At 40.7% G+C, this 288,358-nt stretch overlaps 5 protein-coding genes and 2 long non-coding RNA genes across 13 annotated transcripts; 4 read left to right on the top strand and 3 right to left on the bottom strand.

Moving 5' to 3' along the window:
• Nucleotides 1-84,496: 84,496 nt before the first annotated feature.
• Nucleotides 84,497-226,941, bottom strand: fbxw7 (F-box and WD repeat domain containing 7). Of its 6 annotated transcripts, XM_085409588.1 has the most exons (16): nt 226,494-226,941; nt 205,762-205,878; nt 199,566-199,648; nt 194,320-194,397; nt 168,224-168,478; nt 167,481-167,993; nt 107,634-107,716; nt 105,970-106,111; nt 102,911-103,045; nt 100,473-100,596; nt 100,158-100,294; nt 99,427-99,540; nt 94,479-94,660; nt 91,541-91,766; nt 89,262-89,472; nt 84,497-87,098 (listed from the first exon to the last, which is right to left on the bottom strand). In XM_085409588.1, exons 5-16 carry the CDS (start codon nt 168,407-168,409, stop codon nt 86,830-86,832), a joined length of 2,322 nt encoding a protein of 773 aa, XP_085265714.1. In that variant the 5' UTR covers nt 168,410-168,478; nt 194,320-194,397; nt 199,566-199,648; nt 205,762-205,878; nt 226,494-226,941; the 3' UTR covers nt 84,497-86,829. The 6 variants fall into 6 exon arrangements, with proteins under 6 accessions (XP_085265714.1, XP_085265713.1, XP_085265715.1 ...); XM_085409587.1 differs by lacking the exon at nt 199,566-199,648; XM_085409589.1 differs by lacking the exon at nt 205,762-205,878.
• A 9,907-nt stretch (nt 226,942-236,848) lies between these two features.
• tmem154 (transmembrane protein 154) lies at nt 236,849-245,378 on the bottom strand. 2 transcript variants are annotated; one of them, XM_085409586.1, is made up of 9 exons: nt 245,129-245,378; nt 244,352-244,408; nt 242,453-242,509; nt 242,262-242,279; nt 241,869-242,030; nt 240,693-240,747; nt 240,284-240,360; nt 239,592-239,634; nt 236,849-237,843 (listed from the first exon to the last, which is right to left on the bottom strand). In XM_085409586.1, the coding sequence occupies exons 1-8, from the start codon at nt 245,220-245,222 to the stop codon at nt 239,603-239,605; spliced, it is 552 nt and encodes a 183-aa protein (XP_085265712.1). In that variant the 5' UTR covers nt 245,223-245,378; the 3' UTR covers nt 236,849-237,843; nt 239,592-239,602. The 2 variants fall into 2 exon arrangements, with proteins under 2 accessions (XP_085265712.1, XP_085265711.1); XM_085409585.1 differs by having other exon boundaries at nt 242,262-242,282; nt 245,129-245,370.
• Nucleotides 245,379-249,362: 3,984 nt separating this feature from the next.
• On the top strand, nt 249,363-254,451 carry LOC146667860 (transcription factor Sox-18A-like). The gene is made up of 6 exons (XM_085408811.1): nt 249,363-249,605; nt 249,930-250,081; nt 250,170-250,326; nt 250,486-250,593; nt 250,708-250,922; nt 251,045-254,451. Exons 1-5 carry the CDS (start codon nt 249,363-249,365, stop codon nt 250,822-250,824), a joined length of 777 nt encoding a protein of 258 aa, XP_085264937.1. The 3' UTR covers nt 250,825-250,922; nt 251,045-254,451.
• An 88-nt stretch (nt 254,452-254,539) lies between these two features.
• Nucleotides 254,540-258,669, top strand: tma16 (translation machinery associated 16 homolog). The gene is made up of 7 exons (XM_085409584.1): nt 254,540-254,686; nt 254,772-254,875; nt 255,162-255,199; nt 255,299-255,383; nt 257,459-257,607; nt 257,708-257,750; nt 257,954-258,669. Exons 1-7 carry the CDS (start codon nt 254,684-254,686, stop codon nt 258,141-258,143), a joined length of 612 nt encoding a protein of 203 aa, XP_085265710.1. The 5' UTR covers nt 254,540-254,683; the 3' UTR covers nt 258,144-258,669.
• A 1,150-nt stretch (nt 258,670-259,819) lies between these two features.
• marchf1 (membrane-associated ring finger (C3HC4) 1) lies at nt 259,820-273,639 on the bottom strand. Its single transcript, XM_085409583.1, has 7 exons — nt 272,739-273,639; nt 266,191-266,241; nt 265,028-265,101; nt 263,176-263,994; nt 262,842-263,022; nt 262,585-262,729; nt 259,820-260,136 (listed from the first exon to the last, which is right to left on the bottom strand). Exons 1-7 carry the CDS (start codon nt 272,823-272,825, stop codon nt 259,820-259,822), a joined length of 1,674 nt encoding a protein of 557 aa, XP_085265709.1. The 5' UTR covers nt 272,826-273,639.
• A 1,500-nt stretch (nt 273,640-275,139) lies between these two features.
• On the top strand, nt 275,140-277,873 carry LOC146667857 (uncharacterized). Its single transcript, XR_014911970.1, has 3 exons — nt 275,140-275,911; nt 277,227-277,244; nt 277,507-277,873. It is a non-coding gene; the product is annotated as an uncharacterized LOC146667857 (long non-coding RNA).
• Nucleotides 277,874-279,472: 1,599 nt separating this feature from the next.
• LOC146667856 (uncharacterized) lies at nt 279,473-281,670 on the top strand. Its single transcript, XR_014911969.1, has 3 exons — nt 279,473-279,626; nt 279,706-279,839; nt 280,857-281,670. It is a non-coding gene; the product is annotated as an uncharacterized LOC146667856 (long non-coding RNA).
• The last annotated feature ends 6,688 nt before the right edge of the window (nt 281,671-288,358 follow it).

Here is a 288,358-nt window from a genome sequence, read left to right as displayed (position 1 = left end):
AGTTAGACTGACTGGAAAACCACAGCTATACTTTAAGTCAGTGGTTGCTAGGCCCCCCTTTGTTTTACAAGAAAAATGTTCGCGCCCACTCCCGCGAGCACACGCGCACGCACACACACACAAACACATCCTCCAACCACACACGCCCATATTTTGCTCCATCGCAGTTTATTTCACTCCTCAAACATTTGGTAAACAATTAAGCAAATAGAAGTAATCTGCAATAAATTACAGGTAGTAATAAAATAAACTACTAACTCTGTTACGCTACGTGCACACCTACACGGGTATTTTTGAAAACGCAGCTGTTTCATCCACACGTAAACGACGTTTCGAATCACCGAAAACTGAGATTTTTTGTGTTTACGTGTGGACGAGGAATACAGAGTTCGTCACGCAACATCAAAGGTATGTGCCTTTTTCCACGTCATGCTGTGCGCCACGTTATTGTTTACATGAGATGAATTGCAGAATGGCAGATAGAGACAAAATACTGTTAATCTGACTATCTTCAGTTTTTACACGCTTACATACACACGCAGTTGTCCTTCCATTTAGAAAGGCTGAGGCGTCACGATGTGATTATTTTACGTGTAGTTGTTTTTTTCCTGTGTAATAATATTCAAAATTGCTATCGCTGTAACTTTACTGTATAAAGAGCTAACATCTCCAAAATGTCAGGAGTAGTTAGTCATTACAAGAAGTGCTTGTGAACTAAAAATCAAGAATGTGGGATGCTGTTCGTCCGTGATTTGAAGAGTCCAGCGCTGCTCCCAACGAAGGGAAAACCTTGGCACTGGTGCAGGTGAAGCCAAAGGGAAGATATGCTTCACCATATTTTCTAGTCTTTGGCTTAGAATGAAGTTGGTTTGGAAACATATTCAGCGATGCTTCATCTCCTGCTTTGCGTTTTTGTGGGCGCCCCGTGCTAGCAGTGTCCAAGCGTTTGGTTTTTTTCCCCTTCTCATACCCCCCTCCCCCATAGGGGGCGGGCCCCACACTTTGGGAAGCTCTGCTTTAACTTAATATCAAAGGAGTTCTAACTTTTTTTGTCCGTGATTACAGACAAATTCACTTTTGCTGTCTTCATTTTCAAAGTGATCTCTACCTTTAATTTGCTCATAGGAGGAAATAACATACATGTCAACTTGCAGTATTGAATTGTATGACTTTTGCAACATGCCTTGAATGTATTCAGTTCTGTTGTATACCCTACACACAAAAAGACACAAGATGATCTTGACCTGATTTGCTGAAATTAAGTATTGTTTACTTTTTTCTATATTTCATACTGTAAGTAACAACACTTTCACCAATTTGTATGAAGCTTACTTTTACCAATTGTTAAGCCTTCAGTGAGCGTGAAAGTGTCACAGTTAAGGTTCAAAAGTTTATTATTAATTAGCTTCATCATTTTCTATTAATTAATAAATGACCTGATAAGTCAGTAGAAAGTCAGACATTAATTAAACAGACCTATCAGCATTTCCTAAAGTGTGTTTAATTAAAAAAAAAAAAAAATTAGTTGTTTCTTGATTAATTAATCAACTAAACTTGCAGCTCTAACCTGTTTCCATCCCTGCTGCAGGGGTGGAGAGTCTTTTAATCCACGTTTATAATCCAACATCAGACAGTTTAAACACTCAGAGCAACCCCACAGCTATTAATTAAAGGACACACCTTGGAGACAGTAAATAAGCTCTGTACTGACAGTACAATTGAAGTGCATTACGACTGTAGGAAGCAGCTGACAGCATCTGTGGCTGCAGGTGCTTCTCTTCTTGTATCTTTCAGCAGGTTTCATCTTGTAAAGAAGTAATGAAACCGAGTGAAGTCATTTGGAGAAAAGCTGTTGATAGTAACACTGAGAGCAGCGACTGCAACATGATTCCTCTGAGGCTCCTGGTGACACAAGCTGGGGACACTTGTACAGGATGCTCATGAGAAAAAAATGCACTGAGAAATCGAAACTGTTTTTCTCTTCTTTTTTTCTTGCTATCCAGACTTGTTTGCGTCTTCCTCTCCTAAACCTTAAGAGTTTTGGAAAGACAACCAACTATGAGCTTTTCATTGTAACCCCATGGGATGATAATACCTCTATTTTGTCTGAACACTTCAGAAAATCTAAAAATCTCCCTCCCTTTCACCCCTCTTGGTTCTCCCCACCTCTCTCTCTCCTCTCTTATCTGTCTTATTGCCCTCATGGTTGACCAAAAGAAAATCTCCCACTGCCAGAGGAACCATCCTAGCTTGTCCCAAAGCAATTACAAGCCTGGCTATTTCTTACCCTCAGCTAAACATATTGCAGACTGATATTGCATGACTTCCTTCTCCTACCACTTCTACCCAAAGATAACAGAGGAAAGTACACTCATACTGCAGTGAAATTGTCTGGGGAACTTCTCAAAGACATCGCCTCTGAAGTTAAGCCTGTGGAAAAACCACCCTTTGATTGCAGTCTGAAATTAAGTTCCCTAACTGGCAGTCTTTGTGGAAAATGTGGGGAAAAAGCTGGTATTTCCATTTTGCTTTCACATCTATAGTAACTGAGTCACTTTTGCATATGAGCTGGTAATTAGACCAGATTAGATTAATAAGTTTATGTCACTACTAGATCTCACAACAGTTTTCCTAATAACCTCATCAGAATTATCACGTCACTATGCACCATCAGCTGCAGGAACCATGTTCATTGTCCAGAAGTCAAAGTAGGCCAGGAAATACACATCTGCCTGGATTTAAAGAAGCGCTCAGCATCTTGGGTTATCGCCATTTCTTTTTTTCGCCCTGATTTTCTCCAAAAACTGTTATCTTTTTCAAGACCTGCACCTCCAGATCCCAGAATATTTGTTGAGAGAGCCAGAAACATGACTCTAACCCAAAAGCCTGCTCAATAGCAATTAGTGCCATGCTGGTGAGCACAGTGGACGTAGCTTTTAGCAGATTTAGCAGCTAAAGAGCCAGATATTTTTCAGGAGGAAGAAAAAAGAATTTTTACAACAAGGATCTTGTGCTTACATTGATCAGCTGGTCAGAAATATAGCTAACTACTATAGACCTACTATAGACCTCATTAGCTTGACAATACAACATAATTTAGGTTATATGCTAGTTTAAAATGTTGGCCACAGCAGTAAAATGACATTTTGACTAAATTGCAAAACGTCATTCATGTCATTTTATTAACTTGCACACAAAAGATTTAATAAACAACAAAATTCAGAAATTATTTTTTTCTAATGTAGTTTGTATTTTTCTTTTTTGTGTGTGCAGAGGACCATACTAGTGACACTCCTGTAAACTAAGAACAAGATAGCAAGATTCACCAAAACTAGATAGATGATTGGAAGATCATAATTGCCCCCCCCAGGATTGTCCAAATTCAGTGGGCCGGGTTCTCCGAAAGCCAGGTAGGCCGTACATGAGCGACTATGACGGTCTAGCCTTCAGAATTACGACACAAGCTCTCTCGGTGGAGTGAAACTCTGCCATCTGCTCCTTGCTATCTAAATATAACCAGACGCTGGCGTAAATTCTCGACCATCTCACACTTCTGTTTAATCAGTTTTCTGTTTGACGTTTATTCAGATGTGTGAAAACTATAACTTTAATCTCAGCCAAACCAATTTTTGAACAAATAAAACACTGAAAAAAGTCAAACAATAACATTTTTAGGTTATCTAAGTGACTTATATATCATGTTTAACCTGAGTAGTTAAAGACCGTGGGGGATTGAAAACGATGTGCCGGGAGTTTGCTGTTCTCGCCGCCACAGCTACTTCCTCGCCTGAAAATATGTTAAAAGTTTATTTTGCGACTCAGAGTAATAAGAGTAATATTAAAACCAAGTAGCTGCCGCCATTGTTGGAAACTGGAATTGGCTGGGCCGCGCTATGAATTCTGGGATATGGTTTTTCATTTTTGTTGTCCGGGTGAAAAATCAGGAGAAATTCGGGAAGATGGTGGCTCCGGAAAAATCGGGAGGGTTGGCATGTATGCGGTCTCTTTAGCACCAATAGAGGATTATTTAAATTCCACAGTCTACCTGAGTATTGTTGCTGATCATGTCCATTCCTTTATGACGACACTGCACTGATCTTCTGATGGCTGCATCCAACAGGATAATGTGCCATGTCACAAAGCTCAAATCATCCTAAACATTCTTGAACATAACTGTGAACTTACTCTACTCAAATAGTCTCTGTAGTCACCAGATCTCAGTCTAATAGAGCAACATTCGAGAAGTGGTGGAGCGTGAGATTTGCTTCATCATCACCTGTGTGATGCTATCATGTCAACATGAAAGAAATCCTCTGAGGAATGTCTCCAGCACCTTGTTGAATCAATGCTATGAAGAAATCAGGTACTTCAAAAGGAAAACCCTGTACTAGTATCTATTAAACTGTCTGCTGTGTGTGTTTTCCTGCAGTGCTTTAATCTGTCCACACAGATTGAAGAAATGCTCCCAAGTAAATCACAGCAGTCATCATCTCCCTCTCAGCTTTAATTCATGCCAACTGCTTAAAGCATGAAGATCCAGCACAATCTTTGACATGTGAGCGTATGATACGAGTTACACCTGACAGCTTGTCATTTTTAACTATCCCTGCATGCAGAATGCACGAAATAGCAGCAGAAGTGTATGTGTGTGCTAATAAATTATTATATTGATAATGAGTTGGCGAGTTAGGGTGAAACAGGCACCCCTTTTAATGATAAAGTTAAGATCTGGAGGTAAGCAGTTATTCTGATTTTCAAAACCAAAATGGTCTACTTTTTTACTGCTACGTTTGTGCTGATTTGAACAGCCAGCAGACCCAGCCAGGCTCCACCATCAGCCAGCAGGCCACAGCCAGGCTCCACCATCAGCCAGCAGGCCACAGCCAGGCTCCACCATCAGCCAGCAGGCCACATCCAGCAGACCCAGCCAGGCTCCACCATCAGCCAGCAGGCCACAGCCAGGCTCCACCATCAGCCAGCAGGCCACAGCCAGGCTCCACCATCAGCCAGCAGGCCACAGCTAGGCTCCACCATCAGCCAGCAGGCCTAGCCAGGCGCCATCATCAGAAATTCCGCTTCCGGGTCCCTCGTGGTGGCCGCCTCGTGCTCTCGCTTCAGTATGCCACCCAAGAAAGGCCCAACACCAGAGGAGGTTGAGGACATTAAAACCTCCCTCGGAGCGCTGTGCGGAGACGTGGCCGCAGTCAGGGCACAGCAGGAGCTGCTTCTGGGGCTTCTGGAGGAGGTAAAACAGCTACGCCTCCAAAATGCCGAGAAGGACAGACGGATCATGGATCTCGAGCGGCGGGTGGATGAGCTGGAGCAGTACACCCGTACGAACGACGTGGTCATCAGCGGTATTAAAATCAAGCCGCGCGCGCGTACGAGCGCGCGGTGGCCGGGAACGTCGGGGAGCCCAGCGACGAGGAGACCCGCTCGGTAGAGCAACAGGTGGCGTCCTTCCTCCAAAGCAAGGGGATAGAGATGGACCTGGAGCACATAGAAGCATGTCACTCACTGCCCAGGAGGAGTGACAGACTGCCGGCCATCATTATGAGATTTGTCAATCGGAAGAACAAGGTCGCACTGCTGAAACAAGGACGCAAACTGAAAGGCACGGACGTTTTCATTAATGAGCATCTGACACGAAAAAACGCAGACATCGCGAGGAAGGCAAGGCAACTGAAGAAGAACGGTAAAATACAACATACATGGGTAACAAACTGTAAGATTTTCATTAAGCTAAACGGGACACCAGAAGAGGCAAAAGTACTGATAGTGAGGAACATGGAGGATCTGGACAAGTATAACTGACACCAATGTATCAATTACACCAGGAAATGACATGGACACGTTGAAATTAGTTCTTCAACAGAAAGTAATTGATCTAGATTGTGAATATAAGGAGCATAATATAATAGATCCAGAAATAGATTCTGAAAGTAACTTTCTCTCTTCTTTTGTTAAAAATTGTAATTATTTCACTCAGGAACAATATGAAAAAGAAATTAACCTAGACGGGAAGCTCTCATTAATTCACTTTAACAGCAGAAGTATGTACTCTAATTTTGATTTCATTAAGGACTATTTGCAACAATTTTCTCGCCCCTTTAGTGTTATAGCCATCACTGAAACTTGGTTCAATGTCGATAAAGGAATAGATTTTTGTTTGAATGGATATGATTTAAAATACATGAATAGATTAAATAAGGCGGGCGGCGGGGTTGCTATATATGTTCATAACTCTATAAAATATAATGTTGTAACAACTATGTCTATGGCTATTGATGGAATTTTGGAATGTTTGACTATTGAGATTATGAATGAAAAAAAGAGAAATGTTATAATAAGTTGTATATATCGGACACCCAGTGTCACAGGCTGGGTCTCCGACCCAGCACTTTGAGTTTTCTTTGTATTGTTCTTATTTTTTGAGATGTTGTTAGTTTTGTGTTATTTCCTATTTTGCCTTTAGTTTAGGCAGTTATTGCTCCTGGGTTTTCTGTTTGAGTTCTTGCATTATTCATCACGTATTTGGTATGTTAAGTTTGTATTGTCATGTCTAGTTTTAGTGTTTCCTGTTTTATTCTGACAGTGTCATGTGTTCTTTGGTCATTGTATTTAGATTCACTCCTCCTGGTCCTGTCATTAGATTCATGTCAGTCAGCTGTTTCCTCATGTGTCGCCACTTCCCCTGATCACCTCATATCTGTATTTAAGCCTTTTGTTTTCTTCATGCCATTGTCAGTTCGTCTGTTTATTCTCACCAGAGTCATGGTCATAGTCATAGCCTGTTTATTTTCCACCTCGGTCATAGTTATAGTTTTTGGTCTTAGTACCTTTAGTGTTTTGTTTCTTAGTGTTTTGTCAGTTCAGTGTTTTGTTTCTTAGTGTTTTGCCTGTTTGCTTTGGTCTCTTGGTTCATTTCCTGCCGTCATCGCAATAAAGGTTCACTTTTCTGTTAATCATTACTATTCCTCGTCATCATCTGCTTTTGGGTCCTGTTCCCGCACACATCGGCGCACCCCGCCGTGACACCCAGTTCAAGTATTGACACTTTTAATGAATGGATAGAAAAAAACGTTTGCTTCGGTGAACCAAAAATTACTATTTATCTGTGGTGATTTTAACATTGATTTGCTAAATCCAACAAGGTTAAAAGCCATTGATGACTTTACTGACACAATGTACAGCTTATCACTATATCCAACAATAACAAAGCCAAGCAGAATAACATCACATAGCGCCACTATTATTGACAACATTTTTACTAATGTCATGGATTTCCAAATTAATAGTGGTCTGCTTGTCTGTGATATAACTGACCACTTACCAGTTTTTACTTTGTGTGACTGTGATTTAAAAAAAATAGATACCAAGATCATGATAGCAAAGCGAACAATAAATGAAGAAGCAATTCATGCCTTCAATTTCGATTTAGCACAACAAGATTGGAGTTCGGTGTATGAAGAGTCAGATGTGGACAAGGCTTATGATAATTTTCTAGATATTTTTACTATGTGGTACAATAAACATTGTCCTGTAAACGAACACATGACAAAGAAAAAAAAGATAAAAAGTCCTTGGCTCACAAAAGGAATTATTAATGCTTGCAAAAAGAAAAACAATCTGTATAAACAGTTTATCAAAGTAAAAACAAAAGAAGTGGAACAAAGATATAAAGCATATAGAAATAAATTGACTGATATTATAAGAACGAGCAAACAACTTTATTATAGAAGAAGATTATATGAAAATAAAAACAATATAAAAGGAACTTGGGATGTGTTAAACAACTTAATTAAACAAGGATCTTCTGGAACATCATATCCTGAATATTTTACTGATGCAAATGGTGAAAATCACAACATGAGTAATATTGTCGATGGGTTCAATAAATTCTTCATAAATGTTGGCCCTGAACTAGCAGCGGACATCCCGTGTCATAAAAATGAAAATATCAGTAATATAAAATCAAATCCCTTTTCACTGTTCCTCTCAGCTACAAATGAGCAAGAAGTAATAAATATCACATTAAAATGTAAAAGTAAGTCTTCAATGGATTATCATGACATAAATATGTCTGTAGTTAAACAGGTTATTCTGAATATTGCTAGTCCCTTAACATATATCTGTAATTTATCATTTCAGTCCGGTTGTTTTCCAAAAAAAATGAAAATTGCGAAAGTAATACCACTATATAAAAGTAATGACAAACACAGTTTTACCAATTATAGGCCTATTTCTCTACTGCCTCAATTCTCAAAAATTCTAGAAAAACTTTTTAATTCAAGATTAGAAAAATTCCTTGAAAAACATCAAATAATAAATGATGGTCAGTATGGTTTCAGAACGCAAAGAACCACTTCAATGGCAATAATTGAGGCAGTAGAAGAAATTACTGATACACTGGATAAAAATAAATATGCAGTTGGTATTTTTGTTGACCTCAAAAAGGCCTTTGACACAATCAATCACTCAATTTTACTGGATAAATTGGAAAGATATGGTATTCGAGGGAAAGCTGGTAACTGGTTAAAAAGTTACCTAACAGGTCGGGAACAATATGTTAGCATAGGGCATTACCATTCAGAGAAACTTGGTATTACATGTGGTGTTCCCCAAGGGTCAGTGTTGGGACCAAAACTTTTCAATGTATACATAAATGATATTTTTGATGTTTCTCAAGTACTTAAACTCATACTGTTCGCAGATGACACCAACATATTTTTCAGTAGCGATGATTATACTGATCTTGTAATGACTGTAAACAGGGAGCTAAAATTAATAAAAAAATGGATGGACATAAATAAATTATCATTAAATATAAATAAAACTAAAGCAATGTTTTTTGGTAATTTAAAATATAATATAGAATTACCAATTATCATTGAAGGTGTACCAATTGATAATGTGAGTGAAAACAAATTTTTGGGAGTTATAATTGATAACAAAATTTCATGGAAACCCCACGTCAGACACATAAAAACCAAAATTTCTAGAAGCCTCGCAGTTTTGAACAAAGTGAAACAATTCCTTGATAAAGATGCACTTCGTACTCTGTACTGTACCCTGGTTCTTCCATATCTTACATATTGTGTGGAAGTGTGGGGAAATACATATAAAAATACAACTAATCCATTAGTCACAGTACAGAAACGAGCACTGCGTATTATTCACAAGGCTGGTTATCTAGATCATACTCACAAATTCTTTCTTCAGGCAAAGTTACTTAAATTCCAGGATCTGGTTAATTACAATACATCCATAATTTTGTATAAAGCTTTTACTAAACTTTTACCGGCAAATTTACAAACTAGATTTGAAATTCGAGAAAAGGTTTATAATGTGAGAGGCTTTGGAGAATTCAAATTACCCAGAACTCGAACAACCCGTAAAGGCTTTTGTGTGTCTGTATGTGGTGTGAAAATCTGGAACAGTCTGAGTTTACAATTGAAACAATGCAAAAATATTCATAGATTTAAATTTCTCTACAAACAGTTGGTCTGGTCACAGTATACTCAATGATGGGTTTTAGTGTGCTCTGTAATGTCTGTCCTCTTACCATTGCTGGTATGGATTCCAAAATAAAATAAAAAAAATAAAGTGTGCGTATGTATGTACATATATGTACTTGTGTGTGTAGATATATATGTATGTATATGTATGTGTGTTTGTTACTTGTAGTTATTACTGCCTGTTACCTGTGGTAATGCAATTTATAATTTATATATTCTGTATTCAGTTATGAAGGCTCTAATTGTTGGTTGCGAGCTGCCGCTTAGATGCTTGTATCTGCCCGGGGCTGTTGATGGGTCTGTATGCAATGATGGGCGTAGCTGCGGGAAGTTTATTGGTTTTTTTTGTTGATGAGTGAGTATAGGGGTGGGATTTAATAAGTTTTCTTCGTCCCACTCCTTTTTCAGGCAAGTTTTGTTTTTTGTTTTGTGTATTTTATGTTCAATATAGGTATTTGTTGTGCCTGAAAATGAATAAATAAATGAAATGAATGAAATGAAAAATTTGAGGACAGTGGTGCAACTCGAGGGGACACAGAAAACTGTTCTTCATGTCATATTCCCCTGAAGGCCAGATACTGTGCCAAATTTGCAGCTCCTTACTTGATGATCTTGTCATGTTTAAATATTGCTATTAGGCAACCTTATATCAAAGCCTTGGCAGATGTGCCATGCCAGAGAAGTTCAATATCCCAAGTTTAAAATGGTTTATTTCACAGTAACAGAGAAGTTGAGATATATTGGAAAGTGGAAAAACATGTTTCTGTCTCTTTCCCGCTGTATATTGCAAACTGCATATCAAATTCACATAAGGTCAGATGATGCCACCCTTTTTCATCCTCTCAGCGACTAAACAAAACCGTTGTTTTTCTCCTGTTTCTCGCTACTAGGTGCCGACTTATTGTTCAGGATGACAGTTTTTTCCCTGGAGGCGAGCAGGTCAGCCGCTGTGCCAAGCCCGAGAGGAAGAAAATGAAGGTGACAGGATGGTGATGAGGAGGCCCGAAGCGTTACCTGCAAACGCTGTGCCCCGGAGTGCTCCACTCTGCCGGTAATGAACCTGTGAGGCTCAGCTCCTCTCACCTGTCACCCAGTCATTCTTTACCCACTGCATTTTCACCCCAGAGAAAGACAGAAACAGGTGAAAAACACATACGCACACTGTTCAGTATTCAGCATTAACATCAGATGGGCTGTTTGTTTGCAGACAACATATTGTATATGCTCCCCGAGTCAGGCCGGCTGATTACGTGAAGCACACGGATTTAAGACATAAGCAGGAGAAATATGGAAAGAGTCAAAAGTACAAAACAGCCGGGTGGAAGAGAAGTGAAGTGAGAAAGCAGTGGAGGGAACAACAGAAATGGGAAAATATATATATTTTTTTAAGTGCATGTGTGAGTAGACAGAGGTAGAGGAGATGTGTGTGTGCATACGAGGGAGAGTGTGTCCTCTACAATGCCGCGCAGAAGACCGGGTCTCTCTTTGTATTCTTCCTCAATCCCTCAAACCCACTGATGGAGAACACAACCTCAATATGTAAGCTGAGAGAGGATTTTCGTTGCCACTCTATCACTCCAGCTCAATATTCTCTCTCTCGCTCTCTCAGGTCACTTTTTGGGCAGCCATAAAAAAAAAAAAAAACTTTGAATAATTCCTCAGAGCAGCAAAGAAATGGGAGTTATTTCTGGTGTGCAGGCTTTTGGTAGAAAAGAAAAATATTCTCTTCATTTTCTTGCATAAATAATCTGAAGCGACTTACAGTTGGAGCTTTTCCAGGGCCTGTAAGGACATGAGGTCTCCCTGTTGAGTCATCAGTACTGAAAATGAGCATCTGTGCTAGAAAATATCTGTTTCTTTCATAAAAAGCCAAAGATACAAGCCTGTGCATACAGATATAAAGAGCTATGACTGCCAACCAGCATCTCTCTCTCCCCCAGTCTAATAGCTGAATGAAATAGGTTGGTAGTTGTTGCCTTCAAATCTGACCCCTCTGAACTTTTTCTGATCCTGTGCACCTATTAGTGGTAGTGCAAAGTTTTAAATCGCTTTTATAAAATAATTAATATGACCTTGCACCATTTTATTAGCAATAGCAAGTAGCAGAGGCTGGCTGCAACAGCACCATAGACTCCTGTCACAGAATGGAGAAATATAGAGTTAAAATAAAGCAGATACGGCACAAAAATAATTACGATATGGATGAATGAATTATGATTGGGCTGCTGTTTTGTCGATATATCCACTTCATCTCAGCTAAATGATTAAAATTCCCATGCCCACGATGAGTGTTTGCAAAGCTCTGATCACAGCTGTATACGGGTCTTGACAAAATCTTGACACTAATGCAATCATGACACTGATGGCATTTTAACATAATTTCACTTATTTGTAAAATAATCCCATGTGGCCAGTTATAACTCTGCACTATAGCTAATCATTACATAGAGGTCCTGATCTAAAAAGTTTCAAACCGAACTCTCAGTAAATTGTACTCTCTTTGCCAAAAAAAAGTTAAGGAGCAGCACAGAAAATGCCAAAAACGGTAAACAGGTGGCTAATAGAGATTGTGTCGGTGCTTCCCATAGCTAGAGTCGCTCCAATGGGCAGTGTGCCAGCAGCAGGTCTAAGCACCTGCCAGAAAGTTTAACACACAACCAAATATAAGAATAGAAGAGCCACAAATCCTGGTTTGATGATGATAGCTAGGCTGATTTGGCTGAAGGGAAACTAAAAGTTAGTTATTACGATTATCCAGTATTAACAACTTTACAGTGTTATTTTTATGACTTTCAGATTGAACCAAATAAGAGCAGCAGGTGACTGTCCAGCACCTGCAGCAGTGTGATGATGTTGAAATACTTTTGAAAAGTGTCTTTAATTAATCATTCCTACACTCATGACATTACATTTATGAATCTCGATGACAAAACACATACATATCCATAACATACTAAAATTCAAAACTCACTTTACTTTTTTTTTTTTCACATTCTTCTGGCAAATCTTGCAAAAAAGTGATCTGTTCATTTAATCACAAATCCAGACATACTAAACAGATTTGATGACATATGATTGTATAAATATGCTTTATAGATTTATATGTTTTATCTATGTTTTCAGACTATGTCACTTTGTATTATGGGGCTTAACAGGTTAACTGCCTTAAATTCATTAAGTAAATCTCTTAAAAAATCTGGTAAACTTTTTAAAAAATTAAAGTAAGAGCATGTCAAGAGGTTTCTGCCTATTTGCATTTCTTTCCTTTTTTTGTTCAGTGCTGTCCTGTTCCCTTCACCACAGCTTGCTGTGCTGCATGGGGTACTACAATCAGTCAAAGAAGCAGTATAAATGTATGATTTTTTTATGTGTTTCAGGGAGGAGAAAAATGGCTGGCTCAAGTGAGCAATCTTACACTGATTTTCTTTTTTAAAAATAGGTGAAGTAATCATATCAAAACACTACATTTGTGCTTTTCACAAAGATCATAGGAGTGGTAAGATTAATGTTTGATATACTGAAAAAAAAATGCACACGTAGGCTTGGATGAGAAATTGAGGTGCGGTCCTTCTTTCCCAAGTTGCACTGTGGAAGCTTCTACTGCTGTAAATGTTTATTGAATAGGCTCTAACGGTGGCTCGTACTCTGAATGGATAGCTTCATTTCACCACCGACTCTACAGTCACACTGTCCAGTGTTACATTTAATGCCCACCATGGAGCAAAAATTGCCATTTAAAGCTTCTCTTCTCTCTGCAACACTGGATACGAGTGCTTTAGGAGAACTAAATGTAAAATCAATAGGCTATTTATGGTTATTGTTGTGTGCTGCTAATAATATCCCAGCCTAATCTGTTAAGCAATATCAGCTTTTAAATGTACTAAAGTCTTAACTTTTAAAGCCATATATTCGGCTGAAACTGTAGCACACTCTAGCACAGCAGTAGCCTAAACGACTAAATGCAGTCAATCCACAAATCGATGGATGATGTCGTTGGCTGCCACCGTCTTTTATATATACGTTTTGGTTTATTGTCAGCGTCTGCACCAAAAGGACTTCACACACTTAGGATTTCAGCCTAAATTTCTCTTGTGTACTGCAAAACCAAATCTTAATAACTTTAAGATTTTGAGCCAACTGTGTTTACATTGTAACTTTTTTATAACATCTTATATATTATATTAATAATGCAGCTAACGCTCAAGAGACAGCAGCATATTGAGGAACACTGACTGTATTAAAAGAAAGCTATACTGTTTGCAGCTTGTTACTTCTTTTTCTTTTCTGTCCTTTTAACCTCGTCTTGTAAATGAGATCTCACCACCTATGAAATAAGTATGTAATAGAATAGAAACTACAGCGTCTGGACCAGATAATCTATTTTTCCACATTTTCCTTCCTTTCATCCTCTTGTATTTTAACACCAGACTCTCATATTTGTTGTTTTAGTATCAATGTCTGCTTGAAGCCACATTATTTTATCAGCATGGTTGCTCCCGGCAGCACTTTCACCCGCAGTGAAGCAATTGATGAAGAAGGACCGTGCACAGAAAGCAACTTTTGGCTCGGCTAGAAATACCCGCCTTTCCATAAAACATTTTGCTCAGACAAAGTAAAATGTAAAATAAATTAGCAAACGCTCTGAGATGCAAAATATGACTGGGGGGTGATTTAGTTTTGTCTGCAGAACAGTCCAGTTCACTGTTGGTGTGATTTAGCACAGCACTATATCTGATATTCCATCAACTCACGTAATTGAAACGTATTCTAATTAAAACATTAGTCATCAATCAAAGGTAATCCACCCAACTGTAAGATTGATGAAATACTATGGTGGTATATTAGTGTCTTTCACTGAGGTTGGGTTTTGTAAATAACGCTACACTGTTATAATAATTTGGATAAAAATTTTATTTAAAGCGGTCCGTCTCTCCCTCGTCGACACTTATGCGTGCTCGTCTCCGCAATGCAAAGGTGCTGTTTATCTGTTGTGACCACTTTATTAACAGCAAACGCAGCATCCATAGCAGTGACATGAACCCCAGCTCAGGGCCTCCGTGTCTTCTCTTGGCATTATGTGGCACTAAAATGGAAAACAATACATGCATTGGGAGCTGGGCCAGGCAGCAGGCTCACTGGAACCAAAGGTCTTTGTCTTTCAATAAATCAGTGGAGGCAATAGCAGGGATGATTGTGTAGGCTGGCAGCCATAGAGGAGCTATTACTTATCCCCCTGTCAGGGTACTGGTTCCAGTCATTGTGCTCAGGCCAGCAGCGGGTCACACAGGACAAGCTTAGATATATATATAAAATATAAGATCCTCCAGCAAATGTGCAAGAGGATGTTATACATGCATCCTTCTACAGAATAAAACTGGCCAGTAACACTATGAACTGGTGTGTGTTTTCTTGAGTGTCACCAGTTTGCTGCAGTTCCTCCTGACCTTATAAGGCCACAGCTAATCTGCAGTCAGGCTTCAGTGTCATTAGTCCTTTCATTTGCCACTCTTCTTGCCGCTCATACGCTCGCTTATCCATCAGCGACTGTCGAACAAATCCGTAGTTGATTTGCAATCATGATGCCATTATGGGACTGTATTGGTGTGATTAAAATTTAATATTCCTCTGCTGCACAAGGCTGCAAGTAGTTTGTTCATTCCCTTGTGCGCTGACAGCAGAAAAGCCTGGAGGCTGCGTAGTTGCACCCTTGGCTGAAAAGAAGTAAAGAAATCACAAGAGAGAGGAAATTAATGATGGGGCAGACTTGGGAAGAATATGGTGTATTAACCTATATGTAGGGCAATTACTTTGCAGTATCGTTGCCTCTTGTGCTCCCTCCATTTGGACTGCACTCAGTGAGAAGCTGCACTGTGAGACTTGGAAGTCAAGGTCATTTCTTCTGTATCACAGTGATTCAAGGCCAATAAATCCAAACACCCAGAGAGTATCAGCTCTGAACAAAGAAGCAGAACAGGATTTGTTTTTCTTCTTACTGATTTTCAAGACATACTCCACTAACATTAACAACTATACTTAAAGTATAGCACTCAGTGGTATTTTTTAAGTATAAGTGGTGTAATATCAGTGTCTGAGTCACCAGTTAAGTATTATTTTATTCTGTACAAGCACAGCACTTGAATTTATAATTATTTCTGTAACGATGTGTGTAACAGTTATTTGCTAAACAAAATTCAAAGTACTTGTGAATGACTATTTGATTTTTTTAAATCAGTAGTCATCCATTTATTCAAGGTTTTGACATGCATCATGTGTTTATTATATTATTAGATAAGTGAATGGACAGAAGTGACTCAGTAGCACTAGAGTAAGAACAAGACAGACACCTTAAACTCTGAGCAACCACTTTGATGTTAAGTTGACTGCACAAGTCAACTGGTGGCAGGCAACTTGTTTCTAAACAATCACAATCCAACTCAGAGTGATTATGATCGTTCTCAGACAGCTTCACAAATAATAACTAACAGACAGATTGACTCAAACTCATCTTCAACGTGTCACTCTGCAAGTGGGGACTCAACTCAACTGGTTATATTCTGGCTATATTCTAATATATTAGTGAGGTTGTTGAGTGCTTATCATGTCATGTTGCAGGTAAATCACTGCCATGCAGCAACTCTGTCACAAACTCTGAAGGAATTTCTCTTTCAAATCTAGATTCATTGTAGTGAATGTGAGTAGTTAATGTGAATTTCCATTGCACGTGAATGTCTGTGCAAGTACATTTGCAGCAAATGCTAACAGTTAGCAATCAAGTTTTGCTAATTTATCATAGTTAATCGTCAAATTGCAGAAACATTGCACCTGCATCTGCCAACTTGACAGCAACCAACTGCAAGTGCTTGCAGACCTGGTTGCAAAGGTAAGACAATCACAATCATAATTCTGTATCCATAACTATGGCATAAGAGAGACAGTCTGGGATCTTGTTATGATAAATTGAAAATAGAACAAATCAACAAGCAGACTGACTGAATTTATTCCCAATACATGGTAAAAAAAAAAGGAAAAAAAAAAGAGCGATTTCAAGAACCCACAAGCATAACTGAACTTGTGGATTAGTGGATTTAAAGTAGAGCTGCAGGGTGCTGCAGAGTTATAAATATGCCAAACACATATCCAGTAACTCATTTGAAAACTGGGAGTAACTATCCATCATCCAGCAGAGTTACGGTCTTTCAGTTCTAATACTGAGACAACAAAATAAAGTGCAATAAAAAGTTCTTGCAAAGAGTCATCAGTTGCATTGAAGCACCACAATATTACTAAGTAAGAGAACTAAGAATAGGTTCTGTTATCAACTCTTATCATATCCATCAAAACAAAAACAACACTACTCTGGAGGATCTATAACACAATATATTACAAAATTGCTGATCCAGATCAAAATTCACCCTGAGGAGACAAAGTGGGATTTCCTGCAATTCCTCTTCATTACTTCTGGAGCTCAGTTTGTTTTTGTCTGTACTTCAAAAATCCCTGTGTCCCTATAAAAGGTATTAAAAAAAGAAAAAAAAGGAACTAATTTCTTAATATTTTTAGATTTGTTTCTAAGGAGCCAAACCTATTTTTTTTATGTTTAATAAAAAGTTGTTTTGTCTTTCTGTGGTTTTCTTTGGACAGTGGCACCTAAAAAGGCACCTAAATCAAAGGATGAATCAGTGTTGTGACTATACATAACAGACAACTTGGAAAACGAACTCATTTAAAATTGTATCTTTAGCCACCTGTTACAAAAACACATTGTTCGTTATCTTTCAGCTAAAGAAATGGGAACAGAGTTTGACAGGCATAAAATAGTGTTTTTGCACCAAGGAGCTAGTAGCCAAAAACGTGGCATATCTCGCCACAGTGTGCAGGATTTCCTGAAATTTCTTTTTGGGAAATTGGACAAGTGGAGGATAAAAGAAGAAGTGGCAGGTGAACAGTATCTGAAAGTCATGAAGAAATAAAAAAAAAATCACCAAAGACCTGACACAAAACCCGAGAGATGCACCTGGGACTTCAGTTGATCCATCTACTGTTCACTGAAGCCTCATCAGAAACGGTTCCAGTGTAAGGGTGGGTCTCAAGAAGCTATAAGGAAGAGGACAAAAGGCTGAGGTATACCAAATTACACGCTGAAAATCCGGGGCAACAGATCTGATGGAGTGATGGATCGAAAAATGTGAAATTGTTTGTATGGAGGAGGTCAAGAAAAAGGTAGAATAATGAATGTCTACAGACATCTGTAAAACACCGTGGAGGCTCTCTCGTGATTTAGGGCTGCATTTTAGCCAAGATGTGTTGGGAATCTTGTCATGGATTGATGGAATTATAAAAACAGAAAAGAAGCATCAAGTTTTGATCCACCATGTAATAATATCTAGTTTTTCAGTATGACAGTGATCCTTAACATACTGCCAGTGCAGTAAAAGCATATCTGAATAGAAAACCACATAGTGAAACACTATCAGTCATGGATTGGCCTCCCCAGAGCCCGGACCTCAACATTATTAGAACAGTGTGAGATCATCTTGACCGAGAATGAAACAAAAAGCAGAAACATCCAAAGGAGAGTTTTGATTGTATTTCAGGAAGCCTGGAGAACTATTCCTGAAGACTGCTTAAAGAAATGAGAAGAAGCATACTGTGTTGAAGAATAAAGGTGGTCCCACCAATTATTGATATTAAGAAATGATTTGAGTTGATAAGCCTGATAACAACTGGTAATGGCCTGTATTGTATTGCGCTTTACTTAGTCCCTATGGACCCCAAAGCGCTTTACGCTACATTCAGTCATCCACCCATTCACACACTGGTGATGGCAAGCTACACTGTAGCCACAGCTGCCCTGGGGCGCACTGACAGAGACATGGCTGCCGGACACTGGCGCCACCGGGCCCTGGTCAGTGGTGGTAACAATACCAAAAATTGTGAAAATGCTGGTGTGATGCAAAAGATGTTGGGGACTGCAGTTTGTGCATTTCCTCCATTTTGACCCCCCCCCCCAAAAAAAACAAAAAAAAAACGAAACTGGGATCCAGTCACTGAAATATTATTCCCTGTTGTGCACTACTGATTAAAATACCACAGGGTGGCATTAATAATGTAGAAGAGAAATTATGCTTTTATTTTTGTAGCAAACAATCTTTTTACCCTCCGAATAAGCTCCAAAATGTATAAAAACACTCTTATGTGCAGAAAATTTTTAAATTCTATTTGTTATTAATTCCAATTCAAACTGTTTTCCTGCATCGAGTCTCCGGATATGTGATCAGCACAAAGTTATAAAAGCTTAGCAAGTGTGTCCTGGACACCTACAGTACATGATACCAAAATAAATCAATCAATTACAAACTCATAGAGCCTTGACAGGTCTAATGACTACAAATTAGTCTGATCAGAGCAAATATATCCACATGATATGGATGAACTGAACAAGATTTTATCAGGAAGTTGGATAATATTTTAATTTACTAAATGACAATCACTTTGATCTATTAAGGGGAAAAAACATGTAAGAGATGATACAGTATTGCTGGAAAATCTGGAACACGGTCCTGTTTATCCCATAAACTACAGGCTGACTGTTTCACTTCTGAAATTAAGATTTCAGTAGTGGAGGAAATTTAAAAACGGGGACAGTGCGACTTACTAACTGTGCTCAATGACACGCTCAGATCGCTTCTTTTCTTCTTCAGGTGTTGCATGAATCTTTCACTGCCTCCTCATACTTTCTCAGGGGAACCAGGATTGAAGTGTAAGCCGGCTTTGCTTTACCTCTGCCGTCTGTGGCAGTTTCGAGACGCAGCCTTCGTAATTTGTGGCGTGTTCTCCTCCCACACAACACGCCGAGACTTCACCTTGACTTTTAAAAGGGACGATCAGCTCGGCGAACTGACAGCAGACAGTCGGTCCTTCGCTGCAGTGAGGATGGAGATCAATGGTGAGACTAATGATGCTGTGCGTTAACAAACTTTGGGAATCCAAGAAGGACTGAAGAAATAGATGATAAAAATAAAAGTGTCACAAAAAAGACACACAAAAAGTAAATAGAAAACATGTTACGTAATATAATATATGCACAGGCAGCCTAAATATGTAGACAAACTTACTGCAAGTACTGCTCTCTGTATTGAGGATGTTTTTAATGGTTGTTAAAGCCCAAATTAAGATACATTTTACTGCTGCAGCATACAGTATTTTTTGCTTTGTTTTGGCCGACAGTGTGCTTACAGCTTTGTTATGGCAGTTTAGGGATAGCAGTAATGGAGGGCCATTTCAATGGGAACATGCTTGAAACAAGCCTCATGGTGTCCGCAGTCATTTTCTATCACGCTCCTGTGGCTGATTTGTACCTTATTTGTTCCAAAACCTTATGCAAATGCTTCCCAGAAGAGTGAAGGTTGTTACAGAAACAGTACCACAGTTAGCTGTTGGAACAAAGCAAACAAAAATAAGCTTTAATGCTGAAGTCAATTTTTTTTAAAAAATGACAAAGTGCCCCCAAAAATAAAACAAACACAACGTCCAAAAACATAAGGAGGAGAAATACACAGGAACGCAGCAGGAGTTTACACTAAACTTAGCTGACAATAAGCAGACAATGCAACAATGGAGAAATGGAAGACAGGACTATATGCACACACTGAGCACTTTTTGGGAATTGGAAACAGAAGAAGAACAAGTCACAAGTGACAACAATCAAAACAATCACAAAGTAGAAATTAAACACTAAAGCAAGGCACAAGAGACCAATAACTACCAAAGTAACACAGTAAAAAGCAAAAGACGCTGAATGTACATAACATAACAAAAGGAATGAACAGGAGAGTCCAGCATAGAGATGGCTGCCAGTGATAGTGGGAGACGCTCTGAAGGCAGACCAAGTGGTCAGCAGTGGAGGCCAGACTCCACAGGAGAGGGTGCTGGAGGTGACCCTGACAGAACAGGCTATGGCAGAGGTTCCCAAAGTGGGGAGGGCCCCCTGGGGGGGCAGAGAGCCATTGCAGGGGGGCGTGGTATGAATTTAAAAAAAGAATGCTTGGACACTGCTAGCATAATGGACAGGTTTTTGATGGGGCTCCCACACAAAGAAGAAGTGAAGCATCGCCCAATATGTTTCCAAACCAGTTTCCTTCCAAGCCAAGAAAATATAATGAAGCCTATTTTGCCTTTGGCTTCACCTACACAAGTGCCAAGCTAGGTCTCCCCGACAGGATTTGTTTCCCCTGCCTCGGGAGCATGCGCTGGGCTCTCCAAATCACGGACAAACAGCATCCCAAAGTTGAAAAATGTATTGATAGCAATGTTGAATATTATTACAGAGGTAAAAAACAACTACACTTAAAATAATCACACCATGATGCCTCTGCCTTTCTAAATGGAAGGACAGTAACTGCGTGTGTATATGTAAGCGTGTAAAAACTACAGATAGTCAGGTTAACAGTAAGAGTATTTTGAATCTTTCTGCCATTGTAGAAATTCATCTCATGTAAACAATAACGTGGCGCACAGCGTGACGGGAAAAAGGCACACATCTTTAACGTTGCGTGATGAACACCGTATTCCTCGTCCACACGTAAACGCAAAAACTGAGTTTTTGAAAATCTCCAACCTGACAGATTTACATAAATACCCATTTAGGTGTGGACGTAGCGTAAAAGAGTTAGTAGTTTATTTATATTTGACTATTATTAACTGTTATTTACTGATTTATTTGTATTTGTTTAATTGTTTACTAAAGCTTTAAGGTGTGGAATAACTGCAATGAAGTTTGAAAACAAAATATGGGTGCGTGTGGTTGGAGGATGTGTTTGTGTGGGGGCGTAGATTGGGGGGGGGGGGGGGGGGGCACAAAGATATGCTTGTAAAACTACAGGAGGCCTAGCAACAAAAGTTTGGTAACGACTGGGTTATGGTGAGACGTCTGGTGATCCTAGGTCAGAAACTGAGGGGGTGGTCAGGAGCAGCACCAGTTGGGATGTCAAGTGGCTGTGGCCTCTGTGGCAGAGACTGCGCTGACCAGAGCTTTTAAGTGGTTTCAATTACTGGGCTAATTAGGAACAGTCTTGTACACTCTTACCTCATTTTTGAAGGTTTGAATGGCAGCGTCTGCTGGGTCTGCTGGTTGGTGTGAATTATTATTGGCACAAGAAACTCCCTAACATATAGGTGTGTCGTTAAACTGTAATGAATATATTAAGATAAAGTTCTTGTCAAATTAGAGCTTTTGGCTTTAATTTGCTTTATTTATTAATTATTCATACGTAATTGAACAAGCACTTTAACCTACAATAGGCCTATAAAATGTATGATTAAAACAAGTTCAGTGAAAATATAACAAAACTGGTGTACTGATAAAACTAAAAATGAAAGACTGGTGAAACCCCTGTTATTGAATTGTCTACTGATGTCACTCGATTCAAGGAGCACGGATGAGGAGGTGAGGAATGACAAGCTTACTTGCTCATACTCACACACTCATAGACATTCGTAGACGGCCCGACACGTGACGGGTGAGATCAAAGCCTGAGCAGCTGGTGGTCTCCTTCCTCTGGAGACGGACAGATGGCGTGCCATTAATTAAACAGAAACCACTGTGGGCTCAGCCCACCTGAGATTAAGTGTCTCCCTGCTGAACTTAAATAGAGATTTCTGTGGAGAAACTGAGGATCTCTCCCTCTCTTCTCTCTCTTTCTGTCACTTACACACACGTCATGTCTCCATCACTTCATATGAAATTGCATTTTCCAAAGTCTAGTACTTCACCCTAATCTTAACTCAATTTGACCCTAACTTTGAATCAATTATTCATTCCAAAATGTGATTATTTACTTTACAAGAACTTGCTTTTTGCCCTCAAAATGGACTGGGTTCCTTATAGCATAAATATGTAACCATATACCTTCACAACATGAGTAAATAAAACTAATAAAAGGGCATTAAAGAGCACCAAAGATGTTAAGTGTTTTATCCAGTTGTGAAGCATATTAACCTCTTGCCATTCAGGCAGCATGAGTGAAAAGCTAGAAAATTTAAACAGCTATGCCAAGAATGACTTAACTGATAGCCAAATAAATTAAATGATTTTGTTAATGCTGTATCGCAGTGTTAGTGTGAAATACTAAATACGCTTGAACGCAATCCAAGCCCCAAAGTAATGATTATTTTGGATTCCCAAGAGACATTTTAATATCTATCTTTGAAATTATGTGCTCTTAAAATTTTATAGTCAGCCCCCACAGTGTGTTTGATCATCTGTCTCAGCCAATGAGGTGTGCGTGTGTGCGTGTGGCTTTCAGCTACAAGTAGTAGAACCAATTTTGGGAATACAGGTAATATATTAAAGGGCACAATAAAAACATGCATACAGATGGCTTAGAGTAACATAATGTATGAGCATTCTGCTTTGTAAAGGCCAGGTTGTACTTCACTTTGCTTCTCCTTCATTTTTATTTGCAACAACATTAAAATAATTGGACAGGTAAGTGTCTGACTTGACTTCAACGTTCATTAACTTATGAAGCAAAACTGTGCAGATATCCCCAGCACACTGTGCTCATACGTGACACACACACAGTGCATATGCAGGGGGGAGTAAAAGTAACATGCTCTACACCCGTTACATAAACCACTATAACTGTAATTTCACAGAAATAATCACATTATAGGAAATTCAAACCCAAAATTCAAGTAATGATATTTAATATGAGTGTACCGGGATTCACTAAAAGAAGAGACAAAAAATAGATCCAACTGTGCTGCCCTTTATTACAGATTCAAGCATGAACACTGATCACTTGTTGTTTCTGTTTTCTGTTTCTCCCTGTATCCCAGTAGAAGCACTTAGTGTGCTCAGGATGAAATATTTATCTCTTTAACCAGCACTGCTGGTAAACTCTCCATGCTGCATATCATGAGTCTCACATCTCCCCATAATCCACCTGTAGACTATATTATAAAGGGTAATGCTTTACAGAAGAACACATCAAGTAGGAATTTAAGGTTAGGCATGCAACAGTGTGCCTTGTTCTGGCCACAGCATTTTCTGTGAAGTGCACTGTGCTGTAACACTTTGTGAAAGGAGTCTGATATGGGTCAGTGAGTCAGGATATGCTGGATTTTACCGCCAGTGAGACTGGTGTTTTTGCCACTGTTACTCTCTGTTAGCCGCTGTTACAGCGGTGAATGAATAAGCATGTTTTTGCCAATTTTCCTAGCGGGAGGAAGGGGGCATTGTCTCTTTCCTTTGCATTTTCATTTCTTTGGTCAAGGGGAGTCTTTCTCCTACGATAAAATTAACCTTCATAACTTGAGTCTGAAGGTCCAAGCACAAATTAAAATTTGCCCCCACAGCACACCTCCACAGGACTTCTTTTCTGCTCCATCTTGGGTGGTGTGGCCTTTCTGGGGGTTTTTGTTAAAGAAATCCACACTGCAACTTAAAACAAAATGAAAAAACACAACAGAGGTCTTTCTGGGGAGACAATAACGTGACAGACCAGCTGCGAAAACAACAAGCTAATGGCAAACATGCATCTATATTGTTATATGAATCATATGAATCATGCATATACAAACTTTACATGAATTTCGCACTGTGATCCTTTGTGTGTTTTGGTTTCTGTCACTTCCAAAGCGTTGCAGCGTTTTTCTGGTTGCTGGTATTTTCTTGAGCTGCAGTGCGTTTGACCTCTTGGGGACGTCGTATTATCCTGCAATTCCCTGACAATTAAGAATTAAGACAAATAAGGTTTTCATGCTGATAGATGGAAATAGTGTGGGTAAATAGAAAAAGGACGTATCAGGTTTAGTTACTTTCATTCATTAAATTAATGCTTTGCCACAAGAACCACAATTCTAGCATCTTCTGATATCCATAGGGCATTTTTAACAGGCTGTATATTTTATGTAATATTATAATGAGTTACTACGTTATGTAAATAATTCACCGCCAGCATAGGAAGTTCTTTTAGTTTTATGTAATGGTATCTGAAAGTACCTTTTTAAACCTGGGTCATATTTGTTGAGTCACTGCTATAGTTAGCATCCTGTGACTACCACTTGCCACGCTGTTCTGTCGTGTCAGTAGATGCTACAAACTATCAGCAGCTGCCTTGCTGGAAGAGAAAGCTGCAGTAAGCCCCCACCACCACCACCACCACCTGCCCGGGAGCTCCTGCGGTGGATTCCCCACAGGCTGAGCCGGCTGACGTCGCCCTCGGTTACCTCACGGAGCCTGTCTCCTCGTGTCAGCTCAGAGCTGTGCATCCCGGCTTGAATACTTCACCCCTGGATTTCCAATAAGAGGAAGGCTGTGTGTGTCTGTGTGTGTGTCTGTGTGTCAGGTGTCTAGTCTCCTTTCAGGTAGTAAACAGTATTTCAAGTGGTTTTCTCAGTGTGATGTTTTTGTCATTACAAAGAATGTGCCAGGTATATTAATATTTGAAGACATTTATTATATAGCAAGGTAAGTCACTGCTTATATTGTAGCTCAGAGTGAGAAATACCTTTGGTATAATGTTTGAATGTCTGGGAAAGAATCATTTGTTATTTGCCCTAAAATCCCCTGTTGAATCCCATCAAGTCAGTCAGTCAGTGTTTTGAACTGCCTGGATCACGCTGAAAACACTTCAAAATAAAATCATCTCTTTCAGCTGAGCAAAGAGGGAAAGAAAGACAGGCAGAGAACGCACACCAGCAGCGAACCAGCAAGAAATTAACTTTTAAAATGCACAGTAATTAGTTCTGCTGATCTAGACTCCCCGTGGCCTGGGCTTGGCCAGCCGCACACGTCGATTTCTGTCAAAAGATGTGGCCAGAGCTCCCACAGGCCGCGTGGCTGAACGCTTCTGTTCTTGTCATTGCCATCACATCACAAGTGTCCCCTCAGTCCCTGTCCAATTAGAAGCCGCTGTGGACTCAAACTTTGCACAGTCATGTTGCAGAACCTGTGGCAGGACGTGGTGGGGAAGAAGAATGCAACTTAATTTGTTACTGAATTAAAGTTTTCTGACAGATTTGACAGAAAATCCTCCAATGTTTGAGGATGATTATGAATTCTGCCAGCAGAATATTTTCTCTTTTAAAAAGTCACAAATTACCTAGCATAACAGGTATGTTTGAGCAAGCAGTGCACACCTCCTAAAGCTTTTCCAATTAAAATAAAATTTTACATGAATTATTTAAAATGTTTGTCCTGCAGTCTGACCAAATATTAACAAAGAAATCAAACCTAATTGGAGTTAACAGCATATGCTGCATTTACAATTAGTTGTCAGATAAAATAACAAGGTGCTTTTCTTTACTTTAAGCTTCAGTCACACAGCGACGTCCTGGCCTCCCTGCCACAAGGGAAAAATAACCTCTTTGTAATTGCTGTGGTCTCTCACAGATTGCTGCAGTCACCTGTAGTTTACAGTCACCTGCAAGCTACAGGTGACTGCGGCAAATACCCCTAGTGGTAGTGAAACTTGTAATAGTTGCACCTTTTGAAACACCTTATCACTGAAATCAGTGAAACCAACATGATTCAAAAGGTGCAACTTTTGTTTTCATCTCTCTCCACAGTTTCACGGCCACTTAGCGTGTAGTTAGAAAGGGTTTGCAAACAAATCAGCATCTAGCAATTAAAGGAATGGCAAGAAGGCTTTTGGTGCAGCGCTTTATAACCCTTTTCAACCATTTTTACCTATCAACAGCCAGCAACTACTCACGACTGGTCCAGAAATACTCATGTCATGCCACAAAGGTCTGACAATGAGAGCAGTTATTGCTTCCAGCTACAGCTCTGTCCTCTCTCATGGTTATTTTATAGGGTTTTTCACGTGATCTCAGGATGTTGGTCCAGTCAGTGCTTTGTTGTGTTGACAACGTGGCGTTGCCAGTTTTTGGGTTTTTTCAGTCTAATTTTCCAGGACTGGTTTTGGATTCCGGGAGAAACTTGAATCCGACAGCCCATTCATGGTTGGTTCATAGTCTTCTTCTTCTTTTGTTTGTTTTAGCCGAGGCTCTCATCTCTTTCTGCTTCCTTTCTATATTTCCATTATTAAAAGCTTCTTGAATGGCAGGAGCAGTGTGGCATCTTATATGTTGGGTTTTTCTGAGTCATAAATTTAGGAACTGTAACATATGGTATTAAGTTTTACATTTAACGCTAAATTTTAGAAGAATTTCAGAAGACTTTCCCGGTCCTACTTACAGTCATTTAGAGGTACCTTTTTTGTATTAAAACTGTGAATTAAAAATGTATTTAAGAGAAATGATAAATGTGTATCTGGACAGATATTCTTCAGCTAAAAATGTGTATTTGTATAGTAATTGTATGCTTACTTAAATTTAGAACTATACAGACAAACTATGTGCTGACTTAAAATTGCCAGTTTATTAGATATATCAGCAGACACTAAGGAATAATCGGTTTTATCAGTTCCTTTCAAGATATGTTTTTGAAAACTTGTGCTACTGTAGCCGTTGAAAATAGTGCAGCCACATAGCTACTAAAAGGGCAAAAATCAATCAGACAAGGCAGGAAAGATCTAAAATAATCCTACATTTTGTACATTTTGTGAATAAACACAGAACTGTAGACATAAGTCAGACCTAGAGGGCAAACTCCCTCCAATGGCATGACCTTTCGTGTTATGACTCAGTCATTCACATTCCAGTGCTAAATGTCACCAAATGCCACATCAAGTATTCCAGCTCGTCAAGTCACAGGCTGAGATGTGAAATATGATTAAAGAGCAATAAAGGCCTGATGTGTTATTGCACAATCTTTTTTGGAGTCAGCCTACCTGCTGCAGTCAACGGCATTAAGAGCAAAATTGTCACGTTGCTTGAAACTAAAACTGTGGTTTAGCCAATTAGGGCCCCCGTGATGCTGAGAGCTGTGGGGAGATGTTTAAAGAATCAATAGCTAGTTAATTTCATGCAGGGCACAGAGCGTGGAGCCAAGCCTGGCGATTATGTTTGAGAACACTGAAGTAAATAAGAGTGTTTACCCGTGTATTTATACATCTCAAAAAACCAGATTCCTGGCTGGGAACACAGTGGCATTATACACGCTTAATTGAAAGACTTGACAAATAGGCTGTCCGCATTCACCGGCTTAGCATTGATTCAGAGCGAACGGGAACAGGACCGAAGCTTTACTGCAAAACAGACCATTTTCAAGAGAAAAGTCTTAAGTTGAGAGTGAGAGTCTTGCAGCCTATTCGCAGTCTCCTCAGGCTTGCTGTTGCAGTCTCTTGATGAGACCTTGGCTCAGATGAGCCTCAGATGTTTTCACACTCCGTGATCAGCCAAGAATCTCAAGTGGTCATGAAACACGTTTTGATTGACGTTGTTTTGTCACTCAATCACTTTGCATTTAAACCTCAAAACAAGGAGGAGAGGCTTGTTGGGTAAGCTGAAAAGAACCTGGGTGTTAAAAAGTAGGACGAGAGCATTTAAAGACTACAAATGCTAACCTAGAGTGATAGTGAGGTGGGGGAGTCCGTTTCTTTGTTCTTTGCCCACTTTGTGGCAACTTGTAAGTTTCTTATCAGTATTATTTGATTAGCACAGCTTCCTTTTGTTAATTTGGCTGGTTAGTCAAGGACACGAGCTTCGCTTAATCGTCTAGTAGGAGTCGAATGAAGAAGAGAAAAAGAACTAAATCCCTCTCTAAATCCAGCTAACCAGCCAAATCATCAGCAAAGTTTTCCCCACAGCATTAAAAGTGTCTGCAAATCAAGTTTCAAATGTGAGTTTCTCAGAGAAACTAACACAGCTCCACAGAGACCAAATATGTGGAGTCTGAGCTGCCAGAACATAGATTTCCACATCCTTCATCCATCAAGGAACAAAAAGTTTCAAACTTGAAAAATGTTTCCCCGCTGGAAATAGCTCAGGGGTTTCAAAGCATTATAAGCAGGCGTGTGAAGGTAAAATGTGGCCTTGGTCCTTAATGGGAAATTAAAACATTAAATTGTGTGTTACCTTGAGAGGTCACCCTGAGAGGTCATTTCGCCAGATTTTTAGATGGCAAATGATAAAATGTCACAATGATAAAATGTGGCCAAATAAATAACTTTTAGTTCGATATTTTTTTTATTATTGCAATTAGGTTCAAGAAACAAACCAGCGTTACTCTTTGTGTCTGTCTGAAAATGTGAAACTTTCCTGAATTTAAGAAAAAGATTTATTTCCAAAAGCAGCAGGATGCTAAAGTTTTAACAAATATTAGTGAAGGTGACTAAATGGGACTTTAAACATGAGGAAGAAGAAAAGCAGAAGAGCTTTAAAGCTGCACGGTGGCTAATGCCAGCATGGGGGTGAATCTAAAGTGCTAGAGTCTGAGGCGCCTGGACTTCTTTAAGGTCCGACTCCAACTATCAGCCACATATAATGGGGAATTTCAGTTCAGCTGTAGTAGTGCATAGGCAGTCTGTGGGAGACTTCAGACTGCTCACAGTCAGTGTCAGAACTATGTGGTACAGCTGGTCTGTGGGCCACTCTTGCTTGTGCTGTTGCTGGCCTGACAGCCAGCCGTGGAGAAGGTCAAAGTTCCAACATACAAAGAGCTAAAATGAAACTGAGAGACAAAAATAATGAAAACTGTCCACTGCAGTCTGTGCTTTTTATACTGCTGTCTGTTTTTTGATTGGATTTTTTGTGCTTCTCCCATTCTAGGTGAACTCCATTGTCGCTCCCTTCCCTGTTTCAGTCAAATATCAACCAAACAGTGATCCACATGAAGCACCATACATTTGAGATTTATGGTGGTTGTAAACCCCTCTCCATAGGCAAATAGCTTCACAAATGGACACAACTGCACTATCATAAATTAAGCATAACATAGCCCTAGGTTGCAGTTTAACCACCATTCACACCTCAGCCCATGTGACCTGGACAACTTTGAAGATGGTAGGGTGGCGAAACAACTCACGAACATGTCTAGACATGTCCTGGTGTGTTGGGATTAATGCAAAGATAGCAGCCCCTACAGCTAAACAGCTGGGAATCTTCATTAGCTTTTCAAACTAAAGAAACCTTTAGGAAGTGAGGTGAAAAGTTTTTTTTTCTGAATGCCTGAGAACCTACACAGACTACTTTATACATGTGGAGGATGTATTTAAAAGTGAATCGATCAGTTAAGCTGTAATGAAGTAACATGCCAAGTGTCTGGGCAAACTGAATCTGTAACATTCGGCCCATGGTCATAGTTCAACCTGGTTTCCAAACAGTTTGTGATTTAGTCCACAAATTTTCAAACATGTTTTTGTGTTCGTCAATAACTTTTCATCAGTCCACTCTCATGCACTAATAAAAAGGAAAAGGTAAACATTTAAAGGCTGGAGGGGCGGCTTTGCACATGTTAATGCATATTTGGTGGCTTCACTGGTAGAGCCATCCACTGAATTGTTAACAAGGAAACAGTGTTTGTTCATACAGGACTGCTCACAGCTAGCAGTCGTAAAGTACTTTGGAGAAAATAACATTTCAAAATCAGATACAAGAATATAAACACACATTCTCTGGTTGACTGGTCCTCACTGGTGGTGTCATGCAGGATGGTTCGTTGGTATCATTTTATCTTTAAATCTATTTGTGGTTGACTCCTCTCTTATTTATCAGAGTACATGTTACACTAACAGTTTAGTCGTTGTCTACGGTCTCAGGATGTCATTACATTCACTGATCTATCGGTTCATACGGAAGCTCGGAAAGAAGGCGTTCTCCTTTTCTGCCCCATCTTTAAGCCCCTCAATTGATTTCACTTGCAGACTTTAAAAGAATTATTTTGTGAAATCATCACTGGGAACAATCCTAGATATTTAGGGATCATTTATAGTTGTAATTTTAATATATTTATCTGAAACAGGCAGCACGGTGGCACGGTGGTTAGCACTGTTGCCGCACAGCAAGAAGGTCCTGAGTTCAATTCCAACATCAGGCCGGGGTCTTTCTGTGTGGAGTTTGCATGTTCTCCCCGTGTTTGCGTGGGTTCCCTCCGGGTACTCCGGCTTCCTCCCACCGTCCAAAGACATGCAGCTTGTGGGGATAGGTTAATTGGAAAATCCAAATTGCCACTAGGTGTGAATGTGCGAGTGAATGTGAGTGCAAATGGTTGTCTGTCCCTGTGTGTTGGCCCTGCGACAGACTGGCGACCTGTCCAGGGTGTACCCCGCCTCTCGCCCTATGACAGCTGGGATAGGCTCCAGCGCCCCCCGCAACCCTGAAAAGGATAAGCGGAAGCGAATGGATGGATGGATGGATTATCTGAAACAGGGTGTTCTTGTGAATGAGCCAGTGTATTTCAAGAGGAGTACCTGCATAGATAAAGGTTCTCCGAACTCTGTAACTCTGCTTCTTGCACCAACCGCCCTCACAGAGCCTGTTGGTGTGCTCTGGGTCACTAACCAATTGAAAAACTAATAATAGTCTCTTTAAGTCAGAAAGGAGACGGTGCATCACAGATTTAGGAATAACATTGTTGCACATCCTCCTCCATCCTTCTCCACACATGACTTTTCAGCTTTTGGAACCGAAAAAGTCAAGTTTAGACTTGTCAGGCTAAAGAACAGATTCTTGGTGGTGGGAAATGCCCCGAATGAGAAAGGATGGCGGCTGTGTTTGGCTCTGCCTCTGCTGGTATTGCTGTCTCTTTTGAGTTGCCCTCCTCCCTTTGTTTTATTGATTCAGAGGCGGCTTTTAAAAAACAGCTAAAGACCTCCTATTTAAACAGCCATTAAAGTAATTCTGTGTCTGACCTTGCGTTGTTCATGTTTTGTTGCATTTGTTTTTTTCTCTTGGTATCAGGCGCTTTGTGACCTTGTCTGTGAAAGCTGCTTTATAGATAATCTTTACCTGCCTACTTTTGTATTTCGTGCCACAAGCGTTTCACTTCTTCTCACTGGGAGCATTTTCTTTGCAGCAATTCCCAAGTGTTGACGATGAGAGGGAAGCACTGATTTGGAATGAACAGTTGATAACTCTAATGTATTCATCCCCTGCAGTAGAGGCAACTCTTGGTCTCTTCTTCCTTGAAAGAGTTTTATGGTTTTTACGACTGCTCTTGAAGAAACTTTCAAAGTTCAAAGGACTGACTCATCTCCAAGTCCTGAAGTAATGATGTTTCTCTACATTTATCCAAGCGATCTTTTGTATAAATGACTGCAGTAGTCAAGTAGAGGTCTTTGCTGTGTTTCCACTACCTCGACACAACAGATGATTGCTCCAACAAGTGAAAAGTATTCCAGGTTTCGAACTTTTTGATGTATAGAGAATAACTACTCATTCTACTAATTTCACTTTATTTTTTCCTATGTTCAAACTTTTGATTATAATGAAATATTTTCACCATTCAGAGAAGAAAAGGTCAGTCCACTAACATAGTTAAGTTATTAGCAACAATTCTGGTAACTGGTTAATACTTTTAACTCATAATTTTCCAAATAAAAGTAGAAGAAGACAATAATCGCTGGGTTACGCTCGTCAAATATGAAAGTTTGCTGCTGTTCTTTGCCTCATATGACTTTATTAATGGTGCTCATTTTCTCTCAGGTTCTGTCCTCGGGTCCCTAATGGCTGTGTGTGCATGTGTGCATGCATGTGTGTTCAGAAATGTCAACCAGGAGGCTGTATGAAAATCATATCCGGCTGTAATTATGAAAAATGGCAGCGTGCTCATCCTGAAGTGAGGCATCATTACAGGCTCGAATCTGTGAGACAGAGCGAGATGAGAGACTAAGCAGAAAAGGGACAGACAGGAGGGGGTTGGGGCGGAGGGGGCGGGGGGACCGAGGTAAATGTGCATCCATTATGTGAAGAGCATGGTGTATTAGTCGCTGCGGCTTAGGTGCCGGTCATTATGTTTCCATCCACTCAGAAAATATAGGGCATTAGACGTTGCAATACTCACAATACAAACTGGTGCAGAAAACAAAGAAACTGAATGAAAACATGTTACATTACTCGATGTGTTGATGTCGGGTCTGCTAACAGTGATGACAGGCGTGTGGGTTGGATAATGAAGGGCCGGTACCGTTGCCATTTAAGCCTGTCTTAAAAACAGCCGTGTGCCTGTGTGATCTTTAAAAATAGGTCTTATTAGCTGTAATCGTTCATCCTGTTCATGTTGGCCTTTAAGAGGTCACCTTTGAAAAGTGTTGGGAGACAAGATCTACTATCCTCCATCTTTTTGAGGACAAAATAAAAGAGAATTTCAGTTTTTTGGGAAAAAATATAAAGCCTCATATTATCTCCAGCTTTTCAGATTAGTCAGTCAAATGGACATCTCCCAAAGTTGCAGCCATTCTGCTCTAAAATTCCCTCTTTGTGTTAAAGATCCTCCACAGCAGCTCAGCAGGGACGTGCTATCCGTGGAAAAACAAAGAGGGCCTTTTTTTTTGTTATGTACAAGCGATGTTCTAAAAGTTTTCATAATGTTGAAATTTGCTTTGGGGATCTGTTGGGCGCAAAAGGCAGGCAGGTAGGTGGTTTATTCAGCCGAAGCAGCACAAAGCTTCTTTTTTTTTCTGGGGTTTTTTTTCTGAAGGTTGAAGATGTGTCTCAGATTTTCAGCTGAGATTTATGTCTGCTTCCTTAAACCAAAGCAAACCACATACTCAGAGCAAATGTGCAGAAATGACATGGCAGTGCTTAAAATTTTAATTGAGCATTTTATATAATCACTCCTTCAGCTTCTTTATAATGTAAGAAAATATCATTTAGTTAAAGTTAAAACAGGACATGCTGATCTGAGTGCAGTGTCATTTTTGCAGGCTGATAAAACATCAAGTATCAAACACGGCGGCGGAGGAGTGATGATTTTGGCTTGTTTTGCAGTTACAGGACGTGGTCCAGTCCAAGTCCAGACCTAAACCTCAGTGAAATCCTGGGACCTTAAATGAGCTGTGCAGAAAAGAGTTGACCAAAAAGTCCTCCACAATGATCTGAGCTACTGATAAAGTCATCCCAAAAGTATTAGTTCTCTTATTGCTGCTAAAAGACAAGCTATTGAAACCGGGGGACTTACTTTCTCTTTCCACATAACTGTAGATAGAAAAAGAAAGAAATCCATCCCCGTCCATCAGAAACATCATTATCTCAAGGTCATTTTCCACTGTTGAAATAAATTGCTTTCATATTATTAGAACATCATCACTTTCTCTATTTGGAAAATTCTTCATAACATATTAATGATCATTTTTCAAATCGCCCATTATTTTCTTAATACCAAATTAGGTTTTATAACTCGCTATTAACTGCAGTGAATGAATTATCCTGGAGAGAACTGTCACATACAGCAAAATTTGTCAGCCAAGGAAAAGCTCCAGAAAAAAACGAGATATTTTCCACCCAAAGTTTGAGATCTTATATGCACGAAAAGCTTGCTTGTACTCGGTGCCCTGGTAGATCTATTTGAATCACAAATAACATCATAAATTTACAGAGCACAAGGAGCCAGGGACACACAATGAACCATTGACTGGGAGCTAAAATCCCTGAGACGACATTTGCATCTCAATAAAAAGCCCTTGCATAGCAGGTTAAGGCCTCCATCTATCTCAGCATGCAAAACATCAAATCATAGGAAATTGTTAACAAATAATGTGTTGACTGGGACAGTAATTATAGAGACATATGCTCATAAACAATACACAGCATGTAGCATATGTGCATTGATATGTGTTTATTTCCTTTCTATGAAATTTCTCACATCTCCGGTTTAAAAAGAAAAGTTTTACTTGCCTAATTGACACTGAATAAATCTAAGAATGCTGAAATAGAAAACAATAAATGCAGTGATGTGAGAGCATGGATTGCTCTCTGCACACTGATAAAACTCTGGTGGAGGCATAAACATTAACAGGAGGTGTTATTCCTGTGTGTCTTCTGGTGTTATGAACACAGTTATATCATCATTGCAAGTTTTTTGGTTTGTGGCCAGTAAGGAGGACATACACGAACAGCATTTAGTCCAAAACAGAGCTGCTAGATGTGTCTGCATCACATTAATACTGACAAAACGTAGCCACAAACCATCCTTGTTCCCTATCTAGACGAAAGCTCGTCCTTGATGGGGAACAAACATCCTCTCTGGTATCGCGGTATTATTTTTTGCCGAGCTTAGATGCAGCAGCCAGATAAAACAGAACTGTACTTGAAATGCTTCCATCACATTATTTGTAGACGTTTACATTTACATGTCTTGTCATCCGTGTTGTGACTGGAGGTTTTTCATCAGCTCGGGTGCTTAAAAGCGGCAGAGCAGCTGCTAACGGACTTTTCCATTCAAGGTTAGGGATGGAGATTAATTCAAAGTCCTCTTTCACTCACAAGGTTGTTGTTTCTCACTGAGTGGAATCGGTTACAAAGACATTGCTGCACTAAGAACTTCCTGATTGCTTTGCTTGAAAGCAGATTGCCACACTTGTCTTTTTCATGTAGTTCTGCAAATACTTGCCAACTATTAGCGGAGCGTAAGTAAAGCTTGAAAAGTGCGACCTTTTGAAAGATGCTGGCCACAGCGCCGAGGCACAACACTGAAAACGGGATTTCTATATTTCTGGTTTGTCGAATAACCAAAACAGCAGACAACTTAACACCACATGGTAAGAGAGGTCCTGTGTCTGCAAAACCTCAGTAATGTCAAATGCTGTTGTCTGTTAATTTTTTTGTTCAATGGAAAATTTCCCGACAAAAAGGAAGGATTTTCATGTTATTCTTTAGAAGTAAAATGATGGTAATTAATTACAATATTGCAGAACACAGGAGAAACATTTTAATTGACATTATTGTCTATTTCATTGGTTGTATCAAACACAATCAACCACATCTGTTGCATTATAAATTCTATCATCGACTTGTGGGATTTTAACATGCCTGCGCATGTCTCAGCTTTGTTTTTCTGTGTTATAATTTGTTTGTTATTAGAGACATCTGCCAGACTAAGAACTTATGCAAACTACCGCTTTTTACGACTTACGCTCAGAGACGGCCAGCTTTAGTCGATTGAGCTGGTTTCTGTTTAAGAGCACAAGAAGTTAAAAAGCGATGGCCAACTTTAATCTAGGCATTCACAAAAGGATGGGATCAAACAGTTCAATTAGTGGCTGACAATGAAATCCACAAGTAAAAGAAAATATTGTGTTCTTGTCAATCTTATTTGCTGGGTGTCTTTTTCTTCTTGTTTAGGCCATTTTGACCGCCTTTTCAAAGACAAAACTTTTAACTGCATTTTCTCTCACAGCTTGTTTTTGGGCCACAAACATCTCTTTTTCCTCCTGACAGGGTGTTTTCTTCTCAGACAGCAGCCAGCGTTTAGTTTCCCTTCATACAAAAACAGCCTAGCTTTGACATCAAACCAGGTGTTGCACCTCTTGTGTTCTTACGCTTGGTTTTGTGTTCAGCTTTCTGGCAAGTCACTAGTGCTTACACCTGCTGCTGGCACACTGCCCATTGGAGCTACTCTCTCGCTATGGCAAGCACCAACACAATCACTATTAACCTGTTTACTGTTGTTGGCGCTTTCTATTCTGCTTCTTAACTTCTTTTTGGCAGAGAGAAGTAAAATTTGCTAAGAGTTTGGTTTGAGATTGTTTTAGCAGTATTTCTAGTGAGCTTTTAGCTATAGTGCTATAGCATGCATCTTTAATGACTTTAAAAAAACATGTGTTGGTTGCACAAGTTTGGATTTATTTTGGATTTTCTGTAAACCACAGGGTCAAATATATAGATTCACTCACATAAAGCAAGGCCTATTAACTTCTTGCTGCTGATCATTATGGACTACTGCTGTGACTTTCTCTTTGCCAACATTAAAAGGATTTATTTGACAGCACTCACTTGACCAATACTCAGAACAATGGGAAAGTCCAAGGAAGATGGAAGAATACAAGCCGGAAAGGTCTCTTGGACTCATTTCTAAACAACTGCAAGATCAGTTTAAACAATTGTATGCAAGTACAAATTATTTGGACGTGTCACCACTTTGCCACCAGGGCTCAAGCCTTGAAACTGGAAACAGCTGGAGCGCCAATGTTGCTGTTCACAGTGAACCAAGTTTAACATTGCCATGCACTGAGAGGGTGCTGACCAAGAAATAAGACCCTGCACCAAAATCAAAACATTCAAGCTCAACTGAAATGTTCTGCTGCCCACGCAGACAAGCTAAATGCCTTCTGGAGAAAGTTTTATAGTCGGATGAGACAAAGATTGAGCTATTTGGCAACAATGACAAGAGGTGTGTTTAGAGGAGGTTTCCAAACCTGAGAACATTGTACCAGCTGTCAAGCATGGTGGTGGTAGCCTCATGCTGCGAGGCTGGTTTGCTGCTACATTTCACAAAGTCGATAATGAAGAACGAGGACTACCTCCAAATTCTTCGGCTTTACCTCAAATCGATAAGTCGACGGCTGAAACGTGAACATAGTTGGTTGTTTCAACAGGATGACAATCTGAAAGTCATATTAAAACTGAAAGCAGGCTAACATTAAACTTCTGGAAGGGCCTTCCCACAGCTCCGACCTCCTGCTTTAAAGACGTTTCTCTGTCAGGAAACCAACCAGTTTAAATCTACCAGTTCTGCCCGAATGGTCAAATACGGCTACCAATAGTGTCTGCTCGAGGTGCAACTTGAGAAGGTATACTGAAACAAAAATTAGTGGAGGTGTGTGTATATATTTGAGCCTGTATGTACAATTTTGATCCTTTGTGAATTAGTGAAATCAAAATAAAATCAAACCTGTGCACACAAGTCTTATTTTTTAAAGTGATTGAAGATGTATGCTGTTCAATCCTTTCACCCTAGAAACAAACAAATTCAAAGAAATCATTAAGAGCACAAATTCACCATACCAGTCATTCTTGACTAGTATAACACAGTGTATATTATCTTGTGATTCCAACTGTATTTAACATTATAAGGTTGTAAACAAAAGGAAAATAATGCTCGGTGCATATCAACCCAGGCACAGTAAGTCAGAGTCAGACAGGATAATCACAAAGTACCAGAGCAGCATCTCATCATATTCTCCTGAGTGGATGGCTGTGCAGCAATAAGATAATATGTGTGAAGACGTGTAGCCAGCTCCCTCTCTCAAAGGAAACAGTGAGCACATGCTGCAGGGGTTTCATTTCAATGCCTGCCACCAGCATTGATTTAAGGCCCGGCATCAGCAGAAGCCTCATTTAGGAAAGTCATCTGTCTCGCCTGCCTGGGCCTGCTAAAAGGTTATTTAGCTGCCCAGTGCTTAGAAGCAATGGGTAGAGGCTAAAGAAGAGCGCAGTTGTTGTGCGCTCGTTTTGGCTATTGATTGTTATGACCTGTTTGTGCTGACCTGTTTTACGGTGCGTCCACAGCTGGTGTCAGAAGAGAAGCAGGATTGACCCAGGGTGCGAAGGCTTACAGGGCTTAATTTGGACGGTCGCCGTTAAATGGTAAACAAGTTTACCAGCACAGCTAAAGCTCCCAAATGAACACATTATGTGTCATTGTTACAGCTGCTCTGTCCTGTACTTGTGTACATTACCTCTGGCCTCAGACCTGGTTGCAAAATACTGTTAGTGGGCACAGTTTGTGGGTCGGTGACAATGAAATCAAACCTGCCAAGCTCAATGAGATGGCATGTCTTTGGGGAGTGATGCACTGTGTATTATTCATCACAAATTTTTCCAGCTTGTATATCCCCAAAATCAAAAAAGTGATGTTTTTACATATTAGAAATGTTAGTGAGCTTTGGAGGTTGTGGGATAATATTTTTCACTTTTTAGTGAGAGCACAGACAGGAAACTTGTCATTATTGTCTTGAACGGTTTAAAACAAAGCAAGTCAGCATATTTCTGTAGCACAAATCCAAGTCCAAAATGTTGATTTAAGCAGTTACTGCAAGAACAAATTTAATAGAAGCTGATGACTTCATGTGATTACACTGTGAGTGGTATTCTCTTCTATTAGTGGAATAAAAATAATTTTGGTTAGTCACAATATAAAAATGAAGCTGCTTTTTACAGAATTGTCTGGCAGCACGTGTCATAAAGTGAATAATGATGATTGTAGATATGCAAAATAACTGAGGGAAGGCACAACTTTATCTTCAAAGGATACCTTTGCTGGGAGTGCTGGAAGTGTAGACACTTTAAGCTACAGTTTTTTGGAATAATTGGATAGTTTCAGGGGTTCTGATTTATGTTATGTTAAATGACTTGGTGTAGGAAATTCATTACACATAAATAAAGTTAAAAAGCTTCCCACCTGACCAGCACAGAAGCCTGAAAAGAAACATCAGGGAGAAAGATTCACCTTTATGTGAATTATGCAAAATTGACTCTGTCACAAGTTTTCTCAAAAACAGTATTTAGGGGTATTTATAGACACTTTAAAACTGCTCGAGTTAGGCTCTTCAAATATTTTAGGGTAAAAATGTGTGGCTGTGACTCAGGTGATCTAGGTTGCTCCTGATGTAGCCATTACGGGGTAAGTGTGCGTGAAATGTTAGAAAACACTCAGGCATAGATTCAGTTCAGTTGATTAAAGGGGCGATTTATACTGTGAGGTGAAGACCCTACAATAATATAGAGAGAGAATTAGACGACACCCTATAAGCAAGCACTTGGCGACAGCGGGAAGGAAAAACTCCCTTTTAACAGGAAGAAATCTCTGACAAAACCAGGCTGAGGGATGGAGACAGAACATAAGACATACTTTGGAAGAGAGCATAAATAAATGTACAATCCAGGTCTAAAATACATGAGAAGCTGAAAGGTTTGTTTTATTTTGTCAAATCATTATTGTGCAAAGATAAAATTACAGTCGTCTTAAAAATATGTACAGAATTTGCAAATTAATGATGTTTCATCTCATAAATCATGACACAGTCCTCTCACATTCATAAGCTGCCTTTATAGGTTAAAAGTATCAGTATTGGCAATATTGGTCCTGTATTTACTTGGTATCAGATCAATACCAAAAATCACACAGCACTATCTGGTACTATGGCTGTATGAATATGAACTCTCAGGAGTGTTGCTCAAGTTCACATAAAATGATGGATAATTGAAAACATTTGGATGACATAATTTGTCACGTAGGGACTCATACTTTGTTTACATTGTCTCATGTAAAAAGCACATAAAATCATCTTCTCATCTTGATCAGAAAACCCTTCTTGCTGCATCATGCGGTAGCATGAATCTAATTAAAATGTCTTCCGACTCGTACGTAAATGTGAGTTTCCGAAAGTTATATTGGCAAAATGAGAGTGAACGCCATCTAAATTTCAGATTTATTATTAACAGAAACTTCCTCTTTCCACAAAAGCTCATTTGGATTTGGTATATGGTGTCATATCTGGGGAATATCACTCTGAAGATAGATGAAAATGTGTTTTTTTTTCCCCCTTCATATCCATGCTTTAATATCTGTGAATCCAGGTGTCTGTGGTCAGGTGGCAAGCATTTGATGAACTGATATGGGATGGCCCTTTCTAAATGAATCCTTAAATCAATATTTGAAAGAACGGTACAAAAATGAACCAGGTTATGTACACGGGTTTAACTCGGCATATCTTGGCACACAACATTACATAATTGTGCATAACAAATTTCCCATTAATCAATGAAACTTTGATCTACACATAGAAAACGCCTCACCAACACTAAACATTGACATTACATATCAATGAATATAAAAGAAATGCCAATAATTTGTCTATCTAATCTCTGAGAGGCCACTCACAGAGTACATCCCCCATGACGACTGCCCTGCTGTGCGAATTCAGAGAGGGTGATATGGCTCTGCACCAAGAATTAATGGGTTCTTCTTTCGCCTGCGCTCCTCCTTTCCAAGTTTTATGAAATCCAGCTCGGTAGTTTTTTGTTATCAGGCTGACAGACAAACAGAGAATCCCAGCTATCGTCTTGAAGGAGGAACAATTAGCATGCAGCTGAGTTACAGCTGCTCTCCTGGGATCGCTTGCCACCTCTTTGTGGAACTGAATGATGAGCTTCTGCATAGTTACAGTATTAAAATATTAGTCTGATTGCATTACAGTCAGAATTTGGAACAGGGCATTGTTTTTGGCATAGAAGCTGGCCTTGAAAGCTCCACCTGTTATTTAAGCTACCACAGAGTATTAAGAAGTAAAATGCAAGGCCCCTGTAGAGCTGGTGTGGTTTGTAATTCAAGCAGTTTGTGGTAACGACCCGCTACGCCTTGCCCGAACAGCGATAGATTCTAATCAAAATCTAATCCGTCCCCCAGCATCCTGAAGGAGCAGGTGTACATTAATCTGTTAGTAAAAATTAAGCCTCTTTTTAAAGCTGTGCTGTGTTTATCTTTTAATTAAAACCTGATAAATACTTTACTACATAAATATCACGCATGCAGGGCATATGTGCTTCAATTACTGAACCTGTGTGCCGTTGTTTATCGGGGATAAGAGGTGTCCTGTTATAGTAAGATTCCTGCGAAGAATAGATTGAAGAGGCTTTTCTGATTTAAGAGGCTCTGTGTCTGCATGGGCACTGAATGTGTTTGCACATGCTCGGTGTTTTGATACAGTGGTTTCTTTGTGCTTCTTCTAGGCCAGCAAGTCCATCAATGATGCATGTATACAATGTCAATAGCTTGATGAATACAGTGCCTGTCTGACGATGGGAGGCTTCTTTCGAGCAGCTAATCACTTACTCTTCTGAATATAAAAAGGATAATATGATAGAATACCAAAATGCATGAAGCGTACTAAAAGCACAGCAATGTGCTAGTTTACTTTATTGAGTCTCCTGTTTAATCGTAGCATAGTATATTGATGAACCTGATGTACACATTACTTCATGTGCTTTATTTATTAAAACATTGTTAAAGATAAAAATCTACTTTAAGTTAAATAAAGTACTATATAAGAGGAGAATGAGGTAAATGACATCGTTCAGTTTCTAGTTTTTGTGTAATAAAACACACCTCAGCCTTTTGTCTCTGTTTCCCCTCCTAAAAAATGGCTTTAAGGCAGCCACCCATCCACTGAGACCATTTCTGAGGAGGCTTTATTGAACAGTAGATGGATCAATTGAAGCGCCAGGTGCATCTCTCAGGTCCTGCGTCAGGTCTTTGCTGGATTTCTTTCCCTATTTCTTAAGGACATGACTTTCAGATAATGTCCATCTGTTGCAGATAATTTTTTCAGGTCTGCTGTTACTTCTTTTGTCTACCAACTGTCAAATTTCCTCACATTTTTGAAGGACACACTGCACACCATGTTGTGATATGCCAAGGTATTTGCTAATAGCTCTTTGGGAGCTTAAAGGAGCAAAAATACTATTGTATGCCTGTTAAACTGGGTAATCTTTTGCATTTTTGGTTGTTTCAGTTGCAGAAATGGGAATAAATGAGATGTGCTTTGTTTGATGGGTTGCTAGTAATAAAGTATCTAAAGATACTTTAAAAACCTTGATTTCTGAAGGTCTTTCAATCATTCATTCAAAATGAGCAATAGATTAGTCACGATTTGCAAAGGCAGATTGTGTGGAGATGAGAGAATGAGGACCCAAATGCAGACACAGATGCCAGGGAAGGTTTTAACTGAAAATGAGCCTTTATTTGGTGGCTGTATAGAAACACTTTAAAGCAACAAACGAAAGGAAGTGAAAACACCAACAAAATCTAAACTGGGGAAAAGCTAAACAAATAACACGAGGAACATAGAAAACAACGCAAAACCTGACACTGGGAACGAGGAACCTGAGACATAGAAACACAGAGGAAACGCAGGGGATGATGAGGAGAGAAAATGCAGATAAACCGATGAGGAACAGAGGAAAACACACACTTTGTACACATACAAACAAACAGGCAGGCAACACAGCTGAACATAATCAGACCTGACAAGACAAAGGGGAAGCAAAACTCAAAACACTGAACATGGGACGCGAGACTCTCCAAAGTAAAGCAGGGAACAACACGAACATCAAAACCAGGAACACTAGACACAACACAAGGAACACAAGGGAGGCACAGAGACAAAACGTAGGGGCTGGAAAATCACAAATACTAAAGAACAACTAAGGAAAGTAGAAATACAAAAGATAAAACCATGAAAAACCACTAAATCACAGAACAATAAGTAAACAAAACATAAACACGCAGTCAAAAGCCTCCGGACCGTGACAAGATTTTTTTTTTAAATTAAACTTTAAAAAAGTGGGTAAAAAAGTAAATAACTAATAACTACTAATCATACTTCTAGTTCTCTGAATTATTACCCTTCTTAAATCTCCACTGCAAATTCATCTTCATCTTCCAGAGTAGTTTCCTCACATTATCATCAAACACACATATACATGTAGCATTCATGGTTAAATCAGTGACTGTGCCGTGGCCAGTCCCCGAGGCAGTCAAACAACATCAAACCAAAACAGTCCCATCACCAAGCTCCACAGGTAGCATGACTTTCTTCTCACATGCAGAATATGTTTACTGTTACTGTGGCCAAACAACTCCATCTTTGATTTTTCTGTCCAGAGAACATTATTTCAAAAGGCCTCATCTTTACCTTTGTTTTCATGGCAAACTGCAGTTTGGCTGAAACGCTCTTCATCAGACAGCAAAGCCTTTTTCCTGGCATGCCATCAGATCATATTTGCGTAACCTGTGTTTTTACCCCTTGATGGAAATTTGGAAAGTATAACTTCATATCTGTTGCCACACTCAGAGGCATCCAAAACATTTTTTTTGTCTTTGATTTTTCCTGGAGGGCTTTAAAGCCTCTTTAGTTGAAGCATGCATTTCAATACTGGGAACAACGAGCACACATGTGAGAGGTTCCACCTGTCCCTCCCTAAAGAGACTGGGTGCCTGATATCAGACAGGACTGTCAACTCATTAAACTGTGTTTCCATCTTCTGTCTCACATTGATTTCTTTCTGGGAAGGGACTCGATTTCCTCCTAACCAGTCCCCGGAGACCGAAAATCTGGCATTATTTTTAGTTGACGCTGATAAAAATCCATGCAAGGAGGCTGGTTTTGTAGAGACAGTAAAGAAGGACAGACTAAAAATGTTTGCCTGTACATGCCTGTCCTCTACTTTCTTCGGCTTGACAGCACCGTTAGTCCGGCCCATTGCTGACTGGCTATTCATTAGCCCTCCAGCAGCACTCATCGGACTGAGAGCCTTTTCACTTTAGAAGCCATTGTTTCATGTCAGGGTGAATGCAGTTTGTAAAGTGGGGAAATTCAAAGGTCTGTCTGTTGACAAAATCATCTGCATCTAATCTGGAAGCCGTTATTTCATGGATCTGACAGATGTGATAATTAAGGAGTTTCCATGTGACTGGTCTTTTTTCCTATTAACTTCACCGAAATGTAAAAAAAAAAAAAAACCCTTCAAAATCTTAATTATGCTCTATAAATACACATTCTTTGCAAGCTGTTAACCGGTCAGCAATTTCAAAGTGTCAGACAGAAATGCTTCGCGTGTCGTTTACATACCATTAACTGTAACCCTGTTTCATCCTGAAGCCAGCACTGCCGGTAGGGGCTGACTTTTTATTCTATCACAGCCCTGTTTTGGAGGCAGATGTGGCTTGTGGTGACTAAGCCGTAACCTGTGGCTGCCACTGATCGATCTTGGTTTAATGAGTTTAGCGTGGCAGTTGTGGGAGTCAGATGAGAAAAAAGAGGTTGTAACCAAAGCTGTCCGTCTTTATTTGCAAAACTCTTGTTCCAGAAGAAAACTACCGGTAAAAGCAAAAGAGAAGGTCACTGAAAACAAGAGATAGATTTGTGCATGAAAACCAACAGGAACACTTTGAGTTTGGCTCATTAGCTCTTGTGAGACCAGTGTTTTCCAAACCAACGAACGTTTTATAGTTCCAGCACTTGCTCAGTAAGATAAAGTGTAAGTTGAACAGCCATCATTAAGAATATGTGAGAAAATACTTAGACGGCATGAAGTTTCGAACATTAAACTGTAAAAAGAATTGGAAGCACTCTAACGATATTAGATGGGAAATTTACAGTGGATCTGGAAGTAGTTCACAATTAAAGTACCGGGGGAATAAATGAATTGGGCATGAAATTGTTCTGCAGTATATTAAAAGAATTGCTTTCAACTTGGACGGCGCCTTGGGTTGTTTTTTTTTTTTGATACACTCTAAGATATGAAGTAATGGTGTGTTACACTTTTGCTGCAGCAGAGAGGAAGTGGAAATGAGCGAGGGAAGAGTAACCGGAAACAAAGAAGGGAAAAATACATCATCTGCTGTGAGAAGGAAACTCATTAAGAAAGGAGGGACGTGTGTCAGGATTAGATGTCAATGGCTCTTATGATTTGTAGTGCTGATTTTCTGTTGCACCAGCTCTGATGGAAAACGTTTAGCTTTTTTCTCACCTCAGTTTGGAGCCTTTGAAAAGACTAAGAATTATGTTTAGCACAATGCTTAGTTTTATTTACTTTATTATTTATTCTAAATCCAAATCATTCTTATCCTGTAAACATATAAAAACTAAAAACACCAATTATAATGATATTCTGTGTAATAATAAGTGACTGCCATGAGAAGGAATAGGTCCAGGTGTGACCTAATAAACAAAGTACATCTATATAATGATACAAGACATAAATGCTAACACTTCTGAGAACACATGAGGGCAGGTTAACAGACACTGAGACAAAGGTATTAGGGAAACTGGTGTTTAAAAAAGAAATGTATGAGGTAATCAATGAAAATGAAAACACCAGGGTAACAAGGCACAGCTGAAACTAAGGCTACGTTCACACTGCAGGTCTTAATGCTCAATTTTTTTGATCAAATCCGATTTTTTTTGTCTGCTTGTTCACACTACAAATAAAATGTAACAGCGAACGCGCTCTAGTGTGAACCCTCAAAGTGGCCCGCATGGTACCTAGACCCGGTTTGTAGAGTACGCTTGGGGAGTGTGATCGTGTGTACAGCGTCTCTTTATGTCTGTCTCCACGTTGGTTGAGTGTGGAGTAAGTGCATATGAGAGCATGAGGGTGGGAATGGATGTTTGTATATGTGTGTGCCTGTATGTCTGTGTCTATATGTCAGGTTGGGTATCAGATGCCACCTCTCTGGGGACATCTCAGGCCCTCCAAGGTTTGGAGGCCTATCTCCCCCTACCACCACTTCCCCTACCGGTGGTGGACTCCCTCAGACATCGGTGCGTTGGTGGTTCTTTGTGTCTGGGGGTGGGCGTCCGGGTACACACCGGCTCACTCCTTGGCGGCCGCTTGTCGGGGCCTGGGCTCGGGCCACTTAGGAGGTGGGGTGCCCCCGGCCTCTCGGCCTGGGGCTCGGTCACTCAGGCACAGCTGGAACTCCCCCCGTCACTGCAACTCCCCCTGGCTTCTGCTCCGCGGCTGCTGAGTGAGCCCTCATCTGGGACTCTCCTCAGCTCTTTCTGGGACAGTGGCGCAGCTGCCCCTCTGTTGGTCTTCCTTGGTCTCTTGTGTTCTGGGGGCCTCTGGATGTCTGGAGTTTTGATCTCCTCCATACCTGCTTCATGCCCTGGAGGACGGGGCTGTGGCCCCCCCACACCCTCTAGCAGATCATTACATGAAGGAACCTTTTAAAAAAACAAGCGCGTCCATGCTCACAGGTGTACACACGGGTGATCACACCCACAAACTACACCCTTTTTGGCTCCTACCTCAAAGCACACTGTGTTCTGTTGATCTTATGTGCTGCACAATAATGTTTAATATTTAGTATTTACTGTCATATTCCCATATATCATTGTGATGTTGTTTATTCTATTACTCTTGTTCTCTTCTGCTTGCTTTCTTTTTTCTTTCTCAGCAGGTGATCCAGGTGATTGATATATGCTTTTTTTTCTGCCCGTTCTGTTGGTTTTTGTCTTTTGCCCTTCTCCCCCGTCCCTCTTCTCAGCTGTTTCTCTTTCCCTCTTTCTTTCTCCCCTTCTTTCCCCCAGTCAAGTCTGTCCCGTATTCAGCAAGTGAAAATAAAATAAACAATAAAAGGTGAATCAAATGGACCATTATGGCAAGGCTGGGATGGTCAATTTGGTAAAGTAAATCCGTTGGGCATCTTTCTTTGTCTTTAGACAATAATTCTGATGGCAAAAGAGCCAAACGGGACAGGCAAAAAAAAAGAAAAAGACAAAAAAAAACCCAAAGTGGCCCGCATGCGCAAAAGAAGACGTCACACACAAACGCGCTCTGTTTAAACCCAGAGCAAACAGTATTGTTTGACTGATGGCCCTTAATATAAAGACTTCGGACTTTATGTTTCCCAATTTTTGCTTTAACCTATAAAGTTATTTTGTTATTTACATGTGGCCTAATAATTATCCTTATTGCTGTCAGAATCTGCAGATTATGCAGTATAAATAAAATGTTAACGTTTCTCCAACGTTGTCTTCCCAACAGTTTCACTAACATCTACACTGGATGTCCAGGAAGCGTTCACGATGTCTTCACGGGCGCTTCTTCGGCGCTGATAATTGGCGTTTGTCTTGTGTCGGTGACGTAAAAGATGGATTTAATGCGACATGACCGTTCAAACAGCAGTCGCTTTCTAAAACATCAGATACGTATCGGATTCAGTACCACATATGAAAGTGACCGACAGATCGGATTTGAAAATATCAGATTTATGCTGTTCACACTGTCATACCATGATCGGATATGGGTCGCATAGGGTCAAAAAAGTCAGATTTGATGCGTTTTCGCCTGCAGTGTGAACGTAGCCTAGGATTGGCATCTGTCATTTGTTTACTATTAACTTTATTTTGTGATGTGATGACATAACTCTGTTTTTCTTGTTTTCTTCATTCTTTGTCTTTGTTTATTCCTTCTTGTGCATCTGTCTTTATGTCGCTCTCTTTCTTTTCCACCTATTCAGCCTTTTCTACAGAAGTCAGGGGAGGTGGAGCGTAATGAGGGGTCTGTGGAGTTGCTCTTCCTCTAATCTGTGGAGGGAGGGTCTGCAGAGGAGTCTGCTCCACTGATGAGCGTTATTGACATGTACTGTGAAACTCAAAACCCTCTGCTGACAGGGGTTTTGTCTTCCTGCTAGATATAAAACAAAGAGCATTTTGTTATAAAAATTGTTAATGTCAAGAACATCCTAAAAATATTCTTTGTTGTTATTGCAGATGTTATAGTGACAAACTGAAATGTTGAGATTTCAATTAAACAAAGATATTGCAAGACTGTGCAAACGTCTTGAGGCACTCCTATTTTTTTTCTAAGGATGGAGACTATTTTATTTTTTTAAATGGTCTTGAGTTCTCCAGACTTTCTTAAGGTCTTTGAGCATTTTTCTTTCGACACTGGCTGCTTTTTCACTCATTTTCAGTCTAGTCCTTGTAGGTGACTATTTTCAGAGGAATTCTTCCCCTTTTTCTTTGAGCCACTTAACACTGACGCAAGCATTTAAAAAAAAAAATGCACCTAACAATGAACGAAAGTGGTGTGTGGACTGCAAATTACAAAAACACCAGCAATAAGAAAAACGGTGCAAAAACACACAAAACACAACAGAAATAGGAAAAACGGAAACATGAAAAAAGAAAACAGAAATAGAACAAACAAAAATGGAAATAGGAAAAAACAGATTTCCAAAAGCACAAGGGAAGTGTGTTTCTGAGTAGACAAAAACCCGATGGACCAGTTGCAGGAATCAAAATATGCTAAGAATTATACTGGGAGACACTTAAAAGAAGTGGAGGATCTATTGATTTTGTGGGGAAAGAGAAGATGAGAGGTAAGTGTGTTAGCCTGACTATTAGCCTAAAAATCCATCACCAGTATTAAATGAACCATGAGATTAAAACACACTTACCTAGCATGTTTTGGTTCCTGCAACTGGTCCGTCGGGTTATAGTCTCCCCAGAAACACTTCCCTTGTGCTTTTGGAAATCAGTTTTTTTCCTATTTCCTTTCTCTTTTCATAGAGTCGGCTTCTTTTTTATTATTCGTTTTTTAGCATGGCAATGCAACTGCTAACACACAGCAGAGCACCTACAGTCTGGGAGTGGACTCCTCAGAGTCTGAACTTCTACATTACTGAAAGGATTATCTTTGCAGAGAAGAGAACAAAAAGCAGCCAACATCCAGAGAAGAGCTTTGAATGTCTTTCAAGAAGCCTGGAGAACTATTCCTGAATGCTAACAAAAGAAATGACAAGCTTAGTATTGAATATTAAAGCTGGTCATACCAAATATTGACTTTCAAGCTTGTTAGAACTGCACAAACTCTGTTTTTCCCTTATAAACTATTTCCCATGTATGTTTGTTTCAATAAAATGCTGCATCTATTTCCTATTTTCTTAGAATAGAATATAAAGGGATGAGACTACCTCACAGTACTGTTTAATTAAAAGGAATAGGAAGAGTGTTAAAAAACAAAAACAATAATGTGCCATGTTTCTGGGGGCTAGTGTCCTTATCCTCGCTTTTCTGTTTTTGCTCCTCTAACTCTCTCGCTCTCTACCTCTAGTGCTCTGCTTTTCTCACCACCTACTCTTTCACAGGTCCAGTGGCTGGTTGGAGGTCTTGAGAGGCGTGCCTCCCAGCAGTTGCAGCGGGGGTGTTTGCCCACCTGTTTCCCAGCCTCTCATCACCACCACAGTATTCAGAGCAGGCTTTCCTTCTCCAATGTAGCTGGATTTTTTTTCAGTATGGCACCATGGTGGTAAGCACTGTTGCCTCACAGCGATAAGATCCTGGGTTCAAATCCACTGTCTGTGTCTTTCTGTGTGGATTCTGCATGTTATCCCCTAGTTAGGTTCTCTCCAGGTACTCCAGCTTCCTTCCACAGGTTAATTGGTCAACCTGTCCAGGGTGTATACAGCTTCTCACCTTTTGGTACCTGGAGCAGTCTCCAGTACCCCTTATTGAATTTGATAAGTAAATGTTTTGGAAAGCAAAACCTAATACCAATTCAATTCAGTTTTATTTATATAGCTCACAACAACAGTCGCCTCAAGGCACTTTATATTGTAAAGTAGACTCTTCAATAATACATACAGAGAAAAAACCCAACAATCATATGACCCCCTATGAGCAAGCACTTTGGCGACAGTGGGAAAGAAAAACTCCCTTCTAACAGGAAGAAACCTCTGGCAGAACAATTATCTGCTTAGTGATTCGTGGAAATAATAAGTTCAATAGACTGATCCAAATAGTCAGAGATCAGGGAAGTACTTTTTAAAAAGTAATTTAAAAAACATTTTGTGATGCAGCGGGGAGAATATTTTTCCACCCAAAGAGTTTGGGGCATTTTTTCCATTTCTTCCTTTTCTAAACATATTTGTAAGTTTTTCTTTTTCTTCTTAGTTACATTTTTATCAGATAGTTCATCCTGCATATTGACCACTGATGACGCTCACTTCAAAGTCTTTACTGAGGACAGAAGGTTCAGAAAGAAGCAGAGGGATCGGGCTCAGGCAAAGCCTAAAAACGAAGCAATCAAAACACTAAGAAACTGAGACAGAATTATCAACAATGTGGTTGAGAACTAACACTAAACACACGGCTTAATTACACAGGGGAGTCAAGTAGACGCACACTTTGGGTGGAGCAGGTAATCACACAGGAGAGAGACACAAGATGGTGGTTTTAAAACAGAGGAGAAGAGTAAGTAAAAAAATGTCTGACGGACCAGAGATTGCTAGGATGGGCTTGGTGGAAGACTCGGATGACGGCTGGCTTCAGAATGTCTCTGTCCTCCCAGTATACAACCCTTCAACGTCAAACAGCCGGGAAACTCTTCGGGCCGCCATCAATAACCCAACCAGGCAGTAGGGGTTTGGAACCACTGGACTTTGAGTGGTTTTACCTCTCCACCTTTCCACATGGAAAGTAGGATGGAGGTGCGTGGAACTGAAGAGCTCAAGCACCACAGGAACAGGATGGATGACTTTGGAGATGGGAACGAGACCCACAAATCGAATCCACCTGAAAAGGCAGATCCTTTGTGTGAGCCAGATCCCGTGGCCACTTTTGTAGGCAGGTGCTTGAATGTACTGAAGGTTCCTTGTGTAGAGTTTCATAAGAAAGATCCCACCAGCATGCAGCCAAGTGCAGTGGCAATGACAAACCAATGCCTGCGTTGAAGGGACACTGACTTTTTCCTCTAGATCTAGGGAGACGGGAGCTTATCTGCTTCCCTGGAAACGTCAGGGGTCTCAATAATACCCTTTTTTTACTCTTCCTAGTTATTGTGAAGTAGAGATAACTTTGTAATACAGCGTGTTTTTCAAAGCTTTCCCTTTCCTGGAAATACAGGTGTTTGGCTTAGTGGCAGGGATGCAATCATAACAATAAGCAGCACAATTGTGGGCCAAGATTTAATCATCATCTGCTACAACAAATGCTTCCTTCTGCAAAACAACACACAGGTGTGTGTTCGGCGTGCAGACACTTGTGCTTTCTTAAACACACAATGAAATTAATGATGCCGGCCCTCTTACCGGGGCCTCATGTGTTTAAATTGACCATCAATGTGGAAGCGGGTTTCCCTCAACAGATGGCTCATGCAGAGGTTCAGACAGATTCATTTGTTCCCCTAAACAAAGTTGTCGCCATCAACCGCCAGACTGCTGACACCAGACCCCTATTAGTGTAGTTTAGTGGTCTGGGCGGGAGACTGAACGTGAACTGACGCAGCAAAACGAGGCGAAAGTACATCCATCTGTTCTGCCCCCCTTGCGCTACAGTGAGCGGCTCCATCTATCCTTTCATCCATCCACCATGCTTTCAATTACTTATGAGACATTAGCTCTGTATGTAATTAATTGGTGCTGTTAATAGTGGATGCATCAAGTTAATGATTGTTAATTAAGGAGATGTTTTGGTGTTGTTGATTAGGCCTACGGGGCACATATCTGTTGTGGTTTATGTAAACCGTCAAGGCCCCTTTTGTCTGCGTTTAATGAGCTAAGTCATGGTTCGGGCTGCCATACTGCAGGTAATACAGCACGAGGGGCTGTTTAATCTGGCAGCAACAGCTCCGATTGGTGTGTATGCTGGAAGTGTTCGATGACGACCAGGACAAAGGAGATAATTCCCTGTCATGCGGCTTCAAAACAAGTGGAACAGACGATTAATTTCATAAACATCTGACAAACCCTGTGATGTCTGCTCGCTGCGGTGAACGTCTCCATTTCTTTTTTTTTTCACCCCAGTCAGCGTGATAGCTCTGAACTTTAGTAATGGACGGCCAAACAAAATATTCCACAAACACACAATGATCACTGTATTTCTCTTTCTTGTGTCTCCGGGGACAAATTGTCATTCTCTTGCCACAGATCAAAGACTCCTGTCAAGTACAGTCACTTCCACAGAGGATCTCTTTAACCTTTCTAATCTCGTAGCACAGGGAAGCATAAATCAAGGACCGACTCGTATCCGAGAAGAGGCGAGGCATCAATTAAGCTGGTTTACATGAGATTAATGATTTCACATCCTCAGGTCTGTTTAGCTTAGAGTGTTCTGTTTTCCTTGGGCTCATCGGAGAAGCTGGATCATAGAGTAAGCTGTGGGCTTTTCATCTGTGTCTCTGTGCTGTAGCTCGGTGCTCGCCTGCCTTTTTTTTCTTATTTTTTTTTCCATCCCAGTGCAGCAGCAGCAGTAGAAGTAGCAGCCTGTATGAGGACAGTTGGTGCATATCAATCAGGACGCAGGGCGCTTTCTGATGAAGACTCCATCCTTCTGTGTCTTGCTATTGTTACATGCAGATGCACCACGGGGCTAAATGAGAGAATTGAGAGGCTGGTGTTGCTTTTACAAATAGACCGTAGGGAAGGAAGTGTACTGTAATTTTAGATGATAATAGCACTGTCAGCATGTGTGGGAGTAAAGTATTAGGGTTAGCTGGTGCAAAAGGCACCATCTTGTTGGTAAATGATGGTTTTGGATGGCGGCGTGGTTGTGGCCGGGAACAGTCAGCAGTTTCCAAAATGTTCTGTGGTGTTGGTCTGTGGAAGTGGATGCCTCAACTTCCACCACACCCTCGCGTGTGTGTGTCTGTGTCTGCTGGTCTGTGTGCCTTTTTAGCATCTGAGGAGCATCAATGTTTAACTCAAAGAGTGATGTTTTAAAAGCAAAAGCACATTTCTGTGAGCTCCGCTTTCATACTTGAATATCTGCTTCTTGAATTATGCACCTGAGCCTCTAAAATGAGAGCTTATTTTGATCTACTTGCTGCGAGGGGACTCGAGGTGCCGTCTGTGCCAGCATGGCGGCGACTGTTTGTGCCCTAAGTGGTGGCCGTGGTGGGAAACCTTTCCACTGCTTTTGTGTCTGCGTGCGTCATTCAGAGCTCTGCATCATTCATGCTGCACCTCAAATGAGAGCCTTCTCTGGCTAAATAAAGGCTACTGAGTCTTATGCAACCAAAGTCCAAGTGTGCAATAACAGTACACTGAGTAGAAAGAAGAGACACAACTTGCTGCCGTCGCTCTGAAAATATCACAAGGGCGTCTCGCTGACAAGTTTCACGTAGTTACAGGGTGATTTAACTCTTGCTTGTTCACAGGCACAGCTGTTTCTAAGTATATATTCATAATGTTCAGAAACTAAAATTAAAATTTCCACACAAGGCCTTTGCTAAACAAGTCCTGAAGCTCTGCTCGTCTTTATCTACAGACGAAAGAGCAGTTTTGTTAGTTGGAATCATCGTCACCAAGCTGGTGCCAGTGTTACTGCTGAGAAGCTAATGCTAAATTAGCGGCTAATGGGTCGTTGAACAACAAATGTAGCTGCAGGATCCTGGTTTAATGTGTTAATTTAGTGAAAGAGATAAATGAGGGGTAGCGGGCAGCAAAACCTGACCAGATCACACAGACAACAATTATAGCGCTTAACAAGATAAAAAGGCCAAGAAACAGAAATTGAGTATAAACAGGCTGCCTGGTAAATCCATGACATTTTGTGTACACGCTGGGAAAATGGGCTTGAGGAAAGAAATGTTATGAGAGAATACTGCCTTGCATATTTTCCTTTTCACGTCAAACTCCATTTAGTTTTGATTCTTAACATTATTTTTGTGGTAAATGTATGATGTTCTTTATGTGTGTTACATGACAGCTCTACTTAGCAAGGTTTTTATGTTAAATATTAAGCTCTCCAATTATTATTTTTTATTTCACAATAAACACCTCTTTTTTTTCTTTTTTGCTAATAACCATAGAGCAGATGGATAAACTTAGCTACAAGCCGGAGAACACTGCGCAGGAGTTTCCATCAGAGCTAAAAAGAGGTTTAACAGGAGTTACATTTATCAATTGCCCAGACAAGTCCACATCTAAGCTCTTTGTCTGCTGAATTTAATGATTTATACTTCTGCAGTGAATCTGCATAGAGCATGTAACGTGGTCAGCATTTGTATTTATGTGGGAAAAGTTTTTAAAGAACCTTTAGTTACATTTCTGGAGAGGGGATTACCGTATACGTTACAATGTAGATTACAGTTTAGGTTGTGGTGTAGATTAGGGTGTTGGTTGCGAAGTAGGTGACAGCGTAGATTACAGTGTATGTTACAAAAATCACTGATGCAAAACCCCTGTTTAACGTGGCTGCGTTTGAATAGTGGATCGCCGTTAACGCGGGTCTCCCCATGCGAGGGGCTGCACGACGTGAACCGCGTTAACTCGCTAATGGAGATTTGCCAAGCTAATGCGGTTATGGCGTTAACGTCATTTTAACGAGTTTAACGCTGACAGCTCTAAATTAATCATATTCCTGTAGCCATGTTTATCCCTGCTGTAAACGGAGACTAAGACTGACTTGCTTTTAGAACCAGTCTCAAGTGGCTAATCAGGAACCTGCAGGTTTGAGCACAATTCATTTTTTAGCCCCTGGAGTTTTTACGTGAACGTGAACAAATGTATATGTAAATGTTATATTTACAGCTTGCTCAGCTGCCCCGAACAGGTTAAACTAGTAAAATAAATGCCCCTTGAATATAGTTTAGAGTCAAGATTTTGAACAATAAAGTCAGCACAGATCTCACAGAATCGGCTTAGCTACATCACCAGTTAAGTTTTGTGTACTACTTCCAAGCTTTTTCAGTGTTTTTTTACAGTCCAACTACTTTTTGAGCTCCCTCCCTACAAGAAAGATCCCTTCAAAATACCAATTTACTGTGACTTTAAACTGTCACTTTAATCCACTATCTCATTGTTGACAGACTTTTTCTCCAGGCTTTGTTTTCCTCCTGCTTTGCTTTTCCCTTTCCCTCATCCACTTACAGTATTTTTCGACATAACCTCACATGCACTTGAATCAGAGCAATTGCCCGCCTCCTCTGCTGTAATAACAATGGTTAAGACAGAAAACAAGCCCTTTCCCTCTTGCTGTCTTTCAGTTACGGGATCAAAGATAGCTTGAGAAGATGTGGATGGGAGCATATCTGACAACGCCATGCACATAAAGGCTGAACTAACAGCTCTGCATGGTTACCGCTCGCTGTTATCTCATGAGGGGAGAGCAGCTCTAAGAACTTTAGTAGGTCCAGGAAAACTCTGTGCACCAAAAAACAGCCTGATGACCTCTCAACTCTTGGAATGGGTTGCTGTCACCTGGGTGGTAATTACCTGCCAATCAGGGCAGTAGATGGACCTGCAAAGAAGATCGGGTCCAGTCACCGGGATAGAAAGAGGAAGAAAAAAATAGGAGAAAGACAGAGAGGCTCATAATGAGGCCTGTGAAACAGACACAGCTGTCAGAAACAGAGACAGTCGGGCTAGAAACACATACCGTTGTTCCTCATCCATGGATGCCAATTTGGGGGCTTTTATCTGGGGACACCATTGTGTTCCATTTTAGGGCTCTGATACTGTACGTTTGCTATTGTATAAGGCAAACTGCAAAAGGGATACAGCAGTCCTGCCTGCCATCGAGCAGATGATTAGAAAGAAAAGGGGAATACAGGAACAAAGACCGAAAAACTAGGCTATTTCTTGAAATAATGTTTTGCCACCAGAAGACTATTTTGGAAATATTGGAGGATATAATGAACAGCTATAGATAATTCATTGATTTCACAGTTTTATTTTTGCTGTATTTTCAGAAACATTTGCCGCTGCACATTTTGTTCTTCTTTTGAATTCATTATTTAGACCTGACCATCAATATTGCATCGGCCACAGTTCCTGGAGCGCTGATCTCGACTGCACATCAACTTTGACTTTCAGGCACTGTCGCTGAGGTTGTGTGGGCTCATGTAGAGCTTGGAAGCTCTCTCTAGTATATTTTAAAACCAAGTTTGGTGGTACAAATGGTGCATGTAAGTCAGAAAACAAAGGGTCTCAAACCACTTATCAGTGTTGCAAAGTAGTATAATTCATGCTATGTGTTACTTGTAACAAACAATAATTGGAGACTGATTTTTATGCCAGTAGTTATTGTTAACTTGTGCAGGGAACATGGGATCTTGTTGGCTTTGGAACAGAGGGGGGATCTGGACTGTTGGCGTCTTCAAAGCTACATCCAGGGGATAAAAAAACGCAATAAGGTGGAGTCAGTCTGCAGGGTCAAGTTGTTAATTACATAGAATCTACTTGTGATAATACAACAATGAACTATGAAAATCTGTTTCTCATACATAGAAATTCCCGTTAAGCATAAATTCTTACATTCAGACTCCAGCCAGAACTCCATAGATCTGAAAAAGAACTTCACAAATATTGATGTAGCCACTGCAGGAAGGTGATTTCACTGCAAAATGATGTAGGTCTTCAGCAACTTTGGTTTTACATAGGAATATAACCACAATAAAACCAGTTGTATTGACTCAACCAGCTGAGTCCAGTGGAGTTAACAATCCAGGATGCTCAGGATTTGAGAAACAGATCCATGACTGAACAGGATTAAGCAGGACTTTGAAAATGTCCCATTGACGGTTTCCTTAATCTTCTGTGTGTAATATTTTAAGGTAAACTGTGGAAAAAGCCATGCCGCACAACATCCATCAGCAAAAAGGTGCAATGCTGGGGCTGATCTGCCAGACGTTGGCTCTTGAACAAGTTCGATTGGTGATTTTTGTTGATAATGGATTGCACAGAGGCAAAAGTTAAGCCAGGTTTAGCTGCTTTTTGCCAGAGTTTGCTGTATTTAGGCACATCACTCACTTTTGTTCTTCTTTTTTCTTTCCGCTTCTTCTTTTCTAATGGGCTTGTTTTCTTCTCCTTTATTTTTCTGATTTTTGCAAATGTCACCGTGAACTCAGATTCGGTCTACAAGGACTCAAAGCTGTGCCTCTGTGAATTCCCCTCGTGCTCCAGGGCCTGCTGGTTGACTTTTTGGGCCCTTTCACGACACATTCTGTAAGTCAGCGATTCTGCGGGCTTTCCTGTGGGAAGTACTCAAAATTAACAGCGCTCTAAAACAGTGACATTTCACTCGGGCACTGATCATGAATGTCACATCAGATTCAGTCAGCGCTTAGGGCTTTGACTGGACACTGGAACGCCTTCACTGAGAATGGAATAAGGGGCGCCATTTTTTCCCCCCCATGACCTCTTATTGTGGTGGAAAGAACTGCCTCATCTCTGCAGCCTTGAAGGAGGGCTTGCAGGTAGCAGGTGGAAGCGTGAGGATCAGTGGCCTGTGACGGACTGTGGCAGAAGTTGCAAGCAAAAGAGACCGAAAGGTTTTGGAGGCACCACACACATCAGACCGAATCCAAAAGAGGAGTAATGACACAAGGGGAACAGGAAGGCTGGAAGCATAAGCACTGATTAAATTTATTTCTGTGCTGCAAATGAATAATTTCTCACCAGTGTTACAATAGCTGAAGGCAATAACACTGGAGAAAATCAGCAACAGCGAGGCTCGTTTCACCTCCCAGTTAATCACTCATCATTGTAAAATCCCCGAGACCGGTGGCCACTAGTTTAAGCAAATATCACATAACAACACGTCAGCAATGTTTTTGATCCTCATCAAATATCCACCAGGGTGGTAAGAGGCCATGTTTAATTCATAGTTTTTGTGAAGTGAAGTGTTAGAACAGTGCTCCAAATTGCTCCGAACATGGGCAGGCAACATGAGACGATGAAAACCTCACTAATTGTCATTTCCTTTGTTTAAAGTTTATGATTTTCTTGCAGAAGGAAGCCCGGCCTTGTGAGGGATGACAGCACTTCATTTCAGGCTGTTGGGGCTGTTTTGATCTTCTCACTCTGTCACTGCCATTTCTGTCCTCCGCTTTGTTATCGTCTATCTCATTATGACCGCTGTTCCTCCTTCCTTGTTCTGCTTGGCTTGCTGGCTGACAAGCTCAGCGTAATGGAGATGGGTAGGAAAGGCTCCAAACGTCGCCCCCGAGCACAGAGATATGAAAGAAAAAACTGAATGGCTGTTAGAGTTATGGTAATAGATTCATTTGGACTTATGATAGTTTGAGCTGGCTGCTTCCCTCTACTCTCTTTTTCTTGTAGTTTTTTTTTTCCTTATTTCTCATCCTCTCTGGCAGGATGCCAACAGGATATTGGGGATGGAGATGAGCAATGACTCACCGTGATTTGGAAGATGTACAAGAAAACACTGTGAATCCATGTTGCCTCACTTTGGGATCTGTGTCGCTGCTTTTATAAGAAAGAAAAGGTCCAGCGAGCTGATGTGCACTGAAGCAGGAAATAATACTGTAACTATACGACTAAGCTGTGTTCACAGCAATGAGCCATTGAGTTTTTGAAGAACTCGTACACACAGGAGAGGATCCCGTGCATACAGCAGAATGACTGGTGTGTCTCGTTAGGGCTTTAACATGTGAGTCTGCACCACCCTTGTCCGAGAAAGGTTGTTCTCAGTCAAAAAAAAAAAGCCCACAGTAATCTCCTGCACTTCTTCCCCTTCTTTTCTTGCTTCCCTTCGCTTAACACACAGGGGTGAGGATTTTTTGATGAGCTTTCGCTTGCTGCAGTCCGTCTCATACACACATGTGCAGCTGCTGCAAAGTGTTTACATTATAGATCGGCAGAGGGGGGAAAACAGCAGCGGTAGATACCTGGAGGTGATCATTGGGAAATTAATTTGAGGCAACACAGGCGAGTGGCAATTGATTGTTTACCTCCTGTGTTGCTGTGATGCCCGAAGGAAGGCAGCTCGCCTTCATCTGGAGCACCTCTACAATAAAAAGAAACACAGACACACATATACATACATATATGTATGCACACACACACACCTCAAAGCTACAGCACCAGCATGAGACATGTGAGGAATACCAACAGAGCCTTGCTGGAGCTCGAGGGGAAAATAAAAGAATCCAGGCTGACATACTACTTTCATTACACTGAGGATTGTAGAACTCATGTTTCTGTGCAGGAAGACTAAGTTGACAGCAAAAGAAAAAAGAAAAAAAGAAGTGAACTCTGCCGTTTGTAGTGATTGGTAATTTAACAGGTATCTGGCCTCGGATCTTTCACCATTTTTCTAGGAGGACTGCATAAAATAGACTGCTCATTACATGTGTCCGCGGCTTTGAAAATAAGTGCTGAATTAACATTACGAGCCGTGTTTATGGATCTTTGATTAATGATGCTCCTCCCCGGCCGTCTGCTCCCTAATGCAATATGTATGCATTGTTTTTCCTGCGGTTTCCTCTGTGACTCTGAATGGACTCCAACTAATTACATGTGCAGCAAAATGAAAAACACAAACTGCTTTTGCGCTTTCAATTTGCATCAATTCAGGCTTTAATGTCACTTCATTTGAAGCCTGATAAAAATTTAAAAACCTCCTCATGAAGATCTGTTTCCACGGGGGGAGGTGTGCACGCGTGTGAAGATTCAAATGCCTGCGTCTTCGCTTTGTTCCGGGAGACATGCTCGATGTGGAACCGGAGTCAAGCCGGAGTGCTGCAGCGGAGCTCGGCTGAACCTCATTATAACTTTTCAATTAGAGGTTGATTGAAGTCTGGGGCAACTACAGACTCAGAAACTCTCCAACCAATGGGAGCCTTTTTAATCATTCCCTTTGGTTCAAGGGGAAGCTATAAATGAGAGACAGTAATGAATGGTACTGCATTGCAACAGAAAAGGGGAGTGCTAAATTTGTGTTTTTGTTGAGGAAGTTAATGTTTTTGATCAATAGAAGCTGCCTCGGTTTGAAGCAACCGAAAATGTGAACAATGTCATTCATACGCACGTTAAAAAAAAGAATCTCTTACTGTACAAATGCGAAGATGTGATGAAACATCCTGCTTTTTATTCATTTGGGAGACACGAGCTGCAGCGGCAGCATCATCGTCTATCTATTCCCCTGATGCCATCTGCTCTGCGCCTGCCTCATAACTGTCAGAATAATTCGATAGAGCCTTTCAGAGACGAGGCAAAAAAAAAAAGGGTGGCCGTGGGTATCACAGGCTCCTGTCCTAATCTGATTGGCCACCCCCTGGTGCTCCACCACCCATCCTCCTCCACCCAGTCAGCATTCCTTCCATCTGTCAAAATACCTTTGAAGAGCTGGAGTTCAGTCTGACTGAACTCTCTGCAGAGTGCCCAATTTAAACGAAATGGGGAGACTGTGGTCTATAGTCTGCAGGGTTGGCTGGTTGGTTTGTTAATATGTGCTCCTTCAGCCAATAGGATGGGGCACTCTCACTGATGGGACAATTGCCAGTTTGCTTTTGTACGAAATTTGGACTTAGTGGAGATTTCAGCTGTAGGGCTGTGCGATACTGCACACATTGACACCAAGTATCGACACAGGGCCAGTAATGCCAATACTGATATTTTTAACCGATAAAAGCAGCTCGTGTATGGGAGAGCAGTGTGTCATGAGATGAGTCATTTGCAAATTCAGATTTTAAGTTATTTTTAATATAACTTGTTTTTTTTGGAAACCTGGAGTGTAAATGTGCCAGCTTCTGTTGTTTAAATGTGCTACAGGCTATAAATAAAAAAAGATGTGACAGTCAACACAAAAAGATTCAGATATTTTTCACAGTGCATGTTTGGGGTATGTTTTTTTAATTAAACAAAGTATTTCATACAGTTCTGTGAGCTACATACTGAACTTAGAAGACAGAAACAAAGTATTGCTCCTATGGCACCAATATCATAATAAGTTATCAATATTTAAATTGATAACTTATTAACTGTCTACCATGGTTTCTCGATTAAAGAAGTTGCCTTTTATCTAATAAAAAAGCAGCAGCTGCAGTTATTTCTTCTTCTCTCATCGAAATGCAAAAATTATATCACTTTTTGTTTATCATTGCTCAGTTCCTGTGCTGAGTCACCATTTGATATGTTTCTGTCTTCCCATGAATATTGGCAAGTGCCCAGCCTGTGGAGCAGTTATGTTATTCCTTTATTTTTGTCTTTATTTGTTTTCACAAAAAAAAAAAAAAAATCATAAGAAGCCAATTCTGGGTCGTGTGCTAGACAGGAGCGAAGATTGTGTTTGTGCGACCAAAAGTGTTGGATGTTCTCCCTCAGATGCTTTGGGACATTAGAGAGGAGCTATGCAGTGAAAGTCTCAAGTTTTTTTTTTTTTAAAAAAGGCGGAGCACGCTCCTGGTCTCGCTTCCCACTTGAGGCGCTGCCTGCAGGCTCGGAGTCGGTGTACTCTTCACCTGGAAGCTACTCTGCTGTTGCTCAAAGCTAAAACTCAGCTCTCACTTTCAACAGTGATCCTTGACACCAAATTTGGGTCAACCTCGAACAGAAGTTCATGTTCGCTCCCTGCATAGGTTCAAGGTCCGTGACGAAATAACTGAATTCACCCAGTGCAAGTGGTCATAATGGGAGCAATCTAAATGTTAGGGGCTGCACTGGAATCTGTCATGGACATACCAGAGATGATGCTGAATGGTTTTCATAGGCTGATTCATCTTTAAAATGCCGAGGGCTCACATTAACCAAAGTAATGAGAGTATGAGCAACAAAAACTCAGGTTTCATGCTGGTTTAAGTCTTGGTTTGACTAGTAGGAGTAGTAGGAGTAACCCTTGAAGCTCTTTTCTGAACCTAGTGGTTTCTGTCATATTTTAGGCCTTTTTGAGTCTTCATTGAGTACAGAGGAGGTCATCAGATGTCATCTTAATGAGGGAAAGAGTTAAACACTTAACTTTTTTTTCTACGTTTGGCTCTGCGTGATGTCAGTGAGAGGGGATATGCTTAATATGGTCATCTCAGGCACACAGAACCCCACCCACCTGCCGTTGTGTTTGTAGGGGGCAGCCAATCAGAAGTAAGCAAGCCTAAAAGGAGACGTGGAGATGAGCTACAACAGTGGACTGAAAATCTGAGAAAATTAATTAAATAAGAATATTATAAACAATGACTCATGCGAGGCCACTGCAGTGGAGCGTCAGATGAGCATAATAGTTCCCTTTTAACATTTCAGTGTCAAATAACTAGGTTAAAAGATTTCATACGCTAGAAAGCATTTTACTTATAATTAATGTAAGGTATGTGACAGACTCAGGTGACCATGGCTGGTTTAGGTCATCTAGAGATAACACTGACAGGTTTTTCCCTGCTATCATTGGGTACAGTTTCAATCAACTAGAATTTTCTTTTACTCACTACAGCCCTAGTGTCAAAGTTTGCAGTGAAGCGAGGGAACTCTTTTTTCGTTGTTGGAGGTAAAGAGACACAAAATTACCAAAAACCAGATTAACAAAACAACAAATTGTTAGCCACCAGATGTGAAATTGTTCCAGAGTGATGCACAACACTACAGTCCTGCACCGAAAAGCTTGTCTGCTTTTTGACAAAAAAACTAAACAAAATTCAAGTAAAACTTATGCGAAACAGCAAAACAGCCGAAATCAGGACACCGTTCTGCTGCTCCTCTGATTCTGACAAGATACAGTATGTTTGGTGATGTCAACTCATCTCGTGTGCTGGCAGATCGTCTCATCCCACTCACCGCCTGACTGACATCCCTCTGTACTGCTTCCTGTCTCTTAGGTAAGTGGCAGGCGACGCTGAGAAATCTAACACGTTTTAAGGACGAATGTTTTGCCATTAGTGTGGGTGTTTTTGTCTTTCCTGTTCCTTTCACACTAATGGGCCTCCTCTGCCTTCCTCCCCGCCCTCCCCTCGTGTGAACGAGTCGTCCTCCGGTGCAGTTGGTGTAAGAGCCGGGCTCAGACAGCACAAGCCTGCCAACAGTCTGCTGCAGATTCCACCAATCCCTCTTCACAGTCGTCTTATCCCGGGCGTCATTATCCCAAGGTTCTGGCAGTCACCAGCTGCACAGAAAACATCCACAGAATCTGCTCTGAACAGGCCCGCAGCATCTATATTGTGTGTTGAGCAAACCAGTCACATACATCTCAGTCCACTGGGGGGAGTCCCTTATGGACTCCTTCGTTCAGTGGGATTTGGAGGAGTCCTCCCTGAGAAAGAAGAGAGCCTATTTCTGTAAAACACCAGCATCGCACTCATGCGCTCATTTGCTGTTTCTATGGTGAAGCCACTTTCTTTATTTCTCTCACCCTCATTTCAAACATTAATCTTCACATTTCATATTTAGGAGCTTTGATCAGTTTTGTGTGCTGCACATCATCATGCAAGTTGTTTCACACAGCCGGGGGCTACCATCATTATTATCAATCAAAGTACAGTGCATTGCATTACAAAGCGCCAGCAACCAGCCGCACTTTTCTTAATTATACATCACATGCAGAGTCCTGCAGGCTTCAAAAGGTGAGAACGAGAGTTTGGACAGTGTACCGTGCGCTCTTTGTAAGTGGACTCGAGCACCAAGGTGTTTCCTTGAAAGTGTTTGAGGGCATCCGGCTTCCGATGAAGTCTTTATATTCTGCTCCCTCAGACGCCCTCGCCCTGCTCTCTGTTCTCACGCTTTACACCCGCCTGTGTGTTTGCCGTCTCTCTCTTTTCTCATTCGCCCCTTTGAAGTCGGGCTTTCTCGACAGTCTGAGCTTTCCAGCACTTGTCATTAGGAGCAATGCTCCCCCTTCCTCCCCTTCGTGCACGTCTCATTTCACCCAGCGGTGGATGGGTGGGGGGGGGGTTATAGTCTCACCTAGCGACAAGCTGGGGGTGGGGTGGTGGGGAAAAAAGTGAAAACAGCACAGTCGTCTTCTTCATTAGTGCCTAATTACATTTCCTGCTTATAGACAGAGACTGCTCCTTTGATGTAAAACTAATTAATTGAGATTTCTAAAAAAAAAGAAAAGAAAGAAAATACAGTAGAGGGATTAGCAGAAGCACCGTAGTTATTAAGGTTCAGAGGTGTGGACTCGAGTCACATGACTTGGACTCGAGTCAGAGAGTCATTAATTTTATGACTTTAGACTTGACTTGAAAAAATGTTCTAAGACTTGTGACTTGACTTGGACTTTTACACCAATGACCTGGGACTTGAATTGGACTTGAACCGGTTTACTTGAAAAGACTTGATATTTCACCCCAAATATAAAACTTAACATGCATATTATATAGAGATTGAAAATGTGATGTCATTCAGGGGTAAAACCGCAAAGGATTCTGGGAACTCGTGGCAAGAGGTACTAGCGCACGCAGGCTTTCAATTGAAATCAGTCACACAGCGATAAAAAGAAACACAAAAATGTCAAGAAGCTGTTGTATTATTAACTGCAATAGCCGGTCGCATGACAGCCACGGGAAGCCGACGGGTAAAGAGATCGGTTGTTATCGGATTACGACGTTGAAGAGAAATTGTTCGAGCCATGTTTCCGAAGTAACAAAGACGCGACGGATGGCCTGGATTTCAGCCATTCAAAGATCAAATATAACGTCCCAGAACACTCCAGCTCACAGGTTAGTCTGCTCCAAGCATTTACACGAAGGTCAGTGTTTTTTAGTAGTTAATACGTCATTTTCATAACATAATTGGTGATATAGGTTACAAGCAAGTCTGGCGCTGAACAGAAATTGTCGCGCTATGCTCCTTTATTTATTGTGCATAAATAGTGAATTGTCCTGACACAATATTGTGTTTCGCTTCTGTTATTATGGTACATTGACAAAAACATATACTTTTATTCACAGGATAAAACAGGTTTTTGTATCACTAATTGCCCAGTACGATTACAGCATACAGTATTATTGTCACTGCTACATTTCTGTGATGGGTACCAGAAATTATTTCCACTACTGATTAATTACTGTTGAGCTCAAAGTCTATATTAATAAACGGTTAACGAATGTGTATTTATGACGACGATTTGTGAGACTGGTAAACTTATGATACGTACGATGGTCTTTCGTTCTACACGGTGCATTTCAAGGTCCTGCACCCATCCGTCGGTAAACTGTACCTGGGCTTGTTGCAGTGACCTGAAGTTACTAAACTTCATGAGTGTATGCACTCACTCCAAGAAGCGTATAATTATAAATATGCATATAAATATGCTACGATGAGATAGCTGACTTCATCTAACTAGCAAATGTTGTCCAGGCTACGTTGGTGATGCAGTTTTTTTTTAATGTGTATGATATTTTTGTCATGCGATTTTAAAGCTGGTCCTACAACCGCATCCAAGAATAACATGCAGCTTATCTCAGAACTGTCGGTGAAAATTATTCTTGGAGCTAGGTTTAATTGAGCTGCATTTTAAAGAGGTGCAATTTCACAATTTGTGTATATTTTCTAAGTTCACTATTTTGTCATGTGTTGAGAAAAACACAGATTTTAAAATTACATGGTCTAATATTTACATTTAGCATAACTGCAACATTTTTTTTTTCATTTTTTTTTTTTTTAAAGACTCGAAAGGACTTGAAATTCAAAGTTTCAGACTTGTGACTTGACTCGGACTTTTACACCAGTGACTTGAGACTCGACTCTGACTTGCCTGACATTACTTGAGACTTGACTTGAGACTTGAGGATAAAGACTTGAGACTTACTTGAGACTTGCAAAACAATGACTTGGTCCCACCTCTGTTAAGGTTGTGATTATCTGGTCTCTAAAATAGTATTTTAACAATTTAGGTGATTAGACAAAACCAGAACAATGAGAATCAATGGTGATTACAGAGCGTTTCGGGCGATGTCAGCCTCTGAACCTATATAACACTGCTTGAGAGATCCATCACATGCAACAGACTGACAGAAAACCATTTGGTAGCAGAACTAATGTAGCAGATCCCACAAGTACAATGACTGCAGGTCACAGCGAGGTCAGAGAGGGATGAGATAATTTACTGCCCTACCGGTGATCATAAAGTCATCATAACAAACTGTTAAGCTGAGCATTAAGGTTTGACCTTGACCAAATAATTTTTATTCCACATACTACTGAAGTGTATTCTGGCTCTTTTCACCACATCTCGCCCACTTCAACAGCAGTTTCGAGTTTGACCTGAAGTTGGATTTATACAAGGGGGTTCTATAAGGGTTAACAGCAGAGCTTCAAAGCTTGACATCCAAATCACACCCTGTGGTGGCGCCAGTCCATCTTCTTCAGTATTACAGCGTTTCCTCCAATCACACTTTTTACTTTAAAAAATGCACTTTCAGGCTCCCTTTTTCAACTTCAATAAACTGCTGTAGCTGACACCCCGCAGCAGTAATCATACATGTATATTCAGCCTGAAAGAGGGTTGTGCAAGGTTTATGCATTTGGCATGGTGGTGGAAAATAATTTAAATATTTGAACATCCTGACGTATCGTTGTGATCTAATGGTTTTCTTGTTAATTTAAATGCTTTTCTCCTGCAAACGAGCATCTGCTGCACATAATTTTTTTTTTTATGTAGTGAAATCATTGGGAGCAAAACAGCTGCACTTGGGAGTCCAGCATCACTGAAAATGTTGCTAAAATAATATTTTTCTCTGTAGCTTAGATTCTTGGAAATAATCAGAAAGCAGGAATTTCAAAAATTCTGGCTATCTGATGATTTGCAGGAAAGACCACTATTATTTCCTGGCGTCCAGCGTACCGATTAGATGGGGTGTTTCATCCACTGGCCATTGTTTGTGGATACATTGTTTTAAAACAAATGGAAAGAGAGAGCCAATGCTTTCAAGACTGCATTTCATCAATTCCTCTTTTGCTCTTCTCAGGGACTGTTTTGCTACATGTTATCTGCCTGCTCAGGACTGACTGGTCAATACTACACTGCAGCATTCACTTCTGTTCAGTTTTATTTATGTAGCACCAGTTCACAACAACAGTCACAAGGTGTCACAAGGTACAGACCTTAAAAACTTTACCTTATTAGAGAGAAAACATCAACACAAACTTGGCTACAGTGGGGAAAGAAGAACTCCTTTTTAACAGGAAGAAACCTTCAGCAGAAACATGATCAAGGAGGTGCAGCCATCTGTTTGAACTAGTTGGGGGTAGAGAGCAAAAAGAAAGACAGAGAAAGAGAAAATAGAGCGACAAAGACAAAAAAAAAAAAGTACGGAAGAGAGAAGACAAAAAGTTAATGATAGGCAATAGTGGCAGTGAAAAGATGTGGGTGGAGAAGAAACACTTGGAAGTTCCTCAGCTGCCTGAACCTAGGAGCACAAGTAAGGCTACATCCACACTAGCCTGGATAGATTTGAAAACTGCGTTTTCGTCAAAAAAAGCTCCGCGTCCACACTAGCGTTTTCAGTCGTTTTCACAGAGTTGAGCGTCCACATTGAAACGGCCGAAAACGCTTACGTTCCAGTACTGCACATGCATGAAACGCAAAAATATTCGACCGACCTCATTTAGTCTGCCGCTTATTTACTTTCTGGCTCTTTGAAACATCGCGGCAAAATGAAAAGCACCGAGTTTTTTAAATGGACTAACAATGAGGTGGAGTTGTTGCTGCGAGTAACACAAAAGTACAAAGTTTCAAAAGAGAGTGAGAATTAAAAAATTTGAAGAAAAGTTATCTGGAACATGTACAGACTGATATTAATCTTTAATAGGGCCATCAAAATTCAGAGCAAACAAAACAAATGCTGTATAATGCCCTCGCTATTGTAGTTTAATTGGTCAAATGACTGCATCACATGACTAACATGCGCCATCGTTTTAGAAAGTCTGCATTTTTGCTGTCCACACTGCGACACTAAAGCACCGTTTCCAAATGTATGCATTTTCAAGAGCATTTTCAAAACGCTGCGTTTTCCATCAGCGAAAACACCGTCTAAGGCTACGTCCACACGTGCACGGGTATTTTTGAAAAAAGAGATTTTCCGTTTTTGCTTTTTTTAAAATCCCGTCCACACTTAAACGGAAAAACGAAGGAAAACGCTGCTAAGAACATGCCAAAGCAAAAGTTGGCGATATATTCCTAACTGTGTAGAAATGTTGGCCAATCAGAAGTCTAGAAGCCTGGGCGGGAAAGAGTAAACAAAGATGGCGCATAGAAGCAGAACTGAGTCCTATGTGTGGCGGGACAGAAACTGTTGTATATGTAAGCAAGTGAACTGCAGAGAGTAAAATTAACAGTAACAGTATTTTGTCTAGGTCCGCCATTGTAGAAATCCATTTCACCGAAACAATAACGTGGCGCACAGTGTGACATCAAAAATGGCGCACACCTTTGACGCTGCGTTTTCTCCGTTTTCCTGGTCCTTGTCGAAAATCTCCACCCTGGCAGGAGTTTTTAAAAATCTCAGTTTTCAGTGACCGAAAACGCCGAAAGGTGCAAACACATAGAGAAATCTGTGTTTTCAAAAATACCCGTGTACGTGTGGACGTAGCCTCAGTGTGGACGGGAGGCCAAAAGGGAGAGAAAACGATGCGTTTTCAAACAAAAACGCATTAGTGTGGACATAGCCGATGGTTCCAGGTAATGTGATCCAGCACTACCTATCCGGTTGTTAAGTCTGACGTCACTAGCCGTGTCTGGGCCTAAACTCCGCTGCAGGTCCATATATCAAACGATCACTATGGCATTACTGAGAGTTGAAAAACTGTCTAAAGTCTTTCATCTTTAATAAAATGATCAGCGTTCTGCTCTACTAGGTGTAACAATTGAGTTTAACATCCAGGCATCCATGAAAATGGAATTTGTGACATTTAACGGAGTTAGAAGTTAGCAGGAAGTTAGCTCGCTAGCTTCTATCTAAATACAATATAGCATGTCCTGACTGCGGGGTTTTGGAAACAAATTAAAACGTACAGCTCTGTTATCACTTCCAGCATAAATGAAGACAGAAAACTAAACAGCAGTGATGTTTGTAGGGTTACTGAAGTTTGGCTAGCTGGTATATAATGATGTGCTACGTGACCGCTAGCAACACAGCTATGTTAGCATAATATAAACAAGCTCAATTTTTTTCCACTCGATAAAAGTTAATGTGAGTGGTCAGGAACAAATGTAATCGCATGCCAGGATGCTGTTAAAAGACCAAACTTCAGCCAGGAGAACAACTGAGATAATCCATCCACAATACGAGGTTAGTCATTCATATACTGCTGCATGGGCTGGGCTGTAGTTACATCCTAAGGTTTTAAAAACTGAGCTTAAATAAATGATTAGCGGTAATAAAAGCCGAGGGAGGTCAACAGTGATCACTGACTGTTTTAGGAGCTTTTTGAGATCAAATAGAAGAAAATACATAACATTAAACATGTTAACAACACAAAAGCCATATTAAACGCAGACTACTTAAGGCCCGGAAGTAGGATTCGTCACGTCATCACTTAACGACTGGATAAGCTTTATTAAAAGGAGCACTTGAAGCCCTATCTTAAAGGAAAAGAGAGTTTCTTCCTCCTGAATTCAAACAAAGACCTTCTACCATGGTAGAGGGACCTGGAAACTGAAAGCTCTGCCTCACTTTCTTCTTTTAGAAAGTCTAAGAGCAAAGAGCTCTGTTGGGATAATATGGTACAATGAGTGCTTTAGGATGTGACAGGGCCTGATTGTTTAAGACTTTGTATGTGAGGAGAAGGATTTTCAATTCAATTCTGGTATTTAACAGGGAGCCAGTGAAGAGAAACTAATACAGGGGAAATATGATCTGTACTTCTATTCACTGGAGGCTTTTTAGGGAACATTCAGAACAACCTGATAATAATGAATTACTTTAGGTATCCTAGAAGACAGGATGTTTCTAATTTTAACAATATTGTGCAGTTGAGAGAAGGGATGTTAAGGACATATCAGTGGCAACCCGCCAGGACAAGCAAGGCAAGCAGTGCTTACTTCTCATAGTCCTCGCTGTCTCTGAAGGCATGTCTATCCACCGTCTCCCCTCAACACTGACTGAAGCTGAGGGGCCAGTAGCTTGTTTTATGTGTCTTCTGGATAAGCCAGTGGTCTGAGACTGTAAACTCATGGGAGAACAATGTGTGAGATAAGCTGCCGCTGGTCTGCTTTCACTGTCTGACAAGCAAGTGAACAAGCTTCAGTGCTTTAGCATCATAAGAGAGGAGTTTTGTGTTGTAGCCACCATGGGTCAACATGTGTGACGTGTAGGAGATGGAGTGAAAAAATAGTGGATAACTTACATTAGCAAGGAAACTGTAACCATGATGGCGAGGGGATAGCAGCTCTGATTATGTCCATAAAACAAGACAACAAATTAATATTGTAATTTTCTCCATAGATATTGACAGTAAATGTCACATGCTGATCAATCTTTTAAACTCAGCAAATTTTTTGGTATTAATATTTTAATACACTGCAAAAATTCAAGATGTAGCCCTGCATTTCTGACCTTAAGAAGAACTGATTTTTTTATTTTTCAAATATCCTAACAGGACAGCTGCTGCAAACATATACTTTACAGAATATGATGCTGGACATTAAGCAGTATATAAAGTTTTTAAAATGAGCTCAGTCTTAAGCATATGCAGCTATCTATTGCATCTATTTAACACTGATAGAGGGTTTTTTTCAGCAGATGAATTATTTTTACTTTTGATACTTAATGCACAATTTTCCATTAATATATTTTTTGGAAACAATGATGATGTTTTCATGGTATTTTATTGGTTCTTACCCTAAAGGTATAGTTTAAAAGTTCCTCCATCGCTAGTCATTTTCAATTAATTGTAAATAATTTTTGGTAATATTTTAATTTTTGAAAGATATTTATTTAACTATAGTAGTAGCAGTAAAATTTTACATAAGAAGATCACTGGTAACCTTCACTGGTGCTCTTTCTGTGCTATGATGAACTCTAAATCCCGATTGGTTTTCTGAATCCTGATTTATAACAACTTGTCCTTTCCATTTGCTACCAGTAGAAGTGACTCAAAGATGCTGCTTCTAGTCCATGAATCTCTTAATTGCCTGGAGCCAGATTACATGTCTGACATGCTTTCAATTTATCAACCCAACAGCTTTCTCAGGTCACTAGACAGATGTCTCCTTCAAATTCCCAGACCTCATTCTAAATCTGGCGATAGAGATCAGTGTTTATGCACCCAAAGCACAGAACAGCCTGCGCGCTTGTTTGAACCTTGCAAAAACACTATCTTTACCTAATTACCGTTTTACATATCTTTTTACTGGGAGTTGTCCATGTCTGTCTATTTATTTGGACACTTTTCATTGTTTTTCTGACACCTCTGAAAGCCCTTTGCACTACTTCTGTATATGATTGCATTTGTCAAATTAACACCAACGTGTGCACAGACTTACTCAAAGCTGCTGTGACCTCTAACGGGATAATTCTCATGTTATTACACTGCAACACCTAACAGCAGCCAAATGCAGGGTTGTATTGGTCCCAAGTTGGATGAAAGCATTTTCTCCTGAGGAAAAGTGTGATCACGATGAAAGCCTAACAACATGGCAGTCTCGGGAATCACTGCTGTGCGATATTTTGCAGATGGTGAGTATAATTAGTGTCCTGGTATTAAAGGCACTTCCAGTAATGGTTCCTTCCTGCTCTCACTTGCTCAGGGTAGCATTTAACCCAGATAAAAGTTTAATTTCTTTCAATTATTTCACTCATAGTTGCAAGATTTGTACATCTTGCTTGGGTACCGGGTGGCACTGTCCACTGAATAATCATGCTGATTTATTGAGACTGGATTTAAATAACTAATGGGCATGCCAGCTGTATCTAAAGTGTGCAGATGTGTGCACTTGTGACAAAAACTTGATCGATCCCCTAGACACACAACAAGCAGCAGGGAAATAAAAATGCCTTGCCGAAGCTGCTTGTGGTTTGCTACTCAGAAGTCATCCAGCAGTAAAGAGCTGAGAAAGGTTCAGCTTAATGGCAGTTTCCTCTAACAATCTGGTGACACCCATTTGCACCTGTGCTTTAACTTTTCTGGAAAAGAGGCACAGATGTTTTCTGCTGCAGCTCAGCTTAGTTAGTTAAAAAGAAAACTAAAAAAAGACTTTAGGGAACGAAGTACGATCCAGTCTTCAGTCAGTGGTTTCATAATTCACCGATATGACTGTAGCATTAAGCACATGGACATTTGGAGACACTGATGTGGGCTGAAAGTTTGTCCTTTTGCAGTCTGCATGCCAGTGTGTATCTACCAAAAGTAACTTTTCATTAGTGTTTGTGTTTTTAGGTCCTTTTTTTAGGCCTCCATGTACCAGCTTCTCCTGGACCTATTATCCACTGGGAACAGAGGTGCTTCTGCCTTGGTGACTCTTCAGATCCAGATCAAACTTCAACATGTTTGAAAGCCAAACAGTAGTTTGAATAACAGTCGGGGTTATTTCCTTGGGAAAATGAGCACATGGCCCTATCATCTGTAAATGTGTTGTGGTAATCAGCTTTGGTCCAGATGTTTATCACACTGGTGAAAGAGAAATACTACAAATATTACAAAGCTGACAGGAGGTTGAGGATCACATGTGGTGCCAGAGCCCGACTGGTCAGTAGCAGGATCCTTCAATCACGAGTCACATGATTTCACATGTCAGGCTTGTTTGGAAACTAATAATTATGACCCAAAGTGTCTGTCAACATGTCACAGTTTGCATGCTTCAAACAGTACTTCCTGTTCCTGACCTGAATTCTCACTGCAGATGTTCATGCATGTGTTCTGTACAATGAGCGAATTTTACCATAATTTCATGAGCTCATTTATTCCACCTACAAATATTTAGATACCCCGACATAGTAACAGCTGTGATGGACTGCAGTCCCACTTGATTAGCCTGAATGACTTCATACTCAGCACCGGCTCATGGACTGTTAAAAGGAACAGACTTATCTCTGTGGTCCAACTATCCTGCCACTCTGTTATACCTGGCAGCAACCTGTGTTCACTCCCAACTCTGCTGTTGCTCATTCACAAACTGCTCGCCTCACATTGTGATGCACTCCGTACCCTTTAGGTATTCTCCAACATGCCAGTCCGACAGAGGTCAACATGACATATACACAATGTGATTACAGTTAAAAGTGCTCCAGTGGTGGCCACTCTTGTGGAATGTGTAACTGAAGTAACCAAGGACACATTGGTCCAGTTTGACCAAGTCCACATTTGCTTAGGTTCCCTCAGAGACTGGGAACTGTTGGTCTTTGAAGGATCATGGGGGAAATCTCCAAACAGTGTAATAGTAAAATAGCATGGGAGTGATTGTACATGGTATATAAGTAACAGAGGTCATACAGATGCCAGAGCATGCCTTGACATCTCTTTGTGGGCTGTGTATGTTCTTCCTGGGCCTGCGTGGGTCCTCCAGCTTCCTCTCACAATCCAAAGATGTGCTTTTTAGTTGATTGGTGAACCTAAATCGGCCATTTATGTGAGGTAGATAACTTATTTGAAGTATATAGTTAAAGTGCAACTTGTAGTTGAAAGTGCTTTGGGCACCTGAGATGCAATTTCAGTGAGCGTGGGAAAAAGCATGCACACCATTGCTTTGAATGCACAGACTAATATGCAATAAGTATTTGTAAGTGTTAAATACTGTTGAATTAATGTTGATAATTATAGTGGTAGAGTTTTTTATGATATGGTGATATCATGATTTGATATGATTGGTCTGGGTCACCATACCGTAAAATATGAACAGTGTCTAAGGGTTAATACATGATGAGAATGGGTGGGAGGGCAGGTGGGACAGTGGCCTCAGTTTTCTGATAAACGAGTGTGAATCCACCCACCCATTATTAACAATTTCTTCAATTACTGGAAATAAAGACTCAGTTCGTGGTAAACTGCACAGGTCCTTAAAACGGTTAAAAATGTTTTCAGCCCGGGACACACGCATTTTCAGAATTGTGCAGGAGGTCAGGGCATCGGGGATTCGAGCTCTGTTGAGTCATAAGCGTGCTCCAGAAGGGTTTGTCATGCCTGAGCTCTGCCTGCGGCACTCTCCTGCTCCGGAGCTGTCAGCAGCAGCGTCTCCCTGCCAAGCCACAGCGGGCAGAGGCAGGCGCATGAAAGCACCCACTCCAACCTCCACGCACACAAACAGACGCACATAAGTGCTTAAACCGGGAGGGGGAAAAAAAAGAGTGTAAATAAAACTCTATTCGTCTGACATCAAAATCCGCTAAATCCTTGAAACTTCTGTTCCATATTCATGCAAACATAATAAATCTATCTCACCGATGCTCACGCGCTCTGTCCTCTGTTGCAGAAAATTGACCATATAATTAGCACTTGGGGTGAATTTGCTTACTCATCTCCTCTGCAGATAAATGAGAGCACACACCGTTGCACACCTTGTGCTCATCAGTTACCCGAGTGAGACAGGTGGTGCTGGATAGTCAGCGTGTGTGCCCTCTCCATAGCAGTATGTGCTGGCATCCTCCCCTGCCACACTTTCGCCGCCTACGCACACGAGCGTTGCAGATGGGCCCTGGTGTAGCGTGAATGCTCCTTCGCAGTCCTCCGTGCAAGGAAAACACACAGTCACTTGCTCACCTTTAAATCTTACGAAGTCAAGGTCAGTAGCACAGAGGTCATTTGCAGAATCTACTGGTCAGTTAACCCATTAGTGAAATGACGCAAATGTGATTCATGTTTGCTGACCGTTAAGTAATTAAAGTCATTCATCAAATCAACATTTACAGCTTCCTAGATGAGAGGAGTGGCAGGTTTTCCTTTGTATTATTTTGGTATTTTGGGTCCTAACCATTTTAAATATTTTATGAAAGATGCAAAAAATAAAATTTAATTGATTTTGACAGTAATCAGTGACAGCTCTTCATTGTTTAAAAGCATCATTTTAACATGTGTAATTGAGCGATGGCTTGTACTCAAACTAGAGCTACCTGTTATTATAAGAGTGTAACACAAGCGTGTTAAATGTTGGTGACATGCCTCTCAAATTTCCCCTTTTAATAGTTTGGATAGGTTTAACTGCTTTTTTGCCGCAGTACATTTTTTTCAGCGTATTACCACAAATTGTGTTAAATGTTAATTTTTTAAACAAATGTGATTCTCATTTACCTGTAAAGTACAAATGCAGATAGTGTGGATAAACCTTGTCAGGAATGGCCAAGGTATCTTCACGACTAGTGTCGCAAAACGAGCCGTACGGCCATGACAGCTAGGGTCGTGGATGTTGAGGCACATAGTGGGTCTGGAGTCCTGATCTCAACCTGACAAAACACCTTTGGGATAAATTAGAGTGCAATCTGTGAGCCACGCCTTCTCGTCCAAAATCAGTGTCTGACCTCACAATTGCTGGTCATAAATTCTCAGAGCAGCACGGTGGTTAGCACTGTTGCCGCACAGCAAGAAGGTCCTGAGTTCAATTTCACCATCAGGCCTCTCTGTGTGGAGTTTGCATGTTCTCTCCGTGTTTGCGTGGGTTCCCTCCGGGTACTCCGGCTTCCTCCCACCGTCCAAAGACATGCACTTTGTGGTGATTAGTCTAAATTGGTGTGAATGTGAGTGGGAATGATTGTCTGTCTCTGTGTGTTAGCGACAGACTGGGCTCCAGCACCCCTCGTGACCCTGAAAACGATAAGCGGAAGCCAGTGGATGGAATATAGTGTAAGATCTGATGGACCAGAATTGGCCGGGCGAAAACTACAGTCCAGTCCACTGGACAGCTCTGAAAAATGTGAACTGTGAGTATCTTTGTCATTCTCTGAATGATAAAGTCCTCCTCCATGGCCTCTCATACTACACCAAAGTAACTAACTATTAGATAAGCAATTAAATAACAGGAAGATCCCAGTTTTTTCATTCTTGATTACAGAAAACCTTATTTTATAATTGCAGAATATTCTGGCCAGAACTGTTTCTGTAATTTCAGAGTGGTGCTGAGAGATTTCTTCCATCTGCAACAGCATAATTTCTTTATGTAGAAAAGCTGAGATGTACTGTTGAAATTGCACCTTCCTTCTCTTATATGAAGAATAATGAATAGTGAGAATAATGAAAACAGAGGTAAACTAATGAGGACAAGGCAGACAAACAAAGGGAAAGATCAGAGGCCTGCACTACAAAACAGGCAACTTCACTAGACTTCTTCCAGTTTTTGATTGGTCAGAGGCCGCTAACGTTACCGCTGCACGGTAGCTTGATTGATGCACCCCAGGTTAACTTATTGACTTGATAACAACCTTTGCGTGACGGCTTATCCTGCCGTTGTGAGGGCAAATGAAGTCAGATAACTGAAATGTATCCTGGTGCTGAACCTGCTTCGAGCAAGACACACGAGAAAGTAACCTTCAAAGTAAAACTAATAACTAACACTGAGGAAGGAAAACTAAGACAAAACAAGATGACAGAGACAGCAGGACAAAGTAGAAAAGAGAAACTTGGAACAAACCTTAAAAAAAAAAAAATCTAACAGGCAAAACAGAACAAATACATTACAAAATGCCAGGCCAGTGACACACCAAGGTGCCCCGAGGGGATGGCCCTGAACTGCTCTGTGTAGGGGGCTAGAAAAGAAACACTGAATCACTGATAGTGTAATGACATCCTGACATCTCCTTCCTCGGGCAGTTTGCTACCAATTGACACAGTAACTCATGCGGCCTTGAACACTGATGACTGCCATGCCCCCTCATGATTAACACATGACTAACACATGACCTCAGTGACCCTCAGGCAGTGATGGAAGGGGTGGTCGGATCCTTAAGTTAAGCATCAAAAGGAAAAAACAAGAAAACAAAAGTTTAAAGCAGAATTAGGACTACAAATCAGACCACCGTCTATCCACCTGAGAAGGTCATTTTTATCTTCTATCAGAAGCCACAGATATTAGAAAACACCACTGTATAGAGCTTTTGACCTGTAATAATGGATTATAAAGTGGAAGTTGATCATTTGAGTGTGTAAAGACAAAGAAAATACTGACAAAGACCTTTAACAATATACTGTTAACTGGCCAAGAACAAAGTTATGTAACAAGAAGTGTAATGCATTACTTTCTGCAGGGAATAAATAACGCCATGTTTTTTAAGCTAACAGTTATATGTTTGAGAGTAACAAGCCCAAAACTGGTGTGAAATAAGTGTTGCATGTGGTTTTGACTTTGTCATCGGATAAAACAGAAGTTTTTCCATAATTTGAAATAACAATGTGTCGATACGAATGACGCCTGTAGTTTTGCCTCAGACTGACAGGGTCTTGATACTGAATTAGCGGCAGCCAGGCATCAGGGCAATCAAAGAGCCGCAGCAGATCTGATCTGCCTCGTATTCACCTGGGTCTTATTAACCGTGCCGGATTTTAAAGAGAGAGGAGAAAGCCAAAAAAAAGGTGAGTGAATATTTCTGCTTCCGTCTCTCTCAAACAGGATTTTTGTGCTCAAGAATGCCTCTGACACATCTCATTAAGAAACACAAGATGTGATTTGGTGCACTGCTGAGCTGTGATTAAACACAGGAATCCATTCAAATTGCCAATTTTGCCAATGACAAACCTGGCATTTCAATAGGGCTTTCAAGAACTTACCGCTTCCCCTTCAAAACCGCTAAGTTTTGAAGAAGGTCAGAGGTGTCGAGCTCATACAAAAACCCGCGCTTGGAGCCAGAGTAACAGGGAACGGGTGTACCTGCTGACCTCCCTGCCTTAAACGTACGTGCTTATCCAGAGGGCAAGCATCAAGATTGATGGCAGACATCAGCATCAGCTCCCTTAAGGAGACAAGGGTGTTGCAGATCTACCTATAGGTTTATGGATCATTGGTGAGCTCAAGTACTGTAACTCCATTCAGCATCATCCGCTGACAACAGGTTATGGTGATTAAGTACTCCTTTATCAGTTCTCAGCCTACAACAAAGTTCAAAATAGGATTAAGCACAGAAGTGGAACGCTACCACTGCTCATGCTACGGCCCTTTGAGAATCTGCTGGCAATGAGGAGAGCCACGACGCTGCAGGGCAGGATTACCGAACAAAGAGATGGAGGGATATGGAATGAGGTGCGAGAGCCCCTCTCCACCTCTTCTATCGCAACATCCCGACCCTTAAACGCTCAGCAGGGGAGAATCCTTCGCTCGTTTCCATCTCTCATGTCGGCGGCGTGTTGTTTGTCGTTGGATGAGTTAGTGCTGAGGGCAACGGCAGACGTGCTTCTTTTGAGTGGTGAGAGCACAGAGAGGGGTGTTCATTCATCAAGAGGAAGTGCAGTGCAATCGAGGCAGTAAGTGTAAAGCAGATAAATGGCTAATAACCTCAAGGAACGAGATGATTCATCACTTCCTAAAATTAAGTTCATTAAAGGACTGCCTGTGGAGATACATCAGCGTCTGCTCTTAAAGACAATCTTGTTTGTTACAGTATGTGAACCGTGAAACATTTTCTCCAAGAAAAATACGTTTTTGAAAAGACAGAAAAATCTGCATTGCAACACAGCTGCGACTAATGTTTTCTTATTAAAATGTTAATTACTTTGGCAGTGATGTTCTTGACATTTTAGAAATAGATATATTAAATTATTGCCTTTAAAATGCAGCATGGAAATAAGAATCTTAAATAAAAGATGTCGCTGTGCTTTCTGCCAAAATACAAGCTGGATCAGGCTGAGATCAGGTGACTTGAGTCGACCATCGCAGAACATTTCCCCAAAGCTCCCGAGTTCTTTCACAGTGCGTCTCTGGTTCACCTGCCAGAGTCTGAGCAGAAAGTAAGGATCTGTGCACTTCAGAGTTAACCTGACTTTCTCATCAGGATGCCCCAGTAACCTGCTGGCAACCAGACATGCCCATTACATCACGCTGCCTCCTCTGGCTGTTTCAACTGATGATCTGTGCTTTGGATCACGAACCATTACAAGCGTCCTTCATACAGTCTCTTTTAGTCTTCTCGCCTTTCCATTAATGAGATCATCATTTTCCATCTTGTGGTGAAACCTCTCTTTAGGCTAAAATGATGAGTAAGTGTCCTTCCTGGAGATTGTTCTTCACATAGCTGTTTGCTGGGAAGGGTTTTTCAGTAGCACTTTATAATAATGTCACACTACTAAGGTATTAGTAGTCAGTCATTTACAAATACAGTTGTGCTCATCTGTTGCGTTTATACCATGTGCAACTGTCATCTCTACTGTATCACTGATAGTAATAATCATAATCATAATATATCCGTTTTTTAAATGGCATAATAAGGTGGAGTAATGGTATAAATGATGAATTAAGGACTTACTAATACTTTAATAATGCTTAATAGTGTAACATAAAGTGCAGCTTTTCCTTACCATGGAAAGGATCCTGTGATCATGCACCAGTTTTTGTTTGATGTTTATGTTGCTGAGCTCATAAGCTACACTTGAAACCAGCTCTGGACTTTTACCTTCCTAAACTTTGAAGAAATAATTAAAGGGGAAAAAAATCATCTCTGTTCAATTTCCTTTTGAAAAGTATGGTGCCAAATCTTCCTCAAGATTTCCTCAGATTTGATTTGGTCTTGTTCTTTCCAACAAATTCAATATGTTTTGGTAAGTGACCAAAATAAAAATTTGAAATAGGATCATCTGTCTATAGAAACAGGATGATGTCTCTATTCAAGCAAACCCAGCAAGCCGTTCTTTGAGCCCCCCTCCTATTTCCTTTGCTATGTATTTCTTGATTGTCTCCCAGAAGGCAAACACAAGTATGATAGGCATACAGAAAGGGGCAGGTGCATCTCAGAGCCTCATATCTTCATACCGAGAGTTTTTAATATCATCTTGAAATTTGTGGATGTCAGGAAATAAAATGAATCTTACTGTTCCAGCCTTCATAAAATAATCATTTTAAGGAGTCTGATAATCTCGTTTCCTCATTTATCTGGAGCAGAACTGTAGCTCGGAGAGACGGAGACAGAAAGAGACACAGCGAGGGAGACGGAAGGTTTTGCTTTAGATTATTTATGTACTTCTATTGGGCTGCTAATATTCAGAAAATAACTTACTGGGTGTTACATTTAGGGGGTGGGAGGAGCTCTAATGCCAGGACTCCAGTCCTTTTACCTGACCAATTTCAGAGGAACATCTTAATGTTTGTTAAACCACTTAACACAGACTGATGAAGTATTCTAGCATTGAAAAAAAGGCTCCTCAAGAGATTATCTAACGTATCATCAGAAATTGTCTCAGTGGAAGGGTTGTTGTCAAGAAGTAAACAGGAACTGGATTGAAAATCTGTGTCAATTTTGTGAATTTGTGAATTATGAACACAGAAAAGTATTCTCAGATTTTGATCCACCTTCTGAAGAGTGTCTGATTGGCAACGACTTCATTTTCAGCAATGATCCCAAATACACTGCCAACAGTCTAGTATATTGTTGGAAAATTATAAGAAAATCCATTAAAATAAAATGTGGATAATGTGAAGTTTTTAACAATTTGTTTGCATTTGGTGCAACCTTGACGAGGTTTTCACCAAAACTAAATGAGCTCGAGCTTTTATTGGCATCTACTGTTACATAAAATTTCAAAAATGATATCCTGAAAACTCTGGACATTAGACTGCTAACAGACACACACAGAACAGGTTCCTCCCTTTGGAGGGGGAGAATATTTTTTCTAGCAAAACTAAATAAATGAGGGGTGGCTCAAGACTTCTTCACAGTGCAATACCGTTTGAGATATAACAAAATGTAACTAAAGTCTAAAGTTCTCTTTGCTCTACCTAAAATGCCTGGATATAGACTCAATAGAAATTTCTACAGTTGGTTTGACTTGTTAAGGGAAGGAATTAAAGGGGGGTGGGGGGGGGGGGGGGGGTGCATGATTGGCATTCTGCCATTCATCAATACACTCCTACTTTTTGCATCTCACACCTTTGTAGGCGTGGACTCACTCCAGACTCCATCACTGGCCCAGAACCATTCCTGAAAGTGTATCGTTTCCTAACTCAATACCAGCTGTAGCCTGTAGTGCAATAACAATCCTTAAATGGAAATCAACAGCATCCTCATCTCACACACAATGGATCACGGATGTCAGTTCTACCTCAAGCTGAGAAACTTACGCTCGAGTGAACATTGATCTGCCTTTGCTTTACACTGAAAATTTCTAAGCTGCATCAACAAATTCTCCATTATTTTGAGAACTAATTTTCTTCAGATTAAATTTAGAAAGCAATCAAAGAGAACTTTAAGGTCATGATTAGCGTATCGACTCTTACAAATGTAATACAATATCTAGTTGGGGCATCTTGTCCTGTTTATTTGATTGTAAGTACACTCTGAACTCCTTAATAAAAGGCTCAACTCAAAGTTGTAGCAGGACCGTTTTGTTTGTAATCCTTTCTTCAACCTTCAGATTCACAACATGCAATATTAAAGTCAGTTGGCTCTGCTGCGATGACCCTGATATTTCAAACACTTTTTGGTCAAAATGACCTGACTTTCATATCCAGGGTGATCACTGGTAGAGAGATCTGGATCTAAGCCCGGGTCCCAGGAACCAAACAGGAGGTTTCAGTGGAAGTTCAGGGTTTCAAAGCCTGAAAGCGGTGTATCTGGTCAGCTGGTTGAAGCAGAGTTCTCCCATGATTGCCATTTTCCACAAACACGGCACTGCATTGGTGTTTTCGGTCATCGCAACACAATAGTTACTCGCCACATCCCACCTCTGAAACTTTCTCTTCCACAAAATCAAATTAGAATTGAAATGTTGCAAATTTAGCAAAGTGGAAGAGATCCAGCATGCCTTGCAAATGCACAAGCACACGGGACTCTAATGGGACAGACGAGAACTGCACAACCAGACGTCCCTAAAGGCGATCAAATTAAATGTACCCCACCCCGATCCCACTTCTCATATTTGGTGCCCTTCTGCAGGCTTGAAACCCAGCAGGAAGCTACTGGATTTCCTAACCATGTGCCGATTCTGTTGTTTGAAAATGCGTTTTCAGCAGCCGTTTAAAACATAGGTTACCTTCTCCTTTCAATCGTTATTCAGGCTGTGGTTCACCTTGCTGACTATATATTCGACTGTGTGTTTGTATGTACACTTATCTACTGGATGTTTAACCCACACTGTGCATCACTTTGCAGCTGTGTGTTTCAGTTTCAGTTAAAACAAACCTGACAGACTGTTCTCAGTGTAAAGTGCACTCGCTCACTGATACATGAATAACAATAGGCAACAATGTGTCACTCAGGTTGTTTACTGTTCTCCAGAGCAGAGGGGCTGCTTGCACGCCACACAAGTGGATCCTGGAAACAAACTGCGCATAACGTGACCTTTTCAGTCGAAGTGGAAACGCCCCTCATGTCCATTCATGTGAGGATGAACAGCCCTCACTGCTTCCTCACAATGCTGTTTATACTCCGAGTGGACACCGAGCTCTGAGGCCGGGCCAGACACGAACTATTGCTAGGCAACAGGCGGGAGGGAATCTGGAGCACAGCTAGACTGCAACTGCTGCCACACGAGCTGTACGGACTCATGACAGATAACGTTTTTTTTGGGGGGGGTGGGCATCAAGTGGGTCACGTTTAAATCGCTCCCCAGCCGCCATTCACGGTCTCTTATATAGAGGAGAGAGCAGAGCAGAATGAACGCAACATGCGAAGCTAAACTGCATGAATTATCTTCACAGGCTGAAAAATAATTAAAGACTAAACAGAAAACAAATAGCTCATTAGTATTTTTGAGCTGCAACACAACACTTTGATAAAATTACACTTAGTGGAAGTGTGAATAAGTGTTTTGTCTAACACTTCAGGTTATCTGGATTCAGTTCCTTTTGAATATGTTACATAAAAAGGCTCCTAAAAAAAGGCGACATAACAAAAAGAAATCTGAGTAATCCTGCTGTTTAGAAATGCTCAACGTAAAACTGGATTTACAAGAAATTTAAGGCAGATAATCATGGGACACTTGGGCCACATTTCTACATTTGGGCCCATTGGGTGTTCGGTTGCAGGCTGACTGCAAGCAAACTGCTGCCGATTCATTTTCTGTCAGCTGCTCACCACTGGGAACTGTAACCAGTGCATATAATACTGATGTACCAAAAGAACAGAACTGGCATTAGTCTTTATAACGCCTGTCAACAAATCCCCAGAGAAAAAAAATGATTGTACTACCACTGAGGCCAAAGCCATACAGCTTCCTCTGAGGAGGAGATCCTTCACTGTCCAAAAACTATTTAAAAACACAACAAGAGTTGTCATGTTGTTAAGCTGGCAGGCACGTTGCTTCATCACAGTGAACTGGTTTTTTTTTCACCCTCCATATAGTCAAACCCTCTGAGATTTCGCTTCTGCTTGAGTGCTTCTGTCTGAGGAGAATTTCTGTTTTTAAAAATCAAACCATTTTCATTTTCTGTAGGAAAGAGTAGTGATGAGGTCAAGTAGCTCATGGTGCAGAGCTAAAAGGGTGAATGGTAGCACCAAGGGAGGGGGCAGCAGCCACCTCTCAAAATTTGCTGCACCAGGCAACTTGGCATAGTTTTTTCTGTGTTGTGCCACCCCAGTATTTTTAGTGGCCCCCGTTTGAAAAAAAATTCTGCAGGCACTCCTGGGTGAATGGCAAATAAAACATGACAGACAAAAAGTGGAAACGTGTTGGAAATGCAGAATTAAAAGTTTGACTAGTGAATTAAATTAAGGGGCTGTTAGTGCGTTCAGTCATTTCGTGGGATTTCTTGATAATGTGACTTCAACAATAAACAGGACAAATGGGAACTGCTGCTGAGCTGGAGATGCAATCGGATGAGCACCATGCACAATCAGGAAGTTTAGTGACTAAGGTCTAACTTTATATTACTTATTGATACTGCTAAAAATCCTTGAAGGTCATTTCGTTGTCCAGTTCTTCTGGATGGCATGAAGATATCCTGATCGCCCTCTAGAAGTCCTTTTATGAACCTTGAGTGTTTATGATTTTAATACATACCTGAAAATCTTGCTTCACACTGAGAATTATTACTGTTTGGTATAATAGCCAAACACAAAGTTGGGTGCCGAGGAGCATGCTTGTTACACTGACATAACCTTATGGCTTAAACATGACTGTGCACTGGTCCTCTGGAGTGCCTGTGGATGATTTTGAGGACTGTCATCTACATGTCTGTAGCTTCTTGCGATCAAACAACCAGTCAGTGGCCGCCTCCTTCCTCCGTTATTGAAAGAAAAGTACTGGCAGTGTCCTCAGCCTCCTATAGGAGCTGCACCCGTGGTAAAAATGTAAAAACCCTAAGTGATTTTTCATTAAAGCCGAACACTGACCTTGACTTTGAATTCAAAGTCAGAGATTTAAACTCATCTGAGGTTTAGTAGATTCCCCTATTGTTATCAATTTGAAAATAATGTTACGCTAACTTTTCGTGTTCACAAACATGGATCCACACCCCGCGCTCACCTGCCGGAGCGACAAATTATAATGGCGGAATGAAAAATGCCCTTAGCTGCTCTTTTCATCAGCAACTGGACATAAAGTCACTACTGAAAATCTCGCATTAGTCCACAGATTTGTCTCTCTGATACTTTGATTTTATTTTCTGGGAAATGGGACAAATTGAAAAGTTATTGTTTGAAAACTGCGCAGGACGTCACATGAAAGCGTGCGCATTTTAAGTGGTCAGAATGGGACTTCCAGGGAGTACACAGGAAGTAGCAGGAGTGCTGGAAATGGTGCAGAGCGACATAAGAAGCCCATCTTGAAGGGGAGACTAAACTGAAGTCAGATATCTGTTTTTGTGAAGGTGCTCTGATCACACCGTCGACAAAACTAGAAGACTAAGACTGCGCTGTGATTAATGTTTAAAATTATTCCCTTGTGGATGTAATTACCAAATAATTTGCTTTATTGAACACATAAGATGCCTTCATACAGGTAACAAAAACAGACAACTGTCAGCTTGAAATGAAAAAAGAAAAACCCACATTTTATTGCACTTAAGTTATAAGAAAATAAAATTCTAAGTGAATCAAACAAATACACAATCCCTTTAAGGTTTTTTCTGTCCGTTTTCTTTTTTGCCAGGCAGTTTACATGAACTGGAAAAAAACAAAGAAAAAAAGAAATGAAAACACCTGCAACAAATCTGATTTCTCAAACCAGATCATAAATTAAAATCAGAGGGAGAAAACAACAAGAGGAGATAGAGCAAGATTGTTTTCTTTTTTTTTTTTAATATACAGTGTTATACCACTTTCACAGTTCAGCTTGAGTTGTGACTCTTGGAGATTGGGACGGTTTTTGTTTGGCTACAATGTTTCTGTTCATGTTTTGTTGCCTTTGTGGGATTTTTTTGTTTTGTTAAAATTTCTCCCCCCATGATGACCCGCGAGGCCGTCTGGGTGATTTCGACTGTGACACATGTAACACTAAGACTCCCGGCAGCTCCGCCTGTCAGTTGATGCTTGTGATGGTCTCCTCTGTTGCTTCAGACATCTTTGAACGGAACAACAATCACACGCACGGATATGGACAGTTCTTTCATTCACCTGTTAAAAATCGATACATCTGCTAGGATTTTTTTTTTTTTTTTTATATTTTCGCTTTTTTTGTCTTTGCCAGTCTGAACAGCATTTGTACATTTCCCCAAAGAACAGGCCGAAAGAGCTTTGTCCCAAGGAATGTGTTTACAAGTTGCCCATTAACACGCTAAACACACGCACTCATGCACACGCACGCACGCACGCCAACAGTGTACATCCCCTTGTTTCCTCTCTGCGGGCGCTCCCCGCCGGTATCTGTCGGACACGCTCCCTCCTCTCGGCCTCGTAGAGGCACGTTTGGCTCAAGTTTCAGTGGCAAAAACAAAACAGAAAATAAAAAGCTGGATGTTACCTTTTTTTCTCATATTTTGTTTCTGTAAGTCCAAACATAGAGTTCAATTTGGAATTTTGCCTGGGACTAAAACGTCACAGCAAGTAAAAGTTCCATCTCTCTCTTTCTTTTTCCCCATTCATCTAGCAGCATAAATACAGTTTGGCCACTGGGGGGGAAAACGGTAGAGGGGAAGGGAGGGGGACGAGTGGGGTTCAGGGGGGCATTAATCCACAGCGCCTAGAGCAAAGGACCTTTTCTTCTTCTCGTCACAGCACTGGCATTGAGGAAACCACCCCAGCTAGACTCTGGAAAAATCTGGACAGCATTGATGTTCATGTGGAGACGGCGCTCCGAACCCAGGTATGTAGAAAACAGAAAGGAAGAACCAGGAAGAAAGGAAGAAAACAAATCAAAACAAAATAAACCCTTGTGACAAAGATGGCAAACCTAAACAGGGCAGGTTTCTAATACTGGGATTTGTTGCTGTTGGCAACAGTGAGAAAAGGCGGAAAAAACAAAACCTTTCATATGATAAACCAAAGAGGTGTTGAAATTCACAGTTGTGTTTGTGTGCGGTATTTTAAAGAAATCAGACTACAGAAGGGGAGAAACAAACAGGAACAGAAATGGAGTGACGAGAAACTAGCCTGAACAGGCTACACCGAGCAGCTCTTTAGGTGTGGAAAATCCACCTTTCTCAGCCTTAACCTACGGTCAACGTTTCCCACTTTCCGGTCAGCCTTTTGAGTGTATGTGTGTGTTTGTCTTTTTTTTTTTTTTTTTTTTTGGGGGGGGGGGGGGGGGGGGGGCCGCACACTGATGGGAGGGGGTTACAGAGGGTGGGAGGGGCTTTTAAAAAATAATATATCTCTGTACATGTCAAAATCTGTCAGGCTTGAGCGAAACTAAGTCTCTGAGTGAAGCTGCCCCCAAACTGAAAGGATTGAGAGTCACTTCAAAAGAGTTCAGTCATTTTCGGCCGTTCCTCTTTTTTTCCCCTCTTCCTCTTCTTTCTCACAGCCAATCAAGGGACAGACCAGTCGTGCTCCGCCCTCCTCGCCTCGTTTCCAACCCGATCCCCCTTTAGGCTCCACCTTGTGCTGGTGGAAGGGGCTCAAAAGCAGGGGCTGAACAGGTGAGGGTGTGTCTCTTTGTCAGTAACATTTGCCCAAAAAAGCAGGGGGGGGGACGTGGGAAGATGATGGTAGAGGACAGGACAGCCCACTGTTGGTGGTTGTGGTTCTAGCATTTGGATGTTGGCTCTCCAGTTTCCAGGTCTCCCATTCCCTCTCTACTCCTTCCTGTGCGGTTCGCTCTCTTCGACCTTCCCCACCGTGCTCCCTCTCACTTCATATCTACGTCAAAGTCCAGGACCAGCAGCTTGGTCTCCTCTGTGCCGTTGCGGCTACCAACCGCGCACACCAGCTTGGTGTTGGAGGCCCGGATGCGCCACACCACACCGCCGCTTCCGCCACTTTCCAGAGTCACCAGGTTACGGATGAACTCACCGGTCTTCAGGTCCCACAGTTTGACCGTGCCATCGTCCGAGCTGGTGATGACAAAGTTCTTGTTGAACTGGAGGCACGTCACGGCGCTCTGGTGCTTGTGAGGACCTGAAGACACAAAGATACTTATATTTAGTGGGACGAGGTAAAGAAAAGTCTTTTTTTTCATGGCTTAAAACATTTACATTCAGGTTAAAGTTTCCAGTAAATGTGTGTGGATCAGTCAGGTCCTAAAACCTGTAACATAGGGGAATCCCTTTCTACCAAAGCTCGTGGAAAATGTTGGTCAAACGTGCTAGTCTACTGGCACATAAAGAATGGGTGAATTTAAAAATAATGAAGAACCCAGATACAGGGAAAGATCTGAAAGCAAGATCTCTGTCAGCCTGTGAGGTGAAAGAAGAGCTCCTACTCCTGACGGTGCTGTGACAATGAGATCTTCGTACAGCTGGCAGGCTTTAGGACGAGCTGCCAGGGCTCATTCCTGTCTGTCACAGACGCTAAGCAGCTTCAGCTACACCTTTGTCTGGTCTGTTTGGTGCCAGTACATACCGGTTAAAGCGTGTAGTGGCTGAAGTGAGTTTATTTGTGACTGTATGCGTGACTCCTTCAGGCTTGAAAATCATACCTTAATTAAATCAATTAAAGCGAAAACAAAAACGAGTGCAGAGTCGAGTGCAGGCAAATGAACTGATTTTGACTGAATTGTGAGCTCAGATGCATTTAACTTGTTTCAGGATACACAACCTTTCACCGACGAAACCTGCTGAAATCTCTGAACAAGAGTTCACATCTTTTCTGTTTCCGTCTCTGATTAGTTCAAAGGCTGAGTTATTTACCCGGCTACACAATACTGCTCTGCACCAACCCCCAGCTTGTCTCTCTCCTCCCTCTGCTCTTCCCATTACCACAACAAAGCACTCTGCTCCGTGATTACCTATGCGCTCTCGAGCTGACAGTGACAGCCTTGTTGTTGGCCTATTGTCTTATCAAAACACACTAATGAATGGCAGAAATTGTCTGCTGACCTAATTATATGACCTACAAAGTTCCCGGGCCCTCAGTCTTTTACTGTAGTCACCTCTCTTCACCAAACAGACCCACAGTCTCCCTCCCTGCACGCCGTCCCTCCTGCTCTCTTAAGGCTCTTATACGACCATCCTTTGTTGGGCTGCTGTGTGCGCTGTGGACGCAGCACCCGCATGCGGGTTTGGAGTTTGCTAATGAGGGCGGTTAGGAGTGGGGCACTGCTGGTTGCCACTGCTATTCAGCCAAAGGATTTCCAACATCCTGTGAGGCACCAGTGCTGCTAATGGAGTTAGAACTATTCAGACACAAAGGAAATGAGACTGTAATCAGGACCAGCAGGCTTGCAAGGTGTTGGCTCAGTTCTGCTCCACTTACACACACAAACAGGTAATTTAGATGGATTTTTAATTGGACTGTCAGTATCAAACAGAGTCCCATCTAACGTGTTTTTTGTTGTTGTTATCCTCCAAGGCTAGCATTGCCACTTTTCTACACTTTAAGTCATTTATTCATGGATCTATAAGTCTACATTTCAGTCAAGTTGTTTTGCAGCCACCTTAGGTGTAGCTGCTTTGAGTACAACATAACCAAGTCTAGTGGTATGAAAACAGTAGCACATCAAGACAGGACAGAAAGTTAAGAGAGAAAGAAAATATAAGAGTTACATCCCCAAAATCTCTGATGTAGCCTGGCTGTCCTGCCACATGAGACCTTTGTACTGATTTTTTACTGTAAGGTCTGCGCATAAGACCACATCTGAAATTATTTTATCAGAATAAAACAGCTAAGAGTCTGATCTCATGACTCCCAGCAAATAAACACAGAAATTTGGAAGTGATAAGCAAACATCCTCCAACAACACCCAAAAACGTTGGAGCCACTAAGGTCAAGCTCTTCTGAGTGGGAGACAATGCACCAGCTGCTGTGTGAGTACTCAGCTGAATGCAGTACAAAGAACACTTTTATTCTTTTAGGGTTTATCCAAACAGCAGTAAATGTGCAGCAGTTTCGTATGTATCCTACAACGTGTTTTGCCCGTGTGTGGTCCTGGAGACTTCCATTGCAGCAACAACTACCCGCAGCTTTGCCAACATGATGGACTCAGAAAAGTGTGAGATGTAGTCATGAAAAGTTAAACCTGTCATTAAAATGTAATTAGATTTCAATAACAGCTGAGACAGCCTCTGGTTTTCCAGAAGTTTTACAGTAACTCTCACACTGTTCATACTTCACTTTCCTCACCTTGCAGTGTTTGGAGGCACTGGCCAGTCTTGATATCCCAGATCTTGACGGTGGAGTCTGCATTGCCTGAGACCAGGATGTTGTCTTTGAGCTCCATGCCACTGGTGAGGGACTGGTGGCCCGTTAGCGTGTGGATGCAGTTGCCCGTCTCCACGTCCCAGACCCTTATAGACGTATCCAATGAGCCGCTCACGACGTGGATCCCATCGAACTACAGAAACAATGAATACGTTTAAATTGTCTGAAAATCAAACGGCCGCCTCTAGATAACCAAAACTGTCACTTGAAGTTGGAGTTGACGGCAAAAGCACCTCACATTTCAACACTGCGTACTTTGTTTCTATTAACCTTAGACTAAACCCATTTAAAATGGATGCACAGTATTGATCTGTTAAAGCTTTTCTGCTGCTTCCCAAATCTAGTTGGAGAGAACCAACACTTTAAAAGTCTATCAAAGCAGCATGGCACAAAAACCAATCTATCAGTGCAGTAATCAGCCTCCTCTGTGAGGGTTATGGCACCAGCTAAAGTGCTCTGTCATCACACAGAGTGGATGAGAAGAGAGGACATATTAGAGGACAAACGGGTATAAACTTTTTCCCCCCTTCCTCCAAACGAACAAACAGCACACATATATGCTGGGACATAATAAATTAAGAATATAGAATTGCACATGAATATAAGATAAAGGACTAAAAAATTCATGCAAAAAGAGAGATCTGTTGTTTTTGTGCACCACAGGTTTAAAGCAATTGCCTGAGCCTAACAAGCAATATTTCACTCCACAGAAGTCCTTGGAGGACACGCGGCAGTGAACTTCCTACAGTTTAGGACAGTTAAGAGGAAAAGTGTACAGTAAAAAGGCCCGTTTAGAAGCTCTTCATTTAAAATTAACCTGTGTACTCTTAATAGCACAAACCACTCTGGTGACACAAACATATGACAACTGCCATGAGCGTGAAAGCATCTTTATGACTGTTTTCCCTTAAGTGTTACTTGAGTCACCTGTTGTTGCGTCACCAAAGTTTGGGGATCAAAAAAGGAAAAGTTCGAGGTAATCAGTTTGCTGCTAATTGCACTGTTATTTCAACATTTAAAGAACAGAAGGTCAAACCTAGATTTGCATTTGACATAACTAGTTTCAGGATTTTCTCCACTTGTTTTTAACACAAAAAGGTGTTAAAACATCCACTGTCAAGGCACACGGTTCTTAATTTGCTGGTGTAAATCAAAGACAGCCTGCAACTATCAACTTAAGGAAATTATGCATGCCCACTGTGCCAAAATGTCTTTCAGCCCTTCAGTCTTTTGGCTTGTAGTTCTTTTCAAGAAGTTAAGCAGAGCTTTGATAAACTTTTCCTTTAAAACAGCGGTCTCCAACCTTTTTTGCGCCACGGACCAGTTTATGCCCGACAATATTTTCACGGACCGGCCTTTAAGGTGTCGCGGATAAATACAATAAAATAAAACTAGTACCGGTACCGAAAAAAAGAAAATTTATTCATAACACACGTGAAAAGACCCAGGAAAGACGAGTAAACGATAAAAACGATAACAAAATAACGCTGAAAACTGATAAACCCCTGAAAACTATACATTTCACACCTGAGCCACCCACAGAACTTCCACCAATAGTGTAGGAGAGGTGTCACATTTGCAGAAAAGATTGGATATTGTAATTTTGAAATGTTTATTTAAATTTTCTCCCATTCCTCCAGTACATCATTGTTTCTACCACAGAAAACTTCCACCGTCTCTGGCCTATGCTGCCGTGCTGAGAGAGAAATGCATGCATAAAACTAACGACTGTATTATGTTTGACAAATTGTAAGCAACAAGCTGTGTTTTTAGTAGATCACTCAAACCCACATGTGTTTGCTTGCCACCTTAATCTGTCCTACTCTCGTTAAGGCTGAGATGAACTGGTTGCTCATAAATTCTGGTAGAAAGTCACGCACACAACCGGCTTGCTTTATGCTTATTGAAGCCTTGTGCTATTTCTTTTAGATTAGCAAATCCGGCCCTTTGACAATAGTCAAACATGGTTAAAGCCTCTTTTATGCTCACATCAGTCTTACAGACAGCCCTTACAATAATGTAGTTAGACGAGTTCTTACATATATGGACCTAAAAACTACCAACTGCATCTGATTCATAAACGAGAATGTTTTTATAAGAGTTCTCAAAGACTCTAAAACAAAGTAACTCGTACATTTTATTTGGCTCCAAGGTTGATTGGTATACACCAGTCTTTTCTTTAATGCTGTGGGAGGCCTCACCTGTAATGAGTACACTCTGTTTGTGTGGCCTTGCAGCGTGTGGAGGCAGGTCTCCATCTCGGGGTCCCAAACTTTCACCATGAAGTCGTAGGCACCGCTGACCACCCGTCGCCCGTCATACTGGACGCAGCGCACTGCCGCCACGTGGCCCATGAGGACGTGTAAACACTGACCTGAATCAATGTCCCAGACGCGCAGCGTGGCATCACGAGATCCACTGACCACCCTGCATGACACAAACGCAGACAGTGACAAAGGTAACCGTAGCACAACACAGATATTCAGGAGAGATTCAGGAATGAATGAGAGAGATGATGAGTACGGGTGCAGTAATCAGTTCAAACCACCGTGAATTCAATAGCTGCCTTTATGCTGAGCTGCTTTCCCACAGATGTAACGTGCATTTAAAGTCATCCATTCTCCAAGATTAAATTCAATACTCCACACAACTGCTCATTCATAATATGGTAAATGCACTGACAGAATAATGAGGCACATATGCACGGATCCTCACTACTCTGACAATGAGTAACCCACAGCATCACATTCATGTTCATACATGAATGTAGAAATAAACCCCCACACCTGTCTTTAACAGCCGCCCTGATCTGTGAATTCACCCTGAATGGAAATATATATTACCGGTTACAGGAAGAGAAACTCCTTTTAGAGTGACAGTTACTCAAGTTGAACATTTTTCAGATTATCACACTTAAGGTCAATACTTTCATCAACTTCCATCAGCTTCAAGACACTTCAGTAAGGACTAAGACGGGCATCTCTCCGCATTTGACCTTAAATTTTCTACGGGCTATTTCAATTTAGCCAAAAATAAATAAATACATAAAAAAAAATAAAACAAAACAAAACATGCTGTAGATACACACAGCCCATACTCTATTTATTAAATGCCTCACGGTGCTACACAGATAGAAATCACCAACATGTTATTCACCATCTACCAGCAGCTCACAGCATTTCCACTGAGTGAGTAATCAAATGCTACACAAAAACCTTGGTGGGCCCTAAGGCGAAAAGAGCACTTCGAGTCTCCAGAGTGTGATACTGAGTGAATAAGTGAGCAGCAGTTCACTTAAGTCGCCTCACAGGGTCCATTTAATCACTATGAAACCACATGCTCTCTTTCAAAAATGACCCCAAATAAAATCAATGCCTTTTGCTATAAACTCTGTTGTTATTCTTCAAAATCTTTAAAACGAAGAGTTATATTTTCATATTTGAGGTATTCCTCATAAAACATGTTTGTGACATGAGGCCCTTTGCATTTTTATTTATTTTTTCATTAATTTTAAGATATTGGAGTTTTTGTATCACTCTTGTATGCTTGCTCGGCATATACTGCAGAAGCTGGGCCTTCCCTCTGAAAGGCACAAGTTGTTCATCCACTGTAACTCAATCACTGAGGATGAATTTCTGCCTGCAGTTGACCAGGAACAGGCCCCATATGTAGCGGAAAGCTACCATGTGGTTTGTTTTCAGTCGGTAGGCTCTGGTCCTCTTGGCATCAAAGTGCAAGAAATGGCGAATATCTTTAAATCTTTGAATTGACATAGTGGCCTTGTACAATGGGTTATGCAGAGGACTCCCAAAAAGCACACCACCTGGTACATCCCAGTTCTTCTCACTTCCTGCAAGAATGGTCAATCAAATGAAGGCTAGGAGCTTAAGTTTGATTACATTTTTTCAAACCTTTCCCCTGTCTGTGGCTACTCTTCACGGCTCCATGTTTGTGCATGTCAGCACCTCTTCTATTATATTATCAGACATGAGCATCTTCCATGCATCTATTGGGGAGACAGTACTAAACCCAGGTGCAAGCCCTGGCCGTCTAATTCATCCTGTTAGACTCAATATCCATTTCCTCCAATGAGCCTGGATCATTTGTAGGGCCACAGGGATTCTAGCTGGCCTCATGGCAGCCATGTTACTTTAGATATTTAACAAACAAAAAAAATACATCATAAATGGTCCGCAGGTGCGCATTCGCTGTCAAAATAAAAGACACGCACCAGATAACAAGTTGCAACGCGCGTTTGCGTACATAAGATAATCTGGAGGAGGACAGACATTTGTTCAGAACTCTTAAAGATGTCGAAGAAGCAAGCTCCGTAAGCAATTACTTTGGTGTTCCTCCACCGCAAAAGAAGCGCATATTCTCGGAATTTCTTGGAATACTTTTATTTTGACACCGAATGCACACCTGCGGACCACTTATGTGCAGCCCTGACTATAAATCATGTCTGTTACTGTGTAAAAATGAATTCTTGATCCATCAGAAGTGTAAGTGGGACAGTCAGAGTTGCTAAGAATGAAAGTTTCATAGAAGATTCCAGAGGAACTGCTTGGGGTCATTTTTGACCCCACTTATGGAAGAGCGGGGTAGTGATACAAAAACTGCATTTTTTTTTAATTAATGAAAAAATAAATAAAAATAGAAATGGCCTCATGTTACAAACATTTTATGAGGAATACCTGGAATATGAATATATTACAACTTTTAAAGATTTTGAAGAAAAACAACATCTAAGGGTTAAATAAAACATGACAATTTCTTAAACAGGAAGGCGCACAGTTTCACACAGCAGTACACAATTGGCAAAGCTCACTACAATACTAAAATTGACCCATTTAAGGATGACACTAACAAAACTATTATTTTCAGAGATTGCTATATCAATAGCACAAAACGCTTTTCTGTTTATCTAAAACGCAAAGAAAATCAGTTTAATATCACACACGAGCGATGAAAGCAACAATTAGTGGAACCTGGTAGTATTTGATAAGTTTAGCCTGAAAAAAGGCTAAACATTTTCTACTCATTTCAGCTCAAGACTGATCGGGCAAATCTTCATCTCATCGAAAGCATCATAGAGCCTTCAAGCTTGGGCTTAAAGCACAGCAGTGAGCTGCTCCGTACCTTTTCTCATGTAGGTGCATGCAGCGCACTGTTGAGGTATGCCCATAGAGGGTGTGGATACATTCTCCCGTCTCTGCGTTCCAGACCTTGAGTGTGCGATCAGTCGAGCCGCTGATGATAATGTTGTCTCGCATCTGGGATGACCACACGCCCCCTGTGTGGCCCACCAATGTCCGCAGACACTAAAGAGGAGAAGAAGGAGAGTCTTGATCAGGATTCCTGATGGACAGTACAGACTTCTGATGTTAGAAAAGTTCATTTGAAAGGCATTTGGGGTGATGGCATTCATACATATCAAAGCTCAGCTTAAGAATTCATAAAATCTCATTTGGGATTTTCTCTTCCTGCATGCCCTCTCGCTGCCTTCAGGGGGGAAAAATTTTAATTTGACATTTTACAGTAAGGAAAAACTGAGTCCACACTTGCTGCTGTCGTGCTGGGACAAAACCTCCCAGAGCTCTGCACAAGATTTAACGTAAGTTTCAGAAAGTGGCCAAATCATTTGCAGGAAGGGTTGATGACAGTCTTCACTAAAATGTCTCCATTCATCCTCATTAGGGACAGGAGATTAGTTATTGATTACAGCACTTATGGAAATCTTTCTGATCAACTCAATCTATGTCCAAGCAGTTTGTCCCATTCGAGCCTCCCAAACTCATTCAATTTAAATTCTTTTAGGGAGGAAAAAACTGTAGAAGTTGCAGTTGCTGTGCTCATGTCAGGTTTAGAGTGGAGTCTGCCACTGAAATGTAACCCCCCAGAAAACTGCGTTGTATCCTGAGGATTACTTTCAGTGTTTGTGCACACATTTTAATTTCCATTAGTGATGAATGAGCGATACTGCTGCGTAACACTCAACTACAGGCCTGCAGTTTATTGCATCACGCTGGGGATACAATAATGCAGGATTTTTCCCATAAATCAAAGCCTCCAAGAACGAGAGTGTGATTAAAGCCTACTCAAACACTACGTGGGAAGAGAGAATATCTGAAATGAAGGGCTTAGGCATCTTTATCTGTCTGTGAAACAAACATAAAATAAGCCGGTTCCAAAGAATGAAAGAAGATTAGCGCTCGTTTAATGAATGTGTGAAGGCCTGCCTTTTTCCCCCCGTTTTAAACACATGAGGGTTTTCATACAATGCTTTACATTTGCTTCAGATCTCGTCTTGGTTTAAAAACTGTGGCGGGGGAGTATCCGCTTTAGCAACCTGAGAGCTGGCCTCATTGAAAGACAAATGCAGGAGATTTCCCTTTGTATTGAACAGCCCACCTTTCAAGACCTCAAATATGAGAAAATGTGGGCCACATGTAGGGCTCAATGTGGGTTCAACTAATGCTTAGCAAAGGTTAAAATAAACTGGCTCAGGTGAAGCCATCAGATAATTATAGCCTGATACCAGATGATTAAGAGATTACTGCGGCTATAGTTTCATTTCCATACTTGACTGTTTGACAGTAGAGGAACGAGAGGTTACAAATGTCTCAAGATAGACTATGAAACGCATAACCAAAGCGGCAGGCGAACAGAGTCTTACTAATGTGTTCTTCCCCTCTCTTACTTGCCTTTTCCTTGTGTTGATGATTTGATGACATGGTTTTGATCTACTGTTTGTCTCCAAGTACTAAGTGGATAATACAGACGTGTCACATAAGTATGGGTAATCACACGGTGCTTCCTCCACAGAAAGAGCGAGAGAGAAAAAAAAAAAGAGGCTTCATTATGAATGCACAATATTCAATCAGCTGAGGATAAGAATCTTGATACAGGTTGATCTACATGGAGAAATAATCCATACTTTCATTTAATGAATGATTTCAGATGCTCGCTAATCAGTCTGTTAACAGTTCCCAAAGCCACCTCTAATCTGTGGATCTCCCCTTGTTTTCAGTTAAAAACAGGGGACGCGTGTCAATGCGGCTAAAGCGTCTCGCAGAGGACACCTCTCCCTGAATACGACGGTAGTCCGCAGCTCTGCCATCTTAAATCTGCCTGACAGCTGAGGCTGCCTCTGACAGGCACCACCAAGGACACACTCTGCTCTGTTAAGCACAAGGTAGCCACCTTTGAAGCAGCAAGATGTGTTTGTTTGTGTGCTTGGATGGAAGATTGACGTCCCCGGCTGAAGCTGGAGACAAGCAAAGACAAAGGTCCATCCAGCCAAAGACGAAGCCTTCAAGAACCGTCTACGCAACAGTTTCTTCAGCAGGAAAAAGAAGCTTTGAAGATCTGCCAGACCACACGTCTCCAAGATCCAGCAGATAATGTTATATTGTTTAAAATTTAAGCACTGCTTGCTTCTTGCAGTACTTCCACCATAAATAAAACCCACTGTCTAACCTGATTACTAGCTAGCAACCCAGTTTTGTTCCAGGTGTGGAAGTCTTTATATAAAATATTCTCATATAATAATTCCCTGATTACCTCACAGAACGGGTTCAAGTCGCCGTGTTTTACATAACAAGATGAATCGAGGGGCAGGACAAAACTAGCTGCAAAGATGAAAAGGCAAATGCTGGTTGTGGTGTTTGTTAAAGCTCTATTTTTGCTGGAGTAACTGCATCTGATGAATATTTGTTGAGCAATTAAAAATTTAGGCCATGCTCATGCAAATGAGGCTTATTAATCTAATGCACACTTTCTATGCTAAAAAATACCTAATGAGTTTGAAAAATACACAATTCACAAACAAATCTGGGAGAGAAGAGGGTATTGTCAACAGATTCATTAAACAGCCGATGGAAACATCTGATCGGATGCAGTATTTGGTGTAAAGACAACACTGAGAACATTTTGAATGCAGCAGCCTTTGAGTCACCCCACAGTATCTCATCACAGGGGAACTGTACCGATGCCTCTAAAGTGGAGGCAATGTTTCTGAGGCAGAGGAGCACAAACGGAAGGGAAGCGTTAATAGTGGTCTCTCTTTGGCACAAATTGTCTACGCAGTGACCAATTTCTTTTCCCATCCCGACTTTTTAAATCACCCACCTGCAAAGCATGCTGCTGCAGGTGGATCTCTGCACTCTCCTGGAGAAAAGGTAACCACACTGATCTCTGAGCCAATTTACCTTTGTAATCTATAATCAGTCACCAAAGTCATTACTGATTTGAGGGACTACTTCTGACCCCGAATCAAACATACCGTCCTTTCAGAGCATGATTTATATATATAAAAAAAAAGTATAACACAATCACAGTTTCTCATCTCAGCTGATCACCATGCTGCAGTCTCTTATTGATCCAGGTCTCAGTAAGAGTTAAGTGGCAGGGCTGTAGAAGTAGAGACTGGGTGACTGTGCTTTGCTGAAGTTGAAAGATTTGTTTACAAAAAGGTGCAGGAAATTAAAATAAATTACTACAAAAAAAATTACAGAGAAAAGATAATGGCTACAATCTTGGGAGACGTGCAATATGACAACCCCCCCACCCCACCCCACCAAAAAAAAAAAAAAAAAAAAAAAAAAAAGTACAAGAGAAATGATATTGATATGAACACTGGTAGTTACAGCAGCCATTGTAAGCTGTGTAACACTTCAAGATCACTGACAGCCACTTTACAGACCTGCATCTCAGAGACGGACTAAGAAAAAGTAGCAATCAAGTCTTCAAATAAGCTGGCAAAGACTATAAAGAATTCTGACAGCAGGGAGAAAAAACAAATCCAGGGGCCGGTAATCTCATTGTATTTTTACTTTACAGTTTTACTGGCATCGACAGCCACTTCACCGAAATGGTAGATTCGGCTTAACTGTCCATTCCTCTCCAGTGAGGGATTCACTCTCTGTGGTGCTGAGAGCTAAGGAGGCAAAGAGATGAAATCCACAGAGGGAATGTGTGCTCTGAATACAGCAACCAAACACGGATTTAGGCTCATCTCGCCTTCATGACTAATGTAAACAAACAATCCTGAGGCAGATTAGCATTGTAGAAAGCGCATACAATAACCTCTGTCTGTGATGTCATTCTGAATGCAGGGTGGGTTTGGGGGGGGGGGGGCTTTAGAGCCTGCTGGTGATGTGACTCATCACAGGCTTCCACCACCAATATGGAGCTACTGCAGCTATAATTCAGCAACCTGTCATCCAGATATTAGTCTTTGGGTGTAGGAGAGCCAAACTGTGCTCCATGCCTATCGGATGACCTTGGCGAGATCTGTTCAGATCAGCAAATGTGACTGTGACTGATATGCATGTAATCACCAGTTGGGAGAGAGCCAACTTTACTTTATGTGTTCAGCCGAATCTCCGCAGCAATGAAAAGCAAACTCAACTCTTTTACATGTGAAAGTGAGGCCGAAACGCCCCACTGTGATCATGCAGAACATCTTTTTTTTTCCCCCTTTGAGAGGTTTTTCTTTGAAAGTTTTCATTTTTAAAGACCAAGTTCAAGCCCAGCCTTATGTCATTTATCTGAGTAAAAAAAGCAAAAGGGATAGACTGGGAAGAGAAATAATGAAGGACTTTTTGTGAAAACTTCTTTTGAGAAAGGAGTCCAGCATTGAGGCATGAAAGTGTTGTGATTTACCACGATCTGTAAAGCGCTCTCCAATATCACAGAGCAACCACTGCCTTTCTTTTTAATACACAGCGTAAAGCTGCAGCACAACGCCTGTGTGTCTGCACCAGCTTCAGCTATGAATACTAACACCGCGTGTGGACATGGGCTGTGTTACAAGTCTGCAAAATAGATAAATATAAGAGAGGAGAGACTGGGACAGAAAGCAGTCTTCCCAGGAAGATTTTTATGTGGTAGTGTAACGCAAAATTATATCAGTGGGAGCACTAAAGATACAGTATTTAAATCAATTCAACACAGTTGTTACCTTCACTTCTAATCAATGAGTGTAAAAAGTAGTATGATTAAGCAAACAGCCCATTATTCATATTAGTGCCTGCCTCCCTTCTCTTCTGCGTACATCCAAAATGTAACAGTATTCAACTCTTACCTTTCCTGTGATAGCTGACCAGACTTTCAGCGTGTTGTCGTCAGAGCCGCTGACGATGCGATTGCCACAGAACTGGAGGCAGGTGATCACATGGTCATCGTGGCCTTTGAGCACCTTTAAATGGGACACATGAAAAGAGATGAAGCGGGAAGGGCACGGAGGAAGATTTGATGTGGAATGACAACGCAAATAATGATGCTGACAGTAACACTTCTTATGCATCAAAGTGAAAATGTCATCAAGTGCTGCAGGTGTACACAGCGCTTTAAGCAGTGCTGCATACATTCAGTCTCAGCTAGTGGGTCACAGGACTGCGAGCTCAGCAACTGACAGGGCACACTGCATATGCAAAGGACTATAACGAGCGTGGGGAACTAATTTATGCCAGTCGCGGCCTAAAATGACCTGCAGCCGTTTCACAAACAGCTACAGTGTACAAGGTCCATTAAGGATGAGCTTCAGCATGCTGGTCATGCTCTATGAGAAGCTTCTGAACAGGTAAAAGAGACGGCGAGTCTTTAATGTGAAGGAGAATAAGATTTTCCTGTGCTCCAGCTCAATTAATATTCCAAACAAATACCTGGGAGCACAAACCTGACTGTTCACTAACTTTCCATCAGTTTAACACTTCAGACTCTTATTGAACCATCTTTCTGTGCCTCAAGGCCATTTGATCAGATCTGTAAAACTCCTCTAACCTGTGGGGAATTTAAGTTTGAAAGAAAAGCTACCTTAGGTGATTTGAGGTCCCCTCTCCTCCAGTTAGTGTCTATTCTGTGCTGCCTGATGTAGGCACTCTTCCAGGGGCTGTGAGTGAAGCCAGGCTTGACAATTTTTCTCTTCTTCAGGGTAAGGGGCTCATCGATACCTGTGAGAAGGTAGAAAAGAAGCCAGTTGGACTAAAATGTCCTTGTTTTTCAATAAAAGTGCATTTTTCCAAACAGGAATAACCACAATTCTAAGCACAGCAGTCGCTTCAGACTGCTCCCGCTGGGCGACCGCATAGTGTCTGTCTGCCTGCATCTGTTGCAAACAGTTAGGCTCACCCTCTTCCCTGCATTTCTCCCTCCACAGCAGGTTGTCTTCTGCAAGGATGCGCCAGTAGCGACACGTCTGTGCTGCTTGGAGGAGGTCCTTCGGTTCCAGGAATGACAGCACGTATAAAGCCAGCTGTTGAAAGACAAGGACGAGCAATGTGAAAGGTGTAAAGCAGTAATGGGGGGAGGAAAAAGAAGCTATAACTTTCTACAGTTGATGTAAACAACAGTTTAAGGTGACATACATAACATATTTTCAATAACCTAATGGTCAATATATGATGTACATTAAATGTACATCATATATTGACCAAGAAGAATAGACTAAGAGTTTACAGCTTGACCAGGAGAGACAGGATTAGAAATGAGTACATTAGAGAGACAGCTCAGGTTCAGCTGTTTGGAGACAAAGAGAGAGGCAAAGCTGAGACGGTTTGGACATGTGCAGAGGAGGGATAGTGAACATACTGGACAAAGGAAGACTGCCAGGTAGGAAGATAAGAGAAAGATCGCAAAAAAGGTTCATGGATGTAGTGAAGAACATGCAGGAGGTGGTGTGAGAGAAGAGGATGCTAGGGATAGGGTGAGATTGAAGCTAATGGGATTAGCCAAAAGCAGAAGATGACAGGTTTACTTTTTTAGTCTTGTGAGATGAAAACCTGGATGATTGTTTCCAGAAGTCCCGTTTCTGTCCATCCAAACTCACATTAATGACTTTTCAAACTAAAACTATCCCCCAAAAGTCCATTTCAGGGTTTAAAGTTGTGACATGGTGTGGGTTCTAGGCATAAACGCAGCACACATGATAAAATTAAAGTGTTCTAGTGTGGATGTGCTGAACAAATATAGGAGAATAAAAAGGAATAAGGGGGAGAAAAAAATCTAAGAAAACAAATGCAGGATAATTAGTGTAGCTTGTACAACAGTCGTTGAGATGAGTCGACATGTCTGTAAAAATTTTTACATTGAGCTTCTCAGCGCAGGTACAATGCTACAGCTCATTGAACCAAATGAGCATAAACCAGAAAGATAGTCACCTGCTTTCTTGTTCCACTAACAATCAAATTCAAATACATATATATTTGCACAAAAGCAATGAGCTGGATCACCTGTTAGGTCAAGAGATTGTTGTGCATCTGCATAAAAAAGGATTACGGGTTCATTTGACAGTATGAGGCGTAAGCTGCTGTGTAAATATTGTTCTTTCATTATCCGACAACAATATGAGATGACAGCGACCCCACGACAGAGTAACAAATTCAGGTGTGTTGCCACGAACATCAGCATGGAGTCAAATTACTTAGGATGGTCTCCAGCTGTCAATTATTATTGATCTGAAAAGTTTAGGGAAAAATGTAAAGTCGTCATCATATATAATTTCTGACAGCTCAAAGTAATGTGCTCGTATTGCTTTTCCATCACAGCCAATTAATCAGTTGTCTTCTCCATTTTAATTAATGATGGATCCATAATAGTGACTGAGAATCTGTCTATACTCTATTCAGCTATAGTGAATTAATATGCTAGATTCATCCACACAAAATTAATCAGTCAAAAGTAAGTCTTAATTTGTTCAATCATCTCTTCTCCTTGGTTTAAAATGTGTTACACTACACAGTTAGGTCTACTTCAAGTCACCGTTATACCTGAATCACCCCAAAGCCCATCTAAGCCGGCCATCATTACAGGCCAGAGGATATTTTAATAGTTTTACAAATCAATCTCAAATTGCTTTTAAAGTCTGACACTCAGCCTTCTGCAGAATCTGTTCATAGTTTCAATTTCGACTGTATCTCAAGTGTAACCCACAGGGACCGTCCTGCTAAAATTACTTGACAGCCACACCTAATATTTTTCCTGGAGCTGGATCTAAGAGGAGAGGTGGGATTATCAAAAGAAGTCAAAGCCGCTTGTTGTTGTTGTTGTTTGGTTTCTTTGCTCATTTTTCTTTTAAGGAGAAACAGAATGAAAGGAGAGGTCTCATGTACCGGTGCAAACACACATAAAGCTGTTTGTATATTTGGCTTTAGAGCAAGTGACACCAACACCTTGAAATGTTGCATCCTATTGCCTCACTCTCCACGCTACCCCCACCCACCCTCAATCCTGACACCTGCCAGACAAGGTGTGAAGTCTCTGATCTGCTACACAAGCTTCAGCAAATTGAGGCCGATTTGTTAAGAATCCCCTATGTCACATTATCAGCGTGCCACTTTACATTGTTTGTTTTGTCAGTTATGATGTAGAGCAAAAAGCAAGACACCCACTATGGATGCCCTAAAATGATGCGAGGGAAGACCGACGGACGATCAAGGCTGAGACGACTGCCTTGTGTCTTTTTGAGGTGTGTTCATTCGAGAACAAATATAAAAGCTTCTTGTGGGAGTTCAGGTCAGAATACACAGGAAGCCGAGGCAGAGGGGGCGAGGCGCTTGAGGGGAACTCACTTCTTTGGGCAGCAGGGAGATGAAGTCTCGCTGAAACTGCGGCTCGATCACCTGCATCATATGCTTCACTTGTGTGGGCTCACAGCTGTCAATCAACTCATCCAGCGCCAGCAGCTTCTCTGGGCCAGTCCAGCTCTGGAAGACAGACAGAGACACACACACACACACACAAACACAAAGAGAGAGAAAATTGAAATTATTCAAATGACTTTACTTTGAAGACGGGAACCATTAAATGTGGCTGTTTCAAAGTCGAAGCCTGGGTCAATGGGGAAAAAAAGGCCAATTTAGTAGAAAACACCAGAGGTGCAATGGTGTCAGTCATGTACAGAACATCACAGCAAAATGTAATGTTATTTTAGATCAAAACTTTCTCCCTCGCCGCTACATTATGTATTATGCTTGGGAAAAAAATGTATGACAAGAAGTTAATTTTAAATCTAGGGTTTACAGAGCTTCTAGCAGGATTTGATGACTTTGCAGCAACATAAAAAAAGAGGAGCTTTATGGAGTTTTCTTGTAATTTACCTTGAAGCCTAATGAATGTGTTGAATGCATTTGGTTTCCCATAAAACAGATGCAAAGCTTTTTCTTCCTTCAATTTAAATACAGGATTGTGTGCATGAGGAAAGAAAACAGTGACCCACTTGTAAAAACATTTCTTTGCAGCCAAAGCTATGAGGCAAGTTAAGAGATTACCCAGAGGAACCGAAGGTTTATGTTAAAATAATATGACTTTAAAGTGATTTTATGAACTTTGCTTTTATTTATCCAACCACAATAACTGTCCCTGCTACTTTTACAAAGATTACAGGTACCTTCCCTGCTTTTATTTCGGTCTGTTCCTCTGAATTGTGTGCCTTTTTCTTTGTCTGGTTGCTCTAAACCACCTGGCAGTGGACTAATTTAACACCATCAGCAGCATATTTCGTATACATCCACAAGTAGCACAAATTGAAAACAGCATTGGGGCATTGTGGGAACAGAATGACGCCTACGTGTTCTTGTGTACGTTTTTCTTCCAAGTCTGAACTTGGATTGGAGCGCCTTGGAAGCATCCTTCCTTGTGCAGGATGCCTGACACCTTAATGTTCCCTACGTGCCCTCCACTGCAGCACCGGATTGCTCGAGGCACCTGCATATTTCCAGCAGTGGAAAATGTGAATACGAGGAACTAGACTCCATCAAGACCATTATTAGTAGTCAGCATGCTTATTTCTTCTGCTTGAACATTCAGTTACTGCTGAGCAGCTCTCTAACCGTATGTTGGACCCCACAGTCATAGTTGTTTTCCCCTCTGTGGAGCACTGAAATCCAGACAATGATTACAGGCTACGAGGCAGGGTGGAAAATCTGGCATACGCAAACCACCTGTAATTTGGCAGCTAAAAGCTTTAGCCAGAGGTGTTGGTTCTAAAGCTAATCAGGCAGTTAAGAGACCCCCTCCCTGACAGAGGGAGGGAGGGGGCTGTGCAACAGCTACTTATGTGTTTTCACAACTGATAATTTGCACTCCCACAGAAACCTGAACACCAGAGCTCCACAGTTCCCAACCAGTGCTGAGAACCTTTTTGTCCAGTAAACTTTCAAACTACAGCCTGCAGTGTTTTTCAAAGATGCTTTTTTCTAATTTAAGCTTGACAAAGTGTCCGTAGACCAGACCTGGGCAACACAAACCCCCGGACGACTCAAAAAACAGTCCAAGCTTCTCATACAGCCCCTCAAACTAAACTTTCTTTAAAAAAACAACAACTGTGAACAAAACAGATTACAACAAGGAGGATGTCTACAAGCTATAAAGACTAAAGAGGCAATCATGTGATCTTTTACACCAGTTCTAATGACAATGACAATTAAGACTGAGGCCCATTGTTTTTACACTTCTGCTCGAGTACAAATTAAACAACGGAGATATGCTAATGAATAAGCTTTAGACATTAGGTGGATTTTGTTACCTTTAACACAGTCATCTTAAGAGTTTCCCTTTGTTGCCACTCTTTCTGCAAAGCTAATGTAAGTAGCCACTTGTTGTATCTTTACATTTCATCTAAAGACACGAGTGGCAGCAGATTCCTCATTTAACTCGACAAAAAAAAAATCTCCAACTAATCCTGGGATGTGATATGCGAGGTGTCGGTGATGGTGCACGTATGTAAGAGGTGTTTCTCACTAACGGGAGCTACATGCAGGCTTGGACTGGACTGGGGAATGTACAGAATGTGAACTTGAGGTTTATCCCCCTGTAGCTTCAGCTGTACGATTAAAGAGAGCAGACTGATGTTCTGGCCTGAGGACTAATATATGTAAAACAAACACCAAGGTGTCACGGGTTCACCCTGCTGTTCAAAGATAATAGGTTTAAACTCTCTTAGGTAATGAAATCCATGGCAACCCATTATATAGAAAATCAGAGAGGCCCAATCCAGGCTAATATGTTTAAATGACATCCTATTTCCTTGAAGTCATTAGCGCTTCAGTTTAACATGAAAGAAATGACTCTATTAGGTTGTATCCATCAGAGAATGATAACATAGGAAATTTACCATAAATAGGGGGTAAACTATAATATTACATCATGTCTTTGCTAGTCTCTAGAGTAAATGACAGTTAATTACTTAAGTGGCTAAAAAGAGGACAAAAGTTTTTATGCCAACTTTGCTCATGGAAGACATTCACACTGAAGTAACGTCTCCATTTCAGAGGATCGCAGAGGGAAAAAAAAGAAGAAGAAAAGCACAGGCCATGACTTCCTTTAAAAGGATTTTAATCCCAGCGGGAGTTCCTGGTTAAATAAAGGTTAAATAAAAAGTGTAGAGTAGACTAATGTGATCTTATAACTCTGCTTTTCAGTCTGAACAGGTACGGCTAATCCCAATTCCACGCTACAGTGCCTATGGTAATGTGCTGGGCCACAACAACAAGGCAGCAATTATCTCGGAGACTAAGTGAACATTGATTGGACGCAACATCTGCTTTGTGATGAGCTTTTCCTCGAGGGTTCAGAATCGCCCAAGAGTGGGGAAAAAGAAAGAAAAAGAAAAAGACTCCAGAGCGCTCACCTGAAATGTTCGGAGCCATTCCTGGAGACCCGTGGGTGGCTGGATTGAGGTGATACGTCGTCTCTGTTGCCCCTGACCATTGGCTGTTCTGATGTGGCCAAATGTGGTGGGTGTGGCCGGACATGGGACAATTCCCGTCGGGCTGTAATTTTAAAAGGGAGGAAACAAAGCATCTTGAAGACCAATGCTGATATGAGACCTTTAAAGACAAATAGCGTAACTAAATTGCAGTCTAAGTAGGGGTGTGGAGGCTGTAAAAGCACTGCTGTCACTGCAATTAAGAAAAACACATGTAAATATTACACATCCCAGCATATTCTTAATGAGAATAACAGGAAGCCCATTATGAAGGGGCTTTTTAAATAAGCTTTGCTGCAAACTCTGCTAAATCAAATCAGGCATGGACAAAAAAAACAAACAAAACGAAACCTTTTTACATTCAACTTTCATCTTTTGTGTTATCTCTGACAATTATGACAGCAATCAAGCCCAAGCTTTTATTTTGCAGGCAAATTTTAATTTTTTATTTTTTTTTACTTTAGTGCAATTTTCTTAATTAAATCCGTTCTTAGTTATTATTGGGAAGTCATAGGTTAAATCAATTAAACTGACATTTACTTGTGATTATTGATGATTATTATTTTCAAGCTAATCAACAACTCTACAAGTACATCTTTATCACATCGTAATTACTTCCAGAAAAAAATAATTATTTGCAGTAAGAAAAAGTTACTCTTCACAAAAGCATTGCAATTTAAAAAATAAAATAAAATAAATATCCACCTTGTCTGACTGAATTAGTGCCGACTGAATTAGTGCCTCTCTGTATAATGCAATGCAATTCATCACCATTCAGCAGCACAAGCTACAACCTCCAGAATGTGCATTACAATGAATCAACACCTCTTTAAAACCATTTCAACAAAAACTGATCAATACAACCTTCACGGAGACGGGATTTATTGCAGAGGAGCATTTGTTCTCGCTATGTATACTTAATAAAATGGCAAGTGTTATTTCTAACTCAGACTTCAAAGTGTGCACAGTCCCACATATTTCTATTCAGGCCCAGAGTCTCCTGCTGTATCTGGATGCGGAAGGCAGCACAGGACTTCAAAGTGTACCCATGTAGCCTTGTAATGTAAGGGCAGCAGCAGAAGCCATCCACTGGGCACCCTCGATGCCTCACATTCTGCTTGCTGACAGCAAAATGGGAAGCTGGGGGTCGATTTCATTATTGATTCATTTTTAATGGGAGAGGAAGCTGAGACGGAGCGAGTTACATAGCAACATTTACAGTTAAGTGGCTGTGTTCAGTTTGAATTTTAATGGAGCTACATGTGAACACGGGCATTAAATATTCAGGGTAAGAGAAACATCTGGGACCACTGGCTGGCTGGATGGTGCAGACAGAATGGAAGAGGGAGCATCCCTCTGTTTACACATATACAATGCAAACCTTTGTTTATGCCTCCTGGCATTTTTTACTGCTTGCCTTGGTAGTCCCAATTATAACATGTTCAGCATGAAAACAATGGAGGAAGAATTTTTACTTTATTATTTTCTACCATAATCTTTTTGATCCTAAGATGATAAACAAAAATACAAGGGAAAATGAGTCTGTGGATAGCTGGGGTGCCTTATGAGAGAAAAAGCTCTCTTACCTCGGATACTCTGGACCTTTGCAGGGCTTTTTTCCTGAAGGGAAAGATCGGACCTCGGGACCATGGTCCAACTTTCTCTTCATCTGAGGAAGAACAAGGGGAGAAACAAAAACCTTAGTAACAGTGAAAGCACAAAAGTGGGAAATTTTGTATTTAAAAGCTAGAGGCAACCTTTTGGACATAAATTCAACTCCATTCTGGTAACTTTCTTTTAGAAACAAAATCTAAACCAATTTAGTTCTAAGACATTAGCGCTTGAAAAGAAAATCAAGAAGGGACACGGGTCAGGGAGCTATTTTTTTTTTAAACTGTGCTGGAAGCAGAAAATTATTCCTGCAAGTTACAGACTTTGTTAGCATAACGTCTGAATTTTTGCATATTAAAATACAGACAGCACAGTCTTGCAAAAGTTTAATGCAAATGGAAAAATTAAACTTTTATGCATGGGCTGGAGATTCAATAATTAACATGTGCCATAACAAAGCACAGAGACATGACCAATCTGTCCGTGACACAGCTCAGCATACACTCTGAGATGGCACATCACAGAAAAGGTGTTTTTCTGTGCTGTGTTTAATTTTGATTGAGAGAACTGAGCAACCAGAAATCCAATAATATGCAATAATAGGTAACCGCACTCACACCCAAACTCAAAGGATAAAGCATGCCTGTACGCACAAAATAACCACAAAGTATAACAAGTTCCTCAAGCAGGTATTAGGGTTTATTCTTTGAAATGCGCCAATAATTCAGAAGGAAAAGGAAAAAAAACAAGCAAGTCAGTTCTTTATTATTCTCCATCTCCTCCACGTACGCAACACCACCCAGTCCCTGTTACCACCTACCCTACCGTGCAAACAAAGGAGCCTGTGTAGAGGCCCGGGCAAGCCAATTTTCCTCATCCCATGCCTGCCACTTTCTTTGGCAAGGCTTCTCAACACACATGCAAGTGATCACCATCTCATCTCCAGTCCCTCATGAATAAACAATCTAGCTGAATAAATGAACACTGATTTTTAGTGTCTGGCCAAAACAATATACAATCTAACAGCCTGGCCTTGTTCTTTTTAATATTTAAATATATTTCATATTTCAGTGAAGGCTTTTGGAGATTTAAAAGTAAACCCATGGATTCAAAACCAAATCCTTTTCCGATCCTTATCCTTGTAGCCCAGCTCCTTTGTAATATCAGCAAAAGTATGACGTAAAAAATATATATATATATATATCAAAATGCACTTTAATTATGCATCAAATCTGCAAGAAACAAGTATTTTCATTATCAGTTTATAAGCTTATTATTTTCTCGCCCCGTTGTCATCAGTACGGCTTTCAAATATATTATTGGTGCAAAAGTTATGTTATAAATTTTACCTGACCAGTTGCATTACTGACTAAGACTTGATGCAGTCATACTAGCTCCCATGCAGAAGAGGGTTCTCTGTATCTTCCTGAGAGCCTGCACGCAAAGAGTGGGTGCAGCTCCGTCTCACCCATCCATACACAGACCCTGATCTTTGTGTGGAAGGTGGGGAGAATCAAACACTCAAAAGTGTGGCCGCACTTCGCTGATGGTGCTTGTTGCCACAAATGCAGCAGAACTTTTTCTTGTAAAGGCAGAAACACAAACAGCCTGTCGAAACATTTAGTGAAAATCCATCACATTCAGGCGAGGGGATTCAGTTGGAGGTTAGTGATGTGATCTCTGCCTATACAGCCTACTAGAGCTACCCTTGGAAAACATGTAACACATTGTAATGGTCGTCAAACTACATCTATATTGATATTAACTGGGGCGTCAACTCATCGTCGTTATGGGGGGAAATAGTTATATTATATACTAATGCACAATATCTTGTTCTTAATTTGAGTCATCTCCAATAAAGTATTGACAATTGAAGCACCAGAAAGATAAGCGGAGCAGCTAAGAGTTATAGTACTGTTAAAATCTCAAGGTACAGCTCAGGGTTAGGGGGTCATGTTAGGTCAACACTGGCGAATGGTAATGCTTAAAAAAGGAAGAAAAAAAAAACTAAACAAAAAACTGCAAGGCCAAGCACAAGAGACTTCATTTAAAAGGTCATAAATTCTAACTTCTGAAAAGGTATTTGTTCAGCATGTGGCTGAAACACATCCAAAACCCATCCCTGAATATTTGTCAGGGATCTGATGGGTGTAAAGATGTCGGAGCCAAATGCTAATGTGTGTTTTGTTCACTCAGCCATCCAAAAGTATTAAAAAAACAAAACAAAACAAACCCTGAAATTGAAACAAATGACAGGTGTGGGGTGATTGTTTTCTTATGAAGTAAAAACGGCAATCCATCTCCTAACCCTACTATTGAACTCATCACTGCAGTTCTAACATCAATGATTTTCTCACAAGATTATAGTACTCGTGGCGCAGCAGTTTATGCGTAGAAGCCAGAAACCAAATGTAAATTTAACTTTTCCCCCCTTTGACACAAACAATGCATTTTTTTTGGTGTATTATTGTAGTTCATATGCGACACAGGAAAACACCACTGGACATTTGACTCCATACTGTCTGGCGCTACAGTGGAATGATTACATGCTTCTCTTCAAAGATGTGTGTTTTTTTGTTTATCACTATAATTTAGTGTGTGTGTGTGTGTGTGTGTGTGTGTGTGTGTGTGTGTGTGTGTGTGTGTGTGTGTGTGTGTGTGTGTGTGTGTGTTCACTGTGAGGGTTGCTCATGTGAATGTTGAGAACAGTGACACACACAAAAAAAAAAGAAAAAAGAAGAAAAAAAAAAAAAGAATGTGGAAGCAACATTTGCCCACGACTAGAGAAATGCTGAATAACGAGCAGCACATCTGCACCGGCAGCACATCTGCACTGGCAGCCATGGACTTCTGATCGATACGGATTCCTACCTTAGTTTTGAATCTTTACAGACTCTGTGCCTTGAAACTTCCGACAGGCAACCAAAGTCTGAGCTTATACAACACATGCGCATGATTAGCACATCAATGTGCACTGCAGGTAAGGTGCCTGCTGGAGACCACACTGTGATCTGACCAATGATTTGTGATTCTTTCCTCACAACTCAGCTCATGCGTGAAGCCGCTGAAAGCTCATAGGGAGGAACCATAAAAACCTGAAGTAATTCATGAGGGGGAGGTACAGAAAAGAAACTCGAAAATTTGGCAACAAGAATGCAAATGTAGTCCAAGCTAGGCAGGTACATAGCTTGTGTTTCCTTTGTCTACATTTTTTGCTTGTGTGATTGCTGAATAATATAAAAAGGGGTTTATAAGATATTCAGGATTGTTAAGACTGGGCTCTTAAACCTGGCTGCCTTGTTCCTAAAGTGGTGATCTCACTGCAATGGCAGTTCAGTAGCCAAGGAGAGCCTGGGTGTGTGAATGCATGCAGAGGGTGTGTATGTGTGTGCGCGCGCGTATGTTTTTTGTGTGTGTGATTCAGAGTGTGAGAGAAGAGAGGGGAGTGCTGGCTGGCTTTGAGTGTGTGCACACACATGTAAGAAAACCTCAAACTAAATGCGGGCATGAAAAAATAATGTGTAACCAGCCTGTTCTGCAGCTTCAGCCTGGGAAAAGGTAACCAGAGAACACAGTGTTTGTAAATCACCACCAATCAGCCGTCCCCCTCCTTCCTCTGGCTTCCCCCCCACCCCCACGTCCCTATCTGGCCAAAAGCACGACAGATGGATATGCAGAGAGTTAATGATATTTTAAAGACAGCGATCATTCTTACATAATGTGTTGATTCATTTTAACGGCGACTACATCCTGCAGCATCAGTCACGAGAAAAGGCTTTTCTCATTTTTCAAATTGTGTTTTCAAGCACTCGTCAAAGAGTTTCTCCTCATTTCAATCAGCATTATTTGAGGCACAGAAACGCTTGGGATCTGAGAGCTAGTTGAAGGAGTTTTTCCAGGACCAAAACTGCAATCAAATCAGAAACACGGGTTTGAATTCATCCTCAAAAATGAGAGTCTGCTACTACGAGCCCCGCAAGCAGCACTAATATATTTGCGCTCTGCAGGATGACTTGAAAATCCTGATACATCTGAGAATGAGTACATCCTTAAAATGGATGGAGAATACAAATGAGCATGAACATTCAAATCAATGAAGCGCTATTCATCTATTAACAAGACTCTCGTGCAATTATTAGGATTAACTGGATAAAAATCCCCCACCCCAAGGGATATTTTGAACCGCGTTTTAAAATTATACACGATTAACGAATTTGTTTACATTGTCTGAATTATAAATTCTCTTTCATGCTTTTTTTTGTTGTTTTCCCGCGTTTGTTTGTACTCTGCATTTTCCAGCTAAGAGAGGACAGTTTTTATGGCTGCAATCCAGCATAATACACCCAACATCCTTGAGGATATTCTACCTCATGCTGTCTGACACAGTGACCCATTATCTGTAGTTGGAGCCTGAGGCAAGTGCAGTGTCAGGGAATTGGCTACTCCAACAGGCAAATGCAGGCAGACTGATGCATGCATGCATCTCAAGCAGTTACTTTGGTCAGTGGGAGATAGCCACTGCTGCATAATGTACAATCATAACAACCCTGCAAACTGGGCAGGACTGCAGGGGAACCTGGGCGTCTGAGCTTGAAGCCCTTATTTCTGAATGTACCTAAGCATACATGGTGCTCCATCAGCGCTGTATTACGTAAAATGTGTAATTGCTTAAGCACCTACTAGGGTCTGTGAAAGGGAGGACCCACAGTTGATGTACAGGTGCAGAGCATCTTACCAACACTGATGGGAGGTAAGGGGGGAAATACATTTAAAAAAATAAAATAAAATGGGGGCTTCGTTCCATTCAGGAGTGTATAACGCCTAATTATAAGCACATTTTTATCGGGGATTGCAGAATTAAGCACCCCCAAAGCAACAACAAATTCACCAACGCGATGAATGTCACCCGGAACCGCGGCGGTGGCGGCGTTTATTTACACAGCCGAAGTTACTATGACTGAAAGGACGTCAAACGGCTTAGTAGCGTATTAAAAGATTTTAACGCAACGCTAACACAACATTACGGCCTGGGCAATTAAAGAGGCATCTCTGGGGGTCTGCTACAATGCTGTCCATCCTCCGCAGTGGCCGTACGATCTGCCGCGAGAGGCGCGTCAAAGATAATGTGGGCGACAGAGCGAGCCAAACACACGGAGAGAAGATGAGGATGTGCCGGAGGTGACACGGCGGATAATACGAGAAGAAATCCTACTCACTTTGTAGAAAATCATCTTTAAAGTGCCGTAGAACCCCATCCTTGTAATCCGGTGTGTTTCCCCCCCTTTTTCCTTTGCTTCTCAGTGACAATCGGTGAAGTCCAAATCTGCGTGCGCGGCGGCGAGATCGCTCTGACAGTGTGAGGGCAGTGTACTCTCAGGTAAATCCGACGCTGGCTCTGATGTGAACATGCTCGGGCACGTCACCGGACTGGCGTGCATGCAGTAGATTCCACCGGTAAAGACATTAGCAGGGGAAAAGAAAAAAAAGAAGTAGTAGAAGAAAGAAAGAGGGGGGAAAGCTCCGTCGTATCACGTCGACTTGAAGGGGCTAGGTCGATGGGTGAACAATGCACTGCGACGATTCCGGAGGCTTGTGCGCCGCCGAGCAGGGAGTGAACAGATGAGGGGGAGAAAGAGGGTGATACTCGGCAGAAAGGGGGAGGAGTGCAGGAAGAGAAGCGTCAGAGCACAGAGCAGTGCCCTCTTCCTCTTCGCAGGCTGCACGACGGCTCCTACGAACGGGATCGGATTACAGCCTCCCCGCTGGAGACGACAGGAATGGTGCAGTCCAGCATTCAACACTGTGCGCAGCGCATCCGTCCGCGAGCGGAGCACCCGGGGACATATGCGTAGCAGGCGACATGCAGCACACACACAGAGACCAGGTGGGATACGGACTTGTCTTCACTCGTCGCATCAAAGGCGGAACCCCCCGCCAAACGCACACACACTTGTTGCAAGCTCCAAAAACACACAGGAGCCATCCTCTGCGTCAAATTATACTGAAGATTACATTTATTACGCACTGATGGAAAGTCAAAGTCCTCTCACTACACCGCTCACTTCTCATCACTAAAAATGGGGATTTTTATTTTATTTTTCATTTTAAATTAAACGTAACAAAATATCTGTTTATTAAATATTAGCGCTGTGAATGATCTGGCTATTTTTAGGTTATTCTAATATTTTAAAATATCAGAAAGTGCAAAAGCTGGCCCGTGACAATTTGCCTTGCTTCCTTTAATCTATCGTTTTATTCCACTCCCAGCACAAATCCAACATGTATTTCACTGTCATGTGAGAAAACCTAAACGTTGAGAGCTTAATTGGCTATTTCTGCCTAGAAAAAGTGACCCAAGTGATTGATATATTAGTAATACCCAAAGGTATACATTATAAAAGACAAACAAATTAGCTAAATATTGGCCAGCAACAGTTCAATTCTCACTAGGCACTCAGACCGCACACCTCTGCCAAAGCCGATGTCCAGTATTGCCATTGAGTAATTTGGATTTTTACAGGAATTTAACATATTCTTTCCACATGCTTTGGCTCTATATAGGCTTCTGCACCGGACTGCTGCATTAAAATGACTGTCAACAGATCACATGACAGAAAACAGTCAGCCATTAAAACCAATCAGGCAATATGTGAATGGATCTATATCTGCTGCACCTGCTTCCTGCAGGACAGTATTTGCATTTCAGGATGGCAGATAATAGCCAACTGCACCTGTCCAGTTACAAACACTATGTACTGCTGATAGCTTTACAACTATGATTAGAGATGGGAAAATCCACAACCTTAAAATGGGAGCTTTAGTTTGAGCAGGTAAAGATAATCTGTCAAAACACATTCAATGTTCCAGTGAGATTTCTGCTCACTGGAACACCGAACCAAGTAAACAAACCAATGATGCTCCTCTGCTTAGCCGTTCACAATAAACACATTCAAATGCATTTGTTTGAGTAATTTGGACAACATGACTGGTCATACACGACAATCCTTTCTGATTTCTCAACATTTTCTCCTACAAAAAGGTTTTTGACACTCGGTGCAGAGTTTGTACTACACCATTCGTTTCAAGTGGTATCCAACATTTGCAACACTTGACCTCATACGACATCAGCTTCAGATCATCGAAACTGCGGAGACAATGAAGGGTCATGAGATGGGCTCTATTCACAGGTGACTGTGCACTGAGATCTGGCAGCCTTTCAGACTCTCCTGGCTTACACCTGTAATTACAGAGTGACCTAGCACAGGTGGGAATTTTAAAGCTGGCAAAGAAGAGATGCCTGGTAAAAATCTAGCACAATCCGAGTTACATCTTGAGGCTTATTTTGCATTGTAATGTGCCTAAAGGGTACTGTATGACACATGATTTATTGTTTTATACAAGGTATACTGGGACTTGGCTAATCTAAGCATTACAGACACTAGGACACCACAGCAATACCAACACAAAAGATTTCAAATCAGTGGACGTCAGGGTGCATGAGACAAAGCGGTTAGGAGGTGTGTGTGTGTGTGTGTGTGTGTGTGTGTGTGTGTGTGTGTGTGTGTGTGTGTGTGTGTGTGTGTGTGTGTGTGTGTGTGTGTGTGTGTGTGTGTGTGTGTGTGTGTTTAAGGTGGCTCTCATGAGAAAGGCTCTCTCGATGCTATCGGCCGGCCCAACCTTTACACTGCACATTGGAGTGCTTGGTATGCGAGCAGGGTTGCACGGTGGCCTTTGAATGGTCCGTGGCCTCCTTTGTCACTCTCCTTCTGCCAGTTGGTAAAGCATTAACAGGCCCCCTCCCTGCTGATACCAGTCTCCTGCTTATCAAAACCAAAATCCTGCACAAAGCAGGTGTCGTCTTCTCAAAGCAAACTGCATTTTAAAAATCTTGTTCATTATAATCAACAAATGACAAACAGGTTACAGGCCTCCCATCAGCCAGTTGCTGATGGGAGGTCTGGAATATTTAAACAGAGGAAGATGTACAAAAATAGTAATTTCATTTTAGCACAGCATGCTTGTGGATAAATGCAAATGCTGTGTTATTCGACTGTGCATAAACAGACAACTTCGGTGCCAAGCTTTTAGCACATTGCCTCAGATATTGTACAAGTCTGCAGGTAAGATAAGCATCCTCGGATTGGCTACCTAGTCTGATCTTCCCATCAATCTAGTTTTTGATAATCTTTGGATTAGTATATACTTAATATATGCATTAAAATATACAGATTTTAGAAGCAAGGCCATAATACTGACATTTAAAATGATGTCAGACATTGCCTTAAGTCTGAAACAATTACTAGATTAATCATAAATTACAGAATTAAGGAACAGCCATGAAAGCCCTCTAGCTGTGGCCTCTCAAATGCAAATACAAAGTTTAGTACATATGTAAATATCTCTGGCTGTTAGGCTGCTGGTGACTCAAACTAAACTTTTCAAACTATCTGCACAACTTGGGCTTAAAAAGGAAATTGAAAATGTACACCAGAAACCAAACAATTAAGCAGAAAATTTGAGAAAAATAATCCTTAATTAGGAAGCTGTCACAATAATTTAATTGCTGCACTTTGTGATAAGTGAAACACTGACTAATTAGAGGAGTAATAAGTAAAGCCTCACAGCTGTTTTGCAGGATTGGTGACTGGAACGATTTCCAATCAACAGATGTTGGTGGGAAAAAAGCTGAACTACAGGAGAAAGGGGCTTTCTTGAGAAAATGTTTAATGTGAGGTGGTGAACTTGAAGGAGGAAAATACTTCTTGGGCAGCGATGCATCACTAAATGGGGTCATGTCATTGTGCGATTGTCTTCTCTGGACAAAAAAAAAAAAAAAAAAAAAAAAGAAGCAGGGGGTCTGCATTCAGTAGATTTTCCTCAAATGGGTTAAGTGTGATCCCCATGCCAGACTGGACAGATGCAATCTGTGTGGGGGAGGTTTAATGAATAAGGAAATCATGGATCATGGCATTCTGTGGTGGATAATAATGGCATCATCTGCATGGAGTTGAATTAACATATCCTACAGCCACCCACGCGACTGAGACATTCAAGTTTGAAGGGTTCAGGTCAAAAAGAAAAAAACAAAGAAATTAAAGCAAGAGGCTAAGGCATCTCCCCTGTGACATCAATAGGCTTAAATAAAAATAAATGGAGAACAGAGGTCAGTATTTGCAGTTATCGGCAATTATTTAAGAAGTGGAAGTGGATGCAGCATTTTATAATGTATAGAAGTAGAGGAGCCCTGAGAAAATAACAGGCAAAGGTCATCACAATGAACATGAAGACAAATATATATTACAGCTCCAACACTAAAGTGAGAATAATTACAGTCAAAGAGACAGTATCCAGTGTTTGTCCCTCAGAGGCACATGTGTATGCACTATAAAGGCTGAAGACATAAGAGCAAATACTGGCCATAAATAACACTGCATTTTATTTGGGATTCACAAATGAACAGAACCAAAAGAGGAATTTCTCCCTTGTTGATGAAGTTAGCATAACCTGGTCAGCAGAAGACATGTAAAAGTTTCATATTTTTGTACAAAAAGGAAAATAGTTTTCTATGGTGTTTGCAGTAAAAAGTAGATAGAGATAAAGCATGCACCACAAAGGAAGGCTTCCTGAATACAGCGGCCATTCTTTTATTCAATAGAAGTTCAGACTTCCTGTGCACTTCTGCTCTCATTAGGTAACTACAAAGATAAACCTGTAATGGTGCTACATCTCATGCAGAACTGGGATGTCCAGATCTCTGTTCAGCCTCCCTGTTTTGTCATAAAACAATATTACTGGAAACAACAGCCATAATGTCTCCTCCCTTTGTGTACAACTGACACTGACCACAGAAACAATTGCAGGGAAATAGCAGACGCAGCTAATTTCCCCATAGAAAACATTGTGGTCTAGTGTGGGTGCTTAGGTAAAATGACAATGTGGCCTCAACACATACCCAGAATAGATGGAAATCTGCAGACTGAAAGCCAAAATGGGTAACAATTGTTCACACTTTATAAATGAGTTGACCAGTAGCCTTTCTTAATTCACAGCTCCGCAAATCTCTGAAAGAATGGCAACATAACCCAAAATCTGGGGCATAATGACATCTGATAAGAAATAATAAATCTACACATACTGCTTTTCTATTTTCCTCTAAATCCCCCATTCAAACTTCTAAAATTGAGACTTGGCACATTTTAACTATGTGTAAACTGTGGTAATTTTAGTGCCAGAAAAAGCATTATCAGCTAATCTCTTTCATGTATAAAATAAAGCAAAAGTACAGTTCTGAAGTTTGAAAATGACAGACGCAGAAAAATGCACGCCCTGGCAAACTACAGCTTCTATAACTTTAGATGGACTCAGTTTCATTGGTTCTCCCAAAGGGTTCATTTTATAGGAGCACAGGCAATGAAGACAAAGTAATCAATGACTGAAATTGTGTCGCTTTGCCACTTAATGATGCTCTCAGTCATTATGTTGTCCAATCAAAGGCATCATAGCTAAACCCTGAGGCCATCATCAGAGTGCCCAAAGCACGTCAGTACCAATCAGTGAATATCCCAAGCTTCAGCCAGCGGGTGGAGGAATTGGTGATTGCTGACATGGTTTGAGTAGGACGCGAGTCTTTCAGCTTAATTAGAGGCATTTATTTTTAATGATCCTGATTTTTATTACCTCTTTTTGTTGTCTGAAAAATATTATACTCATACTCCATGTTACAGACTATGGCAGAGACTATGGAAAATCCCTGCAAGAGAATAGGGTGACAGAGTCTTTCTTACACGGCACAGTCTCCTCCAACAACCACCAAAACACTGCACATGTGCCGACAGCTCATTCACAGGTGATACTGCCCGTTTCTCTGCCACTCCCTGTACAGAGTGCTGCAGAGAGAAAATGTCTGAGGCAGGAGAGCAAAATCTTGTGGAGTTGTTGCTAGGCAGGTTTTGTTAAATAAAGTTATTAAAGGGATATGAACAGTCAGTACATCTAGCTACAAAGTTAACAAGGCAACAGTGAGATGAACTGAAGTATATTGAGCAAGATGTCCAGCACCAAAGGTGAGATTGTATACATTTAGAGTTTAAAAAACACAAAAACAAAAACCAGAATCCCAAAATTAAAAACTAAATGTTAAACCAAAACACCTGAAAATATGGGTATATCTCTAGATGATAATGGTAGCTGGTAAGTGTCAACATTTATTTAGGGACGCTTTAAAAGCTTTAAAGTAGCTTTTGGCTCCATTCATTTGAAGTAATTAAACTTATCCGTCCAATAACTTAATAAATGTGCCCTTAAGTGTGTGTGTGTGCATACCTGTGAAGGCAAACTGTACAGGAAAAAGGTCAGTGTTACTGTTGCCCTCTCTTTGTAATCCTCTTCCCATGATAGGCCTATGTGGGTTTTGCATGTGGATACAGCCTGGACTGTCCTATCTCATTGAGAAATGAAAGAATGTTATGGAAATGTGAGAGATGAGCCAGGTGAAACTTGGCCAGGGCTGGCATCAACATTTACACAGAGTGAATAAACCTCTTTAATCGTCCAGAATGATCACTCTCCTATCCTAGATGAATCAGAGAGTGCCAATTTGTGCCGCCTGTCATCTGAGGATCCCCAAATATGCTTGAGAAGGTGGCGGCAAACTGTGTGGGGGACATTCTCACAGTGGCTCGGTTGCTTGCCTTGACCTGAACTTGCTACACAAACTCGCTCGTCAAGCTGGCTTTGGTACTTCCCCTCTTCTGATACTGATCTCATCTGGAACACAGTCTACACATACTACTCTTTATCTCTTCAACAAAGCAGTAATTTGCTTCTTTGCTGTTCTAAATAAAAGGTTTCAAAAGGAAATGTGCATGAGAAACATCTGAAGTGAGATTTAACCTTTATCTAAGCGGATCAGAGATCAGAGATTAGAGGATGCTATTGAACCGTCTGGTATAACCAGTGAATTAAGCACAAATAATGAACATTTACCCTTCTTTTAAGCTTTAGCATCAAGATTTAGTAGGCAAGGTAGCAGCGTGGCTCTCTGGATGGCAATGCTGATTTTAACAAAATATGGATGGTTACGAGAAGATGAACTTTTCTTCTAGCACATCTAGAATGTAACATGTTACTTAAAAGGTCAAAAGTATCAAATGGATTGAAATTACATTTAGTACATCACATGCACACCAACTCACTGTGGCTCCATAAACATGCCTTTTATTCAGCCACACTGTGTATATTACAGGTGGGCAATATGGCCTTGGAGTTATATGATTTATGATGACATTAAAAGAAAACGACTGAACAATGTTTCATCAGTGGTTACAGTAATAAATACTGCTGCCTGCCAGATGCAAACAAAATGAAGGGCACTTTCCATCCTCCTTTTACAAGGAGCTACTGTCATTGATGACAAGCTACCTATTCGAGTGTGAATGTACTGCTACCAGGTACCAGCAGCATTACAATGCAATAGCAGTGACACAGCATAAGTAAAATATAAGCAAAACAGTAGCCTAGGCTGCACTCTCTTGGGAAATTCTAAGGAAAAAAATAATACAACTGTTTAACACTTTAGCAAAAACTACTGTAACTTCAGTAACTGCAGGAGCTGCACATTAGTGAGACAAACAAATACATTTTCTACCTGGCATGTCAAGTCGCTTAACCAGCTTTTAAATCACTCCTTTACCACCATGTTAATGACATCAACTGCTGTAGAACTCGCAAATCATCATCAAAAGCACCTGTTCTCGCCCTTTATTTTGTATTTTTTTATATATAATATATTTATATTATTTGCATTCATATTTAAAAATATAAAAATAAAAGCTTTTTTACAATCCATTTAAAAAAAAAAAAAAAAAAAAAGATTGGCCAGCAAAATGCTAAGCCACTGACCTGAAGGTTGTTAGGTTGGACACAGAGTTATCACTATTAATTAACGTCTGCACCATCATAACGTCTTGTTTTCAGCAGCACAAAGACTTTGCATCAAAGCACAGGGCAGTCTTCAGAATGCTGATATGCTCACTTCTCTTCACTGCCGCCACCACATTCTCCAATGCCTTCGAGGAAGACCGTAAACCTACTTTTTTTTTTTTTTTTGGCTTTAGTTTAGACTGCATATGTTATTTGACTTTGACCTTTGACCTTTACTTCAGTGTATTTAGATAGTTTTGCACTTAAGGAAATACTTTGTGTAAAAAATACATACATTAAAAGTACACTTTTATCATGGCAGGTAAATACAATACGTTTGGTTGACAGATGAACACACTGCAGTTTCTAAAATGGAAACCTATGAACAGTTTATTTTGAAAGACATGTTTTCACTTTTGAATATTAATTATTGCTGATTCATGAGACAGTTATTTCTTATCCAATTAATTGATGGAATAATTGATAGATTGCACGATTACTAAAATAATTAAAAGCTGCAGCTCTATTACAGACTGTAACATCTTCATTGTAACAATCAGATAAAAGAACAAAGATTGCATGGCAGCTTTCTCGCACTGCCGAGACACTGTGTGAGTGTCTAAACTTGCTGAATAATGAAGCGCAACAAAGAGTAAACAAATCATCAGCGCAAGCAATTTCGTCTTGAGGACAAGGTGTAGCTCCAGTCTCTGCCTTTTCTGAGAGTCAAACTAAGGCGAGTCCTTCTGGCAGGTGAGCCTGACTGACCAGCTAATCTGGAAAAAATGCGGGCCGAACATCTTTCAAGTTTGCTCAGCTGAAAGTTTCAAACACAGCCTTTGTTTGGTCAGTCTTATTCAACTAGCCGAGGTTAGTGGAGAGGTGAACAAAATAAACACTTGATAGCAGTGAAATACGTGACTCGCATTTTGATGCGCAATACAGTTCGTGATAAGTACATTTGATCTTCTTTAGACATGTCCACCGGCCATGTTGCGAAAGCCAAGGCTCTTGTCTAAAGTGTTCGGGATTACCGTTATCTGTGGTGGCCCACTAGCAGAGTGGGTGATAGCAACCTTTTTAGTGCTAGACTTGACTGCTATCAACTCTCATGTCTGATGCCACAAAGTGAGATTCAAACGACTTTATTTGGAAAGAGAGAGATCAAACAGGCAGCACATGAACATTTAGACATTCATGGGCCTCTGTTGGTTAATAAGAATGACGCAACATGAAAGCAATGCAGCTGCATGCAGAGTGTGGAGTGGACATGGCCTCAAATATCAATGACTAAAGTAAGCATGTTTTTGTGATTGCTATATTGCTGTAAAAGCAGGTTTTTACAGCACTAGCATGCTAAATGACAAGCATATTACTTTAATTCATGCACAATTTTTAATAAATCTGTTTAAATGTACCCTACCTACCTACCTTATCTAGAGTAGTTCCACAGAAATGTATTCCCTCTCCTATTCTATGTCCTACAAATTATAAACAGGAAAATCGATGAATGATCGAGATCAATTCCTTTAAGGGAATTATTTTCCTCTGTATTAACCTGCTATTGTTTCTGTCAAATTCTACCAAGGGTGTACCGCAACTCAGAAATGATAGTGAAATGTTTCTTGTAATGCTTCACATTAACAAAAACCCACACAAGAATAGTGATCGCAAAGGACATGGGACTATTACTTAACAAAACAGTCTGAGGCAAACTAAAAAAGTGCTTGAGGATAAAGAATGCACGAGTAGACAATCACAAGGAAAGCAATGGTTCAGGAAGCATACGAGCTATGGGATCATATTCACCATTTAATTTGCCGTACTGGTAGGACTGAGGACTGAGTGACCTTTTTGGCTCAGGCAATGCAAGTTAAGAAAAGAAATGTTGGCTAGATATTTTATACACTAGGGAAACACTGGACCTTACTGTTTTCAAAAAGATCTGGTCATGCTATAATGCATTAAAAAAGGAAACTGATGAATTTTTTTGAGCAAGATGGATAGATGGATGGATGGATGATAGCAAAACAGAGATGTCTCCCAAGATTTGAAAGGCTATACAGAATGACAAGGATCAAGGATCATAAAGGTTTCATTTCAGGAAAGGAAGAGGAGCTGTGAACCATGAAGGGCTTTGCAAGCCTATTTGTATCCCCTTCCCCTATCATGCAAAAGCAGACATATATCAAACTATTGTAGTACCTTTAAACAAGAGATGCAATGATTACTGACATATGCATTCAGTCAATCCAACAAATAAAGATCACAGGTAGAAAATTATGGTATCTAAACTACTGCAACAAAAAAGACAGAAAACAAACAATTAACACAAACTTGAAGCTTACTGTAAGAGACAAATGTGACAGTTAAAACCTTCTGGGTGAACAGGCACGCAAATTTTTTAGTTTGTTATTAGAAATACTGAATACAATTTTAAGGCCAGTGCTAGAGGTTTTACCATATACCCAGTAAATGCTGGGATGGAAAAGACTTTTTATACAAGACTGGGGCTCTGAGGAGTTGGAGCTCGTGCTGAACAACACAGAGACAGAGGTGATGAAGAACCGAGCAGCGGATCTTGAGTTGATGGATACGTGTTTCAATTTTTCTATTGGTTAGGGATTTGTGCTAAAAGATTACATTTTGCCACGTCAGTCGGCAAAACATTAGCCAAACTAATTACTGATATTAATGTAAAGCACCTGCTGTAAACACATTACACAACACCAGCTGTACAGTAATAACATGTACAGCAGCACCCCTGTCTCTGCGTAACAGGATGTTGTGAACAAGAAAAGTGGCACAACAAAAGAGGGAGAGAGCGGACAGCCCTGTGAGCCAGCGTGATTCTGCAGTATTTTGATCTAGAGAATGAACAGCACCGTCAGAGTAATCTAGCATATAACCAGCTGATCAATATGAAACCACATTTCCCAAAGGCATGCAGACATTAAACGGCAAGAGAACAAGGGTGACGCTAGCCACACTTGGCAGAGTAATCTGAGATTATGTCTGAGAATTCCTTTAATCGTCATTGACATTTGAAACCGCTGAAGAATCTGAGAAACTATTTGCTATATTGCAATATTTGTATGGACACTCACTAGAATGTGCATAATCTTGAGTGTTTTTTCACTTCTAGAAATTCAGTTGTTCCCTTTAATTTAGTCTCTTTCAGGTAGCTAGGAAATTGAATGTATGGAACATCCTTAGTATATTTATGGTATTTGAAAATGCTGAAGCTTGGTATACTTAGTGCTTATCAAATGTGTTTACGTTAAATCCACTATTAAAATGTCCATTTTAATGATGATGTCCTGAGTTACTGGATCTGTAGCCACATGAGCTGCTATCCAGAAAACACATTTAGCACATTTTCATATGCATATTAGGGATGCGTTAATCGCGTTAAAGTGACGTTAACGCAGCATTTCTCCGTTAACGAGTTAACGCGGATCACCCTTTGCGTGGGGCTGGACGCCGTCAACACGATAGCACGGTTAGCTCGATTAACGTGTTGACGCCGTCCAGCCCCACGCAAAGGGTGATCCGCGTTAACTCGTTAACGGAGAAATGCTGCGTTAACGTCACTTTAACGCGATTAACGCTGACAGCCCTATATATATTATATATACAGTGGGGCAAAAAAGTATTTAGTCAGCCACCGATTGTGCAAGTTCCCCCACTTAAAATGATGACAGAGGTCAGTAATTTGCACCAGAGGTACACTTCAACTGTGAGAGACAGAATGTGAAAAAAAAAAATCCATGAATCCACATGGTAGGATTTGTAAAGAATTTATTCGTAAATTAGGGTGGAAAATAAGTATTTGGTCACCTCAAACATGGAAAATCTCTGGCTCTCACAGACCTGTAACGTCTTCTGTAAGACGCTTTTCTGTCCCCCACTCGTTACCTGTATGAATGGCACCTGTTTGAACTCATCATCTGTATAAAAGACACCTGTCCACAGCCTCAAACAGTCAGACTCCAAACTCTGCCATGGCCAAGACCAAAGAGCTTTTGAAGGACACCAGGAAAAGTATTGTAGACCTGCACCAGACTGGGAAGAGTGAATCTACAATAGGCAAGCAGCTTGGTGTGAAAAAATCAACTGTGGGAGCAATCAGCAGAAAATGGAAGACATACAAGACCACTGATAATCTCCTCCCTCGATCTGGGGCTCCACGCAAGATCTCATCCCGTGGGGTCAAAATGATCATGAGAACGGTGAGCAAAGATCCCAGAACCACACGGGGGGACCTGGTGAATGACCTGCAGAGAGCTGGGACCAAAGTAACAAAGGTCACCATCAGTAACACACTACAACGGCAGGGAATCAAATCCCGCAGTGCCAGACGTGTTCCGCTGCTGAAGCCAGTGCATGTCCAGGCCCGTCTGAAGTTTGCCAGAGAGCACATGGATGATACAGCAGAGGATTGGGAGAATGTCATGTGGTCAGATGAAACCAAAGTAGAACTTTTTGGTATAAACTCAACTCGTCGTGTTTGGAGGACGAAGAATACTGAGTTGCATCCCAAGAACACCATACCTACTGTGAAGCATGGGGGTGGAAACATCATGCTATGGGGCTGTTTTTCTGCCAAGGAGACAGGACGACTGATCCATGTTAAGGACAGAATGAATGGGGCCATGTATCGTGAGATTTTGAGCCAAAACCTCCTTCCATCAGTGAGAACTTTGAAGATGAAACGAGGCTGGGTCTTCCAACATGATAATGATCCAAAACACACCGCCCGGGCAACAAAGGAGTGGCTCCGTAAGAAGCATTTGAAAGTCCTGGAGTGGCCTAGCCAGTCTCCAGACCTCAACCCCATAGAAAATCTGTGGCGGGAGTTGAAAGTCTGTTGCTCGGCGACAGCCCCAAAACATCACTGCTCTCGAGAAGATCTGCATGGAGGAATGGGCCAAAATACCAGCTACTGTGTGTGCAAACCTGGTAAAGACCTATAGTAAACGTTTGACCTCTGTTATTGCCAACAAAGGTTATTTTACAAAGTATTGAGTTGTATTTTTGTTATTGACCAAATACTTATTTTCCACCCTGATTTACGAATAAATTCTTTACAAATCCTACCATGTGAATTCATGGATTTTTTTTTCACATTCTGTCTCTCACAGTTGAAGTGTACCTCTGGTGCAAATTACTGACCTCCGTCATCATTTTAGGTGGGGGAACTTGCACAATCGGTGGCTGACTAAATACTTTTTTGCCCCACTGTATATTTTTTTTTTTCACATTTCATCTGCACAAATTTCAACAATATAGCTCCAAAGTAAGAGTCCAGATGTTTAACTGTCCTTCCTTTGGCACTTTATGACACAAAATAAAACTAAGGTGACCCCTAGACTGAAATCCATTACCAAGTAAATATTTTGCTTTCAAAATTACAAAAAGGTTGGACACTGGACGTGGTTAAAGCTCACTGATTCGGTTCAGCCTTTGTTGCAGTCTTTTCCCACTGCCGCCTCCAACTCAAACAGCTTCTGACATTTCTTCTAATACTTGTAGATCCCGCCTACACACCAAAACTACACAAGCAACACCACTTTTCTACTTCCTAGTTTGCACAGAATAAATAGGAAAAATGCTGTACAGGTCATCTGGAAAGGCACCTCAAGCAGCTGTAGTACGTGTGGGTTTTTTTTTTTGCTGATTTATGTGCTCATGTGTGATGTTCATGCCATACATAATCTTTGAATATCATCAAAGTCCCCAAGAACACCTACAACAGGAAAATATAATGCATACACGCATACGTCAGGCAGCGCAGTGCAAGTTCCAGGTTTGGGTTGATTTAGAAGAGGAAAAAAAAAAAAAAAAGATGCACAGTGACTAAACTACAACACATTTATTATTTATATAGCATTCATTCAGGATTAAACATGTTTCACTTTTTGACTTCACCAGCCATGTACTTTGTAGGCACTTCTTAATATTAACACAGTACATGTTATTAGCATTTTGATAGTATTATATTTGCTGTTCTGAAATATTTGGGCCTAGATTATATGCCTAAACCTTTTGTTGATGAATTCTGTGTAGAGATGCAGATGGCCTGGATTATCAATAGACAACCATCCTGTTAGTAACTGCACTGTAAACACAAGTTGTTAGATTAACTTGAATACTTGAGGTCAAACTACAAACATGCAAAATTTAACCTGCCATGATGGATGTGTATCGTTCATTCAACCTGTCCCACACACTCAAATGTATATGAGATGATATTAAATCATCATCTCACCTGAGAGAAGCAAGTGAAAGCAAAGCAGAATCTGCAGAGCTACTGCAGACACAGAGGCAACAGATGGCATGACAAAAGTAAATATGGCTTCCTGTTTTAATAGTGCAAGCACTCCCGAAGCCAAGAAGCAAGCACAAACAGTTTACATTTTAAAATATTGTTTTTAATTTTGCTATTCATGTCAGGATTGTTAAAACACAGCTAAAAAGCTTGTTTATATCGAAATGGCATAGCAGCAGGCGACCATAATGTGCTTTAGAGACACAATCAGGGGACTTTGGTCTCTGTTGAAGGGGCTTACTCATTACAGATTTCCAGCTGCCATCATTACCACACAATCTTCTACCTCTTATGTTGGGTAGACAGTTGTCACTTCTTTATTTTAGAGGTTAACTTGACATGTCACGCTGTCACTTCTTTTCCTCTACTTTTCCCCACAAAGAGCCGACACTGCCAACGGCCCAGTCAATGAAATGAGCACGAAAGTGGAAACTGGAAGTGAGGTTGGAACAATTTCCCAAAAATAGACTTCTCTGCGCGCACAGCATCATACTCGCACACCGCAAATAGCATGGGTGGCTTTTTTTTCTTTTTTCTCCTCTGCTAAGAAACCACGCCATCTTCTTTAAGGGATGTTGCCCTGCATTTCAAAAATAGAGGCACACAACTGGGGGTTGGGGGGGTCAGTACCACACAGAGAAAAAGTAGAGTAAACTGAACTAGCACAACTAACAGAGTTGGTTATCCAAGCCTCTCAGTCTACATGGTGCCTGAATGTTTCCCAGGACTTAAAAATGAATACAAGATTGCGATCTGAAGTTCATGAACCCTCAGCTAAACTGAGCATCCTAAGCAAAGGATGTTCCAGTCAAAGGGCATTACTATTCCAGTCAATTTCTATTCTGTCTTCCATGTTTCATGACCTTTAAGTAAAATTCAACCTGAAACTCATGACTTCAAATGTCAAGGTAAGGGAGCAGCTGCTTAGAAAATGGTTCCTAAGAAGTGACGGTTGAGCATTTGTTGTGATCCGTGTTACGGCAGTATTTTGTTTGAAACCAAGCAGTCGGGATATATGAGGCTGAAATGAATGTCTTATTCAGAATGTAGACGACAATTTATTTTACATTTTCACTGATGACAACACATTATGCAAAGAGTGCCTTCAAGGTAAACTGACATTTTAGTTCTGAAATAATGTATACTGAAAAGTGCTTTGACCACATTCTTTTTGCATCTCCTTTATCAGTCATTTAATATTACGTTGCCTGCACATTTGTTCTTACCAAACTTCCACTTCAAGGCTTCCCATCAACTATAAAACAAACCTTAGAGGGTTTTAATGATTTTTCCCTTAATGTCAAAACCTCAACTCTCTGTACTTTCCGTCACGTCCAACCTTTCTAATCCTACAGTCAGGCTGGGAAAACAGTGGTTGGAGACCAACATTACTGCGACTGTGTGCAATGAACGTGCAACGCACTTTGGCTCCGTCAAAGATGGGGGGACTAGCTCTGCAACCACTCTCATCTTCAACTTTGATGCATCAAGATGTTAATAAAAGAGCAATAAGATGGAGTCTGTCTGCTACGACACAAGTTGGCAGTGACATGCAATTCATTTGTGATGATACTGATAAATTGGCGAAAATCACGAATCTGTTGCCATCTGCATATACACAAATTCACATCAACTACTTTCAGATAGCAGAAAGAACCTGAGACATTAAACAGAAAGCCAGAAATTCCTCCACAAATAGTGATAAAGCACCATCCTACGGAAACTGTAACTGCAAAGTGATATAAGCACTTGGAAACCTTGCTTTCATATAACCACAATACAACAAAAATTGGTCCCCTACTGCAAAAAGACAACGCGGGTGAGTTGTACTCGTTGGCGTAGATCACAACCTGTTGACTGCAGTTATTTGCGAGCCTTTGACATACACGTTGCCTCCCAAAAGATGGCCTGTACAATCGCCTTGCAAATGAAAGTGTTTGCTGCAACTATTATAATTGAAAAAATAAATTCAATGCAACCACCGCACAGCCATCTATTTTTCTGAGTCGCGTGAAGGTTGTTGTCCTACGGTTTACTTAAGTGTGACTGTGCCACAAATACTCCTGTTCATACTTTTCTTTTTAAGGCTGAAATCCTTACAGATCACAAAAATACAGCTTCATTAAATAACACCTCACTAATGTTTTTAAAATACACACCCAGGTAGAATATAGAACTCAGGATAAATCCACAGCTGTTTTAGTAAACTTCAGCGCGAGTTTTTCAAAGAAACATTCAAGCCACTGCAGATGTCTACAGACGAATTAGAAAAATGTCACACACGGTAAGGATAACAAGTATATATTTATTTTTAAATTATTAATTTTTTAAATGTATTTTTATCACGTTAGTTATTATAGTATTAAGTAGTTGTACAATGTAGCTGATGGAGAAAACTAAACTCACTCCTCCTGTGTGTCACCGGCACTCTTGCATCCCATCAGCAAGCAGCACTGATCAATGTTCCTGACAAGCCAAAAAGCGATCATTAGCAAAACCTTCATCAATACAGTTCATTTATAACAGCCATTCAGCCTTGACCCTATAGATGACCTTTAACTTTCACAATAGGCAGCTCACAATAGCTGCCATGTGCCGATTGGTTTAATCTCCCCAGCCCATCTGCTACTGCTGCTGGCTGTGACTTGAATCGGGGGAGAGGAGAGGGAGTGCCCAACTTCCCTCTGAAGCTCCTGGGTGTCTCTCACTACATCCTGTGGGACAGCTGTATGTTAATGTGCACAAGAGGCCGGGGACAGCAGCAGTCACTGGGATTGCCAGGCAGACACAGAACAAGGAACCCCTTCTCAGTGGGCAGCCAAAGGCATGAACTTGGCAGATTAGACATTCAGGAAACAAATAAGGCTCCATCACAGAAGGACACCTCAAACAGCCACCACCAAACACACAAGACTACAGACAGCCACCCACTCCTCCCCCCTCCCAAAAAAAAAAAAAAAAAAAATCTAAAGTGAGTGATGAGACTGAATACGTCTTCCTGCTGCTTTGTTGTGTTTTCCTTTTGAAAACTAAATACATGCAGTAATTGGCACACAACAGAAATCCCAGTCCCCTTATCCCTTCACGGTATAAGAATACTAAAGTAAGTGAAAATAAGAATCTGTTTTTTTTAAGCCAATAAAACTATGGTAAAGTATTTTCCTCTCTAGTGGACTGTGTTTCTGAAAAAGAAGCAGACAGTGACAGGAGACAGGAGTGTTCAGGTTGGACCAGCACAGTAAAACGTTGATGCCTGGGCGGAATCGAATCAATAATTCAAGGCCAGGCAAGTTGCAGACCCAATCCTGACGTGACGATGACGCAGGGGTTTGAGCAGCCATGGAGGACCCCGGTAATAGCTCCCCCCCTTTGCCTGTAAACTGTTGCCTGGCAACAGGATTCGCTCTGGCTGGCCTTCAGGCTGCAGTGTGCTGCCTCTGGCCTTGTCCAGGAATAAGGCTCTTGTTTGCTATTACAGTCAACCAATTCTGGCAAAGGGCGCAGGGCTCGCTACTCATTTTTGCATTCAGCAGAGGTTCATAATGAGGTTGACAATAAAAGCTTCAATTTCTAAAGAATAAGGTCAGCTTTACAACTTTTATGACAGAAATTTATGAAAGAGCTCAGTAAGCAAGTTTCTTGCATAGATGTGATGACTGTCAGCTAACAATGCCATGACGCACAAGACGTCGCAAACAATCTTTAAAAAGGAAATGGCCCAACTTCCAGAGTTTCATTTCTTTTATCGGCCATGCCATACGTCTGATGTAATTACCGACAGCATTGCTTCCAGCAAAATGGATTGATACTAAGCAGCCAGTCTCTCAAACAGCCATCAGTCATTGTTTTCCCCCCTGTACTATGCTTTAAGGCTTAAAATGTGCATCATGATTAAGATAATGTCACAAAATGGTAAAATGCTTTCAAAAAATTGATGCAAAGATAAAAGTTACTGGAAGATGAGGCAGAAAGAAGGTGGTGTTTAGCAGTATCAGGGAAGACGGCGTGCTCACTGGGGCAGAAAAAGGGAAAAAGAGTTTGAACTTTGGGCCTCGCAGCCTCACGTAAGATGCACCTGAAATAAACCATGTGCGCTTCACCTGCTGGCAAAATACTTTCCGTAAGTAAAAGTAAGTGAACAAGTAAAAGTCATACAGTTTTCCCAAAGCAAAAGCATTCTTGAAGGGTCTGTGAAAATTAGGTGGGCCTGTAAATCTCACATAAATCCCTGTCAGTTAATGGATTCATGCACCAAATTGCACTCTAGAGCCCCATATACAGTCTTTAATATAGTGCAAGTCAACTTATGAGCTTGATTCACCTCATCTTTGAGAGCGAAATCCTTTTTTTTTTTTTTTTTTTGGGGGGGGGGGAATCTGTACAATTATAAAAAATTTGAAGATATCTACTTAAAATCTGTCACAATTACTGGGTTTCCTCCTGTCTCTGGTTTTCCTCCTGTCTCCATAAACAAGGACTGGATTCATTTTACAGTTCACATGGGTACTTGACTAATGCAAAATTACTAAAGACAGATTCTGAACCTTTGACCCTGTAGTGATGGGACCCAGGCCCTTCTGTTGTCATGGTTTTAGTCATCTTGTCCCCATTGAGGTAATGGTCACTGCGAGTGAACACCTTTATCCTAATGAAACATTCTCATTCGGAGTGTGGTGAGCTCTTCCAAGAAACAGATGCCCCCATACATAACACAAGGATTCACTCAGTGGTTCTATGACTATAAAAAGGATGTGAATTATGGACTTCAGCTTCAGAGACTTTGGACCACAGTGTTTAGGCTCCCTCATTACCAAATATAAGAATATGTTTTAGAATAAGAGTGATCGATTACTTTGTAGAATCAATACCAAAGTGCACTGAAGCAGTTCTGGCAGCATGACACATCGTGCTTACCCACTTTATTGCATCCTAAATGACTTTAATTCTTGTTTTCACATCATCTACATAAGAAAACACAACATTTTGGGGCTTTTAGTATTTTTTAAAATGCTAAAACAACTCCAGGGACAAGAAGAAAGACAATTTCCTCGTAATTATAAAGAGTAAAACAAACAGATGCACGCATACTAAAATCTGAAAGATATTACGGCAGTATGTGTGTGCATATGCCTCTTGTGTTTAAAACTTTATCTGAGTATTTATGTTTTTTGGAAGAATTGAATTTTGTATGTGTTCAATAACCTCTTTGATTTTCAGTTATTAGAATATCACTGACTTTTTTGTGATCTTGCCCTCAACTTTCTGCAATCTCTGCAAACTTTTGTAACTCTTTAAAATTTAGGATGAAACTTAAAGGTAAGACCATCTGGACTCTTCTGCCTTCAGTCTGCCATCTTCACGTAATCTTCAGTGATACAAGACAATTCTTCACATTACTGGATGTTAGCTTTAATGTTTGCTTATGAAAGAAAAATGAGAATTTAAGAAGTACTGAAGACAAACATTGTACTATCTGCCACTGCACAAAAACAAATACTGTGAAATTAAATGTCTTTTGTGATTACCTTGAACAAACCCCAAGGTTTTACAACATAGTTTCCTATTTCACGGTTTGTTAAAGGTCCATAAATGACAAAATGCTATAAAAGCCTGGCAGCTCTAAAGGTTGTAAAAGCTTGAACTGTAAAACTTAAATTTGTACACTGGCACAAGTTGGGAGCTCAGCTTAAAAGATGAAAAGACAAAGTAATATAGCCTAATAGTAAATAAAGGTCAGCTGATATGTATTCCCTTCACATTAAAGGCTGATTTTACCGGCAGCGCCCAATGAAAACGTCAAATTCATGTCTCTATCACACATAAAAAGGCAAATTCTATTCAAACTGTGCTTCTCTTAGTGGTGGTGAGAACTTTGTAGCTGGCGCTGACTTGGCAGATGCACCTACAGCTGGCTAGGGGGATGGAGTCGCAGCACAACCTGGCCACAAGGAGCTCTGGGCTCCCGGTGGGGTCCTACTCTCCCACACTCATCACAAATTAAAGAGGCCAGTCTGACCAAATCAGCACTTTCTGAGATCCACTGTAGCATGCTGATCTGAGGAGGTGTGGAGAGAGGCCCTGGGAAGATCAGGGGAGATGAAGCGTGAAGCACACAATGTGGGTAGCGAGAGCCTTAAGCGACTCCACTATATCAAACTTCATCTCCACTGACTTTTATATGCATGAAAACTTTGTGGATTTAATATTGTGCATTTTCTGGCTGAAGAATTCAACCTGACATTTTGCATCCTGAATGTTCAGAAAAATGCTCCAGTAGGATTATAATGTAGATGGCCTAATTTCTCAGCTCTGAATACACTTTTCCCCACATTTTGATTGACTACATGTGCCAATGGCAACAGAAATGATCAGCATGTCATGCAAATGATGGTTCCTATATCCATCAGCCTGAGGCGCAGTTCTCGTTCTTGTCTTACGGTTTTAAGAGAGTAATCGGGTTTAATTGTTTTTTTAATTGTGTTCAGGCTGATCAGTTCATGAGAGGGATAATTCCAACCAAGGAATATTTCAGTTTGGGCCTATTTATTCTGATTAAGGTGTAGGTGAATTTAATATTACTCAATCAAGCTTATTAGGTATAAATTTAAAAGGACCCTGGGGGGATTAAAAGTAGCCCAATCAACAATAAGAAATTTTAGCTATTAAAAACATGATTCAGGTTTTTATTATGGCCTTTGCAAATGTCTTATGAGGGACAGAAAAGAATTCAGTGCGTTTGCAGGATCAAAAGAATCACATTTAAAAATACAGCGTTGTACTCATTTTTATGTCTTGATGCAGTCTCAATCATCCAGGAAAGTAAATCTCCAAAAGTTGATTCTGTTCATCTGGACGTAGCGTTTTGTGGGAGAAACCAAAGCAGCTAAAACAGCACAATGGAATACAATTTTGCGTCTTTCTTGTATGATTCTGTAATAGAATGAAACAATAATGCCAGGAATAAATAAAGACAATAAATTGAATGAATTACGAAACACTCATTTTATTTCTATTAGATCTGAAAATGTTGTGTAATACTACAACCTGAAAAGACAAATAGATTGCGTTGGCCTGTACAGGAGATAAAGAAATAAATTAACAACAGCTGTTAAATGGAATAGCCCAAATCACCAAAGTAAACTGGACCTGGGCTTGTTGCAGGGATCTGAAGTTACTAAACATTTTGTGAGCGTATGCACTAAAACTTAGGACCATAATAATAAATATGTGCGTGATGAAAGTTGGGCAGCACGCTAACGTCCTTACTCCACTCTGTATGCTCGTATGGGTCTGACCCTTTCACTCCTTTGATTTTTTTTCCTCGTACTTTTTTTCCCCCTTCTCGTCACGTCTGTCTTTGTACGGACCTGCCGTGTTCTCCGTCGTTTTGGACATAACTGTTTTTGAGGCAAATAAAATGCAAGTAGGGATTAAAACCGCAGAATTAATGATTACCGCTGCTGGAAATGCTAGCGCTTGATGCAGTGTTTTGATTTTGTTGCCACGGGTACCCACAAAGCAATGCGCGAAAGTCACGTGGTCTGTCAATCTCTATTCCTGCGCCCCTGAACCAAGTGTAGATGTGCAGAAAGCACTTTGGTGTACAATGAGGCATGTTATACAAAATACTTTCAGTGCTCAAGTAGACTACAAAAGCGCTACATAAGAACCAGTCCATCTACCATTTACCATAATATAATGCTATAAATTCCCAATTCTTTTTTGTTTAACTTCAGAGTAACAAATTTGGATAACCTGGGAGACGGCCGTGTTTTTCCATTTTGTTAATGGTAAACAAAGTGGGAGGGGTAAGAAACAGTAATGACGCAGCACTAATTACATCAGATCTGTTTAAATGAAAGGCCCCGGATGTTGCTGCCCAGTTAGGAAACACAGTTGGAAAATCTAATGTAACCATAGAATCCCCTTCACTGCCATCCATCACAATAATATAGCAGACCGCTAACACAGTTCCAGAGGGTCAGCGCTGTGTGCATTTCTGCATGCGTGGAACCCATCATTGATTTTCCATTTTGTATTAGTAAATTAATCTCTATAACGTGCTCCCTCTATTCTCATCAGAGGAGAGAATATTGATTGGTTTGTTATACTGCCTTAAGGAGGTCTTTAATTGCTAATCAAAATTCACATTCAGCAGGGAACTGCATCAGGATAAATATTCAGTTCCTGGCCATGCAAACAAAGAAACAAACTAACAAACTGAGCTAAACTGTTGGGGGACCGAGAAACACAGTACAGTCACAAGTTGTGACCTTGTGTAATTAGTTTTCATTCATTTGAAAAGCCTGTCATGGCAAAGTGTTCTTTTGCAGTTGTAATGTAAACTTTCAAACAAAAGAAAACGTGAACAAACATGATCACTTAAGATCAAAATAGGCTGTATGTGGACCACGATGTAAAATGCATTTGACATCTCTGTCCTAGGGGAACAACCACTGATTACTAGCATGAATTTATAATTTTCAGGATAACACTCCTTTAATTGCTGTTTGTCTAATAAACACTCCAAACCTTTAATCTACTCACTCACTGGCCCACTTGTTTGGCCTTTACAGGTCATATTGACCTAAATACATTTAGTTGCTGCCATGTGATTGGCTCAGACACTTGAGAAGCATTTGAACAGGTAAATGTAGCAAAGCAGCTGTTGCGTTTATATTTTGTTGTCCATTATACAAGACCAAATCAAGAAAACAGCAACTCCTCGTAACAGACGAAGAAAGGGGAAATATTAAATCAGTTTAAAAGTTTAACTAACCTGCAAAAACTAAGTAAATTTAATACCGTCACAAGTTCAAAGGTTTGGTAATACTGCAGTTCATATCAAGAAAGAGGTTTTGCAGTGTTGGTTCAAACAACATGTGCAATAGTTTAGGTTTTCAGTGGCTGAGAATTCTCAATTAAAACTAAACTTTAAAAAAAACAAACACTTCGCAGAACTGTTACGGTCACTGGAAATCTAAACTGTGCTGTAAAATGGGCGAGAAATTCTAATTATAAAAAGAAACTGAACACCATCTTGGTGGAAGAATACATAAAATAATTAATTGTGACATGCTTTTTGGGTCTATGGTCTAATGTCTGAGCAATATGAGAGGGTGATAACATCCGAGAGAATAGTGGAGGGTTTCAAGTAGTGCTTTTACACACCATCATTGTGCCACAGCAGCAAAATAATTTTCTTTCATGCCAAGATAAAGTGTGTATACTCTGGCATATGCCCTCAGGCAGCAGAATATAAGACTCGATATGAGAAGCTGAAATGAGATTCTTACTCTTTTCTACATGGACAATGCTTTTATTAAACGTGTGGTGAAAGCAGTCCTGAGCAGTAAGAATATGTATGGGGGGGGATTGGATTAAGTTTGTGTTTCTCACCTTGTTTAATCAGAAATCACGCGCGCACGCACACACAATCAAACAGGGCATTCATGATTTGAGTATTTTTGGTGGTTATGAATATAGAGCTGCATCAAGTGTCAGATGAGGCTATACGGTGCTGTGCAAAAGTCTTGAGCCCTCATATATTGCTAGTAAAATTCGAAAGTAAAATTTCAACAACAACCCCAGTTGTTGTAGTTGTTGGTTACAGTATGCAAGGGAAAACGTTTGTACAACTAAGTCACCTTTCTTTTTCAACACAGCCTGAACTTTGTCAGGAAAATTTTCTTCTAATTTCTTTAAGTCGTCTTCAGGAATAATTCTCCAGGTTTCTTCAAGGACACTCAAAGCTTTTCTTTGGATGTTGGCTGCCTTTCTTCTGTTCTCGGTCAAGGTGATCCCACACAGCTTCAATAATGTTGAAGTCTGGCCTCTGGGGAGTCAAATCCATGACCAATGGTGTTCTGTTGTGTGTTTTTCTATCCAGGTATGCTTTTACTGTAGTGGCAATGTGTCTGAGGTCATTCCTATACTTTGGTACTTCATGGTGGCTCAACATGTGACCTTTTTGCATTTATTTATTGAGTCTGGTCTGGGAGAGAGTCCTGTAACTCTGTCTTCAAAATACAGTATATAATGACCAATGCTGGGCAATTAATTATATAGTTACTTCTTCAAAAAAGTAACTGAGTTTTGCAAACATTAACGTTTTTTGCAGCTGTTTCCCTAAAAATGCAGCCAAGGCGTTTTTTTAAATAAACATTTCATTTTATTTATAGAACAATCAGCTGTTCTGCATCAAATTTGATGCCGCACAAATTGTTTGTGCCACTCCAAAAAATTATTTCTGTCCATTATGAGATAAAGGAGAACAACAGCCTGATAACCTGCAGGCCTGACAACAGCAGATGTATCACTCCTGTAACACCTGTAACATTCAGCGGTCGCCTCATTGTTCTGACACACACAACAAAACTAGTGACTACACGACACCCTAACTACACAAGATTTGCGCCAAACATGGCAAATCTCTCACATCTCAAAACACCGCCGTCACTCCTAAAACTTCCCCCCTTCCGAAACAAATGCCATGTTGTCATATCATTTTTTGATTGGTCGACATGGTGGTGGAGGGGGGGTGTTATTGCTCACAGGCTGAGAGTGCTTTCAAGCATTTTCCTTATAAAACGCCGTTTTTACCGTTTCTTCGCGCAGTAAATATAAACAACAATAGCATTCAGGAAGAAAACCAAACAATGCAGATATTTTTATCATAACTGTGGTTTTTGTGGCCTATCAACACAATTTAAAAACTGGTATAAAGTCCACACTTTTTCCCTCAATTGTTCCGTCTGTGGTTGTACACGTTGTCATTAACGTGGCTTCACTCCACATCAGCCACGCCGCTTTGCTAGCTAAAACACCGGTGTCGGCACATAAGGACGCTGTCATAGCCCGTCGACGTTGATTAGCTGCGTATATACGAATGTGAATCACATCAGTGGCTGGACTATGGGATAAGGTGGCATCGTTCTAATCCCATACTGGAGCAGCCAGTCACTTACTGACTAACACTGCAAAACAGAATTGTTAAAGTATTAATTTTAATTTCAATTAGAGCTGGGCGATATGAGATTTTTTCATATCACGATATGTTTTTTTCCATTTCAGGCGATAACGATATCACGATATAAGCCAAATAACTATATTTGTAAGATTTAAATGTGCCGTTGCTCACAAGTAAAATGTGAAATAATCAGCAGCTTGTTTTGATTTAAATATTTATTTCCCATAATAAGTTCAACAGGGTAGATGTGCTTAAGGAACATGAGACTTTTTCAGATAAATAAAGGCAAATATTGCAAAACTACACAAAAGGCAGCCGCTAAAGCGTTTAAGTTTCAAAATAGAACAAACGAAACAGACTAAATTGTCAATTCCACTTAGAAACAAAATATTAATTCTAAAAATAAATCTTAGTTTGTTTTACAGAAGAACAGACAAAACTAACTTTTGTCAGTATCAAATAAACTGAGAACTAAAAGGAAATTCTCAATCTCTCCTTGTTGTATAGCTTAGCTTTTCAAACAGTTTTAACAGTTACTTTAGTCTGACAAAAGCCGAATGACGAATTAGCGCTTCCAGTCAGAGACTGAGGCTACGTCCACACGTACACGGGTATTTTTGAAAACGGAGATTTTCCGTTTTCGTTTTAAAAAAATAATCCCGTCTACACATAAAGGCAGAAATGAAGGAAAACGCTGCTATGAACATGCCAAAGCTGCAGGTGGCGCTAGATTCCTAACCGTGCAGAAATGTTGGCCAATCAGAAGTCTAGAAGCCTCGGTGGGAAAAAGTAAACAAAGCTGGGGCATAGAAGCAGAACCGAGTCGTATGTGTGGACGGACAGTAACTGTGTGTATATGTAAGCATTTAAACACTGCAGAGTAGAATTAACAGTAACAGTATTGTAGAAATTTATTTCACCAAAACAATAACGTGGCGCACAGTGTGACGCATGCACCAGTTTATTGTATTTCCAGACTTGCTTTCGTGCCGAGTAGCGTGCAATTTACAGTGCACGCTACTCTGTTTTTTGTCAGACTTGAAATAGCCGAAATACCGTCACACTACGGAACTTCTATGGCTCTTCTGTTCGACAATCTCTCCGGCATTGGAACCATCATCTGTTTTCTCTTCGGTCACGCTCGGTTGATTTTTCTAGTCGGCACACTCATTTCCTCCATTACGCGCTGGCTCCATTACCCACTGCCTGCTTCCCAAACAAACACACGTGCGGCGTGGCACTTGTGCTGTACGTAACAAGTCACGCGACGTGACGCTGCGGCTGTGATTGGTTCGGCTCTGCGCTACTTAGTTTGGATTGGCTGACCTTTTTTTAAAAAAAAATTTTATTTTAAGAGGACAAGAGCGGCGAAGTCTATCGCGATAGCTTAATTTCTCTATCGAGTAAAAGTTATATCGCGATACATATCGTTATCGTTCTATCGCCCAGCTCTAATTTTTTTTTGTGTGTGCAACGCAGATTTTCTGTGAGCAGAGACCGTGCCAGCAGCGCGCAATTACACACGCACGCGCGCAGCTTAGAGCAAACATTGGTCAGCAGTGCCCATGAGCTTAAATGAACCAGTCATTGCCAACAAGATCTAAAATTTAGACAAGCTGTAGTCATGAAAGTGTAGGAATCCTGCATTTTTCCCAGATTAGTCTGAACTATTAACAGAACTATTTGAATAGATTGTTGGCATTTTACTTTTTATTTTGCTGTCAAATGTAAGTCGTTTCTCAAACCAAAACTCTAATGAACACAAATCAACCTTTTAGTACCGACCTTGCTGGGAAACATTTCCCAAGAAATGTTCTGAGGTTTTTTTTTGGCCGAATAACCACTGAATTACAGCTACAGCGATGTGCAACACTCAGAACAAGAGCTTCTTTAATGCAGTATTGAGTGTTGCACTCATAGTCATCATAAAAACCTGAACATTTATTGAAGCCCTTAGCCGGTAATGTCTGCCTGTGGAAAATGAGTGAAGAAGAGAGAGAGAATTGGTGCTTGAAAGACAGCGGACGCTACCTTGTGAGGCACATGCACTGCTTCTGCATATTAATTCTCATAAAAGATATGGGTGTAGAAACCAGTCATACAATATTAATGCACAACAGAGGTGACTGACAGTGCCCATGATTTCACAACTAAACCATAACCACAGAGAGCCACTAAGATACAAAACCAACTACAGAAACACCACAGAGGACTCAGAGTTTGCTGCACTCTTTCCACAAAGCACAACCAATACACTCACCAAAGCAAGACAAGGTTAATCCAACAGATGCTAATTAAGCTGCAGCTTTAATGCACAAATTGTCTTAGCGATGTCTGGACATGGGACAGAACTCCTAAAGCTGCCACAGCAACCATTTAACATTTAGTTGATGCTGCCCCCTAGAGGCAGCAGAGCAGCATTCTGAGTTGCTTCAGAACAAAAGCACATTGGGATACTATTACTTAATTTCAGTTGCATGAGATGGAAATAGCAGCACTAATAACCAGACAGAATAAAGAATTTTATTTTATTTTTAAAAGAAAAGGACTTTTGTCTTACCTGCAAGTTAACAGCAAATAGTGAGGAGGAAGGCAGACATGGAAGAAAAGAAAAAACACAAAACTGTATAGTGAAAGTGCTTTTTTTTTCTGCTTTTTTTTTTTTTTTACAAACAGGCACACAAAATACACATTTTTAGTTTTTAGAGTGTAAAGCCACTGCAGATAAACCAAAATAGGGGGTGAGACACCATATTTCTCAAACTCCTTCTCCAACTCCTGCTCCTACTCCTCTTCTATCTAATAAATGAAAATCAACCCGGCAGCTGTTTGGGCAGGATGTTTGATGTTAACCCAAAAGAGTCCGCTGAGGGGCAGGCAACCTGTCCTGTAACCAACAGGACAGATGAAAATCCACAGCAGTGACCAAATTACGTTTCTAGGGACTCATTAGTGAAATAAATTGCTATGAGGAGTTTTTGGTTAAACTACTTTGTACCGATGCTTTAAAACAAGATAAAATTTGCATCAAAACTTGTGTATCTGCAGCACAGAATCTTAGTTCAACCAGTTCTTAGCACAAGCAGGGCCTTTAAGAAAGTATCTTGGTATTGGTCCAGAAATAAGTCTATTCTGATTTGAGCTGATGAATGCACCAGCAGCCACAATTAAAGTGAAAAAAGCACATAAAATGTTAGGCTTGTGAACAACATTAATAAAATATATAGAAACACAGATTAATGAAGTCCAGGCCTTATTTAGCCCATAGACAATAAAGAAAATGCCAAAATCTTTACTTTTACACCAACCACTGGTTGGAAATAACATCACATCGGAGTTCTTGTTAGCGTTGTGGATACTGAAGAAGGCAGTTACCCTCAGGTCAGATTTATACTAGTTTGCCGATGCAAATCTTTTTGGAGTCATTCTGAAGGATGCAGGGTTAGTTCGAGCATTGCATTTTAGTGTCACAACATATGCTCAGAGCCTCGTGCTCGTCCTTTGATGACAACATTAAACCACATCGACCTTGCCACACTCCTGGATGCAGAAAGTACCAACACCCACGTCAGACAGTCCCCAGAGCTGTTCAATCTGAAAGCCCCATCAACTCAGAGCCAAGAGCAAGTGAGGCCACAAACAATTGCATTTCTAGATAAGACCGCATGTAATTCAGAATAATTTTTTGTGGGTGGACTGAGACTTATATAGAGTAGGGTTGTTACTAAGATAATTACTACATTACGACATAATTACACAAGTTTTGAGTACAAAAGCTTCTGATCACAGCCATCTAACTCTGTTTATGGTTTGATCTCAACCACACTAAGGTTTTTGGATTGTATGATGTCCACAAATACCCACACAAACGCCTCCCAATGCAATCAAAGACTCCTTTATTATAATAATATGTTACAGACCTAAGGAAATGTTTGTGTGGGTATAAAAAATAAAATAAAAAAGGCCTGCCTGGTCTTTGTGAGGCTGTATTGCAAATACTACAAAATAGTGGGTTTCACACCTCGATTATAAAGGTGTGTGTAGTGGGTGCTGATGCAACATTGTGAAGGTGATGAAGCAATCCTCTTTTGGCTCATCGCAATCGATTTTAGTTTCTTAGTTTCTTCACCAATTGTTCAGAACAGCATCGACAGAAATGGACTCGGCACTGAGCCTTTACTGCACCGACCGCTGAAAGGTAAAAGCAATTTCTGTGTTTGGCTTAAAAGCAACAAACCAGAGCTGAAACAATCAAGAACAGTGCTACTGTGGAGTAGTCTGAAAGCAAGCCGTGCAAACTACAACTCCCACGCAGAAGTCATAGAGGTCTGCATGCTGTGAGAAGACCAAGGCATCTAGTCACAGAAATGAAATTGCAATTATTTTTCACTTTCTCCCCCCACACCCAGTTTACGTTTAAATCATTATTTATCTTTTACTTTTGTCACCCCACTGATTCTGTTTAAAGCTCAACTTCTATACTTCGGAAACATTCAAGCTGAAAGATAATATCATAATTACCAAAATACTTTCAATCCAAACACTTTCTCAAAAGCAAATCAAGACTTTTTAATTAACAGAATTCAGACCAAATACTTCACCAACAACTCAGTTTCACTATGACTCAGCCACTCCCTGCTTTGTTAGCGAGTTGCTAATGCTTAATATTTTGTTCAGTGGCTTTACAGTTTTAGCAACTGAGGTCTTATCTGTATTGTAGGCGCATGCTGCATGGCATGTCAGCATTGAAACAACTCCATTTTTAATGCAGTGTAGGTATCCCTCCATCAGAAGCAGAATGAAGTTTTGCTCATGTGTTCTATTAAACAAACACATTTTTTTTAATAATAAGCAGATGCTGAACAATCAACCTTTTTGAAACCAAGATTTGCAATAACAATTTTATTCAAAATGACGCAAAACAACTACAAGCTCATCAGTAAGCTCATGTTTACAGGGACGAGAAGCCAACCACAACTATCACCATCTGGTGGCCTTCAGACAAAATGCAGCTTCGCTTTTCCGACCTGGAAGCAACATCCATATTTAAAACCATCTATGGAATGAGAAATCAAGGATACTGCACAGTCATAGGGTAGCAGCTTGTCAGACACAAAACATACCCTGTTTTCATGTCTTGTAGTCTAATGGGTGTGTAATTTACAAAACAGCCATTAAGGTTAAAATTAAAAAATTAAAGGAGGGGGAATAACAAATGTAACAACAACAAAAAAAAAAATAAAAAATTTAAAAAGTGATTTTTTGGGGGGGTTCACATCACTGTGTGTTTACTACATGCGGGACTATAGAACAACTCCAACAGATTTAGTCCCTAATGTAATGGCAAGCTGAGAATTTCAATCTTAACTGATAAAAATAAACAAAAGTAGTGATTCTGGCCGGTTGCACAGCTGTGTTTCTAATCTACTATTTATCTATAATAGGTAGGTCACCAAACTTTAATATCAGTTATCAATAGCCAAACGTATAGAAGTTAAAATTAAATATCCCCCCCCCCCCCAAAAAAAAAAAAAGGTATGAAGCTACATAGAATAGAATAGAATTCAACTTTATTGTCATTGCACATGCACAGGGCAACGAAATGCAGTTTGCATCCATCCAGAAGTGCTTTAGTGATATAGATCTATTACAATATATATTAGCAATAATATAGATATGTGAGTATATTACAGAAATGGGTCTATTATGGTATGTTATAATGTACACGGTATGAAGTATGTTGTGAATATTCTATAACTATAAGTATGTACAGGCTGTAGTGAGTACAAGCTATGTACAGGATATGAACAGGATATAAATATGAAAAACTATACAGAATATGAAATAAATAACTTTACAGAATCTGAGATATACAGCTATACAGAATGGGAACTATGCAAGTTGTAAACAGTTGTAGGATTAAAGATTATCGAATGTACAGAATGATTATTTACACAGAGCTATACAGTAGTGCAGTTAAGATAAGTGAGGGTGTAGATAGTTTCTACAGCGGCTATATAAAGTGCTAGTGGTTGTGAGTGGTGGTTCAGTCCATGTTATTATTGTGTTTGAGGGTACAGTTGTCCATTGTGGGTGTGTGTATGTTCAGTCCATGAGTTTAACGTGGGTCAGATGTCAGGAGGCAGAGTTCAGGAGTCTGACAGCTGTGGGGAAGAAGCTGTTCCGGTACCTGGTGGTCTTAGTCCGGAAGCTCCTGTAGCGCCTCCCAGAGGGCAGGAGGGTGAAGAGTCCATGCGATGGGTGACTGGGGTCTTTGATGATTTTCCCAGCCCTTTTCAGACACCGCTTCCTGTAGATGTCTTTTATGGCAGGAAGTGGTGCTCCGGCGATGCGCTGGGCAGTTTTCACGACCCTCTGCAACGCCTTCAGAGCAGTTCCCGTACCAGACTGTTATACAGTTGGTCAGGATGCTCTCGATGGTGCAGCGATAGAAGTTCACCAGGATGTCTGAGGACAGGTGGTTCTTCCTCAGAGTCCTCAAGAAGAAGAGGCGCTGGTGAGCCTTCTTGACCAGCTTGGAGCAGTTGGTCGTCCAGGTGAGATCCTCGGAGATGTGGACTCCCAGGAACTTGAAGCTGCTCACACGCTCCACAGCCGTCCCCTTAATGTGGATGGGTGGATGTGGGTCAGCATTCCTCCTGTAGTCCACGATGAGCTCCTTGGTCTTCTCGGTGTTAAGCAGCAGGTTGTTTCTGTCGCACCACTCAGCCAGACGATCCACCTCCTCCCTGTAGGCGGCCTCATCGTTGTCACTGATGAGGCCAATCACCGTGGTGTCATCTGCAAACTTAATGATGGTGTTGGAACCATCAGCAGGTCTGCAGTCGTGGGTGAAGAGGGAGTAGAGGAAAGGGCTCATCACACAGCCTTGTGGTACACCGGTGTTCATTGTGATGGTAGATGAGCAGCGGTTATCCAGCCGGACATGTTGGGGGCGGTTGGTCAGGAAGTCCAGTAACCATTTGCAGATGAGGGAACTGATGCCCAGATCTGTCAGTTTCCTGATGAGTTGTGAGGGGTGGATTGTATTGAATGCTGAACTGAAGTCTATAAACAGCATTCTGGCGTAGGTGTTGTTGTTGTCCAGGTGTGAGAGGACAGAGTGCATTGCGATGGAGACTGCATCCTCTGTGCTCCTGTTCTGGCGGTATGCGAATTGGTGGGGGTCCAGGGTGGGGGGGAGACAGGATTTGAAGTGTGCTAGGACCAGTCGCTCTAAGCACTTAGTGATGATGGGGGTGAGTGCTACTGGGCGGTAATCATTGAGGCAAGATGGGTTGGAGTTTTTGGGTATCGGGACGATGGAGGTGGATTTGAAGCAGGCCTCCCAGGAATCTGTCTCCTTCCCCATCTTAAACAGAGGATCTTTGGCGTGTTAAGCAAATGTGTCAACCACTACCTCAAAATGTTCAATATTTATACGCCCGTCTGTGCAAGGCTTACACTTGTTGCAATGACACTCTTTGGAGAAATTCTCACTTATAAGAAACTACTTGTAGTGAAATGCCATGACTTCATTTATTTAGAACAATAAGAAGCCCATCCAGTGTAAAGAGTGACGGTCTAGGCTCTGCTGCTCAGAGATAAGGCCAGGCTTCACCTTTCCTGATGGAAGAATAACTGAATGAATGAGAGGAGGGGGAAGACTGCAGCAAGAGAATTATGAAAGTGATATAAGGTAGGCAGAGCGTGAGTAGATGTTTTATGAAGAGCGAAATCAGTACTCTGCCAGGCATGCACTCATCCTCCTTCTGTTCTGTGCCCACAGAGGGCAAACTGAAAAAGGTGCAGTAATTTCCACTTTGCTATAGTGTTAATGACATAAAGGAGAGCATATTATCCTCAGTCATGAACATGAAAGTCAAATTAAAGTATGAATGCCACAGTAAGAAGGCCATAAAAATCAAACAAGCCTGATTATGACTGACAGCAACATGTCATAAACAAACTAAGGTCCTCTGCTACAACAGGCTATATTTGTCAGGCCAATACAGACAAGTGCGCTCCTGTAAACTTACTTTGTAACGTCAACTGTGTTAATTCTATTGTTTACCTCGTGAACATTGTGACTGAAGATCAAACGACGACCATCGTGATCACACCGGAGATAGACAATCCTTCCCTGGTGCGGCATTTAGGGATGTGATAAGCCTTCAAACTCACTGATGTTCTCCTGAAACTAAACCTCTTAGATCATATTTCATTTTCTCACTGGTACCTGTAGCAATGTGGCCCCTTGTGGTTTTTACAGAATGCTATTTTTGGCCTGAACTTGGCCTTACATGTCAGACCTGAAGGTACAATACATCACAGCGAAGGTCATTTATAAACTGAGCAAATTATAAACATGGATGTCATGGCCGAAACCTGGCAGTCATCCATCATCCCTCACGCTGTACATACTGCTAATCAATGTCAGATGAGGAATCAAGTCACATGGGCTTAATATGGACACTGCCACAAGCAGCTATTGTATGTCTCAGAGGGTATTGTGTTCATTTCAATTCTGGTGTTATACCTGAACATCACAAAGCATTGTACAGAGATTAGTGCTGCACGGTGGATTAGAGAAAGATTAGGCGTTCTTTTAGGCTCGGAGAAAATTCTACTTCTTTAAGAGGGCTACAAAAAAGAACATCTTCACTATAGTATAAAATGCAAGATCTTTTATGGATTTATAGTTTGGGTAAAATAAAAGGTTGTTTCTTTATTGTTGTTTTTAACAAGATGTTCACCAGTGTTAGTTTCTGAATTATCTGAAAAAGTCAAAAAAACCAGGGTGTTGTGAAAAATGACTTCAGCCGAACTGCTCCACTACAGTACCACAAGTTTTATTCATCCGTCTTTCTATCCTATCTTATAAAGGCCGACTGCTCGCCTTGCCCTGCTAGAGACCTTGCGTTCCTCAGAGAGTGTAATCCTCTTGTTGCTGAGCAAATATTCAAATCTCTTCTCAATCTCTGAACAACAGACCCCTCTGGCACCTGTAAGGTATGGACATGCATACCTCACCTTACCTACAATACCATGCCTGCAATTATAAAAGTTGGATCTGATTTATCAACTGTAGGTTCATTTATTTAAAAAAAAAAAAAAGGAAAAAAAAAGACCCAAGTTCAGTGTTATTTGCCCTTACAAATACTCCATATGAAACTCTTCAGGGTGTAAAACAGACCCGACTTTCACTGTCCTTTCTTTGAGTTTTAAAAACCTCTCAAAGAAACCTCACAAAGTAAATGTCAGATTACAGATAACGCTTTACACAGCGTAGCAAAAATAAGGAAAAGCCCACAAAGCTGACATTAGACACTGACATTTTTGCAGCGGTTTAACAGTACAGGGAGTCACGGTCTGTAATGTCCAGACTGCACTGCAGCACAACACAAGCGCACATTAAAGCAGGGAGACCACACACTGACTCAGACAGCAGGGTTCATACACCGATTAGATAAACTATGCAGACGGTCGCATCAGTTACTGCCAGTCAGTTATCCGTTCACAGTCTGTCTTCACCGATGTCCAGATTACAGCGAGCAGGTCGCTGTGAAAGGCACAGCAGCGGCTCGCTGAAGGTCAGTGATGAGAAATGCTGATACTCAGACAGGGGTAAGACACCAGACAGCTAAGGCCCTGTCATTTCAAAACACTGTTTTAAAATTAAAATTGGGGTTAACACCACTGACGCCAAAAACAAAACAGTCAGCATGGTTACAACCATCATCTGAATTCTATACCTTATACTTTGCCCACTGAAGTCTGACGCTGACTGTAGGTAGTAAGACGGGAAGTCTGTACAGAAAAGGTAACACCAGTTCAATGGCACAAAATAATGTGCACTTATTTATACATCATCAATGATGCAACACTGCAGCAAACATGCCACTGCACACTTGACATGAAATTCAACATGAGCATTAAAAAATACTTTCAATATTTTTTTTGCCACTGTACAATTTTTTAATTAAATGTAGGGTTCACTGATCTGCAAACCACTGTACAGTGCAATGTCAAAGTCTTGAGTCACCCCTCGTTTCTCTGTGTTTCAATTTCAAGGAGAAAAAACACAAATTTTTAAGTGGTCTTGAGCAACAGTCCTCCAAGCTTCCTGAAGGTTATTCCAAGCTTTTCAGTGGACATTGGCTGCTTTTTCACTCAGTTTCAGTCCTCATACTTTACAACGACATTCTTGTTTAATGATACTTTAATACAGTAAAGCATACCTGGATCGAAAAATACACTGGAACAGTATCAGTCATGGATTGGCCTCCCCAGAGACCAGACTTCAACATTATTGTAGTGTGGAATCATCTTGACAGAACATAAAAAACAGCCAACATCCAAAAAAAGACCTTTGAATGTCCTTCACAAACCCTGGACAACTTTCCTGAAGACTGCTTAAAGAAAACAAAAAGAAAGGTGCCTGAGAAAATTCTGATGAAGAAGAGGTGGTCATAACAAAAACTGACTTTGTTTTTACCTTATATACATTGTATTTAAAATGAGGTTTTTCTGTTCAATAACTTTGACTCTCATCTTCCTAGCCAAATATAGTGGAATTAGTAGTGACTAAAGACTTTTGCACAACACTGTATATTTCGTAACATTTTCCAGAGTTACATTTGTAGTGAAAATGTTTGAAAATCAATTAATATATTTCTGTATTTGTATTGAACCTTTATTTTGAACATGTTAAAGTAGTACCATTTATTATATTCACCCAACCTACCAAAGCAGGTTCAATTAGCAATTGTGACAATCCAGGGATTTATAACTTGCTGTTATTCTGATAGTCTTATCGAAGACTACTGCAGAAAGATATTAAAACATGGTGCTCTGAAAAATGATTTAATTCATTTACGTTTCATTTTTTCTCCAATTTAATCCAAACTACACTTCAAAAGGATCAGTGTGAGACGAGTAAACCACTCCGTAGACCACAAAAAATGTTTGATAAGCTCAACACTGGGTAATTGACAGGATAAATGGTTGGGGTGATAAAGAACTTGGTGCAGGGGTTAAAAACAAACTAGAGGCGGGTGGGGTGCCCTCCGCCTGTGGGCCTGGGGCTCGGTCACTCTGGCTGTCGGTGGAGCTCATGGGCACGTCACTGCAACCCCCCCTGGCGTCTGCTCCGCGGCTGCTGAGTGACCACTCATCTGTGACTCTCCTCAGCTCTTTCCCGGAGAGTGGCACGGTTGCCCCTCTGTTGGTCTGCCTTGGCCTCTTGTGCTCTGAGGGTCTCTGATGTCTGGAGCCTGGATCTCCTCCATACCTGCTTCATGCCCTGGAGGACGGGGCTATGGCTCCCTACACCCTCTAGCAGATCATTACATGAAGGAACCTTTTAAATACATGCGCACTCATGCTCACAGGTGTACACACAGGTGCTCCATTTGGTAAAGTAAATCCGTTGGGCATCTTTCTTGGCCTTTAGACAATAATTTTGATGGCAAAAGAACCAAACGGGACAGGCGGGGGAAAACAAACAAACAAACTAGAGTTGGCTCGGATTTAAGGCTATGGCGCATCCAATTGTGCTGAATTATGAAAGAAGAATGTGTTCCATACACCACAACTCAGATGAATTATTTAACCAGTAAAGAGACGTGGGTGTGCATTTGTGTGAAAGAAAGTGTTTGAGGTTTTATTTTGCTTCATGTTTTCAGTTTTAAAAGGCGATGTTTAGGAGCTGGGACACTAAAAGGCAGTTTATCTTTTCTCGGCTCCTGTCTAACAGCGTGGGAAATGTCAGAGCCTTCAGGCAGCCCTGTGGCAGGTGGAGGCACATTGCTATGCAGCATGCTCTGTATGTAAAGCACCACAACACTACAACACTGTACACCAGCAGCTTGAACTCGAGAGGTATTTAGTTCAGGCTCAAGTTAACCGATCAGCTAGGTCAACTTGACATTGGAAATTACATGCAAAATAAAATTGAGAAGAACAACATTTTCCTTTTCATTTCATGTTTCCCCCACAAAGTCATAATATTTAAAAAAGCCCAAGCAGACTTAATTTAGTCACAAGCAAACCACATAGGCCGTTTTCTGCCGCAGTGTTGAGTCTGTTTCACACGGGTAAACAAAAGTGTTTGGCTGATGTGAGTAGCTATCCGACTGGATCTGTATACTCCCTGGAATGGGACTCCTTCTCAGAATAGCCAATGGCAGATGCCTTCCCTCTGTTATTTGCAGCGAAGGGCAATAGAATCCACTCTCTTGCAATGCACTGTGGTTTGGACCTTAGTTCAGCAGAGAGCGCTTGAAATTTGGAGCAGAAAAATCAGTCAACTTTCAATTATAACTTCATGTGAGAACTCAGTTTTTAAAAAAGTTTTAAAGAAGTCCGACAACTGTGCAGCAAGCAGACTTTAGACATTAACACAGAACAGCAACATGTGCAAATGCATGCTACTGCACAACAGACCATTTAAATTTAGATTGTTAATAGTCTAAATTAACAAATTAATTAACTAAAATTAATTTTGCTTTATTTTTTTAAACAGCTAAACAGCACTTAACTGAAAACCTAAGACCAGACTGTTTGCATCTTTGGTTGCAGAATGACTAAGTCAACATAATAAACAAGATCTCTTGAACATAGCCTTGGTTTTAGAAAAAATGCACAGTTCAGTTTTTTTTCCTGCTTTTTGGGGTTACTGCTGTAAGATGCAAACAAAAAACTCAAATACCTAACATGCCATGAAGTACATATCCATGTAAGTTTGTAAGTGCTCGAGCACTTTCATCAACCAGTTCAATAGCAACACCAAACAAAGAGGGGGCTCTCTCTGGAGCTTCATGCCAACCTCCCTCCAGTATGTTACAACGCATTGCATCAGTAATAGAAAGGAAAGAAGAAGGAACAAAAATAAAGGATGCAAACTTCAAAAGATTAATTAGCTTCTTATCCTGTCAAACACAATATTCTGTATTTGGCTAAACAGGACAAAAATGGTTAAGATGCCCGACTGATGCCGTTTGTAGAACTGAATGATGCTGTCAGGAGGGCTTTAGTTTATTTAAAATGCTTAACCCGTTTCTTGCAGGCAGGCAGTGATAAGGTGAAACACGAGTGCTGCTGAATAAAGAAGAAGTCTGGTAGAACTTTTAAGGTGAAAAAAGATAGTTTAAAATTAAATTATTCCAAATATGCTGGGCACTCAGAATAATTTACCTTACTTAAAGTGGACAGTGCATAATAAAGATCAATTAAATGGTCTTGCTGATCTTGTTAACAAAGTCCATATTTTTAAATCAGGCAATTTCAGTGTTGCTGTAGTCGTGTTTTTGCTGTGGCCATTTCTCATTATAAAGCAGCAGAGAACTGCATTTTGCTCCTGTTACACAGTCTTGTAAATAGTGCATCTAGTGTGTACCGTCAAACATTTAATTGGGAAGCCAAGTTCTGTCGTCCTCTGCTAAAAATAAGCAAGCACAGTCAAAACACTGCAATAAACTGAGGTGAAATCAAGGTTTTCAGAACGGAAAACAGTTGACCAACGACAAATAACACTTGAGCCTCCATCAAATCATCTGACCTCCAAGGAGCAGGATCCGGTGTGTATATCATGTCACCCTAGTTGTCACGTGCCGGTCAGGGACACACGACTCGAATCGAAAGTGAGCGCGGCTTCAGTGTCTCCAGGCACATGTTCTCAAAAATAGACAGGAAACCAGATTTACCGACCTGCGCATGTATGCCATCACCAACTAGTCAAGCGAGAGTATACTTCTATGCATGTCCGCAGTCATAATACACACAGTGAAGAATCTTGTTTATTATGACCAATTCTTTGACTACATATAAAATATGACTACAATCGCACCCGATGTTCCTAAACTATATGCATCATCATAAAACTGATGACACATATAATCTTAAAGTGCCCAAGGGAACTAGGAGAGAAGGCTGTAGAGATACAACCTGAAAAACAAGCATCAGATCTTTGCTGCCATAACCACCATAAAGGTTTTCATAACAGTAGCAGGTTTGTAGTTTTTCTAGAAGAGAGCAGTTAAAATGGCAACAACTGTATCTGACTGGAAAAGTCTCAGCCCAATTAACCACTGGTATAATTAAAATTCACAATCCTAATGAACAGTCTAAAGCAGGCCAATATATAGATCTGTATCACTATTGAACTTACTCATGGACAAACCTACAGGAGACTGAGGTGTGAGAAACTTGCTAAAGAAAGTTGTAGCATGCCCGGAGCACCTGCTCAAACCACAGATGCTTCTTGCTGATAGCCGTTGATGCAGGCATAGCTGCTATGGGCAAGAATAGATTGCCTTACTCAACAGCCCTGCAGTGCAGGGTGTGGTGGCTGAGAAAATTAATACCCCAACTAAAATGTCCTGCTGTTAATGTTCTATATCGTGACTGTGTTTCCGGCAGCCAGAATAGGTATCAAGCTGTTGGAGGAGATGGCAGTGCGGATTCCCCTGGTCACCTTAATACTGGAGTAATTCAAGACTATTTTAATCAGCACAGCAGTAGCTCCAAACTTTAGTGGTTTATATGTTTGCCTCACAAGTGAAAGATCTCAGGTTTGATCCCACGAGGAGACAAAACCCTTTGGGGTGTGTCAGAAAGGGCATCTGGTGTTTTTAAAAAAACAAAACCAACATGTGGAGCTACCCGCTGTGGAGACCTCTTCTTAATAAGGGAGCAACTAAAAGTAGTTTCATTTTTAATCAGCAGAGTATGAGAAGGTTTAGAGCCTGGGTGCAACCCTCTGAGATACTCAGCAGACATATAGATGCAAGAAATAACCTCTTAGTAAAACCTCTTTAACAATTGAAAAAAAAAAAAATAATAATAATTGTAAGAAAACATTTTGTGAGCAACAAAGCAGAAAGTCCAAGCTTAAAATGCGTTCATACTGCCAGGTTATACTAAACCACAGAGACCATAAGAAACCCCTGCTATGCCATTCACTGACAGCTGTCACATATGCAGCATAGTCCACGTGGCATGTGCTCTACATGCAGCAGTGTAAGCAAGAACCGGCCTTGTGGGACCTTTCCATTTAGTTCTTACTCCAAAGTAAACGACATGGAAGCTCAAGATTCTTTTCAGACATACGTGTGTATGTTAAACCAACGAAATAGTAAAACAAAAGCATTCTTAAACAAAGCACATATGCTTTGGTATTTCCATTGCCGAGTCTGCTGCATAAACAGTGATGAAGATAGAAGTAGGGCTGTTCGATATAACGATATATATCGGATGACGATATAAAAAGCCCAAGATAGAAGAGTTTCATCCTTTGACTTTACCTCTTCGATCATTTTTGCAGTTTTCTTGCTTAATGCTTGAAAGCCAAGTGTACCATATTTGAAACACGAGTTCTAGACTTCTACATCTTTGTTATTTTGTTTCTCCTGAAAAACCTAAATAAAACTGCACAATACAATTTTAAACAATAAACTGCAAATAAATGATGATGTGGCAGATATAATTCAGATTTGGAAAAATGGCTAATCAACTTTTCTTTACCTTTATTTTTTATTTATTTTTTTTAGCAGTTTTATTGTATTTTATTTTGTTCCATTTAATTTGCTGAGCTATTTGGATTTTTACACGCTGCTACTATACTACATTCACCATAGAATGGGTTTTATTGTATTGTATTGACATTTTTAGTCAGCATGAAAACTGCAGGCTATATTCATACATAGAAATTAGAGATAATAAAACACTTTGCTGTAAAACAAAGTGCAATGAAGGTTTGAACTCTGCTTTGTTTACCCATCCTGTTCCTGTTTAAACTGAAGAAACTGCCTGTTGTGACATACCACAGTTTATCCTTTTAACCTATGATACAGGCCATTACATAAAAGGCACAAATCTTAACAGACATTTCGTTTTTAAAAAATCGAATCAACAAAGCAGCTTGCTTTGTTCTGGAAGAAAACCCAAGAAGAAGAAAAGGACAAGCCGACCCTCCCCAGTGACTGTCACATCTATTCTCATTTCTATTTCAGTCCATATTTCACAACCTCTCTCCTCACCATCAGAGTCCTCTTCAGACTTTTGTGGCAGATCCAGTGGTGACATTTTTGACTAATCTATCTATAACTCCAATCACAGCACCCAGATAATTGGCGAAAGGTCACCAGGACAATTATGGCTCAATAAAAACATCTGCTGTCACTGCTCTAATATTTAAGTTCCCCACCAAATCAGATTCTTTAAATGGAGCGTGAGTACAATGTTGCTGAGTACAATAAGAAAGCTTTCCAGCTAATGAAGTTGATTTTAAGTAACATTTTAAGGGAAAAAAACAAAACCAACAAAAGAAACCTAACAAACCACACATTCCTTCTTATCGACAATTTAAAAAAAAAAAAAAAGTTTGACAAAATACAACTACTACATTACTGCCTGTATTAGTCGCTTCATTGCAAAATTGTGAAAACGAAACCAACCCTCAACTGTGTTATAGACTTTGAATTGTACTTTTGTGCATTTAATCTGACAATAAGGTGGTCTTAAAGTTTTTTTGTTTTCAGTTGGGAAGCTGATTTCTGGCAATCTGATTTCATTAATTTCCAATCACATTAAATTATCACACCGATTCCAGTGAGCACATGAGTCAAAGTAAAGTTTCAACGCGAGCAGTGTTACCATTACAGGCAACTTAACTAATGCCGTAATTAAGTAGTAATGTAATTTTATGGCTTCAACCAACAATACTGATTTCTACATTAAAATAAAAAAACAAAAACAAAAAAATGCAAACGTATTTGCCAATTAACAAAAAAGAAAAGAAAAAACAAATGTCATAGAAGGCAGGATCAGTTGCTCTATAGCCTATCATAAGTCAACAGCTGAAGACACTTTTGTTTTAAGGTTTTCCATTTAATCAATACTTTATCCAAAAACTTCCCCTAAAAATAGGCTCGTAGTTTACGGCCTTTTTAAGGCTATAAGCTGGTGTCCGTCCCCTGCCATGGGTGGAGCTGGGGCACGCGAAGCTTGTATCAGTGCATAGTGAGATGACAAAAGGACAAATTTGTATTTACATTTGCCATTTTTAAACTAGTCATATCACTACCAATCAACGTACTGTGGAAAAAGAAAGAAGAAATGTTAAAAAAGGGGAAAAAGGAGTGGGGGGGTTAGGTCAAGATTTTTAATTTATCTGTAGCATGTAACAAAAACAAGTCTATTACGTTTACAATTTGTCAGAAAAACATTCGCTTAACTCAGTTATAACCCTGTCAATGCAAACTATTACTAGAGTAGTAACGAACGAAAGCAACACAGCAGCTTAATTTTTTTGATTTGCCGTTTTCTATAAACAGGCAGCTATAAAAGCAACACCAACCAAGGTGAAAAGGGGTAAGCGTGTTCGATGACCTCTGGCATTTCCGGATCGGCCAAACCCAAACTCTGCGACTGGCTGAATATGTACAACACTCACCCGTCTACGATAGAAAGGCAAACCCTGAGCAATGATGTTGATGCTGAATATCTTGAGTACTTTCTGAGGAGGTAGTGATTCCGTGGCGATGTCTTTAGAATCAGCCGGGTTGAGTGCCTGGCTCTCTGGCGGGACGTGTAGAGTCTTCTCTTTGTTACAGGAAACATTCGGCATCTTTCTCTGAGCGCCGGATGACGAGAAACGGGGAATAGGGCAATGCCGCAGCATTGCAAGAAACAAGAAACAGAAAAGGAAAGAAAGAGATGTCTAACGTATCATTTCCCACTAAGGGGCTCTGAAAACCGACCAACTTGCAAGTAGATACTTTTTCTTACACCACTGCTGGATCTCCCTCGGATCTCTCGAACATTGTGCAGCAGATGTGTTAAAACTGCACTTGTCGAGCTCCTACCTACTCAGAGCTCATGCTGACTGGCACCCTTTAAAATATCTCCGGGGTGTGAGGTCACTGTTGCGCCCAAGCCAGGCAGAGCAGCTGCTGTCGGGGCCTGAAAAGAGGATGGACCCAGCAGCCTCTCCCCCCTCAGACAGGCACCGTGGAATCTGCTCTCATGACCCCTCTGTGGTGGAATGTGTACCAAGAGTCGTCTGTTGCAGCACGTGTATCCAGGGAACTTCCTCATTGTAGTCATTCTCTGAGCCCCTCCTGGTCCTCCTACCTCTGTGGCCTACATCATCATTTAGCCCATTTAACTTGAACACACAAAATTGTCAGCATACGACAAAAAAACATTTCTTTATTGGAATCAGATGTCAACATGCCTGTGGAAGGAAGGATTTGTTTTACACCATCCTTCTCTGGTTCATCCCTGAACCGTGATGTTAGGGAATGTCAGTAACTTTGTCAGCAAAGAGGCTGAAGATATTTCAGGAGGCGACACAGCTGTCCAACGTCAGTATGTGTGACACATGCATTTAAACAAGAATTCACTTAATCAGTGAGGGATGCACTTTGAAGTCTAGTGCATGTGTTTTCACATGAAGCTATGAAAGCGAAGCAGCAGCAGGATGCGATGGTTTTTAATTAAACCGTGCACCACACGAACACAGTGTCAGAGATGTAAAGGAATAGTGATGTGAAGGTCCAAATGGCAGAACGAGAGAAGGGGCAGAGAAAATGGATATGTACATTCTCTACGTACGCTTTTATGCCAACTTACAAAAAAGAAAATTAATATGCAGCAGAAAAAAACTTTCATAATTGGCAGCGAATACAAATGAATCTCCAGTTCGAGTGAGTGGCAAAACACAACTATCCCTCTGTGCATTTAAATGCCCGAGCACATGGTAACAAAAGACCTACAGGGCTTAACCTCCCTTCTATTCTCACATCCACTATTGTTTGAGGAGGATTACAGGGCCTGAGCATCCGACAGTACGCCGAGGACCCCGACACACCACTCTGACAGTCAGCCGCTGGACGCCATTGAGTGTTGTAGGCAGACCAACACCCATGGCTTTTAACAGTATGTTTAGCACAGTTGGAACAAGCAACTGAACCTGCTGGACTAACAATGGCGACCACATTCAATAGATTCAAAGTTTCGTTAATAAATAAAATAAATTTTTAAAAAACGCTATTTTTTTTTTCTATAGGTCAACTGATCACAACTAGGAACCCCAGGAATAAGACCGATCACCAGCCTCCAGTTGGTGCATCATCCTCCAGCCTGTCACTCACTCCTTAAACACTTGAGGCAAGAAATGGTGCCTGTTGTCAACCAAAAACCATGGTCATCCAACACAAACTTGCATTTCTAGGTGGCGTCAGCTCTGGAGCTACAGCCAAATAGATGTTGGAGAAGGTCTGGACATCAAGAAAAACAAAGCAAGCACTCTATAAAGCTGTGGTGCTTCCTATACACATCTGACAGTGAGATCTGGGCAAGCCTAGAGGACTGAGGTCTTCCACTAACAATCACTCAGGCTGATCATGATCATCAGATGATTGCAACAAGTTTCCAATCAAGAGATCCTGTCCAGAGGATGTATCATCACAGTGGAAACAGGAAATTGTCTAAGCTCTTCGGAACAACTGGTTTTCAGCGAAAAGTATAATGGCTAACAAGGCAGATGAATGACAACCTCCAACACGTCAACAACTGAAAGTACCAGTAGACTGCAAATGGAGACAAATCCCAATAAAATCTGTCTCTTCAGTTATGCAGGTTGCAGCCCGTGCAGAGAAACAAAGACTTGTTTTTTGTGTTGTTCTCAAAAGTCAAAGAGAGACTAGGTGAATACTCAAATTGAGGAAATGTGATGTAAAATAAACAACAAAATAAAAATGTAAAAAAACAAAAACAAAAAAAAAATCTGCTATACTCCAAAACAACTAATGTTGCCTGTTAAAAGCTCAGTCAATTGTTTGTTGGCACAAGGCATCCAAGTTCAGCTTGGTGTGCCAAGACACGGGCGCACCAATCCTCTGAGACAAGAGATGCAGAGTGTCGCCTTACACATATGCACAAAATAAAATTGTCTGATGACTATTGACTACTCTGAAAAGATGGATGCCCCATTCCTCCACTTATCCGAAACGATGAACGGGACCATTTAGTTTTCCCATAGAGAAAATAACCACTACTATTAGTCCACATCCAATGTGTCCTAACCAGTGAGGCACCAGTGAGCGGCCGCTTTTTTCTGATATGGTTCAGGCCTTGTAGGTTACTTGAGCTTTCAGACTAATCTTAGGTCAACAAGCTATGTGAAAGACACGCTATTCCAGTCTGCTACAACATGATCACCCCAAAGTAAGTTGTTAAACTGCAAGTCATGCAGGTGTTGTTTTTTGCTTGTTCTTCTTTCATTATAGAACAATTTCACATAATCCAAAAACCCTGAACGTTATCAATAAATATCAATTTGCTTTGTCCACGACCAAGAAACCTAAAGATTATCCTTCCAGTGAAAAATGTATTTTAAGTTCCCAGTTTGCTATGGGGTGGAAAGTGGCCTGGGGTTATGCACCATCATAAAAGGGCAAAAAATATCCCTGGCACAAAGTAGACAGGAACATGCATCCCACAAGCTTAAAAATAATCAAGAGTTAGCCAAACAGGAACAATTAAAAGAAACCTCATACCATTCTAATAGATACCGACAATATGTCATGGCCTATTACAAATTTATTGTATTATTACATTTATCTCTCCTTTTTTCTTTTTTTTTTAAATTACTTTGCCTCACTGTTACTAATGGGTCAGAGGGGTTGCAATCCCTGAAAAGACTACTGGAGGCCAGAGGCCAAGAATGTTTGGCTTGGAGTAACTCAACATCATTACACGGGTCACTCCCAGCTTTTCAAAGTGACTGATGTGACGGGATAAAAACTTGGGTTGTGTGTGAGGGGCAAAGAGTGGGAGTGCCAGGTCATTATTTTCTTTATTTTCAACTGCTCCTGGAAAAGGAGCCAAGCAATGACATGGTCCGAGGAACCCCTTCAGATTCATGAGTAGTACTCATTGGTCCGGCTATTAAACTGGTTCGGGCCGAGCATAAATTCTGCTTAAATGCTGCCAAACTACCTTCATAGCCCATCACAGCAGTTTTGGAGAACTTGAGGTGATTGTGAAAAGTAAATCTCTACAGACTCAGATGAAATATAGATGAAATATATTTATACTGTGTGACAATGACAGAAAACCCATCAGCCTTAAATTAGTTAAACGATAATAATATCAAGGTATTCCAAAACTATAATATATAATGAAGTGGAAAAAGGCAGCACTCTGCTATTATCTTTAAAAACCTCCATGGTACATATAAATGATTAAAGTGAAAGTTTCTGGAGGGGGGACTACATCACTCTTTCTGCTCCTCTGCATCGGCAATCTGAGCTGAGCCGCCGAAAGCCAACCACCACCTGGATTGTGTATGAACATGACCCCTCACACCACTGCCTCCCTCTGGTGTGAAGGTCTGGGACAAATATGCTGCACTGAAAAAGCTACATCTAAAATCTTTTGTGATACAACGCACTGCTTACATGATCTTCAACTAAGAACTGGATTTTGTAGGTGCTTGTTTCAACCCTGCAGTACACTAGTACACTATACTATACATGATCTGATATTTGCTATGCTGTTTGTACTGCACTGAGTAAGCCACTTCATATTCTGTTTTTCCTTTCTTGATTTTTGATTATTTTATTTTGTCGTTTATTAAAAATTTCCATTACTAGTGATTTTAATATCAGATATTCATTGTTTATTTTATTGAGCTACACAGCAATATATATATTTTGGTTAAGCCGGTTACTTAATATTTGTTTTGTTACTTGAACTTTCAGGAATACCCTTGACTTTGGGATAAACCGTATAAACACCCCTCAATAAGAGAGGGGTGAATAAAAATGAAAGTTAAATTCTCTTAATGAGCTGCAAGAATGAAAGTGTTAGTTAATGGGAAGCAACTGAGAGTTTTATATTGCTGAAACAGTGACTTGCTGTGGTAGGTTTGGGTATGTTCAAATAGGGGCTCAAGAAAGCCCAGGTTAAAAAACAAAAACAAAACAGAAGTCCAGCTCGCAAAAAGACCTGCATGAAGAAAATGAGAATACATAACCTGGAAGTTATATGCAGAGTAACCCCAAAACAAGAATCAGCTGAAGGTGGCTGTAATGAATGCCAGGAATGCTTCAGAAAGGCGCAACGTGAGAATTGGTTAATTATCAGAGCAGGAGTTAACTACCTTAATTAGCCAAACTAAACTATTTTTGAAATAGAGTTATCTGTGTTATTTGTGTAGACACACACACACACACACACGCACACACAAAAAGAACAATTCAGCAGGCCAGTGGAGGTGTATTAGTTTATAATGAGGGCCTCTGTGAAAGTAAATCGTCATCAATATATATCGGTAATGACTCAAACTAGTTGCTTTCATGTGGGAGGCTGAGAACACTGGTCCTTTGTGGCTCATTCCTGCCTGTGTGATAAGGCCAGTGTGTGGGAGATGCCACCTACATCTGCCTTCTCTTTGGAAATATATTTAATTGGTGGCAGCGAATAGAGGTGTGTGTGTGTGTGTGTGTGTGTGTGTGTGTGTGTGTGTGTGTGTGTGTGTGTGTTATAAATTGTGTCCAAGTTTGCTAAGAAGTTATTAGTCATTCCATCTAAGACAATATAAAAACTTTGCTTGTGTACAGAGCCGACTGCAGTTTAATGCACATTATGAATTTAAGCATTCGTCATCGTGTTATTCATAAATACAGATTTAAATACGTTCTTATGGAAACGGGGATACCGTGAGAAATATTTCGACCTGACTGGAGTCAATGCCACCAAAGTCATGAGCAGACGCAGCTCCTAATATGTCCTTTTGTAATTACTCACAAAGATAAAGAAAATCCAATTATGGGGTTTCTGAAAGAGTTTGCTCGACTTTCATTAATCTCTGTATCATCCATTGTAGCTGAGATATTATTCCTTTTTTTCTTCTGATAGCTTCTCAGATTTTCAAACAAGTTCCCCACCCACCTTTATCCTCAGATGTAAATTTATGCAGATTTCATCCAACTTATTACCCAGACAGCTGGACTGTGGTCAGGATAACGTACAGTAGTTTCTTTTTTCTCCCCCCCCCTCCCCTTTTTTATTTTTTTAAGTTAAGGCAAAATTATTTAACGGACCTGCACATAGCGGCACTGACAGTTTATTTCCATCTTCTTTGAATCCAAATAATTCAATACTTTATTCTATCACAGTGGAGGTCGGTACCCTCTCCCCTTATCGCACCTTCCTGTTTTGCCTTATTGTGGCTCTGCAGATCCACTTGCCACCAAAGGTCTCTGATGAGTCATGATGAGACATCTAATCCTGTAAGATCACATAATGCCTTATTCATGAGTGATATATTAAAATTAATTCTAAGACGGACAGGCAGCAGTGTACTGTAGTGAGAACAAAATGGGTATATTATGTTCCTGCTTATTTAAAAACTGTTTAAAAGTGTAATTAAGATGCAATTTAACTGGATTTTGCAATGTGCTTTCCCATTTGAATTGTACTCTTAAAATACCGTAAAACATTTAATGTTTGTTTTTGTGATGCTGATTTGCATCAAAGGGTTTCAAATTCAAGAGTTACAGTAGTAGATATAATAGATCATTCTGCAGAGAAAGGAAACAGTAAAACAAACCATTTTTATTTGCACCTTGACCTTTTACCTGTTAAAAACTATTGTAATAAACCTGTAGTGCCAAATTAAAATATCCTTAAACATTTATTTTTATAAACCGCCTTCCCATCGACTAATTTATATGAGACATTGTACTGAGATACACCTGCTACAGCCAAGCGGGATCATGTTACCCCAACACCATATATTCATTTAAGTTATTTAATACATGAACATATGTTCTGCATGCCCTTTTAGTTCACATACCTTTGAACAGGAAGGAGTGTGTTTAAAATGTAAATCTGAGTTACGTTTTCAGTTGAATCCAGACCATCTTTGCTCTTTAGACCTTCAGCAATCTTAATGCGCAGCCAGTATCTAGATTCATAAGGCTCTTGATGTATTTAGAAGGTCAACTGATGAGCATGACCCGAAGTCTCACCTCGTTCGCACAAGATCACAAGATGGGAGTGTTGAGTAAGAGGAGAGGGTGAAGATTCTCATTTGGGCGACTTGAGCCTACGGCACCTGGGAACACAATCTGTGCACACAGGACATTCCGGGACATGCAGAGTGCGGAATATTTTTCAAGTTTAGAATTTTACAGAGCTGCTTGAACTTTCATACATCTATATATATTATATATTTTTAAGTTTGCAAACTTTAGCAACATGACCCAACCACACACGTGCTGATCTTCCACTGTTGACACACATGTATCATCAGAACTGCACATTTTCTATCCAAACTACAGGAACACCCCATGCTGTCATGTAATATCAGGTTGTCAAGCTCTAATCAAGCACATTAACTCTGGTTCTCCAACGTGGTAAAATAATTCTAAGCTTTAAATGAACGAACATCACAGATTGCAAATATATATTCTCCTATAGTTCGTAAATAGTCCAAATTAACAGATTTATATTTCAAGTGAAATATTTGTCTCCATGGAGTCTTTAAAACCAACCTGAATTATTTTAAGAATGAATGACTCAGTAAATAGACACGGACGGGCTGCTGGTCACTTTAAATAAGAGAATAAATTCAAATATAGCTCAAGCAGCAATGAGGGGGCCGAGTAGTGCATCAGCACAAAGTCGCCATGGTAACTTGATGTGATCAACTTCAAAAAGCGTGGGTGTGAAGACTGAGACGGAAGGAAACATTTTTGCTCGTAGGTGCACCTGCAGCTCTCGAATTTTTGGAGACTAGCTCAGAAAGGGGTGAAGTAGTGAGGCAGTTTATGAGAGATAGTATCACTTTGTGTTTGCTGGCTCTACAGCAGAGAGATGGAGAAATGAACACCTAAAAAGCATCTGGTAGATTTGGTCTTTATATCCTAACTTTGGTGACTATTAGGGTAACGTGTAAATTAGCTGCAGTACCCATAGAGATCAAAAGTTCAAGTCAAGATCCAATGCCTTTGTCTACTGACTACTCAACTGCTATCCATCCTCTTTCTCAGCTCCTCATCATATTTAAAGGTTTACAGCTTACCCACATGGCTCAAAATTGTGCTCATGTTTACAACTAATGCCAATCACCAGTTAACTTAGTATGCATGTAAGTGGACTGCAGGACCCCCCCCCCCAAGCCTTTCCGTACGCAATCTCTACACAAAAAGACCAGGGTTTGGTCTTCCTGTATGGAAACAGTGGACCACACCAGACGCATAAATTCTGTCTGTGGTTTCTACTCACCTAATCTTAATGCAGTTGTACATAGCAGCTGTGCAATTTCTTAGGCATTTATTTTTCTTCTTTGCTAAACTATGCTCCATTTTACAGCTGCATATAAACGTAACCTAATATAAATACAGTGCCATCGTAGCTCAAACCGCGCTGCAGTACTGACTACATAAATGATAAGTACCATTTTTTCAGCTTTCTGAAATTATTACTCTGACTCCTCAGATGTGGTCCTAACTCTGCACCTCTGACATCCTGAATTATGCTCTAGAACAGCTGTGACACAGCTTCAGCTCCTGGATCAAACCGTGAAACCACCTGCTGCTAACTTCTCATGCTGCTAACTCTCCAGAATCTCAGTCTTCCTATTGTAATTTAGTTCATCATCGCTTTATGTTTGAGTGTCATCACAATTGATGGGAGCAGGAGACAGATGGGCTGGGGCTGCAGCTGTAGTGACACTGCATCAGTCTACTGCCGTAAACAAAGCCAAGTATAAAAGTGAAGCTCTAGATTTACTGGTCGATATACGTCCCTATCCTCACCTATGGTCCCGACTTCTTTTGTCAGTGTCTAAAAGAACGAGGTCGATACAAGTGGAGGAGGAAATGAGCTTTCTCTAAAAGCAGGGGTGGGGAAGTCCAGGCCTCAAGGACCAGTGTCCTGCATGTTTTAGATATCACCCTGGGTCAACACACCTGAATTAAATGATTAGTTCATAGGAGCTAGGAGCTTCAAGGAGCTTATTTAGCCATTTAAATCAGCTGTGTTGGATCAAAGACGCATCTAAAACCTGCAGGACACCGGCCCTTGAGGCCTGTAAGTCCCCCAGCCCTGCTCTAAAGGGTTGCTGCCTTCTCCCTCAAGAGACAGGGTGAGGAGCTCAGCCATCCGGGCATAGAGTAGTACTGCTGCTACTGCACAATGAAAGAAAGCAAGAATGGCTCCTGGGTAAGGTGTTTAGGGCATATCCCACCGCAGACCCAGGATATGCTGGAGAGATTACATCTCTGGGAATGCCTCTGTGTTCCCCTGGATAAGCTGGAGGAGGTAGGAGGTCTGGGCATCCTTGCTTAGCCTGTTGCCTGCCCCTGCGACCCATGCCCTGGAAAGCAAAATAAATTTTCTGCAGAATCGCAACCCGGGCAATGAGCATTTACATTAGACAACAAGTTCACATATTTTCACAATGTGCTCAGTGCGAAACAAAGGTGAATGGACTGGTAGGAATAGTCTTAAAGCACCGGAACCAGTTCTATCCCTGTATCACAGTGGCTCTGCTTTCAAACCTAAGCTAATGTGGTTATTTTTACAACCCAGCTCCTTTCTTTGTGTTCTGCATTTACATCTTTGTTCCTCCTACCCACCTTGTTATTTTACCACATATATCATGACGTGTTTCTATTTTACTCCTCTGATCACATCAGTTTTTTAATATTGTATCCACAGAGTTCTGAAATTAAGTTTTCATGGTTTTTTTGAGGGTGGGGGGTTGCTCCTCGGGTATCAAATAAAACTAAATTCAGCTCAGTAACAATACACGTGTGACTGTGATGAATGACTTACACAAGCTTCTTCTTCTGAGCTTCACCTTCTCACTTGAACTAATGATAAATGTCAAAGCAGTCCTCCTGCACCACCTCCTAATTCCAAGCATACAGCATCCACAGCTGAAATAAATGTGTTCATCAACATCAAAGCCAGCTGGCCCACTACACTGACTGAGACCCTGAAAAACATATCTGACAGCTGTGTCAGATGGTGAGAGGCACAGGGGGAGCAAATTCAGGCTAATGGCTATATTTAAGATAATATAAGCAAGGACAAAATCAGCATCAAAGCCTCTCACACTAAACCTCACACAACACCGACTCTCTGGTATGACACACAGGAAACAATGCCACATGCTCTTCAACATCTATACTAAAACTTCTTGAAAGTATTGCTCAAAGAGATTTTAGAGAGCAAAACAGCAAAGACTGCAGAGCTATTGAAAAATCCATAACTTCAGTCACTGCTGAGATGAGAACTTTCCTCTTAAGTCCTCCACATTGCTCCAAGAGTATATTAAAAAAGGAAGGAATAATCTGACAAAATAGTAAAAAACGTTGGACAGCCAATGGAAATTATAAGTCAAAGTTAAAACAAACATAAGGGAGATTTGTGGTAGAAGTTTAATTTCCGGGGTGGGGGGATGTGTATTTTCATGACCCCGTGATATTAAAGTTAAATTAGATAATGCCTAAAATAAGTGGCCAATGAAGTCTCAGGATGTCTGCCAAAACGGGACTAAGAACTTGACAAATATTGGATTAAGATGCTCAAAATTTAAATATACACAACAAATATGTGCAAAGTGAAAATATGTTGTTAGTATCTGCCATGTACAGAGACTGTTAAACAATGACATTTGGATGGAGACCTAAACACTTACTAAGCCTTTGGTACTAAAAGTTGTCAGCCACAGATTTACTACTTTGCTCGTTCCATCCAAATTGCTAAACAAAGATATGATTGTCACGCTGAGCCTCTCGAAAACTTCCCAACCAGCTCGATTTCTGGCTTTTAAATATAGGTGCTGTGAAGGCCACACTGAAAGACTCATCACTGAAACAAGACACCAGCGTTACTGTTGAAGCACTGGTGCATCAGAGCCTTTTGAATTAGTTTTAGAACATCAAGCGCTGCCTCGCTTCCAGCTACAATCATTACACATCATGTCAGACATCAATCAGTGAGGCATGAAGGTGCTTTTACCAGCTCCTAAAACAGCGCCTGGATATTGCACATATGAATGAAATACTGTCTCCGGGAGCAGGCTGTGGGCGTGTGTAGTACGCGGTTATTATTTTACTGCAAAAGCCAGTACAAAATGTTCCTGGAGTAGAGCTAAAGCAGAGAAAGGAAATTGTGCTTTCTTTTAATATTTATGCTCAGGATTAACCTGTCATGACAAAATTAGTATGCATGTGTGACACAGGGGAGAAAAAAAATACCATGAAAAGTCTCAGTAAAGTATCAAACTGTATCAAGCAAAGACTAGTACACTAGTAAATACGCATCTCCAGTATGAGCATTTTATCTAAGTCACAACAGAAAGAATCAGCGACTTTGCTCTTTTTAAACAGTTCTTCTCCACATATTTCAGGAGAGTCTTCACATCAGTTTCCTCAAGTCGCAACAAGCTTCACAAGCATTAGCAGCCACCTTTACATTGATTGTAATCATGCAGTTCAAGGCAGGACTTGTCACTCAAACTTGCAAGCGCGGAGTAGCCGTTATGAGCTGTTGTGACGAGCATGTCGCCACATGATCTCGCTCTAGTGTTCAGTTGATTTGAACACTGAAGATTCACATTATTTCCAAATATATGGTGAGCTCTGCCACCCCCAAAGAAACAACTTCCAACAGGGTGACAATGTTTGAGAGGCACAAAGCCGTATTCTTTGCAGTAACCTTTAATTTGCACCTGCAGGCGCTGACGTGTCAGGATTTTCATAAAAGTTCAGCAATTGATATGAGTGAGCAGTCACTATAAGGAAAACTCTCAGCACTCTATCATTACTCTGCCAGCACTGAGTGGCAAGGAGGGTCCACTCTACTGTCGAGGATGGCAAAGTTTATGTCATGAGCCACATACAGCTCCCTGTGACCTTATGTGGGCTGGGCCGGTGAAACTTCCTTATGTTTGTGTGTTTACCTTATGTTTGACACCCCTGGTCTATGCTATAGCAAAAGGTGGGGCTATCTGGTGTACTTATGAGTACGGGGAAAACGTGCCTTCAAGTCTTCCAGACACATCAGACCATGAACAGATTTAAACCCAAATCCCAGCTGTTTTCTCTTCTGAATCAACTCAGTCTTGAGCCACAACTGCCATTAACAAATGCAATTTCAGCACTTACTTAAAACAATGCTTTTATACTTTTCATCTCAGCCATTCAGGTTCATCTTTATAATTTTTCAACAATGTTTACTTGTCCTTCCAAATATATAATGCAGTTCCAGTATCCAATTATTTCCAAGCAGATGGTTCAGCTCCTGCAATAACAAGCGTTTTCCACAAGAGGGTGCTACCATCTTAAATATGGACCACGTAGGCGCAAGTGCAACACATTCAACAGTTTCACACAGAGATGTATAAATGACATAAACAATAAGTTTTTCTGGAGTTGCAGCGACATCCTTAATGGTGATGCTCACAGCACCGAAAAATATCCTGCACACATTTAAACAGTTTACACTGGAACTACTTTCGTCACTGGAAAGTAGTTCCAGTGTAAACTGTTCAATACAAATAGCTTTGCTTACCTTTTTGTTGGAAGAGCTTTGGCGTGTACATCCCGAGTCCTCATTATTATTGGGGGCAAACACACTGTTCCTGAGAGAGAGAGAGCCTTCCTCCTCTTCCTCCTCCCTCCCGCTCTCCGCTGAATGTTCAAAGTCATCACTGTCTTGGTCCATCTCTTCCTCATCCTCCTCTTCCTCCTCCTCACCCTCTTCCCGCTCCTCCTCTTCCCTCCCTTGCTCCTCCCCTCCCTCTGTCCTCTCCTCTGCCTCCTCCTCCTCCTCTTGGTGGGTGCTGCTATTGTTGTTCTCCTCCTCTTCCTCTTCCTCCTCTTCAGCAGCAAGCGGCTGCCCTCGCAGTCGTCGCTGCTCTGCCCCCCACATCCATCGGGCTCCTTTGTCACCTCCGTTCACGCCGTTTGGCAGGCCCTCTTCGTCTTCCTCCCCTTCCCCGTCCTCCCGAGGGCCGTCGCTGGCTCCGGACTCGCTCGGCGCCCATGGTTGTTCTCGCTCGCCATCAACCTGCGACGCCTCGGGCTGTGAAGAGCCAGAAAACCAAAATACAATATCAGTGAGGAATGATCTCGTGAGAAACTCAATCTGTTGCATGTGATCTTGCACAGAGACACCAAACTGTGAATCTAACGCAAACTTCGATGTTTAGGTTACATAACTTAAGTCTTCTTACGCAAGTTCATATTTCCACAGACATTTTCTCTGTAATCAACTTTGAAATCACAAATTTCTTAAATGTCAGTTTGCCTCACCCTCTGCGGCAGCTGCTCTTCCTCCTCAACCACCCGGTTCATGTGTTCATCCTCATCGCCCTCCTCTGCCGCCTGCTGGGGTGCCCGAGCCGTGGAGGAGGCGTTACCTCGCACTGCCGGGCCCCCAGGCCCCCGACTCCGCCCGCCGCTGCTGCTGCTGCCCCCCGACAGCAGTTCCTGGTTCATTTCCAAAAGCCAGCTTGCTACCTCCTGGACCTTCGCTAGGCTGTCTGAGGAGGAGAAGGGTTTGACATTCTGCAAAGACAGACACAAAAATATATGTGAGCATTAACCCAGATGAGAAACTGATAAACATTTAGTGATTGTTTTCTACTGTCTTCAGACAGTCGGGCAAAATGCTCATCAGGAGGGAACATGTCTGTGTTATACACGTTCCTTTGTTTTCTCTGAATTAAAATAACTGTTATTAGACATTCGCTCGTTGAGATGCACTGATGCTGCTCAGCAGCAGACAAGGAAAAATGTGGGAGTGATTGTACTTGGCTTCAGATCACACAGCAGTGGATGCTCAAATGCAGATGGATGGGCAGAACAGCCTTGAGTGCTACTAGTGTTCTTACTTCCAACAAAGCCAACGTGAACAAGAAAAGAAAATCCAATCCACTGAGCACAAAAGCCACACCGCATTAATGTTCCTGAAGTCTTTAAAAAACACTCTTCGGTCTACAGAAAAGACAGTTGTGTGTTCCTACAAAGAATTTACTGGGATGTGTCAACATAAACAAGTTGCATTGCTTTCCTTTGAAATATCTGAAAATATATATGGAACTGAAGGACAGTCAGAGTTTTGTCACCACCTCACTCTTCGAGTGACAGAGGCAGCAATACACAAAGCTGAGTGCAGATCAATACTATGTGCAAAATATACATCACCCTACAATAGTTGTATTCATTTAAGTGCAGTGTGTTTATTCTTATTTGTAAATAAAATTAAAGTCAGGCTGTTTGAAATTTGAAAATATAGGACACCATCAATGCAAGGAAAAGCTTGTCCAAGAACTGCACAGTTTTCTCAGACTGAGCTGGGTTCAAAGCAACATGAGTAAGAAATCACTGAACAAATAAAGCAGTATGTGTAAATTCATAAAGCTCAGCAGCTGTTACAGGTACAGGAAAAGACATATTACCAGTGACAAACTCCTCAATTCACTGTTTACAAAATCTCGCTTTGAAAAGCATTACTGAGTCACTGAACTATTATCTATGAATACTGGTGTGTCGGTGATGACGAGGAACGCTGGATGAGGTCAGCTTTTACGGACTGTGTTCAAAAAGAACAACATACAAAACAGAAAAAAGAAAAAAATGCAACTTTAAGCTTGACAGGAACAGATCAAGACGTCTGAAGACCATCAGCACCACTTTCTTTGAGCAAATGAAATAAAAATGCATTTGTTTGGATCGTACAGGGTAAACCTGGCCAGAAATACTATTGCGCTTGATGCCTAGAAGTGGGACAAACCATCAGCATTACAATATGTCATAATGCTTTCTGCTATGATGGGACTATTGACAGGCTGGCTCCATGTATTGATGATTTTATTAAAACATGCAAGGACTTAATGCATTTCCCTGCTAGTCTGACCTACCAGACTCACTACCTCATGATACTTCTTGATTGATCCCATCAAATGAAAGATGATAAAGTGACTAAAGTTATTAAAGATGACGTAAGGAAGAAATGCACAGTGGGGAAACAGACTAATAAATTGAACGTTCATGTTAAAACTGAACAATTATAGGACACTGACAAACTGACAGCACCATGAAATTATCACATTCATCATATCTGTATTTTTATACCTTTTTACAGCCATCATCATCTTATCACAGTGTTTCAACTTTTTCCTGTCGTGTCTACACTTTTACTGATCATCCTTCTATGTACTTTCTTCTATTGAGGGCTTGCGGTTCATCTTTGTTTATCTTAGACAACCATTCACCCTCACATTCAAACCCATGTCCAATTTTAAAAAAACCAAAAACAAACAAACAATCTAACCCCACTAACTGCATGTCTTTAGACTGTGGGAGTACCTGATCTGAAACCACCCACGTGCACACAGAGAGAAGGAATATATGCCGTACAGAAAGGTCCCAGGCAGATAGATAGTGGATTCACACCCACTGCACTGCCCTTTTTACTTGATTAACCATTTTAAAAAATAAAAATGGAAAAAAGTCAGTTCAACAACATCACCAAACCTGGTTGTTCATTTTTTTTTTTTTTTTTTTTTTTTTTTTTATAGAAAATATTATTTAAGTTAGTTTCACTTTGTATTTGGTTATCCTTACCAAATACAAAAGTGGCTACTTGCCCTGCCAGTGGGTACTGTTGTGCAGTTTATCTAATACTGCTGAATCATTGCATGAAGAACCATCGCAGGCATCGCATCCATTTGTTTACATCTGGTAATGACTGTGAGAAATAGAGTATAAGTGCAATGTGGATGTTGTGGTAAAAGTGGTGTATGCTACCAGCCAAGGCTTCCCCTTTAAAATGACGTCCTTCTGGGACCTTGTTCTCTCCCCCTGTTGCAAGAGTCTGAGAACCATGAAGCTGCTGTGAAGCACATGCTAGTGACCCTGATCGAATTCCAGGAAGATGTGTAGACAGGTCCAAGATGACAGGACAGTTTAAATTTAAGACAAGATCTGCTTTTTGGCGATATTATACTGACAAAGTCATTAAATAAAAGTTCTGCTATGCGAGTCATTTAAAGGATGACTGATTAAAACAGTTAAAGCAATCGCACATGGCCCTGTGGTAGCCAGTCCCGAAGCTATCCCACCTCTTACCCAGTGACAGCGGTGACAGTCTCCAAATCCTGAACTGGATAAGAGGTTAGGAGGATGTGTAGATAGATAATATACAATTAGGACAACAATTACTGGAAACAATGACTGTGTATTGTGAATGAATAACTTGGTAAACTTGGTAAATGAACAATGAAGAACAGAAAAGCAAGTGCAAAAAAAGGCTCTTGAGATAAACCATTAGTCACTCCGAGCTTTCAAAATTAAACAAAAACAAGATGCAGTAATGGGTGAAATGAGCTTTTAGCGCTTAAACCGAGGTGACAAACCTTCTGCATGGGCCACCAAATGAACACCCACAGCAGAGCCAAATTAAAATTAGATTGTGGATCATGATTACACTCCAAAAGATTAACAACCTTTTGACCAGATTCACCCTACATCATTTCAAAACTTTCAAAACAATGACTGCCTTTTTATTTTGATAAGAACTCCGAGCACTTACATTCAAGTATTCAAGGTAAACTAACCCAACAAACACATTTTACTGTGACCAAGTGTGTGGTAAGAAAGGATTATACAAGTAAAGGTAAGTGGGACGTGCGACTTGTGGATTTGCCTCATGCAAGTGGTAGTAGGTTGAGTATGTAGCATGAAAATCAGCCTCCATCTTTAGACCTTAGTATCAGTGACACATGTGCAGCTCTGAGACAAACTGCAAGTTTATTCTTGCAAACATACAAACTGTGCATGCATTAAAAGGTGGGCGTGAACAAGAAAGCAAAAACAAAGGCAAGTACAAGGTACTCGCAAGTGTATCATGAAGCAGTTAAAATATCATAGCTAAACCAAGCTACTTTCCTGCTACCAATACAGTAGAGCTACAGATACGATGCACAACCACAGAGGGAAAACAGGTCAGTTACAAGCTGTGCAGCAGTTTGCTGTCTGACATATGAGGTCCTCTGTTCCCTACTGACACTACACAGTCTAAAGGGAAGTTTTTATTTTGTTAAATGGCACATAAGCTTTGTCAATGTAGCTTAAACCGTCCTTCTATATGCCCACGAGGCCTCTAGCTAATCTTAAGTGTGACAAATTAAGAATCAGTGATGCATACTGCACTTCCAAATCTTCTCGATGCGCAAAACGAGTGATGAGAAGTATTTTGGGGACGCTCACATGCTTTATCTGCTTCAGTTCATACCAACTGCTTTGACCTTGAGGAAAAAGTCACTGGTCCCTTTGTAAGGCTCGTCTTCCTCTTTGCTGCATAGTCCCAACGCTGTGGTGGGAAGCATTAGACCTATCTCAGATTGCACAGCCCACCCCACACACACACACACCCCATGGGACTGCCAGTTCATTTCTGTGAGCTCAGAAGAGGAAGGCTATGAATAGCTGAAGTTGTTCCTGCCTTTTACCGGAATGGTCAAGATTCAGCAATTAGTGTCCAACTTGAAATTGGTTATGGAGGTGACAAAGGCTGACAGGAAGACGAGGGAGGGAAATAAAGACAAGATGTGGTAAATATGTGTTTTGTTTTTAACCCTGAAGTTTCAGTTCTTGTTCAAAAGCTTAAATATAGGTAGAAGACATGATCAGACCTGCAGCTTGTACAGTTAAAGTCGGTGAAGTGGTGTTTCAATGCAGGTAACAAAGCAGAGAAAGCAGTAACACTTGTAGTGAGCAAAGACTTGCCAAATGGCCTTTCGTATTCACACACAAGTTTCATTCATCAGTTGCTATTCTTAGTCCAGCAAAAGCTGTGAAGTGGACAAAAATAGCTCTGGAAAACTAGTGAGGGCAGGTGTGAATTTGTGGCTCCTGATAGAAAGCCTCTGAGAGCAAATGCACAGAATTGTATCAAGTAGGGCTGGGCCATATCATACCATTCACGGTAATACCGGTATAATGAAACGGGTGAACCAGAATTGGTTTGTAAAAATGCTGCAACTTCAGTGGTGTGGAACTGGTTTAGCTTTCGTCCGTCAGATACACAACAAAGCACTATTTTTGGTAGAGCATGCTAGTGGGCCGTCGTTATTACCGTGTTTTTTTTGGAAAATACGGCACACTTAAAATCAATCCTTTGATTTTTCTGAAAATCGACAGTGTGCCTTATAATCCTGTGTGCCTTATGTATGAATTCTGGTTGTGTTTACTGACCTCGAAACGATTTTATGTGGTACACGGCGCTCGAAAATCTGTCAAATGTTTGAGTACGACTTTGCTAAGCTACGAACCCGCACCACTTGATGGATTGTCGGAGCATTACGGCTATCGTAGGCAGGAGCCTCGCAGAGTGATAAGTACTGTTCTTCAACATAATATTACCGTATTGTTTTTAAGTTTTGTGGATATTATACATGGTTATGCTGAGGATATGTTGTCCAATTTCCACTAGAAATGCCTTTTGGTTAAACTGTCAGCAAGGAATTTGCATTTTCACTGTAAATTTTTTATATAACTTTAATGCACATAATAAACAGCTGCTTGTTTAAATGAAAATACATTGATGGGGGGGTTTTTTGCACTAATAAAGTTGTGGAGTTGTAAAGTATTTTGTCTAGTGTCAATTATATCGTCAGTTATATCGTTATCGCAAATTTTCAAATGTATATCATGATAAATATTTTTGGTCATATCGCCCTGCTCTAGTATCAAGATTGTTATGAGATTATGATCACAAAAAACACACACTTGGTTTAGAGACAGATGAACAGCTTTGTTCATGATTTAAAAGCCACCTAACACGCCCCAAACTTTCCTAGAATGAAACATCATTTGGTGCATCAGTCCTGTGACGTCTCAGACCAAAGAGAAAATTAAAGATAATCTTAGGAGTCCCTCTTTCACACAACTCCTTTGAGCTTTAGCCGCAATGATGCAGTTCTATGAGATGCTATGGACCATTTTAGCATCATTTAGTTCACAGTTTGTCCTCCAGCTTTCAAACTTCACTAATCTGACACAGCAGCTAGTTTGTGGAACAACAAAAAAAAAAAAAGAGAGGGAGGGAGAGCAAAGATAAGCACACCACTGGCAGATGAACATTTTCCATCCCTCTCTTAATCTGTTAAGACCCAAAAGACAGGTAAGAAGTCAGTATTGTCTGCTGTGTTATTTTGCTACGACTGGAAGTGAACTGTCTGATTACACATAATATGTAGGAAAACAACAACGTTATCTGATGCCCTCAAGTGGAAGAATATCCTGTCTGTATTTACTGCTATTGCCATCTATAGTGTGGTGTGCCACTTAAGACCGCATCTATTTAATTGGGCCCTAAAGCACGTTACTTTAGGGACTGATATTCTTGCATCATTTCCTATTTCAGCCTTACAGATATAAATTACTGTAAATCGTGATGCATTTAAGAAACTTACAGAAGAAAGTTTTAAGGGCCATTTCCTGAGCTAAGATAAATGCTCCGACTGAGACTTTGTAGTCCGACAGACCTTTTGGCCTCATTTTATTTATCTTGTTCCATATTCATGTGAGACTGAGAAACAGTATCGCATTAAAAGTTAAACAAGCAAAGAAACAAATAGGTTTCAGTGTGGTTAGTAAAGGTCCACAAGTATATAGTGAGATATTAAAAAGGAAGTCAAAAAACAAAATAAAACAATTCCATGTAGACTTATGAAAATAGGCACTTTACTATTGCCAACCGTGTGTTTCTATTTGTTGTATGACATTATAGGCAATCTCAAGAGTGATGAAATGTACTTGGACATAAACAAGATGTATAAAACATCTAAAACTTATTAGTCCAATTTGTTTGAAAAGATGATTATTCCATTTCATGTACACGTTTCATAATTTCTCTGACTGCGGTGCAAATAAAGTAAATTACTAAATTTAATTTCAATCCTACTTTTATGGAAAATGATTCATCCATTTGTTATAAGGCTTACAATGTGTGCTCAGCAGTTTGCAGTTCCTTTAAAGGAAAATGTTTATTTGATCACCTGCTGAATTTATAACTTTGGTCACTTTCAAAGAAATTGAGGGTCTAATTTTTATGGTAGTTTCATTTTAATGGAGATAGAATAGAAACAGAAATTTTTAATAAAAATCCAGAAATGAAAAAAAGTTAAAATTTGATTTGCATTTCATTGAGTAAATTAAATATTTGATCTCCAAGCAAATCATGACTCAGTACTTGGAGAAACCCTTGTTGGCAATTCACAGCTGTAAGACGTTTCTTGTAGTTGGTCACCAGGTTTGCACACCTCGCAGGATGTATTCTGGTCCACTCCTCTTTCCAGAAACTCAATCTTTCAGGTTTCTTGGCTGCCACTTAACTCAAAGCTTCACCTCCATCCACAAATTTTCTACAAGACTGAGGTCAGGAGACTGGCACGACCACTCCATGGCCTTAATGTGCTTCTTTAGACACACCTTTGTTGACTTTCTGGTATGTTTTGGGTCATTGTCATGCTGGAGATCTGTCCACCGACTAATCTCCAGTGAGTCGGTGCAGTAAAATCACCCTGTACCCTTAGCAGACAAACAGCCCTGAAGCAAAATGGTTCTACCTCTGTGCTTAACTGTGGGGATGGTGTGTTTTCCTTCCTCCAAACACAGGAGGTCAAGTTACAAGTAGGACTAGGCAACATGACCAGGCAATATGACCCAAACTTCATATCTCGATATTCTTTAGCTGGATGGCGATATACATCTCGATATTTCTTTAAAGCCATAAAGTAAGAACAAAAAGAGTTCTTAGTCAAAGCTGTGTCCCAAATCTCACATAGGCACTTTTATTAAGATACAGTGTAGATATACAAGAAAAAAAACTTACTCAGAAATAAATGATCAGCATTTATTAAATAATAATGATCCATAAATAAAATAAAAATGTTATTTTTGTGCATAACAAAAAGCTCACAATTGTGCAGTCAAAATGTAAACTAAAAGACGCAGAGCATAATAACAAAGACTCTGTTCCCAAGTTCTACTGCGTGACTGGCAGCCTTGAGTTTGAAATCGTCTTTGTAACCATGTCTCTTAACAGGTGCCATTTGTGGTCCTCATACACACACAATACGGTAATATTACGCTGAAGCAGAGTACGTCTTACTCCGCGAGGCTCCTCGGTAGCCGTAATGCTCCAACAATCCTTTAAGCAGTGCAGCTCCGTAGCTTACCAAAGTCGTACCAAAACATTTTTTGAAAGCGCTGTGTACCACATAAAATCTGTTCGTGGTCAGTAAGCACAACCAGAATTCATACATAAGGCACACTGTCGATTTTTAAGAAAATGAAAGGATTTTAGGCGTCAACGCGTTAGCGCGGTTAGCTTGTTAACGCGCTGACGCCGTCCAGCCCTACGCACGGGGTGATCCGTGGTAACTCGTTAACAGATTTGCCCCGTTAATGCAGTTATGGCGTTAACGTCACAGTGACAACACTAAAATAGTAATCTCCAATTGTTTTCTTTTTACCGACCAGCTCCTCTTTGATAGCTGCCGTGTCCATCTTGTCGTTGCCTACAGGTGAAGTGATGGGGGAGGGGGAGTTGTGTTCAGTGAAGGAGAGAGGCGAGGCAGAGTAACGCAGCGTAGAGACAAAAGTGGACGAAAGAGAGGCAAACTTGCAGCTCCACCAGTATAGTTATAACGTAACGTAGACTATATTAATATAAACGGTATTGTCACATCTCATATCTCGTATAAAAATATATCAATATATTTAAAAACTCGATATATCGCCCAGTCCTAGTTACAAGACTTCACTCCATTACATAGGCATAATCCCAATGGTGTTCTTGGTGACTGCGGGCCCAACTGCCTTCAGATCATTAACAATCCTGTGCAGCTTTGGGCCAATCCACCACCACTCTCATAATCATCCTCATCCCCTGAGGTAAGATCTTGCTTGGAACTTCAGACCAAAGGTGATTGATTATCATTTTATATTTTTCCTAGTACCAAATAATCGAACCAGCAGTTGTCACCTTCTCACCAAGCTGCCTGCTGATGGTCTTGTAACACATTAAAGCCTTGTGCAGGTCTACAATCTTGCCCCTGACATCCTTTGACAGCCCTTTTTGTCTCACCCATGGTGGTGGAGAGGTTGGAATAGAAGAAACTGATTGTGGACAGGTGTGTTTCATACACAAATTGATTGTAATTTGTGTGCCACATGAGCATGGACATCCCTGGTCTCAATCTGTGGGAGCCCAAATTGTGTTTAGGCTGTAGTGAATGTCGCTCAATAACATGCAAATCATTCAAATTAAAACTATTTAATTTTTTTTGTTTGTTTTAATGGGATTTGATCTGTATAGACATCCAGGCAGTCACTGAGTACAGCTACTGGTTGGGGAAGGGTTAGGGATTTTTATTCTGTATGCTGTTCCAAGTTGACACCACATAGATGAAGCTTCAGCTGTGGTACACACAGACATTACTTGAGTCTCAGTGCACAAACTCAACATTTAGACTCAACAGCAAAGGCATGCCATCTTCTCTTGGATGGATTTGGACCATTCTCTAGCTCCTGTGACGGGGTGGACAGGTATGCATTAACTCTGTCAGTGTAGCCAGCCAACACTCCTGCCCCACCACACAGCCTGCATCTAAACTCGTTTCCTCCGGCTATAGAAATAAACCAAGAACACACTGAAACCTTGTGTTTGAGCTAGAGCTGGGCGATATGAGATTTTTTCATATCACGATATGTTTTTTTCCATTTCAGGCGATAACGATATCTATCACGATATAAGCCAAATAACTATATTTGTAAGATTTAAATGTGCCGTTGCTCACAAGTAAAATGTGAAATAATCAGCAGCTTGTTTTGATTTAAATATTTATTTCCCATAATAAGTTCAACAGGGTAGATGTGCTTAAGGAACATGAGACTTTTTCAGATAAATAAAGGCAAATATTGCAAACTACACAAAAGGCAGCCGCTAAAGCGTTTAAGTTTCAAAATAGAACAAACGAAACAGACTAAATTGTCAATTCCACTTAGAAACAAAATATTAATTCTAAAAATAAATCTTAGTTTGTTTTACAGAAGAACAGACAAAACTAACTTTTGTCAGTATCAAATAAACTGAGAACTAAAAGGAAATTCTCAATCTCTCCTTGTTGTATAGCTGAGCTTTTCAAACAGTTTTAACAGTTACTTTAGTCTGACAAAAGCCGAATGACGAATTAGCGCTTCCAGTCAGAGACTGAGGCTACGTCCACACGTACACGGGTGTTTTTGAAAACGGAGATTTTCCGTTTTCGTTTTAAAAAAATAATCCCGTCCACACATAAAGGCAGAAATGAAGGAAAACGCTGCTATGAACATGCCAAAGCAGCAGGTGGCGCTAGATTCCTAAACGTGCAGAAATGTTGGCCAATCAGAAGTCTAGAAGCCTCGGTGGGAAAAAGTAAACAAAGCTGGGGCACAGAAGCAGAACCGAGTCGTATGTGTGGACGGACAGTAACTGTGTGTATATGTAAGCATTTAAACACTGCAGAGAGTACAATTAACAGTAACAGTATTGTAGAAATTCATTTCACCGAAACAATAACGTGGCGCACAGTGTGACGCATGCACCAGTTTATTGTATTTCCAGACTTGCTTTCGTGCCGAGTAGCGTGCAATTTACAGTGCACGCTACTCTGTTTTTTGTCAGACTTGAAATAGCCGAAATACCGTCACACTACGGAACTTCTATGGCTCTTCCGTTCGACAATTTCTCCGGCATTGGAACCATCATCTGTTTTCTCTTCGGTCACGCTCGGTTGATTTTTCTAGTCGGCACACTCATTTCCTCCATTATGCGCTGGCTCCATTACCCGCTGGCTGCTTCCCAAACAAACACACGTGCGGCTTGGCACTTGTGCTGTACGTAACAAGTCACGCGACGTGACGCTGCGGCTGTGATTGGTTCGGCTCTGCGCTACTTAGTTTGGATTGGCTGACCTTTTTTAAAAAAAAAAAAATTTATTTTAAGAGGACAAGAGCGGCGAAGTCTATCGCGATAGCTTAATTTCTCTATCGAGTAAAAGTTATATCGCGATACATATCGTTATCGTTCTATCGCCCAGCTCTAGTTTGAGCTACACTATAACAGCCGAGTGTTGTGTGTTAAAACAGCTACAGCATTCAAATGACTGCCGAATCAAACTAAAAACCCCAAAGCAGACTGAGCTGCAGTCCAGTCCCAGTTCTAATATGTGGATGCCAGAAGTAGGAAATTTGAAATTGGCAGGAAATTTGAAATTGGCTGTAAATGTATTTTCTCAATAATTTCTAGGGTAGTCCCGGGCCAATATGCAATGCAAGTTCAATAAATGCATGTTAATTGTTCATCACGACTCATTAGGCCTGAATGCCCTTTGGGCAGTCTTTATTAAATTTAAAAAAAAAAAAAAAAGGTGTAGGTCTTAAATCATCTTGTCCAGTGTTAAAGAAACATACATTAAATTTCAAAAATACAGTTCATGGTCTTTAAAACTAAATCCTTAGCAGGTATTTAAACTACAAATAGCAGGGTAAGCCTCAAAATGCTACTTAAGCTGTAGAAAAGTATTTTGTTCCGCAGTCATTACAAATGTAATGCGTTGAATTTTCAATAACAATGACATAATTCATGTTAACTTGCACAGAGTATATCTGTGTTTGATAAAGGTTTTGAAAACTAAAAAACAGTGAATTATTTCCAGTTTTGATAAAGTGAAAAATCTGTCCTAAGCTGGAGGGGGGGGGGAATCATTTCAACGCCAGTGGATTTATCTACGAGACAAACCATGTTGGGAATAAGGAAACAAAATTAGAAGACTGAGCTCAACTTCAAATTGGAGCAATAAATCACACTGAACTGACTTGAACAGTTCCAGTGTCAGGGAAATATTGGTTGTTCAGACAACATCGCAGATGCAGCTGAAGATCTAGCAAAATGTGGCACTGCATAGTGACTTTGCCCAAATTAAACTGCATTAACAGAAGGAGATTAGCAAAGATGGACCAGACCAATATTATAAAAGCTGAAGGACACATTCTGCCTCTAGACTGCAACATGTAACACAAAACCTTGTGAGCCTTAAAAGAGTGACGTTTCCAATTATTAATCCTTTGAGATAAGAAACGCAATATTTGGGATGGTTTCTTGTAATCCTATAAATACACAGCGTTTGTTGAAACATCTTTCCCCTTCAGTTCGATGCAGAAGCAATTAATCAATGTCTCTATTTTGAGCTGGTGCCCTGTGATGTCTGAGGAAAAAGTGAAACTCAAGTCCTTGAGCTGCTAGATTGGAGGGATATCATCTCCCCACATTCATTTCCACAGCAAAATGTTTCATTTTATGTCAGTGCTTTCCTCTGGAAAACAATGACTTCTGTTCAACATAAGGGATATTAAGGCTTTGTCTATAAGCACTGCACGTACTCTAAAATCGTCACTCATTACCTCTCTTTCATTTGAATTGTTGCCATGCAACAGCTCAATAATACCACAACATTTTCCTTTGTGGATTTTTTTTCTTAAATCATTACTCATGAGAACATAAATCTTCTTGGAAACCAAGAGAATCAATCTCCTCTGCTTGTGAGAATGGCCAACTGCCAGGAAGACTCTGGAAGGGGCTAAAATTCCCATTCAGTGCCAGCTTACTACTAAAACAATCGTGTGCACAACAAGCAGGGAAGCAGAGGGAACCCTAGAAGCTACAGCCATGCGACAGAAACCTGCATTAAAGTAAAGTCAAACACTCGTCACACAGCCGAATGTGAAAGGGCACTCAGACGTGTGCACAGTCTTGTTTGGCTTTTATTTGTTCCATTAGAAAAAGCTTTTTCTCCAACAGGGAGGGGGGTAGCAGCAATCACTGTAAACCACATGCAGACTGAAGGCATCCATTTAAGTGACTGTGCACCCTGCTAGCAAGTCTACTGTTGTCAAGGCAGCGAGACATCCATTAAATCACCTGGTTCCATTAGAGAATCAATTACTGTGCCGCTTTCCTTGGTTGCACAGTTCTTATACCTGAAAAATCATTTCAGACAACCAAAGCAGATACACAAGGACACTACGCTTCACCACCCTCATATGCTGCCAGGACCTATATGGTTCTTGAATTGCTCACAAAGAGCACAATTCCAGTGTCTCCGGACACATGACGTGGCTGTGTCAATGGAAGCTGGCACACTATTACCTTTGGTCGAGGTGGGCAGGCAGTGGCCAGTCGCTGCAGCTGTTCTGAAGTGTGGCTGCAGGAGAGGAGATCTGAGCAGCAAGCTGTGCGGCCCAGTCTCTTCATCAGAGAGGAGATGATGCTGCAGCCACAGCCACACATCGACTTGCTCATTAGTAGCCTGGCTGTTCTGGGGTGTGGAGAAAAGAGACTAGCTGTGAGCCGCAGCCACTTCCTGGTCCTTTCTGAATCCCCTCAGTTGTCCTCAAAGCTGATGCCTTTGCTGTACTGTGTTCCACATGGCACTAATCCACAGGTACTCCCACCAGAGATAAGGCTGGTTTTAGTAAAAATACAGATGCTGCGGCTCACCTTAATCCACAGTGAAGGTACTTGAGTTGGGAAGTACAGTTTGTCGGTCCATTTCCCTTGTGATTGCTTCCCACTTACTCCACTCCCTCTGCTGTACTTCTATCTCTGAACAACACGCCTCCTGCTCTAGTCTCCCTCCCCCTTTTTTTTTTTTTTTTTTTTTTTTTGGCCAAACTCACTTCCATCCACAGAACACCTTATTTTGGCTGCAAATAATACACCGGACGCAGTGTCTGACACTACTCCCCTCTGTCTCTCACAATTTCCATCCGTTTCTTTCCATTCCCTTCACTGCCTTCGACTGCTGTGCAATGAGGATGCTATCCCCGACAAGGCTGTTGCCACCACTGTGCACCCCACCACCACCTCCTCCTCCAGCGGTAAGCCACTCAGACTGAGCTCCTCCAACTTGCCGATTAAAATGTTTTTCCTCATATGACATTCGAGCTCCGAGTTGCTCCATTAATTGAGGAAGCAGTGGACTGAATATTATAAGAAATCCAAGCCACTCAGCAAGCACCAGGAGGACTGATAAGCAGGATACAGTCAGGATGCGGTGGGGGAGGGGTCCAGCGTTTAGGAGACAATAACGGTGGAGGCAGGATTATTATGGTGGGTGATAAACTGTAACTGTGGTCAGCTTGCTGCTGATGATCACTGTAACAATGAAGGAAATAAAGAGCTGAAAATCTTCAGTGTGACAGTTACTTTAACTGATGAAGAAAAACTAAAGAGGAACTCTGCAATCTGTTGTTATTTTGCTCCACTGCAGTAATTTAGTTATTAAGCTTGTAATGGAGCAACTAATAGAGCACAGTTTTACATGGCACATGCCACCTGCACACACCTAGTTTAAACACCTGCAGCATATTCAATATACATCCTTTTTAATTCCCTTGTGTCTCATGTCCCAGCTTTGTTGAACCCACACATTCCCCGCTCACCTCATCACAGATGCTCAACCTGTGGAATCTGTGCTCAGGGACAACCTGCACATTATTCAGCACTCAAGCTAATAGTTATCAGAGCTCATAAAGCCTGAGCTCCTTGAAAGTGGGAAAAACAACGAATGGGAGGGGCGGGATGAACAGCAAGACAAAGACAGATGCACAATAAAATGAGACTGGGCCCCTTTTGAAGGACCAACAATAGCTTTCTATTAATGGCACACAGTGTTATACAACTAGAAATCACCAACATCAAAGACAGTGAAAGAGGGAGAAATTTGTCAAGCCAAGAATATGCTAATAATGACCACCAAGAGTAGTTATGCTTAATTAAGTGCCAACATATGTCAACACAGGCTACTGCAGCCCATAGCTGTCCAAGCTTCACATCAGCTAATTAGAGGAACTGAACTGGACCTCTCAAACGTTTATATATTGGTGGGGATTTTTGAATCTGAATATTTTATGAATCCCAGGAGTAAACAGCTTTGCTACATAAGATAGGAAGTTTCAAAATTTAAAAAAAGAGAAAAAGAAAGAAAGACAGAAAAACATTTTTTTAAGTTGTCAAACATGTTAGGGATGGACCAGGCCATGCCCTTGGCATGTGACTCAGCACATGAAGTACTTCCTGATATTCAAAGCTTTCCAACACCACCACCAGAGAATCAAGTTCTACACCTACAATGTTACAGGTGATCCTGGTGAGTTCGTAAAGCAGGTTTCTCTTTGCTATTCTCAGTCTACTGCCCCATAACACTACACCATAGAGCAGAGGTGTCGAACTCCAGGCCTCGAGGGCCGGTGTCCTGCAGGTTTTAGATTTCACCCTGGGTCAACACACCTGAGTCAAGTGATCAGGTCATTACCAGGCTTCTGGAGAACTTAAAGATATGTTGAAGAGGTAATTTAGTCAGTTAAATCAGCTGTGTTGGATCAAGGACGCATCTAAACCCTGCAGGACACCGGCCCTAGAGGCCTGGAGTTCAACACCTGTGCCATAGAGGATGGCACTGATGCCCAGCACAGACTCAGAACAGATATTAAAGGGCCTCAGCCATGTCCGAAAACAGAGAGAGCTGGGACCCTTGTTGTCGGAGGGCTTCTGTGTTTTTAGCTTAGTAAAAGCAAAAAGAGACAGCTATTGTTCATATTTACCAGCAGATCTCAGCTCTGTCTCATAACCAACACCTAACATTTGGTACAATCACTAGCAGGAAACTGTAATGAAAGAAAGTGAAAAAATATGTAGCCATAAAAATTACATTTCATATTCAGTAACGACAAATAATATGCAAAGGCTGCACTCTTGGAAGAAATGAGAATGGGTTTTATGAGTTTCATATTAAAACCCAGCAGGAAGAAAATACAAATTCATGACACTCGATCTCCCCAGCCAACCTCAGTTATAACCAATGACTACTAATGCTTTTGTTGAGTTTTGGTGTCATTTCAATTTTAATCCGATGTAAATGTGCTTGTGTGGTCAATATCCTCAAGTGGAGGTTTTCTTCTCTCAAATCATCATCATCATCATCGTTAACACAACAACCAGCAAAGCTGTAACCAAAAGATTGCGCCATTTTTGGTGCCTTGGTCAAAGCAGTCACACATGTATTAGATCACCATAAGCATGCTGTGGACCATTCCTGTATTCATTCCCCTACCTGCCTTCTTGTGGTTGATTAGTGAAATCGAAACAAGTATGGCAGCATCAGCAGACTCTCGTTTGTTATATAAAACGCACACAGCTACGCACTGAACAGACTTTACTTCAATATTTAGCAGGAGGTGACGCTTCGCCTTCGTGTCCAATGTCAACTCTCAGTTTGTGCACTGAGCAGTTTTATTTTCCGTGTAAGCAGAACAATTCTGTCCTTCATTTTGTATTGCATTTCAACACACCTTGAAGTAGTACAAACTAGACTTCACCACAGAGCCCTTAATTTAGCGATGTACAGATCCACTCTACAAATGACTGTTAGTCTCATTTTGTGGGAATACTGCAAAAATGTAAAAACTGTTTATTCAATGAGGTGCATCACATTTGATGTACAGCTGTGACCAAGTACGAGCTGTGCCTAACATGAAAAGTTGCTGCAAAGAGAAATGATGAAGCACTTAAAGCTGTTATCAGTGCTCACTGGCACATCTCTGGGCTGTTGATGGGAATGATACTACATAAGACAGCTCACTGTGATTCAATGGCGTAGCTTTCCTCAATCACCGGGTTGCCATCTATCCAAAAACAAACGGCCCATCAGGAGAGAAATGAAACACTCCAAACACAAAAGGCTTTATCTGCAATCATCAGAGACAATCTGTACCAAAAGGTATAACACCATCAGCCCGGAACAAGGAAGCAGGCAAGCGTGCCAACACGTAATGCAGTCACCAACACTGAGCCAGTGTCTGGCAAAATGTAAGCTAAATACATGTGTTTATACTTTTGTTCTCTTCTTGCCCAGGAGTGACAGACAGGGCAGGGTGAAAGGGTGCTCTGTTCATTATTTATGAATATTGCTTTTCACTGTGTCAGCTCACTGCCTCAGTATTGATCTATAAAAGGAGGGTGGCTGCACCACAGCCCAGAATCTCAGACGAAGAAATAACGACAAAGCTTACACACTGCAGCTTTATAGAGCATCTAACTGGCACGTCGGCAGCTCACGGAGCTTTGCATATAACATAGGAAAAATATAACCATGACATGCATGCTAAGAATAAGTGAATATAGTAATTACCAAACAAAGTCTATACTGTACAGAGTTCCATCACGTCCTGCATTGGTGAATCTCCATTCATTTATCTCAATCCAAACCAATCTACACTCTTAAAAAGTCCCATACAATGAAGTGGTATGAGTTTTTTATACTTTGAGGTAGGGCTGTGCGATATGACCAAAAGCTAATATCCCGATATAAGACATGTATCGTCGTTATCGTCCCGATAATGATATAAATCACGAAAATTTAACATTTTCTGTAAATTCTGTGAATCTCGGGCAGCTCGACTTGCATGAAGTGTTTCCAGCTGGGCGTCGAGTACCTGGAGTCGAATGTTTTAACCGATGCATGAAACATGATTACACGGCGTGCTGCGGGTGAAGCTTGTTCTAACGTTTGAATCTAAGATTTATTTTTTAGCACCTGACGGCTCTTTTTTTTTGCTTATCATCCGTAAACTCTCTACATACTCTTTCACGTGATTCAGTTTATTTTGAAGTCTCAACGGGATCTTGAGCTTTATTGTGAAAGGTTTATGTGGAAAATAAACAAGCAGACACGCAGTGGCATAAAAACAGGCACTTGTCTGTCCATAGTGTGGTTATATTAACTATAAGAGAAAGAGAGAACGTTAACTAATATAGCCACTACAGTGACCATCAAAATGATGAAAAAAATATTGCCGTAAACAGTTTATTTTGCGACACCACAAAACAAATTATAGCGTAAAATGAAACGATAGACGTTTTTATATTGTCATCCGATATATATCATTATTTGAGCAGCCCCACTTTGAGGTGTGAAGCATGAGCTACGAAAATCTGAAGTAGCTTACAGCCAGCAGTCTTCCAACCCATGGCAACAAGGTCGCTTCCCCACTTGACAAACCCATTACAGCTCCTCTCTCTTTTCCACAAAGAAACTGGGCAACCAGCAGGAGTTGCACCTGAACTATGCTTCAGTGGGAAATCTACATTGTAACCTGATGTGCCCCTTCCATCGAAATGCAACTACAAGCCAGTCAACACAACAACTGGCCTGTTCGAATCCACTTAACGGCTACCCTGAGGTACCCCTGAGCAAGGTACCGTCCCTACACACTGCTCCCCGGGCGCCTGCTTAGTGGGCTGCCCACTGCTTCACTGAGTGAATGGGTCAAATGCAGAAAAAAACAAGTAATTTCCCCATGGGGATCAATAAAGTATCCATTATTATTATTATTATTATTATTATTATTATTATTATTATTATTATTCAGCACCACCACAGCACTTCCTCTGCATTCCCGGCTACTTTTTTGGACACATCTTTTAAATTTATCAGACACATCTTATTACATTTATTGTTTAAAGAAGTGGAAAAATTAGAGGGACAAACGCTTGCAGTCACCAGTGCTACCTCTCAGCTTCCCAGTAGATAAACGTATGATATCAATTTGAAAATCTTAAATGCCAGGTCAGCCAGGAATGCTGTAGGTCTTTAAACAAAAAAAAAAGTGATAAATCTACCTTTCTAGGGAGACGCATGTTAGGTTACGGTGTAGACTAAGGTGTAGGGTTTCAGGGGGGTAGCTAAAGTAACTACACATTGCATCAACACAGTTCACAATTACTGTGGTCTGATCATCTCATAATTCACATTTGTCAAATACAACAACTGTGCTGAGAATTTGGCATTTGAAAGTAAAGTGAGAGCTCAGAGAGAAGGATAGCTGCTCCCACTCTTGCTGTAGCTCACCGACCTCTACCTGAAAGTAACGGGTCTGAATTAAAACTCCAAACTCTGAAAGAGTCAATTAGAAGTGTTGCATAAAACCAAGGGTATGCAGACAGGTCCAAAAAAAAAAAAAAAAAACGAGTGATGTGATGTTTTTGTTGAAACTCAGCTGTTCATGGAGCGTACGTAAGAGACATTATGTATGTAAACTAAAGTCTTTTAAAAGCCAATTAATGTATTCTTTTTTCTCCAATTCAGCTTCAACATTTTTACAAAATGCTGCCTTCTGTGAGGTCAAGCACACTAGCGCAGTCTGACCGTTAAATGTAAACACTCTAATGTGGTGTAGACGTTAATGAAGAAACCTAAAGGGCAAAACAAAGACTCCAAAATAACAAAAAACTGAACATTACTCAAGCGTTCATGCAACATTATTCATAATACTCAGTGACCAGTCTGAATGATTTAAATCTCTAGGAGTGTACACACACACACACACACACACACGCCCTTTAAAAAGATCAAATTTGTTGACTAATTATTTCATTGGTTAATCAAGTGGCAAATATGTGATAATTAACATGCTGCCATTAATCTCTTCAAAGCAATTAGTGAAACATTTAAGTGGGCTTGCAAATGATGTCCTTAATTATCCTGCAGTATCCAAATGTTGGCACGCTGAGAAAAAAATTACACTGAAGTCAATCTGTACAATGAAGAACCGACACTCATGCTGAGTTTAGACAGCCACACATCTGTGTGTGTCTCTATAGGTAATGTGATAATACCATACAACAAGCATATCTGACTAAGGATGCAGGCAATCCTTTTTCCTCTGAGTAGGCTGCACTCTAGTGGGCAAAGCCGAAAATATCCAACAGCTGCTGATAAAAAGGCTAATTTAGGATCATTTCTCACTACTTAAGGCTGTGCAAACGCAAACACACAAACCCACACCCCATTAATAACATTCATTCACTCTAGGACAATGAAAACAGACACAGAAAAGTTACAACTTCCTGTCTCCAACACAGGGACATAGGACTTCCTGTTTTGAACAAGGAGTCAAAAGCATGAATAACTGATCAAGAGTTAACCACGCCCTTCAACAGTTAACAGACCCTTACATCAACACCTACTGGTGTTACACGTTTCTACGCAGCTTTACAAGACAAAACAGCACACCAGCAGCTGATTTGTTCATGAACAAACAGGTTTGAGGTATAAGCTTAATCGGTTACTTAAGTTTTATAAATACTTTTATTACAGTTTTCCCATGTCTTGATGGAAATGAATAAATCATTTAAAACTAATAATCCCCATACAGAACTCATTTAAACAACTGGCAAGATAATCACCTCTAACTAAAATCATCTCCAAATTACAAGAAAAGATGAGGCGTTAGTCATGTTACAAGAGGTTAGCTAAATGGATCAATATACGTCTAATTCAACAGACTGCATGGACAAATGTATCAGGACAACTTTAGGGCGTCCATTTTTTTTTTTAAACTGGTTTCATGAAAACAAACATCATCATCATCATCATCATCACGTAAGAAAAGTAGCATATAGCTCTTATTTTAATCTCAAGATTTTGTTGCAGATGAGAGATTAAACTTTGGTGTTTTAGGCAATGTTAGTTTTAGTCAAATATTGGGTGTGAAAATAAACAGTGAGTCTGGCCTCATAAAATAGTGACCTATATTACTGTAACACCAAGTTTATCATATTTGATTCACGACGTTTTGAGACCAATGATCATTTTGGGACAATGATAAATTGCCCCCAAATGCTGGATTTAGCAACACTGATTCAAATTCAAACTAATCTGTCAGAAGGTTCAATAAACACTTCAGCTTCAAAAACTCTCATGGTTCAGCCTTTACAGGGTTTAACATATTAGAGAGTCCCGTTAAATAACTTCCCTTCTTTAATGTGAAAAATGAGAGCATTTATTTAAAGATCCAATTGAATCCTTTCTGCTACACTTTCACTCGTGTTTTATTGGACCTGTGTGACTATCCACAGATACGCACAAAGCCAATTACCAGCAGTGGGTCCCGATTTAAAATGTCACAGCCATTTAAACTTTCTGCATTTCTGAAATGTGCATTAGCAGCAATTTTTCCCATCCCTGGCCATCCCTCATCATCATTGTGAGAATGCTCTTCTCTGAAGTAGGCAAAAGGCTGTTCTGAATTATTTACAGAGAACGAGTGGGTGAGAGGTGTGGGACTGATTAGGGAGAGACACACAGGATAGTGAAATCTCAGTCCTTCAGTCTGCTTAGGAAGCAGTTTTGCATTTAAATTTAAAGAACCTTTTCAGAAAATGACAGCAGTGTACCTCCTACAGATATTCAGCCGCATAAGGTCAGCTTCTGACGGGAGGCTATTCTTTAATATGCTCAACATAAAAGGCAAAAACTCCTCCTAGCAGGCAAACGCACAGCTCAGTGACTGTTCTACCATCAGAAATAACGATACATCTTTCTTCTGTAGAAATATTTGTCATTTCAGAGTCAAGTTCCTCCTTGATAACAATTCCATCATTCATGAAAAGAGGAAGAGTGTCACATTATTGCACCCATGCACTGATATTTATACAATAAGCCATCTCGTTACCATCACTCAGGCAATCACCACATATTAAATATGCATATGCTTGTTTTATTGTTTTTGTAAAGGTCACCATAGCAAGCATTCACGTCTGGAACAAAAAGCACCAAGTGGCAATACAAACGACAAAGTTAAACTTGAAAGAAAATCCAATCCCAGACCATCAACCTGAATTATTCAAACTCCCTATCAAATGTCCTTTATCCGGTCATTGAGAGCAGAGCAACAGTTTTAGGAGGAAAGACAACGTTAACATTTGGACATTTGAGTGCCAATCCACACTTTAAAAATGCAGCAGTGAGCCAAGCAAGCCTCAGCTATGTGCTATCACTTTACCTTTAATTCACCAGCGCGTGCATGGGATGAATAATTCATGCCTTGCACCACACTCTTGGCTTTATGGAAGAGTCACCCGTACAGCTCAACGCAGAAAACACATTCACATTAACTGGGAGCAATGTGCTAAACACTTTTTTTTTTTTTATTAAGTAAAAAAGGTCACACTTGAATGGAGATCAAGGTAAAAAATGATCAATATTTGCATATCTAAAGTATTGTTTACTATGACTCAAAAAAGGAGGTCTCACAAAAAATACATTTTTCTGATCATCTGACAAGTTTGCCAATGCTGTTTCTTTTGATTGGGAAAGTTTCCGATAGCCAGAAAGGTTTGACGTGCCGAGCAAACATCAAGTTACTCTGAATTGAAAGATTTTTTTATATGAAAGTTAGAGCAGGGCGATATGGCCAAAAACATTTATCACGATATATATTTGAAAATTTGCGATAACGATATAACTGACGATATAATTGATGCGAGACAAAATACAACTCCACAACATTACTAGCGCAAAAAGACAACCTTCCATTTATTTTCACTTAAACAAGAAGCTGGTTTTTATGTACATTAAAGCTTTATAAAAATGTAACAGTGCAAATGCAAATTCCTTGCTGAAAGTTTAACCAAAAGGCATTTCCAGTAGAAATGGGCTGACATATCCTGAGCATAACCATGTATAATATCCACTGAAGTTAAAGAGGTGCTTTGCAACATTAAACTGCAGTGTGCAGTACGTATTTTTCGGACCATAAGGTGCACGGGATTATAAGGCACATTAAGCGAAACAAAGCAGTCAGATAAATCAAACTTTATTAAACTCATTCTTCTTGCTTCCTCCACTTCTGTACCATTGATTCATTAATGTTGAATTCTCTGGCAGCGGCTCTATTCCCATGTTGTTGCAGTATACTAATGACTAACCTCGTATTGTGGACGGATTATCCCAGTTGTTCTCCTGACTGAAGATTGGTCCTTTTACAGCATCCTGCCATGCGATTGCATTTGTCTCTAACCATGAGGAACCTTAACGTTAACTTTTATAAGTGGAAAAGTGTTAGTGTTCGTCCTCCAGCTTCACTGTTTATGTTATGCTAACATAGCTGTGTCGCTAGCGATCACGTAGCACATCATTATATACCAGCTAGCCCAACTTCAGTAACCCTACAAACGTCACTGCTGTTTAGTTTTCTGTCTTCATTTATGTTGGAAGTGATAGCAGAGCTGTACGTTTGATTTTTTTCAGAAATCTCTCAGTCAGAACATGCTATATCATGCTTAGGTAACTAGCGAAACTAGCGAGCTAACTTCCGCTAGCTTCCTGCTAGCTTCTAACTCCGTTAAATGTAATACATTTTGTTTTCATGGATGCCTGGAAGTTAAACTTCATAGTTACACCTGGTAAAGCAGCAATGCTGATCGTTTTATTAAAGATGAAAGAATTTAGACAGTTTTTAACTCTTAGTGATGCTGCAGTGTTCGTTTGACCTGAAGTATACGGAGTTTAGGACCCAGATTACTCCCAGATTTAAGGGCATCTTAGTCCGACAAATATGACAATAACGACGGCCGCTTGCATGTTCTGCAAAAAAATGTGCTTTGTCGTGTATCTGACGGACAAACACCAAACCAGTTCCACATCACGGAAGTTGCACCATTTTTACAAACCAATTCTGGTTCATCTGTTTCACTCAACAATCGGCCATGTGCGTATGAAAACAAAGGCACTGCGCATGCGCGTTTTACTCATATTCTATCGCGATATTTCATTTTCCTATCGTTGCCTAACATTATACCGGTATTACCGTGAACGGTATAATATGGCCCAGCCCTAATGAAAGTTTAAGTTATAATACTTGATCATTTAAAAACCAGAAAACGCTGACCACCAGATGCTTGGCCTCGGGGACCCTCCACGGGCCGGGCTCCAGGGCGGTGCCCCGGTAACCCCATCCCAGGCAGGGGGAACTGTTCCCTTGATCGTGCACTCACGGGAGTCTTCTGAATGGCTTTTTGTCTGGTCCCTCACCCAGGACCAATTTGTCATGGGAGACCCTACCAGGGGGCAAAAGCCCACGGACAACATAGCCCCTAGGATCCCTGAGACACACAAACCCCTCCACCATGATAAGGTAACAATTCGCGGAGGGCCCTTGTGTCCAGGGGTCTTGTTCTAGAGTGATGGGAGAATGTAGCAGGAGATCAACAGAGGGATTAGTGCAGCGGCTGCAGTGATGCGGACGCTGTACCGGTCCATCGTGGTGAAGAGAGCAGAGTGTAAAAGCGAAGCTCTCAATTTCACGAGCTGTGGGTAGTGACCAAAAGAACGAGATTGCGGATAGAAGCGGCGAAAATGAACTTCCTCCAAAGGGTAGCTGGCCTCTCCCTTAGAGAGAGGGTGAGAAGTTCAGCTACCCGGGAAGGGCTCAGTGTAGAGCTGCTGCTCCTCCACATTGAAAGGAGCCAGTTGAGGGGATTCAGGCATTTGATAAGGATGCCACCTGGGCACCTCCTAGGTGAGGTGTTCCGGGCATATCCCCACTGGGAAGCGGCCCTGAGGCAGACCCAGGACACGCTGGAGAAATTAAATCTCTTGGCTGGCCTGGAAACACCTTGGTGTTCCCCCGGACAAGCTGGAGGAGATGGAGGTCTGGGCTTCTCTGCTTAGGCTGCTGCCCCCACGACCCGGCCTCAGATAAGCGGAAGAAAAGGGATGGATGGATAGCAAATGCAATATAACGGCAGATTTATTTTCCCCTTTCAAACACAAGAAACAATTTGATTTCTCTAAGATTAGTTATGCATGGAAAAAGGTTTTGTTTTATTGTCAACAAAAGTCAATGCACAATAAGTGGTGGATTAGCCATTTAAGCTCCGTGCAACTGTTCACATAGCTGGTTCTTGTGTTTGTGGCCTTTCAAACATGCACTGTCAATAGGGAAGTTGCAAAGTGCCCTTTGATTAACACCACCACCATCTATGCTATAGGGGGAGAATATGCAAATATCAGAATTTGCATAGTTCCCTTTGCCTATCAATTATCATTCCCTCGGTGATCACCTCCAGCCCCCTTCGAACACAAAGTCCTCAGTAATGCTAATCGCTGCTGCACCTGCGCTAATCACAATCTTCCATATGTAGTTTTTCCTGTGCTTGTGGGTTTCTTTCTTCAATATGTAAGAACAGAACAGAACAAATGTTACCCGCCTATATTGCTGCCTCAGCACATACACTGCCTAAGGTACCAAAGAAAAATACTGGTGGAAGCCAGTGACACTGCTCAGTTTCCTAGCCTAGTAGCTACCCCTATGGTATCAATTTCAAAGTCCTTCATCGCCTTGTTCTCAAGTTTTTGCATTTACAAGATTTAGAAAAAACCTGACCTCTGTCCCAGCTTCAAACTCATCCGAGATTTTAGTAGATACAACAATGGTATCAAATTGAAACTACTCCTATGCTTAGGAGTTATTCCATTCACAGACTTGTTTGACGTCCCTTCCCATCAGCCTTTTACAGCTGAAGGGTAAAAACTGATTACTGTGTATTTTGGTAACAAATGGTAGCGTTAATATTGGTTCAGAACTTATAAGCAGACAGACTGAGCAATTTGACTTGTTAACTTGAGCTCTGACCAACTGTAACTTGGACATTTTCACTACCTCAAATATATATTTTATAATTGAATTTAAATTTTGAGCACTTAAGGTAGAGATGTGACAGTATTCACATCATATCCATAAAGTCTCTTATAGATTCAAAAAGAGAGCCATCTCTAAATCTCAACATTATCCAAGCTTGTAGTCAATAATTTATCCTTCATATTTTCAAATCATTAAATTGTGTTTCCTATAGGCTGAGAACTTATTTATGGTATTTGATAACACCGTGAAGTAGGAATGAACTCACTTGATAACAGACACTTTCATGGGAAATCTGTTGCTAGGAAACAACTGGGCTCAAGCTTACATCCCATCAGCTGCCGACAACAACAAACAGCATAAACTTGAGCCCATTTATAATGTTTGTGGATGTGATTTGCAGCATATCTGAAAATAAGAAACTGCAAAATGGTCTATACATAAGCAGAGAGGCGACCATAGGCACAGCAGATTTCATAATGTGCTTGTTTATGTTGTTCAGTTTGTCAATGCTGTAACACGCGGCACACGCCATAATTCAGCATTACATATATTTCTGTAACAGTAATTTGTTTTGTTTATCCTTTGTTACACATCTGCAGTAATGTGTGTTTCTATATGTTGATACAAAAAAATAATTGCATATCAAGATTCAGATTTACTAGAACACACACACACACACACACACACTTCTTGTCCCCCCCCCCAAAAAAAAAAAACAAACAAACAAAAAAAATAAAAACCACACACACACACACACACACACACACACACACACTATGCAGTACACATTTAACCAAGCAGCATTTACTTACAGTTCTCTCTGTGTCTCTTAGTTTAGGCCACAACTGGTCTTCTACCCCTCCAAATCTGACTCCAAGAGCTGATTCTTTCTGTGGACAAAGAGTGAGCAGTCAGTACAGCAATCTGAGGGATTACAGAGTTCACAAGCTACGGGGCTGTCTGGAATATGAGAGGAGAAAACAAGAGTAGTGAGGTAAGAATGATGGGATTTCAATTTCTCCTGCAAACCCCAGACAAAGCATGACAACTCTTCAACAAGGTTTGCCAAAGAACAATTCAACCACCTGGCACAACATACAACACCTGCATCAGCATGTACCGGTGAGTCACCATCATAGATGCGTCAGTTCTTCCCGTCTCGTCCGATGGGAAGTGAACAGAGCTTCTGGCAGCTCCCACAAAAACATGTTACTTTAAAGCTGAACTGAAATTAAAAATGTCTTCAGGAAATCATAGATGTATTGATGCTACAATTACATGGCATGTTTTTTCCCCCCTCATTTCAAAAAGAAGCTAAAAATATTTTGGGGGGGAAACTGCATCTTGGTTTGAAGCCTGTGGTTGGGTGTTTCCTTTGGCCAACATCTGAGAACCAGCATTACCGACACAATCTCTACATGGCACATGTTAGCAAAGTAGCAGCAACAGCTGTTGCTTCAGCCTTCCATCTGTGTGCACACAAGATGAGCTCAGCCACAATACTGACTGTAGGTCACCTGCAGCTTTGCAGTAATCAGAGTACTACAGTCACTGTAGTTGTACATTAAGAAAAGAAGAATAGATTTAGTTTTAGGTTAAAGAGTGAGTAAAATGTTAGTCATTACCTGACTAAATTAATCTGATGAAATAAAACAAAGAGGTAACTGATCCTTCAGACAACTTTTAAAGGAGGCAGCTTAAACGCCTACTGCCCAGACAAGTTGGTCAGCCTCTTTGATGAATGGTAACTGACTTTTTCCTTCCGCTTAGGACCTGCTATGGCAATATCACGGGTCCTAAAAAGACAGACTTTAACTTTAATATTTCATACTGCCCCAGAAATAACACTGCACCATAATAAGTGTTCATAAAGTATATAGGGTAGGGGAGCTTAGCTCTAGGCACAGGTTTGAGGATAGCAAGTAATCACATGGTCAAAACTTAAGTCAGCAAGTATTCTTGCAACCCAAGTACTCAAGACATTACACCATGAGTCAAAGTATGACATGGGGAGAGGGTTGGGCAACAGGATGAATGTGTCAGCTATCAAAATTTAATTTAATTTGTTTAACAAGCCAAAACGAAACAAGAGAGGCGTTTCAATCTGAGAAATTGTTCCTGCTACACTCCCCAGCACACTCCCAGGCTGAGAGCGAAAATGATAGTTCATGTAAATAAAACGAGATATTGACACTGAGTTGTGGGAAATGAACAGCTGCCAAGAGAGGGTTTCCAGCTGTTTGACACTTGATAACTGTGAGACAAAGGTTGCAGAGAGACCAGCTTCACGATTCAGGAATCTCACAGCCTTTATCTGTAATGACGTGCAGCATCGAAGTTGCACAGAAGGAAATCATTCACCGTGTAATCATGTCACAGACAGCTACTGTTGGACCTGTTCAGATATGAGAGGTTTTGAGCAACAAAATTCCTATAAATATCAATTTTACACAAAAAGTGATTTCTCCTTCAGGAAAGTGGATTTTGTGAGGAATGCTAAAGGAGAGAGGAGATAATGACATGTGCTCTCTCCCTCTCATGTTTGTTGCACATTACAAAGCAAAGTATGAATATCTGACTGTACGACTATTCTTTGTTTAAAGTGCTAATTTATGAATGATGAAAGTTTATTGCAGACAATGCACTTCTGTTTTTAAGCAGAGCAGCATTTGCAACCATTTATCCACTTTGTGACAGTCAGGAACTTCTGGTAAAGAGGGTCTTACTCTAGAAATCCCTTTGCGATGGTCTCAGTCGCCCATAGGTTGCATGGGAGACCCCAACTTGTGAATAAACATATGTCAACTGCTCATTGAGCTGTAGTAAAACATGGAAGTGCAACTCAAACTGGAAACACAGAACATTCACCTTCAAGGTTTAAAAGGTGCAACTTATTTTCGTGTTTGCAGACAGGTCAGTCGCTTCCATGCAAACTGTGGGCAACAGAAATTTCCCAGCAACCAGCTGGGAAATGGACTTCCCTAGACAGTCTCTAGGTCTGTGTTCAAAGGCATCACCCATACATGCACACAAACAAATAATCAAATATTGTTTAGGGTACAGTTGAGAAAACCACACTTGTAATTTTATTTGTGAGCCAACAAAGTTTGAATGCTCCGTCAAAGGCGCAGTCATGATCTGAACTTCAAAACAAATACCCATTAAATAATGTAAGGTGATCAGACAACAGTTAGTCTACTATTGACAAGAGTGAGGGTGAGTAACAATTTGCACAAAGGTCTGCTACTTCTGTGTAGCCCACGATACAGGTTGCATGTTAGCAAACTCTTGTATTCAGAAACAAATTAAGTTAACCTTTGACTACATTTAAAAGGGAGTCAGTCCAGAGCTTTCTAGGAAACATTCTGAAAGTTTCTCAGAGTCAATTGAACACAGAGGTCATGGGTGCCTGCAACTTCAAGGCTGTCATACGCATCTAGATGCCAAAGAATATGAGCTCACATGTAAGAATGCAACTGCTGTGTTTCCTGGCCTTCATTCACTCTGACTAACTCTGGTCAAAGTTTGAGACAGACGCACGAGTTATGCAACAGTCTTAAATTGACCAAAACCTCTGAAATACTTCAAAAAATAAATAAATAAAAAGGAAAATGTCCTCACTGAAAATATAAGAAATCATGTTCCAAGTACTTCAATTTGTATGATATAAATTTAAAGGAAACGTCACATCGTCAGTCTCTCTTACATGTTTATGAACTCCACAACTCCTTCATATTACAATGTTATGTTACAAATTAGGAAACGTTACAACCACAGCAGCTCCGCGTTCTTACACAAATTTAGATAACTGCATTAGAGGACTCTTCAGAACAGCCTTCCTTACTTTTGGATAATCTTCGTAAATTTATGCCACATCAGATTTTGGGAACAAAAACAAAAAACCCAAAAAAAAGTAGATTAAAAACAGCCAAAGTGGGAAAAAAGGAGGCTTAGTTTGTCAGGATGGGCACTTATGACAGTCTGAACTCTTGACTTCATTATGAAACACTGTTGAGACCAAGCAAGGAAATTTAATGAACAATCACTGCTCCACCTTTAAAATCTTAATATAACTTACAGAAATCAACCACCATTACCTGCATGTAACTACTGGCAAATCCAACTTCATACTGCAAACTTAATGCAACTCCTTCCACTCCAATCGATTTCATTTACTGATACTGTACAAAGTCTTCAGTGCACTGACAGGTGTTGAAGGAAAGTCTTTAATTCCTGTTGTGAACTTTGAGCCTAGTGTGATTAACATGTTCTCACACAGCAGCGTGCTACAGACGCACAGAGATTATTAATAAAACGGGTCTAATCTAGTCATACTGGTCCAGGCTTAAGACGTGAATCATTGTGTAGTTGTTCTGCATTTAGTTTCAGTTCCAAGCTTTGTGGTCTACACCAGAGCTTCATTTGGGATATTTATTTAGTGAATGAAAGCCACAGATGATGTCTTAGTGAAAAGCAAAAAGGAAGGAGGTTAAAATAAAAAGGAAAAAAGTCAAACCTACGGGAGGATCTTTAACTTTGCCATATTTACTTCCTCAAACCACATTGGCTTTGGTTATGTGGCAACATATGACTGGCTTTGAACATGTAAGCTGAGATGGATACAGCTCTACTGAAGTCAGTGACAGCATCTGGAGCAGCTGCAAAGTAGCCACTAGTACAAAGAGAATAAAGACAGTTCATAAATCATGGCTGGAATGCAGCCTCATTTCCTATCTGACCCCACCTCCAACAGCAATAGTTTTTTTCCTTCAACTCTAGGAGCTCTCTACACCAAGTAGCTGAGACCTGAACATCCCAATCATGACTTGGCTTATAAGTCTAATTGTCTGTAGTTTGCCCCACACAAAGAAACCCCATTCAGAGCAGATGCTGGAAAAAGCAGAACTAATGAGTGGGTAAGATCACGTATGTCTGACCTGACAGTTGATGCAGAGCTGATTAATGCTATAACAAAGATAGATGAGTCTGTATGAACCTCGATTTTGGAATTACAGTTTAGTATCTTGCCAGTGCTGCAGCGAAATTGGCCGGAAAGTGGCCATAGATCTTTCTGTAACAGTTAAAGCACTAAAAGCACTCCATGCTGTCAAGAAGAAATGTTTACTCAAGTATAAAATTAAATAAAAACATGCATTAGGATGAGTGCAATAGCTTCATTTGTAATTTGAACAATTAAAGTCAGTGTACAAATGCCACTTTTAAGATGGCACAGAGCACACTGGACAAAACCAACCAGGAGCTGTGCGTCTAAATCTGGCAGGCAGCAGAGAAGTTGCTGATTCACTCAGGAATGCTGGTTCCAGTCACACAGACCTAGAGACTGGTCAGCAATCATATGGCAACCAGTGGGGATCATGTTCTGTAACTGGTTGGTGAGCAGTTGCTGGTTGTTTCTTTCAGTCAATGGATGAAATCACAAAAAGGGTGCTGCACCACAAACCACCTTGCATTTGCTTTGGTTGACAGTTTACATGGAAGATGCCGATTTGTCTGCAAACACCAACTACTTTGAAGGTGAAGAGTGTCAGTTTCCCGTTTGACTTCACTTTTCTCCAAGTTTCACTAATAGCTCAGAAACACACAGTGCCCAGAGCATGTGGTACAACTGGTCTGTGGGCTACTCTTACTTAGTTCTTCACCGCAAATACTCATGGACACAACCATAAACCAAGAGAGAGAGAACATATGCAATGCTACAACCTTTCCATTGAGTATCAAGAGCATATTCAAACATGAATAAGACACAATTCCCTAATTAAATTTGCTAGATTACCATTATAGGAGGAAACACCATTTTCATCCTCCAGTTCAACATTAAAAAATATTGGCTGTCGCCAGTGCTACCACTCAGCCTCCTAGTAGACACACGTATGGTATAAATTTGAGAATCCTAGGGGACTTTCTTCTTCAGTCATCGCATTTGGTCATTTTGCAAAAACTTGACTTCTGACCTCAAGATACAGATTGCTGAAATTTGAACACATCTAAGATTTTTAATAGATATACTCTTGTTATCAATTTAAAAATACTACGTCACCTCTTTACTGAGTTATCGTATTCAGAAACTTGTCCACGCTGCCTGCCAGCCTGCTAGGAGGGGTGGTGCCAATACCCCATCAGCTGTGGGGAGAAAAATAAAAAAATAAAAATCACAAAAGTGAATGGAATACAGCTTGTGTCATTCCAAGGTGCATTACATCAGTATTCACCCTGTACTGAGGAAAATGTGTTGCGGTAAGTTTACTCTGAATTTCTTTTTAGCTGTGGTTAGGTGGATGTCAGTCTATGTTACAGCAGCTATGTCAAGCTCAATTCCTTGAGGGTCAACTTTTTGATATGTCCATAGTCCAACATGAATTAAATGGCTAAACTGCCACCTCAGCATGCAGTCAAGTACTACAGAGTCTTGCTAATGACCTAATGATTTTATTCTGGTGTGTTGCGGTGAAGACGCGGTTAATAGTTTCAGGACACTGGGCGTCGAGGATTGGAGCGGTTTTCCTCCTGCCCCCAGTTTGATTAAACTAGAATCACATCATATTTTCGGCACTACATTGTAGTGAGACAAGTTTGTGGGTGTTGTGTCCGCAGCTTTGGCTGTCCTTTTAACCTCTTGCTGGTTAGCTAGCGTGAGCTATAAGCTAACAGCTAGCCTGGTTAATGAAGCTAGAGTTCCATGCACATGTAAAGACAGCTCATCTCTACTGCTTTAACTGTTAAATCGGAAGGCAATACTGCGGTTGACAGGGTTTATTATGTGAAACAGCAGCTTGTTTAGTTTAAACATCCTGCGTTAGGAGGCTAGCTTCATCCGTCTCCCCTCCCTTGTGGTTGGAAGGGACAGGGTTTCATCTTTTGGCAGCCATGCAGACTGAGCTGTTTGCGTTCTCAGGACAGCCATGCAGAGATTAGTGGCTACATTGCAGCCCCAGTCACAGCTTTCATCACCGTCTTTCTCGTCTTTCCCCGGAGTAACAGCCAAACAGTGCGAGGAGGACCTATTGGCTAGCACTGCAATAGAACGTATGTGCAATAGAAATAAGAATATACGTTCTTATTTTAAACTTAATCTGGAATTCATTGCAAACTGTTTGCGTGGGATATGAATGATAAGATTGTTTTTCCAATAAGAGTTAGTAAAAACATCTCCAGTGTGATCAAATTTTCATGCCAAACATCTGCAGCTTGGGAGTCTATACAGCACTATGATGCCCAGACTTAATTCTTTTGAAAACCATACATCTTTCCACAGGTCTGAACTTCATCAGACGCCAACTAGGCACAGAGCTGGATGAGGCCAGCTATCTGATCAAGATGACTTCTTTAGATCCATGGGGTCAGGAAAGCCAGAAGCATTGGAGCTGGAGAGCTACCATTCATGTCCAATTGCTGGAGGTGTGGATCTATTGCATAGCTTTCCTCACATCAAGAAGCTGTCAATTAAAATCAATACAGTTCTTGCTGCATCTAGAGCTTGTGAAGGACTCTTTAGTCAGGCAGGACTCCTCGTTCACTGCTAAACAGTTACAGCTTCACAGCAAGAACCTTTAGAGCAAACTGCTGCTGAAGCGTAACCATCATTTTACTGAGTGAAGAAATGGCACGTTTTTGCTAAATATAGAGAAAAAGATGCACAACCACACAATTTATGGTAAAAGTGAGCTGCCTTGTATATACACATATGTTGAAGTTGTGTCGTTCTAATGTTTTCTGAGGCTGCTGTACCATTTAGAGTAAAAGTGAATATAAGTATACAGTATATCTTGTCACTGGAAATGGTTTGCACTGTTCATATATTTATATTATTTACTGTATGTATTGGTTAAAAAAGCTTTGTTGTGAAAAACTTAATCTGGAAATTAGAATTGTTGTGCCTTAATTTTTTTACATATGTTCTTTTTGGTCTATAAAGCTCTGAATGGTTTAGGACCAAAATACATCAGTGACCTCCTGACCCAGTATGAACCTTCCAGATCCCTCAGGTCACCTGGATCCGGTTTTTTATCAGTTCCCAGAGTCAGAACCAGACATGGAGAAGATGCATTCAGCTTTTATGCTCCATATATCTGGAACAAACTCTCAGAACTATTGATTTTATCTACTGTTCCTTTCTTCTTCTTTTTTTTTTCATTTTAAATCATGCTTTTTATTTGTTTTTATTTTTTAGTGTCTCTGTACAGCACTTTGAACCACATTGTTGTTGAATTGTGCTATATAAATAAACTTGCCTTTTTGAAAATACTACAGTGCATATTTATTCATTTGTTTGTCTAATAGCATTTATTTAAAAAATAAATCAGACATTACAAATAGTTACTCGCTACTTGAGTAGTCTTTTCACCAACTACTTTTTTACTCCTACTTAAGTAACTTTTTGGACGACTACTTTTCACTTTTACTTGAGTAAAAATATTTTAAAGTAATGCTACTCTTGAGTAATTTTTGGATACTGGACCCACCTGTTACCCTGTAGATAAAAGTCATCCACCAACAAACTAGACAGAAAAGAAATGATCCTAGGTAAAACTTGGAAAAGACCACTTTTTTTTTTCTTAAGTGAATTTTGGTCAATTTCGATCCACAGCACAGTGTTACATTGACCTAAAATGATAGTTCAGCTTCAGCTGTATTGTAAATACTTAAGTGTAAATGAGCTTCCAATAGCTAAAAATAATGAGCAATCATTTAAACTTACAAACAGCAAGCATGTAAATGTCAGTGAGAGAACTGGCAGGTTATCAAGTTATTCCTGTGGTTATCATCGTATAATTTAAAGGATGAATTTAGAGGATGATCAATTTTCATGGAACCAAAAAGCATATGCCAGAGTAAAATGTCACAACAGCAGCAGAAGCTGCTGCCATTTCCCTGCACCACCTGCCCCTTTTGCTGTGAATGCAGATACAACCTTTAATTTACAGTAGATCTCATTAGAGGTTAGACTAGAATTTAAATGTATTCCTCTCTCCATCCTTCTCCCCACCAGTGCCATAATGTTACATGCTTTTCATATACTTGGTAGGATTTCATCTGGCTCCTGATTACATAAATGCATGCTTGTATAACAGTCTTGTATCTGCAAAGGCCATGTGTATCAGAGCAATCAACAAGCTGACAGAGATGTTCTTGGAGTGAGAGGTGTTTCATCCCAGAGGAAATCATGAGAAACCTGAACAGCACTGTGCCGCTACCATGGAAACATTGATAGGCCAACAGATGCCATGACTAAGTATTAGCATACACTAACACTGAGTGGTCAACCATATTCTTATATGTGCGGCGCTTTATATATTAGGGGTGCAACGATACACAAAATTCACGGTTCGGTTCAATACTTTGGTGTCACGGTTCGATATTTTTTTTCGATACAAAAAAAAAAATGTTCATGCCTTTTTAATTTGTCATTTATTAAAATTATAAATATATATTTTAACTCAAAAGTACAGTGTTTAAATTTAATGTTGCTGAAACAACAAAGTAATAAAAAAAATAAATCTGATGGAGAAATCACTCATCTTTGGAAAAGAGTTTATCACAGAGAAATGGCTCTTTCCAAAATAAAAGCTATACTATACGCTTCTTCTGGGCTATATTCTCAGCAGCATATTAAACATCAGGTCCCCATAAGGAGAATCATGTGCTAACGGCTGTCTAAATGACTCGGGTAAAGTTTGTAGCATGCGTGCTTGTTGTTTTTGTCTGCTTCCACTTGTCTTTGCACTAGGATGATGTGCAGTCATATTCGTTGTGTGTCAGCGTAAATCTCGTTGAAATGACGTTAACGCCACAACACGGCAAATCTCCGTTAACGAGCTACCGCGGATCGCCCCGTGCATGGGGCTGGACGGCCAACACGTTAACGGCTAACTGCGCTAACACACTAGTTCCCACCCATGTAACTGAGCATTGCGTGGCACATCCAACATACTGTTTTACTTTAGTCCATGACGCGCTTACCTTCAGGGTCATACGTCACATGAAAACCAAAATAGTTCCAAACGCCAGATCTGAATGAGGGTGGGGGAGGTTCAATTTGCCATGTTGCAAGGAGAGCTTAACTTCTGTGTCGCTAGCTTGCCCTGCGCTCAGTGAATCTGCGTTCGACTACTCCGCCTAGGCTGCACTGTCGAGCGCAGATCCACTGAGCGTTCAACACAGAAAGCATCGTCGGAAGAAAAGTTGATAAAATAAATTTAAAATTTTGTATTGTTCGATACATATGCGTACCGAACCGAAAGCACTGTATCGAACGGTTCAATATCGATACGAGTATCGTTGCACCCCTAATAAATATGTAGAACGGGATGCCGCAGTAGTTAAATGAAGTGAAGTGTCTAAAACACCATCCCTCACTCCTCACCTATTTTAACTGTGAGCTTGACTAGCAATCACTTTAAGGAAAGATGAGATGGGAGTTTAATTTAAACAGCTACAATCTAATTAATTGACGTTAAGCGGTACACCCGCAAGTACTGAAAGCAACTAGCTGGCTTTTGTACTCTACCTGTAACAGGTGATTAGCTGGAAGCCCGTGTGCATCTGTCAGTGATGCTGCTGGTGGAGCCCAAAGTATTTATATAAATAGAACACAAAGAATATTTACATAAATATAAACTCCTCCTACTATATAAATAAATTCAACACCACAGATGCTCAGGATGATTATGCAAACCACTATTTTCAGGTAGACGAACTTCCAGTCCCCACTAAAGTATACCTTTACTTTAACCCCTGTAGCTAATTTTAAAACTATTATATAGCATTTACACAGCTCAGCCCAAAAGAGACAAAAATGTAAAAATAAAAAATAAAAATAAAAATCAGGGGGGAAAAAAAATATATATATATGTATCAGAGAAAAGGGAAAGACAAAAACAAATGTCAACCACTGAATCATACGTTGAACTGTTGCAACAAGTAGTTAATTGACAGGTCAATTAATGAGAAATACAGCTGTGATAATTTTGTGAGGCCGTTTCATTATTAACGAATAGCTTTCAAACAAAGAAAACATGTAAAGACTGGGCTTTTGGAAACGCTAGTCCACATATTTACTTTTTTCCTATATTTGCAATAAATGGATAAGAAAATGACCTGGAGATGAACAGATACTGAAAACTACTCAAAGCCATAAAGGAATGCTAAAATAGTTTCGTAGGGTGGCTTATAATACAGTGATCATGTTTCAGTATAAAAAGATTTGGTTGGATTTGTCAGTTTCTTTCTCAGGGAAAAAAAAAAAAACTTGACTGTGGGCCAAGGGTGAACAAAATACATTATTTAAATACAGGTGTCAACAGCAAAACAATCTCTCTCTCAAAGTATTCAAAACCATGTTACACTTACGAACCCCATTACATAAGTGCACATATGACCAGATATTCACCTGCCATTTACCTATCGGCTAATACGGCCAGGATTACAGTCCCTTGGAAACAGACAACTGCTACCACCATGGATACCTAGTTTTTCTTATTGTACTCCCTAATCTAGTAGAACAACACATGCCAACATGTCTCATGCACATTCACTGGCGACCCTAGTGGGTCCAACTCAGGGGTGCTGAGATAATGAAAGCCATTATGTCCCTGTTAACTCCAGTTTAATTTTTGTTTATTCGGTGACACTGATGAACTGAGAAAAAAAAGGAGAAAAAAAGAAAAGGAAAAAAAAAAAAAAACTCCTTTCCCCTCCCCAGAACAAAAATGAGGGGGGGAAAAAAAAAAAATTTATTTATTTATTTATTTATTTATTTATATATATATATATATATATATATATATATATATATATATATATATATATATATATATATATATATATATATATATATATATATATATATATATATATATATATATATATATATATATATATATATATATATATATATATCTATCTATCTATCTATCTATAAAAATTGGCCAAATACCGTCAATAGTCTAGCGCATTTACAGGAATATATTGGACTACAACTCCTCTATATTAACAACATATCTTCTCCTTTTAAAGTTTCATCACTGCATGAATATGTTTCAAGCCAACAATGCATTTCAAATAGAAGTGGGCATTTAAACCTTATGCTCTGCACAACAGTTAAAAATTTAAATCATTCATACTGGAGAGGAGGACAAAAAACATAAAAGTCAGTAAAGAAGCAAAAAACAACAGTTTTCTAAAGAAAAGAAAATCTGTCAGTCAATGGATTGCGTAGTAGCTCTGGAAAAGCTTGCCTGTGCTTGAGGGGCAGGGGGTACAATGTGTTATCTGCAGCGCCACAGACCTTCCTCCTTTGAAGTGTTGCTGAACCACCGACTGCGCCAGGGACAGTGAAGGTGGAAGGCAGGAGGCTGGAAGGGGGGGTATAGAAACCAACAAAGTGAGGTACAGAAAACATCAGATGCACAAACAGTTTAACTTGTGATGTACTACATGCACCTCAGAGACTATTTACACTGTTATTTCTGAAGCAGAGCAAAGGAAATTCACATGATTATTTTTCCTCTCCTTTTTCAAGGTCCTGTTTGGGGCAGCCGTGTTTCCTTTGGCGAGTAATGAAGAAAGCATATGGTGGCCATGTGTTGAACGATTGGCTGCGAGGTTGGAGAGGGGAAGTACATGGGACGAGCTGGATGGCAAGGAAAGTGAATCGACTGACTGTTCTGCCTATTCCCTCTGTTCACCGAAACTCTCCCTCAAGGATTATCCTCTCTAATAGACTTAAAGGCACTTTAACTGAGCTGCCAGCTGCCTGCGTCCCTGGTGGAAAGCAACCCAGGTCAAGTCTGAGGGAGGATATCCTACCATGACAATGCAACACATTCCTAGAGTGCCTCAAACTTGCATCAAAGTAAAATAAATGTAACCACTCGTACCAAATACTGAAAGTAAATTAAATATTTAGTAGAACAGAAAAACAGCCTTACTTCACATTCAACGCAAACACATACAAGAGCTTGAACACTAACAGCTGCAACGACAATGCCACTCACGACCATCATGAGATGTGAACCTTGGGCAATGTTACAATATGTATTCTTAAAATATGTGTATAGAAGAAGAAAAAATTCACACTGTTAAAGTATTACAGAGCTACAGTAAGTGTGACCAGAGCTTAAGCAGCTACACACTCCACACCTACTTTTTTGATAAACAGTAAATAATTCATCCATGAGGAGGAAAATGTGGGCCAGAGAGCTGTAATCTGCATAACTCTGAATTTCACTGCAGAGTTTTAAGGCAATTTCTGTGTCACACACTGCCATGGAAAAAGAAACGACTTTGATTAAATGTATTGAAATCACACACACAAAATAACTTAAAACCGCAGATTGTTATGTTGTGTTGGTGTCATGTAGAACCCACATCATATAGAAACGCCAACAATAAACACCACATTTATGGCGAAACTAAGATTTACTGTTCTCAGCCAATGTGGGAAACTGCAAGATGTGAGGTCTGTGCCAAGTGAAGACAGCAGCAAAAGACAAGCGCAGGATTCTGCAATAAACTCAGCTCTTTTGTTAGGAAAAAGAAAATGAATAATTAGGTCAAGGCTTCTCTGTTGTGGTCCACAGGGAATAGAGACCTGTTGATTTTCTTTCATGACATCTAATCATGGACTAATTTAGACACAACCTGCATTCCTTTGTTGAGTTTATTCATTCTGACCTCTTTTTGGGCTGATGAAATGCCAGCTTATTATGAAACAGTAGCTATTCAACAGTTGTAGGCCTACGGCAATATGAGGATGCTCAATGTCTGAAACATTTCATTTTTGTCTAGAACGTCAAAACAATTGTAATAAAAAGGTCAGTATATCTACCTTTTAACTAATAGGTCATTAACCTACAGGGAAGCCTGCCAAACTGTATGACTGTTCCACAAACAAATCACTCAGTATGACCAATTAATCTTTAAAATACTGTATTATGTATTTAAAAACAAAAACCCAGCTGTGATGCTCAGGATATTATCCTATTTCAGTAATGTGTAAAATGCTCATTTTGCTGAGGGATAGATGCTCAATTAATTAACCAATAGCTCTAACCAATGAACTTCAGTCTCTGAGCAGGAAGATAAAATATTCTTTTCACGCTACATTTTATAAATATTAGCAGAGAGCCACTAATCACAGAAGTTTAGCCAGATTTCTGAACCCGTTCCAAAGTGAAGTGCTGTGAAACTAGTTCAAACAAATCCAGGACTTTGCACAAACTACTCCCTCCCAAATTTTATTGTAAAGTTCTCTAAATTTTAGTTTTCAGTTACTACAGCAGGACATGATTGAGAGCACTCTAGTTCATGTAAGTCAAGTCGAGACTTGCAGTAACACAATGTGAACAAGGAACAGACACAAACTACGTGAGCAGAAGTGCCTGACTTCATGACTTCAACACAGGCTTGGTGATGTGGCACAGAGGTCTGGCCAGGTCCTCTTGGACCATGAGACATCGGGAGACCTCTGACCAGGCATGTAAGGGAAGCCTCCATTCACAAAGGCAGACGTTTCCATGCCAACAGCAAAGAGGCCTTTCAAACAGGTTTTGTGCTGCACCTCTGCTGCAGTCTCAGAGAAGGACCGGTGGGCATTTGAGAGGAAATGGGTTGTGGGAGGCAGTGAAGAGATGCAATTGTGTTAAGGTGAGATGGAAAAGGACTGAACAAAATGACCCACAGCCTGAAGGCATTTTGTGATGGGAAATTACAAAAGAAAAGGCTAGACGGCTCAAATCACTTTTGTCCCTTTTAAACGTATGAAGACATAGGAACATCGGTGGCTTTATCAAAGTGACGGCATTCTGTCAGTCCGACAGCAGACCCACAATATTGCCAGAACAAGCCGCAGTACCCAAATCAATGTGTGGTATGAGTGAAATTTGACAATACAAGTGCTGTATAATCCATTACTGGGTTTAGGCTGTATATTCCAGCCCCAGCAGCCTGCCTAACTTTAGTTGACTCCCATAACAGGCTCAAGGATAGTGGGAGGTTTAGACACAATAGAAACAAAAAGGTTCAACAGCCAAGTAAGCTAATGTTTATTATTAGCATGCTGCCATGAATATTTTCCCCATATTTTTCAAATGAAAAACAAATATTTAAAAAAAAAAATAATAACTATACACAACACTAAAACCATTTTATCTGGTCAAATGACAGCCATCCACGTATGTCTACTAATTACCATCTTTCCCCATTTCCCCAGTGTTGACAGGGTTAATATATCCTAAAGTTCTTATAATATCATATTACCCTAACAGAGCACTTCACTCTCATACTTCAGGCTTACTTGTGGTTTCTAAAAGTAGAATGGGTGGCAGAGCCTTCAGGCCCTTCACCTCAGGAAACAGCTCCCAGTTTGGATTCCTCTTTGATAAAGACTATAGTTGATGCTCATTTAGGTGACCCTGAACTATCCCTTAATTATGCTGCTACAGACACAGCCTGCAGGATTTCATGTGACGCACTAAGCACTACTATTCCACTCACCTCTTTTCATTCATCATACATTTATATCCTCCTGAGAACTGAGGAAAAGAGATTCTTCCGATTGAACGTTTTGATTTCCTTCCTCTTTGGAGCTAAAAGAGGCCACCCAAACGCATGAGATATCAATGGAAAGGATGTTCTCTATTTAGCACAACAAGACTTATTAAGGTAGCTCAAATAAGTCAAAATATATAGACCAAAAAACATCCAAAAATGTCCATTGCACAGGCCACAAATGAAAAGGCTGGTTCTCAGGAGGATATACCATTGCAGCATGTCATTATATTTGTGTCTTGTCTCTCCCTTAGTCTAGTCTCCTGTTCACCTGCCCCTCCAAGAGCCTGGTTCTTCTGGAGATTTCTTCCTTTTAAAAAGGGAGCTTTTCCTTCCAACTATCATAAAGTCCTTGCTCACAGGGGATTGATTGTTTGATTGTAGGGTCTTTACCTTTTAGTATAAAAATTTGGTCCTATATAAATGAGCTGAACTGAAAAAGTTTCCTGGCAGAAACTGCATTGTAGCAGACTTTTCATACCATGGAGGCTCTATGTTTCGCTAGTAACTCTGATTATGAAAACTACTTCTATGTGTAGTGAGGCATTATAGATCCACATTTAGTAAAAGTTACTTATTGAAAGTTCAGGTCTTCAATAGGGACTTATAAACTGTGACTATGTGGTGCCTTGTGTGCCTGAAGTGACATACACACGCCATGTCAATGGAATAAAATAAATAAATAAATAAATAAATAAATAAATAATTAATTAATTACTATGTAGTAACTACATAGTGATTATGTAGTTACTATGGACTTAATGCATACATATTATTAAAATATGGGCTGTAACAGTTATATAGCAACTTGAAATGCTCCCACAAATGGCACTACAGCATGTAAAAATATAATATAAGCTCTGGCGGACTTGGTTCTATAGTAGGTCTTAAAGGGTTAAATAAATATCGTCAAATAATCGAGATCTCAATTTCAGTGAAAATAATCGTGATTATCATTTTTGCCATAATCGAGCAGTATATATATATATATATATATATATATATATATATATATATATATATACTGCTCGATTATGGCATATATATATATATATATATATATATATATATATATATATATATATATATATATATATATATATATATATATATATATATATATATATATATATATATATATATATAGAGCAGCTGGATAGCGTAGTGGTTAAACTACACGCCTTTGGAACAGAGGATCGCAAGTTCGATTCCTGCCTGGGGCGTCTGTATCCAGTAAGGGTCCTAAGGCTAGACCCCCTATGCTAAGCAAGCATACCGCAGACATGAGCGAGACAGATAAATATGAAGGCATGCCGGCTCGGACGTCGCCCGGATCAACAAGGTCCGCGTCAGGTGTTGAGGAACCAGGGCACCCTGACGAAAAGTGGGCTACTGGAACAAGAAGGCATCGGTGGGCAAGGGACGAAAACAGGGCGTTGTTGGAATGCTACTACGCAAGTAACCCCGGCGGAAGGGGCTACATGAATAGGATGAGGGACCTATGGATTCTTCGATACCCAACATCCACAATGACGGCGAAACAACTAGTAGCTCAGTGTTCCAACATTCGAAAGAAGGGACTGCTCTCACAGCTAGAGATTGACGAGGTACAACACAAATGCTACGGCAAGGAGGAGTCAGGACGCCAGGTCAGGGGGGAGATATCATCACCCCCACCCGAGATTGGGTACATAGCCCCAAGTGCGATAGGAGAAGGATCGTTGAGTGCGAGAGGAACTGACCTGAAAAATAGGATCATGGCCAAGCTTGAAACCTGGATCCCCCGTAGCCGGTTACCAAGATTACGTGAAGTACCCTCAGAAGGTCTGCTAGATGATGTTAATGCAGCACTACGGGCAATACCTACAACCACGATTACCGACACTAACAAGCTGATCTACAGTACGGCAGCAGTGATCAGTGAGATGCTTGGCTACAAGTTGAACAGCCACAAGGGGCAGTACCCTCCATGGAGAAGGAGGCTAGAGGGCAAGATCAAAGTAGCACGGAGGGAGGTTAGCCAACTAACAGAGTTGCAGAAAGGTGCGACAAATAAGGTGCCTAAGAAATACAGCAAGCTGTCCATACCTGAGGCCTTGGAAACTGCCAAGCAAAGACTCACAGCCTTGGCCAGCCGCTTGAGGAGGTACACCAGAGAGATAGAAGGCAGGAGAATAAACCAGCTGTTCTCCACAGAACCAGCAAAGGTGTACTCTCAGTGGCAAGGGAACAATAAGAGAACAGCACCACCAAGGCTGGAGACGGAGCAATACTGGAAGAGCATATGGGAGAAGGATGCAACCCATAACGGCAATGCTCAGTGGCTAGTGGATCTGAGGGCAGACCACAGCGACCTCCCTGAACAGGGTCCAGTAACCATCACAGTGGCAGATATCCAAGAAAGGGTCTCCAGTATGAAGAGTTGGACAGCACCAGGGCCCGACATGGTTCACGCCTACTGGCTGAAGAAGCTGACTGCACTCCACGAGCGTCTGGCAGCACAAATGAACCAGCTGCTAGTTAACGAGAGACACCCGGAATGGCTAACTGAAGGCCGGACGGTCCTGATCCCCAAGGACCCCAAGAAGGGACCGGTCCCCTCCAACTACCGACCAATAACCTGCCTCAGTACTACATGGAAGCTCCTGTCAGGCATCATATCGGCTAAGATGAACAGGCACATGGGTCAATACATGAGCGGGACACAGAAAGGAATTGGCAAGAATACCAGAGGTGCAAAACACCAGCTACTGGTAGACAGAACAATCAGCCAAGACTGCAAGACCAGACTGACCAACCTGTGCACTGCCTGGATTGATTACAAGAAGGCCTATGACTCAATGCCCCACAGCTGGATACTGGAATGCCTAGAATTGTACAAGATCAATGGGACCCTAAGAGCCTTCATCAGGAACTCAATGGGGATGTGGCGTACAACACTAGAGGCCAACTCCAAGCCCATAGCACAAGTTACCATCAAGTGCGGGATCTACCAAGGAGATGCTCTGTCCCCACTGCTGTTCTGCATAGGCCTGAACCCCCTCAGTGAGATCATTAACAAGACTGGCTACGGATACCGACTACGGAACGGAGCAGTTGTCAGCCACCTCCTGTACATGGATGACATCAAGCTGTATGCCAAGAGTGAACGAGACATCGATTCACTGATCCACACTACCAGGCTATACAGCAATGACATTGGAATGTCGTTCGGACTGGAGAAGTGTAGTCGGATGGTAACAAAGAGAGGGAAGGTAGTCAGAACTGAGGGGATTGAACTACCAGAAGGCAACATTGCAGACATAGAGGACAGTTACAAGTACCTGGGGATCCCGCAGGCAAATGGGAACCATGAAGAGGCCGCTAGAAAGGCTGCAACCACCAAGTACCTGCAGAGGGTCAGGCAAGTCCTGAGGAGTCAGCTGAATGGTAAGAACAAGATCCGGGCCATCAACACATACGCCCTGCCCGTGATCAGGTACCCTGCTGGGGTAATAGGCTGGCCAAAGGAGGAGATAGAAGCCACTGACATAAAGACAAGAAAGCTCCTGACCATGCATGGAGGGTTTCACCCCAAGTCCAGCACCCTGAGGCTGTACGCTAAGCGGAAGGAAGGGGGCCGGGGACTGGTGAGTGTCAGCACCACAGTCCAGGATGAGACAAGGAACATCCAAGAATACATTGGGAAGATGGCCCCAACTGACCGAGTGCTCAGTGAATACCTCAGGCAGCAGAAACCCAAGAAAGAGGAGGGAGACGAGGAACCATCATGGAAGGACAGGCCCCTGCACGGTATGTACCACCGGCAGATAGAGGAGGTGGCTGATATCCAGAAATCCTACCAGTGGCTGGACAAAGCTGGACTGAAAGACAGCACAGAGGCACTAATCATGGCAGCACAAGAACAAGCTCTGAGCACAAGATCCATAGAGGCTGGGGTCTATCACACCAGGCAAGACCCCAGGTGCAGGCTGTGTAAAGATGCCCCAGAGACAATCCAGCACATAACAGCAGGGTGCAAGATGCTAGCAGGCAAGGCATACATGGAACGCCATAACCAAGTGGCCGGCATAGTGTACAGGAACATCTGTGCCGAGTATAACCTAGAAGTCCCGAGGTCAAAATGGGAGATGCCCCCAAGGGTGGTGGAGAATGACCGAGCTAAGATCCTGTGGGACTTCCAGATACAGACGGACAAAATGGTGGTGGCTAACCAACCGGACATAGTGGTGGTAGACAAACAGAAGAAGACGGCCGTAGTGATCGATGTAGCGGTTCCCAATGACAGCAATATCAGGAAGAAGGAACACGAGAAGCTGGAGAAATACCAAGGGCTCAGAGAAGAGCTCGAGAGGATGTGGAGGGTGAAGGTAACGGTGGTCCCCGTGGTAATCGGAGCACTAGGTGCGGTGACTCCCAAGCTAGGCGAGTGGCTCCAGCAGATCCCGGGAACAACATCGGAGATCTCTGTCCAGAAGAGCGCAGTCCTGGGAACAGCTAAGATACTGCGCAGGACCCTCAAGCTCCCAGGCCTCTGGTAGAGGACCCGAGCTTGAAGGATAAACCGCCCGCAGGGGCGTGCTGGGTGTTTTTTTTATATATATATATATATATAATTGATGTGGAGATAATTTTTAAGATTATAACAAATCTGTAAAGTTACAACTGTTACAATTATGTAAATCTGAGCGACTCACTTTCAAAAAGCTCGTGAAGAGATACTGCTGTAAATTCTCACCTGTGCACAAGCATACACGTGCACTTTGTTCCAGGGTGCTGGCAAAGTCTGATCTGGCTGCCTCTAACACTTTCTTTTCACATGCACTTTCATCAAAACGTTTAAGGGGGTATAGTGCATGTGTGAAAAGTGCTCATTTGTGTTTATGTAAAACTTGCTCCTCTAGTTTCAGCTCCAGCACGTAACCAGTACATAGATATTTAGTACGTAGCCATCAATTGGGTGTGAAAGCAGCTCACTGTTCGAGTTGTGCCTGATCAACACTTCAAAGAAGAAATAAAGTATTCCTTCTCAGAGGACAAAGAGATGCTATTTGTACTTTCATATCTTTGGCTGTTGATAATATGCTCTGCTGCAGTATAATTGTGGACCCTAATATATCCACTCTTGACTTTTGTCCCAGACTGCCACTTTCTTCTGTCCCTGCACTGTGTCACCTAGTGTTCAAAACACAGCCCACATCAAAGCAAAATGCCTGGGAGATTTCTCCCCATGTTCATTACCCAGCTCAGAGCTACATGGCACAGCACTGAATTATTAACATACTCCTTGCGCCTCACAGATACTGAGCAAACGGGCCGTTTACAAGCACAGAATAAACCCATACTTTGCTCTTAAGGCTCCAGTAAATCCTCAGAGTAACTCAAACTGATAAAGCAAGCATTTAGAAGAGAGCATTTTTAAAAGGCACAAAACAGAGGATGGTATCACACTGCTAACGACAAAGTTACAGATGATGGAGGTATGCAATAAGCCGAGAAAGAGAATTCAAATATTATAAATATTACATTCTTCATGAGTATAGGAGGAAGAGAAAATGTGCGTCTGATAGCGTAAGATAAGATAGCTAGGGAAGGCCTGAAGCTGTGAATTAGATAGGTTTCATAGATATCATGCGGGGATGTCGTGGCATTGACATCATGGTCATATTACTATAATGATCGTATCATATATACACATACATAGGGCTGGGCGATATGACCCAAAATTCATATCTCGATATATTTTTTTTTTAAAGCCATAAAGTAAGAACAAAAAGAGAGTTCTTAGTCCAAGCTGTGTCCCAGATGTCACACAGGCATTTCTATTAACATAGAGCATAGATGTACATAAGATTTACTCAAAAATAAATTATGAGCATTTATTAAATAATAATAAATAAAAGAAAACAATGTTGTTTTTGTGCATAACAAAAAGCTCACAATTGTGCAGTCAAAATGTAAACTAAAAGACGCTGAGCATAATAACAAAGACAGATTTCACAGCTGCTCTGTTCCCAACTTCTACTGTGTGACTGACAGCATTGAGTTTGAAATCCTCTTCGTAACCACGTCTCTTAACAGGTGCCATTTATAGTCCTTATACACAGTAAGGTAATATTACGTTGAAGCACAGTACGTATCACTCCACGAAGGCTCCTCGGTAGCCGTAATGCTCTGACAATCCATCAAGCGGTGCAGCACCGTAGCTTACCAACAATGGCGTGTCCAGCGGGGTGGCCTGGGGGGGCACAGGCCACCCCCCCAACCAGACTGGCCACCCCAGGTGCCACCCCGAAGGCAAAACAATACAATTCAATCAAATATCAAATGTCCGATTATGTTTTCACGGTGACGCTCAGATATCCGAGTGTAAGTGAATGCAGCATCGGCTTCTGCGCTATGCGCATCACGTTAGCAAAGGTAGGAGAGCCAAGCACGAAAGACGGCACCGCTGGAAACAATTTTTCGGTGAAAGAAAATGAGGACAGAATAAATGTCCCGGTAAGTAATATTAAGTTTGTTGAGTTTAGTAAACTTCGGTGAAATTAGAATCCCAAGGAAAAAATAACACTTAAAGAATTATTGCAGCCCTCGAATATTTCAGACAGTATGCTACTGAGGGCAGCTAACATAAGAGTTATGAGTTATAAGATATCATCTAAGTCGTAACATTGCTGTATGGAGCTGCAGATTTGGTTGCATAGCTGGACTGGCCATCGGGCATATGCCCGGTGACTTATTTTTTTATTTTTATTTTGTAAGGGCATGAACAATGAGAGGTGGTGGATTGGCCAGATGCAGGTCGATGTGTAAAAATAACTCAGTTGTTTGGTGGTGGCTATGGCGGGGCTTCCACAGAGGCCAGCAGGTGGATGAGGGAAAGGGGAGGCAGGAGGAGGAGAGACCCGAGGCAGCCGCCAGTCCGAGTGTCAGGTGAACTGAACTTCAGGTAAGAAGTTATGACCTGCAGTCTATCTGGGTCAGATATAAACTAAGTTTAGGTGGAGTTTATTTTTGTTGTGCTGACTTTTTACTGTCAGTTGCAATAACTCATACTGCCCGAGCTAGCATGACGGAGTTTCTGTACAGCTGTTCAGTTGCTATGATGTTACTGATAGTGAACTTTATTTTATTCATAAGGTTAGTTAGTAGAGTTGCCAACGGCTCCTTAAAAATGGAATGGTCCCTCATTCAGAGAAAATATTACACGTTTCGTATTGAGCTGAGAAGAGACGCAGTTTGTCCCAAACTTTAGCTAGAATGGAAAAAGACAAAGCTGGATTTATTCTGTCGTTACGCTGCACAGCTGCCTCTTCTCCTCTCATTCTCTCCCCTCCCTCTCCTGTTTCTACTTCAATCATGAAACTGATCAATAATCAGCTGATCGGCTTTTCTCTCTTGTTTATTTATCGCCCACTTTGTGCCAGAAAGAGGAAACCAGCAGATGTCGCGCTAAACAACAGCAGCACGTTTAAGCTTGATCAGCTGTTGTTAGAATTTATTTAATATTAATTTCTAGTATCAGCTGATGTTTGCTGGAGCCACAGCTGTAAAGCTGCTGGTCATGATGTCGGTTTGGATATGTGGTGAGAGGGAAACATGAAGATGAAACCAGGAGATGTCCTTACTGAATCATCAGAGCTGTGATGGAGAAACAGGTTTACCTTTTAGGTGACATGAATGAGCTGAAGGGAAGTTATGAACTGTTTCTGAGAGACAAATAACACCAGGATCCTTTTTTACGTAGCTGACAGCTGGTAACTGTGCAGGGGCGGGTCTAGCAAAGTTATGCCAGGGGGCCAGGTAGGGCATTAACAGGGAGAGGTGGAGCACAAAGAAATTACTTTTCTTTCTTATTCTCATTTAAAATATCTCACTTTTATTAAATAATTATCTAAATCTTACAACCAAAGTTTTTATCTGATGTAAAATGTATAGAAATCATACATATACCAACAAGACTGTACATCACTGTCACAACAGCATTTGTTTTCATTCAAAGGCTTTATGGTTTTAATACCTGGTGGGCCGGTCTGTAGTGAAAATGCCTAATTTTTTGTCCCAGTCCAGCCCTGCAGGTTAATACTGGCAGTGTCACCATGCCAGCTGACTGTATTTCATCATCAGCCAGTGTTGTTCTTTATCAATATTACCAAAGTTTACCATAAGGCAGCATATAAAGTATTTACTTGCTTTCAGGTTTTATTCAAATGTTAGTCTTTTCAGTTGTTTCCCCACTTTTTTCCTGTTTAAAATCAAACACCAGTTTGTGAGAAGATTATCTTCTTTTTTTTAAACAGGCAGATAAAGTTTTACATTGGAACTGACTAATTTGTCAATTGTTTGTTACAAATGTTCGTATTTTAATATTCAAAAATGTTTTTGCCCAAAACATATGTGCACTATATGTCAGTAAAAATACTATGCAAATATTGCTGTCCTTGAATGCTGAGTAAACACTGACAAAGCACTGATTGTATCTCTTGTACTTTATCAACGCAGTATCTAAACACTTTGCACCGTAGTGGTTAAAATCTCATTCTAATAAGAGTTAAAAGCGCATTCGGTTATTAGGTTTATAGGGTTATTGAATTATGGTTAATGGTTGGTAGAATTTTTTTTTTAAACATTATCTGCCAATTACATCTGCCACCCTTCTCCAAATCTGTGCCCCTACCTGGCCCCCCCAACAAAAATTTTCTAGACACGCCACTGCTTACCAACGTCGTACTAAAACATTTTTTTGACAGATTGCTGAGCGCCGTGTTCCACATAAAAATCGGTTCGCGGCCATCAAGCACAAACAGAATTCATACATAAGGCGCGCTGTCAACTTTTGAGAAAATGCAAGGATTTTAGGCTGTGCAGCGCCTCTGGGCTGCATGGCGTTAGCGTGGTTAGCTCGTTAGCGTGGTTAGCTAGCTAACACGTTGACGGCGTCCAGTCCCACGCACGGGGCGAAGTGCAGTAACTCGGACACGGCAAATCTCCGTTAACATCTTGTCGCTTCCTGCAGGTGAAGCGATGGGGGAGGAGGGGGAGCTGTGTTCAGTGAAGGAGGGGCGAGGCCGAGTAACGTTGCGTAAAGACAAAAGTGGACGAAAGAGAGGCAAACTTGCGGCTCCACAAGTATAATTATAACGTAGACTATATCGATATAAAGGATATTGTCACACCTTATATCTCGTATAAAAATATATCGATATTTTTTAAAAACTCGATATATCGCCCAGCCCTACACATACATATAAATCAAACCAGGTAACTTTAAGCAAATTAACTTTAAGCAAATTCTTAATAAAACCCTTTGTCGTCATTGTCCCCACCCCACCCCTATACTCCACCTGTGGGAGTCACCCACTGTTTAAGAACCACTCCTCTAATGTGTCGATGTGACTAACTGCAGCTGCATCAGGAAAGGCCTTGCCCAGGCAGCAGACACGTATACAGAATTCTTCGTATCAGGCCACAGAATTAAAATCACCAGAAATAACTAAACAGCTATTTTACTTTTCTGGTTTCATGTCTACTCACAACTCCCAGTAACGCCCCCAACAACAATGCTAATTTTAAAACAAGGTAAGCCATCATTACAAAGAATTGCAGGTTCTCAAGCTGAGGAGAGGCAGCAGTGGAGATAAAGGCTCTAGTGTGTGTTGTAATGTCTGACCCTAATAACAATAATTGTGCCCTTTTTTCTTTATGTTGCTGTACTTTGTTGCCACAAAGGACCACTTGATGACTTTAAGTTACTCTTCAAGAGATTTCCTTGAGACTGGAGATCCTCTTGGAACTCCCCACGGAAAAGCCCCTTTAATGTCCTTCCCATGCTTATGAAGACAGTTTCATTTCCCTCCTCATTTCCCAGTTTACATACACAGCTGAATAAGTCTTTAAGTATGCAAACTACACAGCACCTCTCTACACATTTGCTGCTGTCACCCCTTTCCCGTTTCCCTCTGTGGATTGCACCATTTAAACCTAATGTCTTTCAACCATCTGTCCCCTCTGCTCCAAAGCTGTCCATCTGTAGAAATCCCATTACCCTCTCAATTTGGTATATTAGACACAACTCAAAGATTCAAGCAACACTTCCCACTTTTAAGCTTTCCTCCAAACATAAACAGTGGCTTGAACATCCGTTTACCACTTGAAAACACAACCCCCACAGAGTAACTGACTTGTACTATCTCTCTCCATATGTAAGGAGTCTTAAAACTAGACAAGCAACCCTGAGTAGTAGCTTTGTTAGGAATAGCCAGCATCTGGAAAGCAGACTGATTCACTCACTGGTTACAAAATATGCATATATGTTTTCCTCAGTTGAAGATTTCAGACTGAGTGTGGATTTACTAAGGCCAGTCTCCCCATATGCAACGTAAACAATGTCCACCATCTTCATGCTTTGCCAACACAAGTTTCAAAGACAGGAAATCTCACCGTCCATGAGAACAGTATTAGGAAAGCCCTGATGTCAGTAACACAGCAACAGTAAGGAGTGTGGGAATGTGAAGCTTTACGCAAACAACGTCCAGGATACCCTGTCATAATCTTTAAGGGCTTGCAGCAATCCATAAACTAAACTTCCAAGTAATTTTTTTAACCTAATTTTGTGTACCAGTTTCATTTCACTGCAATATGAGAGGCTTTACCTTGTTTCTGTCATTTACCCTGTACTCATAACAGGTTACAGATTTCCAGCTTTAAAGAAGCTAAGCTTTTGTCTTCTCCCCCCCACTCTCTCTCCCTCTCTTCAACAACCTTGAATCTTGTTTAAAGCTAGAAGCTCTGCTGCTGCTGGTGGCAGAAAAGTTGCTAGTCCTGACCAGGGCAGTAGCAGCTCTCCGACACACACCAACAACCAAATCTGAGGGGAGAAAAACAAAGAAAAAGAAAAAGAAAAAAAGAAAATAAAAAGAGAGATGCACAGAGGGGGGGAAAACATACAGTTGGCAGTGAAGGCAGGTGGGAAGATTGCTTGTATCTCTCCCTCTCCCCAAACACAAGAAAAACAGGAATCACAACAAAGAAAGTATTTGACCTTTGGAAACAATCGATAATGGAATAACTAAAATCCTATCAATACTGATCCATATTTTTGTGTAAAAATAAATTGAAAATATGCAGTTCGTCTTAAACACTTTCAGCCTATCCTTGAATGTGAATTCTCTGATCTTCATTAGCATACACTGCCCTGCTGGAGGAGAGAGGAGAAGATAGAGTACATCCCCCCCCCCAAAAAAACCCAAAACAAAAAACCCAGCATACATTTAACTGAAGGGTTTAATAATGTTAATAATGTTCTTGTTGCAACCATTTTCAAAGGGGGTACATAATGGGCTGGCTATGAAAAACAAACCCCAGAGAGCAGCTTAGTTTGTACATATTAAAACAGCCTCTTCCAACACAGTTTCAGAAGTGCTGCCAAACAACAACCTGTTCAACGCAGTAAAAGACCAAATTAAAACCGTCCTCTCAAAACAACTACATCTGCCATTCCTATTCATCTGCTCCGCCGCCTGGCTTTTTACAGACGGCAGAGAGACGCGCTGCAGAAAAAGCCATAAAAATCTGAAATAATCTTGGAAAAATCTGAACATTCATCACATGAGAATGCAGAGCATCACACACTGGTATGATCAGGCACACAGCATCAAGTAAAGTGGTTGTACATGTCATAGGTGTTGAAAATAATTTTAAACTGCAATGACTGCTCACCTGACAGAAATGATCATGTTAGCGTTTTATTGCAATTAACTTTTTGCAGTGCACAATAACAAACTGCAATTTATCACCTTTTTCAAACTGCTAATTATGTTAAACTTAGGCAATATCTGTTTTATCAAAACATAGTTATCCCACTTCTTTTTTTTTTTTGCTGCAAAAATCAACCCTGTCACTAAAACCTGCTATAAATGTTGCCATAACAGGGCTCGCAAAATCGCTAGCCCGACGTCCCGGTGCTAGCGATTTTTCCAGTCGGGCTACCAAAATCTACCTCTGCCCTGCCCGTCGGGCTATTGTAGGAAGGAAAATATATGTCAATGCTTTTGCATTCTTTCGGAAATGTAGCTGGGTAATTATGTCATTGGCATCGATGAGCCACTGTCAATATGTGACATATTGAAATCGCGTTTGAATTTGCGCTTGTTTTTTTGCTTTCACTTTGCAATCGCACGAACTGTGTATAGAGAGCGACAGCACTGATTGGTGAGTGATGATAATTTGTGCACCAATTCCTCTGACATGGTATTATCAATCGTTAGCTTACTATGCAAACATGACAAGTGAAATCTCCCGCAGCAAGCTTAAACATGTGAGAGGTTGATCGCGCAGAGAATCGCTGACCGTTGTGTGTGTGTGTGTGTGTGTGTGTGTGTGTGTGTGTGTGTGTGTGTGTGTGTGTGTGTAAAAGCAGCAGGATATATATTTTAGTTCTGCTGAGCCAAATAGTATTTAGTATTTATTTATTTATTTATTGTCATTGTCAAGAACAATGAAATTGCGTTTGGGGCTTCCATACAACCCAAAAAAAAGAAGAAAATAATAAATACCCCTTAAAACCCAAGTGTACATATTTAACCCAGTGTGACTCCAATGCAATAAGACAATCCTTAGCAATAAGACAGGTCAGGGTGAAGAAGTGACAGCCAAAGAAAAGCTTTAGCACAAAACGGAAAAGTTATGACAAATCAGACTATAAGGCAAAAAGAAAGTGCAGCTTTATGGTTTCATGGACAAAAGAATTTCTGTGGCTGCGATATGATGAGCTATATAACCGGGGCTGCACATAAGTGGTCCGCAGGTGCGCATTCGCTGTCAAAATAAAAAAAAATACGCGCACAAGATATGAAGTTGCAACGCGTGTTTGCATACATAAGATTTTCTGGAGGAGGACAGAAATTTGTTTAGAACTCTTAAAGATGTCGAAGAAGCTCCTTTAAGCAATTACTTTGGTGTTCCTCCACCTCCAAACAAATGTCAGAAGGAGTCCGAACCACAAAAGAAGCACGTATTCTCGGAAAAGTGGTTGCAGGAGGTGAGCTGGCTTCAAACAAATGATGAACGCACAGAGATGTGGTGCGGAATGTGCCGTGAAAATCCCACTCTAGCGGACAAAAACAGTGCTTTTTATATGGACGCAAACGCGCGTTGCATCTTCTTATCTGGTGCGCGTCTTTTATTTTGACAGCGAATGCGCACATGCGGACCACTTACGTGCACCCGTGTAAATAACATAATGTTCTGCCGGGTGTGTTGTTGGTTTTCTCTCGATTTCTGAGTCGACAAGCGCCTTTGTTACTGGGACCAGTCATTTTAAGAAAGGCCCCCATTAGAACCCATGAGAAATGCAAGTAATGCATTATTGCTCAGTCTGCAATATCTTTCCCAGAACAAACACCAATTGCAAATAACATACTAAAAATAAACCTGAAAAATCTGTTTAGAACAGCGTACTATGTTGCAAAGAGTGAACTACCACTGGCAAAATTTAGCAGTCTTTGCAAACTTCAAAAAGCAAATCTTGGTTCCACTTGTCACTTACCCGTGATTTCAGTGGAAATTTCAAATTCAGGATCTGACACAGACTGATTCATGTCCTACACAGTTCTTACAAGTTCATAGAAATTTCTGTTCAATTAGAACCAAGTATTTGAGTTGATGATTGTAATTTTTATACAATGTTGTAATTTGTTTTTCAACAATTTTTTGATTAATGTTTTGTTTCCTTTACAATATTATACTTTAATGTATAATATTGTAAAGGAAACAAAACATCAATCAAAAAATTGCTCTCTTTTTTTATTCGGGCTACTTAAATTTATTTTGGGCTACCAAAAACTGAAGAGTCCCTGCCTGAAGGGCTACCAGGGATTTTGAAATTTTGAGAGCCCTGCATAAGACGGAGTCAGTCTGAGACTGAATAGGGGCTGTTGAAAAACCACATATCTGTTGCTGTCTACATAGACAGAAATCCAACTATCACATCTGCATTCTGCAACTGTTCTACAGGAATAAAGCCAGAATACAACCAGCTGGCAGCCAGTCAAATCAAGTCTCTTCAAGTTGTGCTCATTGACAAAGACTCAGATTTAAGGCAACGTGCTTGCAATCTGTCTGCATTTATAAGTCAGATAGTAATTATTTGCAAACCTTCAACATCTCTCAGAGTACAGTCAGTCCAAGTCAGACTGCAACTGGTTGCCGACCTGTGCAATCCCCTTACGATCAAAAGTGGCTTTGAATGTGCAAACCCTGAAGGCGTGGGCAACCATTTAGTTACCACAAATTGCCATCACTTGCGGAATGTGAAAAATTCAATACAGTCGCCAGACACCCACCACTTCTTCTGGTAAATGTAAGGAGGTTGCCGTCCTGTCCTATTCCTACTAGTGTGACTGAGCTTGCTCGGAATTAGGAAATAACTTTGTCAAGCTAAATGCATCCAGTGTTGGATGGTTTATTAAATTTTAATTTGTTCTGATAACCTTATTTCAGGATGCTGGTGCAGGAGATTCCCAGATTATTTTAATTTATTTAATAAAATATCGATATTTGGTGTTCTTGTATTGATACTATATCGGCACAAAAAAATATCGCAATACTATGCTGCATTGAGCCCCCCCCCCCCCCTACTATTTAGGGAGATCTATTAACTGTCAGTGATTTTACAAACTCAAGTGTTAAACATTGGTTGGCTTCATCTTCTAAATATGAGGATTTGCTGGGTTTTGGGTTGGATTTTTTCCCCCTCTTCAGGATTATGCAACAGTAAATGACCTTATCTTTGTGTTTTGGACAGTTGATCGGACAACAGGACACAGCAAGAGCAATTCTCAGAAACAGATTGGCTAATCAAGAAAATAACATCCAGATTTGTTCATAATGACAATACAGGCTATTTGCAGTCTGATCATAATTAGTAATACTATGGGTTCAGAAAGCCTTCATCTTCTATACAATAAATGTTTGCAGGCACTTAAAGGAAACTGAACAGGTACAAAAAATGTAATAAAATATTGTCCTTAACAGATCTCTGATCGTCAATCTTGGGCATGCATACATAGGTCACTTCAATATGACACAAAGTTAAGCCAGTACTAACAAATGAGACCCATTTTATCCTTCCATTTCTAATGATTAATAAACACCAGTGCTGAGAAAAAGAACATCATCAATTTTTGATCAAACAGAGGCAGATTTCCAGCTCCTGGCTGATCGGACCGTTTCATCTGTTATGTGCAACCCAAAGCACATTTTTAACCAGCAATCAATACAACAGCACTGAAATAAATGCTCCCTTTATGAAGCTTCTGGTGCTCAGCTTTTGTTGACACTCTTCCAGAGAAATGTTGTATCTCCTTTTTTTTTTTTTTTTTTTAAAGAAAGCTGTAAATTATGTAATTTGGCAACTGAATGATATCCTATCAGCAGTGTGTCCACACTTCTGCAGTCAAACTCAGTATGGCAAAAGATATGCAACAGTGCTGCTGCACTTTTGTAATCAATGTGGTGCTTTATACTGCACAGATTACACAAGTATGTGTGTGCAAAGCATCACTCTTAGAATAGCAGCGTAACAAATATAGAAGGGAAGTGACAGAAGATTCATTCAAATGGACTGGCTGACATCTGTGCATCTTAACCAAAGTTGGTCATCTGACCTGACCTCACGACTCCCTCCCAAACTGAAATTAACATGAGCTGCACAATTTGATCCAAACTGACAAAACAGCACAAGAGAAAGATGCAGCATGGTTAAATAAGAGAGAATTGAATCTGAAACCGTTTAATGGTGCGCTTCAGTACTGCACTTCTGTTGTTTAAGAGAAATATGTAATGAATGCACACCCATTTGGGTTTGGCTATCGCTGCATATGAGGGGTTGTGGTCAAGTTTGAGTTTAAACTTGATGCACTCCAGTTTTACACAGCGGAGTAGAAATCTGGGTAGTTCCAAGTTCATGTTTGACTCGAGTTACATTGCATTTAATCAACAATACAAAACAAAAAAAACTATGGTAAAAACAATGTAATTAAGGCTTACATGATGAAACACAAGCTAAGGTCTCACAAGCATAATGAAGAACTGAAAATAATACGTATTGTTGGGCTGGTTTGTACTCTGCTGTTGCGACTCTGTTAGAACTGAAACAATTGGATGTCAGGGACACAAAGACAAGCCTGTCCACCACAGGAGAGTAAACATTAAGGCACCAGTAAAAAGAAATGGCCATACAGTTTTAGATCAACAACTTTCTAAAAATGTCTGGACAAAAGAGGAACATAATATTCATAACGGCTTGCAAGACTGTTGCATTAGGCTGCATTTACAGCATGTTAGGCGACTAACTGAATAAGGGATGTGGACTGTGCATCAAGCTGTCAGCTCAGTGTTGGTTTAACTAAAGCTGCCTCCTGTGACAAAACAATTTCAAGTCCTGTGATTTGCAAGAAATCAGAGCACAGCCACAATAACCTTAAAAGTCTTAAATCTCTCAGCTGTCAACATCCCATGAATTTAGTCCTCTGTTCCCCAAGATAAAGTCTGGATTTGGATAACTTTATAAAATTAACAGAAGTGACCTTTGCAGTGGCGCTATAAACATTTTTTAAACAGAAACCCTTGAACAGATGAAGAAATAGGAGCTGCCATACTAAACAGCATTTTTCTACTACACTTCGTGCTTTTGTGCTCCTTTCCTTTCTCCTTTATATGTGAATAGTGAAGCAAAGTTGCCTCTGGTGTGTTTAAGCTGCCTGGCAGCTGCCCAGGAGGAGTGGAGTCTGTGCAGCTATGTGTTTCATGGCATGTCTCAAACTGTTCATACAGGTTTGCAATCTATAATTTGACCATCCTGACGTCCATACTTTAGATTCATCGTTTGCTCTGCACACAGACATCAACTTGCTCTTCCTGTGGCTTCTTCCCAGTACATTGCTTTCTTTAGGACGTTTCCTTTTTCTGATCGAGGGTTTAAGAACAGAAAGTTGTATGCTGTACATTACCTCAAAACCTCGAGGCAAATCAGTGACTTTTTAAAGATGTAGACTGACTGAGTTAAAGTCAAGTTAAAGACCCACGGTTATCGGGTTAATGCGTGCACGGGCATTAAAGTCCTCGCACTCTGCAGCTGTTGACTCGGTTTGTTTAAAAAGCCCAGCGCTGGCCGGAGAGGCAGCCGAAGTAGGCAACAAACTTCATCCCGTGCAGCACATTCAGCTAAATCTGCTAACTTAAACTTCAACTCTGAGCGCTACCAAGCTCCACATCAACACAAGCTGGCTAACGTTAGCACTGCTAATAGCTAGCGACTGCGTTAGCAGGCTAATGCTAGGCCCTTTTCCCCACCGGTCCACCGCTGCAATATCCCCGAGCTGCGGTGCTGTACTTTGTAATTCGCATTGTTTTTATTTACCTGGGAAATGTGGCGATGGACACAAGTAGCAGGACTTTCCAGCGCTTCCTCCCGGTCGGGTATCCACAGCGAGGTATCCTTTGAGGCTTGAAGAAGCTAACGCTTGGAGGTAAACGCTCCTTCTTGGGTCTCCCAGCAGCAGCAGTCACTGCACCTGACCAACCGAGGCTAGCACGCTAGCACGACCTGCTAACTAGCCTCCACAAGCCAAGTTCGTATACTGTTAACTGGCTAGTCAAACACTGCTAACGCTAGCTGCTCTGCCAAACTGACCAGTGCACTGCTCGACCCGTTGACTCTGTGCTCTTACACGGTGATTTACGATCATTACAAGAGGCAGAAGAAACCCACGGAGCCCATATAGCGCGTCAGTAGTAAAAGACTTGCCGTCCGCAAGCTCCTCAACAGGGACCAGGTCTGCTCCTCTCCTGGCTCTCCACCGACTGGAGAGAAGGGCTGTCGCAACTTGATGATGGCACGTTTTTGTTTGCTCCTGTGCGCGCTTACGTGAGATATACGTCCATGTGAAAAATAAATAAAGTAGGTTAATTTTTATAAATGCAACCAATGGCGGATCAAGTCTTACGAATTGATTCGTGTTAAATGTTAAAATTCCACTTTTTAAAAAAAAAATCACAAAAATAACTGACAAATTTATGGAAACATTTATAGAGACATTTATTTATGGAGACAAATGAGTTTTGTTTTTGTTTTTTAAAGTAGAAATTAAAGATAGTAGTTGATTGGGATTTTATTTCGAAATATTCCAAACATATTCCCCTGGAGTTTATTTCTCCCTCTCTGCAGTACTTTTATTATTACGTTATTATTTTTATTTTGACAAGGCTTCAAAGAGGGGTTTGTGAAAGCATTTATATCATGGCCTTAAACCCGACTTTAGCAACTTTAGAGCCAATGCAACATGCATAGGTCCGGAGAAAACATAGATACACATGTGACGTGCGTGATGTGCCTACCTTCCTGGGGTGGGGGGTGTCCTGTAAGGCTCAAGCAGTAGTTCTTCCTTTTATGACCTTTTCCTGTGCCTAACGGAGCTGGGTCCCTGGTGAATGTGAGACACTCTAGATAAGCCATCAGATTAACTTCACCTCGTTTTTCTTTTCTTTGTCTTGTCATCTTCTCCTTATTATTTATATGACAATTAATATTAGAATTATCATTTTTGTTGTTAATGGTCGTGATGACCATTCCCAGGTCTAAGCCTATGGCTACAATATAGAAATGTATTTGCCCCATTCCTGATTACTTGTTTTTTTTTATATTTGTCACGTTTCAGATCATCAAAAAAATTTTAATATTAGACAGAGATAACCAGAGTAAATACAAAATGCAGTTTTTAAACAATGATTTCATTTATTAAAGGAAAAGGCTATCCAAAGCAACCTGGAGCTGTGTGAAAAAGTAATTGTCCTCTTCTTGTTAAATCATGAATGAACTGTGATTCACCATTTATTTATTTGAAAAGTTGATTTCAGTTTCAGTAGCCACACTCAGGTGTGATTACTGCCAGACCTGTTAAATTAAGAAGTCACTTAAATAGCACTTCGCTCTCGCACTGCTGGCTTACTTGTTGTTCCTAGAGTATTTAAAAGTAGAATGGGAGGGAGAGGCTTCAGTTTTCAGACCCCTCTTCGGTGGAACCAGCTTCCGTTTTGGATTCGGGAGACAGACACTATCTCTACTTTTAAGATTAGGCTTAAAACTTTCCTTTTTGCTAGGTGACCCTGAATCCTCCCTTAGTTATGCTGCAATAGACGTAGGCTGCCGGGGGATTTCCATGATGCATTGAGTTTTTCCTTTCCAGTCACCTTTCTCACTCACTATGTGTTAATAGACCTCTCTGCATTGAATCATATCTGTTATTAATCTCTGTCTCTCTTCCACAGCATGTTTTTTATCCTGTTTTCCTTCTCCCACCCCAACCGGTCGTAGCAGATGGCCCCGCCCCTCCCTGAGCCTGGTTCTCCCGGAGGTTTCTTCCTGTTAAAAGGGAGTTTTTCCTTCCCACTGTCGCCAAAGTGCTTGCTCATAGGGGGTCATATGATTGTTGGGTTTTCTCTGAATATATTATTGTACGATCTACTGTACAATATAAAGCGCCTTGAGGGGATTGTTGTTGTGATTTGGCACTATATAAATAAAATTGAATTGAATTGAAATCAAGCCTGTTAGACAAAATGAAGCAGGCTAAAAAAACCTCAAAAAGCAACACATCATACCACAATCTAAAGAAACTCAAGAACAGCTAAGAAACAAAATCATTGATATCTGTCCATCTGGAAATGGGAACAAAGTTGTTTATAAGGCTTTGGGATTCCAGTGAAGCACAGTGAGCCATCACCACAAACGTAGAAAACTTGAAACAGTGGTGAACCTTCCTAGGAGTGACCAGCCTACTAAAATAACTCCAAAACATGTTGATGACTCATCCAGGAGGTCACAGAAGAACCCAGAACAACATTTAAAGGACTGCATGCCTCACTTGTCTCTGTTAAGGTTAGAGGTCATGAAAAATAGCATCCATGGGTCAAGGAGAAAACCAGTGCTGACTAAATGCATCTTGATGATCCCCAAGACTTCTGGGAAAATATTCTGTGGACTAATGAGACAAAAGTTTATTTTTGGAAGGTGAGTCCCATTACATCTGCATAAAGCTCAGCACAGTATTTCATAAAAAAAAAACCCCACCATAGCAACAGTAAAACATGGTGGTGGTAGTGCAATGGTCTAGGGATGCTTTGCTGCTTTAGGACCTGAAAGGCTTGCTATTATTGATTGAATCATTCTGCTCTCTACCAGAAACTCCTGAAGGAAAGTGTCTGGCCATCAGTTCATGCCCCCTCAAGAGGACAATGATCAGAAACACAACAATCCGGTCGTTAAGTCTGACGTCACTAGCCATGTCTGGGCCTAAACTCCGCTGCAGGTCCATATATCAAACGATCACTATGGCATTACTGAGAGTTGAAAAACTGTCTAAAGTCTTTCATCTTTAATACCAGGTGTAACAATTGAGTTTAACATCCAGGCATCCATGAAAACGGAATTTATGACATTTAACGGAGTTAGAAGTTAGCAGGGAGTTAGCTCGCTAGCTTCTATCTAAATACAATATAGCATGTCCTGACTGCGGGGTTTTGGAAACAAATTAAAACGTACAGCTCTGTTATCACTTCCAACATAAATGAAGACAGAAAACTAAACAGCAGTGATGTTTGTAGGGTTACTGAAGTTGGGCTAGCTGGTATATAATTATGTGCTACGTGACCGCTAGCGACACAGCTATGTTAGCATAATATAAACAAGCTCAATTTTTTTCCACTCGATAAAAGTTAATGTGAGTGGTCAGGAACAAATGTAATCGCATGCCAGGATGCTGTTAAAAGACCAAACTTCAGCCAGGAGAACAACTGAGATAATCCATCCACAATACGAGGTTAGTCATTCATATACTGCTGCATGGGCTGGGCTGTAGTTACATCCTAAGGTTTTAAAAACTGAGCTTAAATAAATGATTAGCGGTAATAAAAGCCGAGGGAGGTCAACAGGGATCACTGACTGTTTTAGGAGTTTTTTTTAGGAGCTTTTTGAGATTAAATAGAAGAAAATACATAACATTAACAATGTTAACAACACAAAAGCCATATTAAACGCAGACTACTTTAGGCCCGGAAGTAGGATTCGTCATGTCATCACTTAACGACCGGATAAACCTACCTCTGAATGGCTAAAAAAAACAATGGGGTTTGCGAGTGACCTAGTTAAAGTTGATACCTTAAAAAGTCTATGTTGGAAAACCCCTCAATGTGGTGAAAATACTTGATGTGAATGACTCATTGGCAGTTAGCACAAACATTTGATTGCAGCTCTTATTTTTTTCACACAGGTCAAGGAAGGTTTAGGTAATTCTTTCACTTAATAAATTAATTCATCATTCTTTTTTATATGAATAAATGAATGATTTAATTAGGTATCCCTCTGCTCTGTTTCCTCCTCATTCACTGTAGCTGGAGTGCTGTGATCTGGTTCAATCTGGGTGACCTTTGGGAGGGGGCTGCAGGAGTGGGGGCTCCAGATCACTGCTCCCATCCTTTGAACCTCTGAGTTACACAAGACATCAAAGTTACTTAACTGCTTATAAACAGGCTCCCTCTTCTGGGTCTGGGGGCTGTTTTGAAGGAGCTCACACTCCCAGTTGGCTGCCTCTAATCAAATCCAGGGGCGACTCAGAGCTGTATACTGATCTAAACATGAGAATGATCCAAATCATAGTAACCAGTAAAACAGAGGAAAAGTTCTGCTTACTAACCACAGAAGAACATCACTGCTGATCAGTAAAACCTCTAGGTTTGGTTTTGTATAAGTTTTTTCAGTTTTATGATGTATAAAAGTCATGAACAAAGCATCTTACCCTCATACAACACTTACTTGCGATCAAAGCATTTGTTTATCATTATATGAAGAATTTTTACAGTACAAAAGTCTTGATCGACCCCTTGTTTCTTCCAAAGAGCCAGACTTTCTTGTAGTTGTTTTTTGTTTTTTGTTTAATTTTTTTGTTAAGCTCTAACAATGACCTAAGACTCACTCAAGGATAAAAAGGGCACCTAAACCAAGAGATGAGCGAGTGTTGTGTCTACACATAATAGACAACTTAGCAAAGATCTAATTTTAAAGTGTATCTTTAGGCAATTTACATGTATTACATTGTACATTGTATCTTTACAATTAACATGCAGTCACAAATAAATAAAAGTTGAGGAAACAGGACAAGAGGAGGACAAAAGGACCAGTGGAAAGCCTAAAAAACAATCCACCGCAGATGAACAGTATTTGGAAGTCATCTCCTTATGAAATAGGAAAAAAATCTAGCAAAGACCTGACGCGGCTGATCTACTGTTCACTGAAGCTTCATCACAAATGGTCTCAGTGGAAGCGTGGCTTTCAATAAGTGATTCTTAAGAAAAGGAAACAGGGAGAAAAGGCTGTGATATGCCAAATTACACAAGAACTGGACTGAAACTCAGTGGCAACAGGTCTGATCATTGTCAGTGAATGGGTGTCTACAACCATCTGTAAAACACGATGGAGACTCTGTCATGGTTTGGGGCTGCATTTCGCAGAAAAGTGCAGTCCGGTTTTGATCCGCTATGTAGTACGCTCGAGTGGGATGGCCTTCGTTGTCCTCCAGGAGGTTTGCTCACTGGTGCATCTTTATTTATAAGGCCCTGCTTGGACAAATGCCCACCTACATTTGCGATCTGCTCACACGGAGAAGTACTGTTTCTTACAGCCTGCGTTCAAGCGATCTTTTATTGCTCAATGTTCCATTTGCCAGAACTGAACTGGGAAAGAGGGCTTTTACTTATGCTGCCCCTTTCACATGGAACATGATGCAAAAAGACTGGAAGATAGCAGATCTTATTTCATTAAATGCTTTTAAGTCCAGATTGAGAGAGCCAGAGAAAAATGTTTTTAAAATGTAATTGTTATTTATAATATGTATGTAACTTTGTAATTTCAACGTGTTGTCGCCTCTTGGCCAGGACTCCCTTGCAAAAGAGGTTTTTAATCTCAATGGGACTTTTCCTGGTTAAATAAAGGTTAATAATAAAAAATACCATCTAGTAAGAATGTAAAATATGTAAAATCAGATCTGGATAGAAAAACAAACAACTGAACACCATCAGTCATGGATCAGCCTCCTCAGAGCCCGGAGCTCAACATTATTGAAGCAGTCTGTGATCATCTTGACAGACAACAGAATAAAAGGCAGCAAACGTCCAAAGAAGAGCTTTAAAAACCCAGATAGATAGATAGATAGATAGATAGATAGATAGATAGATAGATAGATAGATAGATAGATAGATAGATAGATAGATAGATAGATAGATAGATAGATAGATAGATAGATAGATAGATAGATAGATAGATAGACACCTTTTATGAAAAGAGGCAAAACCAATGCTTAGGTGAAGATCAGCAACAATAATACATGTAATAATATTTTTATATATACTAATAAAACATTTTTTGTATTCATGACTGGAAACTGAAAATATATATTTTCTAATCATTAAAGTTTGAGTAATAACACAGGAAGTGAGAGGCTATAAATGGAAATTTACACAGCACGTCAGAAATCATGTAGGCTGCCCTAATTCTTCCCAGAATATTGAGCCGCATTTATTCAAAGGCAAAAAAAAAAAGAAGAGAGTTATTGTGGATTAGTGTGAGGCTGCTCCTGCTCAAGTTAGCCATGTGGTGCCAGCTGTGGTTAGCTTTGGCTCATGGTCATTTTCATGGCCTGTATCTGGATCCTGCAGGGAGAGTCTGAAACCCTGAGATATCACTAAGCACCAAACATGTGATCATGAGAAGTGTGGAATTGAGGCTGGCATCCGGTCAATGAAAGCACACCCTGGAAACAAAGAATGACTGTAAATATCCACACTTTCTAGCTAAATTTTCTCTCAAATAGGGTTTGAAAGCTGCTGTAGCTGGGCTTTATGGAAAGAGGTCCTGTAAGTGAGTTCTCAAAGAAATCTGAACCACAGCTTGAAATTTTTGTGTCAGGGGGATTTCTCTGCCTGCTGTTGTGGTCATCACCACACCTAAACATGGAACTTTCCCTAGAGCTTCCTAATGATTGTTTAAAACAGTGATTTCCAGGCCTTTTTGCCTTGTTTTTGACTCCTCGTCACAGGTTAAGGCCTTTAGAGGTAACATATATTATTAGAAGGAAGGAAGCATTTTTCCTCTTGAATTGTCTTAATAAAAACATTTTTAGAGGTCTAAAGAAGTAGATATACACAAAAAATAAAGCATAGCAAATAGTTTATGCACTGCAAACACTCACAAACTAGAAAGCTAGAGAGGCATTTACAGCCCTGGCAGATGTCTCTGAAGCAACCTTTAATGGGACGCAGAGGAAATAATGTGCATTAAATTGTGCATCACGACTCCAACGTATCGAAATCAGACCTGAAAGTCTTCTTTTAATGACGCTCGCAGACTTCCTCGTCCCTGTTTTCCACTCAAACGTTGCCCAAGAATGGCTGAACGCGGCGACTGCGACAGACAGATGACGCTCTGTGACATCGCACACAGTTTGTCAACTCTCGAAGGCAAACAAACACGGATGCTGGTGCGTCTGTGAAAATCGAGCTGATAGAGTGTGACAGGCAGCAACAGTGCCTGCTGGGTAGACACTGATTCAGTCAACAAAGCCTGTAAATTTGGAGAAGACGGGGGCTTTGGAAATATGATGTTATGAGTGAATCCTGGAGGGGATTACATCATATGTCTGCTCACCGTGACAGACATGCCTTTAAGCAAAGTTATAAATGCACCTGTCCACCCACATATCTGCGAATATACACACCTTTGTGAGAGATTCCTTTGCCACAAGTAGAAGATGAAAGCGCTCGGGTCATGTTTGATTTGAATCACTTTGCTGTTTTATTCAAACCAGTTTAACCATAATCTGATCCTCTGATCCCACCAGTAAATTAAATTCCACACCTGCTGCTGGAGCACATCGACCTGAAAGCCAGAGTCTGAAGTGCATCTTCACTTTGTCATCAAGCTTTCACTGGATCACAGTGTAATTATAGCATAATGATCAACTTCATTTGTGCTGCAGCTTTCAGCAATGATGATTAAAAGTGCAAATAACTATTTGTACTTTCTACTCATTTCAAAAGAGGATCATCACTTCATATAATGGAAGTTTTTTATTTCAAATATCAAACTGATTTGGGCCTAAATCACGAGCCTATAGAATTTGGACAGAATTTTTGGTGCCGATATCAACAAGATTCGGTGGGCAGAATCAAGTTAGTGCCAGCATAAAGGTAGGGATGATTTTTAAGTGTCTGATCATTTCAAATGCAATATTTCTCACTGTATTTTTAGTTGTGGAAGCAAAGTGAAAGAAAAAACAAAAATGTTTGTATTTCTATGCTCTAATATCCTTTTATTAGCACATGAATATAGCATGAGGTTCTTAGCTTTGCACAAAAAGCTAACTGGCAAAAACGCCCTTCAAAGACGATTTACTTTCTTACTTTGAGTACATGCTTTTCACTTTTACTTGAATTGTTGAAACAGTATTTAAATTCTAACTAAAGTATTTTTTTGGAACACGCATTTGTACTTTTACTTACCTAAATAATTTGTGTACTTTTAACCCCTCTGAAGACAAGGACGAACAAGAAATCCTTACTTCTGAGAAGGTTAGGTCTGGGAATATTTTCCTAAATGATACATTTTCCAATTAAAAAACAAAAACACTACTTCAATTTTTCAATTGAAGAAAGAGAGCCAGAGATTAATAATAACTAATGATTAAATGCAGACTGGTGTATAAACACATGAAAAAAGGTGAGTGAAGAAGAACAGCAGCCTAGGCCTATCGCAGCATAACTAAGGGATGACTCAGGGTCACCTGATCCAGTTCTAATAAAAAGCTTTATCAAAAAGGAAAGTTTTAAGCCTAATGTTAAAAACAGAGAAGGCGTCTGTGTCCTGAATCCAAACTGTTCCACACAAGAGGGGCTGGAAGTTCAAGGCTCTGTCTTTCATTCTATTTTTAAATATACTAGCAAGTCAACTAAGAAGGACCAATTGGAGAGAAAGCGTAAACAAACATAAGTAGTAGTGAAACTAGCTTAATCTAATGATATGTCTGTAAGAAAGTCATGAATTACCCTTAAGTGATTTAAACCCTGCAGCAAACAAACAATATGAGGGTCAGAAAGAATGAAGGTTTCATAAGACTAAAGTGTCAGAAATATAGCAAAGAGGCAAGCCATGGAGAGCATATTCTAGCTCTGCAGCAAAGTCAGAGCAACCAAAGGTCAAAAATAGCAGAATTATTAACGTTTAGTACCCAATAGTGAAGTTCCAAAAGCAGCCCAAGTGCCTTATAACAAACACTCAGTTGAAATGTGTCGTTTGGCTTCTCAAGCTCTCGAAACACTTGTGAGTGATATCATTTTGACATTTATCAAACCTCGTCCTGAGAATTTTTTTGCAAACTGAAAGACCTCTTTAATGACTGTCTAGGAGTCAGTGTACAGAAGCTTATTTGGATTTCTTTAGAAGATTTCTGTAGCACATTGTTTAGGATAAGTGAAGAAGCTGTAATAAAGGTGTGAGGCAACAAAACTCAAAATCCTGCTGCTGAGCTTTTAACACCTAGCTAAAGGAGTGACCCCCATTTGTTCTTACAGCCCTTCAGAGGCCACCTGTTAGTTTTAGAATACATTTTAAGGTTTTATTGCTGTTTTTTAAAACTCCTGCCTACGTGTACCAGCTGCTGCGTCTGTATGTGCTCGCCCTATGCCTGAGACCTTGTGGCAGGGCCTCGTCAGTGGTCCCAGCCACATGTTTGATCATTAAAGGTGATTGAGCCTTTGCAGTTCAGCCTCCATGACTGAGGATCTCAAAATTGTTGTGTTAATTATTGTTTAGCACTTCCCTCTACAGGGTAGCGCTTACACATTCACCTAATGAGCAAAATCTCGCCATTCTGATCACAGGAGGACACACAAACCTCTTTGGGATGGTGCCATTAATCTGGCATCCAGCATTAAAAAAAATCTAACAAATATGTAGAGCTACTTGCTGTGACGAACCCTTGTGAATGAGGGAGCAGTGGAAAGCTTCTGTTCTGTTTTGAAGAGTGCTATTTAACTACATATAAAGTAAACTAAAAGCTTCTTTTTCTGCAGGTCTTAAAAACGTAACCTCGGTGCGATGCCCCAAACTGAAACCCTATCAAATTACAGCCAGAGAACGGCTACTTGATAATGTTGATACCAAGTAAGTTTGATACATGCATGTAAAGAGTAATTTTCTACTCTGTTAGCTGTTGATTGTCAAAATCTCGGTGTTAAGTCAGCGCTGACACTATGCGTGCGGTGACAGACAGAACTGCTGTCTGGAAATTTAATGGGAAAGAGGGAGAACAGGAGGGGGAAAAGTGCTGTGAGAGACTTCTTTCTCATTTGTATTCATTGCTTTGCATGGATCGTCTGGCCTCGCTCCCTCAGACCTTCCTGTGGTATAAATCCCATCAGCTTTTCACAAGTGTCCATCAGACAAACAGAGCTTGTAGATGGAAACAGGAGAGGCTCATCAGTGGATTCAAGGCAGTATGAGCTAAAGCGGAGTGTAGGCCCACAGTGACAGAAACACGTGTCTTATTGTGCTTTAATCTGCTGTTATATACAGTTAGATCCATAGGTATTTGGACCATGGCATTTTTTTTCTAACTTTGCCTCTGTAAACCACCAGAGAAGATTTTAAATCAAACAAATAGCATGTGATTAAAGCACAGACTTTCAGCATTTAATTCAAGCTGTTTAACCAAAGAGGATCAAAAGTAATTGGAAAACCAGCCATCAGTTTCACACCCAGGTGATTCCAAGTGTTGAATGCCTATTTGGTAGTTTTCCACTGTCCAAAGAAATATTATTGCATGTGAAGTGAAGGAGGCCATCCATGGCTGAAAAACCAAAATAAACCTATGAAAGAGACAAAAGGCTGAATCAGAGAAGCTGTGTCAAATACTTATGGGCCTGAATGAACACAAATGTCACCACTTTAAAGTGGTGCAATGAATGAAAATGTAACTTCAACCACTCTGAGTTTCACTAACATGAAGCTGAAAATAGGAAATCATGTAATGTGGTCTTGAATGTGCAATTTTTAGGTAAGTGGTGCTACTTTGGTGTTCTTTAACCTGACTTTCTTCAATATAAACAGCGTGTGGATATGGGCGTAACAGGTGTTGGTGTTTACGAGCAGCAAACAATGATAAAGCAGCAACCATGCTCCTGGTGGTACCACACAATCTCAGCTTGTTACAAACCTTACTGCACTGACTAATGCCAGTGGTCAGGGGAGGGGATGCTGTAAGTGTTGTGCAAAGAAGCAGAACTGTGAAAAGAGGTACTCGCTTAAAAAAACACAACCCCCGAGCAAGCCAGCTCTCCAGTGGTTGCTTTAAAAGAGCTTTAGCCATTGTTGCATCGAGCTACAGTTTCATTTATGACTTCACGGGCTGCATATTTTTCAGCACAATGGTTAAAACATTAGAATCACACACAGTATAAAAAGAAAAGCAGCTTTCTGTGCAGCGCTACATGTTTAGTGTGTTAGAAAAAGAGGCGCTAATTAGCCAAAACCACAGGCTTCAGCTGGGTTTGTTTTTACAGGTACTTAGTCATAAAAATGAAATGATTGCATCTGGATTATTGCTGGTGGAGGAGGTTCAAACATCAGTGCTGGCTTGCGTTGTGTTGACAGTGTCTCCTTTAACCTGCAGACAGGGAATCATGGGAAAGAGAAAGAGGTAGACATGTCAGACTTAAAGGTCAACCTTCTAAAATGTAACTCCAGTGTCCTGTGTTTGCAGCTGATGTGGTAAAACTGACACATTCGGGTAGTTTTTCAGCTGATATTTGGGATCAAAAGGGTTTAAATTACAGCATAATTCAGCCCAACTCCATCTCTAGTGTGCCACATTCACTGACTCACAGTGCCGTACAGTCCATCACAGCCTCGCTGCACACATGGTAAGCACTGGTTCACGCAGCGTCAAAGAAGGATCACTAATCACAAACCTCAGACTCTGGCAGCAACAAAACAATAAAACCTTCACTTCACAGCTCCTCTGCTACCCGTGAGCTGAGCTGGAAAGGTGATGATCCCACACACGACTAAAAAAAACATAAGTGTGAAAAGTCAGAGCGGAGGTGCTTAACTTGAAAGCAACGTTTGCAGTGGCCGATATTCATCCTGTTTTCCTGAGCATATTTGGCAATGAATCTATTCTTGTGTAGAATAAAGGTTTCACACGCTTTAGAACCAAGCATCTGCATTTTGGTGTTTTTCAGCTCATTGTTTTGCTTCACAAACATCAGAAACTTCCTGTTTAGCTCTGCTCTCAATGCCTTTCACAGCCTCCGTTCTTGCTACACACTAACCAGAGCTTCATATTTGAGTGGTAAATAAGCTGATGAAGAGGTCTGGTATGAAGCTGTAGTTGACTGAAGCACCTAAAAGCATCTACATTCATGGGCAACATAAATGAAGCCTGCAGGATCCTCGAATTAATCACTAGGTTAAAACTGGTCATGAGACTGGTTTTCGTCTGAATGTCACAAAGGTTAAACTTATTCTAGGTTATTTTAACAAACTTGCTTTCAGCAACACTGCATATGCTTTCTTTTCTTACTCCCAGCCACCATTGTGCCCGAGTCACCGTGGAAATTCACAGGTCTGACAAACAGGGCACAGCTGCCACGCTAGATGGCATCGCATTGAGCAACCGCAGCAACACCAACATCACATTTACTTCTGTTTTGAGATCTCTTGTGTAACCTCGTGTGTACAAAGTGCCTCCTAGTTGAATGCAAGTAACCTCTAGCCCTTGTACAGCTTTGGAAATAAAACCCTGGGAAAAAGCAATGTGTAAATGACGTTGGTCAACATTTCGCGGAGCGGACCTTGACCTCGCCTTCCCGGCTCTTCCAGTAAAGGAGACTATTCCAGGGTTGAGTTGCACCACACTTCCACGCATGCCTGTTGTAATCACTAACAGATGTTAGTGGTGTTTGCGCTTTCAAACATGTGCAGTGACGAAAGGGTCACAGTTCATCAGTCACAGCTCTGCTGAAAACCAGCTGGTGCATCACAACAAACAGAGGCTGGCAGCAGAGAGGAAACGGCTTGGAAACACTTTTTATTGCCCGAGTCAGCTGTTGATCTGTGTTGTGTTAGCATTGTTGTGCAACATGCTATAAGTAATTTGTTTGCGCAACGCTCTGTGTTTGTACTATGAGAAAATCAATATTAAGTGAAGTTTTGTTAGTAGGCAGCAGGAAAATGTCACTCAAAACTCTACACTTCTTCATGCTTGATCATCATTTGGTTTAAAAACACATTTTGGAGATCTAAATGATCTAATATATAAACAAATCCTAAGTGAGGTTGCAATTGAGAGAAATTATTCTCAAAATAGTCTGTAAATGTTAATAACTTGATAATATGCACAGGTATGCTCACCTTAAATTCAGTTACAGACATTTAGAGTCCTCTGCAGTTTCACCTATGCAAAGAATTCAAAGAAAAGTCATGAGATCAGTCAGTGTGGAATAAAGCAACTTCAGCGTAAGAAGCTCTGCTGGAGATTACTTGATGTAAACAACAGCGACATCTGCTGGATAAACTGTGGCACCTCCTTCACGCCTCTCTCAAACCAGCTGGGTCTTTCCCTGTGCGGGTGGCTCTCCACGTTGGTGGAGTGGTTGCAAAAGTCTGAGCACCTGTCACTGCACTACACTATGATGCTCAGCTTGCGTTTTATCTTTCGGTTGAACCAGTTTTTGTCTGAGAGCATTACTGGCACTTTAGCTCCAGTGACAGTGGCAAGACTTTTTTTCCACACCCTAACTCATGTCATGACTCACATACGATTAATGGCATGTCAGTGACCTTCAGGACAACCTCCAAGGGCACAGCCTCCCTCGCTGGGGCTTAAATACCTGTGACGCTTGGCCAGTTGTTTCAGAACTGACAGAGTCTCTTGGTTAAGAGACAAAAAGAAGACCTGGTGCCTTCTTTTTAGTCACTCGACACCACCAAAACCTGGATGTCAGTGAACTTCGACGTATTTCTTTTGTGATCTGTATTTCTATCAGATTCCTAGCCACAGTATTTTTGTTTCCAAATTCTCTTCTTCATCCAGTGAAACCTACCATCCTTTTTCATCCACTCGTCCAACTCTTCCATTTCGAGCTCGAGTACAGAGGGCACGTCCTCTTCAAACATCGGCCTGAAAGACGCAAAGAAGGACTGAGAGTCATATTTTTTTTTCTTTCTTTTGTATCATCACATCAAATATAATTTCAAAGGACTTCAGAGCCACATTTTTTAATCTTTAATAAGTCGGACTTAAATAAAAAAGAAAGACGTGTTTGTAGTATTATAGTAAAAGATTGCACAGAAGCCAGGGGGTAGTATATGTTTTCTTTACAGCTCTCAGTATCATTCAGCTGCAGCCACAAGCAGGAAGTTATTCTCACAAAGCGCTGAACATCGAGATGATATCAGTTCTTTAACAGGTTCAATAAGCAGTTGTAGCAAAATGACATGGGTGACACTTACATCGGCACCTTCTCTGTACTGGATCCATCCAAATATGGATCTTCCTTACTCAGGTCTACAAGCAGAGAATATGCAGCAGTCAAGGCCGCAGTCATAAAAAAACAAAAAAACAAATCAGATAATCTGTACATTGAATAATAATAATAATACATTTTATTTATGAGCGCCTTTCAAGTCACCCAAGGACACTTTACAATAGGATAAAACACTTAGTAAAACAATGGCAGAATAAGAACAATAAAATACAAGCACAAGATAAAATGAACAAACAGTGGATTCACAGTGAATATGCAGATTTGAACAGATGAGTTTTGAGTTGGGATTTAAACTGGGGGAGAGAACCAATATTTCTTTTTCTTTTTTTTTTCTTTTTTTTTCCCAATATTTCTTATTTCAGGGGGCAGAGAGTTCCACAGCCTGGGAGCAGAGCAGCTGAAAGCTCTGCTTCCCATGGTGGTGAGGCGGAAGGAAGGTACAGTAAGCTGGATAGAAGAAGAAGAACGAAGTGAACGGGCAGAACAAGTGGTGGTTAACAGGTCAGAAAGGTAAGAAGGAGCGAGGTTATGAATGGCCTTGAAGGTGAGCAGAAGAAGTTTGAAAATTATCCGCAATTTCACAGGGAGCCAGTGAAGTTCCTGAAGAACAGGGGTGATGTGCTGGTAGGAGGGGGTTCTGGTGATAATTCGAGCAGCAGAGTTCTGAACCAGTTGAAGCTTATGGAGGGATTTTTGGGGGAGACCATGCAGAAGAGAATTGCAGTAGTCATTAAAAACCACCAAACACTAAATTATTTCAGATACTTCAGTCTATCACCCCCAGTCCTTCACTTTTTGTTTGTTTTTGGACTTTTTGTTTTTCTCTGTGTACAGGCCTTCTAGATTCCCTGCACGTCTTCCCTGCCGTCTGGATTTCTGTGGATGTGTGTGAGTGAGCATGAGCATTTTGGAGTGGACTTTCTGAGTGAGTTGTGGATTAAGTTGAAGCTCCACCCCCTGTGTTATCTGTCTCACTGTATATATGTATATATCCTCACTTGGTGTCACATTGTAAATAAACCCTCACCTTCTCTCTAAACTTCAGAGTCCTGCGAGTGAGTCCTCTGCCTAATAATCTGTGACACCAGGATTAAGTGAGAGAAGTGAAACTTTAAAATATTCCCTCCTCTGATTGACATACCTGGATTTCTCTTTTGTTTGTTCCACCTGCGGTTGATGAAAATGCCACAAACTATCATGCAGATGATTAAGACCACCAGCACTGCAGGGATAATGATAATGATGGGGTCCAGGCCTGATGATTCAGTTTCATCCATGGAGTTTTCATCTATTGATGTGGCAACTGTGGAAGGAAGACAGCAGTTTAATCATTCGTTTCACCCAGGCCTCATAACGGTCTTAAAATTTGTTCACTGGCATAAAAATATGCAAAGAGGGGATTTTCACAGGAATTAAAACCATGGGGCATTACTGACATTACATTCAATTCAGCCCAGTGACTACTACAGTTGCACAGGTGATAATTAATGCAATCATTACTCATGTGGTAAAAGAAGCAGTCAGTTATACATACCACTACCGGAGGCACTGCCTTCTGCATGAACCCCGAGTAGAAACAACCAGAAATTGTGAGATGGTTTCATCCAAAATGAAAAGGGAGCAAAAACAGAACAAATGATGATAAAAAACAAAGCAAAGCATCATTCACATGTAATGATGGGGGGAAAATGATTTCATGTAAAATAAAAGCTGCTGTGGACCCACCGTACAGAGTCCCATTTGAACTGGTCTGATTGATGACTATACTGGTGTCAGTAACAACTGGGAACAACAGAAAGAGCAGATGTGTTCATACTCCTGGACAAAAGTATGTAGATATCCAAAAAGTGTGGTTGCTAAGCATCTAAATTGAAAACCAAATACAAAAAAGATGCTGTAGTAACATCATAACAGTTTTTTTTTTATTGTAATATGAAAGAAACAGAGCAACAAAGAAAAACCTAATATCGTAAAGCTAAAAATATCCAATATCCAGATTACTGCTTAAGTAAAAGCAACACAATTACCCCAATACGAGGCCCGCTTTCATTTTTAGCAACAAAACGTAAGTAAAATTTCTCTCTTTGCAGAAACCCGAGGATGTGTTAAAAAAAAATAGTGTTATTGTTGTCGTCGCTAGAGTTGAACTAGGGTTCAGGCATCGTTCAAAGGGTCACAAGATAAATGCGAGGCGACTGCGGGGAGAGGAAAGAAGAAGAACGAGGTTCCATACCATTTCCTGAAGCTGTTTTTTATGATGTGACACATTCACTTGGAGGTTTGTGATGATTTTAAGTTTATATTGGGCAGGAAATTAAAAAAAAAAAATTGTTCCATAAGCTCCCTTACAAAATTAACATTGATGAAGTCCAAAGATGCTTAAATTCTTAGTAATTTTAGTTAATGTGTAGGCAACGCCTGCACAAGTAACTGAAAAGCACTCTCAAAGTAAAAACAAATATATTTAAATTAGGCAGACTCCCAGAGAAAATACATTTATCAGAGCTAAAACCATAAACAGCAGAAATAAATTTTAAAAAAGAAACGAAATGAAAAGAAAAAGAATACAATTCTGTGTTAATTTGAAAAGCATAAGCCCCTCTCCTTCCTCCTTTACAGTCACTGAATGATTCATGTCATGCTTTCGATTAGTGTTGTACATTCTGAAATGATTCAGAGTATTTGAGGGCAGGGACGCTAATACTCTGAAATTTTGTAAGAATCGCTGGCTGCATGGGTCATGAGACATTAAAGCGTGTTGTGTTGTCTCTTTCGTGGGAAACGCTGATCTAAAAATTAGTCACTACAGCTTTAAAATAAGTACAGGAAAGTAAAAGCTACTTTAATACACCTTAGTGGCAGAAAAAAGCAATAAAATGGCTGTATTGATAAGTAGAGGCACGCATGAGTCTCTGAGTGAACATCGCAGAAAAAACAAAACACTTGTAACACATTAGAGGAAAAAGTCATAAATACTTGCGATTTTAAAAAAAATTCATATTTTGCAGACGTTCGCCACAGTGTTGGAGACTCTGGGATTTTCCCCCATTCAGCGAGGTGGGCACCTGACGTTTGGTGGTGAAGTCATGCTCACTGTTGGATGTTTATCCAAGAGAACGTGTTGAAGTGGGTGACAGCGTCTGCAGAACTGCAGCTGAGTGGGCTGATTAATACTGAAACACCGTCACATGGTGGGATTTCTTTCCCCTCTTTGCAAGTTCAGACTTGTAAATGCTTAATTTACAGCCCAGCCCACAGGCTCAGTGCAGACCTGAGGAGAAGTGATTCTTTAAGGATCTGGAGGAGAGGGGAGGGCTCTCCTCATTTTTGTCCAAAATTTCAGTGTAAGTGCACTCAGGAACTCCAGTACGACAGAAAAAAAGATTAAAATCCACACCAATGTATATAAATACATTGGTGTTAAGTTCTGCTGTAAACTGATGCATCAAATAAATGCTTAAAAGACACATAAATTGAAGTAAATTTTAATTATATTATTATAAGATATTGTTTCAATAAAGGGAATTCAAGGCAAAGGTTATACAAACTAAGACATCTGTTTCTCAGAGCACTGACAGAAAAAACATGTCCACATACTTTTGCAGCATATTATTTACACCTCACCTGTGGTTACTGTGTCATTCCCTGACCCGCTTTGTTCCATTTCTTCTTGGCCAAACCCTGTATTTGGACACAGCTCGTTACTTTGTGTTGGGGAGCTGTTATGTCATTGAAATTGGACGGCGAACACTTGAAAGTAAAGCATCTGCAGCATTTCATAGCAAAAGTGAAACACACCTGGGGCTGAAGACTGTTACTTCTGCTTGAGTTCATTGGCAACATTGTGAAAAACAGCGAACCCGAGTCAGATCGCACAGGAACTCAGCACTTCCGTCTAGTTTAGTCCAAATGATTGCAAAAAAAATCAAAACTGTTGCAAAACCGAGGACTAGGAGGTGATGATGTTGAGCAACTGGTTTAAAGCAAGTTTGCCACTCAGTAAAAAACAATAATGTTGTGTTGAAACTGTCCTTTTCAGAGTGTACTAACTGTAGACTGTGACGCCTGTAAGAGGCAGCTTTGGCTGACCTTGTTATAGACTTATAAAACTATAAAGACAGATAACTGATTTCTACACATGGCGCTCATCTCACAGTCAAACCTGTGACTCTTCTAGCCCTATACTGTCAATTTCTGCTTGTTACATTTTAACTATAGGAGAAGTTTTTTTGATTTTGAAAGCGTGAGCAATAGGAGCCTTTGATTTTCAGTCAAAAAGACGTTCTCAGAGTGCCCCAAAAGAAAAACTGAAGCGCACAAAAGGCAAAAGCGGGGAGGAGGCAGGAAAGCGGAGAGCACTGCTTTGTTTGAAAGTAAAGAAACTAATGTCCCCGGTCCTACCTGTCCCAGGCAGCACAGTGGTCAGCAGCAGCAGCAGGAGCAGGGGGACCTTCACCCCCGGGGTGCTCATGTTACCAATCCAAGAGACAGACATAGTGCCATTGTGCGCCCGCTTCCTTCTGTACTGTCACAGCATCGCACTTCCTGATATGACTTAACGTTAAATAGAAGAAGAAGAAAAACGATTCTCTGTCTCACTCGCACACCCTCAGACGCTCTGAGATGTGATGCAATCAGCTGTGTGCTTGTAGCCACACGCCTCATGGCATTCTTGGTGGTTAGGTATGCAGCTCAACAGAGTGAAGGGGGAAGCTGAACAAACTTTAAGGAAGGAAAAAAGGAAGAAAAGAAAAAAACAGGTGGCGTGAGCTCTGCCAAGAGAAGAAAGCTGTCACCGAGCTACCGCATTAAATGATCCAAGTGTGAAACTGCTGCGTGTCTGCTGTGTCCACTATAGCTGGAGCTTGAGCCACTGTTTGTGGTGAAACACTGATCATGAACCTCAGGGTCATGCTGCCTTGGTTATCAGTCAGCTGCTGTGGGTTCTTGGCCTACTTTAAAAAGACCACAGTTTCTCTTCTCATCGTTAGAAATGCGACGGTGATGTGTTTCAACATGACGGCCGGGCTTTGCGATTTCCATCAGCTTTATCTGTTCAGATCACCTCAAGAGTCACGTGGGGATAAAATGTATACCACAGAATTACTGTTCGATTCCCATGAAAAGAAGAAGAATGAGACTCTGTTAGCACAAACAAGAATAAATGAAATGATAGAAAATGAATATCTAATTGAATATAAATGGACATAGAGAAGTTGGGCTGCATGTTTTGAGCATTCTGATATAAATGTTCAGTAAAATTTTCATAATTATGGTTTGACATGATATGAAGTTAGCACAGGTTTTCTATTTGAGCCTGACTGAAGAAAAGTAAATGTCTTATCAGATTTTACAGCCACGAGTCAAGAATCAAACCCCTGCAAACCTCATGGTGCTGCTGAGAAGGCTTCATCCTTATGGGGACAAGAAAGTCTGCATTGCACCCACTTGCTTCCCAATACACACAACAGTGCATACACCCACCACATCACCACCTAGTAGAGTTTTCAGCATTGAATTGGGGAAATGGGTTGTGTTTTGGGGTTAAAATAGATGTGCTCAACCGTGTGAGCCTCGTGTTTGAGACTGTTTGGCCCAAAAACCTTGAAGACCAACAGGTGTAGCTGTGGCTAAAAACCATCGGTGTCTTCAATAAATAAGTCTTTTTAAAATTCCTTACAAAACAAAAAGCATCTGTCAATTTCGTCAGTAGTCGCTAAAAAATATTTTTCATGTATCATTTTAGCCAGCCAGAAGGCTCAATCGGGCCCCTGCATAGAACTTTTGCAGAAGTCTTCTTCTTCGTCTTACTTATTTCTTAATAAAATACAAAACCAGAACTGTTTGGGTAATATGGTGGTGCAGTTGTTAGTGCTGTTGCCTCACAGCAACAAAGAGTTCAACTGGGACCATTCTGGGCAAATTTCCCTGTTTTATTTTTTTTTTGTGGTTTCCCTCTGGGTACTCTGGCATCCTCCCAAGTCCAAGGACAGGCAGTTAGTGGCGTTGGGTTAACTGGTGATTCTAAATTGTCAGTGTGAATTGTTGTCTGTCTCTCTGTGTTAGCCCTGCGTCAGATCAGTGATCTGTCCATGGTGTACCCGCTTTGGACCCTATGGTAGAGAGGCAGAGAATGAATGGAAATGTGCAGGAAAATTATTTTTATATCTCAGGAGGTTGTTTGAAAAACCTACCTTCAGCTGGTTTCTTGCCTCCGCAGCAGGTAGCTTTGCATGTTTGATGTGGCAGAGTTTGACCCTTCCTGACACAACACAAAAGATACAGGTGGTTTGAATCAACAAGAAGCAAAATGCTGATGTTTCACACCCCTGATTTAAGACTTTACCAGAAGCAGTGCTTAAAAGGCGTGCATTAATGTGTTTAACAGTGAGCGTCTTTTCTTGTTTTGTTTTGCTCTTCAGGCCAAACCGATTTCTCATTAAATGCTTATTATTATTATTATTATTATTATTATTATTATTATTATTATTATTATTGTCTATAAATCAGTACTAAAAATTTTGGAAGCTTTTCATTCTTGCAGATATAGACAGCTCTATTATCTGCAGTTCTGGGTTATCCAGTCTTGCGCTGTGATTTGCTTTTACAGCATTGGCAGTGAGTTTGGGATCATTGTCATACTCAAAAACAACACTTTGGCCACCTAGATGCTTTTCAGATGGCATTGTATGATAGATAAAAAAAATCTGACTGCTCTTGGCTGTAGATACTCACTGTTGTACCTCTCTCCTCACCTCCTCCATACATACTGACGAACCAAAAATCCCACGTTAATTCACAACTGATTTCAATCCAGTTCTTGTGTAATCTGGAATACCTCAGCCTTAAGATACCTTAAGAATCTTGTTTTGACTGCTATACACTTCACTGAGATCATTTCTGATGAGTTACCATTGAACAACAGGTCAACTGTTTCAGGTCAGATAGATCTTTTTAGATGAAGATGACTTTCAGACACTGCTTATCTGCTGTGGGGATTTTAGGCATGCTACTTGAAAATAGTCAGGTACAACTGGACTGAAAATGAGTGAAAAGGCAGCTAGTGTCAAAATAAAGACCTTCAGAAAGCCTGGAGAACTAATGCTCAAGAACACTTTAAAAATGACAAGGAAGTTTGGCTACTTGGAAATAAAATATATACAGATATTAGGGTTGGCACAAGATCTTTGCACAGTACCTCAAATGGTACAAAAACAGGAAAACTTATGATCTCTATTTGTTTCACACAATCAATACAAGGACTTTACTGAGAATAGCCCGCAAGCTTCTGGCACTGAGCAAACTGAAGCTAAATAATGTTTCTGCTGAAGAATCGTTGTTTTGTGATCCTTTTCTGTGAGAAAGGAGCCATCGTGTTCACATGTGTCTAATCATCCGTGACTAGCGTCTCTTCCACAGAAGCGTTTACGTATACCATGAGTCATACCATCAGTGCCACTCTGTTTTTCACTTCAGTATTTCTGCTTCTGTTAATAATTCTATTTCACTATTTTATAGAAATAAGATTGCATGTGTTGTTACTTTTTCTAAAAGAAAAATCTCTGGTGGAGACTGAATGTGTTTTGTAACGTCTATAAGCAATCTGTGGTTCCACCCAAGAGTCCATTTGACTTCAAAATATTTCACAATAGGCCACATAAGCAGAAAAACAAAACTCCACCTCAGGGATCTACAACAGAGACAGCTGCGTCCATAATTTGTTGGACAAACGTTTTTGTAGTTTCGCCTCTGGGGCGAGTTGAGACCAGTTAGGTTTGCCTGAAAAGATCAGATATGATGATGGGGAACAAGACTCTGTGTGCCTGCAATGCATTCATTTTCAAAATATATTTCAGTCCATAGGTTTTTGGATAAACATAGTTTTGGTTGTTTTGTCTCAGCTCAACAACACCACGATGAAAAAAAACAACTTCAACATATCTAACCAAATTAAAAAAACACTGTCAAAGAGGAGGGCATATCACTGTCAAAGTATAACCAGGCTTTCTGATACAAACATTTGGATTAGCAGAAAACAGTGAAATCATGCACAAATGCTTTTTCTACCATAATAGCCCCATGAGTGGGAGGCTCAGAAAAACTGCCCTGGGGACCCTCAAGAGGGAAATCCAGCCATGATGATGACTGTGGATGAGTGAACAGTGAACTAAGTAATTCACAACATGTAAAAGTCTGAACAAAAAGTGCAGTAGTACTATCAGAAAAAGTACACTTTAAAATCTGATTGTGTGATATAACAAATTAAGAACTAGTGATTATATGTACATGCAGACATTTAATGATAGCTGCAATAGTTGATAGTTTTGTGTATTCATTGGTTTGAATGTTTTTACATTTTTCAGTTTGGTTTCAATTAGTTTACAAATACAACACATTTAAAGGTTGTTGAATTTTTAATAAAATCAATATAATATTTACATTTGATACTGATTTTAACTGGTAAGTCACACAATAGTTGTCCTGGGTTTAGTTGTGTATTATGTAAGGTGTCAGTCTCTGTCTAACAGAATCAAAACCTCCTATGTATGTGTGCCACAGGATCCCAGACAGAATCAGTGTCTTTCTTCTGGCCGAGTTCAAATAAAAAACGCCACATAAGCCCTGTGTCACGAAAATGGACACCAGGTATGAAATACAACAGCAAACACCCAACCCTCCACCTCCTCCTCCTGTTCCTGCTGGACCATCCGCCTCCCCTCAGCTAGCAGCAATGAATCATACTGGAGAATCTTTCCTGGGATCAGCTCCATCTCTGTTTCAGGAGCAAGCTCCATTGATGGTCACTCCCATTATCCCGGTGGAAGCTCACCTCCTCACTCAGACAGCCAGAGGTGGTGGCAGGTGTTTACTGATAAAGGTGCTTAAAACTGTCAGATACTTCAGGTCAGATGAAAGAAAAATTGTTTTTCTGCTGCCACCTTCCTTGTATTTTACCTTTGTATAACTGTGGTGTGAAGCTTTGCTGATCAGTAAACTTAATCACTGCCTGTAATTATAATTCCAAAAATAAGTGAGGAGCGCAAAGTGAAGCTATGTATAAATGTAGTTTTATGCACATGTTCTCCTCCCACTGATCACTTTGTGTTGTTCATGCAATCTTCTTTGAATCTGGTGAAGATTAAATTACCAAAGTTTGAATTTGTCCACATGTACATGTTTCTGTGGCGCTTATCATTATTAGCCTCTGAAGTGCTGGACTAAGTGTCAGTATCGTGGGGTTTTAACCTTCTCCCTCCCTCCACAGAAGCTACTGTATCAGTGGCCTGTAAATGTGATCCCCAAAGCACCACCAGACACTGTTCTTGCTCCTCCACCCACCAGGTCCACTCCAAGGTAAGTTTGCTGTGCTGCTTTTTCTCACCGTCCTGCAGGTTTCTCACAGTGTTGACATGTGCTCTTACTCTGTGTTTTATCCCTGTAGAAAACGACCGCGTCAATCCCATCAGGATGACGGACGCCCTTCTATTAAGAAGCCACCAAATGCCTTCATGGTCTATCTGAAAGAGCAGAGGCCAAAGGTGGTGGCTGAATTGAACATGAGTGGGAGTGCAGCTGTGAATGCAGTTGCGGGAGCGAGAGTAAGTGTGTAACTAACTCTACATACATTTATGGATCTGTTCGTGTTTTGTGCTCGTGTTTATGCATGTGTACCAGCTGTCCTGTAGTAATGTGTAGTAACAGTGTAGCTGTGCATTTGTATATGCTGACAGTGTGTTCCTGTGCTCTTCTGTCCACAGTGGAAGTTGCTCTCAAAAGATGAGCAGGCGAAATATTTCGATCGGGCGGAGACAGAAAGATGGCGTCACACAAACGAGCATCCACAGCGGTCCACCAAAGACAACTACGTATGTCCAAAGTGCCAGCATTCATACATGTGCCTGTGACTGCACTGAATGATGAAACATTCACATCGGAGAGTTTGTATCAGCTCGTGAAAATTCTAATGTGTTTGTTTTTAGGGCAAAAAGAGGAAGAGAGTCAGAAATCGGAGCTGTACCACCGGTGAGAGACTATTTCTGGGAATCATGGCGTTTCCTTCGATACATCCGACCTATCCTTCAAATTCGGGGAAATGAAGGAGCGTTTGTCGGCCGCATTTGGAGCAGCCTTCGAATTGGGACAGCCTTCAGCACCTGGCTGTGACATAATCGGCCTTCAATTGCAGCCTTCGAAGGTAGTAGCCCCTGAATTGGGGCATAGTTAAAGATAGCCTTCCTGAAAAAATTCATTAGTGTGTTTAACAAAGGCTTGAACTTGTGACACAGCATCACATAAACTCATCACCTTTTGTCAAAGTAACAGTTGCTGACTGGCTAAGGAAGCAGGCAGGGAGAAGAATCTGTATCCCTCCATGAGAGAGAGGAAGGGATCACAGCTGGTGAGTTTCTATTGTCGCACAAAAGGACATTTTATTGACACCTGTTCTTTGCGGTTAACCAACATCCAGCAGTCATAGTAGGGATAACGGCAGGCAAAATTAATCAAGCATCCCTACATAGACTTCTGCTCAGCGCTAAATTCACCTCTCAGATAGTTTCCCATTCACTTTGAGCACTCATAGATTCCAAAGACAAACACATTTTGGGGCTCAAACCAAAGCCATCAAGCTCAATATTCCTTTGGGGGAGCTGCCAGAAACACTTCACTTATCCACATTAGTATCTACATTCCAGATATCACCCATCCTACAGAAGTGGTAGCTCTCATTATCAGCCAACCACTCCAAACATATTGAGATGCATCTCTTTGAAGCCCCTGGTATTAGGACACCCTTCATTAAGCAACCACAATCCTCACGTGGAACAAAAGCTCTTCTTCTGGTTCAAGCAACGATTGCTGTGACTATTTAAGTCACAGCAATCGTTGTCAGTCCTGCGTGCTGCACAACAACATTCAATATTTAGTATTTACTGTTAGCTAGATTAATGCGATGGTGCTGTGTTTATTATGTCGCCCTCGTTTTTGCTTTTTCTCTCAACAGGTGATCTGGGAGATTTGTTTCCTTTTTAAGTGTCCTTTCTCACTGTCCCCCTTCATCTTTCTTTCTCTCTTTCCTATCCCCCAGCCATGTCTGTAACAACTGAAAATAAAATGAAATAAATAATAACAACAAAGGTTGATCAAATGGACCAAAAAAGCAAGGCCGTGATGATCCACTTGGCAAAGTAAATCCGTTGGGCATCTTTGTTGGCTTTCAGACATCAGTTCTAACAGCTACAACAACAACAGACAGGTCCCTTTGCTGTTGCATTGATATTTCGAGGTTTGAACAACATTACTGTTAAAAATAAATACCCATTACATCTGTTTTTCTCTGTTTGTTTTTTTGTTTTTGTTTTTTGTTTTTTTTTTAAAGTGGATTTATGCAATACTTGTAATCTTGTTCATATCAGTCAAGGAGATGGATAGAAAACAACATTCAAAACCCAACTTGCTCATTTTGAATACTTAGTAATGCCATTCTGACGCACCAACAACTCTGATATTGGTAAATGACATCATCTGAGACTTTCTGAACTAGTTTGTGTTTACCTTTCTTGAAAAGATCTGGATCTTTTCCAGGAACCTCTCTGAGAGTCAGTCTGTCATTCGTCAGGTTTTCCATCACTTACTGGAGAACAAATTGTATGTGAAAAGTGAGAAGTTTAAATTTTAATCCTTACTCTATCTTGTCCCTTGGCTGTGTCGTCAAATGATCAAATTAGCACAGACCCCAACCAGAGTCCAGGGAGTTATGGACTTGCCCTGAACCAGCTACCAGAAAACATTTTCAGTGTTTCCTTGGCCTTGCCAATTTCTACCGTAAGCTCATCCGTAAACACAATAAGATTGTACTGCCACTAATGTCAGGGCTCAGTTGCCAGCAATGAGAAAACGGACTTGGCAGAGAAACTGTGGCTCAAGAGTTGGCTGACTGGGGCACTGAAACAGAGCGAAAAGAGAGTCAAGGTGGTTCTGAGAAGTGCGAGCAAAGTCCAGGTGAAATGTCTAAAGTCTTACCTATTTGCAGGTAGAGTGAGCTGGAGGGGAAGGTCTTGGTTGGAGTGGTTGTGGTCTTGGTGGGTCCAGTGAGGATTGATCCTGAGGTTCCAAGCAGTGAAAGGGGGGCAGGCAGGTGTGGATGGATATCATTCAGTGAGATATTACTGGCTTTGATGGAGCAGAAGTGACCAGCATCCAGGTTGGAGAAATTATGGTAAGATGGAGAGAGTATGTCCATAAACTGACAGAGAAGACAAGAGAAGGTACTATGGCACTATGATTAACACAGGATACAAGTAGCTGCAAACTAACATAGGTTAGCAGACATTCTGGCAAGGGTTAGTTGTAAGCGCTGGTCTTAAGTACTGCCGGTCTAATCAGCTCCAGCTGGAAGCCCTGGGAGGAGTGATGATGACCCAGAGGAGCAGCGCCAGGCACTACGGAAAAACACTAACTCACCCAGACCAAGCAGGAAACCACTCTCACCTCTCCAAAGTTTCCAATCAGCTGGCATGAATCTGCTCAGAAGGCTTTCAAGAGACTTAAGGAACTGTTTTATCACATCTGTGTGTGTGTAATAAATCTGCAAGCGTAGGAGATATTAATGGTTGAAAAGTCTTGACGTCTTGCTCAAATCACTGAATTTACACACAAGTCATCAGTTTCACATCACTCAGCTTTTAAATTGGCTGTTTCTTTACACCCGACTTTTGCAATACTTCTCCCACAGCAGATCTGTGCAGCAGTTTGTACTTGTGTGGAGAGAGTAGTCTATAATTGAGAGCTCATTAACCCAAGTCAGACTCAATGCTCAGCAAGTACCACCAGGTGTCTTACTCTTAATGGAGTATTATCCTAGTATATTATTATTTTATATAAGTAAATGAATTCTCCCGTCACTACTGACAGAGAAAAAAGACTGTGGCAGAAAGGCATCCCACCTTATTAACTGTGACTAGGCTTGGGAGACAGAGCTATTCATACATGGTTAGTCTGCTTACTCACATTTCATAAATGCTTTAGTGTGATAAAACTTACATCGACCATATTTTTCTATTCTATAAAAATCCACGAATGCAGATGCAAAATTACAAAAACAAACACACACAAAAAGTATAACTGTCCAAAAACTTATGGGCCTGCCTGTAGCTCCAAAATGAGTGCATTTCAGGCAGACGGAGGCTCGCTCCTCTCCTCATATCCAATCTTTTCAATGAAGCCTGCAGTGCAGGGGGAGTCCGACTGGTCTCAACTGGTCCCACTAATGCCGCTGCATTCATTCAGCACCCGTGTGGACATGAATGTTGATATTATAATTTCCTCTTCTCTACAGATACTTATTCCTGAGTCAAGGAGTAGCACCTAAATCTTGCCAAACACAGATATAGATCAAATCAAGTACACTTGTTTTCTCAACAATAAACGCAATATCAGTATTGGAGTGAAGCAGATCCAAATGTCTGGGTTTTACTTAAAAAATGGATAAGAAGGAGAATAAAGCACCATTCTTTATCATTTTAATTTTATTCATGGAGTGATTACTTTGCGTAATTTAGCTACAGAATTTGTAATGTATCCATATTTATTGTGCAGTCTGTTTCAGTGTTTACATTTCTTTAATTATAAAAACATGAAGAGGAAAAATTCATTAATTTTCATTAATTTCTTATTATATATACGTGTGTGTGTGTGTGTGTGTGTGTGTGTGTGTGTGTGTGTGTGTGTGTGTGTGTGTGTGTGTGTGTGTGTGTGTGTGTGTATAAATTTCTCAATTTATTTTTGATCGCATCTTAAAATTGTATTATTATTAGTAGCAGTAGTAGTAGAGGTATCTCATTAAGTTGGAGGAACCTCTCTAGTTTCCCCGCACGACGTCCGGATTTAATTTGAAGACGGACCACTTCCGGTCCAGCTGTCAACAGACCCCGCAGCACACGTGTTTCCACAGTTAAAATGGTGAGTATGTTGAACTGTGGGGTTTTCTGTTTGTGTAGCGTTAATAAAAGGCCTCTAAATGATCGGAGCTCGTCGTGTTTTTTAGCCGAAGATTCAGAGGGGAAAACCTGCGGAGAAAGTGGTTCATCCGTACAGCCGGAAGGCAGCTTATATGGCCCGAGAGGAGTGCAGACTTAGGAGGAAAGAGAGGTTTGTAGATGGCCGCAGAGATCAGCTCACCTTAACGAATCAATAGCATGTTGTTAGCCTCACATTTGAGCATTGTGTTAAACTCTTGCCATGTCTCCGCCTCCGCGCTGCGAGTCTGCAGATGCAAATACGAGCGTGGCTTCAGGGACATGTTATTAAATGTAACTTGGGCTGATTGAGACACTTCATCCTGCCTTGACAGTTTTCTTTAACCTCTTGTGTGAAGTAAACAGCGTCTGTGTGATGATTTAAAGGAGGTTTAACTGGTTTCTTTCTGATGCTGCAGGCAAAAGACTGAGAAAGCTACTCGTCTAAGCAACATTGGTGAGAGCAAGCTTTTCGTTCATGTTATTGCAAGAGCAAAAAAGAAAAAGGTGTTTATTGATGTTTTCTTTCCTTTTTTTCTTGTATCTCCAATCACAGGTGAGAAGCTCTTGTGGTTTCAGAGTGAGCTGGATCCAGCTAAGGCGACTTACACAAAAAAAGACGCCTGCGACATCATTGAGAGGTTTGGCTCTGGGCTTATGTTCATTTTGAATTTGGAGTACATTATTTTTCATTTGGAAGTGCACAAACAAAAAGAGAGAGAGAGCCCGTACATGCATTAAACTGTGAGCCCATCAGTCAGTCTGTGAGCTGCCCCAGTCTCTGGTGAGAGTGGTTCATGTTTTCAGGGCTGAGACTTCATCATCCATCAGCTGGCCATTGTTTACAAAACGCTACATGTCATCAGACAGCAGGTGATGATTTCATTTGGGCAAATAGAGCCTAGGGCTGCCACAAACGATTATTTTGATAGTCGACTAGTCACCGATTATTTTTGTGATTAGTCGACTAATCAGATCATCATCCATTGGACGTAAAACTACAGCTTATTGCACCAGCAGCATCTGCTCTTATATAACTATCATTAGCTTACAGCTTTAAGTGTTTAAGGTATGTGCTAACTAAAAATAAAGACAAGATGATAGTTTATTAAATTTTAATGAAATTTGCAGATTGTCTCGGTGAAGTTTAATAAACTCCTTTCTATCTAAAATATAACAGGACACTGGAGTAAATTCTGGAGCATCTCACACTTCTGATGATCAGCTGTCTGCTTGACGTTTATTCAGCTGTGTAAAAACTATAACTTTAATCTCAGCCAAACCGATTTACTCAGGAACAAATAAAATACTAAAAAAAGCCAAACAATAACATTTTTAAGTTATCTCAGTGACTTATATATGTTTAACCTGAGTAGCGAAAGACGGCGGTGGGTTTGAAAACGATTTCGGTGTTCTCACAGGCTCTAGTTAGCCTTGCCCCCGGCTAGCTATCCAGCTATTCGCTAACAGACGTCTCCGAAAACGTCGGCGCGCTTTTGAAAATATGTGGTGTCTTGATAAACTGAGCAGATATTTGAGGTTTACACAGCTACATTCTTGCCTGAAAATATGTTAAACGTTTATTTTGTGACCCAGAAAGAGTAATATTAAAACTAATTAGCTGCCGCCATTGTTGGAAACTGAGCTGGGCTGCGCTATGAATTCTGGGACAGAGCTACTTCTTCTTCGGGGTGTAACGGCAGCTGGCATCCTTGTACATGCAGCGGTGCCATCTTCTGTTTCAGTCCGTTATTACACTCTTAAATCTTACTAATTATTCCTGTGTCTTTTGTGATCTTACAAAGCTTCAAACGACGCATCGACTATTAAATCAGTCGTCGACAATTTTGATAGTCGACGTAATCGTGGCAGCCCTAATACAGCCCTCGTTTTATTCTCCAGCCTGCATGAACCCAACCCCCTCTACCATGATTGGTCGGTTCCACTCCGACTATAAACAGAAACCATCACCTTCAACAATCACAACCAAAAGTTTGAGCCGTGGCGTTAATTTTGTGCAGTTTTTATTCGAATGTATTCCTTTTTATGTGAAACGAAGATACAGATCAATCATATGTGTGTTTTATGAGTTTCAGAGTCTTTTGTGGTCACATAAATAACAGTTTAAGCAAGGAATTTACAGCACTGACTTTTCTTCATAACTTCTGCAGTTCTCTATGGTGTGCTGGATATCCATGTCAGGGGAAAATCCTGATTGTGTTCCCAAGTCGATCAGTTTGTCGCCAATAAAAACATCTTAAAAGACCAGCTTCTTTTATCGCTCCCAGAACAGTTTGGTGACAATCTTTGCATTTTCCAGCACAAAGGAGCACCGTGTCCCGAGGAAAAAATGGTAATTAAGCGGCCTGAAGATCATCAAATTAACTACCTAGATCCTAATGCCACCATAATCTAGTTACAGTCCTTGAACGTGAACAAGCAGAACCCCAGAACCTGTGATGAACCTGGAGCACTGATGAGCCAGGAATGAATCGCAATCAGTCAGGATTTTGCCCGGACACTGATATCCAGCACACCACAAAGAACTGCAGATCTCATGAAGAAGAAGGTTAAATACTGTAAACATTGACTTTATGCATAAATTATATTTTTCCCCCAATGAAAGTGTTTTAAACTCATGAAATACTTGTATATGTATCCTAAAATAAAATGAAGCAACAAAGTGTATGAACAGTAGTATGTTTTCTGTCTTCAGATACCTCCACAGATTTGACTCTGAACTTGAGCAGATTGAACTCATGAATGGGATCAAAGGTCGGCAGGGTCGTCTCCATGGCGCCAGAGAGGCCGTAATCAAACAGACTATCGAGCGAGAGCGGGCACAGTTTGAGGGTGTCGGTTTCGGTGAGTCCTCGTTTTTAAAAAAAAGAAATAAAAAAGAAACGAGTAATTTATAGACACCTCTGGCTGTAAAACTGTCTGATCCTCTGCTGCGGTGTTTCAGAAATCCCCGACATCATCAACGGAAAACATCTGAAGACCTTTAGGTGAGTGGACGAGCTTTAATGAGCTAAACTCAACCTCTTGTTTCTCTTTGTTTGAGAAGATGTTATAATTATTCAGCTTCCATCATTTCACGGATTGGCTGATCAGCTGATAAAAGTGCATACATGGACTCTTAAGTCTGAACTTGAAATGATTCGATTTTGAAGACTGGTCATTAGTATTGTTGCATTTTTAAATTTTGCAGAGAGTGGACTGGGGACCTGAAGAAACTTCCGAATATTAAACTGCGCAAGGTCTCGAACAAAAGTTTAGAGTCAAAGAAGGAAGGAGAGGAGAAACACGAGGGCGAGGAGAATCAGGAGAATGATGATAATGAGGAAGATGGAAGCGATTTGGACAGTGAGCAAATGGATGAGATTTCAGACTCCCACTGAGACTCTTCATGTTGGACCTGCTGGAGTATTAAGACTTTCAGCACACTTAATGTGATGTGTGAGAAAATGCTGCTGCTATTCCTGGACCGTCCACGAGATGGTGCTACAGCCTCAAATAGCAAAGTCAGATTTTTTTTTTTTCCCAGTCTGAACTCCTGCTAAAAGTTTCTCAGTGACTTCACACCAGCCTTTCAGAGGTTTCTACATTCATCATTTATTGCACAAACAAATATGCGTTTCATGTAACCAGAATGCTCTGTTTTATTTAGAAAATAGCGGTTGCGGTGGGTTTAAGACACAGAGGAAACTGTATTTTCTGTGAGGTGAGAAACCAAATCGAGACTATAAAAGTGGTCATGTGTGAGTAACAGTCGCTTTGAGTAGGCCGACTTTGTGTTGGTTCGAATCAAGAGAAATGCTCATAATCTAATGTAAAAACATGAATGGGGGGAAACCATGAAAGCTCTAGTTACATCGACATATAAATAAAGGTTGTCCAGCTCAGGACCTCCGAAGCTGCAAACGACTGGGCTACTGTAGACTTTCTATTTTAACAAATAATCTGACGATAACTTTCAGACTATTACGTTTTTAGATCTCCGACTGAGCTAAAGGTTCAGTTTACGGTCTGTTTCTCTACTTATAACATCTGACTCTTTGGTGTCTGAAGACCTGATTGTCCAAAAGGAGAGTAAAGGTCTCAGTATGCTTCAGAGCTTGTCACACAGGCCCGATCAGGCAGGTTTAAAACAAACTCAAGCTATTGTATTTTTTTATCCTGCCTCACTCTCACTTTTGACAACTTTTCCAAATTCATTAAAAACTTTTGAGTAGTGTGTCTGCGGGTCATAGATCTGCACTTCATGTAAAGTGATTGGTCCATATGTTTTTTTCAAAAATACGACAGCAGCTCAACTTCTAAATGGAGAAGTCTCAGTGAACACCAGGGGCACAGATGTGTTACAGATCTCAGAGTCAGCACCGTGGCTGCAGTGACTGAATCTGGAGCGTTTCAGAGTAGCCCTTATCTGCTACAATGTTGCATCTCTGATTCTACAATTCATGCGAGGCTTCAGCTGGGCCAATCAGGACTGTGTAGGCTCTCTTCTGGGACTTCCCAGCTCTCAGCAAGAGCAGCAGCAAGTCCCCCTCACAGAACAGTGGCAGCATCAGTGAAAGCAGGTCAGAGAAGCTGGGTGGTAAAAGCTGAAGCAGCTTATTAATTGTCCCGCCTTGTGGATGTGTGACAGTGTCAGCTGATGTGGGGACTGATTACGAGTCATATGTGTGATTCATTTGAAACATACTGAGACCTTTGATGAGCATCTGCAGAGTGTTCACATCTTTAACTCATATCAGTGCAGGTTGAGAAAGTGCATACTGGGATAAAATAGTGTCGGTAAACCACAAAACACGGTCTTTACGAGCATTCTGTGCCGATGGCTTTGTTTCTGTCCTCTCTCCACACTCTGCCCCTCTTCTTTTCTTCGTGAAGCCCTTCTGACCCCAACTTTTCTGGATCACCGAAGGACTGGATCAGTTCGTTTGTCCAACAGCACCCACTGGAGTTGAGAACAACATTACAACACTGCACAAGTCCAAATCTCACTGTGCTCATTGACATTACCATGAGCAGAGTGGGATTAGGGACTGTTCTCGGAGCAGGAGGAGATGAGTCAAACAGGGTTTTGCGCCGGCGCCACGGCAGCCTCCACTGACGTGTCAGAGTCCATCGGAGCTGCCGGAGCTGGGGCCTGGCTGACCGGCACCTCCACGGTTTCATGCCTGCCATTGGCGATGGTGCTTTGCCGGGCCTGGGGGTTGTGCAGGTCCTTCTCAGGACAGTTCTGCACAGTGATGATGCGATTGAAGGCCTTGAGGCGGCGCCACAGCTGCAGGTAGACTTTACACTGGATGTACATAAAGATGAGGCCACCCGTGAAGCCAATGGCCACCACAATCAGCTTAGTCCAGAAGGGCCACTCCAGCACACCTGAAAGGACACCGACACACACACAGCAGCTGTTAGTGCCCCTCGCAGACGTGTGAGGGGTCAAGATGGTGGCATGTGCAGAGCTGTGCTTACCCTGCGGCGTATAGTACTTCAGAAGAGAAACTCTCCATAATTCGGCTGCAATCAAGAGCAATTTCTCTTTTTAATCTCTGGAGAAAATATTCTATTGTGCAAACACTGTAGAAATACTCTAAATATTAATGCTTATGATTTTATAGGTCATATGTATTTTTCTGCATCTACTCTTACGTCCTACATCGTAAACACAACACGACACACACCACCACTGAACACAACCATGAATGTAGAAGAGCACTGAGGGGTGTTAACTGTGACTTGAAGGATAACTCGTGGATCAGAGGATACTGATCAACAATCGCATCATCTTCACATTCCTGAGAGTGTTCATCTCACAGATTTCAGGTATAAGTAGTGTACCATGCAAATTACTTTTGCATTAGTTTCCAAGTGGTTTTCTCCATCCGGCTGTTTTAAAAAAATTATTATTATTATGTTGTTGAGATTATACTCCGAGGCTGCAGTGGGAACCTTCCTGTCTTTGAAGTATAACATCTGAAACCTTATTGTTGCAGACAGTTGGTCTTTGGGTTTCACTTTCCAATAAATTTGGTAGGTGTTTCTCTTAGAATTACCAAAAAATGTGTCACCTTTGTCAAAATAACTTCCTGTAAACTTGAAAATTGAAACATTTTCAGTAAATGTTAATTTCCCCAGAAACACAAAAATGACACATTAAACTAAAAGCTCTTTTATATTCGTTAACAGTGACTTTCAACTTCATTAGGTACCGCTGCCTTGATTCTTCGTTGCACAGATTCAACAAGGTGCCAGAAACACATTTTGGTCCATATTGACACAACAACATCACACAGTAGCTGCAGATTTGTCAGCTGCACAGTCGTGATGTGAATCTCTCGTTCCACCACATCACAAAGCTGCTCTTTTGGACCGAGGTCTGGTGACTGTGGAGGCCATTTGTGTACAGTTAATACATTGATTTGAACATTGTGTGACATGGTGCGTTATCAGGAGATGTGCATACTGTTCTCATAAGGGGACAAAATCAGTCTGGCCCATCTCCTCTGATCTGTGGCATTAGCAAGGAATTTCGTTCCATAGAACCGCTGCACACTGGTTGTGTGGGAAAATCTTAGTCCATCAACAGTTTCTGAACTACCCAGATGAGCCCATTTGGCACCAACAACCATGACGGCGTCCCGTCACTTAAATGGCCCTACTTCTTCATTCTGATGCTCAGTTTGAACATCAGCAGATGATCTTGACCATATCTAACCAGCCAATGTGATTGGCTGATTAGATATTTCTTTTAATTGGCAGTTGAACACATGTACCTAATAAAGTGGCCTGTGAATATGGCAAGCGCGATGTAGTTACTTGGCCACATACCACAAGTATTGCTAAACATGCTCAGTTCAGCAGCTTCACACATTTATTTTGAGACTTTCAAATGTTATAAACTGTCTGAGAAACTGAAAGTTAACTCTTCAGAGGATGTCTAAAAGCAAAGTCCGTCTTCCACACTAGAGCAGGACGCCTAATGTGTCTAATGTTTAGGGACGACTATCACAGTAAAACACCTAATGTATAATGTACCTAATATACCCAAACAGGCGAAACTTTTTAAAATCACTTAACCAGAGTCAGGCATACCTGCAGGTTAAAGGTACCCTGTGGGGTGCTGTGGGGGCATGTTGGGAGTGGATTATGCACACTGTATTCTTTGACATATTGTACCAGTAGAGTTGAAGCTAATACACTTTGCATGGTTACAATCCTGTATAAATCCATTCCACCCACATCAATACCGGCCATAAGTAACTGACTACACCAGAAAAGAAACATTAAAGAAGTTAAACCTACTCTGTGTGAGTGAGTGGAAACTCCTTTCCACTCACTCATGCCATCTGTATGAATGAATCAATGAAAAGGAAAACAACACCCACACATTAATGCACCCATTTTAGGAGTTCTTACTAATTCTGTGTATTTGTCGGTTATTCTATAAGAGAAGAGGTGAATATGAAATCTGAGGGATTTTATGGCTCATAGGGTGCATTAACAAACGCTACGCACATCCAGAAAAAGAAAGTGAAGTAAGTGGGTGAAAGGTGACATTCAATTATAATTCTCATTTAAAAAAGACAAACTATCAGCAGACAATTTAATTATAATTATAAATATAGATCCACACATTGATCATAGTAGATGATAATAAAAAAAGAAGGCTTTTTGTTTATGTTACATGTGGTGAGAAATAGTATCCAACATGTAACTATGGACACACGTGTTGACATGCAAACAGTGAAGGAGACACCACAGGGACCGTACTGCATGCTGCCTGACTCTGGCGTGTGAGCGGCGGGGAGGCGAAGGGAAAGCACTGACCGTTCTTTCCGAGTCGGATCTCTTCAGCAGTTCTCCTCACCAGAATGTAGACCGACCACAATATACACACTATCGCTATCAGGTGAAACAGCACTGAACAGAAGATCTTCCTCCTCTCGCTCTTCGACATGTGTAGCTTCTCCCACTGGAAGAAAGAGGCGCGAACACAGGAGGGAGACAGAGAAACACGCTCAGAACTGCCCTGCATATCTCAGCGCTTAACGCTTTTCAGGAAGACCTAAGTGTGTGCGGCGTACCTTGCTTAAAGGTTTGAGCTTCGTCTCCATGATGAAGTCAAATTTGCAGAGTTCACAGCAGCGAGTGTCGGAGGATTTGATCCACTGGTTGAGACAGGCCTGATGAACAAAACTGAGGCTTCCCGTGCAGCGACAGGGCATTATCAACGGACACTCGTCGTCCCCCTCACAGTGGCAGATCCTGCACACAGACAGAAGGAGGAGAAATGACCTGCAGTCTCTGCACTGTTTTATTTTAGTGCCTCTCTTTGTCTTTGTTTGTTTGGCCTCATCTGGGCAATGAAGATAAACTTGGGGTCAGTACATGATCAGTTTTCACACTTATGTAACTAACCTGCAGACCTCCAGCTCAGAGTCGTCAGAGCAGGGATGCGGTGTGTTCCCATTCGCACCACAGTGTTTCTGGAGTGTGGGCACTGACATATCCCCGCCCCCTGAACCCTTCTCCTGGTATCTCTTGGTGATGAGCTCCTCGCCGTCGTCGGCCAATGAGGAGCTGCCTCTTGGGCTCTGTGACTTGTAGCTCTTCGTATCCTTATCTCTGCCCTGCGATCGATCCCTCTGCGATGCATGGCCGTCTCTCTTCACTGAGCTCCCGTGGTTGTGGCGCTTCTTAAGGCCGCTGCTGTCCTCCATCAGAGGTTGACTCTCTTTCCCTTCATCTGAGCCCACAGATTGCAGCTCCATGATCTCGGCTTTGTCTTCTCCTCCTTTGTGTGGGTTTATCACCTCCCTGTCCCGGCTGCTCCCGCTGCGGCGGCGCGCTCTTCTGGCTTTCTCTTTGCTCCAGCTGCGGCTCTCGCGGCACGCCTCATCCTCAGAGGAGTCTGAATGCGGCGCACCTGTGCACCGGAAGCGAGGCGGGAGATCCCTCCGGTTCCTGAAGGAGTGCTCCCTCTTCTCGCCCAGCTCACTACGGTCAGAGCTGAGGCTCCGGTCGCTGTGGTCGTGCTTGCCATTGGTTTCCACGCAGTCGATGGCCGTGCAGCTGCTTCTCTTGCGGCGGTGACGTCGCTTCACCTGCTTTTTCTGTGCCTGAGCCGATGAGCCCAGAGTGGTGCCAGTGACCGTCATTGCAGAGGAGTTGTGCGTGTGCTTTTTGTGTTTGCGTGACTCAGACACATCCTCCTCTAAGCGGGTCAGCTGTCCAGAACTAAACACACACACACACATTCACACACAGATGGAGATGAAATAAAGTGAAACAAGATGGAAAAACATAAATCTGTCATAACTAAAGCAATGGGCTGAAACATAGCTGCATGATTTTAAAGATTAAGTTTAGTCAATTTACTAGTAACAATTTATGCTACCATTTTTGATTTTGATTACTTAACAAGTAACTGGACTTTACACCATTGCAACACTGATTCTTTTCTTTTTCAGGCTTTCTGGTGTATTTACGGTAAAATGACACTTCTCTTTATATATTCTCTGCTGTCATTCAGATTAATTTCTAAGTGACAGAATTAGGGCTGCCTATGATTTCTCTCTTATACTTGGAAACACGTTATGATCACAGAATATCTCATTCTTCTTTAATTAATGTAGATAACAAAGAGTTATTTGCTATTAGAGGTTGCTAACACAGCTTCTGTTTCATTTGAAGCTGAGAGTAGTTGGACAGAAGCTGCCGCTGCAAAACAGGAAATGGATAATAGGAAACAGAATGGAAACTACAGCTTATGATCAGACTAAATAATCAAACAAGCAGGCAGTGGACATGGACTGAACTTAGGACAGCAAATTAAGGTGCTAACACACACACACACACACACACACACACACACACACACACACACACACACACACACACACACACACACACACACACAGGCTTGTTTCGACCATGAAGCCAAAGGACTGAGCCTGTCAGTGTGGCCAACACGGCACCAGTGGGTATAACAAGCTGAAGGTTTCCATTTCTGCAATCAGTCATCTCCCCCCCATTGATTGCACTATGGGAGCGCCACAGCACACATTTTAAGTTTGTTATGCCCTTGGGGTGCAGCCGACCATGCTAATTCAGTCTCCCACTCAGAAGAGAAGTGTGCATGTTAATATCACAGAGAGAAGGCTGGCTGCTCCTGGCTTTAAAAGAGATGTCTGAACAGATATTTGCAGATAGTCAAGGAATGGAGTCTCTCTTCCCAGGTAACTGTAACTGCAAGAGAAGCCAATCTTACCTGCATATGTCCTGAGCGGATGGTGTTATGGATGTCCTTGAGGCTGTAGTGAGCCCTGCAGTCGAGTTGCTAGCCTGCAACCACCAACATCCTCTATTTAGTGCATTCTACAATTACTTATGAGTTACTAAACAACCAATCACACATTGTTTTATGAATCAGGTGCCAGTAAATGTTTACTGGTGCTCAAATGTGGTTGCATTTTAATTTTTTTATTCATTTATTTTTTGTAGAAGGTACTCCTGAAATACCCAAAACCCTAAGATTTGAGTATCAAACATACTCCTTAATGTACTATCATTTGTCATGTGGGTGACCCTTTACTGTAACTCTTACTGTAGGTACTGACAATTTAACTTACCTAATGCATAAAATATAGACAGTAGATATATATAAAATACTACAATAAGATTGAAGGTGAATCATTAATTTCTGAGGGAAAACAGCTTTTAGATTCTCTCCTACACACTGCAAAAAGTTTTCTTCCACTGTGCTTGCATTCAATAATCAGTGACACTGAGTAGGTTGCACCTCATTTATGCACCCATACTATACTGTAAATCGCTGCTGCTTTTTGAAGCTCTTTTAGCTAATATGTGAACAAAAAACTGCTTATTTCCGCCTCTGGCAAAAGTAGAGTAACTAGAGCTATTTGAGCTGCATTTCTGGTCATGTAAAAAACTTAACTTCCGTGTTATGATTTCTACTTTCAAATCGGGTTTAGTCTCAGATGATTCATCGGAATACACTGAAGACAGTCTTCAGCCGGTGATGTTGTTTTTGTTAAAAACAGCTGCCTAGTGCTGCTAAAAACCAGCGTGAGGGTAGCGAGCCTTATTTATTTGAAGGCCGTGCGAAAAAAAAAATAGAAAAGACTTATAGATGTGATAAAAAAAAAAAGTGATCTGTAGCTTTTCAAATGATGATTGATGTTTATATGAGAAATCTGAACTAATGGACCTTAAATGAAAATTGAGTACTCTGTGTGAGTCATGCATCAGTGTGCACTTGGTGTTTTGTGAACATCCATCTCTACTCTAAGTGTGACACACACCCTAACCACATTCTCGTACATCAAACTGTGCTTTCCCATGCAATGCTACCGTACACTATGAACTGTGACCTTAATTTTAATGCTTTAAGCACCGATATTTAACAGTTACCTTGGAGATGTTGCTGGATCGACTCCCTGAGCGCCCAGGTGCCTTCCTCCCCTGCAGGGGAGATGGAGAGACAGAAAATCATTAGAGCCCAATAAACACGCTGAAGGATGTGATGCTTTAATAGTGCGCAGCAGCTGTGGAGCCTGAGGCTTTTAAACCAATGATTTCTTTGGCACACAACACCAGACAGAACCATAAAATCATATTGGAACAATATTTTACAGCCCTTGTGTCGACTTCAGCTAATGGCTGATTCACCCGAATATGTGTTAGTGCAATCTGCTGCAGAGCTGCTGCTGCTTTTTTTTTTTTTTTCTGTGTATGATAATGATAGATAAAGTCTTTTAAACTACTCAAATATGCCCATGTCAAGTTCAGGAAGGTGAATATTAATGCACAGAAAAGCAGCAAAAGGGTTTGTTTTTTTTTCATTTATATTTGTTTCTTTTCTTTTCTTTTTGAGAAATGAATGCCGCATAATAGCTTTAGCAATAACTTCTAAATCACCTGGCGGCTTCACCTTCAAACTGCAATCATTATAATTTAAATCAAATGATTACACACATCAGGCATGCTGTTAACGTTCAAACTAAAGTTTAAATCTTCCCCGTGCCCCCACCCACCCAACACCAAGACCTCCAAAAATAGGCGAGGTGAGAAATGTGTCTGTTTTTGTAGAAAAGACACTAAAGTTTAAATCTGCAATAAAAACAAAACTCCAATAATCAAACTAAGCTGCTTTTAACACCAGCAGGTATTCAGCGCTGATCAGTCCTACTGTGTTTACCGATGAAAATCCAGCATCAAGAGTCGTGCACAGCCTCATGTCCTTGCTGCTTCATTGTGACCTGAGCTAAAGCCAGCCAATCCTATTACCTGGTTGTCCTGCTAAGAGCACAAGATGCTGCTCTGCAATGTGTCTCTATTTAAAGGCAACTTAAGGCACTTTTTCTAGAATCTGTCCTGAGCGCTGATTGTCTGAACTCACCTATTAGACCTTGGGCTTCACCAGCAGACATCTGTGGCCTGCAGCAGCTTTACTTACCAATGAGATGGTGGCGAGTGGGAGCTACCAAGTGACGACCAGCTGGTAAACCACCAAGAAGGAAAATATCTTCTCCATAATAATTTGGTGCCAAATTATTTTCCAGACACTTTCGATCTGTCCTGATCCCAAAATTCTTACCATCATATCACTGAAACCTAGCTTCTATTTTACGTATGAACCACATCAACAACATGGCTCAATTCAAATGAAATCAGCTGGTTGTGAGTTGGGAAAGCTACAGATTGCTGAATAAGTAATGCAGATGAACCGAAGCAGTCACAGCGAGCAATTATTTTTCTGGTTCGCTTTCATCCTCAGCCACATGGACCTTTGCACCTGCATTATGGGATTAAATCTGGCTTTGTTGCAGATATTTGTTGGATACTGTTTTAAGTATCATACATGCAATGAGCTCAAGCTAATAACCTACCAACTGTCTGCTACTGCTGTGGGTGGGCAGTGGAGAATGAACTGGCAGGAGTTAAAAGGACAATGGACATCATGGATAAAGCTGGCTGTATTTTCCTTTCTGTCAATAAATCCTAAAACCAAAGATGTAACTGCAACTTTTCCCAAAACCAGTACCCATCTGATCCTAATGTCATATATTATAGAGTATCTATAACACCTGTCAGTATGAAAGTGGACACTTTAAAGGGCTGAGATTTGTTAAGTTTTATGTATCTTACAGGATGTTTGTGGAGTTCAAAGTTGGAATGTTAAATGTGCGTGGTTTTTCCATAGATCTATTTTTTTAAATACTTGACATAAAATAGGAAAACCTGAGCTTGCATCAGCCCATACACAGCCACAGTTGTAGGTACACTCTGTGAAAATCACTGAAATAAATAAGAGACACTGACAAGCAGAGAACTGCATCATCTAAGCTGATCAAGGGATTTTCTGATGGCCACTTTTAAATCAGTGCAGCCCTGCTTGGAGTCAAAGCAAACACTCCTCTGCCTTTTAGAGGAGATGGACACGTGTTCACATGTATGTGACCAGTTATAATTACTCACATCATCTTTCCAAAGTTTCATAATAAAAAGGGTATTTCTAAGAAGATACAACTACTGATGCCTGGGAGTCGTGTAATTCCTTCCAGTCAGGTTGGTTTCCGTGTTGTGGTAAACCTCTAATGCGTCAAAAAAACAAACAAAAAAAACCCCCAGAAGTGGGTGATCAAAGACTACAGCTATGAAAGGAAATAATGAGATCTTGATTTTGTTTGGAGTTTTTTCCATTAACATTAATGCTTACCCCCAAAACACAACCAACATCAGCTACACAACCAGTGGGCTAAAGCAGACATTCTCCAACAAAACTGATTTATTTTACCAAACTAGAATATCTTTTGGAAAAGACGTGCATGGACATGTATGTGCTGTTTTATTATTTTAAAAAAGTAATAGATGGGGCGATTAATACCATTTTCCTTCTTGCATTCTGTTGCTCTAAATAGTGTTTAACATTGCTTAAAACAACAAAAAAGAAATCAACAGGAAACAGACTTGAGCCTGCCAGGCCAACTGTTTCCTCCTGCTTCTAGTCTTTGTGCTATGCTAGGCTAAACACATCTGGGACCAACCTTAACTCATAGATAAAGTTCCAAAACACGTCATGTGTGAGTTGCTACAACTTATCGATACCCTGCAACTGAGTCTTTCACCCTTCTAAGGCCAACAAAGCCCAAACAATTCAAGCACACTTCCTTTGATGGAGCATACGTACAAATAAAGAAGAAGCACCTCTCAGGTAAGAAAAGAGGCCAAAAACAAGGGAGGCAGCACAAGTTTGTCCTACACCTAAAAATAAATACTGCACAGACCCAGTCAGATAGTTAACCTGTCTTTTATAAAGCACGTGTGCACAATATGCTTTACATGATAAAGGGGTGAGGTGTGTCTAACTGCACAACAGCAGTCTAGCAGACAAAATCACACTTTGTGTATTTATAGACGTTTTCTAGCTTGCTCATTGTGTGAATATGTAAAACAGTTTCTTGCCTTTCTAAACGAAAGGACATTACATCAATTCGAAATACATCTATGTGACAACAAAGGTTAATCAAGAGAAAAGCAAAAAGAAGCTTTACCCTTAGCAGACGAGCATAAAGCACCATAATACCATAATAATGACTGCGTTCATAGCACTGGTACAGTACTGACACTTCAATTCTTTGGCTGGCACATAACAGAGATTAAAAAATACTATTCAAAGATATAAGAGCAAATGCTATTCTACAATTCCTAATATCAGGGCTAAACACTCACAAAAATACTTTGGTCATGAATTCTTAGAGAAAATACACGACATCAAATTTTTTAAGTGCATCAACTTTTAAATGCCACAGCAAAAGAGGGCAATAAGAAACTGACCATCATAAGACTCCAGCAAAACACATAATTCCTCTAGATTTAGCTTCTATAAGCTATAACTGATAGCTCTCCAGTAATGAAGTGAAGTTTCAGAGGTAGCGTACTGCTGTCGCTCACCTGAACCTCGAATCCTCTGTTGGCACTCTGGCTCTGATGCACAGCAGAAACTCTGGCGAGTCTGTGTGTGGACATGTGCATGTTTCTTCAGAGGGGATTAAGTGATGTAGCATGGACTGAGGGATGTATTTTGGTTCTGTAGTTTGGCATACGATCAAACACACCTACAGCCACATTTAGACAACCAACCGTGACACTGCAGCTGCACACTTTATATTTGAAAGCGGTGCATTTGACAAAATTCCAGCTTTAAACAACCTCAGAGCATTTGTGTCTTTATAACACAAAGTGTTCACTGAGCCACAGTGAAAGTTCAGGTGAAAACAACAGATACAATTCCATAAGAAACCCAGAGTCACAGACCAAACTGACCAACAACTGTCAGCAAATCCTGACTTTATTATCAAGTTCTGATTGTTCCAACAATATATTTTTTTGTTTGTTTTTTGTTGAAACTTCAGCCGAATATCAACCATAAACAGATCGTCTTAAGATGCAGATCAAAACGGTAGAAAGGAACAGTGTTTCAGTGCTTTACGAGCACAAGCCGTAGCATTTAAAAACATGGAAATCCAAATGTAACAACTATGCATCTCACCATCTGGAAAGTGTCTGATTAGCAGCAGCATCGTTTTTCAGCATGACCAAGATCACCAAAAACACTGCCAATGCAGTGAAAACATACCTGGATAGAAAAACAGACGATAAAACACCATCAGTCATGGATCAGAGCCATGACCTCAACGTTACTGAAGCAGTGTGATATCTTCTCAACAGAGAACAGAACAAAAGGCAGCCAACATACAAAGAAGAGCTCTGAATGTTCTTCAAGAAGCCTGGAGAACTATTCCTGAAGACGACTTGAAAACTTACAAGAAATAGAGAGTTCAGGCTGTGCTGATGATCAAAAGTGGTTATACTAAATTCTGACGTACAAGCTTGCCAAAATTGTACAAACTCTGTTTTTACTTCATATACTGTATTTCCATTTATTCCATGTAGTACTGCAAATCCATCAGTTCTGACAAGATCTCCAACACCACCGGCTGAAATGCAGCCCAAAACCATACAGAGCCTCCACCTCCACATTACAAAAGGCCCTAGACTCTCCTGACCTCCTCCTTATGTAATGGTAATTTGAACCAAAAATGTAACATTTGGATTCATCACTCCATGAGACCTGTTGCCCCTGATTTTCAGCGCAGTTGTTTTGCAATTTGACATACCTCAACCTTTTCTTCCCGTTTCCCTTCCTAAAGAATGACTTCTTGACAGCAACCCTTCCAACAGTAGATGGATCTGCTGAAGGTCCGGATGCATCTCTCAGGTTTTGTGGCAGGTATTTGCTGGATTTTTTTTCCCATTTCTTCAGTACATGACTCTCAGATAGTGTTCATCTGCTGCAGATAGTTTTTAGGCCTGCCACTTCTTCATCTGCTATTTTCTTATCCATTTTCCTCAAACTTTTAAGGACACTCTGCACACCATGCCAAGAAGTTTTTGGCTAAGAGCTCACTAACAAGGAATCACACTGATGGTGCAAAAATAATATTCTATCCCTGTGGTAAAAGTAGAATACATTTTTAAACAAGATCAGAACAGCTTACTGTACAAACACCAATGTTTAGATATTACAGTTATTGCAGGTGTTTCTGCAATAGAAGCAGGATAAGGTTCCTCTGGTGGAAGTGCCCCACAAATCCAGCCTTAAACCACTGGTGTAACCAAACAGTAATGGTACACATGATGTATCATGGTTGATTTATTCAGATTAACTTTGAGTCCATTAACTGTATTTTCTTCACTGGATTGTTCTCAGCTGCAACTGAAAAAAAGAGGAAAATTGCAACAAAAAAACCCAAAACAAAACAAAAAAACCCCCCCACAATGTAATGAAATGATGAACATTTCCAAAAGTCTGTATACTTTTGGGACTGCTCTACAAGATTAAGAAGAAAACACAACACTGCACCAACCTGAGGAAGCTGGCACAGCTATTTCAGCAATTTCTCGCTTCATAAGCAGATTTGTAATGATTAGGGGGATATCAAAAACAAAGAAACTAGCCTGGGAAGACTTATTCAACAAATTATGTATGAGTATTATTTGTTAGATAATGTATGGGCATTATACTCATCCTGTTCTTTATCAGTACTGTCAGAGAAATACAGCACTATGCTATGCATCTGACTTTATCACCTGTGACAAGATGTGTAGCAGTTTTTGTACCACAGCATACCATGAAGTGAAGTGAGGTCAAGTTTAGGCCCATTCCTGACATTATGAAACCATTGCTCTGATGGTGGAAAACTTTAATCAGCAACTGAAGAACTGCAGATATCAAGGAGTATTTTAAGATGGAATGTTATTTTGGATAAGTTGATGCTATATTAAAATTGTATACAGCTTAAATATCAAGATGATAAATTTGACCATTCAATTTGTTTAGCGAGCTCTCCTGCATGAAAAATGCTTACGTATATGAGCTATGCTCCATCAGCTCCTACAGCTGTGTGTGTGCCATGATGTGTCACTGTGGGATATTTTACTTGCTGTGAACTGATGTGATGTAATTTCATCCTTCAGTCTGTGATATGATAGCTATGATGTCAGGCTCTACCTCAAAGCACCAAACCCCAAGTGAAGGATCTGTGATACATCTATACTGTACATGTGTGTTGTTTAGTGAGTGAGCTGAAAAGCCTGGGAACTGAAACTGAAGGCTGATAAAAACACGCACAGAAGCGCGCGCGCACACACACACACACACACACACACACACACACACACACACACACACACACACACACACACACACACAATGTCCACAAGATTAATACTGAATCGATTTACCTCAGCCTTCTGACAGCAGAAACAACTTTTTTGCAATCTTAAATCACCAACTTTATGCTACTTTTAAGCCTTAACCAAAAAAACAACAACAACACAACTTTCACACAAAGCCTTTACTCACCCTTAGTGAAATTTCGAGGTCAGAGACTCACCTCGGTCTTGTCTTTGGAGCGAAGAGCACTCTTGCCATTGTTGGCTATGTCCCTGGACGGAACCACAGTTATCTGTTGTACTGGCATGCTGCTGTTTCCAGGCAACGCTCCGGAGTTACTCCCACAGCATTCCCAGTCCTGTCCTCCAATCTGCGTCCCTGCGTGGGATCTGTTCTCGCGTCCGCAAGCTCGTTCCTGAAATAAGAAGAGGCACTCCCGGATCGCACTTATTTATCGAGCCAATCCGGATCATCAAGAAGAGCGGAGATGAAACGGGATCAGGTCACCGTGGTAACAAGAAGATAGCAGGATGGTGGGGTGTGAGGTCGTCATGACGACTGGGAAACTACTCCACAGTGCCCACCACCTCCTCCTCTTCCTCCCCTTTTTTCGCTTTCCTCCTGAGAGCGAGACAAGAGAGGAAGAGTTGAGATGGAGCTGAGCAGTAAACAAGGAGGCAGGGAAACTGTGTTGTTGTGACGCACGTGTGTGTGAGTGTGTGAGAGTATGTGTGTGTTCTTGTGTGTCTTTGCAAAAGGGGTGGAGCCAGGATTTTGTCGCTGTATAACAAGCATAAGGTCCACGAGGATTAGGGCTTAGACTAACCTCAATCTCCTCCTCAGACCAGTGGCGCTGCTAATAAGCTTACACAACTTGTGCACATGGACAGCACTCACTCATACACACACCTCATTCCTTCAGTCATGTTAGGCAATTAAACGAACATTAATATCTGACTCGCTATGAAAGGACAAATCTCCAGCCATATCAGTCTTCACTTCAAAGAGTGCGTTTGTGTGTGGGAGGGTTGTGTGTGTGTGGGTGGCAAGGATGTAATCCTATTTCACATGGTCTCGGGTCACGAGGATTATGATTGATATAACCGGAAAATGTGTGACTGAAAGTGATTACTGAAAAGCAGGGGCATCTTCACAGACATGCTCAGGTAGTATTAGAGAAACTAGAGCCAGGAGTTAAACTAGGAGCAACTAAAGATGCTTTTAAAAAGTAGCTCAAACTACTTTGTGAGACAAAGAGTTACAAAATACATGTGACACATTTAAAAAATAAACAAAGCACCCCAATATTCACAGGTTACACATAAACTAGGGCTGTGCGATATGACCAAAATCTCATATCCCGATATAAGAATTCTATCGTCCGATAACGATATAAATCACAAAAATGTAACATTTTCTGTAAATTCTGTGAATCTCGGGCAGCTCGTCTTGCTGGAAGTGTTTCCAGCTGCGCGTCATGTAGCTGGAGTCGAGTGTTTTAACCGATGCATGAAACTATACATTTTTAGACATAAGTTGTAACAGCCGCCGTTTTCTTTGTATTTATTACACGGCGTGCTGCGGGGAAAAGCCTGTTCTAACGTTTGAGTCTAAGGTTTATTTTTTAGCACCTGGCGGCTCTTTTTTACTTGTCATCCGTAAACAATCTGCTATTTCACGTGATTCAGTTTATTTTGAAAAGTCTCAACAGGATCTTGAGCTTTATTGTGAAAGGTTTATGTGGAAAATAAACAAGCGGACACGCGATGGTGTTACCATCGTTGTTGCTAACCACAACGCATAAAAACAGGTGCTTGTCTGTCCATAGTGTGGTTATATAAAATATAAGAGAAAGAGAGAACTTTACGAAATTAATATAGGCACTACAGTGACCATCAAAATGGTGAAAAAATATTGCCGTAAATAGTTTATTTTGCGACATCATGAAACAAACGACAGCGTAAAATGAAACTATCCGGTTGTTCAGTGATGACGCGACGAATCCTACTTCCGGGTCTAAAGTAGTCTGCGTTTAATATGGCTTTTATGTTGTTAACATGTTTAATGCTATGTATTTTCTTCTATTTGATCTCAAAAAGCTCCTAAAACAGTCAGTGATCCCTGTTGACCTCCCTCGGCTTTTATTACCGCTAATCATTTATTTAAGCTCAGTTTTTAAAACCTTAGGATGTAACTACAGCCCAGCCCATGCAGCAGTATATGAATGACTAACTTTGTATTGTAGATGAATTATCTCAGTTGTTCTCCTGGCTGAAGTTTGGTCCTTTTACAGCATCCTGCCATGCGATTACATTTGTTTCTGACCACCGAGAAAACTCACGTTAACCTTTATCGAGTGGAAAAAAAGTTAGCTTGTTTATATTATGCTAACATAGCTATGTCGCTAGCGGTCACGTAGCACATCATTATATACCAGCTAGCCAAACTTCAGTAACCCTACAAACGTCACTGCTGTTTAGTTTTCTGTCTTCATTTATGCTGGAAGTGATAAGAAAGCTGTATGTTTTAATTTGTTTCCAAAACCCCGCAGTCAGGACATGCTATATTGTATTTAGATAGAAGCTAGCGAGCTAACTCCCTGCTAACTTCTAACTCCGTTAAATGTCATAAATTCCGTTTTCATGGATGCCTGGATGTTAAACTCAATTGTTACACCTGGTAGAGCAGAACGCTGATCATTTTATTAAAGATGAAAGACTTTAGACAGTTTTTCAACTCTCAGTAATGCCACAGTGATCGTTTGATATATGGACCTGCAGCGGAGTTTAGACCCAGACACGGCTAGTGACGTCAGACTGAACAACCGGATAGACGTTTTTATATCCTCATCCGATATATATCGTTATATCGAACAGCCCTAACATAAACCCTCAAAAGTAGGCCTAAACAAACAAAAAAATTCATCTGGGCTTTTGATGAGGACACATCACAACTCCTCACATTAAATTCCTGTTGTTAACAAATACGCTTTCATAGGATCTTCTTGGTTAAAGACTGAACCAGTTTTCTTAGATTATATTGTAAGGTGAAGACCCTGCAATATTATTAAGAATGAATGAGTGAATTAGAAAAATGTTCATCTGTTGTCAGCATGTGCTCGTTTAAGGTGGACTGAGCCAAAGTGGAAAGCTGTAATCTGGTCTGATAAATCAAAGTCAGGAAATCATGGAACAGCCATTTCTGGGCTAGAAAGAGACACCATATAGCTTGTTTTTGGTGCACAGCTCACAAGCAATCATATGTGACTGTATGGAGTACCATTAGTGTGCAGGGCACCACTGTGTTGCATCATCTCTTCTCCTCTGAGTGTTTGGGAGCTAAGGAGTCCAAATGGTTTTGCACTGTTGCAGCAGGATTTCAGCTGCTCAGGAGGTAAGAGCCTGCTTTGTTGTATTATTCATTTTGTAATGCTCCAAATGTTTTTCCAGTGGGTGACAGCTCAGGAATGCAGGCAGGCCAGTTTCAGAGATATTATGAAATACACGGCATGAAAAGAATCCCGAAGTGTAATAGGAGAAGAGATGAGGGTTAAGAGAAGCCTTTTGAGAGACTTATTTTGGGGCAAATAAAACTACATTTCATGAATTTTCTTGCAAGCTTTAAGTTTACTCCATGACTTTATGCAGAAAAACTAATGAAAGATAACTTGTTTACGTGATTATCTGTGTGAACACCTATATCAAAGCAGAGGTTTTTACAGTTTGCGGGTTTGGCCTATTCAGGTGCGTGTAAACACAATGCCACAATCTCCCCAGGAGTGGATGTCCAAGCAAATCCCAGCATTGCACAGTCAAACCATGCAATACTCAAAGAAATCTAAGAGCTACATCTCAGACTCTACAGACTCTAAGTATGGCTTGTTTGGAAAGGTTCACTCTCAGTAAAAAGAACATGGCAGCATGGCTTAGCTTAGCTTATCCTAGCAAAGCTGCATCTGAAGAAAACTGCAAGACTTCTGGAACAATGTACTTTATTCAGATGAAACCAAACCAAACTGGCCTAAAAACCAAACTCAGCATTTCAGCACCAACAGCTCACACCAGCTGTCGAGTAAGGTGGTGGAGAGATGATCATTTGGGTTTGTTTTCCACCCACAAAAGCTGGGTACCGGGCAGTCATTGAGTTGACCATGAACTCTTCTGAACACCAAAGTATTGTAGAGTCAGATACGAGGTCATCTCTGTGACAGGAATAAAGAGTACAATGATGCCAAACACAGCAGCAAATCTACAACAAAATGTCTATAAACGGAAACTAGCGGTGTTGCAGTGGCCCACTGAAAGTCCTGACTGCAAACTGACAGCACATAAACAAATGTCCACAAACCTCAATGCACTGAATTTTAGAGAAGAGTAGGTCAAAATCTCTCCACAAATTCAAGTTATATCAGCTCAAGCTGGCTTTACAAGCTACTGAATCATGGCTAGGACTGAATTCATTTACCATTTGTCACTTGCATATATTGTTATTTTGTGTTCTGTTATGTTTTAGTCAATCATAATGCTTTAATGTAAACACAGCACATGTAACCTTGGCTCTGCATACTATCTCTGTTTGTGGTAGCATTGGTTACATTCAGTACATCTGTGTTCCTAAAGCTAAATGTCACTTAATCATTAGTCGATTTGAATCTTTCATTTGTTTATGTAGTTTGGTTATATTTACCACTGTGTGTTCCTTTGTGCAGGTCCTATATGTGAAACAGGTATGTGCTGTTTTCCTATCACTTTCCATGCTGCTTATGTTATGCTACCTTCAAAGGATTGCACAGAGCTGTATAAAAACGTATTTTTACACATGGATGCATGTGCGTGAAGGTATTTTGAAATAGCTGTAAAATTACGAGACACTCGCTTTTATAAGGATTTTAGTTTAACACAATATAGCTGCAATCAAGTATAATGTTACGTGCGTGTGTTGGTGGGTTATTTGTTTCCTAATGTGTGTATGCAAATTCACCTGTGCAGGGGCTCGGCTGTGATTGGTGGACCTAAGGAACGACCTGATGTAACTGGTTCCTGCTGTGGACATGAACTATAAAAGGGCGACTGAAGAGCTGCGGTGCGGGGGGTGTGGCAGACTTCCCGTGCACTTGCCTCAGGTCCAGACGGAGCGGCCGTAGCTATTTGGTTAAAAGGTCGGGCATGTGTGTGAAGTGCGGAGCAAGTAGGGGTGAGCTGCCGATTATTTTGGGAAGCCTTCTTTTCTCCTGTGTTTTTAGACCAGGGAGGTCAGACTGTGTTATTTCTTTCTTTTCTTTTCCTTGAACAGGTCAGAGGGGAACCGAAGCCTAGGTTGAGTTTTGTTTGTTGTGTTGGCCTTAGCTCACCCCGAAATTATACACTGCCACTACCATTGTTGTGAATAAACTATTGTTAAAAGTCCGATGCTGTGACTGTGTCTGTTTGGGCGTGGGAAGTCATGGGACACCCCGCTCCTGTTACGGTCATTTCGAGCCGGGTCGTAACATATAAGATATAAAATAAGATTTATTTTTAAATACATTGTTTTTGCATTGTTTCTAACCAAATACAGGGTTTTTAAGACTTGCAGAATCACTACATGCCACCATTTTTTCAACAGAGTTAGTGTGGAGTTCACAAACTGCCTACATGCACAATAAAATTCAGAAGATTACAAATAGCACATCTCAGGGGACATAGAAATAGTTCTATGTTTGGCTTTTTACGGATGATCAGCAAGCATTTATTCTCAAAAGAAGGTGTTTTTTGTGTTTTGTTTTTTTTATTAAAGCATTCAAAACTATATCCTAAATCCAAACTACCTTGGGATGTACAGTATTTTATTTATTATTATTATAGGTTATAAGTTAAGTGGTTTGAATCTTTTAAAATCCTTCTTTTTTTAATGAACATGCTCTTGTGCTTTGGTTGAATTGAACTTAAACTTTCTGTCTCCAGTTTGTTAGTTTCTCACTTCTCCAGACTGCAAGATTTCCTGTGTGGAATGATTTTCATGAGCAGTGACCCATAGTTTGACAAGCAGCAAGTGTCAGCATTCAGAAGCTTCCCAAAACCACTCCAGACACTTATTTGTGGATTTATTTTAAAGCACCATCTAAATTAACTTTAATTTTAAGAGATTAAAACTGAATGCACAAAGTCAACAGTTACATTTGCTTTGATTTTGATGACTATGACCCTGGAATACAATCTTAAAACCTCTATTTTCATTCTCCTGTTCTGCTTCTACCACCATCTTTGCTGTTCCAAAAGTACCCTAAAAGCTTTAAATTCAAGATTATTGCTCCTATAATATCTCCGCTCAAACTATCTGTTCTTATGCTTTTATTTCCTGATTCTTTTGCAGAACGCACATGAGCTGTACCACAAGAACATCGACTGCATGCTAAGAGCAGTGACAGCCTTGGTTTTAAAGAAGTGGTGGTCAAAGAAATGCCCCAGATAAGCCCACCCACATCCTTTTTACTGACACATACATACTAAAATAAACATCACCACAAAAACATATAATGGCAATGGTAATCAGAATTAATACTCTTTGTGGTTCCACATTTTCCAAACACCATTCCTTTATCAGTTACAGTCTGCAAAGCTTCAGTTTGTCAGTGTACATTTAAAAGAATACAAGCATGTGTTTACTGGATGCTCGCACTGAAGTTGGGCATGGTTTCAGCATACAATTTTACCACATCACAAGCCTTGAGAAAAAACATTTTCTTCCACAGAGAGGTTCAGTTACTGAGGAAACACAAAGCTCTTCATCTCACTGTTTAAGACCCAAACCCAGGAAAAGCAACATGCTTGAAAACAAAATGCATGCTTTTGGAGTTAGAACTTTCTGTGTAAAACACACAGAGACACAGACACACACATTCAGGGGAGGCTCAGGGCACCATTAATAATTACGGTTAATATGATCTCACTTAAACTTGAGAGGGGATGTGTAAGTCAGCTCTTCACAGCTCTTGCAAGTGCATGACACAGAGAGAGAGAAAGAGAGAGAGAGAGTGTGTCAGAGAGGACATAAAGTGTATGTGTGTGTGTGTCGTGTAATGCAGCTGCTGCGTGATGATCAACATCCACAAGCTTCTTTACTTCGCTAAGTAAGTGTTTCTCCCTCATTTTCAATTGCTGTGTCATATGATGTTGGATGATCTCACTGATGAAACTATCAATGTACAGCTGTGGGAGCAGGCGTAAATAGATGGCCTCTTCATTAGCTGAGCTGGAGATGCTGACCATCATGTTTTCTCTCCTGGTTTTTGCCCTCTTCACACTTGGAGGGATGCTCAATGAGGAATGTGGACAGTCAAATGGTACAACCAAGACACACACACACACACACATACACTAATGTCTGGACTGTGACTTAGCGTCTGCACTCACACTTAGGTAAAATAGCAAAATATTAGAGCACCAAAGTACTTCAAAAATGATTACACATTTCAAATAATAATAATATATAAATACATATATACATTCATACATATAGGAAATTTTTGTCATCAACTTAGTGAAGTTTGTCAACTCTGCAAGCATTAAGCACGTGTGGCACACATGTTTAACGAGATTTGGATTTCCACATAACAGAGTTATTTCCACATAACTGAGAGTTATTTCCACATAACTGAGAGTTATTTCCACATAACTGAACTTTCTATATCTTCCTCCTGTTAAGACAAACCCGTCTAATTATGAACCTCAGCTTTGAAGCGTTATCTTTAACCTTATTTTCACACAATAAGGTTCTCTTTGTATTTCATTTGTACTTCCTTTGACTGGAATTGCTGCTTTGTTTTATATATTTTATGTTTTAGTGATATTAAATTATTATTATATTAAATGTATTATATTTTTTTTCCATTGGTTCATTTATACTTCCACTTAGAGAATGCTTCAGATAAAAAAAACTACCACTAGATCACAAGGCAAACTGTCCAGGCAGGATATAAGATTCTTATATATCTATTTACGATCTACTATCATGAATGAACCCCACACAATTTCTATCAAATGTATAAATCATATTTGATAGATTTTTATTTATATATATATATATATATATATATATATATATATATATATATATATATACATACATACATTATTACATTTAATTCTAAGATTCGATTATGATAGGTCCATTTTTTTAAACATTTATATTTAATAGCCTACAACATGAAAGATGGTCAAATTATTTTGTTTGGCATCACATTAATTATTAAATGTTATTAATAAATCATTATTATTTTATGTGACCAGATCTGTGATAAAGTATTGCATTTTGAGGTGAAAAACCAAAGCAATTAACTTTCTGTTTCCATTTTCTGCAGCGACTAACACAAACCCACAAAACGATGTGCTGACTGTCTGACTTTGATGAGGGTTATGATTCAGATACAGAAGATTCACAGGGGAAAAGCAGCCCTCTGAGAATGTGACAGTCAAAGCCCCCTCCTGTGTGAACCTGTTGGTTACCAGACAAAAAGTTGAACTGATAACCTCTGAACACAAGTGCATGTGTACTTTGTTAAAGGATCTTGCATCCTCCAGGATGAGCCATAGGGGAGTGGCCTACACTACACATTTTAAAAGAAAAAAAAAGGACTGAACAAAGAAACGCCTGCTTTAACAAACAGTGTCAAGTCAGTATCTCGTGCCTGCTTTCTTTGTGAGAGTGTGAAGACAGAAGGATTTTATCTAACCTAGATCTGTAAGCAGCTGCTTCTACCAGTAAGTTTTAAAAGCTTAACCGTACCTGCTCTTCTTCTTATTCACTCTTTTCTTGTACCTCCTCTTTGAGTTGCTCAAGGATGTTTTCTTCTACCCACTGACGGTTACCTTTGATACTGGAAGGCAGTTGAAAAATCTAGGTCAAAAACAAAAGGTGTGTTTGGCAGGTTGTGAGCGAGCCATCTGATCACTCTATTGAAATGAGAAGTATGAATCACTTGTGCCAAGGCTCAAAGGCTATCGCTAGTGTGAATGCCTACATTTACAGAGAGAAAAATGTAGGAATCACAGGCCATCTGTGGTTGGCTACACTGATTCATTCAGCCTGTCTGTGACAACATAAAAATGCTCTGTTATTCAGCACCAGCTCTTGTTTGACAGCCGTGTTTTCATAAACATGTAAATCTATAACTATTTTGCTTACCTGACACGTGATGGCTAAAGAGTTAAAACAAAAAGAATATAATAAAGGATGTTTGATTCTGAAACTCTGCTGAAGATTAAAAATTTATTCACTGATGTTAAGTTCACAGAAAGTCCCTGAAACTTCAGTGACTGTACTTTTTTCTTTGATTTTTCACACTGACTGTTTTATTCATGGGAGCCCGGCCTGGAGTTTCAGCCTGCCACTCATACTGCGATACCACTGTACATTTCTTAACTTTCTAAACCCAGCAGGTGATACTGCTGAGGTTGTGTGAATTCTCACATTTCAAGCTGAATATAAAGCAGAGAAGTCTCGAATGTAATGCCAATTCCAAGTTTATACAGCCCTCTGGTGGCAGTGCATGCAGAACTGCACTCGAAGGATTGCAAAAGCCTTTAAAAAAAAAATCGTCTACTGAACTCACTTACAGCCTGATTTGCTGGGCAGTTTACAGTTTAATATTTTAAAATGCGCCCCATTTTCATGAATACACATAGTCCATAACTTAATCTTAGAAGTATACACTTACCAGCCACTTCATAAGGTAGATGTTAGTATTCATTTTGCGGTACAGTGCCGCTTTAATTCAACCTGATATTGATTGATGATTTGTTCATACTGACACAATAGCATCACACAGCTGATAGTTGTCGGTTCAACCACATTCCATCGGATTCAGGTCTGGTGACTGTGGAGGCCACCTGAGTACAATGCGCTCATTGTCATTTTCAAGAAAGCAGTTTGAGATGATTTGACCTTTGTGACATGGTGTGTTATCATGCTGAAAGCAGCCACCAGAAGATAGGTCCACTGTCATCATAAAAGAGTGGACATGGTCAGCAAAAATACTCAGGGAGACTGTGGCATTTAAAAACATGCTCAGTTGGTACTAATGGGGCTAAAGCATGCCAAATAAACATCTCCCACCACCAGCAGCCTGAACAGTTGATACAAGGCAAAATGGATCCATGCTTTCACACCACACCAAACTGTGACCCAAATGTTGCAGCTAAAATTGATATCCATCAGATCAGCAACATTTCTACAACGTTCTATTGTCACATTTTGGTGAGCCCGTGTGAAATATAGCCTCCTGTTCTTAAGGACAGAAGTGGCAGAAGTCTGCTGCTGTAGCGCATCTCTTTCAAAGTTCTCACCATTCTCTGTGAACCGTAGAGATGGTTGTGTGGGAAAATCCTAGCATTTAAGCAGCTTCTGAAATACTCAGACCCCCATTTGACAACATAACACATTTGAAAAGATTAAAACCGCCTTTCTTTCTCATTCTGATGCTCACTTTGAACTTCAGCAGGTCATCTTTATCAACTCAGTGGAATCTAAATCCACTGAGTTGCTGCCATCTAACTGGCTGACTAGAAATTTTCTATAACAAGCAGTTGAACAGGTATACCCAGCATAGTGGTTGGTGACTGTATAATTAGAAGCAAGAAGTTTAGTGAGCTAGATTCAAGATTGTTTGTTTGTCACGCGCATGGTTATACAGGTATAACACGCACTGAAATGTGACCTGATACGCTCCTCGACTGTGCAAAGAAATAAAAAAAAGAGATCCTTTCTATGAGTAGTCTGCATGTTCCAGCTTTGCCAGTGTGGGTTTAGTAATTCCAGCTTTAGGCGTGGAAATGAGCCTGTGTGGTAGCTCTGTCTGTGCCTGAGCATAAAATTATACAGTGAAGCTACACTGTGGCAAAGAGTAATTTCTTCACTCCTCTGTATAAATGAGTCCTGTTTTGTGTTGTATAGTTGTGTAGATGGAACTGCCATTCACTGGCTTTGAGCTGACCTTCATCATCGTTGCCTTCATCATCTTCACTCTCTTCAGTTTGGCTTCAGTCTGTTTTCAACCACAGGCAGCCCGGCCAGGTACACATTTAGCCTCTGATATCACCACAGAAACCAACGTCAGCCTCTCTAACGCCGATTATCTATGCTCTATCTCAGAAAAAGATGTCTATGAAGTGAAGAAACTGCAGCCATGTAACAGGAAGCAGAGAGTGATCATCAAAGAAGCTGGACAGAACACATAAAGCAAACATTATAAACCCCAGCTGAGTGAAGGCAAAACTGAAAACACCGCTTACTGTTCTTCTTTTTTTTTGTATTAGTGTTGACGCAATGCCCATTACAGTAGGTTCCCACAATAAAGATAAGGTGGCAATAAACTGTACCCTATTAATTATACAGCTTCGTGAGTTATGAGTATTGTTATAAGGCTGAAGGTAATCATTTAGAAGTGTAACACAAATTGCTAACAGCATAACGTGATCTCAGCGTATTTGTTCAGGTATCTGGAGAGGACGATTAGATAAACTTGTAGAGCAAAGATCCTGTTTGTACAGTTTATCACTGTAACACCACATCTTTTCTTTCCTCTATGATAATTTGCTCTTTAGCTCCATCTCCAGTTTTAAAAAAGCATCAGCTGAATTCTGAACTGAGGCCACAGAAAAATAGGTAGAGTTAAATGCCGTGGAGCTGAAGAACCAGACAGAGCCGAACACTGATGCACAGATCTCTGACAAGCCGTGATGTCTGAGTTAGGATTTAACAAACCAAGTGACTTTCAGCCCCTGCAGCCCTCGTGGGGTGACATCCCAGGGGGTTAGAGGCTGCTCCCTGTGGAGAACGCCCCTCGACCCTTAAGCCCTCCATCAATCCTCTGCAGTCAGCCGTCTAGCTGTTGACATGAAGCGGAGGAGGAGCTCCAGAATAAAGCAACTGAGGAAGATTTTCTTTTAAAGCCAGCGTCTTTGGTGTGTAATGATGATCCTGTGTGTGTGTGTGTGTGTGTGTGTGTGTGTGTGTGTGTGTGTGTGTGTGTGTGTGTGTGTGTGTGTGTGTGTGTGCGCTCCTGTTCATGTGTATATGCAGCCATTGAGGTTAGTATTGGGCTGTTGAAGAGATAAAGGGTCTTCAGAGTAATTAAGCTCTGGCTGGATGGCTACAGCCCTCATTAACACTGACGATATTGTGGCATGACAACAGACCCACTATCACTCTAATGATGGTCAATGAACTCACCAGGCCACAATCCACACCCGTGCACAAAGACACAAGGGCAAGGACACACCCCTACAAATTCAGACATCACGGCACATTTCAACTATGGCCACTCGTTTCATCACCTACACTCTGCTCCTGAATGAGAAACAGAACAACCCACACAAGCTCCGGCCATCACGTCAGCTCTTTGATTCATAAGACCTTAGACTATGGAAACATCTCACGTGCAAACCATCCTATAAAGAGAGGGGTGATCATTCTTAAAAAGAAACAAACATAAACTCTTCCATATAAAGCACAAGGAGGTCATAATTATATGCAATCTTTGGACTATTTGTGAAATCGTGGTCTTATAATGCCAATATTTGTTTTTATTTTATTTTCAGCCCAGCAGTATTTGCAACAAGGCTTATAACAACCTATATGCCTATATTGGCCTTCATTTTTTTCTCATGTAATCCATTCTGTATCAAATCACCCAGAAATTTCCCAGAAATTCAGAACTCATTCACATTGTCTTTCTTGAACAACCAGCAGTGTGTACAATGGAAATGTGTTCAGCTTTCTATTATAACATGTAGCCCAACTGCTAAATCTTTACATCTGAGAACCTACGATGAAAAATATTTATAACTAAATATTTCCGTTAAGCCGACTGGTTCTGGTATCTTTGTTTTTAGCAAAATAAATCCTTGATAAATCATAATACTGTGTTATATTGGTCATGAAATATTTCAATATCACCATTGAGCAGTCCCGCTGCTCATGATTTTTTAATATAACTATGTTCTAATGTAAAAGGCAGTTGTGTATGAATAGTCTGAAAATAAAGATGGGAAGTTTATTGGGTTTATTTTGTTCTATCTCTAATGTAAAATTAAAAACTGTGGCACAGAGAATCACCAGATCCGCAACCATCATCAAATCTACAGCTGTACATCAGCTAAACATCAGTATCGACCTATGTGATTGATATCAAGTATAAAAAAATGGGCGTTGATTTGCCACATTAACTGTGCGCTAGATAAATGTTTGAAAATAGTGTGCTAAGGAACTGAGAGGATGACCTGTCTTTTGTTTATGCCTCCAGCGAAGTTGAAAAGACTTTCAAGAACGGTGATCTGGAAGCTCAATGGGGAAAAAACCTCACTAAAAAGTTCTACTGGTCACCCATCTACAGCATGTACCTTATATTACCATTTCAGTGTTTTAATGATATGTGCTAATGATCACCCAAGTCTAAAAGTTACAGGGGCATTTTATGGAGCACTGTTCTTCCAAGCAAGTTTTGTCAGAGATAAAGAAAGCTCCTTATCTGCTGATCCCGGTCAAGAGATGATGACAGAGGAAAAGAAGAAAGTGAAACTTTAAGAGGAGGGGAGGAGACGCTGTAAAGTCAGTACAGCTGCTGGGAAAACCAGGACTGCTGTTAACACTCGTAATAACAGCAGCCCTGCAGTCCAACTGTTTTCTGAGCTGCACACTAATTCAGAGCACACTGCCTGCTGAGTTCAGGCACACATTGAACTAAAATATGAGCACGCTGAGCGACGGGATTAATAACGGGGCTGGTACTTGGGAATGCTTCAAATAAATGGTCACACATAAGGCTGCAAATAATTTGCTACCAGCTATTTTTCCTCATTTAGTCACATCATGGTTCTGAAATGTCAAAAAAAAAATCTTTTAACGTTTACTGCTATGCTGGACTAACTGCCCAAACTCAGACTTTTGAGTTTTACAATTTCAGTAGTCTGTCTAATTTAATTTTTTGAGACTTTTTGCTGACAAAAAAGTATTTAATCAGCTAATAAAATTCTTGCTCTAATCCAAAAAGAGGCTGATGTTTTAGCGCAGATACAAGTAGCAAGACAGCATTTTGGTTACTTTACACTCAGAGAGGTAAATCCACTTTCCAAATGGTTTCCATCACACACATGAACACATAAAGCACACATCCTGATGCTGTTTTAGCAAAGCAGAAAGAAACAATTTAGATAAATGCTCATCCTTCTCAGTCATTTCCACAGCAAAAGTGGATTTGCAGCTGTTCTGTTTTCTATCGATGTCAACTCATTATCTTCACATGTTATCTTGGGCTTGTTGTTTGTTAAACACTTCATACAATGCAAAAATGCACTGCACTGTTTAAGTAACCAAAGATGGCTCTCACGCCACAAAAGAACAAGCTTCACCTGCAGCCCTGCCAGGGTACTGCAGCAGTGTGAGAGCTCGCCCAGTCTGTGTGTGCCTCTCTCACGGGGGTGTGTTCAAGCAGGCTGGGTAATCCTCGTAAACACGAATAATCCCTTTTATAAGGGCAAATTATTACAACACGCTCTGCAGCGAAGACCTGGTGGGAGAATCTGGTATGAATCTTACTCTCTTACTCCAAAGGGCAGGTAGACAGAAAGTGAGGAACACAGAGAGGCAGAGGTCTGGCAGGAGTTAGCAGGCAGTGGATACCAGGTGGCTGTGAATGACAATTGAGACCAAATAAGCATATTCAAATTGGGAAAATAAAAGTTTTTTAAATGACAAAGGCAGCTGATATGCAAAGTGCAGCTCACCACAGAAACAAACTACATACCTCAGCAGAGTGTTTGCAGCAGGATGAATGTGTGTGTTTGTGTGTTGTTGGGGAAGAATCTCTGTCATTTCAAGGAGCATTTTTGCAAACATCATAAAGCAATAAAAGGCAACATTTCAAAATGTGACACCGACAAACAACACTAAAAAACACAAAGACCCTGGCCTTGGCTTTATTCTTGAGAGCTGAAGGAGCTGACGGCCCAGGTGCTCGTTCAGAGACTCTCTGACTGTTTCAAGCCCTGCGGTCCATTAGTGTCCTGCTGCTCCTCTAATCCTCATTCACATGTAACGGCTGACATTTCATCTTAATGTGTTAATTCATTAGCTGGGTGCTGAATGGAGAGACTCAGTCCACAGAGACGGCCGTCAGCAGACACACTAATGAGTCCCCCCCGCGCGCAGCCGGTGACTGCAGAGCTAATGCCAAGTGAAGTGGGTTACCTGCTGCAGGAAACCCCAACGATGGGCTACCCGGATACCCACGCAGGGCTGGATATTTCTTGGAATGTGGCATAATAAAAACAGCGCTTATACAATACAGACTCTTTTTACCAAAACCAAACAAAAGAAGCAAAGCCGAGAGAAATGCTGCTATTGTAAATGAAAAACCTGTCAGCACCACTCTTTGGGCTTTTAAATGTGCAAAGTTCTGCTTTATTTGATTTATGTATTCATTTTTAATTTCACCGTGGATCCATTGTAAAAAAAATATATTATTTAATGATTATTTAATCATTTTTGGCATAATAATAATAATAATGTATTTTATCAGTGGGAAAAGCTGTGATGCAGTTAAAAATCCAGACTTTATCCCTTCCCCCTTCCCACTCTAAAAATCCTTGCTGAGGTTCTGCTGCTCCCTCTCATCGGATGACGCCAGAAAAATAAGAATAACTAAACAATCTTTATACAAGTTAGCCACAGAATGCTTTGTTTACTTCTCTGGTTATCCTTGTGCTATAAGATATTTATCAAGTTCACCTGGATATTGTGGGTTGTTTTTTTTAACTGTAATGGTTTATCCATGTGATGAGAGAAACAACCAACTAAAAGCCAACA

This window comes from Rhamphochromis longiceps, linkage group LG6, assembly GCF_057381845.1.
Source record: "Rhamphochromis longiceps isolate RC_006_pf linkage group LG6, R_longiceps_female_GT1.1, whole genome shotgun sequence".
NCBI classification, from domain to species: domain Eukaryota; kingdom Metazoa; phylum Chordata; class Actinopteri; order Cichliformes; family Cichlidae; genus Rhamphochromis; species Rhamphochromis longiceps.
This window is presented reverse-complemented; position numbering and strand designations above follow the sequence as displayed.

Excerpts from the sequence above, each read along its gene's own strand:
- tmem154 (XM_085409585.1), bottom strand. The coding sequence starts at position 245,222 with ATGTCTGTCTCTTGGATTGGTAACATGAGCACCCCGGGGGTGAAGGTC. Across the intron at positions 240,748-241,868 it reads CAAACAAAAGAGAAATCCAG|ACCTGAGTAAGGAAGATCCA; the intron begins GTATGTCAATCA and ends CTCTGCTTGTAG. Across the intron at positions 240,361-240,692 it reads AGTACAGAGAAGGTGCCGAT|GCCGATGTTTGAAGAGGACG; the intron begins GTAAGTGTCACC and ends TGCGTCTTTCAG.
- marchf1 (XM_085409583.1), bottom strand. The coding sequence starts at position 272,825 with ATGCCAGTACAACAGATAACTGTGGTTCCGTCCAGGGACATAGCCAAC. Across the intron at positions 266,242-272,738 it reads GCTCCAAAGACAAGACCGAG|GGGAGGAAGGCACCTGGGCG; the intron begins GTGAGTCTCTGA and ends TCTCCCCTGCAG. Across the intron at positions 260,137-262,584 it reads GATCCGACTCGGAAAGAACG|GTGTGCTGGAGTGGCCCTTC; the intron begins GTCAGTGCTTTC and ends GTGTCCTTTCAG.
- tma16 (XM_085409584.1), top strand. Across the intron at positions 257,608-257,707 it reads GTTTGAGGGTGTCGGTTTCG|AAATCCCCGACATCATCAAC; the intron begins GTGAGTCCTCGT and ends GCGGTGTTTCAG. Across the intron at positions 257,751-257,953 it reads AAACATCTGAAGACCTTTAG|AGAGTGGACTGGGGACCTGA; the intron begins GTGAGTGGACGA and ends TAAATTTTGCAG.
- fbxw7 (XM_085409588.1), bottom strand. The coding sequence starts at position 168,409 with ATGAACCAGGAACTGCTGTCGGGGGGCAGCAGCAGCAGCGGCGGGCGG. Across the intron at positions 99,541-100,157 it reads GGGACCTCAAATCACCTAAG|GTGCTCAAAGGCCACGATGA; the intron begins GTAGCTTTTCTT and ends TCCCATTTAAAG. Across the intron at positions 91,767-94,478 it reads ATGCACCTACATGAGAAAAG|GGTGGTCAGTGGATCTCGTG; the intron begins GTACGGAGCAGC and ends TGTGTCATGCAG.
- LOC146667860 (XM_085408811.1), top strand. The coding sequence starts at position 249,363 with ATGGACACCAGGTATGAAATACAACAGCAAACACCCAACCCTCCACCT. Across the intron at positions 250,327-250,485 it reads ATGCAGTTGCGGGAGCGAGA|TGGAAGTTGCTCTCAAAAGA; the intron begins GTAAGTGTGTAA and ends TTCTGTCCACAG. Across the intron at positions 250,594-250,707 it reads GGTCCACCAAAGACAACTAC|GGCAAAAAGAGGAAGAGAGT; the intron begins GTATGTCCAAAG and ends GTTTGTTTTTAG.